Here is a 277,458-nt window from a genome sequence, read left to right as displayed (position 1 = left end):
ATTTCTGGAGAAGGACATTTCCAGAAAAGCTGGACTTCATATCAAAGGGTCGGTCAAGCCCACAGCTAGCAGCCCTGACCCAGCATGGAAAAGGATTTGTACGAACGGTATTTCTGTCTGGCACATTTTATGGCTAAGAATGTGTTTCATTTGCAAATGAGCTCTTGGTGTTTGTAGCTGTTTGTAGCAATGCTACGCTAACCAAGGCAGCTACATGACAGGACATGAACAAGCTACGTGCTTTTTTCTAAACTTTTGGAGAGACCTGAGTGGACTTTTTAAGTGAAGAGCAGCTGTGGTAAGTTAACTGATTTTGTGTCTTTACATCTGCAGTAGGGTTTCTACAGTGTTCATTTCATATCGTATCGTTTTTTAAAAATAATATGAATGGCTTGTGCTCTAGCGCTGCAGTGTTGCTGGATTGAGTTGTTGCTTTGTTGTCATATAAATATATGTGACTGGTTCTTGTGAGTTTTTCTTGTCATTGTGTTAATTAAATTGATTTGGACTCTATGCATTGTTCGTTAATTACGAAGCATCCTGTCATGCGCAGGCCTATTGTCCGGACAATTGAATCTGTTCGGGCTGTTGTTGCCCCGCTAGCATAGGCCCCCTGAAGACACGTGCGGTGCCGCAGCCTCAGCTGTTTTTTGTTATTGTTCCGGGTTCAGAGGTCACAAAGCCTGTTGTCTATTACGTGAGCGCAGTCCACCGAAAACATTATATTTCCCTCAATTTAAGCTTCTGCATTTTTTTTATTTTTTATTATTCAAACGTACTGTTCGGTTCTTAAGCCTCGTACCGAACGGTTTAATACAAATACGTGTATTATTACACCCCTAGAAACAAATAACCAAAGCTGTGGCGTCATAATGAGCTTATTAGGACATGTCTCAAGTAGGACAGCACAGAAGGCCCAGGTATAAAATGCACAGTCTGCCACTGACTCATTCTACGCAGCAGTCTCAGCAGCAGCAGGAGGACAGAACAACACAGCCTCAGCTTGTTGATAACCAGCTCATGGATCGGTGTTCTTACTCCTATTCCACCCCTTCAGCACTTTTAGGATTCACAGAGAAAATAGAGGTGCTGGCAATAAATTAACCAGACAGATTCACTTAGATTCATTTTAAACACTCCATGTGCTATAACCCCTGGGCCCTGTTATGTTGTCTACCTCCTCGAAGAGTCCTGCTAATAATTAAGATGACAAGAATGAGAGAACTGCTCTCTTTTGCCCGGGGAGGCGAGACAGATAAGTTCATCGAGGTCTCAAACAGTTCGCCTCCGTTCAGCAACTGCTTGCAATCAAAATGACCCTCGGTCAGATCGAAGCAATAGCGAAGTAATTGAGTCCTTGAATTTACTGAATGAGGTTTGACACTAACCGCACTCATAAAACTGAAAGTGAGGCATGAGGTGCAGGAGCAGCTCTTGCTCTTTTATTAAAAAAGATGCTGCATCTCATCTGATGTAAAGTGGATCAAAATAGTGTGCCGACTTTTTTGATGACACTGCAGACCCTCCATCATTTTGGATTGATTTTATAAACCACCAAATAATAACCCAGAATTTATAAACTCTCCTGCATTATGAATAATGTTGGACTTTCTTAGCATGACGCCACTATGGATTTGATTTATGTAAATGTATTAATGTTCTATGATTGAACTGATTGCTTTCATATCATATTCCTGCTTTTATGTGACTGTCAGACCCATTTTCCACAGATTGACACCATATTGGTAAAAATGAAAATCTTAAAAAGCCAAGCCAAGTGTCTTTTCATGGCACTTCACATCTACAATTTTATTAAGGTCTAAAAAAAATATTAAAACATGTACAGTAATAGTAGTACCTGACTCCTCTCAACTAAGACGTAATGTACAATGTAATGACTCAACAAGTCCTGCAAGTATGCAACAAAATACAACATTTGTTGATGTCCTCTAGAACGACACATGGAAGTGTTTTCTGATCTGGTCCCTGTCGGCAGGGCAACATCATTTGTCTGCCTTCCAAACAAATCACTGTTGAACTTCTTCTTGGGAGGAACGTCTCCTTTGGCTCATTCTTTTGAGACAAGACTAGTCAAGCAATCAGTACCTCCATATATCCGGAGAGAAAAACCTGCATCACTCGTGCATCGACATAGAACTAATCTCGTTTTTGATCCCATTTAGTACGAAACCTTGGAGGAAATTGTGCTACATCTACAATCTGCTGCAGTTGCAAGTCATCAGCTGCACTGAGGGTAAACGGTTGTTCTCCATCAGGTTGTTTCCAAAACAACTGCTGTTATTTGCCTTAAACTGCAATTTAGATTCTAAGTAAATGCCAATTACAGGCCCATTTCAAACCAACCAGATCAGAGTAAAAGCAATTTAACGTGAGATAAACAACATCTAAACGTGTTAGCCTAATAGTTGCTTTCCAGGCAGTCCAGTATTTTCTTCTTCAATCGCTTAACAAGTCTATCAATCAAAGACTGCCTCAGTCTGGTTGAACAAAGGTTATAAATGTTTCAGGTGGCAAACAAAAAGGAAACAATCTTTTCAAGTGTTGTTGATTCAAACAAACCTTTTACAGCATCAGAAAAGTGTCAAATGTTTTGTTTGTGTTACTCTGATCTGATTTTTTAACCCTTTTAGAAACTGTACATTAAAACAGGTTAATGGGTGTTATTACATCATTCCCGGTCCCTCTCACCTCCTCTTGCATGCCTGACTATGTTGTACTTTATGTCTCGTACAATAGTATGAAAGTACAACTCAGCCCAGTTATGTGTTTGCTGTTACCCTGCAGTCATTTCTAATGTCTGTTCTTTGAGCCATTATCCTTCACACATACAGACACAATCCCAAAGAGTGTCCCTAGAGGAGATGTCCTTCAATTGCACTTTTACACAGTTTCCTCATAGCAGTGTGTGCTGTGGTAGATAAGCACTTCCCCTACTTAGGTTTTGGGAAATGAATATGTTGGATCTCCTACACAGGAGCTCTTTAAACTAGCTGAGGCTTGATGACACTGTAATCAAATGCCTTGAGTTTAAGCTCTGTGTGATAAATCATACAAAATGTATTTAAAAGTACATTTAAGCAGCAGATTGTATTAGCAGTTTTCAAACACTGTAAATGTAATAAAATGACTTGGTGACTTGTTTCCATACCAAAATGCACCATAGTCAGCAGGGTCAGCTGTACAATCATTACTGAGGTGGCTGTGCTCTACGTTGATCCGATGGCATTCAGTTCAGACTATTGGAGGTGTTGCGGAATTGGTTCTCCTACTGTCTGTGTCACAACTTCAGCCAGGCTTTAGTTTTTCATTTGTCTGTCTCCTGTTTTGCCACACTAACTCTCATGTCATTTCAGAATCTGCCACTCCCCCCCGCTCTACACTAATTGCTGATTTCATTTCACCTGGCCTGCCCCACCTCCATACTCACCTGCTCCTCATCAGCAATCAGCCCCTCAGTGTATATGTACCGGTCCATTTCCCTCAGTTCTCTGCCAGATTGTCTAGTGTGTTTCCCTTGCTATCCAGCAACCTGTCATTCTGATCCTGATTATTCGTGTATTGACCTGCCTTTTTGGACTTTGGACCTTCCCTTTTGCCTGCTCCCACTGGATTTGTTTGCCACGCGGGTTACTACCTGGTTTGACATCTGCTGGTTATTAAACCCGGTTTCTACACCTGAACTGTTTTCTGTGTCGTGCTATTGGGTTCTTGTCTGTCGTTTTGTGATACCTGACAGTCTGACTGTCATTGTGACTTTTATGCAAAATTTAGTTGGTGCTTATTCAGACATGTGAACAATATGCTTAAATGCCATCACATTTACATAACAAAAGGGGCATGTGTGAAAGGGGCAAAAGTCAACCCAATTTTCTCTGGTGTAGTGCGTGGATGTTTAAGAGTTGATGAAGCTTGCATGCAAATCTATGCAGACATTATACATAAACATATAGTGTACTAAAGGGTTCCTATGGATCAGGTCCAGGTGTGTGACATTTTCAACATTGGGAAATCATCACAAGCAGTCCACACAAACAAGTCGCTGCAATTGCATTCATTGTGGAACTTTTGATTGCTTACTTGGTAAATGCCATTGAGATTAATTCACAACATGTTGCTGCTTGCATTCAATCAAACATGCTCCCACCTGAATTGTTTGCACAAAGACGTCTTATATTGTTTAAAATGTCACATATGATGAAGCTAATATAGTTTTCGCTTCGGTAACATAAATTAATTAACTGAAGATGGTCCATCATCACCCAACATTGTAGTTAATTATACGTCAGGTATGAAAGTGGATGAATTGTTGACGCAAATGCAAAATGTCAAGTGCCGTAATCACAAAGTTTCTGGCAACACTCTCAGAGAGCTCCTAACTTACACATTTCTTGCAAGGAGTCTTAGTTTAGGAGTGATTTAGGAAACTTCTCAGAGCAAGGAAGGAAAATAAACTTACCTCAGTGAGGAGTGGTTGACCACGCTGCTACATATGAAACATTCATTTAAAAACGTGATTGGTTCATATGAAAAAAAGAACAATGCACACTAAGTGATAATGGGCTCATAATGTACAGTGAAATCGATAGGCCTAATCATAGAATTTAGTCTCTATTCAGACATGGAGTAATTGTGAATATTTTATATATTGGACATCTGTTTAGTAGATTGTAAGCCATTCTTTAGATAGTTTTTGTATGCATTTGCTTACGGTTTATTTTCCATGCTGTTAATTATACTTATCTATATCTATTTGATATTACCAGGAGAAAATGGTTTCTGGTTTCTGTGTATGCTGGCGAGTCTTATATACGGAGCACCATTGATCGTCATGTAAATCTTTAAACCAGTGAACACTGTTGCATTTTTCCAGTTGCCAAAAATCATAGTGTTGTGATCACTTTCATTTCTGGCATTATAGCATTATTTTATTTGGTGGGAGATGTGAGCACATCAGTAATGAGATCGAACTCAAACATTATCCCTGCACCATTTAATCTGAAGTGTTTCATAAACGCCCTGTCATACAGCGTTTGGAGAATACTTCTCTTACCTCTTTGTCTTTTTACCATTTTCTTCTGTGCTTAAGAAACTCTTAATTACCTTTTGGACCCTAGACCAATTTTTAGGCCCTCAGCTCGAAAATAGCATACCCATACGATAATGAGTGTAGCGTTGCAACTGTAAAGGCTATTTTAATACTTTTGGTATTAAAATAACCCTAACAGTTGTGAGATGTGTTGATATGTGTAAGTATCAGTATATATGTTACTGGTTAAGAGTAGATTAAGATGGCACACAGCACAAATTGAAAATTCAAATTTTTGACAAAAAAAAGCAATTTCAGGATATTTTTTTATTAGAAATCATTTTCTAATGAAAAAAGCTCTCCCAGATCATAGAACTATATGTTGAGGGTCTCTAAACAAAGTTTTACTTTGATATAGTGAAGCTTTATCTAGTACATCTTGATCTAGTATAGAGAGGTCAAACAAGGTCAACCAAAATGTAATTTTGTTCCAGCTGTTTCATTGTAATTTTATATACTATATAATTATATATTTCACTTATTTTATCACTAATAGTGTTCAATCTATCCATATGCAGCAGTTTGGCATCATTTTGAGAGCCTGGATCCTCTCTGAGACTGTTAATGTTTGTCATCCATGGGATTTTATCGTCTGAATTCCAGTTTTTTTTTCCTTCTAGTGCCTTACAGCCAGTGCGAAGGGCCGATTTGACCCAATGAACATTCCATAGACGCGACACAGCCTGCTCTGTTGAAACAACCTAACGTGACTTTGAATGACAGAATCCGTTAGCCAATCAGAAAATAAAAACTACCCAAGTGTCAAATTTCTCAAATCCGATTTGCTGAGACATATAACCCTGCCCCTTCCGCTAGCAGGCACACAAGGCACACGACGACAGCGCCAGCTTTGAATTCACACAAAGGGGCGTCCGCTGCGCAGATAGATAGTAAACATGAACGGATTAATTATTTTTTTTGCTGCAGAACATCTCAAAGTAAGGAGCTGGTTTATGATGTGATCGATTATGCAGATTATGATGATGGCTTTGTTTTGTAAGTAAAAATGCGAGGCTGTGTCGTATCGGAATGTGACAAAATGGTTTCCACCGTCTGGTCGCTAGCGATCTCCGGAGCTAACGGGTGTTAGCATTGAATTCATTTTTCAAAACGTTATTGGCATAAATGTGGCGAGTGTGACTGCCTAGGTGGCGCTATATCGATTGTGTTACTTGGTATTATACGTAGCTTTGTCATATGTTGTGTTTGGAGTGTGTACAAACAGCTGAGATGACTTTGTAGTGCAGGAGCTGCAGTTTGAGCAGGTATGCGGCATCATTATATTTGTTACTGATGAGTGCACGTTATGAGTGGATTCATTTTTGGACGCATGCGTCGCCCCCGCCGGTGGGGGCGCTCGGGCCAGATTGGTTTTAAGCCTCTAAAAAAATCCAGTGTTTTTTTTACCTTTCTTAAGGGCTAAGATGCTTTGCAAATAACTTATCTTATTAAGGATCTTCTCTCAACTATAAGGGAAAACATTTTTAGAAAATTAATTTTGGCACTAGGGAACACATCTTTGTTTTAGGAAGCTTTATGAATACAGCCTTTACTTTAAAATAAGCAGGTTGAAAATGTTTGAGGAAATCTGTGAGGTGAGATGAAGAAATAGCACTTACAGTCTTCATACCATATTTTCTTTGCACCTTTTACACTCCTTAAAAAAATGCAGTGGATATCATCATAACGAGTGCTTTGTGACAGCAAAGCATGCTTCAAAGGTTTATTCATCATGTTCTACAAATTGCTATGTGTTGTGTTGCTAAAAGCAGGCCCTTAAGATTAATCATTTTTATAGCAGCACTTTGAAAGAGTGCAATTTACAAAACAAGAAAAGTGATTCTTGTTCTAAATGTACTTAATTGTTATGTTATGTTATGTTATGTTGATGCACTCTATATCTTTTATTGTTCTAGTATAGATGTCTTAAGTCCAAGGTCCCATCACAGACAGACACAGATCACATGCAGGTCTATGTATAGCCGGCTGGGCCTCTTCCTGCACTTTGTCTGTTTCATGTTTTATCCTCCATACCTCCTGTAGTTCAACCCCAATGCTGCTGAGCCTAAGTCTCTTTGTCTCCTTTTCCTATAATGCTTGTACTCTGCCCTTGTATATAAAAAAGTCTGGAAAACTGACAAATAGAAAACTTTATCTCGAATGATATAAAAATATCTATTTATAAAAAAAATTATTAAATATAAATTACCTATACATATTCCTGCAGTACATGAATGAGTATCCACTGAAATAAATAAATATGATATATAATTTACAACAAAACTGAAGTAGTAAAGTAAGTAAATAAATAAAGAAGATATCAATAAATATTTGTCTATTTCATTATTATAATTATGACCCATCTAGTTTTTATGAGCAGTAACCACCAGATTATATAAATTATTATTAAATAAATAAATTTTTGTCAGTTACAGCAACAACAACAAAGCTTTGTGGTATCTACCCATGCAGATAGTTTAAATATCTATGTCACATGTCATTGAGCATCACACATGGAAGTCAGACACCATTTGAATAATTCAGTGATCACTCTCCTCATTGAGAAGGGCTGGCCGACCCTGTACCCAATCTCAACAAAAAGGAGCAGGTGCATTGAGCGCTCAATGAACAAGAATGTGGTTGATTGCTTTGACATTAGTAACATATTCCAAGAAATACCGTATTTACCATAATATAATGATAATACCATAATAATGATGCTAATATGTTATTCAACTTTCATGGACTGCTACATTTACATAAATATAAACATAATATATGTATTAATAGGATATACTCTCTTCTGTTTGGTTATTGTAGTTGTTTTCAAAAAGAACTCCCTGTCATAAAAATATATACGATAGACGTCAGAGTGTACAATTATAACCTTAAAATGTCTATTTTACTATGAGCTTTGGTAAATTTCTTTTCAACAGGTGTCTGCAGTTAAAAACCTGCAGCAACAAGGAAAAGTGTGGACATTTGGATTCAGCTTGTCTTACTGTTTAGCACTCTGGTAGACTGGTGACTCTATTTAGTGGAACTCTTGTATGTAAAGTATTTTTGCTTTAAATATCTTATCATTTGATTTGAATAAATATTGGTTTAACGTGTTTGTGTCAAGCCATGTTCATACATACTACTGGAGATTAGATTGTGGACTGAATGTTTTTCAAGAATACACAGGATTGTGTAGTGTTGTAACTTTCCTTTCACAGTGCATAATTAATGTTGTTTTGCATGGAACTGACAGCGGAAAATCCACAGAGTATTAGGTAGAGGATTAATTTGAACTGGAGACAGCCACAAATCCTCTAAATCTGTTATTGTTTGCAGTTATATATTTTAATTCTCAAATAATTATAACAACATTGCTCAATAATATAGTCCCTAACATTTAGAGATACTGTATTGTGTAACTAGATTCAAGACTATGTTTAGTATGGATTTTTTTCAGGGTCCACAATACAGATACATCATGGTAAATAACATTTGCATATTAAACATTCACTCCAGGTAAGGAGTTGGGTTTTTGTAAGTTATTCACCACATCCATCAGTGTAAAATCTCTGCCCCGTTTGCTCTGCCCCATTTGGTCTTCCTCACTAATATGTAGCTCTTCAAACCTCAAACTTTGATGCTCCTGGTATGTCGTGCAAGATTCACACTGAAGTTTTCCTTTTACATTCCTTCACTCAAATCAAGTGTTAACGGGTGCAGCTGAGGTGAAACATTCTTTTCAGGGCTGTAACTCATGAACAGCTTCTTAAGCACCTCTTTCTAAACAATGTTTTGCAGACCTCGCGCTTTTGTCACACATAAGCACTTAAAATTCCCTGTCCATTGCCTTTCTTGCAGCACACTTTGTTTTGTCATAGCAGGAGAAGCATAGGTGTAACCAATAACATTAATGATGACTCCGTTCATATTAGGTGCATCACTATGGCCATGGAACTGGAATACTTAAATGGATTGGAGCCATTATTTATGCTATTAATTACATCTATGTTTGACAAGTCAAAATGTCTGTTGTGTTGCTGAGAAAGCTCCATTATGTCCAGACACTCACACAACACTCACATCTGTCACTACAGTGCTTTATCCGCACAGTTTAGTTTTACTTGGAAAGTCCAGAAACTGTAAACATCTCAAGCCAAACCGCAGGAGAACACACACAGGTTTATCAAGTAAACTTTTCACTTGTTGCAGCCAGGCAATGATAGAACTACTACATAAATAATAGCCACCTCAGGCCTGGCAACCTGAGGCCTATCCCTGTTGTTTGACAGAGGAAGGATAGGTTAGGTCAACTCACCGAGGTCGAGGTTTCAGGTCATGGCTTTTTACTCGCATGCTGGCTTGGTGTCACCATGGTGCAGCTTCGTGGGCTTCACTAAGTCTTTGTTGGTAGTTCAGGGTCCATGTGTCTCCCAAGCATTTTTCGGTAGTTTCCTCGTTTCTCAATACTTTTTTCATAGCAGATATTTTGACTTTTCATAGCAGGAAAAGTACAAGTGGCTCTGTACAAAGGCTCTGTTGTATTAAAGTGTCCCAGTAAACAGTTACAGTGAGCAAACATGCAAAATACCAGGACGCCAATACTGTAGTCTCTAAAAAGAATCATGAATTTTAAAGTTTAAACACCATTTTTCTTTTCTGCAACATGTCAAATGGCTTCCATGAAACCCTAATTAAGACGAAAATGGACAAACCCCCCAGGTGTCTCCCATCAAGCTAATTAAGAATGCCTTTAATAGCCTCATCGTTGACTCTCAGCTAATTATGACTGAGTTTGTAGCTACCTTTTTGAAAACCACAAAGCCCTTTGATGTAGAAATAAACTGAACATTGTCCCACAAACATGTCTGTCAGACTGTGTAACAAAATGTTAAGTTAAGGTCTACTCATGGTGCTGGTGGTTAGTGAGATCCATTACATTAAACAAGTTTATTTAAAGGGAAAATGATCCATCAGAGTCAGGTTTCAACTGATGCATTTGGTTTATAGACTGAGGCAGATGTGATATTCACTTGGCAGGAAGCTATTGTCCCATGGTTTCATAATATGGGGATCCTCTTTTATGAATTCACCCAGGCAGCTCAGGCCGTACTGAAAGTCTAGTTTTAGTTTATATAGTCTGTTGGAAAGAATACAAGAATATTTCTCCCATATGCGAGTTTGTATTCCTTGGTTTAAGTTTTATTGTATTTATTGTATACTTCAAGTGTCAGCTAAGTGAATTTTAATTATGCGATTTAATTTGTTGTTATTATGAAAATAATATTGAGCTTGTTTGTAATCATTCTCAAGCATATTTTGTAATACAAACATATTATACTTGTATTAAATTTAAGTTTAACAGTTTATAACTTCTGGAAAATGCTACATTATCATTATTATAAATTGTATTGTTGCAGAGAATGAAAGGCGTGTGTGATGTGTGAAAACACTGGTTTCTATGTGAGCCTGCACACCTGGGGCTTCTTGATTTCTGTCAACTTTTCATGATACTCCACTGTACTATTCCCAAGCATTGATGAAAGCAGTTTTATCACATTCCTTCCCTGGGGTGGTCATTTCCTGGCTGCTGTACCTTGGTAAATGCATTCAATGTGTCGTTTGAGAGCAGATATTGATTTAATATGAACCGTGTTCAAAAGAGCAGGAACAAAGCTTTCACAAAAGCATTTGCAGGAGTTGACAAATGAACTGGAGGCTACTGTGAATCAAGCCATCATGCACATATATAATTTGCACTGCATTTTAACTGCATAGTGAACTCTGCCTGTAAATTGACAAAACATGTAATGAAGTGAAGGGAAAGAAAACAAGATCTTCATGGCTTTCACAACTAACCACCTGTCACTGTTCAGAGTGACACCCCAATGTCAGATTCAGTTCAATCATCATTTACTACATACTATACACCAGCTGACAGGTTGGCAAGGTCTGCACACACTCACACAGGATCTAATTCACTTTTTACGAAATAACAACTTGTGGTTTAAGATGAACCTACCTAACTATGTATTAGTATGAGAACCACAGTCTGAAGCTCCAGAAAGAAAATTAACCTCCACCCCTGCTAATTAAATTTGTTATTGAACAAGTCTCTGAACATTATGCAAAGAAAAAAAAGATTACATAAATAATAATTTTTAAACCAGTATAGAGATTGCAGTAAATGACTTTGGTCTACAATGTATAGTTAGCATATGAACATTAGCAGCGTGACAATCCCTTCTCAATCTGAGAGGAATGTAATCTATAAGGCTTTCTGACAGAACAAACATCTTTGATATCAAAGATGTTGCAGCATGTTGCGTCTCCTCAGATTCAGAAGCTTGAAGAGACCCCATAGTATCGGGGATTGCTTTCAAATTGATTGCCATGACTTCCCCAACAGGGGCAGATACCGAGATGTAAATTGTTACAAACGGCAGCGAGGAGAATAGAAGAAATGCAGTTTTGATTCAGCCACTGTTAGCAGTCTTACTGTAGGCGATGCAAGGAGATGCTGCCATTATAGAGTGATTTCCAAACATTACTTGCAAACACAGAAAAGGATCCATTCAGTGTTCTGTTGACATAAAAACCAGTGGCAACGGCAATAAAATAAGTGTTTTTGTTCAAAAGGGCTAGAAGCAGTAAATTATTTTAACCACCAGAAATAAACATGTATGTTTTGCAAGCAACAGTGCTAGGGAAAATTGACAGCTTTATACTACTTTCCTTCTCCACCGCTGTGGTGGGTAAGAGGCTGCTGTTCTAAAAGAGACTGAGCTGCCAAGTGGTGTGACACAGACCAGCAGACCGGCACTTCTAAGACATATGCAGTAGACATGGATCACTGTGCAGCAATTGCCTTATTTAGTGGTGCAGATCCATGCTTGATCTCAGAGTAAAATAGCACTTCTTCTTTAGAAACAGGACATGGTGTTCAAAACATTTTCAACTTCAGTGTTTACTGATGTAACACTGTTTTGGTGATGTTTATTTGAATATATTCAATGCTTTGTTATTTTTGTGTTCCCTATTCATGCATTCATATAATTATATTTTCAAATAGAATATATAAAACATTCCTGACAAATGCAACGCCACTGATAGACTGCACTATAAAGCAGCAAAGACAAGCTGCTGCATACCTATTGCCTTATTTAGCAGTGCTCACTTCTAGAGTAAAATAATAGCTTAATTCAACCAAGATGAATGATTGAACAACCGCTGGTTTTATGTGCTTCAGAAATTAACGTTCCAACTGTTTTAGTTTAGCATGTCTGAAAGGATTAAGTCTGAACATCCCCTCTTTTCTGCTACTTTACTTATTCAAAACCAATTGATTGTGACAATATACTTTCATGTATTTTTAAAATAACATTAGTTTTACATTTCAGACTACCAATAGATTGCAAAACCAGTGCCATTTCCAGAACATCTCCCATGTCAAGTTATTCTCAAAAAGAAAAATACACCCACGGAAATATACATGCTTTGTTATATGGGTTATTGATGGTAAATACATTTTAGTGTATGACGCGTTATTTATCTTTTGTTGTATCAAAAGGATGGCTCACTGTGGAACTTTGTATCCTCGCTCAATGTGATCTTAACCTTTTGCACTGCATGTTATGTGAAAGTGCTTCTTGTTGCTGATATCACACCCCCCCCCCCCATTTGGTCAGGCTCACTGTGTCCACACATTGAATCAAATGTATTCACTTGTGTGATTTAGCATTAAGTTGTATAGGCCTTTCTGTAGTTTTGACATGTTTTTAAAAAAAACAAAAAAACAGGGTTATCTATCTAGATATCTTTATTTATTCAGCAACAAGCCTGTTGGTGGTCATACCCAAATACTCATGGCTAATATGAGATTAGTAGCAGTATGGGTGTTGGTTTTTCCAATGTAAGGCCTTTCTGATCACAGGTAACATGTAAAACCTTTAACAAGCTTGGAAAGAGGTAGACACGGAAGTACGTTGCAAAAACAAGATAAATATCTCATAATTACTAAATCAAAATGCTTGGATTTACAGGTTATTATGAGCTGTGGTGGAGGTAATTGAATTAAGAAATATAAACAAAATTAGATATTTAAAAGTTGCTCATTATTACAATAGCCTGCATTGTTTCTGCTCAGTTGTTTTTTTCCTCATTAAAATTTGACAGTCACAGCTACATTTCATCATAGTCATGTCGGTTGTACTGACACTCTACACTGTAAAGAAGACGTGTGCAATGAAGCTACATTAAGCAAATACATCACCACTGACTAAAGCAGGGCATTGAAAACCCCTAAGAAATATTATGTTGAATTTGAAAGTCACTTAGTATTAGCAATAACAATAAGTTCCTACAATTCCTCATCTCATATTTGCCAGCAAACATCATATTATAATTAGTTTGAAGGGAAATATAATAGTTTATTTCAACCTGAGTCCTGCTTTTTAATAAGAGCAGTAAAAGTATATCTGGCAAAGTAAAAGGGACTAAATGTAGTGAAGTAATGACATCAGAATTGATTGATTGATTGGTTGTAAGAACAAAGAAATGAGGCCGAAAAGGTAGATAACAAATTATCCTTTAAAGACACAACAAATAATATGGTCACCACTTGACAAAGATAGAGGAACACATTGTACTGTACATTCATACAAAGCACATACATTAATACAGAGAAATATGAAAACAGATTGATCACCAGATACAAATATTTAACCAACTTCAATATCAGGATTATAGATGACGTCTTAAAAATGCATGACACTGAAATGCACAACTTGTTTTTCTTCACATTCTTGAGTAAATACTTTCATGAAGTCTTCTAACATTCAGAACTGTTGGTAAGAATAATTAAGGACATCTATAATGTGTTCCGATGGTTGCCATTTCCGGTCAATCTACAAGATTTGTGCTTACATTTTCTTCCATACGTGACAAAATGAATGTCTGAGAACCTTTTGACATTTGTTGTATCTGTCACCACAAAGTGCAACCAGCAGGACACTGCACACATTGTTTTTTAAAATATTTCTTTCACCAAACCAAAACTCTTATGATGAAAGAAGTCAAACGTAACTTATTATCACGTTTAGTTCCTAGCAGTGAGTCAGAGGGGATACATATGGTTTATATAATCCTGTCACAGTATGGTTCCACTCATCATATTATAAAACCAACACGGCACAAGCTACCATGTTGCTTGGTGCAGTTTCAACACTTGAAAAAGCAACAAACAGGGATTTAAATAAAGATTCAACACAGAAAAACAGCATGCTGAAAGAAACTGAAACACCAACAACTGCAAAAGGCAAACACTGTCTTGCTTTCTCATGACACACTGTATGAAGGCATTTTAAAAAAAACATTATAGAACAGTAAAACAGAGGTTGCACTTCAGTCTGCCGCTTCCTTTATTTTTTCCTTCACTTAGTTGCAAAGTGACGGCCCTAGTTGGTTAGTTTGCTTTCAATCTGCTCATTCTCCAGCAGACTGTTTATTAGCGTGATTCAAATACTGGATTTCGCCTCTGGCTTATTGCCAGTTACAGAAAGCATGTTCCTTACAACCGTAACTGAAAGCCTAGCTCAATTTCAATACTTTCAGAGCCAAACTCAAAGCCACATATAGAGCCAAATGGTGTTCAATCAACAGCGATTCCATTGGCAACTTTCTGCAGACGCTCATTCAAGGCTTCAGGGGGAAATAGATGCAGAGTGCATCCTCTGCATCACAAAGTTCACAGTTATTACTTACAGATGGAAATGAAAACTAAGACATACTTACATACAGTAATTACAACCACCATGGTGTTTTTTTCAGATCAACTCTATTGTGAGGTGGTCTCACACTCCTAGCAGCGAATCTCCCAGCAGAACTGATTCATTTAATTATCAATCATTTCAACTGTGGGACCGAGACCTTAATTAAACAGCAGTGCACTGGGTGTGTTGAAAATGCTAATTCCAATCAGAGCTGAAAGTACTGTAATGAAACAGCTACATGCAGTATTTGATTAATGCAAATGGCGTTTTATTGGACAGGAAGAAGACTTTAACGTATCGTTCCAAGGCAAAGCCTTGATGAACATTTAGATGATCAAAACTGATGATCAATCTGTACAAGTTCAGAATTCTTCACCTAGTATGTTGTCAAGGCTGCTCCCGAACATGAAATGTAAAGCATCACCCACCACAGCCAGTCGCTATCAGTCACATTTTTTTTCTACCATGACTCTACAGCTATGCTCTTGGTTGAGAACAAACCCTAAACTTCAGTGACGAGAGGCTGTAGGAATCTTTAACAAAGCAGAGGCCCGTTGCACCAAGCTGCAATTTCTAACGAGATAATTTCCTCTGTCGTTGAGTTTAAGACGTCTCACCAATTAAAAACAAACACTGTATTCACAAATGTATTTGGAATTTGCAAGCAACGATCCTTTGTGTGATCCTTTGCTGCCACTTGAAACAGCATGTAAATACTGCTCGCAATCTGCTTTTGTGAAAGAGGCTCCGGTTCCTCACAGACACTCCTCACCACTGATCATTTACAAAACAATAAAAGAGACAACACGGTGTTTGGGAAACCACTGGAAAAAACCTGTGATGCATGCTGTATTTTCTTAAAGCAGAGCTATTCTGCTGTGAAACATATTTAAACTGCTATACTTGTCTTGGTGTTTACTACAGCTGCTTTAATACTCTAAGCTTTAATTCTATTATGTAGGGAAAAATTAACAAACATTCAATAAAAATAAATTCGGATCACACTGTGTATCAGCTGATTCCAAATATTACAAAATCAGGTCTAAATAAACCAAACATCTGTGCACCATTTGTATGTACAGTGCATTATGCATCTGCATCATACGCATATGTCTCTGAAAACACCCTTCAAGAGAACTCCTCGGGTTGAGCGCCTGGAGCCTCTCCATTCTGCGTTTTCTCACCATCACTGCTGCAGCCAGTGATCTCCGTGTGGCGAGACGTGATGTAGCTTCTCTTCCTGGCCGACAGGGACTGCTTCCTTCCAGACCCGCCATCGCCCTCGGTGGGGTCGTAGACCAACACCATGGTGGTATCCATTCGTGACAGAGTGTACATGCTGCTTTGGTGTGTCGGATGCAGACGCGTGGAACGTAGTTCCAACTCGTCGTAGCTGGATACCTTGATGAATGGGCACCAACGAAACGCTCGCTTGAAGCCAGCTCGAAACCTGGTGCCACATGAATAGGGAGTGGGGAAGGATTGCAAAACACAGTGTTTGTTTGGAAAATAAAGGGAGAATTGAAAACATTGAAAAAAAATACAAGTAAAAGTGTCTAATGGGTACTTTTTGTTTGTTATGTTTTCCTTTAATAAGGCCAGAAGCAGCATATACTGTGTACAGTTCTGTACCAAAGGTTGGCTCTTTAGCTGAGAAGGGATTGTAATGAGGTGTCCATAAAGCCTTTCAATAGACGGATAGGGATGCACGTCTAAATGTTTGTGCAGTGATGAAAAAGAGGTCAATTGTTATGTATTTACGTTGAGAGTAGGTTACTCAACAGTAGACCGACAGTAGGCTACTTGAGATCCTTTTCTAAATGCAGAAAACAGCTTCAGGTGCTTGAGAGAAGCAATATTTGTTTTAAAAAACAAATCCATTTTATGAGTAGACAGAGTGTTGTCCTAGATTCACTACAATTAAATTTACAAAAAAAAACTTATTTCAACTTCCATGTACAAGATGTCATCGTTTGAGATAATTTTTTATAATTTAAGAATGCTATAAAACAAAACATGCAACTATACTTGATAAATTGTCGTACAATTATGAATCCATGCCTAACTTTTTTAATCTTCTAGTATAAGATATAATGAATTGTAAAAACACTCAGTGATGTGTTCTAACAAAATCAGTTCCACTTGTGTAGTCTCATTTAGTAGCCCTGTAAAAGTACGTTCAGTTGCAACATTTTGTTTCTTTGTCATAACCACCCTGTTGTAACCCACCTGCTATTAAGGCAGCAGTAGATGATAGGGTTGTACATGGTGGAGCTCATTGCCAGCCACAGCACTGACAGGTAGACCTGCTGGATGTACTTCCATTTGCTCAGATGCTTGTTGAGACCCGTCACGATGAAGTAGATGTGATAGGGCAGCCAGCAGAGGGCAAAAGTCACTACAACGATGATCATCATCTTCACCACCTGAGAGAGAGAGAGAGAGAGAGAGAGAGAGAGAGAGAGAGAGAGAGAGAGAGAGAGAGAGGAAACATTCGCAAGCTGTCACTGTTGGCTGTGTTTAGGATTCCTGGAAGCATTGAGAGAGACAGAGTGAAAGGTCGCAGTGCGTAAGCCGGAGGAAATTACATGGAAAATAAAAAATACCACTGCCAACCAGTCACCAACTCTGAAACTGAAGAATGTGTAGGGGGAAAAATGTGGAGCATTTTATTTTAGTCCATTTCTAAATTACAGCATTTTGGTAGCACCTGGTACTGCAGGAACAGCTCTGCAAGACTTCAGGACAGTATGTTCTAGTTCCTTTGAGCTTATTACCAAATGAAATGAAATTAATCCATAATACTATGTGACTCTTCAGAGGAAGGCTGAGGCACGCTACCAGAGACAAAACAGACATCATAGGGACCCTCCTGAAATCCAAACAGAAGTCCTGGCACCCCTTGTGCGTATGTTTCAAAAAAGTTTATGACATAACACAAGCCATACTGTAAACTATGGTGGCTGTTAAACAGTGGTGAAGTAGTCAATCAGTATTTTGGGTGGAGGATAAATTTAAGCTTGTATTTTCTCAAGAGGATACAAGTCAAGCTTGAAAATGATGTGAGAAGACTAACTGGAAGATGTGAGGACTAAAGTAGTTGTTATGGGTGCGTTAATGTTTCAGTCGCACGTGAAATGCTCTGTTCCCAACAGCCTGGACTCCTAAAAATGATGTTCCCATACAATGAAACTGCATTGTCAATTACGAATCGAGGGAAACGTATATTCTCCCGGATTATGTCTGTTTTTGACGTATTGTGTTCCATGTGAAACGAAAAGTAAACATTGACTTATTTTAATGTTACTTTAAACGTAGAGTTAAGTTAAGTAACTTAAGATATGTCACAAACGTACTTATTTTAAACCAAACCAAGATCTTTTAACGAACCTAACTAAGTTATGTTGTTGCGTATTTGTTTTTTGTTTCGTTTTGATGCACAGTGCTAACCAGTGCTAACCACGTATTTCAAACTGTGACCCTATCTCGGGAAAAAATATGTTTCACTTGAAACGTAATTTTAAATGCAGCTTAGGGAATGCAATTTTTAGGAGACAGGGTTGAAAGAGTCCTTCAACAACATTACAGCAATGAGGGGGGAAAATGAAAAGTCCAATGTTCATTGTTCAATGTTCAAGTTAATTTGCTTACAGTAATCCTTGTCAAGTGGATTGAAAACACCTGGTCATGTCATGCCCCAATAGTGAAACTAACAATCCTCAACCGTCTCTGCACCGTCGCAGCCCATGCAGATGAAGGGTCCCCACTTCCCTTCATGCCGCTCACCAGATCAGTAAGGGGCCCTGGCTAAGAGCCGACCAAGAACTTTGGTGAGGGAAAAGGCAGAAGAATTGTCAGGGAGCCTGTGAATATTGAAGCTGTCTGTTTCCTTATTTTGTAGTCATGTAATAATATACAAATGTAAATTAGATGGTAATTTGCATGAGAAGTAAAGAAAAACTACACAAAAAACATTATAATAATATTCTGCTTATAATTTTACCTGGACAGACATGATCACTATAAGAGGTTGCCACTTTAACTGCATGCTGCCTTAATCATTATTCTTATCATAGTCAATAATAAATCCCAAAACCAAAAGTGCATTAGTCCATCTCTCAGTACTCTGACTTCCTTACATTGTTTGTGGCACATAACCCTGAGCCCCTTTGTTCCAGTTGTAAATCTGAAAAAACAGGTCGCAAATATATACTTTCCTTTTTATAAAAGGACACAGTGGTTTCCTAAAGCAGTTTTACTGCTGGTCACTGTACTGTTACACAAACAGGAGAAAAAGGTGCCTTTGCTAAGAACTATTTTCAGTAACATATTAACACACACACACACACACACACACACACACACACACACACACACACACACACATTTGGTAGGAGGCATTTATGGTAACAGGACAGTCTATGTGTACAGAAATTTTCAAAATGCTGTCCCATCATTGCGACAGACGTCTTAAGTTCTCAATAGGCTATGTTAAAAAAAAAACAAAAAAAACTTGATACTTGCTAAGTGCTCTTGGGTCTTGTTTAAACGGTCTATATTTGGACTCCCAGAGAACTCAATACACAATACATATAAGACTTCTTGTTTTGGCACTTAAAGAACTGTACATACTAAATGTTACTGTGGATGTGTTATCAGCTGTTTAAACAGCCCAGAAGGTAACAAGTAGACACTCATTTCTTGAAGATTTTTTAAATTACAATTAAGTGACAACTAAAATATTATGCATTATAAACAGGCAACTAAAATGGTCAAAACAAAAACAAAAAGACACCCTTCCCCAAGTTATTTACTGTAAAATCCAGTCATTGTGGCTACGATTTTGAGCATGATAGAAAGAAAAAATACATCGTCTCTTTTTCACACAGCTACATAAACAATATTGAAAGTATATCCTGTGAAGCACAGGAGATTTAGGCGAGCTCATGCAGTGTTTTATATAAACACTATTGGACTGTCTTAAGGACTGTGAGCTACAAAAAACTCTGACATGTCTCCCTGCAGCCCATTTTTCAACATGGCGGATATGGAGAATGTCAGAGTCTATACATGTATTTCCAACAATGTCTTGTGTTCATATTATATACTATTGTTGATGGCAACAGTATGGCTGTAAGTTATACAGTTTTAAACTGAACTGAGCCTTGAAAGTAGAAAGCCTGACTGGTGCACAAATAGAGCCGAACAACAACCGGAAAGTGGCTATGCCGCGTTCGCGGCTTGCTGGCAGGCAGGCAGGATCGACTGTGTGACACAGGAATTGGCAAGACATCACAGTTGATCTCCGTGGAATGAACTGGAGTTCTTTTTTGACCAGGTGAAACCCGAGGCTCGACACTGGACGGGAGGTAACTTGCGGACAAAACGGGGAATTAGTTCTGCAACTTAACAGAGAGAAAACGATCAGACCTACTGGGCAGAATACCAGGTAGGGTAACGGACGGACCGACAGCTGGGACGAGAATGACCGGAGTATTTATGTCGGCTGGAGATGATCACAGGAGATGAGGCACAGCTGTGCCTACGGAGAGAGGTGCGGCAGTAGGCGGGGCTCTAAGGGCACTGGGTAGACATAAATCCTCACAGTACCCCCCCCTCAACAGGAGCCTCCCGGCGAACCGCCAGGCCTATCGGGGTGCAGGCGATAGTATGTGCAAAGTAGCTCCGGATCCATAATCCGGGAGCGCGGAACCCAGCTTCGTTCTTCCGGACCATACCCCTCCGAATCAACGAGATATTGGTAACCCCTACCTCATCGGCGGACATCCAGGAGGCGGTTGACTGTGTATACCGGACCGCCTTCGATGAGTCGGGGGGGTGGAGGGGGTTTGGCCGGAGGGTTCAGAGGACTGGAATGTATGGGTTTGAGAAGGGACACATGGAAAACGGGGTGAATTCTCATGGATTGCGGGAGCTTGAGCTTGACCGTGACTGGGTTAATAATGGACACGATGGGGAACGGGCCAATGTATCTGGGGGAGAGTTTCTTGGATTCTGTGCGTAGTGGTATGTCCTTGGTGGAAAGCCAGACCTGTTGGCCAGGGAGATAGGTGGGGGCGGGTGTGCGGCGACGATCAGCCAGACGCTTGTTCTGTTCGGAAGACCGAAGTAGAGCGGCACGAGTCTCTCTCCAGACACTCATACATCGGCGATGGTTGCTCTGGACAGACGGGACAGAAATCTCGGCCTCTTGGCTGGATAGAAGAGGAGGTTGGTAGCCAATGGAAGCCTCAAAAGGTGAAAAACCCGTTGCCGTGGAGGTATGGCTGTTGTGTGCGTATTCTATCCAGGCCAGGTGACGACCCCAGGAGGACGGATTAGCCGCCGTTACACATCGGAGCATGGCTTCTAGCTCCTGGTTAAGCCTCTGCCCATTGGTTTGGGGATGAAAGCCGGAGGAGAGGCTAGCGGTGGCACCGAGGGTGCGTCAGAACGCCTTCCAAACTTGGGAGGAGAACTGGGGACCCCTATCAGAAACAATGTCCACAGAGATGCCGTGGAGTCTAAAAACATGTTGGACCAAGAAGTCTGCGGTCTCGCGGGCAGACGGGAGCTTAGGAAGGGGAATAAAGTGAGCCGCCTTGGAGAACCGGTCCACGATGGTCAGGATGACCGTATTGTTCTCGGAGGGGGGAAATCCGGTGACGAAGTCCAATGCCATATGTGACCAAGGCCTATGGGGAACAGGCAGAGGTCGTAATAGTCCGACAGGGGGTCTGTGTGAGGCCTTGTTACGCGCACAGGTGGTACAGGCTAGGATGTAAGCTCGGGTGTCATTGTCCAGAGATGGCCACCAGAAGGAGCGCCGGAGCCAGTTAATATTGCGTCTTATGCCAGGATGGCTGGAGAGTCGGGAGTCATGGGCCCATTGAAGGACACGGGAACGGACGGAAGGGGGAACGAACTGGCGCCCAGGAGGGCCACCTCCTGGGTCCGGCTGGGTCTGCTCAGCCTCCCGCACTGCAGACTCTATCTCCCAGGTGAGAGCTCCTAGGACACAGGCAGGTGGAACAATCGTGTCTAGGGCTCGGTCCACCTCATCTGGGGAAAACAGAAGAGAGAGGGCATCGGGTTTGATGTTCTTGCTTCCTGGGCGATAGGTGATTGTAAAGTTGAAACGACCAAAAAACAGAGCCCAACGAGCTTGGCGGGAGTTCAGTCACCGGGCAGAATGGATATACTCGAGATTACGGTGGTCGGTCCACACGATGAACGGGTGGACTGACCCCTCCAACCAATGCCTCCACTCCTCCAGAGCCAGCTTGACGGACAGTAACTCCCGGTTGCCCACGTCATAGTTTCGCTCTGCCGGGGAAAAGTTGGCGAGAGAAAAAAGCGCACGGGCGGAGCTTAGAGTCAGTGATTGAGCGTTGTGACACTGCTCCAACTCCGGTGTCGGAGGCATCCACCTCGACCACAAACTGCCGGTTTTCGTCTGGCTGGACTAGGATGGGGGCTGATGTGAAGTGAGTTTGGTTAGGGGTGACGCCGTCTGGCTGAAGTTCCAAATGAACCGGCGGTAGAAGTTCGCAAACCCTAGGAACTGCTGGATCTTCTTCCGGTTAGAGGGGACCGGCCACTCGGTGACCGCTTTGACCTTAGCCGTCCTTGCGAATCTGACCCTCCTCAATAATGAAACCCAGAAACTGTACGGAGGGGACATGAAATTCACACTTCTTGGCCTTGACGAAGAGTTGGTTCTCCAGTAAACGCTGAAGGACCTGACGGACATGGTGGCAATGTTCCTGTAAGTTCGAGGAGTAAATCAGAATGTCGTCAACGTAGACGAACACAAACCGGTTGAGAAAATCCCTGAGCACGTCGTTCACCAAAGCCTGGAAAACGGCTGGTGCATTGGTAAGTCCAAATGGCATAACCAGGTACTCGAAATGTCCCAGGGGAGTGTTAAAAGCGGTCTTCCACTCGTCCCCCTCTCGTATCCGAACCAAGTGGTAAGCATTGCAGAGGTCTAGCTTGGTGAAAATCTTGGCACCGGATAGAGATTCAAAAGCAGAGCCGAGCAGGGGTAGTGGGTACTGATTTAGCCCTCGGTAGTCGATGCAAGGACAGAGACTCTTGTCCTTCTTGGCCACGAAGAAGAACACTGCTCCCACCGGGAGGATGATGGGCGGATAATTCCGGCAGCGAGGGAGTCAGTGATATAGATCTCCATAGCCTTGCGTTCCGGTCGGGAAAGGTTATATAGTCGACTGGAGGGCAGGGTGGCGCTGGGGAATAGTTTGATGGCGCAATCGTAGGGTCGGTGGGGTGGCAAGGACAGGGCTTGTTCCTTGCTGAATGCCTCACTGAGATCTGCATATTCCATGGGGACCGAGGTGAGATCGGTTCCGGTAGTCGGGGTGCAGAGAGGAGAGGTCTGCCGGGGAATGGCGGACTTGAGACACTTCGAGAGACATGTAGAGCTCCAACCGATTATTCTGTTTCTTGCCCAGTCGATCTATGGGTTGTGGTCCCGGAGCCAGGGATGGCCCAGAACCAGTGGTGTCTGGGGCATAGGGTAGATGTATAAACGGATCTCGTGTTGATGGTTTCCTGACATGAGCAGGGGAATAGGGTGAGTCCGGTGAGTGATATTGGTCAAGGGACTTCCATCCAGAGCGTTCGCCCGAAGGGGGCATTCCAACTCCTCCAACGGGATCCCATGAGCAAATGCCAAGGAATTGTTGATCTCCGTGGAACAAACTGGAGTTCTTTTTCGACCAGGTGAAACCCGAGGCTCGACACTGGACGGGAGGTAACTTGCGGACAAAACGGGGAATTAGCTCCGCAACTTAACAGAGCGAAAACGATCAGACCTACGGGGTGGAATACCAGGTAGGGTAACGGACGGACCGACAGCTGGGACGAGAATGACCGGAGTATTTATGTTGGCTGGAGATGATCACAGGAGATGAGGCGCAGCTGTGCCTACGGAGAGAAGCGCGGCAGTAGGCGGGGCTCTAAGGAGGGCACTGGGTAGACATAAATCCTCACATGTGGACTATAATCCAATCAACAAAAATGGTTATTCCTGTTCAATCACTGTTATATGTTTTTCTCTCTTAACACATTTAGATCTTTTTAACCCTTATGCGGGGTTCCCTTCGCAAATTACATTTACTATGAGGTTAAGAAGGTTATTTTAGTTGTAGATTACACACCAATAATACAAGCTTTCACTGCTCGTCTGTCAAACAAGGTTACCTTGAGAAATAGCTTCAAAGAAGGAATAGTTCAAGGAAAATGACAAATCCTAAAAACAATCAGTGTGCTACATGTTGAGCTGGAGGTTGTTAACAATGCAGTGAATGAAGTGGTTGCTTGGGCTACCTGCTCACGGTATCAGTTTTGTTATGAGTCCAATTATAATTGTGTTGTGTGCATATTTAGGAACGGTGAGGGCGAGATGTAAGGCTATTCACCTCAACCCTCTGTTGCCTCTCCAGAGGAAGCTCCTGTTATTGAAGAGATTGACGAGGATTATTGTATTGAAGGCCGAGCAGAAATCAATGTATAGGATGTGGCTGTAGGTGTTGAGTGACTTCAATTGTTGCAGGGTGTGGTGGAGGGCTATGTAAACAGCATCCTCAGACCTATTGGCGCAGTGAGCAAACTGATTCATATCCATCAGAGGGGTGGTGATGGATTTCAAATAAGAAGGGTTGATGCGCTCCAACGCCTCCCTGAGCACAGATGTTGGGGCATTTGGTCGGAAGTCTTTGAGGCACAATATCCTGGTTGATTCTGGCACAGGGATTATAGTTGAGGGCTTGAAGCACTGTGCTATTGTACATTGCCGGAGGGAGGTATTGAAGATATTGAAGATGTGAAGTCAATTGAGCTGCTCAATGGTTGAGTACAGCAGGACTGATACTGTCCAAGCCTGCTTCTCTCCTATTATTCATATTCCTGAACACGGCCCTGCCTTCTTCCTCCTGGATGTAGAATATAGAAGGGAATGGAGGAGAGTAATGACTAGAGACCATTTAAATCTCCCACATAAATCAGGTTGTCTGAAAGGTTATTATGTCTTAAAATGGAAGATGGGAGTACGTCATCATCTTGAGGGGATCTTCTTGATTTCTAAAAGACTCTTTAAAAGGTGATGATAAAAAACACAACAATGCATCTTTATAGGTTGACGTTTTAAAAACAGGACTTAATGTTTGTTTTACAGTGGTTAACCTGAAGTGCCAGGTTGTTCGGTTTGTAATTTAATAAAGATTTGTTTTGGAGGGACACGATTTAACTAATTTTCACACAACTTTTGAACCTAGAACCAAGAATTGAACCTGTCTGAAGTTTAATTAAGAAATACAAGGCCCTCAAGGTAGCAAGTAAGTAATAAGAATTGATTTTGCATTTCACACATCAGCATAACTATGATTAAAATGTACCTAAAGTACCTTATTTTTTAGTATTTCACACTGAGATCTTCTATTTTTTTCTACCTTCCTCCGGGACGGACTGACTGGTTTGCCTCGTAATCAAACAGAGAGAGCTAAGTAATACTCTCTGTCTCAAACTGAATGTTCCTGATGGGGAAGTAATCCAGAGGACAAAGAAGACAATAAAGTCTAACTACTGAGGGAACCATTACAATTAAGTACATATCCAACATACAGCAATTGTCTGCCTTTTAGTAATATGGGTCAGGGTTTTTTAATACCCGCACCCACCCGACCCATTATGAAAGCCAATCTTCACCACGGACAAGACAATTGTCTGGACTGAGGTCAGAGACAAGGACTAAGACCACGGCTTGTGTGCATTTGTGTTTGAGAGATAGAGAGGGGAAGAAAAGGTGGATTATTGCACACAATATTTCTTTAACTTACTCAGAATGCTGCTCTGTCACTTTTTAACCCACCTCTTCTAACCTGAGTTTTGTTTCAGTAATCTCACCAGAATCGCCCGTGGTCAATCTGCATTTTTTTGGTAATATAATTCCTGAGAACTACTGGGTTTTAAGGTTACCATATAGGTTACTTTCTAGGTATGCTGGAAAAGAGGATTACATTGATTGCAATCCCACAATCCATTACTTCCTAGATTACATGCCAGTCAAAGATTAAAGACTTTGAAGTAAATTACTAAAAGTAAGTAGTAGGACATTTTCCCATTACCACGTAGCACTAACAGTTTGTCTTCTAGAAATGATGTTAACTCTTGCTAATTAGTAAGGCAAGACAAACATCAAGACAAGGCAGATTGCATGAATAGGGAAACCACAATGTGCTTTACATAACATACATAATAATTAAATGAATGCTGCATCAGCCATCATTTTGACCAAACACTGCAATTAAAAAACAATTGGCAGAACAGAAGGAAATGCATAATTTGATTAAGTTCTATGAAAACCTGTTGCGACCAGTTATTATACGGAAGATCTACAAGGGCAAGTATGTTTCTGAGTGAATGCATGCACATGCAAAGACCCTTTGATGGTTTCATTCCTGGATTGAATTTGAAAATCCAAGACAAATGGGCTCAGAAAGAGCAGAGAGAATAAGAGATGGGTGAAGGACAAATATCTGAAATTTACATACAGTATAGCAGACCTCAAAGGGAGGATGTCTTATCACTTTTTACCACTTTCATAATTGCTGAACTACAAAGACCAGTGGAAAAAAAACGCACAGAGAGAAAAAATTTCATATAATAAGGATAAGAATGTTAATCGACTGTACCCAAGAGCCCTGGAGCAGGATTACTGCTGCTATTGTCATAGGCTGGGACAGAACATGTAATATAACCATGAATACATTTTTGGACACACAGTGTGTCATGCGTTTTTAGCACCACGGCCAGCAACAAGGTGTTGGTCTTCCTGTGAAGACAGCGCTCCTCCTAGCCCTGACATCAGCTAAGAGAGTGAGTGACCTATGGATGAAAGTGCAGAAACTTTACAGCCAAATCCCTCATTTATTTACACCTAAAGTCTTAACAAACTCCTTCCGGTAGAGAATAATTTCTCCCCAGGGTTTTCTCCCTCTAACAGTCTCACCTACTCTGCCCAGTGCGCTATTTTTCTCAGCACGACGCATGCACGTTAAACATAAGGAGGACGCAGCAGCTGTTCGTTCATTACAGGGGGCACTCGCAAGGCGTGGTTTTGTCAAAACAGCGTCTGTCTATGCGATACCAACACACAAGTCTACAGTTCGCAGGGTAACTGGGCAAACTCCACAAACTCCACAACAGCTTTATCTTCATCCATGGCCCTGTACCTCCCTGGCTTTTTATGCGTGTCACCCACGACCCAGCGTTGGGCTCCCTATGGTGCCACCTATGCCAACTGAAGAAATGCTGCTTTAAAGTAGGAGCAGAATTATGGTCACACGGCTGTTATATGTGCAGATGTAAGAGAGGCCTGTGCAGGGCACAAACAAAATGTGTGGGGGGATGAATATATTCCAAGCTCTCACGGCCGCCGCTCACACTGCTTCCATATGGCGGTTACGCCTGATAACGCTGTCAGGACCGATGGCGTTGTCGTGGAAGTGTAACACCCACCCTCTAGTTCTCCCTAAAGTAAAAACTGTTAGCTCTGTCAGCACTGTTGCCATTGTTCGCACTGTGAACACTGTTAGCTGCAGCTGGCTCAGCAGTACCCATGTTGAGAGCAATGTGGAGGCAATAGACTTTCCAATAAAAAATATTTGCTGTTGCAAGTTAGCAGTACATAGATACAATTTTGGAGACAGTTAAGATAAGTTTAGTTAGTTGTTTTGGCTAATTACAACTCTTCTTAAGTTGAAGGGTTTGCAGGGCTGTACTGGACATAACGTGAGATCATCAGACTTAACTAATATTATGATTAAGGTGTATGTTGTCTCTCCCTCACAAATGTATCAAAGCTAACAATAGAGAAATGGAGAAATCAGTACACAAGAAGAGGTGTAATTAATAAATAAATGAAAATCCTGTGACTTTACTAGTGATATAGATATGAGGGGCCTTTAAATGTAAAACTAACTTTGTGTGCAATAAGTTAATGTATGTCAGTCGAGTTTATAAACCATTAGGACTGCAGATATTAGTATTTACTTGAGTTAAAGTTAAAATATTAGTCATATATGGGTAGCTTTCAATGAGTGTTTTAGGTTGCTAATGTAGTTACAAATGTAAACAATAACAAAGCCAAATAGCATAAAAATAATGAAAAGAACTTAGAAGAAGCTGAAGTAAATACTTCATGCAGACTCTCAAAATCTCCATTAACACAGCATTTCAAATATAAATTCAAATGAGCAATGGGAAACAAATGTGAGTAGATGAGGGAAACATTACTTTGATGTTGATTTGCTTTGGAAAAAAAATAATAATGAAACTCACATGCTAATGAGCTTTTTAGTGCATACAATGGATATTGAGTCAGATTGTAACCGTGCTTGCCCCAGCATTTTTCTTCATTACTCCATTAAATGTCTACTTATTAGTTAGGTTGAAGCCAAAAAAATTCTACAATTTAAAATGTGATACGATAAGAACAAACATCAGCCAATGCCTGAATGCCACAGTGATTAAACGAGATAAACTGATTTAGTTAAAACAAAAGGTGAAGAAAAAAAAATAAGAGAGTGAGTCTTCACTTCAGAAACACAATAGTAAAATAAAAAAGTGCAAACCTGTCTACTGAAAGTTATTGTTATACATAACTAATTTGCAAATACAATAATATGATATAATGCCATCCAGATTACGGGTTTTTTTCATCCAGGGGGTTGTCAAGGTTTTTTGTACTTTATTTGTTTTTCAAAACCAAAGTTTACATTTGCAATTTCCAAAAATGTTCACGCTAAATGAATCTGCAAAATCTGTATTTCATTTGTTTTCTGTGCTTTTTAAGGTACGCTCACCATTAACCCTGACTGCCTGTCTACAACTTCTGTGTATCACAACAGTGTAACACTTCATGGACTGGAAATACCCTTTCCAGTGAAGCAACCCTCTCTCCTCCTAATTATGTAAACTGTATATACAACTAATTTGCAAAAGCAAATATGAAACATACTGTATGTTGCCCTACTTACATACTTTTCAAGACCTGCACTAAGCCTTTTTTCCCATTAGACAGAGCCAGTCATTAAAATCAAGAAAGCAAGAAAGAAGAAGAAAGCAGTTGGGGGTCTGAAAAAGCTAAAAAATGCTTTTATACAAGAATGGCTTGCACCTAAGTGTAAGGAGCCTTTGTCAGAGTGTGACAAAAAGACAGGAATTCAATTTCTTGTTTTAGACAATCACTGGTGTGAAGCAAGAGTGTGGGAGTTCATGTGACTGTAGCCACAGAAAGAAAGCAGCCTACTCCTCTTGTGTTATAGTGTGGCTTTGTGAATGACACTAAAGAAATAGCTTCTATTGTGATTATCATTATGGCTCAAGCCTGTGCACTTGGCTGTGCACACCTACGCTTGTCTCTCTCATGACAGACTGATCTATTGACACCTGTCCCACCAGGATAAGAACTGTCCGTTTATCTCTGCAAGTTAGCATGACACTCACATACTGCATTGTTGTACCTCATTTTAGGAAAAATCTTATCTTGTAGAGGTAATCCATCTCAAGCTTTATATACACACACACACACACACACACACACACACACACACACACACACACACACACACATACTTCAGACAGAAAGGAAGATGAACGATCGATGGTGCTTACAACGCAAGTTGAACACAGATTGCCTTAGAGAGCCACATGGCAGACTCATGACAGGTCATTAGTGCTGCACTTCAGACTGACATTTCAAACGCGCAGCCCCAGGCATGAGTTTAGAACTCACAACCTGCAGCATGATCATTGTGGAAGAATGGATTCATTCAAAATAATGGTCTAGTCCAGGGGTCACAAATAGGCGGACCGCAGTCCGGTTCCGGACCCAGAGGCGATGTATCCAGACCTGGACCAATAACCGGATAGATAATTATTAATTATTACATTTTAACGGAGCGCTTCTATTTTAACCTGTGCAGTTTTTTTAGCCTTTACGCCACTTGTTCATCTTTCCAGGAAACACACCGATCAATTACATGTGTTGTAAATCACGTGATGCTACTCACCCAATCAAATATGTGTATTCTGATAAGCGTTGCAACTCCAGTGATATATACACACGGGAGAGAGACGGGGAGAGAGACCCAGTCAGTAATAAATTACGTTAGAAGTAGGGTCGTTTTCTCATAGACTTCCATACAATCAGACTTCTTAGTAAGTCATTGAACTTCACAGTGTGCCTGTCCTCATCTGTGTTTGGGTCTTTCTTCAAAAAACCTCAATAGAAACTTTGAACGTAAGTCAGAGAAGTACGTGAGTCAGAAAAGTTATTTCACATGGTGTGCTCCAAAAAGTGAAATTAGATTAGATTAGATTAGATTTCTTTATTTGTCATTGCATGTTATACAACGAAACTTTGTTTGAACAGTCTGTTCTGTTTAGCAGCATATAAAATAATGTGGACAGCGAAACCAGAGCCTTTAACCAAGAATGGACAGACTCTTATTCATTCTTCCTACGGGCATTTAAAGTCTTATATGTTCAGAGACCGTGGCGTTAAGAGTCACATTTTTCAAAGCTTTCTGTAATGTATTGTATAATCCAGCCCATGTTTTACTTGAAATGAGAGAATATTTATTTATTATTAGAGGATGTCTTTTTTTATAATTTAGCTAGTTTTAAATCTGACAATAAATATTATTAATTATATTATTCAATTGAACTTTCTTTACTTGATTTGACAGTCAGCTGTTACATACAGACGTTAATACAATTGATAGGCTACTTCAATATATATGGCACTAAATCATAGCGCAAGTTAGACATTATTTTAATGTTCCGGACCTTTGCATAAGGAAGTTTTCTTTACCTCGACCTTGCTGAATTTTAATTGACTACCCCTGGTCTAGTCAATCTGTATAGCAATAAAGATGATGAAAAATGAAGATGGAGCTTTTTATTGCTTCCTATTACCTCACAGACCTGTGATGGCTGCGCAAGAAATGTATCATTAAAGAGGACACACTAGACAATCTTGAGAAATAATAACACTGTTCATGGGTTGTTTTTGTATGAAATTACCACTTTCTCCTTCTTTACTTCAATTCAATCATTTCATTGTAGTGACCTTTGCCACTGTCATACCATCCACAAAAAACAAATGACTCTGTCAGTTCCTTAAGTGGGTTACAGCTTCTTTTGAAGATGCAATCATCACTGTTCAATACACTCCACGACTATGTAAACTGAGCACAGAGACGCAAAGATTACCACACACACACACACACACAAACACGCACACCAGAAGAGCAACTTTATCCTCTGCTCAGGTGGACAATACTTCAATATATCTTTACAGCTAATAGATGTATGCTGCTATATTAATGCTCTGAATAATGTATCGAGATCCTTTAAAACATTGCTGTTGAGTCTTTCAAATGCATGCTTTTTTTAATTACGTTCACCTTTATTATATCTTGAGATCAAAAAACCTTGTGAGTGACCCAGCTTTTTAAATTTACTTAAATAAACTATTATATACTAGTAGTATAAAGTACTATATACACTTGATGACAGACTGCTTTGGAATGCCACTGCTAATTAAACATCACCTAAAAACAGCTAAATGGTTTTCCATGCATTGCTTTTTTCTTCTTTTTTCGGCATGTTTTCCTAATTGTATTTTTTTTGTATTTTTGCCAGAAGTCTAGAGTACAGTGAAAACAATGGCTTTTGAGTCAGCTAGTAGTGATGCTTAACACTGTTGCCACGGGCAATGTTCTCTCCTTTCTGTAACCTTTTCTGACCAGAGTCTGCAAGCACAAAAACTCTCAACCTGCATGACATTCATGCCTAAGAAAAATACACTGTACCATGTAAACCAGTGATGGTGACAGGGTGGAGGTTGAGAGAAAAACATGCTTCAGCTCAAGTTATAATTCAGACTTTACATACACAAAAAATGCAAACTGCATTTTAAAATTGGCACTGAAATTACAACTAAATGAAGGCTGTTTGAAATATCCCAGTGAAACAGATGGATGCATTCTTCTGTGCACACAGACACACACACACACACACACAAACACATCCAGAAACAAATATTCCTTTTCCCTTGACTCCCCATAGACCCATTATCTGGCTGGAAGACTCCGAAATAATGATCACGGTGGTGGAGCCAGTACTGACTCTTAGGAAAAGACAGAACTTTGGACGCTGCATTCATAGGCAACGATTCTGTTGGTGTGTCGAAGAAATCATACAATGTGGTGACCGAATCACATAGAAATGTTATCCAATGAAAAGATCGACATCCATCATAACATCTACTGGAATTAACTGAACCTGCCTGTGCCATTGATGCACAGGCATTGATATCAGTAGTGATATATTTGCCTTTATCATCCTTTTATGACCTCGTTGTCTGCTGCAACATGTGTTTTCTCATATTTTGTCATACTTCATTGTAGAGGTAAACAATCTTATTGCTAAAGCATGTCTTGAATGAGCCCATGGGACAAAAAGGCCTTGATGTCTTCCAAAGTGCGGAGGAAGTCATAATGCCTCGAGACACTGTTGGTTTTCAGAGCTTGTCCGTGTTCACGGACAAAGAGTTGATTGAGGACAAGTGACAACTACAAAGGTTGTGTTCTGTAGAATTAAGGTTTCCCTCCCTGAAATGTTCACAGTGCAGCGTGTTCACCTGCTGCAGATGCATACAGAAGACAAAAGTCATTATTCTTGATCAATGCAATATGCTGTTCTCACTTTTAAGTGTAAGATTTATAGAATCTTTTTTATTCAAACTTAGCAAATCTAAACAACATTACTAATTGTGGAGCTTAAATAGCAGTTTTCTATTAAATCTCACCAGTGGGAATCAAATGCAATATTCATATTTATTTTTTTTAAAGAGCCCAGTGTTCTTGCTTTAGTTAAAAAATATATATTTTTTATGTTTTATCTTATTAGTCCTGCTTCATGTGCAATACATATCAAACACAATTTCCAATCATATTCAAAGCAGAAACAGTAGTTCCAGTGATTGAACAACACAACAGAAATCGTATGGGGAGTTATATTGGTTCATTTAAAGGTGTTAAATATTAATATTTTCTATATTAAAGGGTTAAATTGTACACAATATTTTGCTGTATCGAATAACCTTGTTATCTCTACCAGTGATGTTATATTCGTACCAGGTTGTTTATCAGCAGGATTCACTTAGTTAATTCATTTATTACATTTAATTCGATTTGGGGGTGGTCTGGGAGTTCACCATCAGATAATAAATGTGTTTGCCACAGCAACAAAATGAACAGAGACAGAAACTAAAATCCAAATCCTAAAGGTATACAGTAACAATAAGATGGATAATTGCTCTGCCCAGGGAGATGCTTTTTGAATGCCTTTTAGTTTAACAAAAAAAAGATCAGATGATCCATTTCCTATTCCTATTTACATAAGTGAGATAACAATTACCTAGAGCCCAAGGCCCTGTGGCAGAAAATTACAGATTATTCCTGGGTCTCTGACTTTGATTCAAAGATCATGTTCACAGTTACTAAGTGGGATGCCCCGGGTCAATATCTGAATTCTTGAAGGAAGGGCCCACCGTTTCCGCTTGTTAGAGGGTGTTAGGGCGGCACTGTACTGATGTCCTGGGCTCAGGTATATAGGTCCTGAAATCACTGTCTTTGTCAGGTGTTTGACCCTGGAAGGGGAAAGGGTTTTGACCGCTTTACGGTAACAGTGTGATGTGTTTGTGCAACTGGTGCTTTTAATGTTGGTGGAAAGAACGGGACTGGCTTTACGTTGTTCCACGGTGAAGGAAATAAACAAACTCTCATTCAACAAACTTATCTGTGATGATGTACCCGATGCAACACACATCCAAGGTAATCTAGACATACAACGAGCGCGTCAACCAGGTCACTCCAGAGGGAACGGCACCTCAGTAGCTTACAGTACAAGACTGGGCTTCTTTAACACCGCTCAAGCATGCTTACCTTCCTTTTAGCCCTGAGCTGTCCATGATAGTTATCAGATGAGTCTCCTGGTATCTCCCCTCCCCACAGAGTCACCCCCACAATGGTGTAAGTGATGCCCATCACCACTAAGGGCAGCACGTAGACCAGAACTGTGACTATGATATGATACCTAGGAAGAAACAAATGAGGACAGTGTTTACATTCATAAAATAGTTATATAATATCATTTCATACACAGTAGTTTTTATATTCTACCCAGGATGGGTAGAATAATATATAATAATATATAATCAAAATATTTTTTTTTCTTGCACTTCTGTTGTGAAACTGGCTGTATCACACATGGTCACAAAAAAACTTTCATCTTGTTGAATATAATTTTCTGTTATAGTACAAGCAACTCATGTCCTCATCTATTCCAAATAATGGTAACAATACGGCCAATATTGTGTGTGTATGCAACTGTCAACATGAATGTGAAGGGATATGGTCCGTCACAGGCAATGTGCTGCTCGGTAAATTAATAACATTAGTTTCAAACATTTGTCTATGAAAGTTCACAAGGAATGACTTAAAGGTTACACCTGTGTATACATTCTAAGCTATATCTGGATAATATTATAATTAACTTGTATGGAGAAACCAGTTAAAATGATCCACATTTGAATTTAGACAAAGCACCTGCAACAGTTAAGTGGAAAGGACTGAGCTATACGCTGTCTGGTATCAAAACAAGTAACAGCAGGTCACAAAGTATTTCTCACATGAAGGGGTCGTCAGCCATGCGGGGCCAGGCCACGTAGCAGAGGGTCCTGCGGGGCAGAGTTCGGGTGGTGGAGAAGTAGCAGAGAGGGAAGGCCAGAACCACGGCCAGACTCCAGATACAGACGATAACTCCTGTGGTGGCCTTCGCCGACAGACGAGGCTTCAGGGGATGGATGATGGCCATGTACCTACAGGTCAGAGGTCAGGAGGTTAAAAAGACAGACTTGTGTTTAAAGCTTCAATAGCTATTTCATCATTCATTGTTTGTTTTAATTCTGACTTTTTGACTCATCAAAAAGTAACATATACTTGTGATAATAACATTTTTTACGTTCAAAGTTTCTATTGAGGTTTTTTGAAGAAAGACCCAAACACAGATGAGGACAGGCACACTGTGAAGTTCAATGACTTACTAAGAAGTCTGATTGTATGGAAGTCTATGAGAAAACGACCCTACTTCTCACGTAATTTATTATCTCAGTAAACATTGTAAATATGAGTTCATGGTCTCAATCGCAAGTTTTAAAATAGACAATAAAGCAGGTTATACTTTAAGGCGTGGCTCCCCTGTGATTGACAGGTCGCTATCACTACCAGAGCCATATGCAGCATCTCTATGTCACTTCTTCCCAGTCCAAATATTGTCACTTCCGTTCACTGGTTGCAAAAAACCAAGATGGCGACAGCCAAAATGTCAAAATCAAGGCTTAAATAGAGCAGTCCACAAACCAATGGGTGCAACAGAAATATATACTGGAAAGCACTGTTGTATGTGATTAGGTTTGAATAGAATTTTCTGGCCTTAAAACGATAGATGATTCAAGCAAGTTTTTTTCCCTAGTTTTTTCTGCCTGGCAGCCCGTAAAAGTCCAATTAGCCTAGACTGTGGTGTTTGCTTTTCAGGGAAGATTTTCAGGGAAATTGAAGGATGATTCATTCCAAAAAACTGTGATGAGATTTAGTTTGAACCACACAGTGGAGCACTCAGAACTGGCAGGAGATTATCAGATGAACATGAACCCAACTCAGGATGCTACATGATTAACGCAGGCTTAGAGGCGTTAATTCAATCTTCATAAGATGGTAAAGAATGCTTCTTGTCCTGTCACTCTCTGAGGGCCAACTGCAAAGGTGCCCCGTCTATTCACCAGTAATTGCTTGGCATTTATTCTGTGTCTAGCTGATTTTTGTGGTTGGCACTGTGTGAATAGATTGTCAGATGTCCAATCAAGTATGTGCCACAGCAGTGTGTGTTATTTGGGAGCCAACGGTGGTTGATATAATAGACTTGTAACCACTGAACGATAACCACAATGCAAAGCCAGCCACACTTGAATAACATGATTACAGACGCACTCCTCTTTGGTAGCCAAGTACACACATCAAAGCACATTTACAGAGGTGTCAGCATCAACTGGGCACAATCTCAGAGACATTACAGCAGCAAATTAATAAATCATTTTACAATTTTTTTTTTTGTTCAACATGGGGGTCTGCTCTACCTCAAGCTGCGTGAAAGCTTTCAGACCACGTCACTGGTGTGTGACAACACCGACTTAACACTCACTTTATCATTGCCTGGTGTTTAACAAGTAGAGATTAACTTGGATGAGACTTACAGCATGAAGTATCCCTACATTATGCGTACAGCTAAATGTCAAGTGTTGGTTCAGAGGAGATGAGTTTATTTAATGTTTCAGACACTTCTACACAGCATCTTAGAAAATACTTAAATGGTCAGTTCAGATGACACCACTGATGGTATATTTCAATGCAGATAGTTTTGGTTTAGTTTGAACAAAGTAAAGTTTTAAATGCAAATGACTCCTATGATAGGTCTGTACCACTTGAAATATTGTGTTCGTATCTAAGACAAAATTGGTGACTGCAACAAGTTCTGAATCACTCGAACAAGCCAGTTAAGAACAAATCTGTCCGTAGGAGAGGTTCTTGCATGAGGCCCATTGTCTCTGGAAAGACACTGCTGTTGTTGAATTTTTAAGAAGTTATTTTTGCTGCTGAAGCTAAATTCCATTAACCTACGTTGAATTGAGGTGGATGCAGAAATCTCACGGATTGATACCTCAAAAACTGGTCAAATGAAACCAATATCAGAACGAGTATAGTGAACTGAAATATCACTTGATATTCTGATGTGTACATATACATACATACCACTACCGTTAAAGACCCAATGATAAGACTGTATTCTACAAAGGTGTGAGTAATGGAAAAAGGCACGAGCTGTGTCTTCACAAAAAGCTTCAAGGCTTCGCCAGTTACCTTTCACACACCAATCTGCGTTTGTTTGGCTCCAGTGCCTAAGGAAACACACTTGGCAGTACAGAGTCAACAGGAAGGATGAATTCACTGATGATCACGAACTGTGGCCTCATGCCATTTCCAGACATCAGAGCGGAGACAGCAACATACTGGGGTTACGAAAAGCATGACCTGAGGTTACATCTACATCATGTAGGTCATGCCGATGTTCTCTTTCTCAGTACACCGTTGACAGAATCACACAGACACTGCAGACCAAAAATACAAACTCGTGGAAGTTGCTGTAGAGGAGCCAAAATGATCACAGCCTCAGGAAATGCATTGCTCCCTATGTGTGTCAAGGAGAAAACTTCTCACACAACATCACACACTGTGCACTAGCTGTAGACACACTGTGCCTGCATGCAACTTCTCCACCCATTTAGTTTTCATTATGTTCGGCTTGTGGCCGCTTCCTTCATCAGTCTAATCCCTTTATTCAAACATTATGACGGTCCACTTATCAGTATCAAAGCACGGCTGATAGCTCGACTGCATCACCACATTACTGGAAACAACAGGGGCAGGGACAGAGAAAGAGATGGAGGAACAAAAAAAGAAAGAAGTGCGAAAGAGCAAAAGAGATAAATAATATGAATGCATGTGACAGAAAACAAGAGAGGCAGAGCGTAATAACATGGGGGAAAGGGTTATCTTTTCTAGGGTGTTGGCACACAAAAAGCCATTCACTGCATTGCAGATTCTTGCAAAAACAGCTTTACTTTGTGATTCATTGGCTGTGTAACGTACAAATAAATGTGTGTAACAGGATCATGGTGGACGAGATGGCGTCCCGCTGGGACACCGCTTTTCCAGAATGCAAATCACAAACAAGTAATTATCACCCTCCACTGGGAGCTGAAATAAATGTACTTAAATCAGCAGGGAGCATTTGATAATAAAATAGTTTTGGGACAATGCCTATATAATATAATGTAAATGTAATGTAATGTAAATATAAATTAAACCGATGGGACTCCATAAGTAAGTTGTTATGAGCACGAGGGCACAAAGTAGAACATCAAATGACCTGCACAAGCATTGCCTAATGGAGTGCAGTTTGTCTTCTAGCTAGAAACAATACAGATGTGAGTTTAAAACACATGATTACATTTTCATGTGGAGTAATCAGAAACAAGATCTCCAAAACATCATGTGTGAAGCACTTGAGACAAAAATGTTTCGGTTGAGGACTTTTTTTTTACACACCAGCTTGAAATATTCATGTTCATGTTCTGCATTACAATATATGCCCCCCTTTTTTCTGCAATACAGATGCATATAAGAAGAATCTCAAATGATTATATTATTATTATCTTATCTAAAAAAACTATTACTCCCTTGATAAAAAAACACATCACATTTACCCACACATGTAACTGATCATCTACACAGAGAGAGAGAGAGAGAGAGAGAGAGAGAGAGAGAGAGAGAGAGAGAGAGAGAGAGAGAGAGGACTATTTAGCTTTATCGGTCATTCGCTATATATGGTTCATGCAGCATTTCATATGCCCACCTGTCAACAGCTATCGCAGTCATGGAGTAGATGCTTGCAAACACGGATGTGACCGGGAAGAAGTTGTGGAATTTGCAGTACGCTTCCCCGAAGTACCACTCCCCGTGGGTAGCGTAGATAAAGTTTATCAAAGTGTTAAACGCGGCCATTGACGCGTCCGAAAACGCCAAGTTTAAGAGAAAGTAGTTCGTCACCGTCCTCATACGCTTGTGGGCAAGAATGATCCATATCACGATGAGGTTTCCAAACACTGCCACCGCCAGCACGGAACTGTAGGCTACGGACCAGAGAGCGACGCGCCACGGCGGCTGCACAAACTGGTTGGTGTGGTTTGCCGTTATGTTGGATCCATTATGTGGAGCTGCCATCCTCTTCTCCTTTTTCACGTCGATTTTAGCGAATGCGTCGGTCGTTTCACGAGTCTGATCTTCTCACCGATGTGCAAAAGCTAGAATGGTGAGAGAGGATTGCGTATATGAACCATAGCGCGCAACTTAAGCACCTCACCATCCCTTAAAAACACACATCTCCAGATCACCACAGTGAATGTCTCCAACAGTTCCGCACGTGTCAGCATACAGCAACAGGTCGACAAATAAAAACGCGGTGAAACACACGTATCCTTCAGTGCCTGTTGAATGTGGGTGTGAGCGCACAGCCTCTCTCCTCCAGCAACAGGCAGGGCGCCGTGCGCACTTAGTGACGCACAAGTGGCACACATGGTGAAATAGATTGATTGATTGTTGTGGCTCCTGTATTAAACTTCATGAATAACAGATGAACCACGCCGTCTCTCTTCGCAGTGGCCCACATGCAGTAATCACGTTGTACCTTTATCTTCCGTGACCCTCCAGATGATCTTTTGTCAGCAGCATTTCAAAGAAAGAACAGGATATTGAAATATTGCAGGGCAGCATGTTTACAATAAGACACTCTTTTCAGGCCACACAGTTCAGCGTCACCTCCTCCTGATGAGTTTTCCACCACTGTTAAATTCTAGAGTCTTTGTGCTTAAATCCTCCTCACGGTGCACCGCAGACAATAGAAGTATCCTGTACAATCCAGTCTCCAAATGATTGTGACTCTCCCTCTTCTTGTCACATCAATATTCACAACTAACTGGCTGAAGTTCCCCCCAGACATCCAACTGTTCACATCAGATAAACCTCCTTCATCTCCTTACATAGCCTTTAGCGCTATGGTAACCTCTACACGGTACATTTGCATGTCTTCCATGGCTGATCAAATCCAATCAATCCAGTAAAGCTTTTTAACAGACAACCATGTTTTTCACTATACAGTAGCTGGTGTCCAGACTCATTTAGTCCTTTGAAACAACACATACAGTATATATAATCTGATCTATAGGAGGTCTATAAGGTTGCAGTTCACATTCAAGTGGATTTTCCTCTAATCTTAATTTGTGTTTATTTGTAGCCTCGTAGTGTTGTATCAGCACTCCAAAAATTACAGTCAGCAGGATATGTGATGCTACATTTTAATTTAAGTGGTAAGTCACAAGACATTTGCAGTTCATTGTGCTAGACTGCAGAAAAATGCAGGGAATGTAGGTCTCTCTTGTGGTGTCATGTGGATGCATTGTACTGCAAGAAGTTACACAAACATTATAATCTAACATACACTGTTTACATGACGTTTTCAAATGTATCTGACACTAAAGGTATATGTTTGAGTATTCAGGAAGGTTGTGTGGTGGAGGAACAAAACCTGTACCCTAATTAAGAAATCATTGAATCAGTACAAGATGATGTTAAAACGAAATATGTTGTAGTGATTTAAAACAAGAGATTAAAGTGTTGCGCCCAGCCTACGTGAATCAAATGAGTGTTTTGCTCTGCTCTGCAACTCTGCATGTTAGTGCTGATTGAAATTCATAGGAGACACTGCCAATTTTGAAGTTTTGTCCCTGAGGATATGTAAATACTGCCAAAAGTATCATGATGGAGACACTGTTTAATAATGCAACAGTGTTAGCAGTGTGAAAATCGAGCATACATATTCATTGATTTAGTTCATATGAACTAATAGCTATTCAAATGAATACAATACTGTATATTAAGCATTTTGAATCAGTTTTGACATCAGTTTGAAGTCTTCTGAGGCATTTTTCTTGTTTGAAGAAAACAATTCTGTATAACTTTTGAAATAGAGCACTACCGCAGGCAATATAGCAACATATTCATCCTGCATACACATGTACAAGTACACAGAAAAACACACCAATGGTGCATGAGCTCATAGTGCTGCTATCGATTTGGCTACATAATGCCAACCAAAGCTAAGACTCCACAGATTCAAATCACTCTGCAACCAAAAGTCCCTAAACCATCAGCCGAAGAAGGAAAAAAAAACTTAACTTCACTTTGCTTTATACAGCTGTTACCGTAAATGCAAATGCATACTACAATGTCTCTGGATTTATTAATTTTTTTATCAATTCCAGCCGTCTGTATTCATTTGCGTGGCATGGAGGGGCATTCGCAATCTGCCTTCGTCAAGCATCCAACAGCCCATCATCAGCAATGCATGTAAAAACCAAGCGGCAAACCCCAGCGCTCCTAAATGAAACCAACTTGGAAGTGCCAAAAACTGCAGTTCTTCAAATAGCCACTTGAGGCTGGTTCCAAAAGTGAGTCAAATCCCCATAGACCTCTGTGTTTTAAACCAACTTTACAGCAGAAATTAACATGTTTACAGCCTGGTACAAAAAATGTTGCCCATATTTGAATTAGAGTTGTATTGTGCCGTCCATGCCAAAATGGCAACATTTAAGGTTTAGTCTTCAAATACATGACACAAAAACACCATCGGGACCCCATTAGACCAATTATGTACATGTTTTTAAGGCAGCAAGTTATTGACAGTAGCTGTCAAAGAATACATTAACTAAGACAAAAGGCAAGGTTGAAAAACTTTCATTTTCACCAGTTTGAACCCTGTCTGCTTAATTAGGTGGGCTGAATATCTGTCTGTGGCTTTGTTATGTGCGTGTAGAAAGTTGATTGTCTTCCGGTAATTACATTTTTTTTTTTAAGTGAAATGACATTTATACACATCTCCCACTGCATATGTCCTGTCAAAATATCGGGGCAACGGGTACGTAGGTTGAGCTGCAGCATTGTCGTCAGCTCTTTTCACAGCTGCCTCTGTGGTGTGTCAGAACTCGTGTCAGGGCTCGGGGCTATTTGCTTTGATCAATTCAAAATGTAACCAGGGACAGCAATTTATTTGCTAATGAAACAGCATTGCTCTTTAAATATTTCTTCATTAGTCCTTACGCTAGTCATTAAAAGCTGGAATTTAAATTCCTAAGACAAATAACATGTAAAAGCTTTATTTTGTAGCTCATTGTACTTTAGTCTTTGTGTGCAAAGCCAGTGTGACTATTGACCGCCAATAGACTGTCACACACTAATCAATTAAAGGCTGTTAGAGGGGATATTTGTGCTACAGAAACATGTTGACACAAATTCAGAGTCAAGACAGTTTGGTCTCTCCTAAAATGAGCAGTGTTAGAGGTGTTCTACATGCAGATGGTCTACACCACCTACATTAGCAAGCAGAACAAGACAGGAGACAAACTGTAATGTAGCAGCCTTAAAGGAGAAAACACAACATTCAGATAATTTATATAGCAGCAAACAACTATTATTATATTATTAAATGACAATGACCCTCATGATAATGACAAGCTAAGATATGTTTTATGTATGAATGTTAGCATATTAGCAGCATATGGAGAAAGTCATCTGGTTCTCCTTCCTTCTATTAATGCAGCATTTCTAATAGCCAGTCCTGCTGCTGCATTCAGTGGAAGTCACTTTCACAGTCAATCTTCACTCTCCACATGCAGCATTAGTGTTTGATGAGATCTGGGAAAGAAGGCTCTGCAGAGTATTGGCAGATTTATTCAATACAGCTTTTTTAAATAAGTGACTGGGGAGGAGTGAAGCTTTTAAGGACCAAGAGGTCAATATGCTCCTGCTAAGTATCTTAGTACCATACGAGATATTCAGCAGTGGAAGAAGTATTCAGATATTTTAGATACCGCATCAAGGAAAGATGAGTAAAAGTATGGGGGCTCTGAAAAAGATATTGCTAATATTTAATAAAAAATAGGAAAGAGGAAGAATTCCAGTGAAGGAAGGATGGAAGCGATAATTATTCCCGATAAGGAACCTTGGTAAAGATGCTAGTAAGCCCACAAACTATTGACCTTTTGACATCACAAGTCTGTAAACTGTACTTCTTCAATCAACTGTGTATGATTTAAAAGAAATCTGGTCTTTTTTTTAATTTACCAACAGTAATAACAGCATGCATTTGAGCTACTGAGCGGCACTGATTGTTTGAAGAAAGAGTGCAAGTTTAATTATTCAAAGACCTGTGATCTTTTTAATGCTGAAATTACATATGTAGCTGAACATATGCAGGAGTAGTAGAAGTTCAAAGTGGAGTAAGCTGAAGAAGATATATAAAGTCCTTCCATTTGCTTACACTGCAAAATCTGTTGAAAAAGCTTAATATTTGTTTTGATCAATAGTGCTTGATCAGCATTCACACTAACTCCAGGCTCTACTGTTCTATCCTTTTATAAAGTCTTGTATTTAATAATTCATTAGAATGTTGTCAACAAACCATAGCAAGCAATATTTATAAAATGTCCTTTGAATTGTTGTGGAGTAGAGGAATAAGGTATTATACAAAGGAAATACTCATGTAAAAGTTAGGTGTGAATCTTCACTAGCCTCACAATTTGGTTATTATTCACCTGTCAACAATTCGAACGCATGATTCTCGATGCATCTAAATGCATCACATCCTCACATTTTTATATTACACATGGCTACTTTTTCATCAAATTAATACAAGCAGTCAGATATCTGAACTCACTTTTTACCCAAAAAGTGGTTTCAAAAATCAGACTACAACTCTCTTTAATATGAATTAGTCTAGCAGCTTGCGGACTTTCTTACTCATAGCTCTTCTACTCTTTCTTGGTTTAAGTCACTCTCCCAGGAGAAATCTATCAGTGTGGAGTTTCAGCCTGCAAGTGAAATTTTTCAGCCCAATATTTTTATTTTTGAAACAGAGCAGCTAATATTAGCAGCCAAATCAACAAGTTAGCGGGCTGCCGACCGTTTTGAATGCCGAATCCCTGCTTTGCGCACATGGAGCGTGTGTTTGTGTGTGTGCAAAGCTCTGCCCGAAGTGAAACAGCAACACAAAACAGTGTAACAGTAAACGACAGCGAAAGGCAGTAAAGACTCACACTGAGCTGAAATTAAACCAAACACCCAATTATATTCCGTCACTGCATCGATGCAGAATCGTCCACGTCAGCATCGCGATGCATCTTAGAATCAAGAAATTTCCACACCTATAGTAAAAGTACTTCAAATTTATACTTAAGACAGTACTTGAGGGGAGCCCTGGTGGCTAAATGGTTAATGGATCATCCTGGTTATAAATTAGTGTTTGTCTTATTGTCAGAAAACAACCCGCAATTACTTTATCCAACAAACAAGTATTTTTCATAAGCTAAAGCCTAGCTAATTCCTCTGTGACATAATTCTTATTTGCTGGTTAATGTTTCTTAAAAAATAAAATATACTCATGGCACAATTTCTAAAGCTTTAGATCTTCATTAGTTATCAGGTTTGGGGCTGAGAGTTGGAAAGTTTCAATAGGACTATGCACACTGATAATAACACCAGTCTTTCTGACACAGACTATATACAGAAGCCACAACTGAAATAATTCAATACTTGTAATCAGATACAGTATTTAGATTTTTTTTTTTCATTGCGTAATTCATTTGATGAGTTTCACTGAGAGGGCAGTCTTTGCTAACACGGTGGATAAAGTCAGAATGAACTGAGTTGAGATGCATTAACTGCAAAGTAAACAGTTTTACTGCTACAAGTCTTTAACCGCTGCTAGTGTAAAATATGACCCTTTTACTCTTCTTTCCCTCTTTTTCTTCTTTCTTTTTGTTCTGCTACTGATGCTCAATACAGCCAAGACCCTCAGGCTTTGAATCAAGCAGAGAAATATCTCCACTGGGAAATCAGCGATTTCCCCTGAATTAAAGACATGCTCCATAACTTCGCTGTGCCCGGTCTGTTAAGACGTTTTCATAGGCTATTACAATTGAGTTCATGACAACACGGAACCACATGGAATCAAAATTTTTCCAAAATCTTAACCACAAAACGGACTCCGGGTGCAAACCTTGGTCTCTGGAGTCAAAGTCTTACCTCAGGTTCTTTATGCAGGTCTCTGCCCAGCATCCTTTTTTGCACATTGACATTGTTACACTGTAACATCACCTACTCTAGCCTATGTCTTCTCACCCATCATGGCTTTAGAAAGACATTTTTAGCATCTAACTTTATGTCAGGCATTCACTCTTTATGTCTGTCCCAGTGCAGCACTGCTCTGCTGACATGTCGTTGGCTGCTGTCAGCCTACTACTAATATCTTCTTATAGTTCTGGGTCCTCTCTTACCACTACAAATGCTGCTAAATTTGATTGCTGATATCCGAAAAGCTGGTCTTAGAGCATGGAAGTAACATTCTTGTGAATGAAACCGCCCACAAATGGAGCAGAACAGGATACCATATATAGCAAATTAGCGTTAATGAAAAACAGATGGCATTCATCAAGCTGAAATGAGCTATCAAGTTTGATCAGTTAGGAGAGTTTGGTGAATCTAAGTCAAAGCATGTAGGAGCAAACCTCACAGGAAAAAGTAGCATTAGACATTGAGGATAAGATAATTGCTGGATTGCTACCACCTGCAGTACAGTATAACAAACCACCTGCTGTCATTATTGCTTATTTCATAAAATCACATACACTGTTCTACTCCCACAATGCACCACACTGATAATTATAAATCCAGAGAAAATGACAGGAGCAGGCAAGGTGATGCATGCAGGGCCTCCAAGAATGGCAACAAATAACCAACATCTGTCTTACTCATTCAACTGTTCGAGATATCACAAATTGGTTGCTTCACTATGTTTGGCTTTATCAATGATTTGATTAATGCACTTGAGCTTGTGAATGTGACTCTGTGCCACCTCATCATGAGTCACATGCTTAGCTGCTTTCACACTAGAGAGAGTAAGTGGTATTTATTTTTGTTCCTTCAGACATCAGGCTTTGAGTGGAATCAGTTTAGTTCAGTGTAGCGGTGACGTGTGTTTACACATAAAGGCAAGGCAAGTTTATTTGTATAGCACATTTCAACAACAAGGCAATTCAAAGTGCTTCACATAAAACCATTAAAAGCATCAAAACATAATGTAAAAGAAAAGGAGATTTAAAAACATTAAAAACAGTCATTAAAACACTAAAAAGCTAAAAACAGAATAATAGTTGCAGTGCAGTTTAAGAAATAAAATACAGTAGTAGTAAAATGCAGAAATTGATTAATATCAATGTCATAAAGCACTGACAAGTGAGGAGGATTTGTGAGCTTTTGATGTGAGAATGATTTTTTTCTCTATCTTTGTCTCATCACACTTGATACCATGTTGCTTATCTTTTCAAAGAATAATTTGAAAATATACATTTGTCAGGGTATAAAAAGTGACTTTAAAATAGTAATTAAAATAGAATTTTGGATTTGGAAAATTGTGACACCCCTAACAGAGACACCTAGGTTTGGGGAGTGGTATGAATTGAAGAGATGGTATTGAGTTAAACAGCTGACAGTTTTATTGTCTTACAGCAATAACAAAAACATTTTTTCTAACGCACAACCAATAACTAAGGATATATTTAATTTACAATGAGATAAATGACCAAACATCACAACAATTGTTGTTTTAACATTATTAAACAAACTATTTATCTTTTCCTTTCTTCATTTGTAACATATTCCCTTTTAACTAATTTCATATCAATTTAATACATTCCACCGTAAACATGAATTGAATTATTATCATTAACCTACTTAACATGTATATTTCAATAACCACAATCAGTTCAATGTAGTCGTATTACATACCATTAAAGTTTGTTATCCCCACAGAACTGATTTGTCACCAGAATATGTTCAATGCACTTTTAATGTTTCACTGCGCCTTTAATGATACAGAATGCATCAAAGTATATTGGAAACATCAGGACAACGTTTTCATAACTCTGGATGATTTTTTTATTCAAACTATCTGAACTTGACAGTAAGTTTAGTGTTTTATTCTCTCGTAATGATTGCTGAATACAGACTAGCCGCTCCTCTCACAATCACTAACTTAGCAAAGAAATGTGTACTTCACTCACCGGCATTTCAAACACCAATAACTCAACAGAAACTGTTCTCCCTTGTGTCCACAGCTGGGATTCTGATAAAGTAACATGTTGTTAGTGTTGAAATATGAAAGTAGACATCATTTTAGGACTATTATGTGGCATTTCATACCATGAGTGTTCTCTGAATGTTAAGTCTATTTCGGTCATGTTTGAGTCTTCCAGTTGAAATCACAATGACCGCATAAGGCTCTCTACCACTTCAGATGCGCAGACGATGTAACCTAAAGTCAATATGCTCCTCTTCGGAACAATATGCTACATCTCTATATTACATATGGTGTTGAAGTGGCCCTAATTTTCCACATGAGTTGCATTAATGTTTTTATTTTTATTTTAATGTTTTAATGTTTTTAATCAGGTCTTTAATTACTGCAAATTGTATGGGGCTATGACCGTGGCTAAGTGGAGAGCAGGGCCACCTTTCAATCAGAGGGTCGGCAGTTCCCCGGCTCCTGCTCTGCTAGTCTCATGTCAATGAGAGCAAGACACCCCCAAAATTGCTCCCGTAGCTGCGTCTACGGTGTGTAGATAAATACTTTGGATAAAAGCGTCTGCTAAATGACTGTAATGTAATGTCATACTGCCACTGTTGTAGCACTGCACAATTATGCTATAGAAATAAATGGTATAGCTTTCTATCTATTGGTTATTATAACCTTTGTTCTTCAGTCCCAGAGCTACTGTATGCCACGTGATTACCTGTAAATCATTGCTACTTACTGCCCTTGTGTGGACAACAGTGTATACTGCAGGGTTGGGAATATAGTTTTTTTTACTATCTGAACCATTATTTAAATTTCAAGGAATCATTTTTAATGATGTCCAAAGTAAAGTACAGAATAAATGCAGAATAAATACACAAACAATACAAAATAAATAAATAACTTAGCAAGAAAACAAACAACCAGACAACCAGATGGTCAGCCTAGTTTGTAATTATGGTTTAAAATGTATCTATAGGTATTGTTAAATTTTAATGTGTGTTGTAAAATGTTTCAAATGTGCAGCACAGAAACTAAAACAAGTTTCCCCAAATTTAGTGTCTCCACTGACTAGAACGAGTCAAACAATGACTATCGGACCAATTTAATAAGGAAGTGATATAATGGCAAGTTGCTTTGATTCTGTTCAAGTATCCAATTTTTTGTCGGAGCCTGCTGACAAGTATGTTGATGTGAATTTTGTTTTTTTCGTTGGATACCAAGATATTTATACTCCAAACCCCTGTCAATACTATGTTCATACAGAGTGGTTATATGCAAACTACTATCAACAATCTCTGGCTCTATAGCTTATTTAGTCTTGTTTGTATTTAGGAAATCATTTCAAATTAAAAAAGTGCATCTTGCAATGTGTCAACGGCTTGTATGCTTTATAAGCAAAGCAATACAGAACTCATCCACATCAAGATAGGTATTTACAATTTCTTATGACAGATGTAATACTGTCAATATAAATTGTAAATAAGACAGGGCCCAATATTGAACCTTGGGGAACGTCCTTTGACAGTGGTAAAAGTACAGAACGATCATTTACCAAAATCACACAGTGCTGTCTATGAGACAAGTAGTCCTGGAACTGTCTCTGCAGGAGCATAGCATGATCAACAATATCAAATGTTTTTGTTAGATCAGCAAAAATGGCAGCGCAATACTTCCCTTCGTCATCAGCAGATACAATATCATTTATAACCAAAGTAATGGCCGTGACCGTACAATGACAGAGAGAGTTAGCACAGAGTTTCTTGAGAGGAATGATTTGAGCTGATTATAATAATTCCAAGACTTTAATGAGATAGAAATAATAGTAAATAAAAATAAATAGTTTGGAAATTGGCCGATAGTTACTAAGATTGTTTTATTTTATACAGTGGGACTACATGTGTTTCCAGACCTGACAGATAACACCAGTGGAAATGGGGTGATTAAGAGATATGTCATTTGTTCTGCCTTAAATGGGACACACAGCTTTCAAAATTAAGGGTATTGTTATTGCTTTCTTATAATCGATAGCTTGAAGGGCGTCCCTAACAGCAGAGGAAGTGAAGGCCTGTAGGGTGAACGGAGGTACGGTTTAATTAAGGAGGTGACCTGAGCCAAATGCTTACTTAAGGACAGATCCCAGGTAAAACATATCAAACTGATTCCAAGCAGCAACAAAATATGTGTTAAAACATTAAAAGTAACATAAGAGGGAATAGATATAGAGGATTTGTTTTTGTTTACATTTGCTGCTTTACAAGAAGCCTACACTTTGTCCCTGGCCTTGAACATCATTGATAATTCTGGGAAGGAGCAGTGGCTTGATCTATCTTTTAACCCTGAGATTTTGAGATGGTGCAACAAGGTCACTGAGAAAAGCCTGTTCGTTAAAGGTTTCTAGGTTTCTTTGGATAAGAATCCTTTCCAGTCTAGTTCTTCTAAAGCAGGCTAAAGGACAGTGTATTCAAATGCCACACACACAAAAAATCCAGAAGCAATAATTTAGTCCCTCCTATTAGACAGAGTGAAATCTATCAATGTTGATTTGGAAGGATCCTTTCAATTTGGTCTGGTTGGCTCATCAATCAAATAAATTTACGGTAGGTTAAAATCACCTAGAACCAACATCTCTTGAGAAACTGTACTAAACAAGTAGTCTACTTATCTATTAATTGCACTAGAGATGTCTGAGAGTTGTCTGTATACACCAACCTCATTAGTTGTATTATTACTACATAAGTTTCAGAGCAATAATTTAAAAAGACTGAGTACAGTGGCAGCCTTTAAACCAGAAACAGATGCAGATGACTTAATATACAACACATCCTCCTCCAACTGTGTTTATTCTGTAGTTATTTATGCAAGACTCAGAACTGGGAAATCAGGGTCAGTCTGTGATACAAAGAATTCTCAGGTGATCTAATTTGAATTGATTACACATACTTGCATTAACGCAAGTGATCAGTACAGGAATGCCAAACACAGGAGCAGAAAGTGAAAGACAGAGTGAGGTATGGACCTAGCCATGGAAATCACAATGAATAACACAACTGAAGCCAATATTTTATTTTATTTGAATATCATTATTGTTTTTGGCAAAATGTGTCCATTGAATTACTGTTGTTAATTTTATTATATACAATAGCAATACCTTTTTAAGACAAGTTCCAGTAGGTAAATCAGCCAGTCTCTGGTGTTTCTTATTTTTTTTTTGTCTTTTACAGTGTTTCTGTGAGTCATTTAAGAATAAAATCCAGTAATATTTCTCTGTGGAAATGATTCTAGAAAAAGTGCTTTGTGTTTTACAGAAACTATGGGTTTATTTTTTTCCCTCTTCTTTTGCCTCTTCACCCTTTCCTTCTTTGTCTTTTGCTTCCTCATCTTTTTCTTCTTCCTTCTTTTCCTCTTCACCTTCTTCTTTGTCTTCCTTTATCTCCTCCCCTTTGTCCTCTTCTTCCTTTTCCTCCCCTTCCACCTCTTTCTCTTCCTTTTTCATCTCTTCTTCCTCCTCATCCTCATCTTCCACCTCCTCTCCCATTAGGTGCTCCAGATCTGCGATGCGATGTCTCAGAGCCTTGTCAGTGTTCTTGTAATTTCCCAGAATCTTCTTCAGCTTGAATTGCATCAGCTCCATTGTGTTGTACAATTTGTTGACGTTCTCTTCCAGCTCCTTGGCCTCAGGCATGATGTTAGCTGGGTCCAAATCTATAAGATTATCTTTCATCAGGATCTCCCGCCCTTTGTCCTCTAGCATGCCTTTGGCATCCGGATACTCTAACAGTGACTCCATCAGGTCATCCTTGGACAGGCAGAAGAGGTCTGAGTATCCGATGCTGCGGATGTTTGCAGTTCGCCGGTTGCCTGCTTTGCTGCCTTTAATATTAAGAATACTGATCTCACCAAAATAGCTGCCGCTTCCCAACACAACAAACTGTGTGACGCCATCATCAGCAACGACTGCAAGTTTTCCATCTTTGATGATATACATCTCACGGCCGATATCGCCCTTTTTGCAGATGTAGTCTCCGGGACTGAACACCTGTGGCTGCAGCTTGAGTACCAGCTCGATCAGCAGGCCTGCCTCACAGTCTGCAAAAATACGAACTTTCTTGAGCGTGTCCATGTGTACTTGGATGGCGATCTCAGCTTTTAGCTTGTCTGGAAGATACCGCAGAACCTCTCTTTCGTCCTGTGCTTTGCCGTTATTCCACAGATAGTCAAACCACTTGATGACTCGCAACTCGAGATCCTTGTCAACCCTTCGGACCTGTGAACAGAAGGAAAACACAAACTTTCAACATGTATTCAAAGAACAGATTGTTTTAATACATTTTGTTAAAAAATGTTAAGTAAAAAAATTAGGTCTACCTGCATGTACTGCTTGATGTTGTCAATCCGGGACTGAAACTGAGCTTGGGCAGCATTCATATTGGAGATCATGGTGGCGATGTTTCCTACAATCGTGGCAAAGATCAAGACCCCCACTAAAAAGTCAATCACATGGAAGATAAATTCTGAGTCCAAGGCTGGTGGTGGTGTTTCCCCAATGGTAGTCAGGGTAAGTGTGGACCAGTAAAGGCTGAAAGAATACTTCCTGCCAAACTCCCCAAACGCAGGCTCGTCAGGATCATCCAGAGCCGGGTAAACCCAGTCGTCAGCACCAAAACCAATGAATTTGGAGAAAGAGAAGTAGAAGCAAGCGTTCCAGTGGATGATAATGAGGATGTACATGATCAAGTTTCCGATGCGGAAGATGTTGGGGTAGTTGGTTTTAGTTTCTGTCCTCGTGAAGAACTCCATCATACGGCCGATTCTCAGCAGCTTGTTGATGCGGATCTCCGGGTAGTCCAGGCCGAGGAAGAAGTAGAGGAAGTCAGTGGGCAGCATGGAGATAAAATCGAGACGAAACTGGAAGCTTTCGATGTAGCGATCAAGTAGCAGTTTCTTATCTTTCACCATCAGGCCTTGCTCAAGGTAACCTGCATTCAAAGAGGTAGAAGGTTTAAAGACATCATGGAAATTCAAATTATCAGGACACTTTTAGAAACAGTTGGCTGCATCTGTGATGATTTAGGTATATACAAAGGAACGTCAATACTCATGCAATTTAGTGTTATAAATGTGCACATAGTTTACATAAATTTGCAAAGAATTGCTCCCACATTATAATTAGTCTTTTTCTGTTGATCAGTGTCCCAAAAAACCCCAGTAACATCTATTGTGATTCAGATTTGTGAAACAATGGCACAGTATGTTCAAGAAGGACAAATATTTTTTTATCTGATGTGTTTAAAATAGAGGTTTAGTTCACACTACATTAATTTAAAACTCACATGCCCATATGTACATTGAAATGAAGTTAATTAATTGGTGTGGGCCTTGCTAATGAAACAGTTCTGTCGCTGTAATCAATGTTCCTGTCCGTACTTACATAATATCTTTCTAACACAATTACAGTGTAAGCGATGGGGCTGACAAAATTCACAATTGTTGTTGCTGTATGTGCAAAAATAAATTTTCAAGTTCAGCAGAAGCTAATATGAGACTTCAGCAGTCCAAATTAGTCCAACATTGCAGTGGCAGTCTTTTTAGTAAAAAGGTCTTCTTTGTGTTTCCCCTGACAGTATTTCCTTGTAGAGCTACAGTGGGACAATAACACAAAGAGGATATTTTGTATACCCACTTAATTTGTCCAACTCAGGCTGCTGAAGCTTCTTAATAGTGATAGCTGAGCTTTAGAAAGCATTTTTGCACAGAAAAAGAACTGTGGATTTTGTTTTTAATTCTGTTTTTAAGGTATGAAAGATTGATTGGGAGGCTCGGGTCGGCTGTTCACCTGTTCTGGCCCTGAAGAACATATCAGCCAGGTAGATTATGTCTGAAGTGTAGTCCAGAATAACCCAGTAAATTATGTAGTTATGCTGCAGCTCCTCAAAGCAAGCCCTGTTTGCAGGAGAAGAAAACATCCGCAGTGAGTGTGTTTCGTAAATTTCACCTCTACGTCCCACTGCTGCAGCTGATACCAAGCTCACTAGTCTCAAAGCATTTATTATTGCAGTGTATTCACATTGAATCAAAGAACTTTCCTCCAGCTTTTGAATTGCAATGATAACTGCTTGAGTATATGACTTAGCACTTGACTGAGCTGAATTGAATCATGTGACTCTTTGACCTGCAGGGAAATTGCAGTGTTTAAAAAGAATCACGGATTCATAGAACTCACCTGGCTATGATCATGGTCCAGTTGTACATGACTGGTAGTGTGATGATGAACAACCAGTTGTAATACAAATTCCCAGCAGGATTAATAACAAATAATTCTTTGGGCCTATAGAAAGAGAGATAGAAAGTATACATTAAATATATAAAAGCGAAGAAGTTGCCCAAAGGAAGTCACTCTGAATGATGCACTTACTTGTCTTTGTCCTTTTCCTTTTCTTTCTCTTTTTCCTTTTCCTTTTCCTTTTCCCTCTCTTCTTTTTCCGTAGCCTCCTTTTCTTCCTTTTCCTTCTCCATCTCCTTCTTTCTGTAACACACATGAATACTTTGGCGCATACCGTGCATTCTGTAACGTTTTTTTTTGTAAAGAAACATTTGCTTGATTGATAATATAACACAATTACGCTTTCTTCTCTTTTTTCTCCTTTCTCCTTTTTTTCTTGTTCTCCCTGGAAAATAATGAATGAACACATTTAATTGGCCTTTCGGAAATGACTTTTAAGTTACTTCAAAGAGAAACAGTTTAACAGGTCTTCACTCATCTCTTGGTGACTCCATAATCACACTTACTCTTTGCCATTGTTATTGCTGTTATTCATATTGAGCAGGCGATGAGGATTTGATTCAGACGCACTTCTGGAAAAAATCACAGCACGTTACACATGAAGTTAATTAAGACTTACTTCCTCATTATTGTAATAGAAGCTCTTTGTCTGAATAGTTTAAAATGTGTCTTTGCTTACAGGTCATCCTCACTGGACTCTTCACTGTCTGTGGAGAGTTGTGATACAGTGTGAGGTGGCACAGTGAGGTAATGTAGGGAGGTTGAAGTTGTCATGACTGCAGATCTGTTTACCCTGAAAAAGAAAATCCCAAGGGGAGATTTTGTGTACGGATGACGTGACTAGAGATTAAATTCTCTTACATATTAAACTTGTCTGTCCCAGCAGTATGATAAGCATAATAGACCCTCAGATTACGTACAGCTGAAACGATGAGCCCATTTATGAGTCCATTATTTGATTATTCAATTGACAAAAAATGTGTCAGCAACAACTTTATAGACTTTATAGTAAATAATTATAAAGTACAATTTACAAAAGAGGAACTATGACAGTACATTGAATATATTTGAGTTTCATACTGTTGGTTGAACAGAACAAGACATTACAGGAAGTCACCTTGGTCTCTAAAAACTTGTAATGGAGAGTTTTGACTATTTTCATGGCTATTTATAGACCAGACAATCCAAAAACTAATCTGCAGAAGATGCAGCCCTAGATACATGTATTAGATTATCCATTGCTTTGATGAATTGTTAGAATCAAAAGTTTAAGAATAGATTACACAAGAATCGAAATTGTGTTTCTACTTTATGCTGTATATGTATCACTCCATGAGTCCTGTGATTATACACCTATACTTCGAATTTAAGTGAATGCATCCATTACTGCATATGCAGTCCGAAACCAGTTAGCAGAATTGCATCAAGTCAAAGGAGAAAAACGTTATGTGACATTTAAGTGGTTGTACAAACAGCTACAGAAATATTTCCCAAATTGAAGTGTTGACTCAGTTTTATTCAACTTACCTTTTTCCCTTGTTAATGTAATGTAAAGTCCATTTTCCTTTTATCCTCTTATAGTTGTTTTGAGGACTGGCAACTGGCAACTCACAACAGCAGATTTATTGTATTAATCATTAGTTTATAATTAAATTAATATCAAAATGCAGCTAGACAAGTGTCACCTATAAGCATAGAGTCTAACTAACTATGTCATAGAGTCTCAGTGACCCTGATAAGGATTTGTGGATTAGGGTTGGCTGAGAAGAGGAGAGGCAGAGTCACTTGTCCTCCTTATTTGTCGACTTCAGTGGGAGATGAGATTTGTTGAAAAGAAGTTTGGAAAACCTTCAGTTATTCTGTTAGCAAAGATCCAGAACAGTAAAAAACATTTTCTGTTGACTCCTCTTTTAAAAAAAAAATCTGTGACAGGCTATCACTTTCCTGGCCATTTGTGCAATGGCAAAGGATTTAGTCTGCTTGCGCACACACACACACACACACACACACACACACACACACACACACACACACACACACACACACCAGCATCTCCTGCTCAGTCAGCACCCTCAGCCATATCCACCTCTGATCCTATTAGATTGTGACGGGCATTACAGATTTCAGATCAGGTGGCTGTGGTTCCTTTTACATGAATAAGAATCATGAGAGTGAAATTAAATCTGAACCTCTATCAGTGTCGAGTGGTGCATGCTAACAACAAATCCTCCTCTCCTGGGTACTATAGACTTCCTGTGGTTCAGTAGCACTCCCTGTTGGCTGATGTTCGCAGTTTTATCACAACACGACTCACTGCTTAAGATGGCAGCATACGTTTTTATTGATGGTGGCAGCTGAGTGAAAGGAAAGGCAAAATAATGGACTTGTCACCAGCTACTGTATGTTTTATATACCATGTTATTATGGCATCTTTGCTTTTATTTGATAGCTCTTTTCACAGAAGACATTTTGATGTGAGGAAAAGCACAAGTGAACATTTTCAAATTCATGAGGGCTGAACTCCATTTAGATGCTTCAGTTTCAGGGTCCTGGTACAATTTCTGGGACACTTGAATAGAACACTTCATTAGTAATGCATGTTCTTTTCCTACTGTGGCCAGATACATATTATATCATGTGTGACTAATCAATCACAGCTGAATTTCAAGTACAGAAATGTAAAAAGTATTTTAATTAAAGACAGAAAAACAAACACAACAAAATGTTTTAATTCTGAACTAAAAACACACTTCACTTGTTGTTCATTGTCTAATCATGTCTATGCCACAGCTTTCTCATACTTTTGCGCTGCATACACATGCTGTTTTCCAGCTATTGCTGTAACTGCTAACAGAGGAGGTTGGGGATAAGAGGAAGATAACTACACTGCAGCAGGATCTGCTGCCACTCCAGTTGTGTCAATTTCAGCTGCCAGTGGGGCAGCACCGGCATCAGCAACATCGGCATCAACAGCAGCAGGGACATCAGCTGCGGCAGAGGCAGCCGTATTGTCAGCCACCTCAGGGGCTGCAGGGGCAACGTCAACGGGAACCACATCAACAGGAGGGACGTCCACAGCAGCAGCTTCAGCTGGTGCAGCATCTACTGGGACGTCAACCACGGCTGGCTCGACAGCTGCTGCGGGGTCTGCCGGTGCTTCTTCCACCACAGCTGGTTCAGCCTCAGCTGCCTCCACCTCCTCGACCTCCTCTACCTCATCAGAGTTTAGGGGGACGGCAGGAGCACCAGGTGCTGCATCTTTGGGGGCAGGGTTGCCACCCTGTCACAAGGATATAGACAGACAATGACTTTAGAGTTGAAACTAATTGACTTTACACAGCTTTGACAGAAAGCTTGTGTACAAACTGGTGGCGCAGAGTTGGGAAGACGTGGACATTTACCAAGCAGGAATGGTCTGAAGAAAGATGCCACTGTCAGTATTATGTTTCCCCAAGCATAAAAGAGAAACACTTAAGTGGCAAAAGATTCACCTCATGTCTTGATTATTTTGCCGAATTTTATTTTCAACTGAGCAACAGAGCATTTCTGATGCCTTTCTTTTTGCAAGGCACATCATGCAATCAACAGGAAAAGAGGCACAGGTAAAAATAACAAAATAAATGATGGTTTGGTTGGGAATGTATCGGAATGTCTGCTCACCTCTGTCTCCTCCTCTGACGCGTCTTCAACAGCTTGGGCAGCAGGAGGGGGGACATCCGACTGTGCTGGTGCAGAATCCCCCTGGATGAACATAACACGTTTAACTCAAACAGCATGTTGAATTGTGACATTTTAGATGTTGCAGTGCTGTATGTGAGTTTACCACTGCTGCCGCAGTCGGCTAAACGTAAACGAATGAATAATTAATGAATAAGTTACAGCCAAGATTCAGTAATAATGCCAGACTGTGGTTTATGTTCAAGTTTTCATATGAAATCTACAACTAAAGTCATGTTGGAGTCTAACAAGATATAAACTTACAGGAGCATCAGCAGCAGGCAGGAAAGGGTTTCCAACTACTTCCTGAAAAAATATAGATTAATGATTATAATTAATGATTGATACCAAACTAATTAATTTATATTTCATTTGTTTTGTTGTGAAACTACAAGGAACCCCCACTACCTGCTGCTGGTACAGTCTGTACATCTCCATCCACCTCAGGGCCTCATTAGCATGTGCTGCAACTTGCTGAAGAAATACCAGACATTTCTAGACATGTGCTGCAATTAAGCCAATTATCCCCTCCCTGTCAGACACCTACCATACTATGCATCTGATGACATGACTAAAACATGGTATCACTTGCCAGGGCAGACATACACAGAAACCTGACAGAAAAGCAAAAGTCTTACTTTTTCCTCATTGCTGTCACTCTCCGCAACCTGCAAACCAAGCAAGAGAAAAGGAGAAGCAACAATGACTTTATGCTGTTTTCTCTAAAGCAAAACAGTGTTTAAAAGCTTCAAACGGAATCAGTTGGCAGACTAAATGACACATTTAAATCATGTTTAGGAAAGACTCACAGGAGCAGCCAAGGTAGTGACCAGCAGGCACACCATGAATACCAACAGCTTCATCATGACTGTTCCTACAAAAATACACATCATGTTACGTACAACAATGATCTTCATTCTTCAATTCCTTTGCTAAATAAGAGAACGTGTTTCTGAAATTAAATGAATTGAAGATAATTGCCTTCAAGACCTATAAGATCAGCATGAATATGTTTTTAACACGGTATAAAATTGTTTCCATATGAAAAGTCCATCTCACCTTTTTTCCTGGTGCAGAGAGAAGATGAAGATGTGTCTCCTCAGGGATGGAAAGTAATCTCCTTCATCTCTAACATGAATGCCATTTATACACTGGAACATCCTGGGACAACCAATCACATCCAGTAAAACTCACAGAGCTATGTGTGAAATATCCTTACACTTTGAAAAAAGAGAGGCATGTAGGGTTAAGGCCCCTGTTATAGTTAATTACATGCTGCGCAAGTATGCTGAGCACACAGGCCCTTCTCTTTATTGCTCTAAAACCAAAAAAACGAGACGGCAAGAAGCTGACATAAGCATGTAATGATACTGACTAAGATATAACAATAAGAACATGTTTGTTGGTTAAGCAGTTGAACATTAAAATAAATTGTATTATATAGTAAATATTAAAATTGTAATATTGATGAAAGTGACAGAAAAATACTACAATGCTTTTCCTCTATAAACAAGTCAGTAAACACTTACTCAAGTAAAATTTGTAGGTACTTTTCTTATCCTTAAATATTTTCGTTTTATGATAGTTTATACTTTTTAGTGTTTACATAGAAAACTTATAATAAGCTTAGCAAATATAATGTATTATTAAACATTAAACCAGTGGTTTTTCGTTTTTGCTTGTGACCCCCCCTAAAAAGCAGTGTGGGTTTGGCGCCCCTTGTCACGTTCCAGATGAGTTGTCAGCCTTTCAACTAAAGAGACAATTCCCTCCTTAACTTCTCAGGCTACATCCACACTTTCCGTTTAAAATCTGGGTTTTATAACACAAACGATCTACCTCCACACGGCCGTCTCAGCATAGTTTTCGAAATGATTTCCATCCACACTAGCATTCCTAAAAACCACTAACACAATTTAGTTACAACACTGCTGGTCTTGCGCTCTCTCTCTCTCTCTCTCTCTCTCTCTCTCTCTCTCATACACACTCAAATCAAATTTACTTTAACATGAACACTTACAAATCAAAGTTTACATGACTATGGGTCAATACATTTGGTCAACACACGGCTCTCACTCGTTTCCTTGGTTTCGTTTTTGTCTGTTTTCACACTCGTAGCTCTGCTGGTGGCTTAAGTCCCTGTCGTACTGGAGAGCATGTATGCTTTTGTTTGTTTACAGTTTCTTTGTGAACTTCACAATTGTTGTGCAGAACAAAATAAGTATTAATAAGAAAAGGAAAATCCTCTGTTTTGTGTCCATCGCCCTCCTCAAAGCATCAAACCATAACTTCAGACATCCAACAGTAGGGCGTAATGCCGCTGGACACGGCAATCGCTAATTGCTATAATATCGGCTTGCTTCCTCTGCATGTTGGCATTAGTAACATTATAAAACGAGAATTTGTATCAACAATTAACGTCCTTTACGTATTTGTTCATGGAAATTTGACAATCTGTGTTTGTATTTACCAGGTTGCTCTGTTATCTCGTTGTTCACACGTTTGCATGTAACGTTAAACAATAGACTGTTAAACAGGAAGAAAGACCATGATGCACTTGGCGGAGTACCGACAACATTACTCAATGCTGCAACCCTGTAACCAAAGTCTGCAATAGCGTGTGACCCTGTGGCCTCTCACTTACAATCTGCTTTATATTTTACTTACACTTCAAGAATGTTGCACACAAAAGAAAACAACAATGAACACATGCATTTCAATTCAGAAAACTTTGAAAACCATACTCAACCTAAATGGATAATTAAATCACAACAGATTTACACACACATTTATCAAAAGTATACTGACGTCTACACATTGTGTTTGTGTGTGTATGTGTGTGTGTGTGTGTGTGTGTGTGTGTGTGTGTGCCAGTGGGAAGTACTTTTGTGATGTCTGAGTCTCCACTGATCCCTGTGTTTGTTTTAGCTGGTGTGGTCATAGATCACTGTGTTTGGGTTTCTTATGTTTATTTTTTTGGGTTTTAAATCAGATAATGAAAGACCTACTCTGTAATCTGCAAAACTGTATTCTAGACATTCTTGCATCCAAACTGCTGAGCTGATAAATTTCACTACTGATACGATCCCATCATTAGTTCTTCAAAACTTGTACTGTTCTTATCCTGGCCCACAGTGACATTGTACCTTTGTTTGAAAAACTGGGCAGTGAGAAGAGGGAATGAGGTTGTAAACTGAATTTTTCCTGTACCAACTGGAATGTCTGACAGTTGCTAACTTAATTGGATTGTGCTCTGTTTCAACTGAGAAACCAGATCAAAATCAGTATATCTAATTTGTTTTGCACTTACGATTTTAGGTATCATTCATATGAGTTGAATGATCAAACAAGAAGAAAGGATGACTTATAATATTCTCTTCTTCTTTTAGTGCTACAAAATTGGATAAATGAAAAAAAATCAGTTCTCAAGTTCATCAATTGTATTTTGCTTTTGAGTTTGGATTTAGGAAACTTGCAACGAAACATACAGCTTTAATCTTTAAAGTAAAATATCCAAACCAAAGGTTTGCAAATTTTGCCTACACGTGGTGGGGACTTAACACTACATTGGATTCCTTACTGTTGAGGGGAAACACCACTTCAACATCCAGTTTATACAGCAAGGCTCCTCTTGGCCTCAGTGGAACTTTGGGCTTTAATTTGAACTCAGATGGTTTCTGTAATTGCTTCCTTTTGGGTCTGTGCCCAGTTAATTTGTTTTTGTAGGCTGACAATGGTGACAAGTATCTTGCTCTTTTTGTCACTAATTTTAAGCCACACTACATGGCTGTAGAGATGGCATTGCCTGTTGGTCACTTATTTGCTCAACCATTTTGGTTCAGACAGAAATATCTCAACAACTGAATTGCCATGCAATTTGGTACAGATACCCATTGTGCCCAGTGGATGAATCCTACTGACTTTGCTTTCATTTATATAGTTAAATATCTCAACATCATTGGGGCATGATCATCTGATCAGGCCAAAGTTGTTATTTGTCCGATTTATGACCGAACACCTGCAAACACCCAAACTTTTTTTAATGTTGTGCTAATTAGCTAATCTTAGCAAGTTAACACAATAAATTAAGATAGCGAACATGGTAAATAATATTAAACCTTGTAAACATGAGCATTACAGCATTAAGTAGCAGAGTGTGTTAGCATGTTGATTTGCATGTTTAGCTCAAAGCACTGCTGTGTCTGTATGCACACCCTGACAGAGCTGCTATAGAAGCTCAACCTGTCTCAAATCGATACATACGTACTAATCCTAAGCAGGTCTTGTATGTATTATGTTCAAAATTAAGATGAGACAAATAATGTACTAAAAATCCTGAAGCAGTCACTATGCTGAAATGTTAATCTTCAAAAGTTAAAATATATGATCTAAGTTATGATCGTGTTTTTCGTACATTGATGTGTTCTGTCACAGCATCTCACCAGAATAGCTGTGTGTTGTATATATCTTTATAAAAACAAAAACATTTCAGGTTCAAACCCATACCTGTTCTGTTGACCCAACTGTGGTGCTATTGTTTCTTTATCCATCCAGACCTTCGGATTATGTCAGCACATTGTCCGATTCTGTGTTTGTGTATTTGTACCTGATTTTATCACAACTTCCCAGAAATACTGCGTAGTACAAAAGGCAAAGTTGCTGTAGTTATGAGGCAAATTAAGGCTATTAAAGCTGCTGTCAACATCTCCTTTGCTGTGGATGTTAGAAGTTATAAATGTATGTGGTGAATGTTCCAGGAAAGGGAACTTGCGAGGAAGAGACACACATAGCGTGAGAGCATGGCGCCTGTGTTCAAGTGTCTTTGAAGAGAGAAATGTTAAGTCGTGTTGTGACAAGCTTTTGTCCCTAGGGGAGAGAAGATTAGGAAGGTGTTTTCCTTTATGGTATTTATTTTTTAAGATAGTTACATTTCACTGTAGGGGAATTTGTTCAACCAATGTGGCAAATTGTGTTCACTCTGTGTTGTAATTATGATGTAGCCTATGCAGTATGTAAGATGCATATACTGTACCTGTACTGTACATGTTTTATATCAGACGAGAGGTGTTCATGGACATGGCACTTTTACTATACTTCTTGCCTTTCCAACACAAACAAACATTTCTCTTGCATTTTCTTAGGATGCTGCCTTTTGCCCTTTGTCCTGCGATGTTCCACAGGGGTCAATCATAGGCCCTCCACTGACAACATTGTTTGTACATTATCCATAAACACAATTTATAAAAATGTTCACTACTAGATGTTTAAAACTCCTTTGAGTTAAACAGCCTCACTGAAACACGTGGCTGCTAAAAGGCATCACTTTTAATGTTAGAAGTTAAATTTACATTTTCCGCTTTCCTTTTCATGATGCCCATGTTTGCCTGCTGATCATAGGCTGGGCTTGATTTTTTTCAGAAAACATAGTTCTAGAATACAGTATGTTAGCAGCCATTGCCCATACCCTAACATTTTAAAGCTTAATATCAACACATATAACAAGATATATTCACTGTAAAGGAATAATTGAGTCAAGTTGAGTCAAAAAATGAAGCCCAGTGGCTGCCAAAACACATTTTCCAAATAAAAAGACTCAATTTATTTCTATGGACTGCAGCTGTGTAGAGCTAACACAATTAGTTTGATTGAGATCATTTTAACTCATGCCGTGGCTAATGTTAGTGCTAAGATGACAGCCGGATCAAAAAAACAAAGAAACAGTACAATTTATTTCTTACAGGATTCATGTGGCCTCCATCAGATACATCATGGAATAATTAGAAAGACTTAAAACATAAAACAACCCAACATAATGACTACCTAATTTGAACCAGTGGCACTAAATTTGCACCAAAAACAATCTGATTTGTTTATACCTCTATATTCCAGTGTCCCAAAAATAGAGCAGAAATAATTATGATTGTCAAAAATCCTCACGAAACCCCTTTCTAATGAAGACCTTTTTTTTGTAAACAAGCAAAATGTGAACATTTAGTTCTACTCTCTAAAGTTTGAGGCTTTGCTGCTTTTCACTGTTTTATAACATTGTAAACTGAAAATCTCTGGGTTATAGACTGTTGATGCTGGGGGCGTGTCTAAAGGGTTCCAGGTCTTATGCAGAGCCCCTTTTAACATTATACCGCCTGTATTAGGGCTTTCTGAATCCATGGCACCCCTGGTTGATGGGTATAAAAACTACTTTTGAAGACACCATATCTTGGGTTCTGGGAAATTGTGATGGGCACAGTTTTTTAGACCAAACGATAACAGTAGATTAATAAGATAACCAGGTTCATCAGATTGATAATGAAAACAATATTTACTTGCGCTTCACAGCTATGTTTTCATCACATTACCAAATACAAATAATACCAATCAAATTGTAAAGCTCTTTAAAAAGATATAAAAGAACAAAATTGCTTGGAAACTTAGACTTTATTTCTTAAGGAAAATTACATGTAAGGAAAAGTTAAAATTAGTTAATAAACATATGCATCACATGTGTTACATACTGTGGAAATGCAGCATTACAAAGTATTTGAGTGACACAATAATAGTGAATATCTATGAGGACTATAAAGTAAAGCAGAAAAATTCTTCAGAAATATTTTGAATTATATGCAGATGACCTTGTTGTAAGTAGTTTACTATTGCAACAGTACTCTTAATAAAAATGGACTGTTAAATGATCATCCTAGCATTTTATCTTGACTTTGGTAAGCACATTTACATGTTACAGAAACAGTCATTTAATGTAATTTGTTCTATTGCAGATATCTGAATGTTACGGAAGAAGGTATAGTTTCGCCTCTTTTTCATGCTTCTCATCCACTTCACACCTTTGCTGGCATCTGCAAAGATCAATAAGAAATTTATATCAAATATTGATTTCACACACTCTCCCCACAGATGCCATATGCTTTATATTCATATTGATAGTAATTTTCAATATGTGTGTTTATATATTAAATCAAAGAAGAGTTGTACTGAAAATAGATCGATAAGTACCTGGCTTGTCTGCGGAGGCTGATCGTGCTGGAGGGTCTGCAGGGGATCCTGGGATGGAAGCGCATTGGCATTGAATGAGGGCATCTGAAAAAAAGAGGAAATGTAAAACTTCAGAAGTAAAGAAATGCTCAGAATCAATCAAATTCACATTTTCAGAGGAAATTTTTCCACTAACATTTGGGATTTGCTGGGGAATATTTTGAGAGGGATATTCAAATGGGAACATCTGTGAAAAAAACAAATGAAAGTAAGTGTAAAATATGACCGAAATAAAGTAACAGTAAAATGCAATATGTAGAATAAATAATATCTCACATTTGGCATCTGAGGGACGTTTGTCATAGGAGGGACGTTTGTCATTATCTGTAACAAAAGCACATGCCCTCATTTAGTACTGCATCATGTAAAATAATATTCGGCAAAAGTAATTTCACGTCGAAATTATGCATTCTATAATTTCTCAAAGTTTAAAATATTTACCCTTTGCTGGGAGAAATCATAGGGGTAATACTAAAATGTAAAAACAGGAGAGCACAAACAACTCAATATGTTTTGTCCCAACAAGATATTTACGTTATCAAACATGCATAATTAAAACATAGTTAAAGTGTTTTTCAGTCCCAAAAGTGTATGGTTATCTGAAAAGGCAAAAAAAAAAAAAAAACACTTACGACTTCCACACTCTGTCTGCCTGGTGGCTGAGGAATGGAGTATTTGATGAAACCAAAGGCCTGCAGAAAGAGAGAAAAGAAGAAAAAAAGAAAAATCAATGAAAAGTAGACAGCAGTTAGGTGATGTTTTTAACACATTTTTAAAAGAAGAGATGCTTTTGTAAAACTGCATGCTGACCTGTGCAGCGTTTGAACCACCTGCACCACCAGCAACTGAGTGAGGATAAATCTTAGGGAAAAAAGAAATAAACATAAGTGTACTGCAAGCATTCGTCATAATCCTACACATGATATATAAGAGTGTGACATACTAGTTCAAAACTGTAAGCGCCAGGTACTCCAGGTTGTGGCAGAGACTGGCCAGCTGTGAAGGGATTTCTCACCTGAATGAATGGGAAATTATCAGTAGACAGTGAACTCCACATAGCAATATTCCTGCTGTGCTTCATATATGTATCACAAGCAGCCTTTGCTCAGTAGTATACTGTATATTATTAACTTTTGCATAGTAACAACCTTTGACAAAGAAGTTAAACTACACATAAAATGCATGATTACCTGTGAGGGTGGTACCTGTTGCCTGGAACCAGCGTAATGAGGCAGGTAATGAAAGATGGACTGAGAACGAAGACAAAAACAGAAATAGCTTGATATAAAGAAACATCAGAACTCTGCCTCGATCAAGAAAATTAAATCACAAGAGCAACCTTTATCCATTTTCAAAACTTACAGGTGCAGCAGAGGCCGTGCTCGCCAGACAGAGGCACAAGATGACCAATTTCATTTTTGCAGATTGTCCGAGTCCTTCAGACAAAATTTGTTATTACATGAACAAAAAACAGTCATATACTGCATGGTTGGCATCTTAACAGGAAAGCAAGCATGAACTCATGTTGAAGTTCTTTATAACTCACCTTCTGCGATAAAAAAGAAACACCACTGGGGAGGATGATGAATGTTGATGTTGAAGATGATGCCAGTTGATCGTATCTTCTACAGAGTTAGTTTGTCTTTTATAGGGCGCCAGCTCACATGAGAGCCAATCACAGTAATGGGTGTGATGTTTCCCAATGAGTAGGTGCAGTACAGGTGTCTAGTCTTCAGCTTTACTAAATGACCAGTGGTCGAATCCACTTTCTGTGTAATAACAGACTGTTTGATTACACTGTCTAGAGCAGTGCACACCTTCACTCTCCTTGTGCCTCATTCTGCCATCATGACAGTTTCATTAGTTCTGTGCTACTGCAGCGTTGTGGCATGAATATCAGAAACTGCAATATTACGTATGTTACTTTCACAATTAAGGTTAACAAAGATATATCCTATTTTATTTTACTTATTTGAATGCAATAATAAATGTAATTCCGTTTGTTTTCCAGTTGCTTGCATATTAATTGTGTTTCCAAATCATGAGAACAGCATCTTAAGACACACAAGTCTATCCAGGCGACTGATGGTGAATGTACTGAATGTATACTCATAAAATGGAATTAGTAACTCTCATGTCTTTTACTCAAATTAATTTCAACAAGCTGAAAACACTACCCTCATATGTCAGCCTGCATAAACCTATATGCTAGTGTTTGCCTGTGTCTATAGCTATCAATTAGTCAAAAAGCTGATTTACAAACTAACATTACATCATTTTATATTAACCTTTTACAAAATGTTGGTTTATCACACAAACAATCATTTTGTGGAATGAGCACATAGGTGTGTTTTTTTAAATTTGTGTAATATTCTATAAATTTGAAGCAAATAACCAGAAGAAAATGGATGGGTTATGTATTATGAAGCATAGTTTCAAATCTAACTGAGGAATCAACATGCAGAGGCTCATAACTGAGATAAAAAAACACATTCATATTTCTTTGCATGGCACCAATTTTTATTATGAGACATTTTTGCACCATCTGCAGAGTACCGTTTTCTTGTCAACAGCATTGCACCATGTTTTTTATACTTTTGTAAACAGTAGTGTTGACATGGTCATCATTCACCGGGGTAGGCTGCTGGACTTATTGCAACGGTCACCTAAACTGGGAAGGGAAGCAAATACATCTTTTCTGTTGTGATGAAAAGAAAAGTATGTATTCAAAGACACTCAGAAAGAGAATATCTGATTGTAAGATTGTGTTTCAAACATTGTTAAATTAAAACTTAAAAGTCTGAATTAGAGCACAGTCTATGTGCCTTGTAAACATGTCAATGATTATTTTGTGTGCATGTGTACCTGTCCTGCTCCTACCCACTCCTATCCTGCTGACTCTGATTGTTTAATCATCGTCATCATCGTCATCAGCTTCGCTGGGTTTGGCAGCCTGAAATGACAGAGGCCTCTGATGAGCCAATCAGGAGTGAGGATCATGTGCTGATGACTTGATGTTTCTCAACACCCCGCAGAAAATAGTTGGAAGACTGTTTCTCTCTGATGCAATACTCATTCATCAAAATTAACCTGTTGCCTTCATCACCACTTCAATTCAATCCAGTTTCCCACCTGATGCTAAGTGATTTGAAGCTATTACATTTAAATGAATCAAAGCGTTTATATGGTCGACAACTGACAGTCACCAAGACTTCCTGATTCGTCAAAAAACTTAAATAGCTCAAAATGAAAATCTGTAGTCTTTCTTACAGGAGCACTAGCGGCAATGATGGGTACAACAGGAGCTGCAGGAGCTGCAGGAGCTGCAGGGGCAACAGGGGCAACAGGGGCAACAGGGGCACAAGGGGCAACAGGGGCAGCTTTTGGCAGGTCAAAACCGAAGGGGTAGTACTGCAGTAGATGAGAAGCACAAGAGATCATTAGTTCAATAAAATGTAACAAACTTCTGTCAGAGGAATGAAAATCTGCAGGAACTTACCACATCCTGTGTGTCTCTCCCGTTTGGCATAAGAATCTCCTGCTTGATTAAGCCACGGACCTTTCAATGATAACACACGCAGGCACACTCATGCACTTAAATATGCATTGTTCCAAGCAAAGGATACGCATATAAAAAGGTTGAAACAATGCACTGTTTGACTGTGCTGGACTATTAATCATCTTTTATTCAAATGGCAGTCTAGGTTTCACACACACAGATCAAGCTATACTGTGTCACTCACAGGTCCGCCAACAGGCCGCCCCTGGGTATCAACAGGGAGCAGCTGGAAATAAAAATAGTCCAGATTATCATACAAGACTGTTTTCGTTGGATAAAATGTATTCAAAAAGTGTCTAAACAATACAAATGAGCTCTTACAACTTCCAAAGTTCCAAATGGGGCTCCAGCCGGAATAACCTTGGCTGCCTGTGAAGAAGAAGATCGTTTTAACCTTTAGTGTAGATTATGAGAAAAAGCAGCAAACTGCTAGCAACAGAAGCAGCAATAGGCTCAGCTACATTACCATCAGTGGTGAACACATAATAGCAGACCTGTGTCCAGAGCTTATTCAGTGATGTTTGAAACAGTGTCTTTTACTGTGGGTTTTTGTGTGTATGTCATGATATACTGTACCTCAGCTGGAGCGTGACGGATGTCAAACTCCATGAACCTTTGTAACTGCGAAGAAGCAAAGGAAATGCTGTAGAATCAATGGAATGCAGGTCAGTGTAAAATCAATAATTGAGACAAACTTTTAAATGCAGTATTTTTCACTGACAACATTGTCAATAACCATCATGCATGACGACTCCTTAAAATGCTCAGAAAAAGAGGTTTGAACATCTCCAATTCCAGGACAATTGTACAAACTTCATCTGCTGATAATGATTAGGTTGAGCTCCAAGTACAGCTACAAGGACCTTTGGGTAAGCTTGTTCTGTCAAATATTTACAGCATATAAAACATATATGAGAGAGAAAATAGAAGGATAAATATTTTAGTAATAGAAGGTGTTTTCCTTACTGGAGCACAGACAGCCACTCCAACGATGCAGACAACAAGCAGGATGAATTTCATTTTGAATGAAGCTGTAAAAAAGATTTTTTTTTTATAATAAATAATTATTTGAAAGAAAATTTTTGTTCAAAAAACAATACTTTTCAAACGTCATGTCATATGATATTAACTGTCTACATTACCGTATCTTTCTGGCAACACACGAGTACTGACGGATTGTTGAGCAGGGGTGTGATCACTGCAGAGAGATTTACTCCTATTTATTCGCTGACAAAACAAAGGACGAGCAAACCTATGACAGGTATTCGTGACAAGCCAAGGATTTTCATTTTTATGACGACAAAATTGGCCGCCATATCTCTGTGTGAAATCTCGTAACACAGGTTTGCCTTGAAACACACATTAATCACATTTGAGCCCTCACTGATCTGCTCTATCAGGTGATGCCTTGGGGCACATTTTAGACAGCCCAAAACATTACATAATGTAGCTGTAATAGATTTTTTCATTTAGGTGTTTATTCTAAAGCATCTTATCACAGACTATACCTGCTATAATAGGTAATATACTGTATTATAGCTGATTATGATTTGATGATGAATAATATGATTATATTACAGCTGTCCCATTTCTTGATTCCTTCCTCACAATCACATGTTTGAGGCCTATTTTGACTCAAACTCATTTCCCGTTTGTTAAATACAGACAGATCAAGTGGCTTCCGTTAATTGGTATACTCAGTCACCTGTATGGAGCCTGTGGGGATACTTTAATGCTGCACTTTGGCAAAAATCCAGTACTTTTAAAGAAAAGGTATCAGCATGGTGATTAGACGGCCTTTTTCATTATGGTGTTACTATGCAGAAGTACCATTCAAGGCATTTGAGTTGAGTAAAAATGTAATTCCTACATAGAAGTTAATACAGTTTCACACATACAGTGCTGGTTTTTCTTGACAAACGTACCTTGTTTATAGCAAAAACTGCTGCAGGGCAGTTTGTGATGTGCATTGGGAACATTATCAGGGTGTTGCTGAGAAAATCAGTTGTAACAAAGAAAGTCACAGTGCTAGTTGAATGGCATGTGCATGAAACTGAATATATTAAAGCTACTATAATTCATATTTGTCGCTCGGAGTGATGAACCCACAGAGAGTTATCATCCAATTCAGCAGTTCCTCTCAGCTCTAATGGTTTGGTTCAGTTTCACAGCTGTCATCAAACCCTTAACAAATTTCCCCTGGGGATAAATAAAGTATACATCTATCTATCTATCTTTTCAGCTTTAAAGCACTAAAAACCCAGTGTACACTACATGCACAGCAGACAGCTAGCAACAGGCTTGTGATCAAAGTGGAGCATTAAGCAGTTAAAGACCCAAATATTTCCCATTAGAGTTGGAAGAAATCAAGACACAGCAATAAGGAGAGAGTGAATAATGACATTTTATTGATCATGGAAAAGTACCCCAGTACTCTGTCTGCTAGATGTGTGACATGTTCACCATATGAACTCAAAGCTGATATGTCAATGTTGTGTTCACAGCTTGTTTTCAGTGCTCACATGCTATCTAAAAGGTTTAAAATGATCAATTTAAACAGAACTCATGAAGACAAGCACATTTGAAAAAGTTGAAAGAATTTAGGTTTATTCTTTATTATAATAATAAAAATGAAAAGGAAAAATACTTTTTCTCAGTGTGTTATAAGTTCTCCCTGCCGGTTGCTGCAGTCGCAGACAAGCTTTCCTTGTGTGGGTTGAACAGGTGCTTTCACAGTGGCTGCCTCCTGCGTTTGTCTCTCCAAACCTGAAGGGAGCCCGTTAGCGTTCGGCTGTGTTCCAGAGCTTGCTGGCCTCTGTGTCTGTTGGAGTCCAGCCAAGGAGGTCCCCGCAGTTGGCACAACGACTTGCTGCTCTGGGTTTACAAGCCCAGCACCCTGGCTCACAGGCTGAACTGCTCCTGCAGGCGAGTTTGTGAGCACAGTTGTCAGGTACACACCCAGCTGGCCCATTTTAGCTGCCATCTAAAACAAACGGAGAGAGAGGAAAGATATACAGTAAGAGGCCATGGGGAAGGGGGGTGCAGGGGGGGGGTCACTGAGTTCAGAGAAAATTGTTTGAACAAGCTGTGAGACAGATACACATCTTGGCTGTTTTACCTGGAGCTCCTCTGAGCTAAGACTGCCAAGTGGAGAGCTCTGGAGAACGAGAGCAAATGTCAAATAAACCTCAAGCAGGAAGAATATTACAAAAACAGTCTGAGCATTAATCGTGATTAAGGTGTGTTTTGCATTTGCCTTGGGTTTCTGGAGCATGTATACAATTTGGGGATTCTGTGGAAGAAAATCAGTCTGAGTATAATGCAGATTTTTACTTTGCTGCTCTTTCAAATTTTGAAGTACAATATGTTATCTTCTTTATTATATGAACACTGTACGATTCTATTGACAAAAAAAGTGGAGAGACCTGTTGTTGCTGCACTTGCTGAGGTACGTCTCCTAAGGGAGCAGCTCCAGAAGGTGTTTCAGCAGGTATCACCGGACTGTTCGGTGGTTGATTTGCTGGTGTTTGTGGAAGAGGCGATTCAAGAATCATTGGGAATCCATATGGGGAGAACTGCAGGACAGAAAAAATAGACATTTATATTTTGATATTTGTCAACAGTTTCTGCACTGAGACAATGCAAAACTGCAAATCTAACCTTCCACAACTCCTTTTTGATACAATATCAATAAAATCATGTTGCAATGATTAACAGCATCCAAGTTTCCATCTCAGTGTCATAAATCAAGTGACAGATTGCGGTAGAGTACCCATGTCTTTAACTGTCGTCGTTTCAGATTTCCTATACAGTACATGTTGACAGAACAAAACACAACTGTAGAAACATGTTAAAGACCCTCCAGGCAAAATCTTTCAAGGTTGTGATTGCAGCTTGCATCTGCAGTCTATAGTTCAGTCCAGAGCAGTACATGCAGTACTTTTTGCAGTGCATGGGAAGATCAGTCCCAGAAAACAAAGTCAGTGTATTTCTATGAAAATAAATGTATCTTACCAGTTGATTCCTATAAGGAGATGAGAAAAGTGGGATGTATCTATAAGGAGGGAAAATCTGGAGGAAAAAAAACATTAAATTAGTTGCATTCTGAATCACTGAATATATAAGTATAGTTTTGTTTGTAAGTTGTTGTTTTTTTATTCCTTTATGCCATACCAAAGGCTGCTGTGGGAGTGTCGGCTGGTCAGCAGGCTGAGGTCCATGAACGTTCGGCTGCAGAGGAATGATCATTGGACTGCCCCCTAATGAAGGCCACGCGTAGTGTTGCGTGGGAGGCAGGAACTGGGGGCCGTCCTGGGGACCTGGCTGCTGAGGGACCTCACGCTGTGGTTGCGCCACATTAGGAGATAGAGGGGCCGGCGTCAGAGCATCAAGGAGCTGGTTTGTGGCTTCAACAACTCTTTGAGCTTGAGTGGCTCCTCCTTGTGAAAGCAGGGGAGGAAGGACATTCGAACGTACCTGAAAATATAAAAGAAAAATGCCTAAATGATCCTTGTCACAGCAGATTTCACATAATGGCTAAGCCAAATGTTCAAGCTCTTAATGTTTTAATATGGTCAATAAATGAGCCTACTTACTGGTACTGCCGACACCATGATGGTAAAACATGATAGGATTAGGATAATCATTTCCAAAAACAAAATGATTACGACAAGATCAATAAAATTCTTCGGGGAATGTCCACAAAGCGCACATCAGAGTAGATTCAACAAGGCACTATGAGAGCAGGCATTGACTTATGCTCTGCTCACAAAGTGAAACAACCAATCACATGAGAGGAAAAAAAAGCAATCTTCTGGTTTGAATGAAGCAACGAGGTGGAAGCCAAAGAAAAACCACCGAATGCCTCAAACTGCCTGTTTTCCTTCAATTATGATGCAGTAATGTCTACAGAAATTAATAAACAAACACATAAGAACCCAGGACTTGTGGTTTTCCTGTTACTCAGAGCACCTGTGGGTGTGGCTGATGTGTCAGTGTCTCGCTGATGTAATTATGGTCAAACCAAATGTGTAATGTGCAACGAAACAGAAAAAAAACCTAACAAGGTAGAAACAAATATGAAACATCTTCATACTGGAGCCACAAGTTGAAACAACCAATCAAAAAAGGTAAGTCATTGACTGTATGAAGTATAACTGCAGAATAGGGCTGTTGTGGCTGGTGAAGCAGCACAGACAGGAAGGATCCAAAAGCAGACTCAAGAGACAGGCTGATACATTGAAGACACTTTAATTAATGAAAACAGTCTTACATGCCTTAAAGTCCCAAAAGCAGCTGGCAGGAGACAGACAAACCACAACTCTAGCAACAAAACAACAAAGACAAACTGACAGACAACGAAGGAACTGGGCTGGCATATGTAGTGAAAGAGTGATTGGGGAAATAAGAGGAGAGCAGGTTAGCAGGAGGTCTGGTAAGTGCAGAGCTAATGAGGAACAGGGGAAACTAATCGTGGGCGGGGCAGACAATCAAAACTGGTGGGAAAACACAAAAGGCAGGAAGTAACAAGATAAAACAATAAACGCTAAACACGACTGAATGGCACGTAACAAACCAAACATAGCAGAGAGGGACACGACAGCAACACACAAAGTAATCAATGGAACATAACATGCCCTGTATTTGACATATAATCATCAATGCGTTTTCATTTCTACTCCAATTGTGTGGAGTATACTCTTACTCATGGAAACTGGTATAATGGCAAAATGGTATACCGGTATACGATGTCACTCCTGAGTAAAACACAAAAAATTGGGCAAAGCTGTGGCATTGACCCCAAGTAACATGTTTGAACATTTACTGTATGTCTGGACAGTCAGGGATTGCAAGTATACACGAGTGCATAGGGTGCAGACTATAACTGGAGGTTTTTTACTGTCAGTCAAAGATTTACATTTCATCCAAGAATAGCTGTGCACATGTACTGTAACAGCTGGAGCTTTCAGTGATGTGGCCAGAAAAAGACACCTTATATCTGTTGATTACAGGTGTTTCTGGAGTCCATCCCAGCATGCACCATAAAGCGAGGTGAAACCCTGGACAGCTAACCATTATATTACAGACGCACTCTGCCTCTAAATCCATAGCTGTGAGGCTTTAGTTAGTACAAAACCCACCAATTATGTCATGCAAATGGAAAAGATCTGAATCACTGTTATTTGATATTGTAATAGAGTATTAGGAATATTCTTTACTTCTCCTTATTTGATTCCTACACAATGCTCAAGTCATGTCACCAACATGACTTATATTTCATGTAGATCATGTTCATAGCTTTTGAATGTCATTAACTTAATTATATTGGTTTCTTACCTCTTTGAACTGTTTTTTTATATATATATATATATATATATATATATATATATATACCACTTACTGAAACAACAAAGGGTTGACTCGTGAAGTTTAAAATTTCCATGATTTAGGCATGTTGAGTGACAATGTAAAAAACGAACAGACAGGCAGACAGAAGACACTAGATTAAGAGTTTTACCACAAAAATGCGTCCTCAACATTCAAAAAATGTATTTAATTTTCCGAAATCAAATACAAATTATAAAATGCTCAAAAGTCATTATTCAGTGCATGATTCTAAATTATTGATTCACACCAACTCCTGCCTGTTGTTTGGCTGGTTTATGTTTCAAGTTAAGTTTACATTGACAAACACAAAACTTGGAAATAAGGTTACATTCTTAATGAGTTGCTGTGCAAAACCCACTGTTTTGGCACAAGCATGAAAATACATAATAGATCTATTTTTAAATTGGACAACAGGTGCTGTGATGTGTGAAAATGTTATTAAAGTTGTACATTAAAGTTTTTGTGAATAATGCATCAAAGAGTTGTCAGTGCAGTGCGATGAATGGGCTGAGTCATGATAGAAGTACAGTGCGACAGACTTCACTGATGAAGCAAAGAGTCAGGTATTAAGGCTCAACACTCAGCCCTTTCTTAAGCTGTGTTGATCCAGGCATAGTGATGTCTGTGGCCACTGAGTGGATGATACACCGGTGTGTCGTCAGCAACTTCCCACAGGTGTCTCCACCGCCGTCCTGAGACCAACCTCCAACAAAACTCATAATTACGCCCCGAAAAAAGTGCCTGTGTCTCACTTTTACATCTTCTAAATCACAACATATCAAAACATTCTTTAGGTTGTTACATGGACAAGAGCAAAGACATTTTGCTGATAGAAATTATATGAAAAGTGCATAAAAGTAGTAAACAGTATACATGAGAATGCGGAAAGGTTGCTGAACCAATACTGAAATACAACGACAAATACGCTTACAGTTTTGTAAAAGTCTGGTTCAAACATGGCAACATGATAAAATACAATCAACATATATAAAATATAAACACACACAGCATACATTTCAATTTAATGTAATGTATGCTGTTTAATGTAATGTACTCAGTCTGTTATCCCTGCTCTCAGATCAGTACAATTCAACCGTTGTCTCCTCGCGGGCTCTCAGTGGTAGCAACAACTGTTTTCTGGGGGGGCTGCGGTTCTTGGGTTGTGGTTGGTTTTAGTGTTGTGGTTGGTTTCGGTGTTGGTGCTGGAGTTGGGGGTGGGGGTGGAGGTGGGGCAGGAGCTGGTGGTGGCTGCGGCCACATACCAGGCCGATTGCCACTCTGCAGCAAGAAAATATAATCACAGTAAAATATTTAAAAAGGTTGTTTTGCTATAATTTCACTATAATTGATAAATGTTAGGATTAATTAGATTCTTACCTCATCACTGTCAGACTCACTGCTAGAGCTATGAGAATTTGTTCTTACCTCATCACTGTCTGAATCTGAATCACTGCTGTGATGAGAAATCTGCAAAAAACATTCAATTAAAACTGGTTCGTTTTCTGTATTAGCTAAAAATCATGAAGACTGTGTCAATAAAATAATTTGTATTAATTTGTGGTACTTACAGCTACAGGGTAATTGATCAAGTAGAAAATCATCAGGAGCAAAAACTTCATCTTGCAAACCGTAATTCAAATCCCTTGTAGTTGGAGCTGCCAGTGCGCCACAGTAGAGAGCTCAATGATGAATAAAATATTGAGCCTGTGTTCGCTTCCTTCAAGCTGGTTCCTTCAGGAAACTCCATTAGCTTTTAAACAGCCTCGGTGTGTACACAATGCTCTCGCACTTTAAAGGTGTGTTACTTCATGTCAGATGTGGTCAGTCTCATGGCAGCCTTCAGAGACAAAACCAAAATAGGCGTGAACACAGTTTCATCACCCGACTAGACTGCGGTTTTGTAACATTAAAGTTCCACATCCTGTTTATAATCCTCATAGACTTGAAGTATTTTCTGACACATGCTGGGCCGAATTAACCACTAAGCTCAATTTGTACAGCTGATTTCACATACAGACACACACACACACATACACGCACACACACAAGGACACCTCCTTTTGTTTGTAGAAAACATTTGAATCCCAAGTAAAATGTAGAATATAAACATGCTCTAAAACACTACTGTTATATTTGGAAAATAATTCAAAATATTTGCTGTCAAAGTCAAAGAAGATTGATTTGTTGTTGAAGCGCTCTGCTCTTGCGAAACAGTGATATCTGTTGCCTAGAGCTAAATTTCCAACTGCAAAACAATACTTGCTCAATCCTTTTCCAAATACTGTAATCATCTTGTTTACTCGTGGTGGACCTCTTCATTAAAGTCATGAAATTTTATGACCTGTTGCAAGTGTCATCCAGAGAGTCTAACTCTGACTATGTAGCAATTTTAAAAAGTTTTATTTCCCAACAAGGTGCAAAAGTGTTAAGACCAATAAAATACCATGCTTCATAGATCACTTGAATTAACATAAGTTTTATAAACTCCTCTATCTGTTCTTATTAGGCTACCAGGGCAAATAACTTTTTCAAAGAGCTACAGGCTACAAGCTGAATATTGTTAACAGTAGTTGGCAGAAAGGGAAAGAAGAAACCATAAAGCAACATTGTAAATCCAAGATAATAACATTATTTGTTTTTAAATTTTACATTGGGAAATTCCCAACAAAAATGTAGAATCTGACGTCAACTGACAGCGACTTCAGAATATAACATACATAATATCGTAAAACAGAGATGTTTGCCCTCAGGGACAAGAGCAAAATAAATCAGGTAAAATATTTTTATTATAGATAGATTTCTGACACTCTACATGTTTAGCAATGCAGGAGTCACACAATGTCAGCATGTGATGATAAATCTAGGAGGTTTATTACCTTTAAGGTCATTATGCGCAGCCATGCTTTGCACAAACTAACTGAACTAGAATTAAAATGATATATTGTGAGAACCTCAAAGATTACAAAGGTATTATGAATCACATTAAATTACTGGGCAATTTGTATACATTATGTACACTAAACATCTTGAAATTTCCATTTGGTGTGATTAAATATCACTGAGTGCGACAATTTAATTCAGTCACATTTTTAAATCTCAGTAAAGAGATTCTAATCTATGATTGCTTATTTGTATTTTTGCACATTGCAAACAATGTACATGCTGTCTTCCTGTCTCTCTCTTTTGTAAGTAAAATTTGACTCTTTTCATGAGATAAGTAATCGGAGTTAAATTGTTTCAATTTATTGTTGGTTTAACTTTTCAGTGGAAGTAATACATGTTTTTTTCCTAAACTGCTATTCAGTATTGAGACTTTGGTTTGGGGACCGGGGAATGAACAGCCTTTCTAACATTTATGTTTCGCTCCAACCCCCTTAGATGGGAGAGTCAGCTGGTGCCGCTACCCATGTCTTTTTTCATTCATTACAAAGTCATCACTCTTACTCTTGGTAAAATAAAATGTTTCTCTCAACAAGGAACCCATGAATATTCTTTTGATAGCGTATTCATTCCCTGGTGTGAAATTGATGTGAAGAAAGCTCAAGTTTAGGAGAACAACAAATACAACTGTCATCATTGAATGCATTTTGTGTCAAAGCAATGAAAACTGACCCAATGAAAATATTTGGAATTTAATTTGATGACTCTTTTGTTGTTTTATACATGGGATAACTCCAGACTTTGTCTCAGAATGAAAATCTGTTTGAAATACTCTTAGATGCTAGCAAGAAAGCCATCACAGAAATGACTGCAGTCAAATTCTCCAACAAAGGACAACTAGACTGCAGCTCTCTACAAAATACATTGTATGGAGAAATTGATATGATCAATCTGCAAAGTATTGGGGGAAATGGACTTGTATATGATGTCACCGATTACATGTCTTTGAAAGACGCTTTTCAGGTACAAATATCATGTTGCATATGTCAACCCCCTCTTTTTGTCTGAAAAGGTCAATCAAAATAAAATAGCCAAACAAAAAAAAATTGGTTTTGATATATAATGAATATTTTTCTTTTATTTAACTTTTGTAATGCACCACCAATTGTTGTGGTGTCCGTAGAGTGGACCCAAACACAGGATACTGAGAGGTTGGGGAAGTTTTAAGAAGTGAACAGTAAAGGTGTTGAAAATGGATGTATCTATATCTAATAAATTCTATGATACACACCTCTCTACACAGCTTTATTAATGTTTCTCACGTGGATTTTAAGAAAGGCAAACACATCGTGTCCATGTTTTCCATTAATGAAGTTTATTTATGAATAATTTATGAATAATATTTTAATGGCTCGCGCTCTTTAGTGTGCGGCGGAATACGCGTGTTAGCGCTGCAGTGTTGCTGAATTTATTTGTCATGCTTTTTTGTCATATAAATATATGTGACTGGTTCATGTGAGTTTGTTCTTGTTATTATGTTAATTACATTGATTCTGACTATGCATTGTCCGTTAATGACGAAGCATCCCGTCATCACGGGGTTTGCCGCGGTTGTTTTCCCGTTAAGCTAGTTTAGCTTAGCATCCCTGAACACACGTGCGGTACCTCAGCTGTTGTTGCTTTTGTTTTTTTTTGTTCCGGGTTCAGAGGTCACATCCCGTTGTCTCCTCCGTGAGCGCAGTCCACCGAAAACATTACATTTGCCACAATTTAAGCTTCTGCATTTTCCAAACGCACTAGTATTATTCAAACGTATTGTTCGGTTTGTAAGCCTCCTACCGAACGGTTTAATACGAATATGTGTATTGTTACACCCGCTAGAAACAAATAATAACCATAGCTGTGGCTCATAATTAGGTTATTCAACTGTAGTAGGACAGCACAGAAGGCCCAGGTATAAAATGCATGGCCTGCCACTGAGTAGTTGTAGCTGCTGTAGTGGTTGTAGCTGCAGTAGTGGTTTGTTGTTTGAGGATGTGAAGCAAGATCTAGAGCCACTGTTCAGTAGTAAGCTGATTGTTTGTTGATGTGGAACTCTTTAATAATCTTATTTTCAGAGATAGCAGTTTTCAATACTTCACAACCTCTAAATATGTAAAAAAAAAAAAAAAATGTATCTGATTTATGGTAGTAGGTTGTTATTCTTTTTACAAAATGTGTTGCCGTGTCAAAGTGACAGTGTTGTAAAAATTTGGTGAAGTGTAAGTATTGGTGTAAATTGAACCCAAAAGTTGTAGAAACTTTAGGTTTTCCATCCTCTAAGCTGTCCATGATAATTAGTTTTACCATTTGAGAAAATACATCATGCGCCCAGTAGTGCTGTTTTATTGAGGAGATCCTGACAATGACATTGTCTATCGATCTTATTTTATCAGCAACAGTAAACTTGTCATATATTGATGTGTTGACATAAACATTTTGATCCCATACAGCTGCGACGAGTATATAAAGTCTGTCTTCACAAGAAGAGAAACAAAACACAGAGAAAGGAATGAGGATAGGAAATTGTTGGAACTGAGGTGGAAATGTAGTTCTGGTTCATCTGAAAAACAGAATTCATAGAGAGATATAATGTGTAGGGTTGTATGATTAATTTGACAGTGTTTCCCAATACTGACCTCATTGCTATTGTGTGGACTTTTGACTCGTTTCCTCTCCTCAGAGACCTTAAAATGCAAATGATCTCATATCAAAAACTCTTTTGACACACCTCAATTACCTGCATTAAGTTTTAAAAGATAATACCACAACACCACCACAGCAATTAAAAGAACATGTGACACATAGACATATTTAAAGATTGTTATTATTGTCAGTTTGCAATACTTAAAGGGATAGATGAACTCAATACAGTGAAGGACAAAATCAAAACCAGCAGTTTCATAGCTGAGAGGGACATGATTTATTTTTTTACAAAAGACAGGGGTCAAGTTCAGCTGCTAATTCAACATAACAAAATGAACAAGGAAATAAACTTCTAACCTTGATTCAAATAATTAGAATGTTACTGTAATATTAGTCACAGAGGGTGTCTAATGTTGCAGTGGTTGGCATTTTACGGACTCAGTCATCTAATCAGCTGTCACAGTGGGCTGCGATTTTGTATTTCTATTAACGGTGTGTAATGTGATGAAACGATGTGTGGTGGCTCATTCTGACCTCAGTCGCCACAAGAGTCAAACACTCAGAGGTGTTGGGAAACGGTGAAGGTGTTGAAACTGGATGTGTCTCTATATCTAATAAATCCTATGTTACACACCTCTCTACACAGCTTCATTAATGTTTCTCATGTGGATTTTAAGAAAAGCAAACACATCTTGTCCATGTTTTCCATTAATGAAGTTTATTCAGCAGATTTTACAGGGAATAAACACAGTTAAATTGAAGAATGATCAATGTGAAAACACTGCGATTAAGACATTGTCTAACTGTGAAAATAGAAAAAAGCAGTCATCATGACAAACTGACACAAAACCGAACTGATGTGCAAACTAAAATTATTTTTTAGTAGTAGCAGGAGCTGCTGTAGTAGCTGCTTTAGTAGGTGCTTTAGTAGGTGCTTTAGTTGGTGCTTTAGTAGGTGCTTTAGTTGGTGCTTTAGTAGGTGCTTTAGTTGGTGCTTTAGTAGTTGCTTTAGTAGTTGCTTTAGTAGTTTTTTTCTGAAAATCAAAAAGATTCATTGTCAATAAACAGCAGAAGAGTTTCTAAGGATTTTACAGTAATTTACATTCAGAAATTTTGAATGTTGAATTGTAGAAGATAGACAAAGCACTCACCTCATCGGAATTTGAGTTGGAGCTAGAGTTAGAGTCAGAGTTAGAGCCAGAGTTAGAGCCAGAGTTAGAGCCAGAGTTAGAGTTAGACCGAGCAAGTCGTTTGTGCTCCATGTCCGCCTGTAGAAAACACACAAGTTTGATATTTCCTTCACTATACTGTCACAATAATAGTCATGGTGTCAGCATATAAGAGCAAAGGTATTGATATTGAGTATGAGATTGTTACACTTACAGGCAGAGCCAGAGCGATGCTCAGGAGGCATCCAAGCACAAATACTTCTTTCAGCATGGTTACAGTGATCACTTCTGTTCAAAAGGAAATGATAAAGACTTGTTCAGATGAACAGCTTTTCCAAAATATCAGCTAAATCACCATCAACCTCACACAAAAAAATACAGAAACAAAAGATTCCTATTATCACCTTCAAGTCTTTACAACTTCAGCAGATTTTCTTGCAGATGGTGGAGGAGGTTGTTGTTGTTCTGAATGTTGAGCTTTTCTTATATACAGTCACAGGACCGGACGTCCTCTCATTAGCAAACATCATTGTTGGGAAATTGCAAATATTAGGAAATCTTCCACCTCCACCTTTCAAGGTGTGGCTAATGATCAGAGTTGGAAACAACAAATGGACCTTATGATATGTAGCATTCATCCATTCCATCAATCATGTTTGTTTTTTTACAATTTTGAACTCTTATAATTGTTCATCTTTTCAAAACTATTCATACAGATCTCTTTACAAACATGCAGCTCAGCACAACAGTTAATCTAACATCCAAAAAAGACCAATGCAACCAAACATCTCAGCATCAAATCGTATACCTGAACACTGACGTTTGTCTCCCAACAGCAAGACTTTCTCACTCATTAAACAATGACATAAAACAACAGGTAACATTACAATATATATCACTATTGTCTTTATTCCTTCAACATAAATTCCAATACATTAAAAATAAGGTCACTTCTTTAATGCTTGGATTGGTGCTACCTTAAAGTATTTCAGAAAAATTAATCAGAAATGCTGCAATATGCTTCATCATGCTTATTATTTTTCATTTTTGCATAGAGTAAGTTCAAGTGCACAAAATGAAACTAAAGTAATTCCAGCAATGCAATACAAAGCTGTACATATTCACAATAAAAGTGTAGAATATCTACTCTCATCGACATCACAACATTAGGTCCTCTCTTGTAATGCACCTAGAAACAAATATTTTTGGCATGCCTGATCCATCCCTTGCAACATTCTGCAAAGATGTCCAAACATTCATTGTTCAAGAGAGACATGTGATCATGTGGCTGGTGGTCAAAAACCTTCCACCTTTATGAGGAAAATCATTGCTCTATCAGCCTACTATCACCTGAAGAACATATCAAGGATTAGAGGACTTATGTCTCAACAGGATTTGGAAAAACTTGTCCATGGATTTATTTTCAGTGGACTGGACTACTGTAACGGTGTGTTTACAGGTCTCTGTAAAAAGTCAACCAGAAAGCTGCAGCTGATTCTGAACGCTGCAGCTTGAGTCCTCACTAAGACCAAGAAAGTGGATCACATCACTCCAGTTCTGAGGTCTTTGCACTGGCTTCCTGTCCAACAAAGAATTGACTTTAAAATCCTGCTGTTGGTTTATAAAGCACTGAATGGTTTAGGGCCAAAATACATCTCTGATCTGCTGCTACCTTATGAACCATCCCGACCCCTTAGGTCATCTGGGACCGGTCTACTTTCTGTTCCCAGAGTCAGAACTAAACATGGAGAAGCAGCGTTCAGTTTTTCTGCTCCACATATCTTGAACAAAGTCCCAGAAAGCTGCAGGTCTGCTGAGACCCTCAGCTCCTTTAAATCCAGACTGAAGATGTTTCTGTTTGCTGCTGCCTTTGATTGAACCACATTCAAGGATATTAATCAATTTCTGCATTTTACTACTACTGTATTTTATTTCTTAAACTGCACTGCAACTATTATTCTATTTTTAGCTTTTTAGTGTTTTAATGACTGTTTTTAATGTTTCAATGAAAGTTCTTAATTGTTTTTAAATCTCCTTTTCTTTTGCATTATGTTTTGATGCTTTTAATGGTTTTATGTGAAGCACTTTGAATTGCCTTGTTGTTGAAATATGCTATACAAATAAACTTGCCTTGCTCTATGGGCTTTAAGTTGAAGTGGAAGGAAAGGTTGAACCAGTGTGGGAGAGAATTGTGAAACACCACAATGTCCCATCCAATTACAATGTTTGTATATGTATATGTATATATCTTATTTTCAGAATTAGAGGGATGATTACAGGCGGGAAGAAAAAAGGGAACACAAACGGCAGTGGGAATGTTACAGGAATGAGGAGAGGAAATTGTTGGAACTGAGGTGGAAATGTAGTTCTGGTTCATCTGAAAAACAGAATTCATAGAGAGATATAATGTGTAGGGTTGTATGATTATTTTGACAGTGTTTCCCGATACTGACCTCATTGCTATTGTGTGGACTTTTGACTCATTTCCTCTCCTCAGAGACCTTAAAATGCAAATGATCTCATATCAAAAACTCTTTTGACACACCTCAATTACCTGCATTAAGTTTTAAAAGAGATACCACAACACCACCACAGCAATTAAAAGAACATGTGACACATAGACATATTTAAAGATTGTTATTATTGTCAGTTTGCAATACTTAAAGGGATAGATGAACTCAATACAGTGAAGGACAAAATCAAAACCAGCAGTTTCATAGCTGAGAGGGACATGATTTATTTTTTTACAAAAGACAGGGGTCAAGTTCAGCTGCTAATTCAACATAACAAAATGAACAAGGAAATAAACTTCTAACCTTGATTCAAATAATTAGAATGCTACTGTAATATTAGTCACCGAGGGTGTCTAATGTTGCAGTGGTTGGCATTTTACGGACTCAGTCATCTAATCAGCTGTCACAGTGGGCTGCGATTTTGTATTTCTATTAACGGTGTGTAATGTGATGAAACGATGTGTGGTGGCTCATTCTGACCTCAGTCGCCACAAGAGTCAAACACTCAGAGGTGTTGGGAAACGGTGAAGGTGTTGAAACTGGATGTGTCTCTATATCTAATAAATCCTATGTTACACACCTCTCTACACAGCTTCATTAATGTTTCTCATGTGGATTTTAAGAAAAGCAAACACATCTTGTCCATGTTTTCCATTAATGAAGTTTATTCAGCAGATTTTACAGGGAATAAACACAGTTAAATTGAAGAATGATCAATGTGAAAACACTGCCGTTAAGACATCATCTAACTGTTAAAATAGAAAGAAGCAGTCATCATGACAAACTGACACAAAACCGAACTGATGTGCAAACTAAAATTATTTTTTAGTAGTAGCAGGAGCTGCTGTAGTAGCTGCTTTAGTAGGTGCTTTAGTAGGTGCTTTAGTAGGTGCTTTAGTTGGTGCTTTAGTAGGTGCTTTAGTTGGTGCTTTAGTAGTTGCTTTAGTAGTTGCTTTAGTAGTTTTTTTCTGAAAATCAAAAAGATTCATTGTCAATAAACAGCAGAAGAGTTTCTAAGGATTTTACAGTAATTTACATTCAGAAGTTTTGAATGTTGAATTGTAGAAGATAGACAAAGCACTCACCTCATCGGAATTTGAGTTGGAGCTAGAGTTAGAGTCAGAGTTAGAGCCAGAGTTAGAGCCAGAGTTAGAGCCAGAGTTAGAGTTAGACCGAGCAAGTCGTTTGTGCTCCAGGTCCGCCTGTAGAAAACACACAAGTTTGATATTTCCTTCACCATACTGTCACAATAATAGTCATGGTGTCAGCATATAAGAGCAGAGGTATTGATATTGAGTATGAGATTGTTACACTTACAGGCAGAGCCAGAGCGATGCTCAGGAGGCATCCAAGCACAAATACTTCTTTCAGCATGGTTACAGTGATCACTTCTGTTCAAAAGGAAATGATAAAGACTTGTTCAGATGAACAGCTTTTCCAAAATATCAGCTAAATCACCATCAACCTCACACAAAAAAATACAGAAACAAAAGATTCCTATTATCACCTTCAAGTCTTTACAACTTCAGCAGATTTTCTTGCAGATGGTGGAGGAGGTTGTTGTTGTTCTGAATGTTGAGCTTTTCTTATATACAGTCACAGGACCGGACGTCCTCTCATTAGCAAACATCATTGTTGGGAAATTGCAAATATTAGGAAATCTTCCACCTCCACCTTTCAAGGTGTGGCTAATGATCAGAGATGGAAACAACAAATGGACCTTATGATATGTAGCATTCATCCATTCCATCAATCATGTTTGTTTTTTTACAATTTTGAACTCTTATAATTGTTCATCTTTTCAAAACTATTCATACAGATCTCTTTACAAACATGCAGCTCAGCACAACAGTTAATCTAACATCCAAAAAAGACCAATGCAACCAAACATCTCAGCATCAAATCGTATACCTGAACACTGACGTTTGTCTCCCAACAGCAACACTTTCTCACTCATTAAACAATGACATAAAACAACAGGTAACATTACAATATATATCACTATTGTCTTTATTCCTTCAACATAAATTCCAATACATTAAAAATAAGGTCACTTCTTTAATGCTTGGATTGGTGCTACCTTAAAGTATTTCAGAAAAATTAATCAGAAATGCTGCAATATGCTTCATCGTGCTTATTATTTTTCATTTTTGCATAGAGGAAGTTCAAGTGAACAAAATGAAACTAAAGTAATTCCAGCAATGCAATACAAAGCTGTACATATTCACAATAAAAGTGTAGAATATCTACTCTCATCGACATCACAACATTAGGTCCTCTCTTGCAATGCACCTAGAAACAAATATTTTTGGCATGCCTGATCCATCCCTTGCAACATTCTGCAGAGATGTCCAAACATTCAGCATTCATTGTTCAAGAGAGACATGTGATCATGTGGCTGGTGGTCAAAAACCTTCCACCTTTATGAGGAAAATCATTGCTATGTGGGCTTTAAGTTGAGGTGGAAGGAAAGGTTGAACCAGTGTGGGATGGGCTGTAAACCAGTGTGGGAGAGAATGGTGAAACACCACAATGTCCCATCCAATTACAAAATGCCTATGTTACTCACCTGGAGCGAGTGTTTCACTGAGCTCATCATGGAATCAAATGAGGATCTCAGTGTTATAAGCCAGTTCATGCCTTTTAATTTTCTTATTTTTTTTAGATGAAGAATAATGTCGCACATTGCAGTCAAATTTACAATGGTTTTGCCTTTTTACAGTTGTTGAATGTACGTTGAGCTGTTTAATTAAAATAGACTATTGATATGGAGATTTGAAGGTGGTCGAGTTTAAACAAGAAAACAATTTGTGAATGTTGAAAGCTGTGATCATTGAATGCATTTTGTGTCAAAGCAATGAAAACTGACCCAATGAAAATATTTGGAATATAATTTGATAACTTTTTTGTTATTTTATACATGGGATAACTCCAGACTTTGTCTCAGAATGAAAATCTGTTTGAAATACTCTTAGATGCTAGCAAGAAAGCCATCACAGAAATGACTGCAGTCAAATTCTCCAACAAAGGACGACTAGACTGCAGTTCTCTACAAAATACATTGTATGGAGAAATTGACCATGATATGATCAATCTGCAAAGTATTGGGGGAAATGGACTTGTATATGATGTCACCGATTACATGTCTTTGAAAGACGCTTTTCAGGTACAAATATCATGTTGCATATGTCAACCCCCTCTTTTTGTCTGAAAAGGTCAATCAAAATAAAATAGCCAAACAAAAAAAAATTGGTTTTGATATATAATGAATATTTTTCTTTTATTTAACTTTTGTAATGCACCACCAATTGTTGCGGTGTCCGTAGAGTGGACCCAAACACAGGATACTGAGAGGTTGGGGAAGTTTTAAGAAGTGAACAGTAAAGGTGTTGAAACTGGATGTATCTATATCTAATAGATTCTATGATACACACCTCTCTACACAGCTTTATTAATGTTTCTCACGTGGATTTTAAGAAAGGCAAACACATCGTGTCCATGTTTTCCATTAATTAAGTTTATTCAGCAGATTTTACAGGGAATAAACAAAGTTTAATTGAAGAATGATCAATGTGAAAACACTGTGGTTAAGAGATCGTCTAACTGAAAATAGAAAGAAGCAGTCGTCATGACAAACTGATACAAAACCGAGCTGATGTGCAAACTAAAATTATTTGGATACTGTAGTAGTAGTTGCAGCTACAGGAGAAGTGGCAGCTGCTGTAGTAGTAGTAGTTGTAGCTGCTGTGAGTGTAGCTGCAGTAGTTGTTGTAGCTGCTGTAGTTGTTGTAGCTGCAGTAGTGGTTGTAGCTGCTGTAGTGATTGTAGCTGCTGTAGTCGTAGCTGCTGTAGTGGTTGTAGCTGCAGTAGTAGTTGTAGCTGCAGTAGTGGTTGTAGCTGCTGTAGTAGTTGCAGTGGTGGGCCGTCATGGCCAGCTAAGCCTTCTCTGCTGGCCTAAACAGAATCACAAAGTTATAGCTATTTTATAATTTAATAATTTTTCATAAATACACTACATGTATCATAATTTCTTTCCCATTAGCTTATTGTCTCATTGCACAGCTCCTGTCTTCCTCAGTTGCGCTGCTTCCAGCCTGCAGTGCTGCTTCCAGCTCAGCTTGTTTTAAGGAGAGCTTTTATCCAATCAGATTCAGCTCCTATGTCTCTAGGTAAGGAGAGAGGCCCGAGGTCCTCTAGGTTGACTTTGCAGATTAAAGTGTATGGGTACGATATTGTTGATCGTCATAGTCTTCAACCAATCAGATCTTTAGTTTGACATGTTGGGCGTATTCTTTGACGTGCCACTGCTACGCAGGTAGCCTGCTAAGTATGTCTGCATTAACGTGCGCTGTGATTGGTCAGTGGGCCAGCGTGACTTTTTGTCAAACAGAAAGCTAACTAGCAGATCTAGTGTTTAGTAAGAGTTGAAGTTGAAACATATGTAAGAGACGTTATAAAAAATGTTGTGTTTTGCTTGGTGTGGATTTTATTTTCTATTAAACTCTTTGCAATCAAAGTAAGGATGATGGACTTTGTCTTTAAGTGAACAGCAGCTTTGGTAAGTGAACTGCTTTGTTTTTACATCTGCAGTAGCGTTACTACTGTTAGATTTTCTATCGTGTCGTTTTAATGATATGGTTGATATTGTTCCCTCCGATGTGAATAATATTTGAATGGCTCGCGCTCTTTAGTGTGCGGCGGAATACGCGTGTTAGCGCTGCAGTGTTGCTGGAGGTATACAATGCATGGCCTGCCACTGAGTAGTTGTAGCTGCTGTGGTGGTTGTATTGTCAGTTTGCAATACTTAAAGGGATAGATGAACTCAATACAGTGAAGGATAAAATCAAAACCAGCAGTTTCATAGCTGAGAGGGACATAATTTATTTTTATACAAAAGACAGGGGTCAAGTTCAGCTGCTAATTCAACATAACAAAATGAACAAGGAAATAAACTTCTAACCTTGATTCAAATAATTAGAATGTTACTGTAATATTAGTCACCGAGGGTGTCTAATGTTGCAGTGGTTGGCATTTTACGGACTCAGTCATCTAATCAGCTGTCACAGTGGGCTGCGATTTTGTATTTCTATTAACGGTGTGTAATGTGATGAAACGATGTGTGGTGGCTCATTCTGACCTCAGTCGCCACAAGAGTCAAACACTCAGAGGTGTTGGGAAACGGTGAAAGTGTTGAAACTGGATGTGTCTCTATATCTAATAAATCCTATGTTACACACCTCTCTACACAGCTTCATTAATGTTTCTCATGTGGATTTTAAGAAAAGCAAACACATCTTGTCCATGTTTTCCATTAATGAAGTTTATTCAGCAGATTTTACAGGGAATAAACACAGTTAAATTGAAGAATGATCAATGTGAAAACACTGCGGTTAAGACATTGTCTAACTGTGAAAATAGAAAGAAGCAGTCATCATGACAAACTGACACAAAACCGAACTGATGTGCAAACTAAAATTATTTTTTAGTAGTAGCAGGAGCTGCTGTAGTAGCTGCTTTAGTAGGTGCTTTAGTTGGTGCTTTAGTAGGTGCTTTAGTTGGTGCTTTAGTAGGTGCTTTAGTTGGTGCTTTAGTAGTTGCTTTAGTAGTTGCTTTAGTAGTTTTTTTCTGAAAATCAAAAAGATTCATTGTCAATAAACAGCAGAAGAGTTTCTAAGGATTTTACAGTAATTTACATTCAGAAATTTTGAATGTTGAATTGTAGAAGATAGACAAAGCACTCACCTCATCGGAATTTGAGTTGGAGCTAGAGTTAGAGTCAGAGTTAGAGCCAGAGTTAGAGCCAGAGTTAGAGCCAGAGTTAGAGTTAGACCGAGCAAGTCGTTTGTGCTCCAGGTCCGCCTGTAGAAAACACACAAGTTTGATATTTCCTTCACTATACTGTCACAATAATAGTCATGGTGTCAGCATATAAGAGCAGAGGTATTGATATTGAGTATGAGATTGTTACACTTACAGGCAGAGCCAGAGCGATGCTCAGGAGGCATCCAAGCACAAATACTTCTTTCAGCATGGTTACAGTGATCACTTCTGTTCAAAAGGAAATGATAAAGACTTGTTCAGATGAACAGCTTTTCCAAAATATCAGCTAAATCACCATCAACCTCACACAAAAAAATACAGAAACAAAAGATTCCTATTATCACCTTCAAGTCTTTACAACTTCAGCAGATTTTCTTGCAGATGGTGGAGGAGGTTGTTGTTGTTCTGAATGTTGAGCTTTTCTTATATACAGTCACAGGACCGGACGTCCTCTCATTAGCAAACATCATTGTTGGGAAATTGCAAATATTAGGAAATCTTCCACCTCCACCTTTCAAGGTGTGGCTAATGATCAGAGATGGAAACAACAAATGGACCTTATGATATGTAGCATTCATCCATTCCATCAATCATGTTTGTTTTTTTACAATTTTGAACTCTTATAATTGTTCATCTTTTCAAAACTATTCATACAGATCTCTTTACAAACATGCAGCTCAGCACAACAGTTAATCTAACATCCAAAAAAGACCAATGCAACCAAACATCTCACCATCAAATCTTATACCTGAACACTGACGTTTGTCTCCCAACAGCAACACTTTCTCACTCATTAAACAATGACCGGACGTCCTCTCATTAGCAAACATCATTGTTCGGAAATTGCAAATATTAGGAAATCTTCCACCTCCACCTTTCAAGGTGTGGCTAATGATCAGAGATGGAAACAACAACGACCTTATGATATGAGCATTCATTTAATCGCTTATAATAATACAGTGTCGTACATTGGATTTGTGTAAAAATCCTAATCTAATTATCATCTTTAGTATAGTCATTAGTATTTAGTATAACATTTTTTATGTTATGTAAGTTCAGTGTCTTTATTCTCCTCTCTTCAGTATTGGCAAATCAGAAAACATGTCACACATGAATTCCTGGTCTTATTACAAATCAGGTTACTTAGTGGCTTAGGCAGGTAACAGGCAACGCCCAATGAAGCGTGCATTTCTTCTTCTCTCTTTTTTTTGAGGAAATTCATTGCTATTCCCTCTACTAAATAATTTACACAGTAGTACACTCATTAATGATCATAATTAGGTTTTCTATTCCCAGTTTTTATTTATTCATTATTAACCATTGTTGTCATTGTGTACTTTTGCTAAAAACAGGGATCAAAGTAAATTCAGAAGACATTAGCAAACCATGTGTGAAGTAATTGCTGTGTTGCACATAATTAAGCGTGACTAATATGTTTTGTTTTGAGAAATGCGTGGTGTGTCTCAATGTCTGATGTCTGATATAAGTATCGATGCATGAGGGGCCAAACACAAAGCACAGGTGAGTGTTACTGTAGATGCTCAGTGACTTGCAATGTGAAATATCTTGTCTGTTTTACCGCCTAATTATAATAATATGGTTAATTTTCAGAGTTCAATTTGATCTAATATTTTTTTGCAGGTTCTTCAGAAGCAATGCAGCTCTTGTGTATTGCAGCTTTACTTTTGTCAGCGGTTGCTGCTCAGCCAGGTTCCCGGAAGCCATGGCAGTATGGAAAGCATCCGCCTGCTGGTGGACCCAAGCTGGATGCAGACTCTAAGGTAACAGGGAATAGACTCACAGGTCCAGAGGAGCCTCTGCCATCTGCATGTCAAGTATTTCTCATTGAATTACCTTTTTTTTCAGCGTGGTGACGGCGAGCAGTCAGTGACACCTGCCCCAGAAGATGGAGAGGAAGGGTCGGGTAGATGTTACTCTGACCACCATTCTCAAGCTTCTACTTTGGGCAAAGACCAGGTATTTACATTAAGCTATTTTTTTGCTGTCCAGTTTTGTAGTCTCATGAAAGGGATATTCAAACATTTGGGGGGAGTACTTGTATTTGTTGTGTTTCCAAGAATTTGTTTAGTTTTGTTAGTCCACAAATAATAATGATAGTTGCACCATTCAACCCTCTTTAATATCACAAATTGATGGTTTTACATCTCTGTCTGTGAAGGCATTAAACAAACAAGATATAACATGTTAAGCAGATAATTTTAGAGGTGGTGGCAGGTAAATGTTTTTTAAGAGCGCCAAGCTACCTGTTTTCTCCCAGCCTCCAGCCTTTAATATTGAGGGTAGCAAAAATGTAGCCAATAAATTTGTGATTAAGATGTTGACAAAAAAAGAAGACATGATGTGGGCTAAAGGAATATATAGTTGGGACTGAAGGAGAGCTTTGTACAGAAATCTGTGAGGCCTTACGGTAAAAACTATTTTTCTGATTTTGTGAAATGTATGAACAAGAATTTACTTTACATTTGAGCTGGTTACACTAAGCTATAGGAAATTAATCATACTTTATCTACTAAAGAAATCCAATAAGAGTGACTCCCAATATGTCAACCTACTTCTTTAAAGTTCGCCTTATACATAACATAACCATACTCCACTTTATCTGTGCTTCGCACAGGTTCCTGGTTTCACGTCTGATGGGCCTGGAGGCTATCATCATGGGCCCGGCAGGCAATTTTGGAGACACAGAGGAGGCCAGAGGCCCAACAGGAGGATTCCCAGTGCAGTGGTAAGCTCACTTTGACATTATAGCTGTATTGAAATGAGAATAGTAAGACAAAAGTCTAATAAATTGACCTCATTAAAGTCTTAAGTTCACTCGAGATGTCATTCAAATGCTGTTGTAGGATCATTTACATCATATGACTATTTATGATGTTCACCCCCATTTTTTATACAACCGTATAATGAATTTTAACAAATATCACAAAGTAGCAGCCAAAGTAATCACACACAGATAAACACTGTTGCTTGCATTTGTACGAGACAACATGACTTACACAGTCAAACGGTGTCAGGTAGAGCAGCCATTTGCACAGACAAACAACCCCTCAGCACCCCCATCCAACCTGCTGCACCTTGAACAGTGACCCACCTCTTTATTTGTGTTTAGTTTTATTTCTTTTATTTTTAATTTTAATTTGTTTGTGTCTGTATTCAATATCTGTGGCTTTTGTCTTTTATCATTAATATCTGCATTTGAAAGGGGCTTTAAAAACCTTTCTTAAACATTCTGGTTGTGCCCTTTTATTAATACTACATGATGACAAAATATGATGTATGTCTTTCTTTTTTTAGGTGTTTTGCTCTGTGTTCAAGGTAGGCCTCCTGTCTTCTCTCAATCAGATATTAACACATTCATATGTACCAGAACAGTTGACAAACTCATATAATTCTATGATTCATTTTCAGGTTGACAACGTGACATTTCAGGTAAGATTTTGAGTTTAAAAAACAAATGTAATATTATTTACAGTATGTTGGCAATGACAGGCTTGACACTGGATATTATATTTCAACTAACCGTGTGGCATTTTATCCATAGAATGTCACTGATGTAACCCTGAAAGAGGTAATCAATATGATTTAGTGGCTTGATCTAACCTTTATTGAGCAATTATTCATTCTATATTGTAAATTACACCATCTTATGAAATGTTATGAGTCCGCTGACCTTTGATGTGAAAATCTTACAGGGGAAGAACATATTTCTGATGCCGAAGGTAAGTGGATCAACTTTAATATAATGTTTATTACAGTTAAATAATCAGAAGAAAGATCATAAAGATTATTTTCCATACCCATGAATACTAATGACGGACAATCCATCCATAGCATGGAGGAAGAGGACCTCATCACCATAAGGTATAAAAAGTTATGGAACTCTTTGTAGCAGTGATTACAGTGTCAAAACTTTGACTCTTAGCTAATTGATTTGTACTGTTACTTCTTTTACAGGGAGGAAGACACAGACATCCGAAGAATGGGGTATAAACTTTAATTTCAGTCAAATATTTTAAAAAATGTATTTGTTTGTTCAATCAGCTTTGCTTGATTTGATCTTTGATTTTATATTCAAAACAATGGCATTGTGATAATTGTTTCTCTTAATCTCAATTTTAGCAATTTGTCAAGCTCATCTACAATGCCACAGAGCCGGTAATCTCCATAATGTTTACTCTACTTTATATGTTTTTTATAGATATATAAAAAATATATTGACTTTATATATTCAATGCTAATCACAAGTTATCTTTTTCCAATTGAAGAACAAAGTCTCAGTTGAGTTTGGAGTTTTTAAACCTGTAAGTATAGACAATTTATATTGTGTTGAATTTGGAGAGTGCTCGTCGTTGTGGTTTAATTTGAACAACTTTTTTCCTTTTCAAGATGAACCTTGGTAAATTCATTGGAGAGGAAAACAATCCAGATGAAGATTATTGACAACAATAAAAGGTGAGGATGTTAATAGAGTGAACCTGATTAACTTTAATTTCCTGATCATCCGTTTGCAACAGTAACTGCTGCTGACAAGTTTTCTTATCTCACACTTTTCTCAGGAAGAAACCAACAACCACAAGTTTGATTGACTAACTTTAAAGAAGATGACGGTTTTCTTTCCTGTGGTCTATTCTGAGAAATCACTCAGCATTTACCTGTACAAGAATACATTCTGTGTACCAAAATAAAACTCTTACACAAATCACTTTGAGAAAGGTCTTTATTTGACATGTTGTGAGAGCAAGACAATTCAGAGTAATATAAAAAGAATTGATTTCATATTTCATTTAGAAGAATGGCACTCTCCTTACATTTTTAAGAATGAGTGATGTGGCCAAACACACAGATATCACCTTGTTATTTCCCAGGTGACATCTAAGGCTCGAAGAGGAATGGGAAGTTGGACTGACCCTGGAGAAACATGAAAAAAAAAATATTAGAAATATTCAGAATCAAATCCTGCACAACATGAATGACCATGACAGAAACCAGGGTTTTGTTTGAATGTATAAAATCATACCTCATCAACACCTGGGCCAGATGTGTCACCACGAGGATCAGGAGGAACTGTAGTAGGCTCCTTCTGTGTCCCCAGTGGCCACGTCTGATAGAGATAGAAAGTTACAAAATCACAGCAATTAGACTGAACTGGTGCACTCTTGTCTCTTCCCTTGATTATTGGTGAAATCATAAACATGAAGAGGTTATATAGGGAGTGAACTCACTTTTTCAGTTTGCACCTTAGGTTGGGAAGCCTGCTAAAGTAAGAAAATATGCAGAAAAATAAGATTTCAAAGTATATACATATATTAAGTATGAACCTACGTATTTCATTTTAAATTCTAAATTTGAGGATTGCGACATCTCATTTTTGAAGCAGCTCTCAGACACACAAACATTAACAGATTAAAAAAAAGGCATCATCTGCACAAAACAAACTCATAATGTGCAACAGGTATCAAAACTGCTGATATAGCAGTTGCTTAACACTTATTCAACAATAAAATGTGACTGAGGTGACATGATTTCAGCAGCGTGTGGTCAATATGGCAGACAGTCGACTTTGCAGCACAGTCACCGCACATGACTCAACATCTGCAGCTATATTATTATCAATAAGTCTTGTCTTTAGTCATAATAGTCTGCTGCACTGGTTCTTGACCTTAATTCAGAGTGGAAAAGGGAAGTTGATAAAGACACAATCATATTTTGAATTACTTTAGTAGCTCTTCAGCAGCCTATATGCACTGAACACTTCTGTGCTGGTCTCTACAATGACCCTAATGAAGCCAAAACGTGTTGGTCTAGTGTTCTTGGAATTTTTCACCCTACTCCATGCACCTTACAGCTTCACTTCATGTCATCTTGCGTGTCTCACCTGCAGAGGAAGCTGTGGTCTCTGTGTGGTTCTCTCCAGCTGCTGCTTTTGACCGTTGTTGGGCTGCAGCACCACATTGTTCCTCTGCTGGGGATAGCCGTAAGGAGGCAAAAAGTACGAAAAGCCCTGTGGATGATAGAATCAATATCAACAGTGAGCATTTCAATGAACATATTGAGTCACACACTGGTCAATACGTTTTCCTTCATACCTGTTGTCTGGGAAGCTGAGGAAATCCATAAGACGGATACTGGAAATGTGGAAACACCTGAAGTAAATTTAAAGCTGTTATTGATTTCTCCATATGACTGTGAGGAGCAGCAGCTGAAGAGATAAATGCATCTACGTGCTGCTTTGTTGTACCTGAAAAGGGTTTTGGGCCTGCTGAGGAACGTTAGGAGAGTTGGGATCCTGCGGTGGTCCAAGCTGCTCTTGCTGGCCGTTTGACACGAGCATAGGCATAAGATGGTTGCCCTGGGCGGGGAAAAACAGCTGGGGCCCCTGGGGGCCGAAGGGATTGGTCACTTGAGGGTTCAAGTTCACCACCTGTGGAGTGAACAGCACCTCCGGCTGCTGCTGCTGCTGCTGCTGCAGCACATACTGGGGTAGTATTGACGACACCTGCAGAAGCAAGGATTTGGTTTAGTTTGTTTTGCTTTGTTTCTATCCACACATGTAAAGATTTCTTAATCTGACAAAGGAATGCACATAATACAAGTGTTTTAAGGATAGCAAAAAGGTTTTTATGCACTTCCAGTACCTGTGTTTGTCCAAGAGTTGCAAGAGTCAGTCCATTCAGTCTCAGAATCTGAACCAACAAAAGGGTTGTATTCAATTTGATGGATTCCATATTGACATGGGGATTTTGACATTGCAACCAATGAACATAAAAGTTTTAACAGATATATTTACCTCATTGCTGTTGCTTGCAATAATTCCAATCTGCAACTGTAAAGCACAAAAAATAACACTTCATATCTGCCATTTTAGAAAGATATGAGAAACATACTTTAACTTAAACTCACTGGAAGAGCGAAGCTTGTCCTGAATAGACAGACCAACACAAGGGCAGTCTGCAGCTTCATGATCCTACAGTCGGTACAAACATAAAGCATGCTTAAAAAAAATCATATCCTACCATATATTTCACCATGACAGAGATATAACTTTCACTGAGATATCTTACTGTTCTTCTGGTTCTGCTTTCCCTTGCTGTGTGCCTGTCTCCTCACACTGTCCATATCCCTTTTAAATTCTGTTCATGTGAGCTGTTATAGTCCACTGCCAACCCATCCAGACAATGTGTGGTCAGTGTGACAGACATTCCTCATGGCATCAGACTGAGATTCTTACAACACAGGGCAGGTAGGTATGTTATTAGGTGTAGGTCATGTCTCTAAACACCATGACATGCTCTGCGTCAAGTTGTTAACAATCCTCTAAAGTTTCTAAATTCTATGTGTTTTCTTCAAATATTTCACACCAGCTTTTCATTGAGTGTTTTAGTCCCAGTGCTTTAGTCTTAGGGGACCTGTGTACATAACACACGTCTTATATGTAAAGTTTATAGGCATATGTTCAAGTGTGGCGCTTATACTTTTTTGGCATGTCATGAGAAAAAATAAAAGGCAAACAGAAGCTTATAATTAGACATTTGTCACAAGTTGTTCATTGTGCGCTGACTGATGTTGGCATCTAATTGGTAAATCGTGGGTATTACAGTAATCGCTGACTGAGTTGGGATTCCTGTTCAAGACACACAGCAAAAAAAAATGGAAAATTGACACCAGCTGTGTGTCTGAGTCTGTCTGGAGAAGTTGGTCTGCTTCTGCATTAGTTTAAATGTCAAAAACTATCATTTTATAGCAAGTATTTTTTATGCACCATGAACTTTTGTTGATTTTTTTTCTTCTTTTCCTGTCATAAATACAATTAAATCTGTGCTTAAACATGCCTTCTTTTGTGAACCTGCAGTGTGATAAACAGGCCTTTTTCACAGGAGATATTTTGAGTTGTCTTACCAGGAAAAGCACAGGTGTTACTAATAACATCAATGATGGCTCCGTTCCAGTAAGCCATGGCAGTGTGACAAATATTTACACCTGTGCTTTATACTGTGACATGTTTAAATGTGTCAGTCTTCAGCTGTTTCATTTAACTTTAACTGCAGTGAGTGAAACCCAAAAAAGCTCTTTTTATTTTGGGCCTTCTTCGAAACTTGGATTTTTTCAGTGCATATTATTCAGCTATGTGTTTGATTATACTTCATATCCTTTAGATGGCAGTATAGATCCACTACAAATTGCAATTATGACCACGGTTTATTGGTGAGCTGTCTGAATTGTTTCAATGCATTGGCATAAAATCAGAGGATTACACAAAACAAACTTTCATTTAAAATATGATTTATTGTATTGGACAGTCAGCATGTAACATCAATAATTGTTTTTTGTTGTTGCTGGGATTCATTCTAATGATCATTGGTAAAATAAAGAATCATACAAGTCAGGATTTATTATTAATTTGATAATTAATAGCAATAGTGTCAATAATCTTCATGGTGATAGTCTGCGTCACAGGGAGTTGTGGTAGTTGATTCAGTGGGAGCTGGAATCTGAGGAATTGAAAAGGGAACAGAGAGTGAATGAACATTCAATGCATTCTGTCATATGCATTTAATGTGTTGTAACTCTGTTATGTTGTTCATTCTGTACACATGACATCTATTGCACTTCTGTCCATCCTTGGAGAGGGATCCCTCCTCCGTTGCTCTCCCTTAAAGGGGTTTGTGGAAGTTTTTCCTGTTCCAATGTGAGGGTCCTGGGACAGAGGATGTCGTATGTGTACAGATTGTAAAGCCCTCTGAGGCAAATGTGTGATTTGTGATTTTGGGCAATACAAAAATAAATTGAATCGAATTGAATTGAACACTTAAATCTGCTTCTTTAATCTTACCTGAGTATCCACAGTGGTCTTTAAGGTGTCGTCTTGTTTCATAACCTGACGCTGGAGAGTCAAAGGACAACAATTAGCCAGTGTATCTGTCATCAGTATTCACATCTAGTAAAGTTGACTTTGTTCCTATACCCTGAATCTTCTGAATGGATCAGGCTGGAGAGGAAACTGCTGTTGAGTGGCACCGCCTGTGATCCCCTAAACACAGGCAGCAAGATTTAGTGACTCAAGTGAAGTTGAAGTTCCACAAATCATCGTGTAACCTGTAATAAAAGTGTGTTGTGGACGGAGAATCAGGGATCGAGGTGAATGATTACCATCAGAGGCTGCTGAGGAGGATTCCCTTGTGCCATTTGAGGAACTCCCATAAAAGGAAACTGAGAGTAGACAAAAAAGACATAAATCCATGCTTTTGTGTGTTACTTTAAAGCCTGAAACAATACCAAAAGATGTGTGTTCTTAACACAATTATAGGTTGTGCAACACTAACCCCATTGACTGCAGGGTCAGCATACACATTGGGAATGGGAGCCGGTGCAGCAAAAGCAGGAACTCCGGGAGCAAACTTTTACATGGAGAGAGAGGGTACAGATGTGACTGTTCTTATAAGGGTTATAGTTTATTTTAGTACCACTCTAACATTGTTATTATTTACAATATTATTATATTGTTGTATAATTTAATAAATCATATCATGCACTAACTGGCTTTACAGCAATCTGTATTCAGTTTATAATGCACAAATTGGTGGCAAATAATAGTATTTTCAATCTAAAGACATCTGGGACCAAACAGTGAGACAGTAGGAGAGCACCATCCTGTAGTGAGATTAGAGTTATTTATCAAATTAATTGCAATACCATGCAAGTTCTGCTTATTTCTTGGATAAGTTGTCTCGTTTTTTACAATATGAAATTTAAATCAATATTTTTTTTCTAATCTTTGCTCTCTATTATAACCTATATGATTAAAGCAGATATACATTAAACTATTTAAATGAAATCTAAGACTCCTAAAGCTCTAAATCTCTTTTTTTCTATCAATTTGAAACACATTTTTGAATTATGTCATGTCATTTTCTTTTGCTGTTGAAGTGATGTAATCAAATGACAACCTGATAGACTTACCTGAGCAAACTGTGGCTGCCCGATAAAACCTGTTCCTCCACCAACGACCATAGGTGGGTTCAGGCCTCCAGCCATCATCCCAGGGTTCACTCCGTTTGCCAGTCCTCCGTTCATTCCTGCCATCATTCCTCTGTTCATCCCTCCGTTCATTCCTCCCATCATCCCTCCGTTCATTCCTGCCATCATTCCTCTGTTCATACCTCCGTTCATTCCTCCCATCATCCCTCCGTTCATACCTCCGTTCATTCCTCCCATCATCCCTCCGTTCATAGCATACATAGCTTCCAGCATCCTCTGTTTCTGTGTGACGGGGGAGAAAGAGCTTTTGTTTTTAACCATGATCTAATTTTAGATTTATGCACTAATCATGTATAAATTAGTAGTAGTAGATGTTTCTTACCTTGCCTGCATTGACCTGCAATAAGTAAAGAGACCAGACAGAAGTTACACACACTGCTTTTAGATAGATATCATGTATCATAAAAATTGATAGAGATAGATAGACTGTGCTCACATAGCAGATGGTTGCCACAAGTGTGAGGAGAAGAAGCTTCATTTTGCAGCCTGAAACTTGTAAAAAGATTAAAATAAATACATTGAACTCATAACAAATAAATATTGTTGGTAATATGTGCATGATTTTAGTTAGAACATGACTATTTTTGTATTTCCAAACTAAATTATACATAACAATCCTATTATAAAATCTGAATTGCACAATACATACCTTATATTTCTTTGTTCTGGTTTCAAATGTTATGTGCCAAGGAGGACTAGTTTGCTCTCTGAATTTAGAGCACCTTTTATCAGTCCCATAGATTATTATGAGCCAATTAGAGAAGAGAACACTGACTTGATCATAAACTATATTTGTCACCTGTGTGTCATGGGAACCTGTGTGTGATATGACATCTTCTTTTTCTACAGTACAAGATTTAAAGAAATGTATGTAACATTGAGCTGCCTATTTTCAAAAGCACTTCACCCTATTCAACCATACATTGTTCTCAATACAGAAGAGTGACCTCAAAGAATAACAGAGTGATTCAGTGTCTTGGGAATGGGTTTGTGGAGGTTTCTGGAAGCTCCTGACTAAAAAACAGTGTATGAACCATTTAAATGTTGCGGGTTGTGGTCGCAGGAGGCAAACAACTGCCATCATCAACAAGTTCTTTTTTGGAGAGACCATGAAAAAATACATCTGTCAGCTTAAATGTAATTAAACATTTACCAAACAAGCAGCACTCTTAGAAGATGGTTGTGACTTCTGCAAAACAGAATGACATTTCATTTTTCCTGCTGCTCTATTACAATGCAGAGTTGAAATACTTGCCCCGGGCCTGTCAGCAGGGACGCCTCACTGTGATTTGTGTTCTGTTTATATTTGTCCCAAGCTGATTTCTTCTCACACCAGCACTAAAAACAACTACTCATATTGCACCACAACTCAACAGTGATGAGCACGGAATGCCAGACAGCTTTTAATTTGTAAAAACCTCTGGTGTTGCCTATATACAGGAGCAGATATTAGTCTGTCATGCTTCATCAGCACATTTTCTCAAGTTGTTCAGAGCCATTACATTTATTCCCAGTGTGGTTGTCTGTTGTCACATACTGAGGCTGTCTGGGAAAGGTTCTTGTTTTTGATTTGTTGCTGCTGACTGGGCAGCCCACAGCAGACCAGGTAAACACTCTTTGTGGAAGCCTGGTCTGGAGCTTTATACTAATTACACACTACACATTACACGTCATGCAGTTCAAATTAAGTAACATTTTCTTCCTGTTATCTGTTTAATGATGTGACAAATTCTATTTCTTAGTGTGATTTTGTAAATATACATGTTTTTATATGTATGATATGTGAATTTATAGAATAATTTATTTTTCATAATTTTCTTTATAAACACAAATCTGTTCTGCAATGATGCGAGCAATGTGTTTCAATATGTTTTTCATATTTAGAGACCCAAATCACCATGTTGTACGTAGATGCAAGCAATGCACTGTAAATAGAAATTTGAGCATATTTGTACCAGTACATACATAATATCAGAGTCCCACCCATGACACTCGTTTATCAGTGTTTGAACATATTTCAGGCTCCAAATAATGTGCAATTAAACATGTATTTTATTGATAAATTGGAAGAAAGACCACAAAGATTCAACCATTGACTTCCATCATTTATTGGGCATTAGTTATAATGACAATGATTTATAACATTCCAGCATAGTTTGCAGGATCAGGATGTAGTGAATGAATCATGATATATCTGTGACAGCTGTATGGTCTCATTTTGCTTGCTTCCCCTCCATCTCCATCCCAGAGCATTCTTCCTCCTCCTCTTCAGCTGCCATCACCTTCACCACTGGAGACTGTGTCCTCCTGAGGCGAGCTGCCGCTGAACGCTGAAACCTCAGTCTGCCGGCTGCCCTCCCACCAGCAGCGCCCAGCTGTTGCTGGTTGTTCAACCCAGCCACCGGGATCAGCTGCACTTGGCCGGGAGTCAACAGGGCACCCTGTGGGTTTCCTCCAGAATTTCTCTGTGGCAGCACAGCAAACAGTGTGACCGGCCCACCATTGGCACCCTGAGTCAGCGGCCCTTGTGGATTCACATTGGCTGTGCCTACCTGCCCCGCGAGAAACGCCCCACCTTGTTGGAGAGCTCCGACTGGAATCAGCTGCTGCAGGGGAGCCTGACCTACTTGGTTTCCAACTGGCTGGATAAAAAACGAGCCGCCGAGTTGGATTAAGTGTGCCACAATGGGTTCACCATTTATTGGGACCCCATTTTGAGCCCCAGGGTTGGCATTGTTTCCACCTGCAGCCCCATTATTATTCACTCCCCCATTGGCCAGTGTCTCAGCACTCCCTGAAGACACACCACCCTCCACCACAACAGCCAAGGTCTGGAAGACAACCCACAGTATGCAGAACATTATCTCAGTAACAGCAGACAGTCGACAGGTAAAGAGCTGCTTCTTTCTTTGCTTTTATAGAGACCGTCAGATTCGGAGATCACCAAGAAATGTCCAATCAGAGTCCAGCGCTTTATCTCAAAACAACAAGTCAGTGTAATCATCATGACCATGCTAGAAGCTATTTTTTGCTGTGTTACCTTACAGAGGGCTATTATTCAGGATTATGTGGCAAACCTTAACCAGGTATCAGTGACTTGCATTCTCAAAACCAATATTGCAGTGATCGTATTTTCATGTCATGGTGGCATCAGGGAAATTGACCAATGAATAAAACATGATATTAAAGCATAAACAGATGTTTCCCGAATGGGATCCACAAATATGATGCAATAACTTTATTTCAGGGCTGTAAGGAAAGTCATTATTACTGAAATATGCTACTGTATGTCATGATATTGTGAAGTCCACTGTTATCCATAAAGCTTTAATTAGAGCTACAATGAAGCGCATATGCACTGACAAAGATTTACAGCATTTGCTACTAAAAAACACAGTTATTGTTTTACATTTCCCACTGTAAAAGAATACTTCACCTTGATTTAAAGAGTAATTCTGCACAAAATCACTCCAACATAAAAAACACAGTTATTTTAAAGCCTGGTACTATATACAACAATTGTTCTACTAATGAGCTGTTGATTCCACAGTTTGGAATGCTTCAGAAAACAGTTTTTGGATAAAACCAGCTAAAAATAACACTTTCTTATATTCTAATAAAGTTATTCTCACAGTTTAGTCTAAATAAAAAACAGATCCAAAGCTTAGTCTGACATAAAATAACAGAAATGACCACCAACACTCCCTCTATAGCAGGAGGTGAAAATTTGTTTCTTTGATCTGTTTGTGTCAGACGAGGTTCATGGAGACTTCAAGCTGCATGATTACCAGGCTGCACCGTCTCAAGCTGCTTGTGTAGTCGATGGAGGTCAGCTCAGAATAGCAGGTTGGCATCCATATCATCTGTGGACAAAACAGATAGCAGACATTAAAAGGATGAAAAATAAAGTACAACAGTATTTGCCATATGCTATAGAATTGCATGAGAATTATAGCAGACAAATATAAACAAATGATGGATAAACTGGCATTTTAACTGAACACCATTACAAAAAACTAATTGCTACGTACAGTATGTGATGTTACATTATTACTTGAATTCAATATGTATTGTCAGTCATTTTAAAACTTTAAAAAAATCATATATAAAAATAAAATGAAATAAAAATAAATTATTCACATTTACAAATTTGATTAAAACAATTGGACACGGAAATATAAAATGTGCCTTAACAGTTAAATAACGTTTTGTGAAAAATCATCAAATTCATAAGAGATATTTTATGTCAACACAGAAGTGTCACAGTTAAAGCCATCAATGCATAAAAAGTGAACCATAGTGATGTTCTTACCATTCTTGATACCAAAACAGGAAGTCCACTCTTTAAAGGACACCTGCTTGTCTTTGTCAGCGTCGCACTCTTGAAAGAAGCGGGAGGTGCAGTGCTCCATCGGCACCAGAGGGACTCGAAGTGGGGCCAACTCTGAGTGGGACAAGACTCTGTACAGGACAGATGAACATCCAGTTTTGATCATTGTGAGCGTCTACATCACATACAGTACAGTATGTTTGCACTATAATAAGACTCATGAATGGGTTTTATTATATACCCTGCCCGGTTCTAGCTGGGGATTTGTTAAATATTTGACATTAGTCAAGCCTGTCGTTGGAAACTTTACATCTCACTATGATCAATTTTGAATATAATCGTAAGCACAAGTTCACCGTAAGCACAGAGGAATAAAATGTACCTGTCAGAAGGGTGTTGGTCCAGTTGTGCAAACTGCCAGTGCACTGGGTAGATGTACATGTTGTAGTTCTTCTCAAAGTCGTGCGCGAGCAGCTCAACAGAGTGATCCCCGGTATGAAGACGCCTCTCACTCTCATAAATTTTCTTCACCTACAGAATATAGAACAGCAAAGTTTGATTGACTGTGATTACCTAAAACTTAAACTGTTAACAACATACATTTAAGTTTTCCATGTCTCAAAGCTGCTGTGTGACTTTCTGATTCACCAGTGGACTGATAGATTGGATAAAAGTAACACTACAAACTGCAGAGAAATCATAGTACTTTAACAGAGTCCCATATATTCATTTGAGCAGTGGATCTTACTCTAAAACGCTGTTTAGGTGTGAGAAAGCCAGGAGACATGGAATCATGTTCATAGAGCTGCAGCAGCACATTTTTCAGCCAATCCCTCATTCGTAGAGGGAACTGGACCAGCTCAGTGTCCACACATGGAGGTATTACTGAGAGAGAAACAGAGACAAAGATCAGGGTGAAATATTCCAACAGGAAATGTTTAAACCATATACTCTGTACAGAGGTTAACTCTCACGTTTGCATGGTCCAGTGTAGTCCAGATGAAGTCTGTGTCCTCTCTTAGTGCCCTCCAGGTTGCATTTAGTAGCAAAGAGTTCACATGATGTGTCATATGTTTTGTTGTTTGTTCCACAAACCTGCAGAAATTGAACGAGCAACAATCAAAAGCGGTGCAACAACTGTTGAACACCATTCCAGTCCATCTTTCAACAGATCATCCATACTCACATGATCAAACTCATTCACACCGGGAGGACATTCTGACGGCTCTTGACACACACAGCTCGGCTTATTGTCTGCATCAAGCTTACACGTCTTTCCACGTTTGCAGGGAAAGTTGTCACATGGATCTAGAAGAAAAAAAACATGTACCGCAATGACCTTTGATCTACACACTGACTGAATTTTAAAACCAGTTGTATCAAGAATCATTTTCATGACTGGTTTGGTCGCATTTTGCAGTGTGATGACTGGAAATCATGGAGCTATAACCACAACACACCATCGCCTACATTCCTCTGCCATTTGAGTTTGTACAGCGATCAAATTCAACTTGATCTCCATTGTACAAACCTCAAGCTGTGTTTTGGTAGTGACCATGAAGCAGAGTGACACTAGTCATGCGGAAGTTTTAGCTGAATGACCCAGTCAGCACATTCCTGTGTGAGACTGTTGGGATAGTGCATTAGTCAGTATGGTGAGTGCTGAATTAACCAACCAGCAGGGGCTTCTGGGTGATGTACGCCTCCACCAAGAGAGGGCCTGGAGCTGGGGTAGAGATCTACTGTGGCTCTTATCTGCACTGGATTCATTCCAACTAAAGGACCCTGAAAAAAGAAATACGAAAATGCAATCTTTTTAGATATTAAAATGAGCCAACAGCTGCCTGCTGCTGCCAAGCATTGCTATGAGGAGCAATGAGAGTGAACAGTTGAGGCCTTTTGCAAGTAGTTAAGTGATCCATTATAACTCCAAAATTTTGATCATAACCACTGAAACGAAAGTGAATGTACATATTGCACGCATTACCCATTTTCCTGCACTTCTCCTCTTTGCCTTTTGGGCTGTATTGTCAATACTGCTGCCCTTAGACGCCGGAGGAACCTGTTGGCTCCGTTCTGGTCTAGACTGTGTTTCCTCAGTCTGTGGGGAATGCTTCCTCGCCCTCTTGTTCTTCTTTTGCTTCCTTGTTTTTCCCTTGGTGTGACTTCCACTGTCATTCTTACTTTTCTCTTCCTCCTTTCCAGCTGGTTCGGAACCTGATTCAAACCCTGTACTTCTCTTTGGTTCTTGAGGGTCAACATTTGCTTCAGGTTTTTTCTCATCAACATCTTTGGATTTGGCCTGTGAATTTTCCTCACTGTCCACTGCCTCAGCATTTTGTGTGTCTTGTTCATAGTCATCTGCAATGGTGGGCAGTCCTTTCTGAAGGGTTTCCCTGTCTTTAACATCTGTTTTGGGTTTTATTTTAGCAGATACAATCTGTAGAGGTTGTAAGATGCCACTATCAGCAGCATAGTCAAGATCAACAGGGATCTCTGACTCTGTGCTTCCATCTGTTTCCTCCAGCAATGAACCTTGCTCCTCTCTGTCTGCTACTTTTACAACAGACTTTTTCTGCTTTTTCTTGAGTGACATATTTTCCACCTCATCTTCGCCTTTCTTCAGCATTTCAGTATCCGCTACACTCTCATCCTTTACTTCGTCTTCCTCATCTGTCACCTTCCTCTCCTTCACCTCAGCTTTGTCGTCCTCCACAGCCTCACCAGGCTCCACCTTGCCTTTGTCTGTCTCCACTTCTTCTTCTAGCACTCTTTCTTCTGCTTCCTGCTCTTCTTCTGCTTCTTTCTTCAAGAGGTCTACCAACTCCTCCTCACTTAGCAGGACTGCAGTGCTTTTGTCGCTCTCTTCAGTCTCCTCAAGCTCTCCCTCCTCCTTGTTGGCACTAGCATTGTCTTGGGAGCTCAGTTCTTCATCTTCCTGCTCCTGGCTGCTGGCCTCAAACGTGACTAGAGTGGGTAAGATCTGTGGCTCGTTGGCCTCTTCTGTGATAATGTCCTTATTCAGGAGAAAAGAAAAAATTCCCATTTTACTACATGAAATCATCATCACGTATATTTTTTAAAAATCCTTGTTGAGTACTGCTCTACCTTTTCTTTGTCTTCATGTGAAGTCTTATGCGATCCATGATGTTTTCCATGAGGTTTACTCTTTACCTAGATGTAATAAGGATAATTCATAATGCATTAAATAAATCTCACATCACATCATCTGTCATGGCAAAGTTTAATGTCAAAATTTTTTAAAAAAGCATTACTCACAGACAGGGCAACTGTTGCTGCCAATAAGCAAATGAATACTAAGCAGGCCCTCATACCTGAAACATTGAAAGGAATATTTTCAACATGGGACAAAAATCGAAATAAATTTGAATTACACAATTGGATAGGCTGATTGAAGAAAAAACACTATTAACAATCATTGCAGTATAATCTGAATTCTCACAACACAGACATGAACTTGGCAACTCTTTCAAAGTTGAAACAAATGAGTGCATCTGTGTGTCTCTCTCAAAAGTCACATTCAGAGCTAAAGTAAACATCAGAAGCAACCAGACTGGAACAAGTTGACTAAGTCCACAAACATTTTGTCTCTGTGGACGGAAACAAAACAGACACTACTGCGCCTATCCAGGGGAACAATAGCTCTCTGGTTCGGCCCACTAAACCCCAAATAGGTGTAGACAGGTGGGGGGGGGGGTTGAGGGGTTTGATCTTTTCAATATTGAGGCAAAATGTTAGAGTTTATACTTCATTGTCCCAAAGGGGAAAATAATCTCCACAGTGCTTTTGCGATGACACATTAGCTTTTCATCTCTACTATAACGCATATATTACATGATATGTCGTAAATGTATCCCTCATGCTATTCAATAAAAGAATATTTGATCTATTTGAGGATATTTTACAATACTATAAAATATATGTTGGTATATAGATTATGCACAGCCATGAGTAAGCAACATTTAAATGCGTCTATATTACCTCCAGTATATTAGTACATTACAGTGTGGATAGACTATTAATAGTCAAAATCTCTTGATATTTACAAAAACAATGAAGGCATCAATGTCAACATCAACATCAACATTCTGGCTGTCACAAAAGAGGCTACATCATAACTGTGCCAATAGTTGCTGCATACAACACATAAGTTTGATTGTAAACTAGTTAGTCAACATGATGTCACACACATTTCTATTTGATCATTAACTAATTACCTTTCAAAGCAATGGAACAGTCTCAGTAATTAGGATCTTACCTGAGGCTGGCAGTTGCAAGAGAAATGACAAGCTGTGTCTGTGTTGAACCTGTGAAGATGTCCTTCTGTATTCGAGACAGCGCTCACACTGTCTACACATACTGGCATGCTGCACACACAAATTTTTTTTTTCTGGGTCGATGGTGCCAACACTTTTTCTAAACTTTGGGAGGGTCTTTGAGCTACAGAGATAACGAGAGAGGGAGAGAAAGAGATCCAACACTGCACATCATTTGGGTGCTTTGTTTCCCAAAAAGAAAGTCAGGAAAAAAGGTGACACTCTAGAGTCTAAAAACAGCAAACGAATCAGCCCATATGTGCTCTTGTGGGTGAATTGTATTTACACATATTTCATACATTATTTCTTGATTTGAGAAAGAGAGACTTTTTTTATTGCACACACTGTTAGATATTTTATTGTATTTTGGTGGTAAATTACTAACATCGTTTCAATTACCTGTTTACAGTCCTTGTACTGTATTGCTGTTTTACAGTAAAACAACGTTACCATTATTGTAATTGTGTTTGACCATATGATACTGAAATAGTGTTTTATAATTCAATACTCTAACATACTGTACAGTAAATATAGCCTATACTATAGTGTATAGTATAGTCTATAACCTATACTATACACTTAACTATAATTATTACTGCAAACAGGTTTTTACTGTATTTCCGATCAGAATATTTTACAATAAACAATGAAATATCATAAAAGATGTATTAGGTACTAGTTATTAGTTTTGAAGCGCCCGCACCCACACACACACACACACACACACACACACACACACACACACACACACACACACACACACACACACACACACACACACACACCACGTTCTATATGTAGATGTGTAATACAGAGCTGGTAACCCAGATCATTGTTCCACAAACTAAGACAAGACATGCTTAATTACATTCATGAGAGTCACTTTGGGATTGAAAACTACAAGAGGAGAGCAAGGGATCTGCTCTTTTGGCCAGAAACGTCCAAAAGAATAACAGAGATGGTTAGCAGTTCTGCATAAAGAAGGGCACAAGCTGCTGCAACCACATAGTGCACCTGAGAGTCCATGGGAAAGTAAATCAGTGTATATACTGGTTATTACGCAATACCCATCTGGGCAGCATTTAGAGTTAACCATGATAAATCACAAATTAATTTTTTTGCTAAATTGTGAATGTTTTAGTAAGTGTCTTGTGCGTAGTTTATTTATGACAGAGTAAAATTAAACCAGTGAAACCAGATGAAAGATAGTTTCAGGACAGAAATAGCATATTTTGGTCACTAGATGTCACTCTTTCACTGTGATCCTGACGCCACTAATATAACAAGTGTTCATATTTTTATGAGTGAGATGATAAATATGTGTCACTATTAACTTAAGTATTTTCAGCCACTGCTCATGACATAACAGGAAGAGTTGTAGGAGTTGTAAGATTTTCTTTTTAACATGTTCTCATTATAAGACACTACTACTCATTTGACCAAACACTTCCACATCAATGGAAAGGCTGTAATGGTAATGTAGTTGTTAAAATGTACATATTATTCTGGGAAATCACAGTTTTGTGACAACTGCAAACTCTGCTGATGAAGCTCATGTGATATAACCAAGAGAACTTTGGGAACTTTATTCTGAACTGCTATTCACATATAAAAGTAATGATATAGCCTATAGAAATAATAGAATGCATCTGTCATACTTGTTACAGCAATTATAGTTCTTTGTCTGAGATCATTTGCTCCTCAAGAAATATGACTTTCAGCGAGTGGTGGAAGAAGTAGTCAGATCTTTTACTTATGTACACTTTTACTTAAGTAAAAGAACACTTAAAAAGAATGATTCGGCCCCCCTGTAAATGTTACATGTCTTAATCTAGTTTATTTCAACGATTTTAATGTGTAATTGAATCCTAAGTATCTTTCTTAATTAATCTCAACATGTTCTGCGCTCGTTTAAAATGAGTTAATTCCATTCAGTTAAAAGCAATGAAAAAAAATATATGTACGATTTAATTTACACACGCTTTCCTGTCTGCGCATGGGCAAACGTGCTAGAAATTCAAATTCTGAAGGCGGGGATTTGTTTCGCTCTGGGGGATTTAACGTTAGAAGCTCCTGCACTGCCGTCTGTCCACAGGTCTACGTTTTCGGTAAGTAAGCAATTTATAACCATATGTGTGTTATATTTGTTCTAAGACAGAGTTTTATTTACACTTTAAAACAGTGTTTGATAGAAAAAAAATCATTTAGCTAACACTATCAATTGTGTGTTTGCTACTTTAGCTAACGTTACAACAGCTAACGTTAGCTTAGTTACTACTTTAGCTAGCGTTACTACAGCTAGCTTAATTGTGTAGTAACATAATGTCAAGGTGATAAGTATGTTAACATTAAGCTAACATGGTATTGCTCTCAAATGGGATGCTAGGTGAATTCAATTTTAGTAGCTTTTAGGCTGTTTTAGTAGCTTGTGGACTTCACTAACATGTAAATGTAATGGACTATTTAATGAGTTGTAGACTGGCCATGCTGATTGCCAACTGTATATTCCTAACAGGTTGCAAGTATGTTTTCAAATATTTTCAGTATGGCAGAATTAGACAAAGCTAAATGTGAAATCAAGTTAGTAAATGGTGTTGAAGATGCTCTCAGAGGCAGACAGCAAGGGGTTAATGTTACCATCGCTCATAATAATAATAATAATAATAATAAATGTAGTTAAAAATACAATATTTACCTCTGAGATGTAGGGGAGGAGAAGTGGAAAGTAGCAGAACATAGAAATACTCATGCAAAGTTCAAGTACCTTGTATTTTTACACAAGTACAATACTTGAGTAAATGTACTGATTTACATTGCTGGTAATGAAGATAATAAAGTTGTAAAAAGTGAGTATTTTGTTTGCTTCGTTTGTGTAAACATGGACTTTATTGAAAGTTAAGATACTAGAAATAGCTTAAAATGTTTAATTAGATCAAACTTAATTTTAGTTTGTAAAAATTAAACCATTAAATTGATCTGAATCTACAAAAACTAAATAGATAAATAGTAATTGAGGTTACATAATATATTTTAGTATACTGAACATGAACATAGTGAGTAAACTTTACTCAAAATAGTTGAGTTAAAATTATGAATATAAATGAAGTAAAGTCAACTTATTTATTTAGATACATTTATATTGTGCAACCAGTTACCTAAAAAAAATTAAGTAAATCCAACTCAACAATTTTTTCAGTGAACCAACACAACAGTGTAGAAATACTCTGTTACAAGTAAAAGTCCTGCATTCAAAATGTTCACTTAATTAAAACAGAAGTATTAGAAGCAAAATGTACTCATTGTGCAGAGCAACCCATTTCTGAATAATATTATATAATTAGGGCCCGAGCACCGACAACGTCGCGGCTGCGAAGGCCCTATTGAAATTTAGGCTTTCATTTATTTTGTCCAGACTCCCAAGGACGGACCATGCAGTACAGTCATTTTGCAATTGGAACAGCTGCTTACTTTTCTTTTTGCATTTCAATTTGTATTCGTCCAAACACACCAACACAGATACAAAAACTAGGCCTGTCAGAACAAAAATTACCCCAAAAAATAACAAACAAATAACACCCCATTAATTATCTTTCACATGTACCTCCATATAAACATACATGACCATATACCTACATATCTATATACACGCAAATCCCATCCGCAAGTACTCCACACCTTTAAGATTGTGAATCTATAATATAAGCCATCAGATTTCCCCATGCTTGGTCATTTCTGCTAGGAATGTTCTTTACCCTGGCAATCATATTTTCAAATGCAGCTGTCTCTATCATGAGTTTGAGCCATTCTGTGAATGCGGGCGTATGTGGGCTCTTCCAGTTTCACAGAATAAGCCTTGCAGCCACAATGAAACAATAAACAGCCTGATCTCTGCTTTGGTAAGGCCTGGTGGCCCAAGCGATTTGTTTCCAAGTAAACATATTTGTGGGAATTCTGGTAAAGGCCGTTGGAGTCACCCTTCTAGGTTCTTCAGGACCACCTTCCAAAAAGGCATCACCTTGGAACACCCCCACAGAGCATGTAGAAAAGTGTCCATTTCTTTGTTCTATTTCCAACATTTGCTATCCTGCATTAAGCCCATTTTATACAGTTTCAGGGGTGTAAAGTAATACCTATGTACATTCTCTAATGGATAAACTTGCGTCTTGCATCCCTTGGAGCCCACGTTCAATATTAATTATTGCCATACATCTTCCTTAATCTCATTGCCACGGTCCTTTTGCCATATCAGTCTCAGGCCTTTGCACATTGTAGTTTGAATATTTTACATTTTCCTTTAAAATTTTGAGGCAGAGTGTAAGGTATGGGAAGCACTTAGAAACTCTTGAATCTTATTCTGTTCTCGTCTCTTCTCTTCTCTTTTCACTGACCCTATGCTGCTCCTCACCTGTAAATACTTCCAGCAATCTCCCATCTCATTTAAATTACATTTTTCTTTAAGGTCTTCAAATGATCTAAATGAGCCATCTCCATAGAGATCTTTGACAACATGTATTCCCTTTGCCAGCCATGTATCCCATAGAAATACTTTTTTCTCTAAAGATGAGAGGGTTATTCCAAATGGAGGAGTAGCTTTGTTTTTATTGAGAAATCCCCAGAATCTTGTGGATAATTAGATTTCTTTGTTTTATCTGTTTTGTTGTGTGTTTTTGTGATAGCAAATCCATAACCTGAGATGGCGCTTGTCAGTACCTCCTCCATTTTTACCCACGTGGGGTTAGATTCATAATTTGTGCAGTGCTGCGCTAGTTTATTCATTTCAAATGCTATGTTATCTATTTCCATATTTGGAAGAGCAAGTCACCCACTATCTCTTGAGGCAAAGAGTTTTTTCATACTAATTCTAGGCCTTTTGTCATTCCTTAAAAACTCCTTAATTAGATGATTATATTGTTTAAAGATTCCCTCGAAAATGGTTACTGCTATCATCACAGAAATGTAATTAAATTATGGACCTACCACCATCTTAATGATAATAATACATTTCCATTTGTCTAAATCTAACGTCATTTTTTGCATTAAAGGGATCATATTAATAGAAATTATGTTTTTGATATCTGAACACAGCCTAATACCCAAATATTTCAGTCCTTTTGGGATCCATTTAAACTGGAATGTATCGAGCATCGATCGATTCCATCCTCTTGATATCAGCATGCATTCAGATTTTTGCCAATTTATTTTATAGCCTGATATTTTTGAAGAGAATTCAATTGCAGATAGGACAGAATTGACATCAAAGGGTCCTTGATCAGTAATAATTCGCTGTAAGTGCTTATTGATCATCCATTTTTTCTTAAACCGTGACCTAAATCTTTCGTAAACTTTAGCTAAGCAGTTTTAGTCAACCAAACCAATGAGCTGGCAGAATATAAGAGTAATGTTCAGGTTATTTTTGAAACCACTAATTCACCTTTTAACCTTTTGTTGTTTAAAAGTAGAGGAACTTGTAAGCTGATCGAAAAAAATGAATGTATATAAAATAGCAGAAAAATAAATGTTATTATCATTCACCCATTCACACACTGATGGCAGGGGCTACCATGCAAGGTACCACCGCACATCAGGACATTCACACACAGTCACACACCGTAGGCACAGCTACGGGAGCAATTTCGGGGTTAAGTATCTTGCCCAAGGACACGTCGACATGCGACTAGCGGAGCAAGACGACCCTGCTCTCTACTGAGCCACAGTGGAGAGCAATTACATTACATTCCAGGATTCTTACTCAAACCCATGGAACATTTACATTTTTTCCAGGCTGAGAGTTTATTTTTTTTCTTCCCCTCAGAGTCTTTCAGCACCTTAAGAGTTGGTGAATCAGGGGCGAACTTCTCCTGCTTTCTGGTCTTGTCTTGGATCTCTTATTTGACCATGTCAAGTTCAGTTCGGAGGCCCTGACTGACCTCAGCCTGGAGCTTAGTGACCAGCTCCTAGTTAGTTGAGGCCTGTTTTTCTTTCATGTCTTCAAAGTCTTTGCAATACTTATTCTCTTTCTCGGAAGCGTAGTCCTCCATGATGCATTGACGTTTTTCTGTGGCTTGGGATGCACAAAAATTCATGGAACTTTCCACTTGTTTCAGGTTATTAAAATTTATATTTTATATGGGTTGTGGCTTTTGCGTCAAAAAATGCCTTGATAGCGCCCCCGAAAAATATTCAAAAAAGTACTTTGTTATTATAAGTTATCAAAAGCTTTACATTTGATGGAATGGTGTAGCCGTGGCGGGGCAGCCAATTTACGTGACTCCCCATTGAACAACAAACTGATGTAACTCCACTGGACTTTCTCAAATCCGTCCCAAACTTGCCATGCTTGATAAAAGTCATGGTCTGAGGATATCAACAAGCAATTTTTTGCGCCACCTATTGGCAAAAGGACATCTGCGTTTTGTGACAAACGGCATCCAATTTACATGACATGTACATGATATGGTTTACACTTGAAATAGAGCAACATAATGCATGTTTTATTCAGTGTATAATAAATAATAATTTAATTTACCTTAGAATGAGCTGTTTATATCTACAGAGCCGGGCCTCTTCACAGAGCCGTACAGTAGCCTAGAACGGACAAACAAAACACTGGCTCTAGAGGGCCGTTCACGCTGGCATGTTTTCACGCCAGTCACCGTAGTTCTGCTACACGCTTGGCACATGGGAGAAGTTTCAGTTGGTTGCAACCTCAACGCTAGATGCCGCAAATACCTGCACACTGCACCTTTAAATCTTGTGAATCTGCAAAGCAACGTGGAACTAAAGCAAATAAAAGTAGTAAAAAGTACATAATTTTCCTATAAAATATAATAGAGTAGAAGTATAACGTAGCATAAATTGGATGCAAGTAAAGTACCTCAAAATCCTATTGAGTTATTATACTTAGCAGCATTCCACTACGGCTGAGAGCGAGAGACTTTATTCAGTCCTTGAAGTATTAGCTTAAGTGTAGTAATGAGCCATAATTGGCCCAGCTGCTGCTCATTAAACACCAGGGAGCAACAGAAACCTGCGGCACTTTCAGATTTTAGTATCTCTGCTCTTCTGTGAATCTCCAGTCATATAAAAAAAATCGATAACCTAGATGCCTGGCTGAAAGGGTCAATACATCATAAAAACTTAAGTAACCTGAGGGCAGACACTGTTGACTGCTGGTCTGTGTGCCACAACAAGCGTCAATCATCCTCTCCTCACTCCTCCCCTTTTCTAAAGCAGGACTTTACAACAACTGGTAGCTGTGCGGCTTTTTGGCAAACAGCTCGAGACGGGTGAACATCCAGTCTAATTACATGTTTCTGTTGCACGGTTGAAATCCAAAGTGAGGTTAAACAAGGAATTCTGTAATTTTATTTTAGGCTTGACCATATATGGATATCCAGGAAACAAATATGAGCCTCAGGGAGGAAATATACAAGTCTTTATTTAGGCTTTCTACTGTACATGCCCTATTTCCAAGAACAAGACACATTTACAATAACATGTCACACTGAGGACAATGGGTTACAAAACATGGTTGTTTTTTTCGTGTGTATGACTCAATCTTTTTTTACATTGTTTTCTTATTTTGAAGTATTTTGAATCTATACTCTTGAGCAAAGCACTACCTCTCACCTGCTCTGTATATCTAATGATTTTATTATTTAACTGTTGGTAGACTAGTAAAGAAAATAAAAAACATCCTCTTCACCGGAAACAAGCGTGACCCCGTCTGGCCCTCCTTTCCCCTCTGAGTGGGTGAGCTTGTTTTCTCAACCGGCCACAAACCCTATGGTTTAGTATGCTAAACTATATTTCACTGAAGACTTGAGAGAGGGTGGAGGACATGCAGTGGCTGAATGAAACAACTGTGCGTGTATTTATGGTGTGTGTGTGTGTGTGTGTGTGTGTGTGTGTGTGTGTGTGTGTGTGTGTGTGTGTGTGTGTGTGTGTGCCCATAATTGTGCTAGTGTGAATGTTGTTTTGAGCCTGCTCTCCGGAAACAAGTAAACCTACGCATGCCAACAGTCGAAAGACAATCGGAAGGAAGTGATGCAATCGTTTTAATTAAGGTTACTTATATGCCGTTGTCCTTGGAGCTTTCTACAGCATATCCACACAGCGTGCTTTTACTGCCCCATCGACAGCTTTCCATACGTGGCTCAGAATAGGCACTCCTGTTTGCTGCTACATAGACTGAACAGGATATTTCTCACACCAGCTCTGAATATAACGACAAAAAAGGTAAAATATTGACATTATAACTTACTTCATGATAACTGGTGCTAATTTGTCACTATTGGTTGAAATTATTCCAAAGGTTAATTGTATTATTAGTTTAACAAGTTTCTGTTTCTGCAGTTTAGGTGCAAAAGCAACAGAGATGCTCTTAACTCTAATATGTTTTGATTATCTATTACAGTTTTTATTTTGTGTTTTCTTGATTGCAAGTTTACCCCAAATTTCTCTTGAGAAACGTTTACAGAAAGTGTATTTTAAATTTAATTAAATCAAATCAGTAACAATACTAATCACATGTTTTATGTCTGTTACAGAATGATGGTCAATATAATAATGTTTTGCCTAATGGGAGCAGTTTTTGCCAACCCAGTAAGTATGTCTACTATATGCCAGCAAAGCAGGAAGGCTCAATAGTTTTAAGAAGCATGTTAGAGGGTCTAAGTCACGTCACTTCATATAGAGATCCATCTTCTGCACATCAAGAAACTACCATCATGTTAAATATGACCTGTGATTTCTTTTTCCCCAAAAGATTTCCTTCAATGCCATTTTGGAATCAAATGAGCTTGACTCAAACTCGGTGAGTGCTATCTGAAATCAGTCCCCTCTTAAAGCATTTAACTCTTGGTGTTCCAGCGCAGGAACTCAACACTGTTTACACATTAATCATTTGACTACAGGCAGGTTGTGCTCCTCTCACACAGTCAGCGGAAAACCTAACAATAGGTGCGGTTACTTGAAGATTCTCCAGACCTCAAGACAATTCCCCTTTCAGACGCTATTGTTTACTCTACTGTATGTCTGGACCCATATGCAGCAATAGCTTGATTGTGATGATTGCTGGTGTTGCAGTTATAAGGTATAATTAAATATATTGTGACATGCGGTTAATGTGTTTTTCTTTTCCAGACTGAAAGTTTGTCTGTTTCACAATCATCGAAAAATGACACCTCAGAGCTTCAGGTAATGCATACATTTATTACAGTAAAGAGGAAATTATTATTTTTGGATGCAGATGACTTTGTGAATCACTTTTGCTTGCTGATTTTCACCTTAATGGGTATGAATTCCTATTTCTGTTGCAGAGCTCTGAAGAAAATACTTCAAGTCAAGTAAGTTATTTTGATTTGTCAATATTCTGTTTGGGATCTGAACAATTTGTTTGAATTACTCTAAATTTGTAAATGTGTCTGAATTCACCTTGTATACTGGATATCTTTTAGACTCACAGTTCAGAGTCTGAATCAGAATCAACAGAATCCACATCAGAGGACAAGGTGGGTTGTATTATCACTAAACTACAAGCATGTTATTGATGGGTGTATATTCTGATATTCATCATATATAATATATATTAAGGGTTGTGGATGTAATATAGCTGTTATAATAAAAAAAAAGTGTCCTTAGTGCAGTAATAAAACAGAACAAACACGGCACTCTCCATTTTGGAAATAAACGCATTATTTTCAAAAACTGTATGTTTGTTTTCCACCAACAGACTTCAGAGGAGAGTAACAGTCTATCGGATGAGGATGATGTGGTAAGACTAAATCAAGTGTTTTGTCAAACTTAGTAGTTGGTCAATTGTTAATGTATGGCACTTCATCCTTCTGGTATCCGTTTAGCTCATATATTCACTGTATTTCCACAGACAGATGTCATGCCTGAAACCAGAGATAATAGCATGGGCAGTGAGGAAAACGTTCGAAAGGTGGGTGCAACATTTTTTATTTTACACAATGTCTTGATTTAGCTGATCAAAGTTGAGTAACACTATGCTCTACGCATTCCCTGCATCAGAGTTGGGTTCAAGTGTTCGCAAGAGTCACCCAAGTCCTGAGTGTAGAGGACAATAGCAGCACAGAGGTGACTGAGAAACAGCCCACTCATACCTCCACCAGAACCACTGTCAGACAGGGGACCAACATAAACCTACCGCTGGTGGAGAATCCCACTGACAGCAGTGACACCGCCAGCGACAGTGCAGACACCAGCGAAAGTACTATTGTCACCACCAATGACAGCAGTGAGAGCACCAGCAGTGAGAGCAACGAGACCAGTGAGACCAGTGACAGCAGTGATGCCAGCAAGAGCGCAGAGGATAGTAATGCCAGTGACAGCGCCGAGCTAGAACAAATCAAAACCAGAGACTGTGTGAATGGAACCCAGAGCTGTGAGAGTGAAGAGCATTTATTCCAGGACATAGGAGACGATGCTCATTACTCAGTGGACTCTCTGATGGTGCCAGATGAGGATGAAAGGGAGTTAAGTCTAAGGAGATGATGACATGCAGTTGTGCAGCTCTATATTTTCCACTATGAACTACTGCACCATTAAATGACCTGCCTGAAGACTTCAGGAGGACGCATTTTGCTCTTGCCCATCGCTTCTGAATGTTGATTTTGGCATTACAATTTTAACTGCAACTGATTGATTTTTGTATATGTGATTACTATTATGACGATGATGTAGCCGAAGCATTTACTTTTGATGATAATAAACAAATAATATAACCATGATATGGGTCCTTGCATGTTTTTAAATAGGCTTATCAATCAGATAAGGGCAATTTTGGAAACTACATTATTGATGCACTGAAACTTTACTGTGCTTTTAAGTTCTGAGTATATCAAATTTCCCAACTATAATAGAGGATATATTCAACGTTATACCCCACTGCATGTATTCTACATCATTCTGCAGGATAAGAACAGCCTCTAAACTATGATTTATCTTCGACAAAACTGTAGCCAAAGTTGTTCAAATTAACTCAATCAAATGATAACGTTACATTGTTATAGCTTACAATTAACGTTATCTAGCTAATAAAGCTATGTCAGTTGCACCACGAAGGGGCTACTATTATTGAGTCTTAAAAATGTTGAAATATCGAGTGGCAAAATCCGAAGATTAGGTTGATAATGTTTTATTTTCCAATTCGCAGCATGGCCGGTTAGCTCAGTTGGTTAGAGCGTGGTGCTAATAACGCCAAGGTCGCGGGTTCGATCCCCGTACGGGCCATTGGAATGTTTTGTTTTTTTCCAAGTGACATTTTTTCATAGTAAAACTAAATAATCCAGTATGACAACGTGTTATTTCATTCTTCACGCAACATTAGGATATAAAACGTCAAACGCTCAAAGCTTTTTCTTGTATATAGCCCTGCGTATATAAAGGCTTACACTTGATGGCGACAAAGTCAACACTTCAGGCTGGCGTGTCATAGCTCTGAAAAGCCCTGCAAACCCTAATTGAGGTTTAACTTATTGTGACACACAAAGCAGTCTTTTTTCCAACCAAGACAGCTAGACTGGGGTGTACTGTTGGATGAAACCTTGTTCATTGTCTTTTCTGTACACATGCAAACAAAGCTTAATTTAAAAAATGTTATATCAATGCAGTAGTCTAGCTACATGACAGAGCTCCCCAAAACGTCAAACTCTAAGCAAACACAAGGGTTGCGCTATCAGGGAAGGGCATTTTCAAATTCAAAAATCCAGTATTCAGTTTTTAGAAAACATTTATTAAACATTTTAAAACACATTGACTGTGGGAATAATATTTGCAATAATATGGGATTTCCCAGTCCAGAAATTTGGCAAAAAACTGATGAAATCCCACATAAATTAAAGGCATCTTCACAGTGACCCTCTTCATAAACCTACTGAAAAAATAACAAGGTGAAAATGCAACTGCAGCCATGACATCCTGTCACATAATGGCTTTTTTTTTTTTTTTTTTTTTTGCTTTTTTTTAAACAATGAATCAGAACTGACAGGCAAAAACAGTACCCAACACACTTCAGTCCTATGTAGAAACATCTGAGGCATGCATTCCCTTTGCGGTCGCCTTCTTAGCTGGGAAAGTGAGACTTTAGGTGTTCCTTCAGAGCTGGTATAGTGGGAATATCTTTGCGACACATGTGACAGCGGAGAGGTAGTTTCAACAACTCGCTGGTTCCTTCTTTCACATTGACTCTTCCATTTGTTTCAAGCATCTGAATGACATCTGCAGATAACAAAAAGGGTTAAAAAAAAAAAAATTCAAAACACTGAGCAGTAATGGACAATATGTACTTCTGTGGGACATAAATTTAACAGCATGTAATTTGCTCTCACCGCGAGACTCCATGAAATAGTCAGTCGTAAATGAGTTCCAGTGCTTTTTGTTCTTTAAACAAGGAGAGTCGAAGTCTTGGCTGATCACATGGAGGTGTACATGACTGTAAAAGAGAATTTAGACAAAATGTGTTATATGTTGATGTGTCTACAACGATTACGTGCTGATCCTCCTCCTCCAAAAAAACACCATACCAATGCTTTTTTAATACGTTTTTGAATACCTTTTTTCAAAGTGTTTTAGACCGATGTATTTGGGTGATTGGCTTATATGCACACCATGAATGAAAGGCCTCTAAATTCTGTCGAAAGTATGTGACCCAAAGCAAGCTTACGATGTTGCACAACATACTTTGAGCACTTTGTAGCATTTACTTTCAGGGTACAATAAATATGTTTCCAATCAAGAAAGAAAAGTATTAATGGAATGGGGTTTTTCCCAATCACTGTATTTTCTCTCTTTTTTTCATTAAGCTTATAACTCCTCCCACTAAGTGGCAGTAAAGTGTAAAGATCAAAGTCTCAACACGCTACACAAAAACAGATAAAGAGAAGTTGAGCTCTGAATAGAAATAAAAAACTCTTTTTAAATTGCCTCTAACGCTTCAGTATGTGATTTGCTTTGGCTGTATGCTACTATGTCAGTAAGTGATTACTTACCTCATACTGGGGATCGCATGGTACCCTGTACGGAAACGTAGCAAGCTAGCATCTGGGCACTGCTGAACCATCTGGTCAGCAACTTGCTGCATGTGTTTCACCAGGTCGCAGTGCTCCTCACTTAAGGCCTTCAGGCTGGAAATGGTCTGCCACGGGAGGACCAGCCAGTGGTAGCGAGCTTTGGGGTATTTATCTTTGATGACCACTACCTTGTCGTCCTTGTATACCTAGAGGAAAGCAGACGATGTTTTTTAACAGTCAGATTTAAACATAAAGTCATGCCGTAACAAATTCAGCTGTGATGCCAATCACTTAGCATCACACTAACTGTAAACAGCTACCTGCATCTTTGGGTCTTGCATTGAGGTCTTCAGACCTTGGCTCCAATGCCCAAAACTTTCCTACAAAAAATGAAATGCAGCATACTGGCTTTATAGAACATCCATATAATAGAAAAACATGTGAACATCTTAAAAACATTATTTGACAGAAGTGTGCACACACTTTCTTCCTTCTCTTACACTGGTGTTTGTGGCTTCTCCGTGGCTAACTGACACAGAGACCTTTTGTGTCTGTTTAGCTACTTTCACACTCGGATCCTCTCTGTCCTCTGAAGACGGCTCTCGTGGTCTTTTGGTGCCTCCGTGGTTCCCGGTGGCATCCTCCTTGAACTGAACAGTGTATGGGTAGAGCTGGTTGACAATATGAAGCTGCTGTCCAGCCTTCATTTTGACCTCACTGTCCTTACCCACCACCACAGAATCTACGGAGGTGGGATTCATGCCCAACTTTGAAACAAAAGACAGGAAATGAGACACAGAATGATAAAGAAAGTGTATTTAAGTATTTAACAAAACTCAGCATAACATCTTTCTAATGTGTTGTGAGTTTCACTCTTATAAAATGTTCCTTACCTGTTTAACTTTGACATAACCTTTGTTGCACTCTGCTTTCAATTCAACTGGTTGAGAAGGGACAACATTTGCACCGATTAAAGTTTGATTTTAAAACTATTTAGAGATATGACAAATAAACATATATATATATATATATATGTATATATATATATATATATATATATATATATATATATATATATAACAAATATATAGTGCATGACAATTATTTAAACAACATTCTACACAATAAAATAAACTATAAGGGGAATAAGTAATTTAGACCAATTCAAATTGTATCCCCTACTGACAGATAGGGTATTAATCCATTTTTGTAAACAGAGGATTCTGTAGTTGCAATGCAACGTTTTAATTCCCTAAAATCAAAAAATATTTGTTTATATACTCAGCTTGTATGATAATCACCATCAGATACTTTTTAAGAATTGAAGTTTGTTTCGAAATGCTTAACTGTGTGACATTTATGTAAAACATTAAACACGTTTAATTATTTTCCCTTTTTTGGCGTTAAAAGCTAGCAGTAAATGCTAACGCAGCCAGTGTATCACACGTTATATTACCTTGCTGTCGAGAGCATTTTTTGTCTTTAATGGTCGTCTCTGGACCTCGACCCAGGACAACTGTCTGTTGGTGTGGCAGTCGAATGGGTTTATGACTATCCGCCTCACTGATAAGCCAGCATATTGGCATTTTATCATGTTATGTAGGTAGCTATTTTTTATTTTTTTTACAGAGTTGCAAAAACTGTTGCAGCTTTGTTTTGGTGATTCGCCTCGTCGCAGGAAACTGACGTCACTGAATCTGATTTTTGTAGAGGCGGGTTGGAAGAGAAGCTTCTGGAAGAGTCTCTGTGAACTGAGGTTGTGAGGATCAAACTACTGTTTCATACAAGGTTGGGAAAATATCAACTGTGACTACATGTTTTATTTACACCAGTGTCACATGTAATTATTGTGATAATCGTGAGAAAAACAAGCATAATTAGCATGTTAGCATTTGCCAGGCTAATCTTGTGCTAGGTTAAGTAATGCTAGCTAAAGTCAGAAGGGCCGCACAGGTATGAAACCTTGTCGCTTTCATCATAAACAGGGTAACAGGTAGTTATACAAGCGATATACAAGCATCAATTCACTAATACTCGTGTCAACCAAAAATGATACCTGTGGTGGTCACACAACGGTAGTTCGTGGTTCAGCCTCCCCTGATCTGAGGAAACGTTTAACTAACACGAGTAACGTTAATGAAAACAAGCATGACGTGTGAAAAGTAGCTCTTATTTGATCCTGTTTTGTTGTTTTCCTTTCCTTCTGTCTACCTTGTAATAGCTACATTTCATGTCAGGCTCATGGTCCAAATATAGAGCAAGATAAAGAATATTTATTTACAATCAATTATTATCCAAATTACACAATGTTACTGTTAATCGATATTATAGTTAAATAGCATTGCTCACTATCAAAATGGAAAGAGAAACAAATACCACTTTGTTAGGATCATTCACTAATTCTCTCTAATTCAGTCATAAGAATGTTTATTTGGTATACCTAGCTGTTTTAGAGAGGTATTGCGTCAACGTAATGGTCATTTTATACACAGGTTTGTGTTGCTGTTGCATTGTGTTACACTGAGACACTGTTTTGTTTATCACTGTATATCCATTAGGTTAGATTAGGGTATATTAAAACAGATCCAAAACAAAATAATATCTACAACTGTCGTGATTGTGGATTTATAGCATGGCTGTTACACTACATTAGTTATATATGGGTGTGTCTAAATGACATGGGAGTGTTAACCTACACATACACATAACACGTGACCCTCACCACAGCCTGATTTCTGGCTACTTTATGCAGATGAATAATAAGTAGCACTATAAGTAACACCTGAGAAACATTCACATGGTGTAATTTCTACGTCTCTGCATAGGTGAGCAGTGTACATGGGAGTACTGTAAACCCTGAAAAGCATATCCAAATGTAGCCTTTTTAAAGCTGAACACATGCCTAACATTTCCACCACCAACAACACAAAGGCCTCTCTCACAGACATCAGCGCATGATGGTATGCTTTGGTTTTGCACGTATTAAAGGTTTCTCTTTCCTGTTTCTGTTTCACTTTTAGTTCAGATACTGAACATTGTCAGGTTACTGAAGATTTAAATACTGCTTATGTTTCACCTTTCTTTTTACTTTTTTAAGGTTACCCACCAAAGACAAACATGGTGAAGGAAACGGGCTTCTATGATACATTAGGTGTGAAACCTAACGCTACTCCTGACGAACTGAAACGGGCCTATCGTAAACTAGCTTTGAAATATCACCCTGACAAAAATCCCACTGAAGGAGAGAAAGTAAGTACATTTTTTTGCACTCAGAAACATTTGCAACTTTAATTTGTATGCAAGTAATTTTCCTTGCATAGGAATTAGTAATGGAAATATTGGAAATATCCTCATAACAGTCTGAATGTTTTTATGAATAAATGTAAAATCTACTGGGATTTTAGATATAGAAAAATATGTTTTGTTAAATCTATGTTTGATGGTTTGGTAGATTTATCAAAATGTTATTGTGGCATATGTCAAGGCCATATAAAAGTAATATTTGAAGACTTCAGTTATTATTTTGCATACAATACCAAAGAGTTGAACACCTTTTTAAAGCAGCTGTATGTTGCCAGATATTTTTTTTTTGACCCTTGTCAAAGAAGTACGTATGTATTATTGTTGCTTTGCTTTGTAGTTCAAGCAGATCTCACAGGCATATGAGGTTTTGTCAGATGCCAAGAAGAGAGAGGTTTATGACCGGGGAGGTGAAAAGGCAATAAAGGAAGGAGGCACTGGTGGCGGTGGCGGTGGGGGGAGCTTTGCGTCACCCATGGACATCTTTGACTTGTTTTTCGGTGGAGGCAGCCGGATGCACAGAGAGCGAAAAGGTACGGAAATATAGAAGAAATAAACACTAAGCTGTATTTCTGTTTTTAACAGTTTTGAAGTCTGATTGAATTATGTATAGCGATACAATGCATCTTCTGAGCCAGAGGCAGTTGTTTTGGGGAAGAGGAAGTAGCAGTATTGAATACTAAGTTGTTGGCTGACACTACTGATTATTTTAAGTATTGATTAATCCGTGACTTGTGTCTGCTTGTTTTATCCGATCAATAGTCCAAACTACAAAATATTCGATGTACTGTGGCATAAGACCAAGAAAAGCAGCCAGTTAGTTCATTGTAGATGTCAGTATTGGTGTAAATGTCACCCGATGAATGACAAGAACTTGAAGTACAGAAAGTACTTAGTTTGCCAAAGTCTATAGTTTGTTTATTTTTCAACTGTAAAATGTACTGCCCAATACATTTCCTTTTTGCAGTTGTTAAAAAACAAAATGATGGGAACCTTATCCAAAAGGGATATTTATGTAAGGAACATTTATATTGGCAGATCATTACACATTCTTTTTTAACTCTCAAATATCAATATTTGTATTTGACTCAAAAATTCTGTATCAGTCTCCAGCATACATGACTTTGGCCTCTCTGTTTTCATTTAGTCCCTGCAGGATTAAGTTTAAAAGGAACAAAACAAAAAATTCTCATTGCTCTAAAGAATGTCCTCCACGTTCCATTTTATTTAGCCAAAACACAGGGCTGTCAAATATTAGTCAACGTCTTGACTTATTATCTTATTTGTGACTATAGGGTTTGGCTAATAGCCTCAAATAGAGATGTAAACACACAGCTGATCCCCATCTAAAGCCCAGTGTCATCTTCCATCACAGCTGTCTCTCGTTCACATTCTTTGTACAGTCTTGTGATAATGCTGTAATTTGGGGTTTGGTAGCATTAAAAGGCTTGTTTATGTAAATATGCACAGTATGTAATATGAAAGGAAACTGATGAAAGGAGTGTGTTGATGAAATCTTATCAGTTGCCGACTTTATTCCAAGAAACAGTGTTGCTGAATTCTCTGATTTGTCTGCCCCAGGGAAGAACATTGTTCATCAGATAACGGTGACTCTGGAAGATCTTTATAATGGAGCGACAAGAAAACTTGCTCTCCAGAAGAATACCATTTGTGAGCGATGTGAAGGTACGTCAGCACGCGCTGATCCAAGCAGGCCAGGCTCTTTGTCCCACAACAAAACACATCAGTCTTGTAAATATAATCAAGTCCTCAATCACCAGGTTTATACAGTATAATACACCAAACCTAAAACAAAGCCTTCATCTTTTGTTTTCCTGTGTGCTGACAGTTTATTTTTCTCGGCAGGTCGCGGGAGTAGAAAAGGAGCTGCACAGATGTGCATGTCTTGCCACGGCACGGGCATGCAGGTCCGCATGCACCAACTCGTACCAGGTATGGTGCAGCAGGTGTCTACGGTGTGCCACAGCTGTCAGGGCCAAGGACAGAGAATCAGCCACAAGGACCGCTGCAAAGCATGCGGAGGGCGAAAGATCCTGCGCCAGAAGAAGATTTTGGAGGTCCACATTGACAAAGGTGAGAGTTTAATCTAAATCCATCTGTAACTTGTCTGAAGAACTAGTAAAACAAATGGTACATCACATCGTCACTTCCCTGCCACAGGAATGAGAGATGGCCAGAAGATCGTTTTCCATGGAGAGGGAGACCAGGAGCCAGGAATCGAGCCGGGTGACATCATCATTGTCTTGGACCAGCGGGAACATTCACGTTTCACCAGGTAATATATCGTCTGTTATCAGGTGTTCCTGATGCACGGATGATATTGGTCTTGTATAGATGGTATATACAATATTTATATAATTCTGCTCACCTTTTCGTTTTTTTTTCTCATCTTGCTGTCATTAGGAAAGGAGAGGACCTGGTCATGTCAATGGAGTTGCAGCTGGTTGAGGCTTTATGTGGTTTCAAGAAACCTGTTCAGACACTGGACAACAGAACACTGCTCATCACCTCACGTCCAGGTGAACCAAACCGTTAAATGCACAGCTACCCCTCACTGAATGTCAAGCTGAGGGGCAAGCTTTTCCCCTCATTGGAAGATACCGTTATTTGAAAGGAAACTTCATAACCAGTGCTCATCCCACCCTTGGTTCTCCATTTGGGATAAACAATATTCCACCACCTACCCAAATCTACCAAAGAAAACACTGTTAAAACGATCAAATCCATTGAATTTATTAATAGGAAAACATACCAACAGGACAATACTAAATCCTAGGCTGAGAGGCAATACGACCAGCAGCCCCTACACCTGTGACCTTATTCTTCTGCTGCTGGCACGGGAGCTTTTAATCACCTCTTTCCCAGACCAGGTGCACCTTGTTAAGCAATGCAGCACACCTGGGCAGAGCTACTAGAGCGGAAAAGGGACAACAGCCTGGGGGAACACATACAGCTGTAACACCAGAGAAAAAAGCCTGTACTTATTTATTCGTAGGTGCTAAACTTGTACTTGTGTAGGACACCTAATGTTTACCTACAAATCTTATTAAAAATAAACTTTATTTTCATCAAGACCAAGCCTCTATACACTCATCACATATTGGCAAGATCGTTAAAGATGACAAGAGAACCTAAAATATAGTTTTTATGTTTTATTGTTTTTTTTTTCATTACTAATGTGGCCCAATTTATTTAATCACAGGGGAATTGATCAAGCCTGGAGACACAAAGTGCGTCTTGAGTGAAGGGATGCCCATGTATCGCAGACCATTTGAGAAAGGCCGCCTTATTATTCACTTCTCGGTAAGACGTTTTTCCACATCCACTTTTTTTAATCAGCTCGCTTCTTTTCATCTTTTTAAAATATCAATAAACCAGAAACAAAGGAAGTATTTTACAGATCATCACAATATTAAACTGCTGAAGCTAAACCCTAGTTGTTGTAGTAAAATAGTTTCTGCTCGTCTCCTTTTTAGGTGGTGTTCCCACAAGCCAACTTCCTCTCTGAGGACAAGCTGAAGATGCTGGAGCGCTACCTCCCAGAAAAGCTGGATCCAGAGCAGCCGGAGAGCATGGACGACGATCTCTACATCTACGCCGACCTGGAGGACTGTGACCTGGACAACAGGAAAAGACACAACCAGCAGTACTACTACATGGAGGAAGACGACTACGCCAGCCCCGGTGGTGTTCAGTGCCAGACGTCATAGACAACAACTGGCCCGTTCTTAATCCAGAAGCCCTTCCCTCATCTCTAAAGTAAAGCACCTTTTTTTGGAATTTAGTGCACTTTTTATTTAACTGTTGTTTTTCAAAGTTTTCTTTCAATCTCAATCAGAAAACAGTGTCCCAACACCCTCTTGATTTATTATTCTACTGCTCTTTGGACAGAGTAGAGTATCATAGTTCCAGGATTAATCTTCTGGGTGAATGGGACTCCTCTTCATTTCTTGGACCTTTTTTTTTATTTTATTTTAACTTTTTTTTTTATTTTATTTTTTTTTCTTCTCTTCAATCACACTGTGATTAGAGACGAGGGGTATCAGAGGCTTCAGAAAAAACTTTTGTCTGAACAAAGACTGCCTGCTTTTTATGCATTTACACTAAAACGGATGCCAATATTAAGATGAAAATAACCTCTTTTTTTTTTATAATGTTACTAAAGCAGTTGTTGTAAACCACTTGTTGATGACTTGTTCAATCCGTTGTGTGTGTAAAGAGTCAATCCTCAGGTGGAGGTGGATGTGCATTGAGTTGAACGTTTATGCTGTTTTACCCTTTCAAGGGCTATTTTCTAGACATTTCTTAACGATCTTAAAAATGTGGCGAGAAGACGTGAGTTAGTAGTAAAGGTGATCATGATTCAAGCATGGCAGTATTTAGGTTCACGCCACTAATGTAGATTTTTTCAAGCTAATATTTAAGTTTGGTTTAATATTTTTGAGCTGCAATCAGTTATCTGGTGATGCCACAAAGTAGAACATCTTATATGTATAAACAACAGTTTGATATGAGCCAAATATGACTGCATATTAATGGCAGGGTAGGTATTAGGTCAAAGATGAGTAAGAAGTCACTTTATTTTGAAATGACAGTTCAGGGGTCTTTCCAAGAAGCAGGCTTACTGGATAACTCAAATTCAGAATGGATATTTTAACACCACTTTATGTGATTTTGGGGCTTTTACTTGGCAAAAAGATATCTCAGATAATTTGTTTATAAACCTGCTTCGTATAACGGGTCCATAATGTTTTCCCTCTCTTTAAAGTGTCGAGTGCCTCGTTGCACCCAAGTCTTACAAAGAGAGAGTGATCGTTTTAGGTTGTTTTAAAGATTGAATGTTCTTGAGATTATTTCAGTTATGTGATTTTTAAAACCATTGGTAATTACAAATTTTAAATCAAAGATAAACTTGTTAATAGGTTTTTTGCTTATGTAGGAGCACAAGAAATTAAGTCTTTTAAATGCCAAATAAGTCGGGAGGTTATGGAGGGACCTGGTACCTCATTGAAGTGTCTGCTTGTTTGAAAGCCTTATAACTTAACTTGAAGCTATAATGCAGTTGTTGTTGTTTTTTTCAGTGATGACTTTGCCTTGGATATTGTAAAACACAACTATGCTCACCAGAATGGAGATTCCTTTTAATTGCTGAATCAGATGCAAATTAATGAGTACACATATTGTCTGGGGAACTGGACTCAAAAGTTCAACTCAAATAAGTGTTTTCAAGTTTGTAATTTGACTGACGGTATGTGTGTGTGTGTGTGTGTGTTAGGACCAATGATCTACTTGTTATGCTCATGTTTTCTAATTAAATGCAGTTTGATGGTCTCTCAATTGTGGTATTACTGTCTGTAAGCGATATTTACTTTTGTTACCAGGACATCCACTGACATTTCTAACATTTAAGAGTAGTTATTTCATTATTATTGTTTTTTCTTCTGAACACCCACACAGGTGTTTTCCCTTAATCTGGCTTATTAGACCTCTTGTCTGGACCGTGTGGGCGTGGACAGACTGAGTGACAGACATCTTCCTGAGTCTCCTGTTTGAACTTTGTTCAACTGGTTAAGGGCGGGAGAAATTACGCCTTAATCATTGTTATTGGTAGATGAAGATTTGTGACCTAATGAATTCACATCAAAGCTCTGGTCCTCCTTCAACCTGAGCTGAGGTCTGACCAGCCAGAAGAATTGAAAACACCTGTGTGGGTGTGCAGAGACTTAACAGTAAAAACGAAACCCTGAAACGACCACAACGCTTCTGTCTTTTAATTGAAGTAACTCTAGCTTTTTTGTTAACAGTCTGCATTTTATAGCTGGACTGCATCTTAGATAATATTGATTGTCTTTAAGGTTCAGAAATAATTCTACAATTCTAAAACATTGACCCAAAACTACAACTATTTTGATAATCATTTGATTATTCAATCATGTAAGTAATTGTTTTGGTTCCAGCCTTTGATTTCATACTTAAATTTGGCTTTTTTTTTAACTGCTTGTACATATCTGATACTTCAGTGAGTTCTTTTTTTTAAATGGCACACAAACATTGGGAACTGTAAATTTTTTTTATTTTATTTTATTGATAATCATTTTTGATATGATTGGCAGTATTATTTACTAATAAATATACAATAGTGTGTAATGACAAAATGTGTTTTGCAAAAATGATACATTTATGATATTACAGACATAGATGATAGAAAGTGCCAAATACTGTAGTACAAATAAATACTGGTCGAGACATGTACGAAGCTCTGTTTCCTGAAGGCATACTGATGCACAAGAACACAGTCAGTGCAACAAACTGACATTAATGTGACCACGTTCAATACATTTATTATTTACACAGAGGATACAAAGAAGTGTCACTGGAGCTCCGTTGAGGTTTATCATTAGTCGTCATGCATATTTTTAAGGAGTACTAAAATTATTGTAGAGTCACATTTAGACAGTGCACTGAGGTAGCATGCGGGGAACACAGAGGACAAAACAAATCATTTCATCTGAATCAAAGTTACAAAAGTATTATTATAAACCAAAAGCTGACAAATGATATACCTGATATTGTTTGTTTATGCCCAAACAAGAGGCATTTTTTTTATTAAAAATAATTGCTCAACAGTTCACCATCATGCATTTTCATGTCTAATAAAGACAGAAGAGATGAAAATGATTCAAACTGCTCTGGTGAAGTGTGATTCATGAGGAAGTGTGTGTATGTGTGTGTACAGTATGGAGGACCTAAACAGTGCTCCAAATCTTTATAAAGCAAATACCTTTACAAATTCTTCAATCAATCAATAAAACAAATAATGTATAAATAACTGACAAATTCTACGTAATAAAAATATATTGTTTAAGACCCAGTTAGAGTTTATAAATTAGTTTAACAATAGACTCTTAGTGATATTCTAGATTGTTCTTACTGTCAAATGAAACACTCTCACTGGCTAGCACCTGAACCTGTTGATATTTTGAAATTATCACCATTTATTAAAAAAATACCAATTAATATCTGAGTTTCCAAGTTTATTCTCAACCTTTGGAAACAGCAGTTCAGGAAACAACTTCACCACAGGGTCCATTTAGCAGCTGTTGTGGTGCTTCTTTCATCCATCACACATGATATTCATCACCAGATGCTGTTTGCCCATTTGTCATGGGATTTTCTAAACTGATGTTTCCGAGGTCGAAAATTAATTTGGAACCTCATCTTTTGTGGCAACGTTGACAAGAAGAAATTAAATTGTTGTAAATTTGAACATCTGCAATTCCATGACGACTGGAAAAATCGATCAGCTGATGAAGATCAGGTGATGTGGTCTAAAGCTACAGACCAGCTACTTAACGGATGTTGTGGTGAATAATAACTGATGGATGATTACGGATGATTAATGTATCCATTTCCGTCGTCTTTAAGTGAATACATTGCTCTATACGCATGTGTAAGGCTCTGCGGATCTTCAGGAGACAGTTTAAGGTTTCCATAGCCTCAAGAGGCCATCCTCGCTGTAGGTGGCGATCAGATTCTCATGTGGGTGGTGAGCGATGCCAATTACATCTTTTTCGTGAACCTGTGGGCGCAGAGGAACACAGATCACCACAGATCACCACACATTCTCTGTTTCCCATCAGCCTCACTGTTACCTTGTTTAGGACTGCTACACAGCCGCAGTGACACAGTCAGAGTATCAAGTGACACGGAAAACCACTCGATATAAAACATCAGCACCTCAGAGTGGATGAGCAGACGCCTCTCACAGACTTTGATAACGAGTGAATGTTATTAGCAGAGCTTACAGTCAGCGTTTTCTGCAGCCTTCCCGTCGTATAGTTGAAGCAGTACAGCACTAAATCCTCTCCCACACAGTAAATCCACTCCCCGCGGGGTGACAGGGTGCAGCACACAAAATCGGCCTTTTCCTTTCTCTCTGAGCTGAAGGTCTTCACAGTCTGAGGAGAAAGAGAACATTCGCCCTGTGAGTATTAGCATAACCAAAATATGAATAATAGTGTATAGATTACAAGTCAGGGAGCTCTCACCTGACCGTTCATGCTCATGATGACCACCGTGTTGGAGTGATTACAAATCACAAAGTGCTCTGGATTTTGGGGAAGGGGAATCACATTGTTGACAGGGTCTTCTGAGGTCCGGGACAGAGATTTGAAAGTGTGGATGCACTGGCAGGATGTTGTATTCCAAATCTAAAATATGCACAGAAAATGTGAAATAAATCCACTGAGTGACACTCTCCTAGCCACATGATAACACTGACGCAGCACAGACATGCAATATAAGTTGCTCATTGTACCTTAACTGTGCCATCAGATGAGGCACTGATGATGTGAAATCCATCTTGAGTGAAAAATGCATCATTGACGAATGACGAATGGCTGTTTAACTCCTTTAGTGTCTTGCCTGATCTCAGTTCATGAATTCTGAAAATAACATTGACATGTTAAAAACACTGATAACAAAATACTAAAGCAACTAAATCAGCATCTCTGACTAATTATTAAATCCATGTTTATTCAACTAAAGAGTGGGTTTTCTTGGGAGCAGACGAAACATGTTGCTGAGATGCCGATGTGTTATTTTTAGCTCCTGTGTGGAGTGACTGGGTGCAGATTAGCTAAACCATGACAAAACACCTAAAGCTCACTGGTTTACTATGTCTCTGGGAGGATGATTTTGCATGTGTAAACAATTCCTATCTCTTGGAATTTGCGACGGGAGGAACACGTTGCAGCTTTATGCCTGAGCACATGGTCTCTCTCAGCTACACCCACACAGCACATGTGCTTCAGACACAGCAGAAAGGCTCAGCCCACACACCCCAGCAGGTCAGAAATAGATATTCAACTCCTCAGCTATGAAGGAGATTCAGTGTGTGTGTGTGTGTGTGTGTGTGTGTGTGTGTGTGTGTGTGTGTAAGAGAGGGGAAGTGAAAGACAGATGTCCTTGCCCGAACATATTTACATTCAGCTGTAGTACTCATGCAACATGTCATATCGGACTCAACTGCTGGAATTATGGAGCTTTACAAAGGTTTAAAAAGCACTTCACTTCAAATGAATTACTTGTTGAATTACTTAACTGGACAAAAAAGAAATAGGAAAAATATATTAACAGATGCATAATACAGAATCTGAAAGCACATTAAACCTTCAACACCACTTAATTCTAATATTTTCTTTAATCTTATGTTTATTATTCTGCATTAAAGAGTTAACTGCTTGTTTTTTTCTTTATTTTATTCCACAATATGCAAAGCGTCTTTGAGAACTTTTTAAAGCGCATATAAATCTGATCCATTGTTATGGTCCTTTCTCTACTAACAAAAAATGTTTTTCTATTTTCTATTTTTAACTGACCTCACATGTTTATAATTATGAGCCTCTACTGTCCATTCACAAGAATTAGGAATTAAGCTAAAATACAAATTCAACAAATATACAATGGGACAGTTTATAACTAGATAACTTGGTGATATTGAATTTTGTTCCATGGCAATATTCAGTTTTGAAAAATACTATACTTTTCTGTTTCTGCCTTGTTGTGCTAATCCCCCGTGAGATGTAAAAAGAGCTCACTGGCCTCAGGCTGAACTTATTTTCAAGTGTGCACCTTTGAAACTTTTGCGAATCGTGTCTGAGGTCAGTGAGAGCTCTCCCTTACTCCCACAGTAGACAAGCAAAGTTTTGCCACAACAAGGCTCCAGAAATTGAACAAGGCTCCCGACATGTTTTGTTTCTCTTTTAAAACGTTTGTGAATTCAGATATTCCCTCCCTTTTTAACTAAAATTGAATTTACTGTATTAGCTGTTTAAATATTTGAAATTACTTGTTTATTAAAATCAATTAGACTTTCCTTAATCTCGCTTTTTACTGTCCAGTTCAATGTCATGTCATTTTTACCATTTGTAAAGCTCTCTCTGTTCTCCACACCGAGTCAAGTTCAGCTGATATGAGTAATGTTTAGACTATGAATATCAGTCATTGCAGTGTACATGAATTGTGATACATCCCACCTGATGGTCTGGTTAAAGGAGGCACTGAGGATCTGGTCGTTGTCCCTGGAGAAGCTCAGACAGGTCACACCTTTGTTGTGGGCATGCTCGAACCTGCGCAGGCACAAGCCGCTCTGAATCTTCCACACCTACGCCAACAACACGCACACACACATTTTTGGAAGAGAAGAAGTAATGAGACTACCACTTAAATAAAACATTTTTAACTCAGCTGATAGCACAACATCACTTTTCAACATTTTTACATTGCTGTGGCATTTCCATTCCCACACGTTGATAATAAGACTTTATCAATGAGGACACAATGATCGGTTGCTCACAATGACAAATATGCAGAATAATATCAACTGACGGTATTGTTAAGACGGTATTATGAGATCCAAACCTTTATTTTGCCATTCTGAGCTCCAGTTGCCAGTAGATCTGTATCCTGACTGAAGCACATACACAGCACAGCATCATCCATCATCATGAAGCTGTCTTGAGCCTGGTACTTTACATCCTAATTCATTCATGCACACACACACACACACAGACACACACACACACACACACACATGCACACACAGAACAGAATAAATCAATGAAATAAACTAAATAAATGGCAGAATAAGATATCATATTTGGTCATATAAACTGGTATTTATTTGTTTGTTTGTTTCTGGTATTTAACCAGGTAACAGTTTAATATCTATTTGGCCAAGAGAGCAACATTGAACAAATACATTCCACATAAACAGACTAAGTCTTAAGACCAAACACTACCAAACACTATAGACAATATCCAGTTACAATGCATAAACAAGCATTAGTTTCCAATATCTAAAAAAAGTACCGTAATGAAATATAATGGACGAAAGTCTCAGTATATTTCAGTGTCATGATATGAAACATGACTTACCTTACTAATTTTTCCAGTGTTAAAGTTCCAGACTTCAATGAACCCATCCACCGATCCAGTGATTAAGTATTTGCCATCAGGAGAGAAACGGGCACACTCCACATGTGACCGCCGCCCAAACTGCAGGATAAAACAACACAGAAAATAGGGTCACCTATTTTATTTTGCTGCCTGTGATCCAGATGCACTGAGATATAAAACACAAACTAATTTCAGGCAGCTTCAGGGAGGCGTGAAATTTTACACCATGCTTCTGTGAAGTTGCGTAAGCTGACCGCTCACACACAAGGACAAGAAGGCAAGGACCAGCAAATTCAGCTCCATCTGGATGCAAGTGATGAGAGCACAGCCAGAGACTGAGACAAGTGCCTTCAGGTGAGTAAAGCAATTAGTTTGTTAGTCTGTGTGTGTGTGTGTGTGTGTGTGTGTGTGTGTGTGTGTGTGTGTTTGTGCGTGCGTGCGTGCGTGGGGGTGTGTGGGGGTGTGTGTTAGTCAACATCAGTAAAAACAGAAAAAGTCTTCTTTACTGTAAATTCACTGTTTACAACTACAACAATGTAATTAGTAAACTCTCACAACTACCAAGCAGACTTCCAATGCCCTAAATACTGTTATATAGTGATATCGAGTATAGTGTGCAGTATAGTAAATATAGGATAGAATGAACTAGAATTTGTAATTCTCTGTTAATCAGAACAGGTGGTGGTCTACCTTGATGTGGCGGTACAGCTGCGTTGGAAAGCTCTCCTTCTCCATTTGTCTGTCCTTGTTGCCAGATGTGTCGATGGTCATGTCGGGGGAGAGATGATCTGGATACTGTTGTATTCTCATTGACTGAGGAACAGTCAAAAGAACACATACCAAGTATTTATGACTATTTTACTCTGTCAACGTCAAGATCTCAGAAAAATCAAGAATATAAGGAATTCAAATTAGAATATACAATATTGATTGTTTTTTTAGTCCCACGATGCAATGCATGACGGAAATAAAGTAACTACTTGCAGCTTCAAACTTGTAAAAGCAAATACTGAATCCCAAAAGAGATAAAGACATAAATCCTTCTGAAATATACTTTACTCACTTCTTGATATATCAACATTTTTAATTGGTAGCCGTTGTCCTGTTAATAATTAATAATTTAGTACAATAATATCTTATAGACTACAGCCAAAACATTATAAATTGTAGATACTTTTTAGTATTAGTACATTGCATCATAGGATCTAACAAAGCTGTCAAATATTTGACTTACGCCTGCATAAACAACATGGGAACCTGTACCATGTCTCTGTGTTAAACATCAGTGGGTATTTCTTAAGGACGTTCTTGGAATCACTGCAAGGTTTGACCGTCACAATCTTAGTGTTGAAATATTGCTGTTACAGTGCCGGTGACAATATAAAACCGAGGATATAAAATGCATAAGTAATTTAGCATTTCTTACAAGGGGCCTATATGACAAATAATGACATATTAAAACCAAATATGATTGATGGTTTGGCGGTTTTCACGACTGGATTATGTTCTAACGTGCTCCTCCTTCCAATGAAGCGACAGTCACTAAAACTCTAGTATTTCTAAAGTATTTCTCTGAAAAATGTAATATTCATGACTAAATGAGCAAAAAGCTAAGTTAGTTTATTAAAGAAAAGAAACAACTTAGGACTGTGTGGTTGCTGTTTGATCAGATTTGATTGCTGTTAGTCATGTTTCTTTGCAATTTTCACAGAACTTCCTGAAAAGCTGCAAAATAAAATTGTGTGTCATCAATTACCATTATGTAAATATACACTGAGTCTGTTTCCGTTGCACTTTGTCTCATTTCCTGCCGTTTTCACACAATTTCGAGAGTGAGTATGAAGAGTGATATTGATCACTATACTCACGCCGACTTGTTCCAGGAGCCCCATGAGGCGAGAAGGTGGCACCACGCTGACCTCCCTCACCAACGCCTCGGCTATTGCCCTGCGCCGCTTCTCCTTGCTGCTGTCTTTCGGGTACGCCTGCAGTGAGACGGAAAGGACGTTACTTTATTATTATTATTTAGGAACTTGTCGATACAGCCATTCAAAAGAAGAACACTTTATTGTCTTACCGCACAGGGGTCAAAGTAGGAGCATGTTAGCAGGTTGTCCAAATGGATGTACCTCTCTGGCTGCGTCTGCTTCAACATGATCATCGGGTCAGTTTGTCTGAGGAGTGAGCGAGCGGCTCCCACCTCCCTCATTTCAATGAGCTCCATTACAACCTGATACAGAGATCGGTGTTCATCAGACGTTGCTTATTTAATAACCCAGCTGGGAAAAGTATCATCTGATCTGATCGACGCAAAAGCTCACCTGCTCATAAAGGTCAATAAGTGTGTTGTCGGGCAACTTGAGGGACTCGATAGCCAGCAGGACGGAGTCCCAGTGGCCGCTCTTTATATCTGCAATGAAGCTGTCGATGCTTTCCACTGTGTTGAGCGAGACAGTCGTTTCCTCCTGTAAGGTGGTCAGTGTTCGGTAGAGGTTGTTCTCCTTGAGGTACTGCATTATTAGGCGGATCACACTAGAAAAGAAAGGCTCATGTTACAACCACATCCTGACTGATTATCCTACCTACTGTAGGCCTCAGGACCTTTGAAGTGTTGGGGTGAAGTCATGCAAGCATTAGAGTTAAATTACAAGTTGCCGGGCATAACACTTCTTTGTTTAAGTGATTTCTGTTGGTGTGTGATGTCTTGCTAATCTTGACCTCAGTGTTTATCACTTCTGACACACTAACGTTACTGGTGATCAACTGAAAACTGACACGCAGTTTTATTTTCAGATGTCACATGTGTGGCTGTAGATTGTCTGGCACAACTTTTAAAATAAAAGAGCAGTCAAAACAAGACAAGCAGCAGCACCTGCTTTGTGGTGTTTTTTTGTCCCACTTTAGAGCCATCTGCTGAGCATTTACACAACTCTGTTGCATCTCATTTCGCCTCTGGTGTCACTCCATCAGCACCACGCAGGCACTGCCTCTATGCCAGTTCTAATGCTAACTCCCAATTTATCTACCCCCATGTCAAAACCCACCACAAGATGAGTTTCAGTTTTGGCAACAATGCTCCATCCCCACGTTTCCCCACAGGATGATTAACCAATAAAAAAGCACACCCACATCCTTGCCAGGGGTGGAGAGCCTATCAGATCAACAGGCACATGTGGATGAAACGCAACACTATATAATGACTGCAAAACAGCCCGGGCCCGCCTCTCTCACCGCAATCAGCGAGAACAACAGATTCAACGGCCTAAAGCGAACATTTGAGCAGTCTCACGCGCGACATTGGCCACATGTAGTTGCACCACCACAAATAGTGTATTAATAAGGAAAGCGTTGCAGTAATTGGAGGTTCCACAACCGACTGAACAAACCCAACATGGGTGCACAAACCGTATACGCAGAATAAATAATACCAGCGTCATAGATAAACAGGAATATAAAGATATTATTGCTTATTTCTTTAAATCAACCACTAGGCACACATGTAATGTCGCATGTTATTGTAACAGGGAACTTTTAGAACATCGTAAACATCGTAGCAAAAATTCCCCAAATCAGTGACACAACCTTCCAGCTTAATGCGTAATGCACAATTGAGTATCCATAACAAACCAACATGCCTCTCTACAGTCAATAAACACTGATGTTTCATCTTTGTATTGAAACACATGTGGTCTTAAAATTACTTATCTGTTTTCAGCACCAAGCTATCACTGAAAACGTGTTATTTACCAAAAACCAAAGAGGAAATGGCACTTACTCCGAGGGCTCCATCCCCGTAGCCATGCTGATGTTGTCGCCTGCTGTTGTCAAGCTTGGACTGACGGCTGGGCTCGGCGCTCGCTATAGACACGTGAAAGCGGTGTGCTGAGGACCACCCACTGCACGTGCTTCTCGTGTGTCTCGTATATAATTTTGCGGCGGGGCAGCAGTCCCAATCCCTGTGACTGCCGCTGCCACACAAAGTCTTGGCGCCGCACCCCCTCCCACCCCGACGCGTGTCGATACATAGAAGAAAGATGTTGTGGGCACGTTGCAGCAGACGCGTCTGAGTTCAGAGATGCGGCAGTCAGCCGCGATGACAGCAGCATCAGCACCACGGACAGAACCTCGTGGCTCAGAGCGTGCTCGCCTTGAGGAACAATCCTTGCTCTTAACGTCCTCTAACAGGAAAATCACCTCAGTGCTCATCAGTATGCAAATACCGAGCTGGCTGCGTATGTGCCTTATTTGACTCAATCCTTGCATACCTGGTGATTACCACTGTCTTCCTGTAATTACACATTGTGGGTGTAGGGGGTGTTGTGAGATTTAATCAGTTTTACGATGTTTGCCGCTTTAGTGCTGAGTGTTTATTTAATCTGCGTTCCTCTGCTTGCGGGCCCACGATGGCAAATTAACCTGTTGTTAAACAGGAGCCTCGTTAATCCAGGACAGATGTTTATTGACTATATGCTGTGGCGTCAGAGCATCAGAACAACTACACAACAACCTTCCTTGTTGTCAAACCATTTATGTGCCAAATCCCACGTGTACACAAATATATTATAGTACATATGGGGCCATTAACAGTTAGACTAATCTTATACAATAGTCTATATTTCATATGCAATCTACATGGTATAATTGCCCACATATTAACAGAATAAATACAAATAACGATGATTAACACAAGGCTGTAACGTGTCTTGCTTTGACCCGGGCTGGAGACGGTCAGGTGGTTTCCTTCCGTGGTTGTATAGACAACATGGCTTTAGTTACTTGCAGCTTTATATCCAAAAAGCCTCTTGGTTGCTGTAACATAACATGTAGCCTTCCTGGTGTTGTGTACTGTCAGATATCAATCGTGGACACACCGTCTGCATTTTCAAGCCTCTGTTCGCAGACAGACAGCAGCAGTACTGCTTAAAGGAGGACTTTATTTGACCCCTTGTGTTCTACTGAGGCCACCGGATTCTTTTATGTTTTCGGCATCAGAATCAGCATCCGTGGATCACTTCTCAAAGGTCTGGGACAAAACGGCAGGCTCACTTCGGTGGTGTGCTCCAAGGATCAGGTGGTGTTTGATTTGCTCCTAACATTCAGGGTTAAGAAAACTGCCAAACTGACCTCGGTTTTTTCGGTATTCGCTTGACGATTTAATTTAATATCTTTAGGTATTAAACAGCTGTGATGACCGAGTGGCTAAGGCGTTGGATTCGAAATCCAATGTGAAATTCCCGCGTAAGTTCAAATCCTACTCACAGCGTGAGCCCAATATTGACCACATTAAGTGAATCTGCATACCTGTCGTGGAAAGACTCGGCTTTTACTCTCGTGGTGTGATTTATCAAATAAAGGACGATGACACTTCCAATTAATTAAGTAATTACGTACACAATCTAGAGTGGCTTAGTCAGTGCAAAACTTGTGCAGCTAAATGTGCATTAATTTGAAATTCGTCCAAAGATAATTATAATAGTATGCTAAAAGCTGGATATCGACTCAAAGCTCCTGAACATCCCTGTAACTGTTCATGATGTTAAAGATTAGATTATAATAAAAACAATAAATAACATGTTTTATTAGCTGAGTAGCCTCTGATGCAAATTGAACTATTTGCGTTTTATCATCTCGTTGACATGTCGCGAGAACTGACAGAACTTCACCATTAAGCAGGTGCGCTATTTCACTGCGCGACCAGGCGATGTCAGCGACAGTTTTCTCCGATGAAGCCGCACTTTGTAGGGTGAGTGTTGTAATTTCTTGAACATTTTTTTCAACCAATAAAGTCTACAAAGAAGTTTACATTTCAGACATTAACTCATTTCATTTTCCCTCCTATAAAAGTATACGAAACATGCCGATGAACAACAACCAGGTGAGTACAATCGAGGTAGATTAACCCTCGTTACCTGTAGTCACACGGCATCAACACCTAACAAGTCTTTCTCATTTTAGTACCGAGTGAGTTCTTAAAAATGTCTTCTGTTTAAATTTGGTGTTGAATAGTTTCTTAGAGGACAGCTAGGTTCTTATGTTTCAATCAAATGTCCCCATCTTAATGGGAACGAGGGCTTCCATGTTGATGTTCAATTTGTCAATTAAATAATTTTGTGTGTGTGGGTGGGTGGGTGGGTGTTTTCTTTTCTTGCAGAAGGTGCAGAGTGCAGCTGCCAGACTGGCCAAGCTGCCCATGGTTCGCTCGGCTTGCACCAAGCTTTCAGTCTTGTACATTGACACTAAATGCAGCCACCCCAGTCTGAGGTCTGTGTGTGACATGCTGGAGAGCAGTGTGACAGCTGTAGTTTCTCCTGTCATTGTTAAGCTGGAGCCTCAGAGTGAGTGGGCTGCTGTTAGGGCCAACAATACTTGTTTGGACTCCCTGCTTGTGGTTGTGATTGAAGGAAACTGTCAGTGAATTTACAATAAAGTTGCAACTAATGATTATTTTTTACCATTGATCAATCTGTCAATTAAATAATTATAAAATGTCAGACATTTGCGAAAGACTCTTGTTTTGTTCAGAATACAAAGATATTACATTTAGACATTCTATGTTGAATATCTTTGGATTGGATTATAAATTAGAATCGTATAAAAGCACTTCAAAATCTCACATTTGAGAAGTTTGATCCAAAAAATATTTGGAAACTTTTCTTAAACAAGTACTTGATCGTCACAATTGTTTACTTTCTGTTGATTGACTATTTCAATTGATTCAGGTTTACATAAAAGGTTTATTGGGGATCTATCACAGGACAAGCTTTCTGAAAATATATTCCAAAATCACAACCCTACAAGGATTAAACGATTACTAACAAGTGATAATTAAAAAATCTAAACTAAAAAATCTGTTTCATAAATTAACAGCATATGTGTACATAATAGAATAATGTATATAGTAGGAAATACATTTTTTGGTTGCTGTGTGGAGAAAAAAGATGATGCAGATGTTATTTGAGTTATTGGCTTCACTGACTTGACTATTTCCACAGTTTCCATTGCAAATGACGTTGCATGTAGAAGTCTTGACTGGCTGGAGACTGCATTCCCAGTAATTCACACACCAACAGAGCAGGTAACCTTTTCTTTCCCTTTATCCAAATCTCAATGATACACACACACACACATACTCCACAAAAAGACACAAGAAACTTAAACAGTCTTTTCCTGGTTTTGCCCATTTCACCCAGATCGTGGCCACTGCCAAGAACAAGATGCACGAGATCCAGGATGTGGTGAGCATCGCAGCTTATGGTACTATGGACTGTGTGGAGCACACGGTCGCATGGGTGACAGGCGGCACCCAGCAGGCCGATGACCAGGCTGGCCAGTCCCTTGTGGAGAGAGCCATCACTGTGGCCAGTGTGGGACTGGACTCCGCTCTGATCGCCTCTGAGGCTCTGATGGACCGAGGGCTTCCTGCCTCTGAGGAAGATAAAGGTATACCGATGGCGTCACGTATGAGTTACTGATGTGAAGCAGCTGGAAGTCACATTCAGAATTTACCCCTTACTTTATCTTCTTGCTGACTTTCTAGAGGAAGAAGCACATTTGGTCCAGGGTTTTGAGGCGGCCACACTCGGGAGAGGATACCCTGTGCGACTGGTTTCACTCGCCGCCAAGCTGTGTAGGAGGATGTACCACATGGTCGGCTCCAAGATGCAGTCTGTTCAGGTGTGCTGTGAGTATAGTGTAAAAGGAATGGTTTCACTATCTGGAAAATATGCTTATTTGCTTTCTTGTCAAGAGTTAGATGACTAAAATGTATCCATTAAATATGAAGCTACCGATGGTTAGCGTAAAGGCTGGAAACTATCAATTTCTGGCCAAAACCAAAAAGTGGTTGACTTTTGGGTGAGTTTATTGAACTCTTATCTAACTCTGCAAAAGAAAAAAGCAAACGAGTGCATTTTCCAAAATGTCAAACTATTCTTTTAACAGGAGGCTGCGCATGCATTCCAAAAGATACTAACTTATTAATGGATTTGTATCCAGGAAATAAGTCTTATTAAACTCACACGCGCATTAAGCAAACAATAGTTATGGAACAATTATGAGCATGTTTTCTTTGCAGTCACAATGCGTTTCTGGTGAAGTTCTTATGAAGCTATGTAACATTTTCAAATAAATATTAATGACATTGCTGTGCAAGTTTTTTTTTTTTTCTTAAAGCAATTTAACTCTTACAGAAGTTTTAAGGCGACAGTAATAGAATAGAGGTAGTTGAATTGACTTTTCAATACTTCAACTCAATTTGCATTTGGTTTGAATCAGTTGGCCATACGTCTTTCACAGCAGGAGAAGCACAGGTGTTATAACATTAATAGCCGTTTCAGTTTAGTGCCAGTGAGCAAACACTCATGATACAGGACCATGTAATCAAAGCAGCTAAATTAAATTCAGGTGTCTTTAATTTACGCCTGTGCTTTTCCTACTGTGACAAGTAAAAACGTCTTTATTGAAAAAGGCCTATTGCACCCACTTTCATTTTAGCTCCCATAAAAACATCTGGTTAAATAAGTACCTTTTTCTTCCCAACAGGTCATGGTGAGTTTGTCCAGGTCTTTCGGTCGGGTTCAGGACCTCCAGACCAGCTGGCTGACCCTATCCTGGAGCGCCCAGGTGCTGCCTCAGTTCTTGCAGCATCAGCTTGTGTCTGTGTGCTTCTTCATTTCCCAGATGTACAACCTCAGCTGCCCTGAACCTCACCACCACAGCTTTTATCAGGATAGAAGTTTTCTCAATACTGCAGAGAGCTGCTCGACTCAGAAGGCCGTGGTCCAGGTTCACCCACAAGCCAAGAGTTCCCACAGAACGAGACGGCTAACCAAGACGCCTGCGTTTGACAATGGGTGTGATGTTAAAGGATGTGATCTGTGATTCATAATGTAACGGGGTATGTGTGCTGAAGTTTGTTGCTCCCAGACAGGTGCAACCACTTATTAAAGTTGAACATTGAAGAATTGTTCCCTCTTGTCCTTTAAGTCTAGCAGGTGTTATGGTAGACAAGGCGTCCTGTAACTGGTATATGGACATTACATAGGGACATACAGAACTTGTTGCATGGGCAGTTTATCATCTTTAAAATACCTCCCATGTTACTGAATAGTAATAGCCCAAATTTTGGGCTGACAGCTCAAAAACATCCTTATTTTTGATGGCTACAGAGCGACCAACTCTTACAATGGCACTTGTTTCTGAAATGAAATGCCTACGTTTTATGGTTGTGCATTTTTTTGGAATAGCAGCCAAGCTATATATATTATGTTATTTTAGGTACCCAAAATGACAGTAAATTCAGTGATTTCTCAATTTCGGTTTTAATTGCCTTCCATGATTCAACTGGCAAACCTGCAATTAGACATTTCTACGGCATCACGGTACTGAAGGACATTACACCGGCTTATTTTCAGCAAAACATGACTTTATTTGACTTTGTGATTTCACTTTTGGCTGGACTCTGACTTGGATGTGGATGCTCTCAGAGAAGAAAGGCGACGCCTCTTAGCGATCTGTTCCTGGCGCTTCTCCTTGGCCTCCTGTTAGCAGGAACATATGTGAGTACATTTCAACACATCCAAAAATCAGCAAATAGCAAACAAGTTAATTTCCCCAAAAGACAGTGAAGTCAAATGGGCACGTTAGAAATCATCCAGCTGGCAAGCACAGGCATACTAACAAATGTGCATTGTCCTTTTTTTAGGTTTAAACCATAACAATCCACAAAATGTCCCAACTTTCAGAAGATCTGATCCCACTATAACAGTAATGAAAGCAAAAGAATAAATAAATGTCAAGACATAGGGATGAAACCGTACCTTCATCCTCTTGGCCAGCAGCTTGGCGTACTCAGAAGCCTCCTCCTTGTTCTTCAGGGTGCGCTGTCTCTTGAGGGAGATGCGGCGGCGCTTGTGCTGCAGCACACGGGGCGTCACCAGTCTCTGGATCCTGGGAGCCTTAGTTCTGGGCTTCTTACCTACCAAAAGAGAAGAGATCATTTAATATTGGTGGTGGTAAAGAGGGTTGGGGGATGGTCAACTGGCCACCCTCACTCCAACAGCTGAAGTGCTTTTATAAATGCAGGTGAGGTGCGAAGATCTAACTGACAAGAATTGCGCTCGTCAGACTTCGTTAATTTTTTGCCAGCTATTATGGTGTAACAATTCTGAAACTGGGACTGATACTAATTTCCACCATCCTGTGTCGCTGCAATTTTTTGTAAAGAAAGCTCAGCAAGACACATGCGCAAAAGTGGCAAGAATGATCAAGTTACTTTGTTTTTAAAGTCTTATCTGGCAAAGAAACGTATCAAAGGCCTCGATAACTTTCTTGCTGTTCAGCCATACAGGATTAAAAATACTGACAAGTGGAGGAATGAAGTTTGCATAGATCTTACACAGTAAAAAGGATTGAGCTGAAAATTGACAGTGGTCCTTAAAAACTAGCATTTAGTTTAATATATACAACACTTAGGCTTGATACATGACAATAAATACAATTATAATTGTCAAAAATGTAACTGACAGCATATCCCACCACTGAGTTCTAGTGTTTGTAAGTCAACTGTATTTCAAATTTCAGGACAAAGCTTCAATACCAAGACCTGCAATGTTACCCGTAAAAGTTGTTTCGCATTCTCACTGTGCTTTCATAGTGGCAGTACTTCAAATTCACATTTCAGTCATCCTTACATATTACAACAAGCTCAATTTGATCTCACCCACCCCCCCTAATAATTCACAGACATGTGATTTCAAGCTTCAAGTGAAGCCATATCTGTGAAAACTCACTCTTTAGTCTTACCTTCTTTAGACAGAGGTCTCCTCACCACATACTGCCTCACATCATCCTCCTTAGCCAGGTTGAAGAGCTTGCGGATCTTGCTAGCCCTCTTGGGACCCAGGCGGCGAGGGACGGTGCTGTCGGTCAGTCCGGGAATTTCCTTCTCACCTGAGACCAGAACAGGAGAAGATGAGTCAAAAGGATCAACTTGACTAAAGCAGAGTTCAATTACAAATTGCACTTCCTACATCTTCAGTACTTGCAGGAGTTTCAAACAATCAATGGAGACAATAAGACTATCCAGACTTTGAGGACAGTTTATCATCAGTGCGACAGTGAAACTACCCCAATATCACAAACACGGCTGTATTTAGTAGAGCAACAGTTTTAGTGCAGTGATGGGCGGTATGACCAAAAATGTGTATCACAGTATTTTGTAAGATTCTGGCGGTTTCACAGTATATCACCTTTTTCCACCTCGCGTTAACGCATTAATTAATTAATGCCGAAAATTATTTTATCGTGCGTTTAATTACTAAGCAGCCATTTTTAACCCAAGAACCGGCCTTGTGTGACGTGTCTTCCGTCACTTCTTGTTTTCTTCACCTACGTTCCCCTGGGTCCTAAGTCCGTCCCTACAGCCTCTTATCACCCTCTAAGTACCAACGTACATTTATAACAAATATTACACGGTAATCAGCGTTGCATATGTATCTAACCAAAATACCCCAAAAAGCAAAAGTCTTTGTTCCTCCTGCATCGCTCATTTCTGTTAATGTAGTGACAGAGCCTCTCCCTGCTGTTAGCAGACTTGTACTACCGGGGTAGCTAGCGAGCTGTACCCAGCATGCCGTTCGGGGGTGTAATTTTATAAATGTACAATTATTAGCTTTACAAATTGTTTATGTGTCACAAACTTGTGTGCCGTGGTGTTGCCCTGTTAAAGAGAGTTAGTTGTGGGTTATTAATTGTTGTGTTATTAAGTTATAACCATGATCAGGGGTCCCTCTCAATACAGTTAAGACAACTAGCTCCGACTGTAGCGCCCGTCGCGGCGAACAATATATTTTGCTGCCTGTTGAAGAGCGACAGTAGTTGTTTCGGCAGTATATGAAAAATTAATATACAGGAAATTAAAACCGGTATACCGCCCAGCACTATTATAGTGTACATGAGACGCAATGAGAGAGCATTACAGTTCAACCGTCCATGGATCCTGGACCTGGTCGTATCTGGTAAGTGGCTCCACAGTCACTCTGGCAACACACTGTCCCCCCTTATTGACTATAGACCAATCAAAAAGGGTCTACTGGTGTGCCACAAACAATTTACAAGGGACATTAACATACATTTCAAAACAAGCCTGTGATTAGTTTGCTGTATCGTTTCACGCTCGCATTACCTATCTTGACGATGACCAAGTTGAGGACGCTGAGGTTGGCGTCAACAATGCAACCGCGGACAGACTTGCGCTTGCGTTCGCCGGTCCTGCGGGGACGGTAGCAGGAGTGGCCCTTGCTGAGCAGCAGGCGCACACGGCCGTGGGTCAGCACACCCTGCTTCATGGGGAAGCCCTGTCTGTCGTTGCCTCCGCTGATGCGCACCACATAGCCCTGCAGAAGTAGAGAAAACAAGCTCTTCCATTTAGGGTTACAGAGTTAACTAGTAGGTGCTTCGAGAATGCAAGGGAATTGAACTAGTGACAGGAGGAGCAGGATTAGAAAGGTGTACACAAGACACAATGAGAGAGCAATACCGGTCAACCATCTACTGATCCTGGACCTGGTCGTATTTGGTAGCCAGCTCCAATGTTACTCTTGCAACACGCTGTCCCCCCTTAATGACTATAGATCAGTCAGAATGGGTCTACTGGTGTGCCACGTCAGGTTTAATAGACCTATACATCTTTCCACCAAGTTAAACTAACACATACACTCTGCAGCATGTTTTACAGAATACTTACAACAACATTATAGAGGTCAAACATCACTTTACCTTCCACTCATCTCCCAGAGGGTCAGCGGGCACCTCGGTGGCCATACGCTTCTCATAGAAAGTTCTCAGCTTGCGCTCATCATCAACTTCAATCAGCTTCTGGCAGCCAGTAGCGGGGAACGAGATGTTCAGCTGAAAGAGGAGAGAGTTGCAATGTAGTTGTTACCACATGTACTTCAGTTCCTCATGGGTCACGACAGGTTACCAAGAGTCCTAATGCAGGTACGTGTAGCAGGTAAATGAGGCACAACTGGAGTTACTGGTGGGAACCTGACATCGGGGTAAAAACACCCTGCAGTCCCGTTACCGATATCTGAGCTAAAGTTCAGAAGGAGACGCCGTGGCTCAGAGGCCTGTTAGCTTCTATGTCGGCGAGCTAACGTTAGCACTCTCGACAATGCTAACATTAACACAACCGGTTTAACTGATAACGTTGAAAACCGACAACTCGGGTAACACTGCCGATTTAGATAACGTAAGCAGCAAAAGACGGAAAACTATTTTATTGCAGTTAACTTGAAAAGGCAGCACATTTCGCTCAGTGTGCCGACATGTTTCTACAGCTCCCCTTCCCGACAGGATCGTCAGCGCTGACTCTCATCACAATCAAACATCATCCGAAGAGTCAGCACCGCGATTGCTACATTAAACTGGTCCGCGTTTAAGTTCAGAAACATGGCATCGATCACATTGTAGTATTTTAACAGAAAATAGCTTTCCACATAAATTTAAAGTTAGGAAAGCGATGTACCTTCATTTTGCTAAACCGGCCCTACAACAGTCCGCCACGGAAAAGAGGCCGGATATCCGCTTCGTGGTCTCACATAGGCCTGAATGTTCTCGCGATAACTGAACCGCTGTAGTTTTCCTATTGGGCTCAAGCTGAAGGTTAATAACACGTTAATGCCGACCAACACAACTGCATTAAACTGATTATATGAATAGAGCATATAGGTAATTATCTTAATTTATTTATCTTGATTATTTAAAATGTATGTTTCATGTAAAAGCAAGTATATATAATATATAATATAATTAATCCAATGAGGATGAGGGGGTTATAGAGTCATTGAGCATGCCTCGGCCAGAGGGAGCCAGAGAGTAGATAAGGAGATGTAAACGTCCAAAGACTTTATAAGTAATGCAGTATGGTTCAATTAGCACCTGGATGAAATGTGTCAAAGTTCCTCGATTTTTAGCAGTTAACAATACAGACTTGTTTTGCACTTCAACAATATTATCGAGCATAGACTATGATGGCTCTGATTCATACCAGTAAGACATGCCAGTGAGTCAATACCAGACAAACAATTTGACATATCAAAGTAGAAAAAGCACATCTGAAAAGTGTAAAGTTATTAATGTTGCTTGAAATCTATTTAGACCGGCTGCTTCCGGACTGCTTCTTGTGGTCACGTGTCACTGAACGAGGAAGCAGATAGGGGTGAACTCTCTTGCAGGGCTTGAACACTCTTTGGCCACAGACCCGAGCAGCTGTCAATGCACAGTGCGGAGTGTCACGACAAGCAGGGGGCTTTGTGGAAGGACAGCGGCTTAAACATGCAGCTCAGCGACGATTTCTGTAGTTTACCACATCGTCGAGTCAGGTCTCAAAACGTTCAAATCGACCGGTGAACAACGGAGCTGAGAAATTGAGACAATTTCCTCAAGTGTGCTGTTTTTTTTTTTTTGGTCCATTACTGTCGGCTGTTGTCTGCTTTTCACTGTCCATCCGACAGGACTAGTCCAGACATGAGTAACGTCAATCTCATTTTTTGGGACCAGTTGCAGGCTGGCAGCTCCGATGTGGACTGGTGTGAAGGCAATTACCTAATTTACCCCAGCATTGCTGAATTTTACAACACGGTCGGTTCTAACGTTAGCTTAACGATGTGTGATGTTTTGTTTTCTTGCATAATGCAGTTTTATGTAAGTTACAGCTAACTAACTCTATGCACAGCTTGACTGCCTTTTTGTTTTTCTTTGTACTGCACTGCTGTCTTTTAATATGATCCTCTAATATTATGCTTTTTAGCTTCAGCATCACGTTGTTTACTGTTAGCATCAGGTTTTAAATGTTCCTTTTTATCATTCCCACTGGCTGTCAAGTTTGTTAAAGGCCAGCGAGGCTCGCGCACTGATCGACTTTTGACAAGCATGTTGTCATTGAGCTACACGATCAGTTCGACTGTGATTTATTTTTGCTCATAGCTTTTTCCCCCTTTTGTTTATCATTTCAGATCAGCAACATTTTGTTTTTTGTTTTGCCGCCCATATTAATGTGCTTGTTCCGCCAATATGCAACACATTTCAACAGTGGGATTTACCTCATATGGAGTCTACTAGTTGTGGTCGGTAAGTTGTCTGAGCTGACATTATAATGTCTACACTCTGTGTGATGATGACCTAACCTTTCATGTCTCTGTTCAGCTTTGTGGGAGACCTTCAGCGTCTTAATTACGCTTAAACTTCTCCCAGCTAACAAACCATATAACTATTCCTTTATTTATACATCTTGTAAAGGGCTCCAGGCAAGTATTTCATTTAATGTGTTTTAATTAAATCTTAGGTAATGCTTAAAGTAACAGTTAACCCCTAAATACAAAAATACCTCTTGTCTCACCTGTAGTTCTATTTATCAATTTGGATTGTTCTGGGTTGGACTCAGGCTTGTGGTGCTCAAAGTGCCCCCCAAAAAAATACATGTGAAATGCTGAAATGTCTCTTAAGACCCAGTTACTCACTGTAATCCACAGACCTGGTTGTGAGCAGTTTCATGCAGGAACTCCGGTTGAAAGAACATAGTTCCTCTCAAGACGTTCTAACAACAATACCTCCAAAACTAGGCTACTCACACCAAAGCGATGTAGATTGATAAATCTATTTTAGACTTTTTAGTGTGAAAATACACTACTTAAATTAATTAATTGGCTAATTGTTTAACAGAAAATTAACAGTCTTGACAATTAATAAATAAGTTGTTTTATAAGTAAAAAGTCAGTGTGTTCCAGCTCCTCTATTGTGAATATTTGCTGTTTTTTCTAGTCTTCTATTAGTAAACTGAATATTTTTGGGCATTGTAGAGTGCTAGTTGGACTGAACAAGACACTATTTGGAAATTATCACCGGCATTTTTACAATTTTTGGACATTTTTATAGACAAAATGAAAAAAAATCTACAAATAAACCAATAATGAAAATTTTCTGAATAATAAACTGCTTGACAAACAGAATATTTGGGGATTTGGACTGTTAGTCAGACAAAATAAGCAATTAGAATATGTCCGATTGGACTCTGGATATTGTGAAAGGCATTTAAAAAATATTAACAATAATATAAACCAAAAGAGTTTTCAATTTAGAGAATTATCTGCAGATTAATAGATAATTGCAGCAGCCATAGAATACACAAACATTGTGAGTACATGTACATGTACATTAGTTAAATATTGTGCAACATGTATGCTTTGTATGTTGGGGCCCACATTGTTAAACTGCAGCAACACTGTTCGTATGCAGGTTTCCTCAGCCGTGGCCTGAGGAAGCTGAAGCTGTCCACGTTCTAGCTTCAGGTCGTCCTGAATCATTTTACCCTTTAAGACAAACACTTTGCTATGACTAGGCTTATTCATTGGTGGGATGAATAAGCCTACTGCCTCAATTTCCTTTGACACAGTATTTCAGTCGTAAATGGTGCCACTGTTATGTACATAACAGCACAGTTAAGAGATTACACTGCCCAGTTCCCTTACAGCTGTTATGAAAACACTCTGGTTGCACTGTCAGCAAAAAACCCCAACCTGACAGACCTCCCAATGTTCCTGAGATGTGACTTTACTGGCTGATAATTGAGGAGCTGTTGAATGTGATTCGCATAACTGAACTTGAACTATTGGCCATGTATGCTCAGATTGTGTAACTTTTGTATTAATTTTTTCTTTTCGTATCAGAGTAGTCCCGTGTCTTCCCTGTCCAACACCTGCCTTCCAAACCAGTGATTAAAATATATGCAGTTTGCTTTTTTCAGTGGCCTAGTAGCTCTGACTGTATCCATTGTTTGAAATCTGGAGGCTGTTAAAAGTTACACAGCAGACAAGTCGGTTACATGGTTTCATCTCTACAACTGTCTCTATAAGTTCTAGTATGAAAACAACGTTCAGCTGCTTTTCTCTGGTTTTGGCCTCAGCCGTGTTTGGTAGGAGTCATACATGTAGTTTAGGGTTGACTGCATTGCTTGCTACTGGGACATATACAATATTGGATTCTTTTAATTATTGGTTAAGCTTCTGATTTTATTGCTTGATTGATCGTTTTGTTAATAAAATGAAAGAAAAAAGGGAAAGTGCCAGTCACAATTTCACAATCCAGTCCAATGTGACGTCTTCAAATGTCAAAACAAAAACAAAAAAATTCAGTTTACTATAATAGAAGACAGAAGAAACCATTCCATTTGATCATTGAAATAATTTTCTCGTGAGACCAACTAATCGATTAATCACATAAATGTTTCAGCTCTCTGTACGAGTACACTGACAGGTTGTCATGATCAGTAACTTCTGACTGACAGCAGTGGTCCCTTTTTGGATAAGAAGTTCGTGGAACTGTAGGAATCTCCTGTTATGAAAACAGATTATTCTGATAATAGAAGGTCTGTTGGGCCGTGATAACAAAGGGGCACTGACTGATCCATCCTTCCACAACTCCCAGTAACATTAACACTGGTTTCCAAGTTGCTTCTTCTAGTTAACTTGTTCATTCCAGTGTTCTTTCCTGTCACTTGTCTGCCAAAAACATTTAATGTCACTTTAGTTATTTTCTGTTTAATGTAATCTCATTTAGAGGGGACATCTGGAACTTTGTGTCAGTTTTTGAATACTTTTTTGATAGATGGAAATGGGAACATGACAGCTGTACAAAACACAAAAGAAAGTTTTAAATCTCCTGAAACAAACTGTTTAAAACTTAACTCGTGCATTTCTTTGACTTTCCTTTCTCTTTGACATAATGTCAAACGTTTTTTTTTAAGAAACACAATCTTCAGACGACGTCTCATTTGTGTGTTTCTGTGTCCATCTTCTTTCAGGTATTGGATCGACGTATTTTCACGCCACGCTCAGCTTTCTCGGCCAGATGCTGGATGAGCTGGCCATCTTATGGGTGCTCATGTGTGCCATCGCCATGTGGTTTCCCAAGAGATACCTACCCAGGATGTTCAGGAGGGATCGGTATGTTTGCTAGTGTAACTGTGTGCACACACACACATGACGGTGTCTGATTTGTTGTGTTACATACATATTTCACAAAAAAAAAAGAGATCACAGTTATTTCCAATTAGATTTTGTGTTCACATTGAATCAGTTTCACAGCGAAGCAAAGGTCACGTTCATCTCGTATTTCGTGTAGACCTACAGTGTTAGAGCAGCTCACAGTTCAGTCGCATGGTGCGTCTTCTCTGCTATGACTCCCAGTTTAATGTCCGAGATAGCTGACGCCAGTAAAAGCTGCATCACATGTCTTCACTTCTCGTTCCATTGTCACAGAGCCATCATGGCTGCTTATTCACTTCAGATCCCTCTTGCAGCTGAGGGATTTTTGTTTACTAAGCGTTACTGAGTCACGGTGCTTTCTGGGAAGAGCTTCATCTCTGAATTGCACAATGCTGTTCATAGAGTGCAAAGTTGCTGCAATTTTTGTTGTTTCTTGTTTTGCTGTTCAATTTAGGTCACGGTTCAAGGTGGTCATCGGCATCTTGTCGGGGATCACCACTGGGCTGGCCTTCGTGAAACCTGTCGTCAACTCATTGTCACTCATGACTCTGGGCATCCCCTGCACCGTACTCCTCATTACTGAGCTTAAAAGGTTAGTAAAAGCATCGTACAATAAATCAGATTCAGACTCCTATGTTGAGTTCTTTGTGGTTCATGGACACATGATTGGTTGTGGTTCAGCCATGATTATAATTTAGAGAGAGTGGAGCATTATCTGATGGTTACAAAAGTCTGCAGCGCTAATGGAGAAAGCTGACCGGTTCTTGTATACAGTCTATGGCTGTACGAGAAACTTGCCTCTGGTACAGCAGATGCTCTTGTTTGCCTGATGTCATCTGAACACAGTGAAACAAATTCTGTCAGTGGGGAAGGAGCAAGAATGTGGGTCATTTTGTACATGAAGCAGGAGTTTTAGGAGGAGGAGGCAGACAAAATGATCTAAGGTCGAAAGGTTGTACTTTGTAATTATATGACCGAACAGAGTCCAGCCCACACCGGAGGGGAAAACAATGTATTGTGTGAAGGGGCCTCCTTTTCACTTTCATATGCTAGCAAACAACAAAAAAATACCTTAAAGTTGCTGTGTGTGGAACAACAGGGTAAAGAACCCAAAACTGCATTTTTATAAGAAGCCAAATGGAGGAAACATTCAATAAAACGTGAGGCATCAGCAGGAATAATGGGGAAAGAGTAGGATCTTGACTCTCCAGTATGTCTAATGTTTTGTTTGCACCAATTTCTTTTCTAAATGTCAGTGTAACTTACAGAACTATATTCAGCCTAAAACTGACAGTAAACAACTTGTGTTATGGTTGAATGTGGATAAATCAGAAAGATATGCAGTATTATGTTTTCAAGTGCTTGAGCTTACTGCTGTATGTTGGCTTGCTAACACCAGACTAACATTAGCTTGCCAACTTGTCCCGTAATTATATTAATAAACGTATATAATAGGGAGAGTATTTGTTATTTTAGCTATCAACTGCACCCCTGGTAGACGGGGTGCTAAAATCTTATCTAACATGCTGAAATCGTATGTTTTTAGCGAGTTACAGGCATTTTTTGCGTTTCAACCCTTGGTTGCATAATGTTCAGCTGACTGGGGTTGGTTTTCAGAGTATGAAGTGTTGTGCTCTGTCTATGTTTTGAGAGTTCTTATGTATATAATGTTTGTTTTTTTTCCCAGCTTGGACCAAGTGGTAATACAATATGACAGGTGTGGGAAAATCCTAGCGTGCATGTATATATCCACAGGATATCTTCCTCACTCACCGACTCAACTTATTTAGGTTACACCTGGCAGATATTAGGTGTAAATATTTCTTAACAAAATTATTTAGTGAGGCATAAATGTCCACTTACTCTAACTAGGCTAAGTTTGAACGTAAGAGTACCACAGCAGCAGATATCAGTGACCATGTCGGTGTTTTAAAGTAGTCTAATGAAATCAGCTGCTGTAATGTGAAGTAGTTAAGTGGACGAAAGGGAAACGGTCTCAAGATGAAGTGTCTGCAGTCTGCTAACATGTCACCTTTGGCCTTTTGTACTGACATTGTCTAATGGCATGTTGTTGGGACATTACGATGTGAAAGAATGTCCGTGAAAACGCAAAACAAGCCGCTCATGCCCTTTTTATGTGTGTTTGTATTGCTTTTCTTCGTCACAGCAATGTGCAGTTGCTCTATTCTTTCCGTTTCCTACATCCCTTACTCGCCACCGTCACTCTTGTAACCCTAAGTCATCCATTGTTCAACCTGTTGGTTGTTCCTGACATTACTGCAAGTGCCAGTCATCTGTTGAGGTCGCATGTCTTTGTTCTGCTAAGTAGGAGAGAATTCCTGTGGTCCTGGCAGATGGACTTCTGCCCTCAGAAACCACCAAATAGTTTTGTAGTTGTTTGCTTGTTTTACAATACGACTCCTGGCTTCTATTCAAGTCACTTCCAGGTGGACAAGAACAACATGTCCCGTGTATAGGACATCCTTTACAAATATTATATTAGTGCTAAAGCAATAATACCAGTCATGCAATAATAGCTGAGTTATTCATAAAGGACAGTACAAAACAAACAAAAGTGACTTTGTATGAAAGGATAGTTTTGGCTTGTGAGAGCTAAGTTCATTCGCACATTGCCAAGGTAACAGGTGTGTGGTATGAGTTAAACCAGATATTTAGTATTTTTGATTGAAACAACAGATATAGTTCGCAAATGAAATGTTAAAAAACAAATACAAAAAAAACAGTTTTTACACAATATTATTAAATATACCTTCATATATACATATTGGCAGATACAAGTGATGCACCATCTCTTGAAATACCGTCAATTTAATCTGCCCAGGTTTTAAAAAGTAGATTTTTCTCATATTTTGTCAGTACGTAAAAGATGATTCTGGTTTATTACATCTGGTGTCTTATTTTTGTAGTTTTGGCCATCGCTTTCTTTCTGTAAAAACAACACTCTTACACATCAAGTTGTTGCTGATGTCTTTGAATGTGGTGATGGGTCAAGAAAACACAAGTGCTTAGATGATCATTTTGAACATATTTGGAAATAAGACTAAATTCGTACAAAAGACATGTTTTGACTTATTTTGAAAGTCAAAATATATATTGTCACACAATAGAGTTTGACAAGCGAAGCTTTTATACCATTAAAACTAATGCAGGAAGACCTCCAGCGTCTTTGATAAATATCAGGACTTGTTGCATCCTATGCAGCCTCTTCCTTTCTTTTACCCTGAGTGAGAGAAGCCTCTCGACAGAGCTCCACCCCAGATAGACAGACTGGCCTTTCCTTCACTTATCTTTGCCTTCAACACTCAAACTCTCCATCACACTTGCTGACGCTCACGTCTCCAAGCAGAAATCCTAGTTTCATGTCATGGTTCTTATCTTACAAGCGACTGTTTGAGCTGATAGGCACAGTGTTCCTGATAAATCCAACTGTGTGGTGATGGTTTTGTCAGTGCTTGTTAGCAGGAAGGGGTGTTTTGCCTGCGTATGGCAGTTGTACTGCATGTATGTAAAGGCAGTTACTGAGCACCGAGCTGGCTTAGTGCCGTCTCTGATGCACAGCTCCAATGAGCATGTAATCGATCGAAACTCTTAACAGTAAAATAGAATATTGATGGCAATTTAATGGCCTATTTCCCTTTGGGAAGTCGTATCATTGGCCATCTATTTTTGTACATCCTGTTGCTGATGAGTAGCCGGGACACCAACGCACCCTTCCTCAATTCAACATATTTTAAGCAAAAAAGCTCTGATAAACCCACTGCATGCTACCTCGACAGCGCCATACAGCAGACAGACAAAGTTAACGGCTAACTAGGGAACAGAGTGAAGCACTTAGTGCAGGAAAGAGTCGGATGTTTCCCTCAGGAGTTGGTGGAGACTAAAATCTAAGAGCTAAAAGCAGAGTGAGGGTTGGACTCATTTTTTAGGTGGCCAGTAATTAATGTTACGCAACTGTTTGCTCTTGCAGTCGCAATAACAACTTTATAGGATGATTTAAAAAGTACAATAACAAGCTTTAGAATGCCACGCTGTCTTTACTTCTCTTTCCATTGATGCAGAGACGTCATGGCTGCTTCATTAACTTTAGACAAGCACTTATATTTTTCAGTTGTTGTTTATTTAAATCTTATTGCGCTTGTAATGCTTTCTGGAAAGTCTTTATGTCACAACATTCCTCTCTCCTTGGAACAATGGTAACTCAAATTTAAGGCTCGTAAAATGCTATGACCTCATCAAACGCTCTGTCTTAGGGGAAGGGGATGAACTGTGTCACAGTGACTAAACAGTTGCATCATCAACACACTTTAATCACGCTTCCTTGCCTCTGTCTTTGTTTTACCCCAGCCAGCGGCAGCGAGGGTGTAACTGGTGTGTCTAAGGAGAACAAGACTAAGAATAGTTTGAGCAGTGGCACTCTGGAATAGCATACGTCTCTGTAGGTCAGTGGTCTGTCCACTAGGAGATATTTGTGCAAAGACCAGAATACTTGCTACTTGGATCACAGTTCTGTCAGCACCCCCCCCCCCCCCCCTAAAAATAGATAATCGGCGTATCTAAAAATAAACGTGCTAACCTACAACTTAACATCTTGGTATGGACATCTCAGTTGTAACTATAACAGCACCCAAGCTACACAGACAGTAACATTTATCCTGTATGAATTACTGAAGAAGTATTTCATTCCCAATCCAGCAAATTTGTTCAATATGAAATTTTAGAGTGAGTTCAATTCCATTTTATTTGCTTAAATTAAAATCCTTTCTCCCATTTGTATCAACTGAGGCTACTAGTGGAGGACATCCTTTGGTTTATGTTTCTGTATGTTGTCCGCAGTTCCCTTCAGTCCTTCAAAGTGTTTGAACATTTTTCAGCTCACTGTTGTGGTTTTCTGTCCCATAACTGATAATAATAACAATGTTTTGGTCCAGTCTCAGTTTTAGCCGTAGCAGGCAGCCGTTTGTACGTACAAAGCTTTAAAAAAAAGAAAAGAAAACTCCTATTTAGCAGCTAAAGAATCGCATATTTCTTGAATGGAGTCATTGGAGACAAAACAATCTTACAATCATCAAGTAAAAACATACATGGCTCTAAGTGGATGCTAATGTTGCTGCTGGATGCATCAAGAGGCAACTGTTTGTAAACAAGTTCACCGTATCAAATGAAAAGTTGACACTTTGTCAATATTGTGCCACTGCCAAATAGTGGGGGGGAAAAGCCAAATCAGCAAAAGCTAAAGCAAGTCTGAATAACAAAATTTAATGTATTTTTTCTTTTAATTACATTTTTATTTTTTTTATTTTGACTTACTCATCAAAGATGCCCAAAAAGTTTTTGTATTTTGTGTACCTGCATAGACTGATTGTATGCACTAAGTATTGCATACACCAAACTCAGTACATATTGTTGTGTGTTTTCTCAGACAGACAGTGTATGTATGTATGTATGTATGTGTGTGTGTGTGTGTGTATATATATATATATATATATATATATATATATATATATATATATATATATATATATATATATATATATATATTCTCAGTGCTCTCTTTGGTCATTGCAGGTGTGAAAACCCACGTGTGTTCAAGTTGGGTCTGGTCTCAGGAATCTGGTGGGCTCTGGCTCTGCTTTGCTGGATCAGTGACAGGATATTCTGTGAGATGTGGTCATCTGTCAACTTCCCCTACTTGCACTGTGCTTGGTAAGCTCAAAGTTGTTGTAGTTTGGACTATTATAAAGGTCATACAATCTATCTACTCATTGTACATTAATTATTGTAATTAAAACACAGATTTTAACACAAGATCTCCATCTTATCACGTTTTTTTTCTTTTTTTTTTCTATAATTAAGTTAAGATCCTTTGGAAGAAATGTGAAAAAGACATACCGGTACATTAGGGTCTGGATCTTGAAACAAGAATACGTGCAGATTTCTGTACTAGAATCAGGAAAAATGAAACAAGAAATAAAATTTAAGCAAAACACCATAAACAAGGTGATTTTTCAATTGAAAACAAATAGAAATAATCTTACTCCACATGAGTTTGCGACATCAACTTGATATATTTAGAGTCTTTTCTCAGGCAGTTTGGTTCATTCAAACTTTGCTTTTACAGGCACATCCTCATTTGTCTGGCTTCCTACTTGGGTTGCGTTTGCTTTGCCTACTTTGACGTTGCGACTGAGGCCCCGGAGCGAGGACCTGTCATCATGTTCTGGCCCAACGAGAAATGGGCCTTCATCGGCGTGCCCTACATTTACTTTCTCTGTGTCCAGAAGAAGTCTGCTGTTAAGGTGACTTAAGGTGACCCGAGTGTGCAGCTCTGCTGGCTGTGCTTTAACACTTTCTTGCCAAGATGCATCCAAACAACACCGCAGCTCTGCTGTGACTGGGTGATGCAGGTGATGCACATTAAGGCCAATGGTCCATCACTGTCTGGTTTCATTACACAGCAGTGTTTATGCAACTCTGTCAAAGAACAAAAAGTGTTACAAATTAGTCTAACATGATGCCAAAAGAGGGACTTTTCAAACAACACAGTATCAAAGCCAAGAAACCTTTTACAGTGTTCCAAACATAATCTCAGGCTTTACATATGGTATCATGTAAGTATTAGTATTATGCATTTCTGGCTTCTTTAAAAAGAAGATTTTATACATTTTATAGTAACTCAAAAAACCTCATTATAAAGCATTGTATTGCCTTTATAAAAACACGTATAGCATCTCATAGATGCAGTCTGGCCATCATGAAAGCATATTTAGAAACAATAAAGCACTGGATCCTTTTAACTGTGATTAATGCATAATGCATCAAAGCTTCATATTATATTGCTCAGCCGATCCTATTATGCTCAATGAATCACCAAGTTGGTTCATAAGATGTTACAGAAGTGTTTCATACGAAGCCTTATGTGTTTTAAATACATAATGGATTCAGGCTGTTAGACCTGCCCTCTTTGTGGACGGCCATTTTTACTTAAAACACCAGAAAGGCAAGCTTCTTTCTGTTTTGGGTGTACTATGTTTTGCTGCCAGCATGCCATTGTGATTGTAGTATATGAGAAATGTGTTTAATGTACTCCTGTATATATTTTCTTAACTAACGATGTGATATGCAGTTATTTTCCTCAGGAAAAGCATGTCATTTGTATATTATTGAATGAGTAGGTACCCTTTTGATATTGGCCAAAACCCAAAGTAAAAATAAAACTGAATGTGAAATCAAAATGTATTGAAATAAGATCAACTATTCAAGGAAATAACTATATATATTTTGCACAAAATGAAGAATGGTTCTCAAAGCCTTTGGCTTAATGCACACTGCAATGATAATGATGTACTCAAAACTTTGCTTGCACCCTACAGCTTTTAATGTTGAAGTTTTCATCCAAACGTCTCAACTCTTAAACTTCTCTTCAGGGTTATTTATTCAAGGCTCAGTATTTTAGACTTTGTGCTAAATATAATCAAAACTATGGAAACTTTGCAAAAAGCCTTAATCAAACAGGATAACAGACTACAGAAGCAAATGGAGGTACACTGTGTCCTTGTGTGATGTATTTGAAGCTGTTTGCTCTAAAAAGGGAAATGCAGTGTGATGAATGTGTTGGATAACAAAAGGAAATAAGGTTTAGGTTCTAGCAGGAGAAGTTGTGGGACAGGTAATCTAGTCTTACTTGGTTTAGCGCGTTCATTTAACAGAAATTAATAGAAATTCTGTGCGTAGACTATTAAAGGGAGGAATGTTGGGTTCTAATGCTAAACAATAATTCTAAAAAACAAGTTTCACCAAAGCTTTTCACCACAAACAAATTGTTTTAAATGTTCTTGGAAACTGCCTCAAGCTGTGTTACCTGATATTATTTTACTCCTGTCCTCCTGCAGAGGCTTCTGTGAACTCAACCTACTAAAATATCTTGTGCACACATGAAGGGTCAAATAAAGAATCGTGATTTAGAGAGTAAAAAAATAACTTTTCATGAGTTTAAGTATTTTGTTAAATCCCCAAAAATATATATTTTTCAAAGTGATGTGCAGCCAAATTTTAGGGATGAATGATTTTTGATATTTCATAATTACAACCTTTGTATTGCCAAACAGTTTTTTTTTTGTTTAATTTTTTTTCTTAAGGAGAATCTTTGGGGACAGTATTAACAATGTGAACAAAGCTGTTGTGGGCCCAAGCACACTTTCACTGCGCTGCAAATGATATTGAGTCCTATATCTGATCCACGATGGTGGGTCTTTGTATGAATCACCCTCAGATTAAAGAGTTTGTGTGAACAGGACAGCCTGTGAAATGCTGCCCCCTGCATCCTAATGTTTGTCTTGGCATGAGGTGTGATTATGATCTCATAATAATGAGTTATGTCATTTTTATGCTCTAACATGTGTATGTAAATCTCAGTTTTTCTCTGCCTGCATTGACAATACAGACAAACTGCACAGAAGTATTTATTTTCATAATTTATCCTGTTTTGTAAACAAATATTTGTAATAGACTAGAACATTAGTATATTTTATTTTATTCAATAAACTAAGCCAATACTCAAAATGATTGCTGGTGTTTATTTTACAGACAGTATCATATTGATGTAATGCATGAATCAAAAATATTGCTCACATCTAATTATACATTTTGTAGCTTTATGTCTCTTATGTGAGCAGATCTGTTCTTTGGACCGAGACTCAAGATCACCCAGTTGACACTTTTTGCCACCAGGGGGCAACGTTTTTCCACATCCAATTTATTGTATTACTTTCAGGCGATAATTCCAAAACAACCTTTAGTTGTTAGGATAAGAAAAGTAGAATAATCGAAATATTTGATTGAATTAATGTACAGAGCCACAGCAGACTGATTATTGTATTTACTGTACATTCAAATATACAGATTATTAACATACTGTATGTCTGGACGAACAGTAGACATGCGTGTTGACAAGAAAAACAAAACGCACACCTTTCAAAAGAAAATCACAAACTGTACATCCACCTCACAGACACAAACCACATACACTGATTAATAACAGTTTACGCCTGAAAGTATCCTTTTGTTGAGTTAACATGAACACAGATTTGATGATTCTCAGGTCATCAGACAGTTTGTTCCAAAGAGAAGAACCAAATAACAAAAAGCTTCACCTTTTTAATACAGCAAAATCTGAACTCGTTATTTGCAGATATGTAAATATAAACGAAAACATGAATTCACCTCTGCTAGGTCTGCTAAGGTTAAATTTATTCTGGGGTTCATTTTGAATATCATGGTGAAGCATATTTTTAGAAATACATTACAGGAGATGATGAATGTAATTTTACGAATAAATGATGAAGAAAAAGCTTCAGATGTGTTACACTCCATGAAATAATGTAACAAAGTAGAAATAAAGTCATTAAAAACGTGATGTCTTTAGGTAGACTAGGTAGACTTAACTTTATATCAAGTGTTATTAAATAACTAAACCACTATGAAATTATATGAATTAATAGACAATTTTATGAATTATGTTATTCTACTTGTATTCACAATTCATTATCAAAGATCATATTTTCATCCAGATGTTTTTATTTAAAAATGTCCTTTTTCAGTCTTGATTGACAGACAGATACGACTTAAAAAGTGACATAATGAAATTGAATTGGTAAAAAAATTAAAAAATAGCATTGTGAACTAAAAACAGACTAAAATAACAAATTCTGCTATTGTGAAAGGATCAATTAAGAAATCATACTAGTAAGCTGACTAAAGTTTTTATTATTATTTCACTATATCATTTATCAATTGTTCTATTTGTTGCTTGTATTTATTTATATGATTATTCATTACATAATGCTTTTTGGGTCCCAATAGCTCAATAGGTAATAAATAATACAACTTTAATAATAAAGTTTAATTTTACATTCGTAATTTCTATTATGAGCCAAATTAATTAGTTGATGGATGAATAGATGAATACATGATACTCTCAAGTGATTAATATCATAATGTATTTCATGGTCACGCGAGGGCAGTGGCGCCCTCTTCTGAAGGAAGTCCCGCCTCCGGTGACCACCAAAGGCTCTCATTGGCTCCCACAGATGCCAATCAAATAACAGCCATGTCTACATTATGGGTCAGATAGAAGACCATCGGCTTTAATCTGGTTGACTTCAGTGGATTTATTTGTACCGTTATACCTCTTGAGATCCATATCGGGAAAAACGGACATCATTACTGACACCGACACATTAGACGTTCCTCTGCGGCTTCACCTGCGCCTTTAATCGGCGGAAACAGTTACCGTTACAGGAGGATGTTTATCATTAGACGCGAAAACAATTGACGACGTGTTTTGTCGAGCGTTTAAAAAAATAAAATAAAGGTGTTTCCACAGCCGGGCTGTCAAAACATAAGAGGATATAGATGTGAGTCCTTTTCCCACTGTGGGCGGCGTTTAAGACAAAAACATCCAAATGATGTCCGGAAAGCATTTCAAGGCTCACGAAGTGAGCTGCTGCATCAAGTACTTCATCTTCGGATTCAACATCATATTCTGGGTAAGTCCCCTTGTTTGTTGTGTTAGGACTTCAGGCCTGGTTTATCCTCGGCTTAATACACACTGACGGTACGTGTTTTTTGTCCGCAACCAACAACACCCCCCAGCCCGGAGCCGTTTTCTGTCTCCCCGTTGGTTTGTTACAGGAGGACATATGGCTCATTTCGTCCCCGGCTATCAGCTCACTGCTCCACGCGCAGTTGCTCGGCACTAGTGTCACCTCTCAGCCTTTGTTGTTGTGCAGACAGCCTCCGTGTGAGGGCTCTGCTGCCACCATCACTTTGCTTTGGCTGCATTATCTGAGGACACTTTTTTTATTGTGGTATCAGAGACACACACACACACACACACACACACACATTATTGTTTTGTTTTATAAGGAGAAATGCGTTTTATACTTTGTTGAGACCACTGTCCACCCTTCACGAGACTGAAAAACCTGCTGTTGTGCTTTGAAACCCACCAGTAACCCCATTAAAGACTTCTGGGTGTCCCACTTTGGGCCTCCGCTTAACAGAAGCTGGTTAGAGTGGGTTAAGGTATATATATATATATATGCTTTCTTGTAGTATGTAGTATGCCTTACCTGAAAGGAGTTGTGGATTAGAGCTGCATTGATTGTTGTTTCATCGATTGACAGAAATATAACATGATTCATTGTTTAAAGATGGCCAACATTTGATGATGATATATATATGTGTATATATATATATGTGTATATATATACGTATACGTATATATATACACATATATATATATATACACATATATATATGTGTATATATATACGTATATATATATATACGTATATATATGTATATATATATATATATATATATATATATATATATATACGTATATATATATATATATATATATATATACGTATATATATATATATATACGTATATATATATACATACGTATATATATATACATATATATACATACATATATATATATATATATATATATATATGTATATGTATATATATATATATATATATATGTATATGTATATATATATGTGTATATATATAAATATCTTGATTAATTGCTATATCTAAAACGTGGGAAAGTATATCCAAGCTGACGTCTTCCAGTTTGTTATTTTGTCTGACAAACAGTGTACAACCCAAAGGTGTTCAACTTACACTGACAGAACCAAATCAAAAGCAGTAAAGTCCTCACGTTTGAGAAGCCAGACCCAGGAAATGTTTTGCATTTTGGCTTTATACTTGACTGCAATGATGAATTAATTATCAGAATTGTTGCAAGTTAATTTGAATAATTGAATCGGCTGTTGCAGGCTGCTCTATTCATGATATCAGTATTGTATTGGTTGTGATACAATAAACATGAATGGATGAACTAACCGGATGGGACTGTCAATTTTAGGCTAATCCAGTAGATTAAATACCTGCCACTTCACATTTGGATGCCAAAGTGATGTGCATCAAAATCTAACATTGTCAAACAGCAGTCCTGCTCATAAAATTTTTTTATATTGCCAACATCTATCTCTTTATATCGCCTATCCCTTTTTGAAAGTCTGTGCCATAAGTGGAGCCTTCATGGACCTCAGAGTGATGAAGAGGAAGGCCACCTGTCAAGCCCTGCTGAGGGTTTACGCCTGCTGTCGGTGACCTCTGTGATCCCTTCACCATTCGTATATCATCAGAGGAAGTTGGCTGTGTCAAAAGTATCCTGCCTTCTTCCTCTGCAACGGTTTCATAAAGAATCCCTTGACAAGCTCATTTACAAAGTGCTTTATATATTATAGTGGGGGGGGACCATAACTAGAATCCAGTCTTTAAATGGGTCTAATTGTTCTTTAAAGAGCATCATTGTTTGTTAGTTGACATTAGCAGTTGTTTATATAGTATTGCCAAGTGGGTTGAGTAGGTTTTTATTCTTGTAATGTTCCAAGATTTTTAGATCAAACTGTTGAAAAAAATAGGCTTTTACAGCAGATTAATATTTCCAATAATTCTATTTGATCCCATTCTCCAATTTTCTGTAACAGAGTGCTCTGCTTTTTGTTTTGTTAATTCACAAATCATTCCGTATATAAGATCTGAAAAGGAACGTCAAGTGGTCATCATAAGGTGCCACAGCCCAAAGTTCTTTTCTTAAAGTTGCTGCTTTAGTCCGACCAGTAGCCAGAAGCTAAGATGAAAATCTAAATATTAATTTAATGATATGTAACAAGCACTTGTGAAAATGTAACCAAGCAAATGAGATCACCAAATAGACTAATAAATGAAGATTTTCTCAAATTAATTACAATTTTGAACGGCTGTTATAATAACAACTGTTTCTAATGCCATCGATGCCTTCATTCCTAACTTTTCAAATCCTGAAATGTGGTTTTGAACTTTTACACTGTAGCCCGAAACTTAAATCATGAAGCTTCCAGGCTGTCAGAAGATGCTTTCTAATGTGGGAGTCTCCTGATACTGCAGAGCAGACCGACACCAGAGATATTAAGTTAAATGGATCACTGCCAGGAAAATCTCTCTGTGGTTCCTCTTCTGTGTGACGGCTACGTGTTGCAGTCGCAGCAAAAAATAACCAGCTCTCTTGTCTCTGTCTGTCTGTTAGTTCCTTGGAGTGGCATTCCTCGGCATCGGGCTGTGGGCATGGAGTGAAAAGGTGATTTCACCACTTATCTCTCTGTGTAACAATAAGCTAAATCAATGTATTGCGTGCAAATAATCCATAAACTAAGCAGATCATTTAAATTTGTCTCCTGTCACTCACGGCCATCTAAGGGCAGTGGCTAGACTGAGTCAGAAAGGAATGTCATGCTTTCCGGTGGGACTCCCCTCTGAACAATGCACACAAGAAAAGATCTGATGCTCTTCATAGATTCATGCTCTGGGGGTCTATAAAGGGGGACAGACAGTCCTGTGAGTTGTCGCCTTGACTTTCACTGAAGAACTATTTTAAAGATCAAGATCATTTCTTAGATTATTGCGTCATCCTTCACGTATGGCTGCAACCAGAGAATTTTTGGCATTAAATAAATTACTTCAACGATTTAATTAATAGTTAAACATTATATGAAAGGAGGCCAATATTATGTCTCGCAAAGAGTTCGAAGAGAAGATTGATACTTGTTTGTTAAGTATAAAGCTGGAACCAGCAGTTGGTTAGCTTAGTTTAGCACAAATACAGGAAACAGGGGAAATCTGTTGTATGTAGTCTGTAACCCAATTCACCTATAAAGCTAACTAATTAACACCAGATACCCCATTTGTTTAATCCGTACACAAACTGAAGTGTAAAAACAACACTTTGCTGTTTTTCATATAAGTAAGAAAGTCACTATTCTGGCCAAGAAATAATTTAGCTCATAACCTCCATAAAACCACAACTTGTCGTTTTTACATAGTTTTATTTATATGGATGAAACACACCGGATATACAATGTTGATTGGTGAGCTTTAGAGGTGTTGGTAGGCAGATGTTGTTGTCCTTTGGACAGGCTAACTGTTTCCCCCTGATTTCAGTCTTTATGCTAAACTAAGCTAACCAGCCGCTCCTCCAGCTTCGTATTTACCCTATGAGACTGGTATCAATCTTCTCATCTGACTCTCGGCAAGAATACGAATAAGCGTATTCGTCAAAATATCAGACTATTCCTTCAAGTGATTATCAAACTAGTTGGCAGCGGACTAGCTATTTCAGCTCATCGCATAATTTAGGTTTTGGGATTGTGGACACTGTAAGCTCATGGAGACAGTGGGCTTGATGATTTAAGCCTCTAACCCCTCACTCTGCTTTTCCAGGGTGTTCTCTCCAACATCTCGTCCATCACAGACTTGGGTGGCTTTGACCCGGTCTGGCTCTTCTTGGTGGTGGGTGGCGTGATGTTCATCCTCGGATTCGCTGGCTGCATCGGAGCACTGCGAGAAAACTCTTTCTTGCTCAAATTTGTACGTTCGCTTGTCAAACAACTTGTGAAGAAATGAGAAAACCTTTTTTTCCCCCCAATATAATAATATTGGTCCAATGTATTTCAGTTCTCCGTGTTCCTGGGTATTATCTTCTTCCTGGAGCTGACTGCAGGAGTCCTGGCCTTTGTCTTCAAAGACTGGATCAAGGACCAGCTCAATTTTTTCATTAACAACAACATTCGGGCCTATAGAGACGACATTGATCTGCAGAACCTGATAGACTTCACCCAGGAATATGTGAGCACTATGTTTCTTTATCCACTGTACTTATTACACTCCCTTGTTGTTTTTACCATTTCTGTGGGACATTGTTGACATATATGCAAGTTGTTTTTTTTATATCTGTTTAACCTTGTAGTGGGAGTGCTGTGGAGCGTTCGGAGCTGACGACTGGAACTTGAACATCTACTTCAACTGCACTGATTCAAACCCGAGTCGTGAGAAATGTGGAGTGCCCTTTTCCTGCTGCACCAAAGATCCAGCGGTGTGTCAACACATAAACTCACCACACTTCAGTCTTTCTAATCCACAGCCAATTCATTCCCATTTACGGTAAAACACAACAAGCCTTTGGGTGGAATTTGGTGTTTTTGTGTCTGGAAGTTGGAGTACCAATTGAGGAGGTCACTTTCTAACATATTGAACCTTTTAGTTTGAGGGAACATTTAGAAGGGCCTCTCTGTGACTCATAGCTCGGTTATCTGCGTCCTCCAGAAGGCTGGCTGTCAAATTATCATGGCGTGCTTCCAACAGGACGTCAAGGCCTCAGTGTTTAGTCCTCTCACACCCTGCCAGCACAGCAAAGTCTGAAAGCAACTGGGAGGAGTTATCTCAACCAAGACTTTTTTTTGGGGGCAGAAAAATGCTCAAACTGCTGCTCTCTGTGGAGAGCAGTGACAGTGCTTCACTGTAAGATTGCAGTGAGTCTGTTTTATTTGCTGACTGAAAGACATACTATTCCACCAAGGCCATCCTCTTTGAGAGCAGCGCTTCATAACAGCTAGCATGAACATCTTTAACACATGATTCAACATGAAATCACTCTAAAGCTCTAAGCAGTGGTGTTTTTAATTCTTTTGAGGCAAGTCACAATGTTTTAATAAATAAAATGCAAGTCAACTGCAAGTCTTTAAGATCTCCGGTCCATTAAAATGACACAGCATTTAAAGAATAACATTTTTCTTAATTTCTCTTACTGTCATCAAAGACCATAAAAAGACTAAATAAAACCAACAATGTTGTTGCTCTTCTCTCAATATTTACTGAGTTCCTTTGGCCTGAGTTAATTGTTTCCTACTAGTTCTTTTTAACAAAGGGTCATAAATGTAGTGTCATTTTCAAAACAAGACATTGTAATTTCCCCCAAAAAGCTGGGTTTTGTAGTTCTTTGCAAACTCAATCAGGAATAATGAGTGCATTACCTCAATAGTGGAAAGAACGGAGCTCTGCGGCACAGAATAATTAGATATATCCGGCTTTGGCTACACACACAACACTTGTTAAAATGTGAAAATATAGTATCGCCAGATTTTTGGCTATGCAAGTCTGCCCTGTGGCCATTTCAGGGCTTTTGCCAGGTAAACTCGCAAACCACTCAAATCTACCTTTCTTGATAATATATTAGAACAATATGTGAATCTCGGCAGTCACAAATATGAGAATTAAGTCCACGTAGAAAACAAGCAGCATCACCGTCCTTGCATCTTCCCAGTATACGTCTCTAAATGTCTTGACTTTACCTTTTTGAGAAATGTTTAAGCATGAACCATCTTCTCTTCACAGGAGGATGTGATCAACACGCAGTGTGGCTACGACATTCGAGCAAAAACGGTGAGTGGCTTAACAGAAACTCATCTTAAAGTGAGCCAGTGCTATAAAACAGTACTGGTTTATTTGGCTGCATGAGGTCATGCATCAGGTACTCCGCCCTGGGCACAATATTCCTCTTTGAGTATGTTTCCCAACTGCACAGTCTTCAGAATACAGCAACTGGCTCCCCATCAGCACTTTGGGCCGGGTGGTATTACTCATGCTGCAGCAATGCACTGGGAATTTAATCCCCTCCCCCATCATTAGCTTTGGCCTTACTCCACAGTAGCATAGTGTAAGGAAAAGGCTGTGTTTGTTTTATTGACTTGAAATGTGAGGAAAAAGGTAGAGTGGACTTTTTACAAGAGTCAGAGTAGAAAAAACAGTGGGCTGAGTGTGTGTGTTAATAACCGGGCAACATTAGTTCAGAAGGACTTTATTGTGAAGAGCTTTTGAGGAGACCACAAGATGACCAGTCGAATCATGTGGTACCATTAAAAGGATTTACCATTTACCATGTTGTCAAGTGCTGCAATCAAAATAAATCCCATCATAATTGCCTCTGGTTACTCATAAGATTTCAAACTTTTAAAAGGATAAACAAAGTAAAAGCCAAATCCTTTATATGCACTTGCCTGTTCGGCTTTATTACTGGTTTCTATGTTCTGTCAGGACTCTGAGCAGCGGACCTTCATCTATATCAAAGGATGCGTTCCTCAGTTTGAGAAGTGGCTTCAAGACAACTTGACAGTGGTGGCAGGCATCTTTATTGGGATTGCATTACTACAGGTGAGGACCAATGTGAAGGGTTTACTTTATTAGCTCATCTCTGTTGACTTTAAATTTACCTAATGAAAAATATATATGCATTTTTTTTCGTTTCAGATTTTTGGCATTTGTTTAGCGCAGAATCTCGTGAGCGACATTGAAGCCGTTAGAGAGAGTTGGTAGGTGGCAGCTTTGTATTCATTCAAGCACAATTTCACAAAATGTATGAATACATTTTGTGAAATTGATAAAGAATAACTTTTACTTTAGCTGTAGATGTTCAGGAGCCATGAAATATCCCCTCAACTATTTGATAGTACAGAAGTATGACACCAACATTCATGTTCCCCACAGGAATAACTCTTTAATAATCCCGCTTTATCCATCACCATCTATTTATCTTGAGAGATATTGTAACATGTACGTGATGGATTAGCACAAAATTTGGTATGGACATTCATGCTTCCTAGAGGATGAACCCTACTGACTTTGGTGATCCTCTGACTTTTCCTATAGCGGCACCATGATGTTGGCATTTGTTGTTTTTCACCAAATTCCTGCAAACTACTGACATTCCCACCATCCTCAGCTGTATTAAGTGTTTACTGCTAATTAGTAAATATTAGCATGCTGACATGCTTAACTAAAAAGGTTGAACGTTGTAAACCTTATTCATTTTAATTGTGAGTATGTTAGCATGCTGACCGTAGCATTTAGCCCAAAGTGCCTTAAGTATAGCCTTGAGGCTCAAAACTCCAGCAACACTTAGTATTTGTAACAACTAAATAGATACTATATATATATATAGAGAGAGAGAGAGAGAGAGAGAGAGAGAGAGAGAGAGAGAGTTGTCCCAGATTCTGTTGTCTACCAAGCACAGCCTCATAGAGCTGCTTGTGAATCTTGTTATGTAGTTGTGCGTTTTATCTGTACTTAAATCTTCCTTTGTTTTTGTGCAGTTTGTTTACCTAAGACCTCCACAGAATCTCCAAAGGCAAGAAGGATGTACCAGGTAAGGACTATTAGATTCACCATTAACGTTGGAGCATATAAATATTTATATTCATATTGATTGAGTCCATTGATTGCCCTGTGTCTCTTTGCACTGAAATATTTATTTTTTTTCCACAGGACTCTGCAGTTTGGACGCCAGCAATGAAGGGAAATAAATTAATCAGCTAATGTGTCCAGAGCGTAGAGTCTCATTGACATGTAAATAGTAAATGTAGAGTTATTTTTAAAGTTATTTGTGGCCCTATTTCTGAATGAAGCACAACCTCTAAAGTGTATTGTAGCTCTCATACAGTACAAATTAAACTATTGCAATGTCAATGTTTTACAGTATAAGCAGATATGATGCTGAAGTGGCTCAAAGGATAACTCCCAGTTCAGATTTAGCTTGTAAGCCCGCAATTGAAGACCGGAAGGTGTCATAACTAGAGTTACCGCTGAGATTTGATGTTTTTGTCAGAGGTAGCTTCATTCAGTGAAGGGGCTTGGTTTTATATGTCTCACAGCTGCAGTTTTTAACACTGCGTGTAAGGGTTGTGTACAAAGATAAAAGTGATTCTGGAAATGCACTGCATGCCTATTGTCTACTGGTAGGACATCGGCTTTCCTAAATGTATTTCATCAATGTTAAGTATTTTAAAAAATATTTGTAAAATAGTCACTATAGTGAAGAGTGAATCGGCTGGTTAGCACTTTGTTGAATGTTTAATGGACTCTTCTCAAAGCAACAGAGAATTAACTTTAGATTAAAAAAAAATTCCATCTGTGATATTATGCTTGTATTCTACAGATACAGTTTGTAAGCAGAGTTTTGTGGAGCTGAGGTGGATATAAAGTATCATGAAGGGATGTGATTGATATTGTAGGCTTTGTGAAGTTGCAGTTCGCTGAGAGTTTTGGCAGTGACATTAAATAATGTCTAAATATACTGAAAGAAACCATAATAGGTGACATCAACTACTCAGCCTTAAGCACTTTAATCTTCATATAAGTGATATCTGTTGTGATGGACTGTTATTTTAGCAGCAGCCACTGGAGGGGGCACTCTTCCTTAAACACTTGCAAACTGCATCTGTTACTTCATGGTGCTCTATAATGTCATATATATATTTTATTTTATTTTTTCTTTCAAAAGCAGTTTGACAGAAAATGTTTTTCAGCACATTATGAGTGTTGTGCCGTTCCTTGCACATTACCTTACTGTCATTTCCCTCTATTTTTTTTCGTATTGTTGCTGATATGTTTTTTTCATGGAATCTGCCTAATTGATTAGATACCTTTTGTTTGTTGTGTTTTAGATATTTTGATCTGTAAGTTTTCACTGGAAAATTAGGATACAAGCTATTTCCAATGCTCATCATGAATGGCATGCTGCTTGGTGGAACTGAACTGAACGTAGTAATGATTTATAGCCTACATACATGCGTTACTTGAAAGTAGAGCACACAGGCTCTCTCACCAGCATTATTATAAATGCAAACTGAGATACAACTTATGTTTTTCTTTCTAGACATCACTTCATGTCGACCTTTAATAGAATTGCAAAGTACAAGCAGCCATTTTATATAGAGACGCTGTGAGCCTGCAGTATGTTACACAGAGCTTCTTTTGTTTTGCAGTCAGATCTTCTGCAGCCTTGATGAACTGAACATCCATACACAAAAGATATGAAATAAATGCATTTCTGCATTTTGAAATCTTCTAAATGTAATACAGCTGCAATGGGGTTAAATATCCTTTTTTCCACTAAAAGCTTCATATGATTGTTTTAACTGATCACACTTTCTCCTACCACTCAGTGCCATATTTGAGATTTCTACATACCCCTGATTATAACTTTTGTTTCATGTGTACTCCTGATTCTTGTAAATAGCTGGTTGTAAATATATATCTGAATAAATGTGGGTCTTTGTAAACTTTTGTCTGTGTATAGCATAAACACGGTATATAGATCCTGCATGGGTTGAGGTTTATTGAGTTTGGCCACAGTTATTAATACCTTTAAAAATAAATAAAGATAACTGCAGCTTACTCTCAGAGCAAGTGATTCACAGTTATTGGACTTTACAAGAAAATATGTCAATTATTGGTAAAAAAAAAAAAATGATATGCACAATACTATATCCACTATAAAACCAAATTAAGTTCATAGTACTCGAAATGTTTAAGTACTGTAAAGTGCAAAAAAAGTTAATATTAAGTTTAAAATGTATATATATTCAGTTAATGTAATGATAGTGTTTGTTTGAAATGTAAAATGTCTTTACTTAAATTAACTGAGATTCTCTGCAATAACAGGACAATTATTTGAAATATATCCATCTTCTGTAATCTTTCTTTCTGGTGTTTCACTTGAATAGAAATCAAATTGCTTCAAGAAGACTTTGAACTTGTCATCAATTAAGGAAAAGCATGGTTACTATGTTACTAATAGCAATAATGATGACTGACAATGAGCCAGCATGCACAATGACTCTGAAGCAGCTCAGCCATTGTTTTTATTCACACCTGTGCTTTTCCTACTGTGGCATGCCAAAAGATGTATTGCTCATCTTTGGAAGTGTGGAAGAATCCAGAAGCTATGACCAGAGGATGAGGTGCAGAAGATGCTGTTGTGCGTAGGTAATTAATTTTTTTTTTTTTTTTTTTTTTTTACTGTTTTTTAAATTATTTTAGTTGGGACATAAAGGTCCTTACAAGGAAAGAACAGGAACCAAACATGGTAAATACATGCAACAGCTATTAGTTTTGAAAGTCAGAGCCTGATTTTGACTCTCATGCTACTCATGTGTTGTCTCAGACTGTTTTCAGTTCCTTAATTGTCATCGGTTGATTAGATTGAGGTGAAGTCGCCTGGCCATATTGCTGGTTTTCGCTTAAAATAAACCTTATTCACTGAGAGAGCAACATAGATCAGACACACACACACACACACACACACACACACACACACACACACACACACCACTTTTCTTTCAACACAACCCTGATAATTTGCAATTGAGATATCCAGCTTTGATTAGCTTATGTGTTTGCTGTGTTATCAGGGAATTGATTGAACCTATGATCTGACCTTTGGCCAGATGCCTCAGTGTTACTTCTGGCCCTTTTCTAGACTCATTAGAGAACAACAGACTTGATGTAATCAACCTTCCCCTTAAACACGTTCACAACTCACTCTCCAGTTAATTAAGAATTAAATCAACAGTCAACTAAGTACCCTCCTTTTGATCTTTTTATTCTCCAAATATTTGAGGGACATCGGCACTTTTTGTGTGTGAAAGAATTGTCCAAATCACATCCCTTCTGTAATTTTAGATCATTTTACTGATTAGCACACAACCAGAGTCACTGCTAGAAATGTTGTGTCCTTGATTACAACTTTCACATCGTAGATATCTGTTGAACCATTCAGGGGCTCTTCCCTTTGTGTACTTTACTCATTCATTTTTTTACTATAAATTTGGATTACATTACATTTATAGAGCTGACTCTTTTACGCAAAGCGATTTACAATAAGTGCATTCAACCATGTAGATTACAACTCCAAAATTAAAAGAATCATGCAAGTTCATCACCTTAATCAAGTATGCTGATTACTTCAAGTGATTTAGAAACAGTAAGAGATAAAGGGTTTCTTTGTTACTCTTATTTTAGCTCCCTTTCATTTCAAACCTACTTTAATTCTTAAGAAGTTACCTATTAGTTGATCAATAGTTGCTTTAGTTTTTTAATTTCCCATTCCTTATAATTATTACTCCTCAATTCTCAATGTTCTCAAATGCTCCTTTATTGTACTTCATCTGTTTGCACTATTTGCACGTTGCTGAAGGAAAAGGTATTTAAGTTCTGTGTTTGTACCTTTCAAATATATAAAACTTTCATCCAGTTGTGTGATTATGGACTATACAGTAGTTCTGCAGTAGTTTTTTTTACCATGACCAGTGGTGTTTGTAGTTTTAAGATAATATAAAAAGCAAGGATAACCTATCCATCCCTTCAATAACAAAATTCAGCAATACTCCTGCAGTGTGGCACAGGACATGAGTCACCATATACATCCTGGTACTTAATCTGAAAAATGATCTGTGAGAGGTCCTGAGCACCTGAAACGGGACATTAACACTATTATCTACTGACAAAAACAGCTTCCTAACTTTGGGGAGAGTCTAGTTTTTGGACAATGAAGGCATCATCAGATAAGGTGAGCTGAGATGATGTCTGTGTTCTAGAGGTGGGATAATAACATAATCTCTTAAGTGATCATATTTCTGTGTTCTGTTCTGGATTTAGATTCACATTCAGAAACTTTAAACTGGTAACCATCAACACCAGCAGACAAACACTGACACCCACTGGCTGCTCAGTTAAACTCACATTTACTGTAGTCAGTGCTTCTTCAATCTCAATTATCTTTATCTTCAAGAGTTCAGTGATGGAAAATAAATGTACTCAAGTGCTTAATACTAACTTGAGCTAACATTTTCTTTAACATGCTTTTTACTCCATCTGACAGCTTCATTTTACATATAAAACGTATGATGAGTTTACAAACACATGCAATCATTTGTTAACTATCTAACAGTATACAAAGTATTCAACATTTCACTTTACATTTTCACTATAGTACAATTCCTCTCTTTTACTTAAGTAAGATGATGAATGCAGGACATTTATGTGAATTTATGAATGAGATGAGACAGAAAGCTTGACCTGAAATTAAAGTGAAGGACAGGCTTTTAAATTCCACAACAATGTAATATTTGAGTAGGATCCAATTTAATATAGTTGAGAACATCAGAATACGTGTGAATGTATTGTTGCTGGTGGAATCGTCGAATGGAGCTATTAAGAGAAATTGCCTGAAATTACGCAACACACTGCAGATTACCGAATACAGCTATTTTTTTCATTTCAAAAACTGACGTTGCAACTGTTATAATTACCCGTAACACTAATTTATAGATTAATTAAGTCTACAATCGATCAACAGTGTCCTTAATTTACTCAAAACGTACACCAAACTTTGGGGTCCAGTGAGACGCTGTAATTTGAGCTAGAGGGCTGGTTTCACCGACAGACTGCCCATTTCCTCCAACCGAAGGACACGCTGACAAAGTACCAACTGTTCATCCCAAAAAGAAAAAAAGTAGGTGAATGGTGTCTAACATGACGTCTCTCTGCGACCTCCTGGTAAATATGCTCTTACGTGCTAATTTAGATATGTTTTCACTAATTGTATGACTTGTATTTATAACTTAATTGTTTGTCTACTAAGCAGGGCTTGCAGCAGAAACTTAACCGACGAGTCTCACTTGAATCAATCAGATGATCCCATTTGTATTGATTAATCAATCACGTGGCCGCGCGCAGACGCAGTCACAGTCCCGGCCTCGCTCTATTAAAAGGGGACTCATGGGTGCATCTGTCAATTGCAGAAGTTCCTGTCAAATCTGTGCTCGTCCGGTTAATGATTTGCTGGTTATCTCGTACTTAGTACTTGAGCGTGGAGTTTGGAGTCTGCCCTCCCCTCCGATAAAACATAATAGGAGAAGCTCGGACTCGCTTTGCCTTTCTTTTTTGGCCCTTTAGTGTTGCACAGACTCTCGCGTTTTGGTTCTTCTGGCTACAGCGAGCCGACACACAATGTTAACTCTAGTGTTATTGCTTTGTGCAGCCTGCTCTGTCTCAGCTTCTGCCAAAGGTGAGTTGATTGTTTGTTTGTTTTCGGTGAGAAGTAGTGTGATTTGGGGCCAACAGTAACGTTAGTAGATTATATAATATAGGTTGAATGTATGTATTTGGACAAGAAGATATTTACTTCATGCTCAATTAGTAGAAATGTGGCAAGAGGATTTATTTGCTGCTCAAAATGACACTTTGTTGTGCTTGGAGCCTTCTTCTTTGAGAGAAAGTCATAGATGATCCAAGGTATCGAGCTTAATTTTGTTCTACCATAGAGACTGAAAAATACCCAAAATGAATTAATCCTGGCAGGATATCACACTGGGTGATCTCACAGAGACTACAATGACAGTCTCCTATTCATTGTCAATGGACTCGCTTCATTCACATAGTGCTGCTTTGTGACATCACTAATTGATGGGTGAAGGACTCAAGAAAGATAAAACACAACATTACAAAACCCCAAAAATACTTTATTTCTGGTTGTGTTTTGCTTCTGATGTCTAAAAATCTCAGTCAGCTGTTGATAAAAGACATTTTTATTTGTTGAATTTCAGCTCTGCGTTCCTCAACGACCAGTGATGAAATCAAGTACTGACACGTCAGTCTGCCTTCCCTCGTGGCCTAATGTCATATCTAATGGAAAGCTTGTCCTTAGGAGAGCAGTGGAGAAATTTTTATCTTCTCTCAGGTTGAACACACCTTGTTAAATGGCCTCTGATGGAATCATCTCAACGCTATCCACAGATAGTATTTATTTAAAGGAAACAATCAATGAAAGAAAAGGAGCTGTTTTTTCAGTAGAAGTTTTTTTATTGAAAAATACCTGAAGTGTATTTTGGAAGCTAAAAACACAACATTTCAGAGGTTGTGTGGCCACAAGTAAAAGATACCTGGAATAAGTTTTAAAATAAGCAACACCATGTTTGATGTTTAATTTAGCTAAAAAGGCCTTTTCAACAGAGAGTTTCAGAATGCTTTATTATTAAAAACTGCCAGAAGTAAAGACAAAGACTACAGCATTTTAGTCTTCTGGTTTAAGTTAATTCATCAGAGCAAACATTTGGTCATTGTTGCTTGTCAAATTTACATTTTCATTGACGGTAAGGCAGTTAAAAGTGAGGCTTTTTTTAAAAAGTATCCTTAATGGTGCACTTATTTGAGCTAATACATCTGAGGTTTGAAAGTTTGCTCCCAAACAGCAATTTTTTAAATTGTAAGAAACTACCAAAATACCTTTTTATCTTTCACACAATATTCATGTTTGTTTCCCAGGTTTATTTTTCTGACAACACAGCCATTGCTCAACACTCAAATTTAAGATTTTAGAGCTTGAACACACCACCAAAACAGTTTTTAAAACAGTCCCTGCTCACAACTACAGCGACAAACAAATGGCGATGGCTGAATGTTGTTGATGTTGGATTACTATTTCAGGTTTCTACTAGCTAATACTCATAAGGTACAGACACAAAATGAAACCAGTGGATGGATATCAAACATGTCTAAAAAGCAGAAGTACACTTTTGAAAATGTAAAGCAAATTTCATGTTGAAACGCCTTAAGTCGGCAGTATATTAACAAACCTACAATATCTTCACACCACAATATGACAGTGGTCTTTTAGCAGATCAAACTCACTCTCTTCACTCCTGTTTGCTCACCAGCTGTGTTTCCTGTGTTTCTTCAGGTGCTGCTGGACCCCGGCTGAACAACAACCAGCTGTACAAATTCAGCTACACCACTGAGGTGCTGGTGGACAGGACCAGGGGGTCAAAAGAGGGCAGTGCTGGCTACAAGATCTCAAGCGATGTGGACGTCAACCTAGTGTGGAGAGACCCCAGCAGCAAAGACGATCAACTGATCCAACTGGCGGTATGTCGGTTCAATATATGTTGAGACGGGACATGATGTCATTTTGAGAGTTAAAATCATCCACTTATTTCTCTTTTGATTCAACTGGTAAAAGTCTGCATCTTTCCTTCGTATAAGCTGTTGACGTGTTGACAACGCACAAAAAAGATGCATCGCAACAAAGGAAGTGCAGGCTTTTGCTCAGATTAATTAATCTCTCATTCTTAGATCTCTAATGTGAGAATCGGTCCTGCGTCCCAACGATCAGAGAAGAAGAATGTCCTCCATGGATCCACTGCAGAAAGCGTTTTGGGGAAGACCAAACTGGCAGCTCTGACTAAACCTTTCTTATTGCATCTGAAAAATGGAAAGGTAAGAGAGCCTTTAATCCTTCTTTTGTCAGGAATTTTGTTTTAGCAGTTCACATTGCAAGGGTTTAGATCCTTGATATAAAGTAATATGCGTATAAAGAAAATAGTCCTTGCTACATCAGCTATTGCTGGTATTATCTGTACAATCTCATAGTATTTTAAGTGGTTTTCCTTATTTTGGCATCCTATTGAAATAAAACATCTTTTAACATAAAGAGTGAATGTTTTTGACAAATATCACCATAGTTTATTATCATTCAAGGTAAAGAACAACAGGAGCAATTCATGGAGATTATATAAATTGTTGTTTTCGACAGATTTATAATCTTATGATTAATGATTTATATTATTAAATCATTATACACTCCACTGTTGTCTTCAGAGAATCAGTGAGCTAACTTTCATTGTGGTGGAGTGATGATGCTGGCAGGGGAAACACTGTGTGTGTGTGTGTGTGTGTGTGTGTGTGTGTGTGTGTGTGTGTGTGTGTGTGTGTGTGTGTGTGTGTGTGTGTGTGTGTGTGTGTGTGTGTGTGTGTGTGTGTGTGTGTGTGTAAAGGTCAGTAGGTTCAGAGGGTCAAAGAATGAATGAGCAAGAGTCAAGCCTCCGGGTTGGTGGATAAGCTTCATGCTGTCATCTTACAGGCTGCGAGATGTTTGAGTTCAAGCCAAACTGTTATCAAGTCATTATCACTGTGGGCGGTATCCAATAATGCATAATTGCCACCGAAAGAATTATAGCAAGCTGACTGGTGGCTCAGGGGAAACATTATATGGCACTAGTTTACAGTTAAATACTGTACATAGCAAGAGTAATAATCCCTTTACACAATTATCAATGTCTTTTTTCTGGATTACATGTAAAGGGTTGGATACCACTTTATAAAGGGTTTATAAATTGTAATTAAGAGCTCTATTAATGCTCACTTAATCATTTAAAAATTTTTTGTAGATCATTAATAAGAAATCCATTTGAATAATTGGACTGTATGACCAATTACCAACAGAAAAGTGCTGCAGAGGATCTGGAGCCCTCAAAATCAGTGTGTTAACAATATTTTAAGCATGTTTTAATTGATTTGAACATTTATAATTGCATTGTATATTACCAAACAGAAAGGTGTTAAAAAATGGGTCTAAAATGTTTTTGGTTTTTTTGGCTTGTAACTGATCTATAAGTCATTATTTAATGCTTTACTACCCATGAATAAAACAATTGTTTTTTTATTTGTGAACCAATTATTAAGTACTAATATTTCTAGTGTGAAGCAGAGTAAATATAGAAGATTATTCAACAGCATACTGTATGTATTGTATCTTATTCTGTAAATTGCATAGTCACAGTTGTTCACCAGCTGAAAAAAACGTTTTAGGATTAAAAGTGGTTCAGTGTGGGGTAACGGTTGTGAGAAACCGGATAGATCAGTGTCTCCCCTGGTGTTGTTATTTTGTTTATACTGATGGCAGACTTGGACAGGAAAGTTACACAGAGTAGCAGTGGACAGATCTATTTATGTTGGTCCTAGCTGATATTGTGGTCGAGCGCCACACATAAATAACATACTGTATTGGAGACACTGTAGGATGATGTAATAGGCTGCTTTCTCCACTCATGAGCAGGACACGGAGTCCATTATTGAGCCGAGCTGAACCCTCACCGGAAAACTGAACTGTGTGATGTGATATGATATTTCCCAAGATTAACGAAAGCCCATTTAACTGAGCTTTGGTTCCATTATTTTAATATGATATCAGCAACATAGGCAAACATAAGAATGACTCATCTTGCTGGTCAGTGCTGTGTACCGATGTGCATTCAGAGTATAATTAGAGGTTGAGATAGACACCTTTTTAAAAGTTTAAAGTGCTAACAACAAAGTATCCTGGCCTTGTTTTTGATCTGCACTTCAAAGAATATCTTATTTCTTCATGTAATGTAAATAGTCGCTGATGTCATGAGCATGCATTTCTATACACAAGTGTGCAACGGAAAACTGACACCCTGAAAGCCTTTGTGAGGTGCCGCATGTATAGCGCTGTGGGTCACTTCCCTCTTTATCTGCTCGACAAAATGCCTTTGTATCCATTGTTCAAAAGCATAAGATTCTGTTTAATGTGCTGCTTTCTTTCCAGGCAAAAGCATTTTATTCCTACTGGGCCGAACCTGCAACCATCAAGAACCTAAAAAGAGGGCTGGCCAGCTTACTGCAAGTACAGCTCAACACTGGGAAGGTTATAGAGGTAAACAACATGATAATGCTCCCATCCCATTTATTCATGCATTTCCTATTTCATTACATGTCGCTAATGTGAACAAACTTAATGTCTGGGAATAGAATGACGTGTCTGGAAGGTGCACGGTCGAGTACAGGGCAGTAAAAGGTCAAGTGACGAGAACCAAGAACCTGGAGACGTGTAAGACTGTGGAGACTGGATTCACCACACACAGTCAGGTATGTCAGCATCCAGACCGGATCACCGTGTTGAAATACGAACGATTATAGAATCACTAACAAATTACGCCTCGATATGTCCCCCCTTCAGGTGTTGGGTGTGAGCAGAAAGTCCAGTTCTGCTACAACGTTTACACTTGAAGATGGTTTCATCCACTCTGCTGTGGCTGAAGAAACACACTCGCTAGCTGTTAATACCCGCAGATCTGCTGCAGCTAAAGTCTTGTCTAGGTAAATGCCTCTACAAAGAATTGGCGTCAGCTGCCATGTCAAATACAGCAACATTAAAAAAATAAAATTTGTTGCTTCCCAGGCAAATTTTCACATTTGTAGGGACAGAGGCTGGACCGCTGGAGGCTGCTGGGAAAGATGTGGCTGGGGTTGTCAAGTCAATCGATGCAAAACTGGCAGCTGTTGGTATCATTGCAGAAAAGGTCAAATCCCAGTGCAAGGGCTGTCCATCAGTGAGTACCTGTTCACTTTCACGCAACAAATCTTTACTTGCACAAACACAGCTCCATGGATGGCAATGTTGGCCCACCGCTTTGATTCAGACTCAAATATCAGTGTTGAATAGATTGCTATTTTGGATAGACATTTCTATGCTCTAGAGCCACCATGAGGTTGAAATTTGTGGTTTTGTGTGAAATGTCATGACAAATATTGGATTGATTACCATGACATTAGTGCAGAAATCCATGCCACGCTTAGGATAAATCCTTATTAACTTCTGTGATTCTTTGACTTTTTTCACTAGTGCCGTCAGCAGGTACATTTAAAATTTTTCCTTTTGATGACATTTTTCATCACTTTTAGTGCGCAAATGTTAGCATTCTAACATGCTAAACTGATGATGAACATGTTAATTATTATAACTGCTATACACTACCATGTTTGCACTCTCATTGTTGCTATTGTTAGCATTTACTACAGCATTACAGAGCTTCCAACTAAATTTTGCAAGACTGGGGTTTGTTTGAAACGTATATGATCATCTGACTGCTTGTGTTTCTCACCCTGTCAGAATTCTTTATGCGATGTCATTGCATTGTCCAGATAACATTCATTAGCAATGTTGAGACTTATGACAGGAACAATGACCCAAACTACGAAAATACAACTGAAGTTGTAACAAACTGGAATTATTGTTTATTCTATTTTTGAGTTGTTGTTGTTGTTGTTGTTGTTGTTGTTGTTGTTGTTGTTATTATTATTATGGCCCATTTGTTATTGTAAAAAGGAGCAGCTGGTACTATTAATATATTTATGAGGCCACAGCTCCAGGGCCTTCTCTTCATGAATTTCATTTTGAGTATACTATAATGTCTTGGTAACCAGTTCAATAAACAAATTATGTTCTTTACTTGCATTCATTAGTAGTGATTATTACTAGGAGGCAGGACGGGACACTTGAACATCCAGTATTTCTTATACAGTTGCATTAAGATCCCCACACAATGTTTTTATTTAATCAGAACAACTCATTGGTGCCTACAGACCTTCCTCAGAGTATGAAGCTCTGGGTTATTCAGGTCATTATTACTGAACAACTCCTGAATAACAATGTATTAGTAAATAGTCACTGTAGTTTTTTGTAAGGTAATTATTGACTGAAGGTGATCTCTCTTCTAATCCCCTCTTAGCTTTTTGAACATTGGCAGACTCAACAGAAACTGCTGGAGCCAGCGAACCTGTCCAAAGCCACGGCTCCTCGCAGCTTCCTGGACCTCATCCAGAGCATTAGGAAGGCGTCCAAGGACGAGATCCTCAAAGTGCTGAAGAGTGCCAGCAAGACATCTCTGTAAACAGGCTCCTCCTTCTCTCTTAATTTGCTTACTGACTCCATCACTCAGCTGTTTCTTTGAATTAGTCTAACTTTATCAACTTACTATCGTTGTGTTTACTTTCTTTCTGCTCAGACCTCAGGCGGTGGATGCTGTGACCTCCTCCCAGACCGTTGCATCTCTGGATGCCATGCTGGAATTCCTTAACTTCACCGATGCCAAAGGTTTGGTTCTGCAGGAGAGGTTTCTCTACGCATGTGGCTTTGCTTCACATCCCAACGAGAGAATGCTCCAGGTTCTGCTGGTGAGCATCATGTTTCCAATAACATAATTGGCACCTTTTCTTGCTTATCAAAGGAAACAATAAGACCTGCCGTCATCTAGTAGATATCGGTGAAGAGAAACATGAAAAATAGATTATTTAAAAGGATAAGTCTTAAAAATGTAGTCCTGGGAAAGAGTTTTGAAAACCAAGCCATGTTATACTTTTGTGAAGTTTTATGAGGATTGTTTCCTTTTCAGGATATTTCGAAGGGAAAGATTGGCAGCACAGACATTAAAGAGTCAGTGGTGATCATCATGGGAGCCCTGGTCCATCGACTGTGTCAGAAAGGAGGGTGCAACTTACCGGTGAGCTTCCAAGAAGATACTAGATGATAATGTAAAACACGTCAAACTAACCAACTAACCAAATTTTAATGAATCCCTGAGCTGACTGATGATCTTCTGCGATGTATTTACCTCTCAGACAGTGGTGCAGGTGAAGAAGCTGATTTTAGATGGTGCTGGCAGCGCGCAGGTAGAGTCCGAGGTCCAGATGTATCTTCTGGCTCTAAAGAACTCTCTGCTGCCCGAGGCCATCCCCATTTTTACCAAATATGCAGAGTCAGAGGTGGGAGCTTACAGCACCATCGCCCTCACTGCCCTGCAGAGATACGATGTCCATCTCATGACTGATGAGGTGAGCCATAATGCACATACCTCTTCTGTTGCTTATGAGTGTTATGTGGAATTGATTAGCACATAACAGAAACTGAAACCCAGCATTTAATCTCATTTGTAGGTGAAGCGGACAGTCGGCAGAGTTTACCACCAGAATCGACGGATCTATGAGAAAAACGTGAGAGCTGCCGCTGCCGACGTCATCCTCAGTAGCAACCCCTCATACATGGAGGTCAAGAATCTGCTTCTGTCTGTTGGAAACCTGCCTCATGAAATGAACAAATACATGCTGTCCAAGATCCAGGACATCATCCGCTTCCAGATGCCAGCCAGGTGTGTAATGGGTGATCCAATGGACCAACAATGAAAATTAAAACTTTTTTAAAAAGGCTTCGGAGCTGAACACATACACACAAAAAAAACATTTTGTGTGTTTTATCAATGCATATTGCGGCCATTTAGGAAATAATGTTTTTTTTCTTAATTTTTTAGCAAAATTTTACAACAAGCTATGAAGGACATGGTTTCTCATAACTACGACCGTTTTGCAAAAGTTGGGTCGTCGTCTGCATTCTCAGGATTCATGGCACGTAAGTAATCAACTCTCATCTCTAAGCCTAAAAAAATACTCAATGCAACGTTCTAACATTTAAAAAGATTCTAATAAAATTAAACTGCAAAGTAGTGCAGTATAAAATGTTACAAGTCAACCAAGTTACATATTGACCTTATGGATGGTTGCATATTTAAGCTTGATATTGGTCCTGAAAACTCATAGTTTTTAAGCTAACATTACAACAGGTTTGTGCATGCTGACTTGGCGCTTTCAAATCCTCTTCCTTCAGGATCTGCTGATGTGACCTCCACATACAGTTTGGACATCCTGTATTCAGGCTCTGGGATCCTGAGGAGAAGCAACATGAATATTTATGGTGCTAGTAAAGGAGCGATGCTACATGGACTACAGGTAAGGAAACCATGTCAAGAAAATTAAATAATTACTTGAATGCTGGAACACTGTTGCAGGAACAGGAATTTGTAATATATGCATGCTATGTTTTTAGTATATGAAAAGATCATATATATATATATATATATATATATATATATATATATATATATACTGTTTTCTTTCCTTTTCTGATGAAATATATTGAATGTTCATGTAGAGTATGTGAAATATCAGAGAAGAAAAAAAAATCAAATTTTTTAAATTTCAAATTGCTGATTTCGATAACAGATAAACAACAAGGCAATCCAGGAACTCCAAAATCAAAGACCAACAGAGAAGGAATTATTTGATAGCCATTATTATAATGACCAAATGATTAAAAGAGCAAATATTTTGACCCCTGTAAGTCTTCTTCAGCGCATTTAACGCTGGATTCCCTTCATGTTCATCCTGATTTCTTACCCCATTTTCCAAGAGCACTTAAAGCATTTTGATCTACATTTGAGTACACGGAGCAACCAGTTATCTCCTTCTGCTAATTTAGACTGATTTGGATATTCTTCCCGTCTTCCAGGTGGCAATTGAGGCCCAGGGTTTGGAGTCACTGATTGCTGCCACACCCGATGAGGGAGAGGAGGACCTGGAGTCGTTCGCTGGGATGTCAGCTCTGCTGTTCGACGTCCAGCTGCGGCCCGTCACCTTCTTCAAGGGTTACAGTGACCTCATGTCCAAAATGTTCTCCATGTCCGGGGAGCCGATGAATGTCGTGAAGGGTCTCATCCTGCTGACTGATCATTCTGAGGTAAGCAGCTCACTCATTTACCTCATTCATTTACACCAGACCTGAATGTAGTAGTTGAACTCAATCTCAGTGTTTAAAGTTTACATTCAGTATGGTTATGAACAAGAGTGAAATTCAGTAGTAATGAGTCATTCATGCAACCAGTAAATGACCTTAACGGCTGGTATTTGATGCCCATTGTTGAGCTGTGCAATGCTCCCAGAAATCTTAATTACGCTTCAAAACAAAGTCAGATTTGCTGGTTGTTTTTCAGCTTGGTTGAGGTCATCTCGAGGAAAACAACAGCATTGGTCATATTTTAAAAGAGTTTGAAAAGACTTATGTTCAGTTGCTTAACAGAAGTAATGTGATGTTGCCACGTTATAGTGCCACAAAAAGAGAACATGTGGATGATCGGGCATACAATGCATAGACTTTGTGGTGAGGTTTGCATCCCATCTCCTGCCAGCAGTCAGCACTGATTTCATTCTTACTTACTCTAACCTTTTTAGTTTCCTAAACGTGTACAGTACATTAACTAGCAAGACAGCATGGTTCATGTCAGTAGGCACTGACCATTGCTTGGTCAGATGCATACAGTATGTGTACACAGGCACAGATAGTGAACGACTCCAGGTCATAACTTCAGTTATTAAGCTTAGTGATGATGAATGAACAGGGTCTAAATTTGTACAGCTGATACAAGGATGTGGCATTTCTTATCCCTTATGCTGTGGCTACTTTGAAATTGCTTTTACAGCCCTTTTTAACAGATGATCAATGATAAAAGGAATCTGAATTATCAGTGGAGTCTGACATAATGGAGTCTTCCATTTTTGTTTTTTTCCCCCGCTCATATTCGGCCCTCCAGGTGATCCAGCTGCAGTCTGGTCTGAAGGCGAGTGCGGAGTTCCAAGGAGGGTTAGCCATTGACATCTCTGGCGGCATGGAGATCAGTCTGTGGTACAGGGAGTCCAAGACCAGCGTCAACAACAGGTACAGTTCAGAGACGAAACAATAAAACTGCCTTCGAAGGTGTTTTTCTCCTGTAGCCGTATCGGGGCATCAGCAAAGCTTTTACATAATGTTGTGTACCCTGTTTATAGGGTCACAGCCTCAAGTACAGCCTTGGAGTGATAATGATCTCACTGAGTATGTTTGTGAAGTACTGTATCTACATCATGATGTAACACACTTGCAGGGCAAAGGCCTTTGTGATAGACAGACAACTCGTAGAAACAACCTTCATGACTGAAAGGAAAGTTGTTTTAGAGGTCAAGGTCGAGCCATGTCACCGCACTGCAAATAGATTTCTATTGATGTTGGATTCATGTAAACTTTAGATGGTCTATAAGTGTTGTCTGATTCATTTGTTCCACCGGCCTGTTGGACATGCTCCAGCATTGTGCTTCATGTCAGTCTCATTTCTAGGTCTGTGTGGATATGACGTCAGCTCTGTCTGGTTCTCTATTTTAAAACATTACCGTCAACGCACATCATCGTGCTGGTATTGTTTAGCTCGCGGCATCTGGTGATGAAATGGGATTTAAAGGGTAATGCCGCAGATTTTTAACATTCAAATAGGGTGTGATTTTCCTCAGTAGACCGACAGTTCTTCATTTACGCTTAAGTGTTTTTTAAAAACCAAACTCATGTACCAAAACTTGACACTGAGTATTTTAATCAGATTCTTCATTCTGTTCACTTGTTTTTTGGTCAGATGTTCTCAGATTTTTAATGCATTTTAAGAGTATTTAGCTAAATGGAAAAAAATCTTTGCAGAAAAATATATTTTTACTTAATTAGGCAAAGTAAATTATCAAAAAGATGCCGGACTAAAACTTGGGTTTTGTGCTGGCACTGCATCAAAATTGAAACGATCCCCTGCCCTAGTGCCTTATAATCACACTTGCTTTAGTGATTGTGATTATATGTAAATTTCCACTAAGAATAACTTAGAAAGGATGGAAAAAAAGGTAATTGTAATGGGGATCTCTATTAATGGGCAAAAAACACACGATGCTGTGGAATTGATAACTTTTTTTTGGAACAGCATCCTGTGGAACAAATGTTTCTGTTTTGGGGTTTCCGTTGTACTTTTTGACCACTGTTTGGGGCCACATCTTGGATTTGAACTTTGGGATGATTTGACCAGTGTGTGCAGGGGAAGGGCAGAGGCAGGTGAATGGATCAGCATAGTTGTACCTCTTCCACTCTGATAATAGACTGGTAGGCTATCTATAGAAGCAGAACAAACCACACTGGCATCTTTGCCAAGGCATGTCTCCACTGGCATCGTTACAGAGGTTGGATATTCAACTGGTTGGCACACACTTTGATTTGAAACATAAAAGGAAGTTATTACATGATAGTTAAACTCTACTTGTTAGTGTGTGAGCTCTACTGTGCTTTTCAGCTGCCTATAGAAACTGTATGATACAAATAAATGGTCACAAACAAGGACCATTCCAATGTAGTTGGGACAAGGCTAAATAAAATAATCATTTCTGATTGTTTTGTTTCACATTAGGCTTTCTGGTTAAGTGGTAACTGCTGGTTGAAAAAAAGATTAAAAACAGCATTAATTGTATACATTTTGTGTGTGACCAACAACACTGCACTCTAAATTGTCCCAATATAGAAAATAATGGACTCCTACAATAAAAAAGAATGAACAGTGTTAATCTCTTTACCCCTCCTGGGCCTTACAAGGCAAACATATTTCACAAACAAGTTATGCTATTTCATATGTGAAATATTCACAAATTGTCCCATGTAATAAATCTATATGACGTTTCTCACACATGTGATTTTAAATATATTTTTAATAATATCACGTTTAACTCCATTCAATTACTGTGTTTTTTTTAGACATTTACCATGTAAATTATATGAACTTTAAGGAAACAAAGGGAAATCATAAGTTTGACATACTGTTCTTTGTCAGATTGACACATTTTCACATGTTTTTTCATTCAGGGGAGCGTTAGTGGTCACTGGCAACGTTACAGTGGACATGGACTTCATGAGAGCGGGTGTGGAGGTCAGCTTTGAAACAGAAGCTTCTCTGGACTTTATCACCACTGTCCAGTTTTCCGAATATCCCTTCCTGGTGTGCATGCAGATGGACAAGAGTACCTTCCCCGTCAGGTATTGTGAGACCCTCTTTGTACAGAAAATGTCAATACTCTTTCTGATTTTTATTGTTGAATCATCTCATGCAAAAAACATATGGTCTATTCTTGATGCTCTGCTTTCAGTGAATACCTGACCAAGTATGAGAGCGTGTCATCAGGGAAGAGCTTTGTGTCGCATAAGAGCAAGAAGCAGCTCATCCCCGGCTCTGAATTCCCTCTTCACCGGGAGAACTCAAACATGTGCAAGAAGGTTTTTGACTCCAGTTGGTAGCGATACCATGAACTATCCAGGGGCAAATATTGTCACTTATTGCATTCAGGGACAGCTATCACACCTCAGCCTCATGCAGTGAAAGCATGCAAGAGAGAAGAGGAGTGAATGTTTTTATCTTCTTAACAACACATGCAATGTTTACATTCCTGTGAGTATTTAAGTCATTTTAATTTGACATTTTGTTTGAAATCAGGAATTCTTTCATTGTCTTTTTATGGAGTTCCTCAAAAATGTATTTATGATGGGCACACACAGGATGCATGTGTTATTTGATGGGTATACTACCACTGTAATTATCCCAACCCAGATACAGTATAAATGTACATGTAAATATCACACTGTAGACAGTGTATTGACTCTCCCCATGAATAGAAACGCTCCTCTCTGTCAACATTCCTTTGTTTTTGAATTAAATGTTTACTGAGGAGTAATTTACTGTTTTGTGTCAATCACTGTCACACACCTGAAATAACTTATTTAGCAGAGTAATATGAATTAATTCCATGTTTATAATCATGATGGTACTTTTTAATTGTTTCTTCAGAGACAATGTGTGTGCTTCATCTTTACTTTGTACTTGCAAGATTTGAGGGGAAAATCGAATCTCCAATAGTGAATCCATTAACACTTGAATATATTTTTTGTACTTGGCTGTAATTGCTCTGTTTGTCTAAAAACATTCTGGTAGTTTTAAGACATTTGAGCTACTTTCAAGTTGTGTTTTCATACTTGGGGATCGGTTTGTTAGATTTGTAATTGGCTGACAATAAATGTGCAGTGGAAACACTTTACCTTTTGACTTGTCTTATAGATTTAGATACAGCAAAAACAAAGTGTATGTGTAATTGTGCAATATGTATGACTAGAATAACCCACTGGGGGCCCCAGGGGTAAAATGAAGCTGTGGGACTTTGTTCATTTTGCCCTTTTTAAAGGGGTAGTCCACCAATTGTAATAGCCGCACAGTTTGTCATTAACCTGTGAAAACAGTTGTATAAAGTCTGAGTTAGATGCTCAATTGACAAAAAATTTACAACAGACAGTCTGGGTTACAAAATGAGAGCATTGCATTTAAAAGACACCATTAAGTCAGGATAACTTGGCTGACTTTTTTTTTTGTAAGTCCCCAAAACTTATGCAAGTACTTACAGTTACAGAAATCATGGCAACTTCTCATGGCATATTCATAAAATTCTGCTCATAGCCCAACACGGAGACCAACTGATAGGCCTACTCCTGTTCTGGGATCCTATTTTTCCCTTGGTTATTATGTGTCAGTTAGATTGTGGACATTTGATTAAACACATTTATTTTATGCAATTAAGCATAACACCTTAACACAGGGCCTCAACATTTAGTGTGAGTTTGTGTACTAGAATAGCACACATTCCCATATGTATTAAGGATTCAGTAAATCACCACAAAGTACAGTTCCCCAATACTTTGAACTAATCAAATGCTAGCAAGCTAACACGCTAAGCTAAGATGATGAACATTGTAAAGATTACATCTGCTGAATGTCAGCATGATTAGACTGCCATTGTGTTAGCATGCTGACATTACATTTAGTTAAAAGCATTGCTGTGCTAAGTACACTGGCGTAGCTGTAGCCTCTTAGAAACCAGTGATCCCAGTGTAGAAGCTCTTGCATCTTGGTGGTTTCTGGCAATCAGAATCATTTCAAGATGACAAACTCCTAAATTTGAACCTGCATTGATTATGTCAAATTTTGTAGATAAGGTTTTCCACTAGCATGTATTTTTGTTAGCTGCACTCTTTTAAGTAAACCAATAGCCCTCATTTGTATTTATAGTTGTGTCCAAGGAGACAAAATATACCTTAGTGGCCTAAAACACACACTTGTTGATCCAGGTGAGGCAATAAATCTTGACTTTTCTTGTGTCACAGCTGTGACATCAGAGCCCCCCCTGGCATCCAAACACAACAACTGGGCCTTAATGTAGATTCTTTAGAAACCACAGAGAGCAGCTGGGGGTAAACCAGTGTCTGCCAGTCTCACTGCATCCACGGCAACCAAGTAAACACAGCAGCAAACTGTCAGGTTAAACTTAAGCCTCGGCCCGGGTGATGTTTCAGTGTCACCAGAAAGCTAACCTTGCACGCTGGCAGATGCTAAAAGTTCTCTTCTGTTGGCATAAATCTGTTTGATTCTCTTTGACCCTTGTCATTTATTTTTTATCTAGGTTTTTAATAGAGGGAATTTATCAGGCAAGTATGAAACTGCAGAAAGTCACGATAATCAGGTCAGGTACATAGAAGGAAATAAAGTGTAATAGTCATCACAGAATATCACAGAATAAAAGTGGCTACTAATTTTCAGAAACAATCAATCAAAAAGTCAAAATGCACAAACATATCTGAGGAAGTTTCTTATTTTAACTCGTTATTCCAGCCAGACTTTTAGTTCTACTGAAGAACAAGATAATTTGTTGTTTTCAATTAAATGTATTTTTTTCTGATAAATTCAATCTATTTATTTACTTTTTATTTACCGCTTTCTTATAGATTTACCATTCATAAGGGGTTCATAAGTTGCAAGTATTAATGATTAATTAAGCATTTATTAATATGTCAAAGACCTATTATAGGCCATTAATAAGAACAACTTTTACGTTGCCAGGTTCCCAAAAGTGTTCTCATCAATGATCTGAGGAATAAATAGTAAAGCTATTAGTTAAAATGTATAAACCCTTAGAAAGAGTTCGTCATTAGAAAGTATACCCCTTTCTTAAAATATTCTTTACTATTCTCACTTCCCTGTATCTGAGCAATTACACATTCAAAAAGAGTGATTTGAATATGTTTACTTTTTAATTTCTCTCTCGAACAAAGAGTTCACGTGGGTTTTTCAGGAGTCACTTAAGATACAGACAGCATACACATTTATTTCATTCAAACACAACTAGACCTTAAAGTGATTTAAATACATGGACACATACATGTTCAGTAGCTTGATTTTGAATTTATTGCAAACATATGAAGGCTTTACAGTCTACATTTCACTCATTCATCATTTTATTACATTCAAGCTCGTAAGTGCAAACGCAGAACTCTCTTCTCCTTTCAAGGCATCTCTTCGCTGTCATCCTGACCTCTGTCTTTTTCTGGGGCAGTCACAGTTGACATCAGGCATGAAATATGTATGACAGTACAGCCATTAATAAGGCATTTCATTCAAACATGTGCCCTTATTCTTTGAACATTCATAAATACACTTATCTCAGACCATCTCACCTTCTGTTTACCATCTTTCCTCATACAAAAGCAAGCTTTGATACAATCAGTTTCAAACATTTAACCTCAAAGTCAGCAGGTTTGTTGAGGGACATGTGGAAGAATGTTTTAAATAAAACATATCATTCAATGTTACAGTGCATCTTTGTGGAAAATTCATTTCATTTTACAATTAACAAGTCCATATAGTACTCCTGCTATTACCGCTGTTTTCAGTCATTCGTTGCTGTCAGTGTGGTGACAAAAGAGTGACAATCCAAGTGCATTAAGTACATTATTATTCACACATAAAGGTCTAACAAGAAACTAATGAAATTCGTATGAGAGAAAAGTTTTTTTGTTTTTAGAGTTTTATGTTTATGACAACATTAGAAAAGCTGTTTTTTCTGGAGCTTACAAATTATATTATTTATCTTATTTATGTATAGATCTTTATTTATTATGCTGATCAAAAACATACTTTTAAAAACTCTCTGGCAGGACGTAAAAAAAGATATCTCTCAATTCTAACTTGTTCATAGTACCTGTTTATTTTTCCTTTGGATACTTGGCAAAACTTCTGATTCATAATTTATAACTAAATAACAGTTTGCATTGCACTCAACTGCCTCAGGGACACATATGTTTAAACATTATATATAATTATAAAAAGAATATTATAGTTTATCATTAATAAGTGTTTTGAATTAAATGTACAAATTTAAGTTAAATTTCACCTCAAATGCATTAAATGTTCTAACATCAGCTTGCGCCAAAGAGCAAACCATGTCCAATCGACTGCACAGTCAGCAACAAGTGTTTCAAATTACTACATGAATTTATATCACTTGAAATGAAATCAACTCATAGAGTAATGTATATAAAGTCTGTTGTCACAGAGGCTTAATAACATTTATTTTACAGAATTAAGGTACATAGACTGACCAGCAGCTCCAAATACCTTTAATGTGTGTTTGGATTTGAAACATGCTAAAAATAGCAATCTACAGTTTGCATTATTTCTGCTGGTATAACTGAGTCAAGTATAGCATAATGACCTATGATGCCCCACTGTATTTATTCAAAAGGAAACAGAACAGATGAAAACATGACCTCAGAACTTCTCTCCACAGAAAGCAATCGTATGGATGTCATTAGTTGATATGTCCCTTTAATGGAAACTCAAATTCATACACATATATACTGAGAGGTCAAGGGGGTTAAAAAAGAGAAACTGACATTGCTGTGTGTAAAGTGTGGCGACACACCCAACACATGGAGTCTGTACGCTGCCGTCTACAGTGAAGTAACATGACTCCTTGTTGTACACTCACAGAATACTGAAATGCCGTACATAACTCACTGCCACGAACACGGACACATTCAGATGCACACGCACTAACTCCCATCTCATTACACACAAAAGTGTAAAATAAACCAACAGAGAGGAAGTTATCCCGTAAATTTCTCAGCTGGCTCTGACTCATTTAGGCCCAACACTACTTAGAAAATACTGATTTCAGTAAACAGTTAAACCATAGTCCCAGCTCCACTTCATGTGAGCAACACACTTAGTGTGGTTTTCTTTTTTTTCTCACTCTAACAGACAAGGTGCGTGCTATTAAAATATAAACATACACTACTTTATACAGCATATCAGTTGTGCAGGTATTAGCAGCATGTTGTGAGTCATAGCACAGAGGTTACACATATGTCAAGTAGAACATCCTAAAAAAGATGGAAATGTTATTGTGAGTGTGGAACATTAGTGTTGGAGAATAGTGATATGATACATAGCAATGTCATATATTTACCACTTACTTGGGACGTCTTTAAAAACATGTTATTTTGAAATACAATAATTTTAATTTTTTTTAATCATCTGGCTGAACTTGGGGTGGTTAAACACTACAACTTAATCTGCATTTTTTTAAATAATTCAGTGCAGACAAATGGTCCCTGTCCTCAGAAAACAGTGTAAAATATTGAAGGTTGTATTCACCATAAGTAATTATCTCATTGTGTAAATTAAAGCAAGACTGTGTAACTTTTGAATAACAATGGCCACAAGCAGACTAGATGGGCAAACTCCCTGACAATGTCCAGAACCTTCACCGTCTCAGTGCCAATATTATCCACCCCCGGCGCCTTGCTACTGGGGAGCTTTTTGACTATCTAAGTAACCTTCGCTAGTGAAATGTACAAGGCTTTTGCCGAGCTTTCCAGCTACACATCCTCTATGGAGGATGTTAAATCGGGTTAGGGAATTCCTCAAAGGGTTCCTTCAACTGTCCAACAATATTGTTAGTCTGGGTCATCATTTCTAATCCCATGCTGAAAACAGCCTGAGCTAAACCCTGCCTCGCCCTCTAGAGTCATCTGACAATTTGGCACAATCTCTTTGAGGCTTACCAAAAGTCGTTCTCATGGCCTCCTCAAACTCCTCCCACCCAGTTTATGCATTTGTGACCACAGAAGCTCCAGTCCTCCTGAGGCCACAAACTTTTTCAGTTTGTGGCCTCCTTCCCCACAGGTGGGTTCTTTGGTTTCCTCCACAGCAAGCACAGTCAACCTTTTTGCCACAACTCCGTGCAGCCCTGTGCATTTCCCAAGCTTTGCAGCTTTGTTTGCAGGAAAAAAATCTATGGGAAATTAGATTTTTACCGATGCCTCTTGACAATGCGGATTATGTGGAAAATACTTTTGGGGATTAAAGGGATGTTTTGGTTGCAGTACCTCATTGGGATAAACTGGCAGCAATTTTATTTTTGTTTGTGATAAATCCATTGAAACGTTTATCTATGACACTCTAAAGTGTTTCAGCAGCACAACTGGAGACATAATGTCAGCAAACTGACTCAGTTACACAATATATATCTATCAGATTTGCTGACATTACGGATTGTGTATTGAATTCACCAAGGTTGTGATTTATTGCTTATGAGTTCAACTTTTCATTTGTAAAAGAAAGATGTGTTTTTTGCCAATCAAAAATGACAAAGTCTCGCTTTAAAGACATGGTAACATTAGATTCTTAATAATATAATTGTGGCTTGGCCAATAACACTGAACTGTAATAGAAGACCTGCCTTGTTTCCTTTTGAATAGATATGTTGCAGGGCCCAAACAGCATTTTAAAAGTTCTAGACAGCAGCTGAATGGAAAGTATTACAAAGCAGATTCATATAGCAACATGGCAGAGCATCAGCCAGAGGATGTGGCTTAATGCGTTTACCCTACAAAGTGCTGCAATGCATACATATTACAGTAAGGTCTGCTGCAAGGATAAACAACACAACAGCGTGGGGATAAAATTGTTGTTGGTGGAAGTTTGTCCTGGGGAGCAGATCAGTTGGGAGGGTTGATAACTGCACTTGGGGTGAATGAAGGCACATTCTTCGGTGGAGATGTCTAGAGTGACAGAAAAGAAGACATAAAATGGGGGTTAAACTCTGATATATTAGAGTTTAACGTTTAGTCAAGTTTATGATAGAAGTCGTTGTCTTAAGCCATTAAGCCTCAAGACTTTTCTGCCTGTAGTTCCTGGTTCTGAACCACCTGACCAGATTCAGCCGAATCACTGCAGAGGGCACATTACTCGATTTGTTTACGTAGGAGTGCTGGAGGTCAGCAGCGCTCTCCACCTCCTTCTCCCCGTTTAGGAAAAAGGAGAGGGGGAGGGGGCTATAAAAAGTTGACCCCATCTCAGCCCTGCAAACTCGCTTCCAAGCTGGAGCTGCAGCAGCATCTGATCTCTCCGAGCAGCTGTCCTCTGCATCAGCACAACAAATACTTTACATTGCCTGACCTTTTCCTCCTGCATCACTATCTGAGCCATGCCCCCGCGTCCCTCTGCAGCACACACCGCCTCCACCAACACCCGTTACACACACACACACACACACACACACACACACACACACACACACACCCTGTGTTCCTCTTCACACCCCAACTCAACCCCAGGCTAGGCCCCTGCCTGCCACGCACCCAGCTGACATGTATCCCTCATGCTCATGCAGTTGTATTATTGCTCTGACACATTAGCTGAGAATGGACTGTGACTAGTTGTAAGTGTCAAATGAGTGTATGAGAAACTAGAATTAATTCTAAGTTTGTTTGGGCTACAGCATTCAACAGTGAGACTAGAAAGGGAATTACTGTCTTTTTAAGTGTATTTCTATATTTCTTTCTTTCTTTCTTTCTTTAATTTGGGCCTAATTTATGCCTTTATCTCCAACTGGATGGATTATTGAAGTTGTCTTCTGTCAGACCTTATAGCAAATTCAGAGCCAGGAGAACTGAGTACTTTATTTTTATTTTCAAATCTAATTTATTGCTGCAAAGTGCTGTCGCCCGTCTATTAGAGCCAAAATACATAAAATAAACATAGAAGGCTTTGTTGCTGCCTTAAGCAGTCAACTAGTACTGCCTAGATTGAGACAATAGCAAAACAACATTATTAACACTTCACACTGCAGACATGCGGCTAACCTCTAAATATATCTTTTTTTTATGATCTGGGGACTTTGGTCCATTTGATGGATTCACTGTCTCCATTGCACTTATATTTCAATATATTTTCCTTGTCATTGTCTCTTAAATAATTTCATGTGTTTTTATTTTTTATGTGAAGTACATGTATTGGATAATGGTGCACATTTTAATATGAACTCATGTCATACAGAGAAAACCACAGGTGTAATTAATAACACATTCATAATGGTTTTTACTCCACATTGTTTTTTCAGTTGCACTATGCATGCAGGACACCTAATTACTGTTACTCGATACACCTGTGCTTTTCCGAGTTGAAATGTTTGCTGTTACAAAGGCCTTTTGAGTCTAACCTGAAACTGGAGATTACACACAAACACTGTGGTGAAATGTTAATGTAGTAAGTGTGAATGGATATTTAAACATAATGTTAGCATTTCATTTATTTAGCCTACTTTTGAAAGCTAAACAAGTTGAAAAAGAGATTTTGAGTTTTCACTTGTACATTAATATACATCAAATGTGCATTATATGGTATGGTAGTAGTATATTTGGAACAAGTGAAAACTCCATTAGACTGGAATACTGAAGCAAGTTTTGAAAATGTGATATATGCAAATGCTGGTGTGCATTGCCTGCTAACAAGCTAGCATTAAGCCCAAATCACAGCTGAGGTTAAAATCCCTGTCTGGTTGACACAGTGCAGCTAAAGGTCAAGCTGAAGCTGATGGATGTTAAACTAACCCTGAAAGAGTACAGCTTAGACTGACAACATGAGCTGGACACGTCTGTGATCTGACCATGGTGAACACATCGTTTTTGGTTTTATTTACTGAGGTTTTGAGATCTCTGACACTAATACTTATGCTAATATCTCAAGTTTAAGTATAGTTGAATTGCAGTTGAATTGGAGTTAAAAAAAAACTCCAACTTGTCTTTTGAGAAACAATTTCCTGGCCACTCAATAATTAACAGACATTGCTGTGCTTCTCATGAATTATGCAAAATAAATCTATTGACAGCGATAACTTGTAAACTGTCAGCTACTACTGTTGTGTTTTAAAAAACCTTCAAAAAAACTGAAACTGTCTGCAAGATGAGGGTCAGTGGAAACATTTGTTTGTCATTATTGGTGTGAACGGAACTTTTAAGCTACATATTTAGCTTATTCTTTTGTACTTTGTCAGTGTAATAATGCAAGAAGAATTGTTCCAACTCATTCAGCCAGGAGGAAGCTTTCATGAATTGTCACGAACAACAAACACATTAATGAACTGTAATGTAATCTGAGTAATTAAAGCATTTCTGACACTGAATAAGAATAACTGGTTGTACGGTTTCACTGACTGGAATGCTTTCCTGTGACACTTTCCAACCCTGAGAATAAACCATGTAAACAAACTCGTCTCACACTATCAAAATAGCCCGACGATGTGTAATGCAGAGAAAAGGGAACTCAACCGACTTGCTCCGGGCCGTGGCTGAAAAACCCAGCATGGCCAGTGGAGTCAGGTTCCCTGTCATGAAGCTACTGCATGTCTATTAACACTGACATGCCACTGCTGAAGCAACCAACCTGGACATTTACAACCCAAAAATGAGAAAAAACTGATGGAGTAAATCAGGAACTTTACTCAATGACAATGTGAGTGTTTCACTGCTGTACAATGAGAGCACATGGTTCAGCATCAGCAACCTCGAAATTCCAAACTCCAGGGGAGGAGAGGAAGGGGCACGTTTAAAATACCTTCAATTTTGTGTCATTTCCCTTCAGTCTCTCTGACTGGAACAGCAAATACATGGAGGAAAAGTGGTATTACTGGAGAAATATTGCCATCTATGTCCGCCCTAACATTGTTATGTGGGGTTGTTCTCTGCTACTACTACCACTACTATTATTACTGCTGCTGCTACTATGCTATTCCCTAACAAATCTAATGTAATTAAGTACATGTTCTTCTGTTGACCTAATATTAAATTCAGTGTATTGAAGATCAAATTTACTTGGCATTGTCCATCCTTTATTTGCAATTAGACCTGCACAGATCATTATGGAATTTTTATGCGAATTTAGCAGATTTGTTAGCTAAACATTTATTCTCTGAATTTTACTCCAGCATAGTATGACAAAACAAAAGTTTTAAGCTTAGTCATGCTGTTTACGCCAAATTCCTCCCCTACCTATGTATTTTCTGTAACAAAATAGCAATAGTTTTTGCCTCTTTTTAAGTGGCAGGCGTGAAAATGAATCCTGGATGATGACAGTTACATAAAAATTAGATAAACAAAATAGGATGAAGACTCTAAAGGATGATTATTACTATCATGTGTTTCCCAAATGATAAACACAGATTTTTGGGGCATTATTTTATCTCAGTGGGGAAATAAATCTACCCAGGGGGAGCATGCCCTCAGACCCCCCTTGTTTTTGGCTGAGTGCCGAATGTTTACAACATCAGGCTCCGCCCCTGCCAAACTCTATAATCTCACTCCCAATTTAGGGCATGGATCATTTATTTCTAGGAGTGGAAAGTGACTAATTACAAGTATTGACTCATGACTGTAACTGAGTCGCTTTTTGAGTTGATGAGCACGTCTCTGTGAAAACAGTGGATCTAAAAAAATTCCAATTTTTGATAAATCAAAAAAAGCTGCCTTGTTTTACTTTCATGACAATTGATACATTTAGTTTTTTTATTCAGTTTTTCTATTTTGTAACATTAGACAATGGCTGTTTTCTCTATTCCTTAAAATAGCATTTAATTTGTTTATTTTAGGTTGACAAAATATTTTCTGCTCGAGGTACACTTTCTCTGATGGTCAGTGAGAAGCAAATGAATGAGGATGTTGAGTTAAAGTTGTACAAGAATTTACTTTGATTCCTAAATGTTCCTATTTCAGTTCAACTCAAAACCTTATTTGTCATATGCACACAGAGAAGCAGTTGTGATCTTAGGCTCCCTCTAGCAATGCTTAGGAATAAAAGAAAAATACCTGGTAAAAAAAAAAAGAAATAAGAATAAGTAAGAATATAAATAAGTGGTACCTGTATGCTGCTGTGGCACAGACTGGAGGATGTTTCAATAAAGTTTTCTTGAAAGATGGATTGGTTTGTGAACTATGAATAATTAAATACAGTCAGGCTGCTGCATCTGAACCTTCCAGGTTACACTTTTCTGTTTATATACAAGTAACTAATTTAGAGATGTCTTCAAATGAGGCTGCTTTTTTAAAAGTTGTAGGTAGTTTTCCATAAAAGTAAACATACAGCAGCACTACATAACGAAATATTTAAACAGAGTATGTAAACAGAGTAACATTTCAACTTTGAGCAACTTTGATGTACTTAGTACTTTCTCCGGGCCCTCTGTACTTTACAGAACTAAACCAAACTACAATCTTGCACTACAACAGCATACAATTTGTGTAGGCAATTTAACTTTTAGGTTTTAATGGATTCAGTAAAGTTGACACTGAACTTTATGCAACTTTTCAAAAACTATTGTTTTTAGATATTTTATCTGGTTTCAATCAAATGTATTCAAAGAGTGAATAAATGAAAACACATTTACAGTCAGAGTAAAGGGGACATGTGAATAGGTGCTGACTTACATGCATGATGAGATGTTTCTATGGTCACCGATGCTCCACTACAAAACTCATAGTTGTGCCATCGAAGGAAGGTGGCGCGATGATTCTTGGACCTTGTTGCGTTGTGATGCTGATAACTGGCTTCCTGTCAGAGCTCGCTGCACCTCCTCTGGCGGTCACATGTCCCAAACTAACAGGAAGTTGTAGTGGCCCTTGTATTGCCTCACCTGTTGCACTGTAATACGCACTCTCTGTGCCTGTTGCATTCGTGTCCGGCTTAGGACTTCTGGCGTATTTTACCTTTTCTCCACCTGCCTCCTCAGAGTGACACGGCGACTGACTCAACACCGCCTGGCCTGGCAGAGTGGGCGAGGGGATGAAGCCTGGGTAGATCATGTAGGTGGGGGCATACGCTCCTGGGCTCAGGGCCAGGGGGGACAACGGAAGTGGCACAGGGGTGACGGGCGTGACAGGTGCCACTGGGGAACAGGACATGGGTACGTCCACATACTGGCCTGTCTCAGGATCAAATAGTCTCTTTGTGGTGGCCTGTATAGGAGTGTCCACCAGGTAATAATGTCCAGTAGTGGGGTCCAAAAGCATCTTGCGCTGTGTTGCGGCCTCTCCGATAGACGGTGTAGGGGACACAGTCGGGATGGATGGAGAAAAACACAACACCTGCTGCTGTGTTTGATGATAGATGCTTGAAGCTGGGTACTCCATGATTAACGGAGACCTTTTCTGCTCAGGTGTCTTCCTGTCACCTGTTTTGATTTGGCTAACATTTGAGCTCACCTCCCTGGAAACGGGATCTGGATTCAGCAGTTTGATTTCATTCGTATACCCCGGTATGGTTAAATAGTTCTCAGAGTCTGAGCAGGCCTGTGCGACAGTGGGATTAGTGGGAATGATATTGACCTTTCCCTGCTCCACCTGGCCGTCTTTCGGGGGCTCTATTTTCACCGACTGTGGAGCCACCGGTGTCCTGGCGCTTTTCATAGTCGATGATGTTTGCAGCGCAGAGCTTTGTGAAATAGGATCACTAACTGAGCTAATGCTGACACGTGCCTTGTTGCCGAAATGAAGCACACGTTTGTTACTGAACGTTTTACTCTGCTGTGATTGCGTTTTAAACGTGTCATCGTTATATGGAATATGTATGATATTCAGAGCTCCTTTAGCGTCCTGTGACTGAGGAACCCTGTTAGTGTTTGTTGTCTCCAGCTCCTCCGCTCCCTGCTCCTCACTGGCAATAAGCGATAACACATGGCTGTCTGTGATTGGTTGTGGAGCTTGACTTTTGCGCTTCCATTCGTTTCTATCAAAAACATAAAGCTGCTCCATTGTTTTGACTGCAGCTTTAAGCTTCTCTAATGCAGCCTGTTTTGGTATTTTGGGCTCATTTCTCCTCTCAGACGTCTCGCATGCAAACTTTTCCTGCCTCTGTTTTGGCAGTTTGGTTTCAATATTTGGCTGAATATCTGACTGGTCAGGGTGTAGCTGCTTTGATGCAACAAGTGGAACCCTACTGGCTGTGCAATGTGATGGAGTATTTTCACTTTGAGATATTTCAGATGAGATGCCTGCCTCAGCTGTCTGTTGTTTAACATTTGTTTTTACAGAGTGACACTTAATCACAATAGGAGATGGTAGTACATGCTTAACCGGCGCCTTTGTGACATCAAGTTTTTCAGCTGCTGAGGAACATTTACCCATACTATTGTCCAATGAAACAAAGCGGTATGCACTTTTTACCAATTTGCGGACATCTCTGACTTGATATATTGGTGTTTGAAACTTGCATTTGGTGTCTCTTATGTCTCTAACAGTGAAGTTTGGGGTTTTATCTGAAGCAGACACATGGCAGTTGGCATCACCTGCTGCCCTGAATGTGTTCACAGTGTTCAAACTTATTTTAGGGGTTAACAGGTTGGCGATATTCAGTGTACAGCCTTTATTTTCCTTCACACTCCTCAGGCATATTTTTATTCCAGGGGTTTTTCCCCCTTTCTCGTTTTCTTCTTTGCCTATGTTTCCATTGTTGCCTGTTTTGAACTCGTTTTCACATTTCTGTGGGCCAGCAGGTGCACCTGTGACAGGTGCACGGATTGCCAAGCCATCTGTACAATCCTTCTCTTTTGAAAGAAGCTGGCAGCTTGGGACAAACAGCAGTTTTGTCAGCATGCTGCTGGTGTCTAATCCCTTTGTTGTGGTCTGTGTGTCGGTTAAAGATGTGGGTTCGGCCTCCTTTACGGGTTCCGGCTCATCTTCTTTCAGTGAATTAAATGCACTGCTTTGACTGTGGCTGAGTGAAGCTTTTGGAGGCTTGTGTTTCCCATTTTCTGAATCATCTGGTGATTTGTTGCTTTTCTGCTCCTCTGCAGGCTCACATGAGCTGGGTCTGCTGCCTTCCAGGCATTGATCCTCAGCAGAGTTAACAGTAAAACCTGAGCCCGATTCTGATGTCTGTCTTTGTAAGCCTCTACCCCTGTCTTTGATTCCGTCGAGATCTTTAAATGGAAAACTCGGGGAGAGTGCTGGGTATGCGTCACAAATTTCACCCCTCTCCATTTTGCGCTCCTGTTCAAACTGCATCTTTTTGGAAATCACATTTTTCAATAGACTTGATGCAAAAACTGCTCTTTTGTGTGTACCCCCCGTGCCATCTTGAAGATATTGCATCTCACACCCTGACCGGGCCAACACAGTCCCAGTTAACTCACTGGATCGTGCTTTCTTGGAGCATTTTGGACGTCTGGTGCCTTCAGGCGCTTCAACATTACACCGGAAATTCAGCGTGACTCCACGCTGTTTTGGCTGATCGGGATCGTTAAGTTCGATCTTTTTGCTAGATGAGGATGATTGTTGAGAAGTTGTTCTCTTGTTCAGTGCGTACATTTTGGTTTGTGGAGTTTTCATACCGGTAATAGACTTGCCATGCCTCTTACTCTCCACAGTCTTATTCATTTCCAAAGTTGTGCTCGAAGTCTCAATTACGCTTCGCTGCCTTCCCCGCGATATGTTTCCATATTTCAAGTCCACATAAGCCGACCAGTTATTCAGCCCATATTCCGACATCGAGGACTCACTAGAGGTGCTAAGATTAATGGCATCGAAGTATGGACATGCCAAGCTCCGGAAAGACTTGGCGGTTAAATTACGCACCTCTTTGTCAGCATCGTCCAGCTCACTGATGGAGCTGGACGCTCCGCTGGAATACTCATTAATATCTTTCCGTCTCAGTTTGGATGCAAGGTGTTGACGGCCCGGAGCGGGGATGAAATATTGGGCTCTGTCGGTAAAGGGCCCCACTCTGGCGCCAGAGCTCACAAAAGAGAAGTGGCTCCCGTCTCCAAAGTGTTTTGTGTACCCACGCGTGCTGTTGTCAGAGGTACTGACTGGCTTGTTCACCGCCCTGGAGGATGTTTTTATTGATACATGAATTTTCCCTGCATTAGCGTCTCCGCTGTAGTTTTTGCACAGGCTTTCATCTGAGCTGGCGCATTTGTCCGAGTCGCAAAGATCACTATCCTCCTGCTCGGTGCTGACAACTTCTCCACCAAGATTAGACTGCACTTTCGCCTGGCCCCTGCCCTTCAGAATCAAAGTCCCCTCCTGCGTATCGTCGCTCTCAAAAGACGCGTAATCCACAAAGGAAAAAACCAGGTTGTCGTCTTCAAAATCCCAACAAGTCCCTCGCCCCAGGTCGTAATCTACGTCGTGGTCGAGCTCGGTCAGCTGGATTTCGTGCGTCGTTATATAGTGGGACTCGTCCTCCACGGTGTCGGAGCCGCAATGGTCGGACATCACCGCGCTGGCACCATCATCCGACTCCGTCTTACTGTTTAGATACATGTCCGTGTACTGGAGCTCATCACTCTCACTGCACACATGTTCACTGCAGTCGTGCTCGGCCTGGCACTGTTTCTCATTTTCCGAGTCCCGATCGCTGTTGGGAAGTTTGGTCAGAGTTTCCAAAAGAGGCTCACCCGAAACAGGTCCGGGGAAGGTGGCCCGCTCGTCCTCTAACTGCTCTTCCACGAAATCCTCTGAAATGATTATACCCTCCTCGTCGTGCTCCCTCTGCTTTGAACTGTCGCATTTGATAACAGGCAGCTGGTTCTCCTCGCCAGTGAAAGTCACTTTCACTGTTTTTGCGCCGTGGGGTTTCATGTCTAGGTCCACATAGTTGGACTCCTCGCTTTTTGTCTCGGTGGCGAGGCGGTTACGGTCCGTATTGTCCTTATGCTTGTCCTCTGGGAGCAGCTTCCTGTGAAGTAGGGTGTCATCTCGGTAAGTGAGAGTTTCCTCCGCTGCTTCCATTTAGTCCTACCGTCAGGTGGTCCTCGTTTACGATGTTATCCCGACACAGGACGGAAAACTCTGCAGGCTGCGGGACGAGGAGGACGGAGAGCGAGGAGGGTGAGTGGGAGAGAGAGAGAGAGAGAGAGAGAGAGAGAGAGAGAGAGAGAGAGAGAGAGATGAGAGGGGGGGAGTTCCAAGGAAAATCCCACGATGATTTCTCTGTCTGAAGTGAATCTCAGTGTTGGGAGGCTGTGTAGCCCACCATTTAAAAACGTTTACAATTAGACGTTTTCGAACTTTGTACATGAAGCACGAGGCCTCATGAAACTAACCTCCAAAAAGTGTCAAGATTCAGCACCTTTCCTGGAAGAACAGCTCCCCTCTACGAGTTTCTCAAAATTGCTCAAGCAATTTTTCTGAGACGTTGCTGCATTTGTCAAAACTTTACAGAAAGTGGAATCCCCGCGAATGTATTGCACAACACAGCTGTCCCTCATATGACGTAAGGGGAGACATCCCAGGTGAATAGGTTAAAACATTTAATTAATATATATTGTCATGAAACTTTCCCAGTTGATCACTTACTTTAAGACCATTTGTTTTTTGCTTTTTCTGATGAATTATGATTATTATGTTGGCAATTATGTGTGAATTTACATACATTTCCAGAACATAAATCTTGGATAAAGCCAAGTTCCAAATAATTGTTTCATTTTGTTGACGTATAAGAGTCAAAGTTTTTTACAGAGGGAATTTTGAATGTCTTTTTATTGTAACATAAATAAGAAAATACTGTAAACAGCCATAAAAAAGTTCATTGTCGCCATGTTTTTAAGAAGTTCTATAAATCAGGCTATGAATGATATATGAACTAACCCCTATGTAGAAATATTCTGAATAAAGCTTGGTGTATGTACATTCTGGTGAAGTTGAGAAAAAACTCATCTTGAGAAAACAGCCTTTAAAGGTATGTACTGTACAATTTTGCAAGACACTACAGGTGAATAGGGTACATTATTTTTTAGATGTCAACCATGAAGCTTCCCCCATGTTGATTACTTTCATCAAATGTGCAATCTACCGATCTTTTCTTGATCTAACATGGACTTAACACATTCCACTCCTGTTCTCAGCATATATTTACATGGTGCCAAGTTTTTAAGTGCAGGAATATACACAGAGGTCAAATTGTTACTGTATTGTGATCCAGTGATGTCTCGGTGTGCAAAAAACGTTGGAATAAATATTCTATGTAAAATGTACTAGGCTACTTAATATTGGCACTAATAATATTTGTGAAGCGGAGAACGCCATCAGCGCTCTGCCCTCTCACTGAACAGCTGCCTTGTCTTGATGGAGAAAAATATTCCCCGCCAGCTGGTGCCAGTCAGCTAAAAGAATTTACTACAAGTTCATCCAGTCATGTGTAAATGTATGAGATTCATATCTAATCTGTTGAGAACTTTTTCTCACTCCCACCACTGGGCCTAGCAGGACTCACGGGCAAAAAGTGAATAAAGGTGTTTGATAATAATTTCAGTTTATGTCACTGTCGGGGACAAAGCTGAATAATGTAATCTCTCACAGTAATGAACTAGTCATTAGGGCTCTGTCTAAGTGTTGAAGACACAAGTGTTGTTTCTGGACAGGGCCCCAGATTGGTGGTATGCAGCAGGGAGGGGTTGGGCCAACAGTTGCTCCATGGAGGGTACATTGACAGCAATATCAAGGACAGAGGCCACTAGTATAAAGCCTTTGTCACCGTCAAATCCCACTTTTACCCCGAGTGGGTGTAGTGCAATAATAGTAATAATAGCAATGATTTGTTTTTTTTCATTACATTTACTCAACTTAAGTACAATTGAGGTACTTTTGCTTTACTTAAGTATTTCGATCTTATGGTATACTTAGGGTTACTCCACTTTTTCAGAGAGAAACATTGTACTTTTTACTTCTTACGTCAGATCTTACATGATACTCTTATAACATAATACACATAGTTTCGCAAAAAGGCAGTGTCTTCTCTGGGCCCCTTTGAAAAATGATACAAAAAATATTGTTTTTAAAAGATGAATTTCTGTAGAGCTTTTTTTCCTTCTTTCCTCTGACATTAATCATCACTCGACCTCTCAGATGCATCTTGTGACCCTTTGGAGGGGCTCAACCCATAGATTAGGAACCGCTGGACTATAATACTCAACTGTATATGATGTAGTTAAAACTAGTTACAACAGTAAAATGCTGCTTAAATATTGATGCATCCATAATGACAATATACTATACATCACTCACTAGGAAAAATAACTTTATGTTGATATTTTTAGTACATTTAGCTAAGAATACTTTACTTAAATGCAAGTTCAAGCCAGGACTTTTACTTGTGATAGAGTATTTTTACATGAGTCTATTGTTAATTTATGTCATGACTTTATGTGTGCCTCTACTGCTTTGCAAAGCCAAACAGCATTAAACTAAAGGTCATGATTCAAGCTTACGTGTCACATAACATCAAGAAATTACACCAAATGCTATTAAATGACATAACAGTGCTTGATTACTGATATATCTTTTATTCAGTTTACAGTTAATCTTCTTAGTCGAATGTTGGAATTTTAATATTGACCAAACAAATTAAAATAAACTAATTGCACAAATACCATGTAATTGTTGTACTACCTTTTATACATAATAAGTAGATATACTTTCATAATGAATCTCATGTGGTAAAACAGTGCTTGTGTAGTCTGTATTTCCTCAAAGTCAGAGCTATTAAAGATTTGATTTTCAATCCCTGGGCCAAAACATGAACATACGCATGCAGCTTGACCTCCACAAAGCTGATAAATTTAGGCAGCTATTTAAAATGGGGACACCACTCAGTCACGCAAGCATGTTGAGATCAGTTTCTTACAGTGGCTACATTAAAACAGCAGGTGTTAAATCATGAGCACCATTTATCAACGCCACGAACCATCCGTGTGAAGACCATTTCAACCCTCGCTTCCACCCTTAAACACATCAGGTGTTGATACAGAATACACAATATGTACCTGTTCTAAAAATAACCATTCGAGTGTGAAGGATAGGTTGAACACAGCAAATCTTCCAGCGCTAACAAGTGTTGATTTTAGAGTGACAGATTTTCAGAGTTGACAAGTGTTGGTCAGACAGTTGTTTATCCACTCGCAGAGCAGATGTCGGTCTATGTGGGCTGCTTGAAAGTGTTTGATAAACTGCGCGTGTGGAGGCTGGAAAAGTTGTAGATTTCTACGGTGTTTAATTCTAAAAAAGTTAGCTGACCAGACATCTTTAAATTACATTGATCACAAAATGGAAACTGTAAATGTTAAAGTAGGAGAATATACAACCCTGTCTCCTGGAAAGTAAAAGCCATCTAATTATTTTTTTAGATAAGGAAAACAAAATCTGCAAATGAATCACCGGTCTGTTCAAACTCACAAAACTTTATTTTTAATTCTAAAATGACACAGAAATGTGGGTAATATTGCCATTTGATGAAATGGTGTAGCCATACAAATCATGAGGTCATCTTCAGTTTGAAGATTTCACTCGATGTAAACTTCAAAGAGGATTTGGAACAAGCTAAAATATATCTGAATAAATATGCAATACTGTCTTAAATCTTAAAGCTTCTTGCCAAAACTGTATATGAATGAGTTGATTAATTATCTTTGCTTCCTTACAACAAGTAGAACAAACTCCATTTGTATTATGATGGCTTTCTCTTGATTTTGTAATATATTGTGAACACAGACTTGTTGAATATGCATAATCCTAGTATGATATGTCTGTGTTTCCTGCAGATCGTGCTAGTAGCGCTGATGACTCTCTATCGACTCCTGAGCCTTCTGCAGCTTCTGAGTGGGAACTGGAGAAGTTTGAGCGCTTGAACACCTGCTGTGAAGCAGTCACCAGCAGCCAGACACCGCACTTCTCCAGGTTTCCCCTCCCAACCCTCAAAGGTTTCATGGTTCACAGGGTGAAAGGTCATCTTTGGATTTGAAAGTGTCATATGTGAGCTAGTTTACTGGATGTAAGGGATTAGAGGGTTACCCTAAACCTCGGATAATGACAATTCACTTATGGAGGATAAATGATCACTGTGAGTGTTTAGGTCCCTCTCACTGACTTACTGGTGCAGGATTAAGTAGGTTTACCAATTTGTAAATATCACAAATTTGAAGAAGCAACCCATTCATACCAATATGTTAGAGGAGGACCTGCAATATTGTTTCATGTTAAGTAAAGTCAATTTTATTCATATAACCCAAAATAAATCACAAAACGAATATCGCATGGCATTAAAGTCAATATAAATCCTACATGTGTGTTGGAGCTAAATTTAAAGTATCTGCAAATGCAACTGCTATTTAGTGCAACAATACCATTAAATATGAGTATTGTATTAAAAATATTTTTTTACTATTTTACATTTGTATTTATTTACTTTGTGAACACTGAAAAAAGCTGCCAAACATGTAGTATAATTTAATCTGTGATATTAGCAATACAAAAAAAAATATTTGTATTTTTAAAGGAAAGTATCTAGTTTGACGTTAATCTGCATTTGTTCAAAACCCAAGAAATTCTGCAGTTTTTCCTTGGGAAGTAAGTAACACCATAAGTTTTGCGTGTGTTGGACCACATTAAGTCTGACTCGTTGACTATTAAAGTTGTAAACCACTGGATGAGAACATTTTGTTCAGTGAAAATCAAGGTTAAGGTGAAGAGAGCCTACATCTCCGAAATGATAAACAATGTTTTGTTTAATTTAGTTGTAGTCTTTTAGTTTAGTTGATTTTGCACAATTTAAAAAATACACAAACTTAACAGAGACAAATAATATCACAGTGTAAGAAGAGACAGAAAACCAACTACACCACCTACAGTATATATTATTATAATTTCACAAAATTAATATATAAGAATATGACAATATAATATTAGTATTTTAAAGTATTTTTTACAAGATATGATATGTAATAATAACAATACATTAATAACAGAAAGAATTAAAGAAAATGTGTGTGTGTGAGTGAGCGAGAGTAAGCAGGGGCTTGTGTTTTTTAAGGGGATATTGGTTCATACATCTGCATTAACACCTAAACAAATGCTACACGTCCCTATGAGTGAAACAACTATAACTATAAAAAAAAACCTGAAACAAGGAATACACGGACAATAAGACATAAGGAAAGCAATTACAAAACAGCAATTAAATAGCCTTTTAAGCATCTTTTGAAACATTTTATAGAGGAACATTTTTGTCAGGTGGGAAAAGCCACTCGATTTGGTTCCCCTAAATCTTATCGAAAATTGACCTCTGCAAGTAAGTAATTTAGGAGGATGAAGATCTGAAGATTGACGAGTTGAGTAAGAATTAACCTGTGAATTTGCTTTAAAGTAGGTCTTGAAATGTTCAGGAATATTCATTTCACCTAAAAGTTTGACACGTTTGAGAAATGTTAATAACATAAATAGTAAGAATCTGAAGTTTCTGAAATAGAGGAGTAGATGAGATGTGTGACTCTGATCTGGTTGCAATCCTAACAAACATTAGGACCAACATTTTATCGTGATTGAAAGGAAAAGTACTTACCCAAACTACATTATAGTAGTATAAATTATACTGTAATAAAGAATAAGTAGGAGCAATTGTCCCAATATTAAAAATATCCAGTAAGCTGGAGGTGTGGAATGTGGTTTGAAACTTTCAGAACTATGGCCAAAAATCATTGCAAAATATAAGTTTTGCTTGATCAACATAATAGAATTAGGTTGACCTGCAAATTCATTTTTCACCAACAAAACATTAAGTAGTTTATACAAAGACTAGTCTTACTTGATCTACATGATGCTATGATGCAAAACATTGCCTACATTTAGTAAATCAAGCAGGATGTTTTTTTAGCAGTGAAGACAGGACATGTGAGACAAGACAGAACTTAATAACTTAATTTAATTCAACTTAATTGGGTGACATGACAGGTTAAACATGACAAAAACAAGCAAAGGTTCGATCCTCGAGTGTGGATGTGTGGTCTGTTCTGTCGGATTCCTTTGTTTGTTTTACAACTTTAGGAAAAGATGCCAGAGACATTACAGTAGGAGCACTTATTACATTTATTAAAAATGTTTCATTACAAGGAGTCTTGTTTCATCTGACACAAAACCAAGTTCATTAAGTATCACAGACATCCAAAACATGAGCAAAATGCAATATTATAGTGATGGTTGTCTAGAAAGAAATAGCAAAGAGCTTTCTGTAGCGTCCTCTGGTTTCAGCTTGCACGTGTCCTGAGTGTTTCAGGGATACTCTAGCCTAAAAACAGCAATGCTAGATGCAGAGCTGTCATGAGCAATGCCAGCAATGGCAGACATGTACGGTTGCCCCCTTCTGGCAATGGGTATTTGGTTTCACTCATGCTCATAAACTACTGGTCCTCCAGCAAAGGTCAGCACCTTGTTAGGGCCTACTGCAACAACTAACAACCCTATTGTGTAGTAAATACTTCTTTCTATGAATAATGGTACTATGTGGCATTCAAAGATAATGTAGTTTATTGTATCATATAGGGTCATAATTAAAGTATCAAGTGAAACAAAATGTATCTCACTGTGTCTTCATAATTTTCTTTTACACCATTCAATATGAAACCTTTATTATTTATTGTTTTGACATCAACCTAAAACATTAAATATGTAATAATTTGGTAAATAACTCAGTTTATGACACATTAACAGTTATAATAGTGCAAATACTAAAACCAAAAATTTAAATAACTGCAGAAAAAAAAGAGTAAGAGCCTGGTGCAGAACATTTAAGAACGTAATGAAATTTTATGAAATGTCCGATCACTGCAACTGTATTTTTGGTCTCTTGATGAGGGTTGGGCACGAAGAAAATCAATCAAATATAATTCAAAATAATTCCAACTGATACAATGGAATACAAAGTAAAAACTATCAAAGACAGCTGATTACTTCCCCTTTGTTAAAAAATCTGTAACTTTTTCAGACTTGGAGTTTGGTGATCGACAGCTACCCTCTAGTGGTACGATCACGTAACAGCATGTGTGTGTATTTGCAGCAGTTGCTCCAGTGTAGAGCTCTTGGTTATGTCTATTCCAATCAAAATGAGCTGGAAAACTAATAAGTAACTGTACAGTTTAGAGGACGTTATTTGATACGTTTTTGGGCACATGCATTAGAGAACATAATTGTTATGTAATATATTGTGTATAGTCTGCATTACTTGTTAATGCATTTTCCTGTTTATGGGACTTTATGTACTATGAAGTCAAAATAATCTGGAATGCATAATGTGTCACGTGATAAAGTCTGCGTGTGAAATGAGTTATTGCTCTCCGTGGTGCTGAAATAGTCACTATATTGCATTGATGTGCTTTAGTATGGCTTGTAGTGGTGTATTGCTTTCCTCTTCTTTATTATCATTTGAAAAATAAGTTTTATGACATGTAATCAATTAACAACGAAACTCAAAATGTTAAAGTAGTTATTTTCAACTAATTAGGCAACCATTGTGATGACTTACGACGACCCCCCCCCCCCCCCCCCCCACACACACACACACACACACACACACACACACACACACACACACACACTCACACTGTCCGAAACCGAAGCAGCCTTCCGGGACGCAGCTGCAGCTGTATCAGTCTGTGTCAGGACTTTCCACTAGTGCAGCCCAGGCGAGTAAAAGCTGCTGCTAGCACCAACCACGGCCTCATTTACTGTTATTAACATTCAAGAAGCAACATGACATCTACTCAGCAGTGGCTACTGGCCAGTTTTGCGCTTCTGTGCGTTTACGGAGCAGTTGAATCTAAAAGGAATTTCAAATGTCCTTCAGGATGCTCCTGCACCAAGGAGACCATCATTTGCGTCGGCACCTTACAGATCCCACGGACTATACCGAATGAGATCAACTCACTGTGAGTAACACGTCGTATTTGTGGATTATTTCTTCAGTAAAGCACAAGGCAATCAATGCTGCGTTCAAGGAGACGATTTGCTTGCTACTCAGTGCTTCCCTGCGCTGTTGGCTGCTGGTGTGTCTGGTACTGATTGTTCGGTAAGACTTTGTTGTGTATGCGTTTTCTTTCAACAGGAGCATGGTAAATGGATCTATTTCTGAAATCACAGAAGGGATGTTTTCACTGATGCCTTCTCTCCAGCTGTTGTAAGTGCTATTTTTTCACGTGAAACTAAAATGTATTCATTGATCAGCAATTGACATTTTAGGCTAATTGTACAAACGGTGCAACACACACAAACAAAAAAAAGTAGACAGATTAATAATTGTTCATTTTGTATTATTTTTGTTTGGGATGGGGTTTTTTTCCTCTGCAGACTTCTAAATGCAAATTCTTTGACAACAATCAAAGATGATGCGTTCTCTGGCCTTCCGCATCTCGAATATTTGTGAGTATTAATTGATAAACTTTCTGTTCCATGTGAAATTACTGTTTTTTGTGTTTGTGATTGTATAGATGCATAACAGTTGAATATACCACATAATAATTGCTTATGTTGAAGGACTGTAAATACATCTGCAGATCATTTCTCCTCTTTCGGCCCCACCCCTCAATCTGCAAAACCCTATAAATTACCCCTCTGTAATATTCTGACGTGTATATTGACATTTGCAGATTTATCAATATGACATGATATAATACATGACTTTATTTATATGGCTCATATTTTGCTTTGATAAATGTCTGTTTTGATTAATTGAACAGATTCATTGAAGGGAACAAGATTGAAATGATCACCAAAAATGCCTTTCGTGGTCTGCGAGATTTGACTCATCTGTAAGTCTCCTGTCATTCTCTTAACCACCCATGCAGCATCTGCAGCATTAACACTTTACTATAACAGAGAACGACTGACATAAATTACAACAATGAACATTTTTCTGGTCTCGCTGTGTTTCTGGTTTAGATCGCTTGCCAATAACAAGATGAGGTTTCTGCCAAGGGATCTGTTTTTTTACTTGGATTCGTTGCTGGAACTGTGAGTAAGCAGTTGTGGTGTCAGCAGTGTGTGTGTGTGTGTGTGTGTGTGTGTGTGTGTTGTCTTTTTCCATACTGCGCTCCTAAGAGAAGCTGACTCAGGCTGTGTTGTGTGTTTGGCAGCATTAAACTCCACAAGAATGATATGGTATGCTCAAATTTGGATTTCCTGTCTCTGTTCTCCTCTATAGTGCATTACAGTTTCAGGTTGGCTTTAATTTGTAGCTTTTTTTAATCTAACATTTTAGTAAGAAATTGTTCTTACAAAGATGCAAACATGCTTGTTGGTGACAACCTATTTGTTTTAAACTGTAGCTAAAATGATTCATGTTTGTATCAAACAGTCACCCAGTGTCAGATAAGACTTCATCATCAAGCTAAACCAATTACTGTGAATTCTTGTTCCTGAAAACTTGAGTTTGGGAGGATGCCGTGTTTTTATCTTGCAGCATCATTATTTGGACTATCATGGAGTAGATATACTTTAGCATTTTACTTAGTTTTGTCACATACAATACCATTTTAAATGGCTCACTACAATTTCTTGAGCCTTTGAGGCATCTCAATCTTTTCCTCTTGTGAATATAAAACATAATACGTATTTTATTGTTCAGTAAATGTACCCAGACTGATTTTGTCATGTCATACGTTAGGGATCTGAGAGGCAACTCTTTCCAGTGTATTTGTGAGAACAAGTGGCTGATGATGTGGCTGAAAAACACAAATGCCACAGTATCAGATGTCTTCTGCGCAGGCCCTGGTGACATGAAGGGCAAGCGGCTCAATGACCTTCCTATTCCACCGGGCGAGTGTATCTCCACAGGTAAATTGACAAGTACACTATCAATGGCTCTTATGAGCAGGCACAGGCACAGCTAAAGATGCTATGGTAAAAAAAGAAAGAAAGAAAAGAATCAATACAACTGCTAAATAATTCAACAGGACACCATGCATTAAAAAACAAACATGCTTACTCCAGGACTGTTAACATGTGTGCCTCTGAAAACACTCACGTACACACACACATCCACAGCTACGCACACCAGTGCTTTGAGCTAAATGCTTACGTCAGCATTCTAATTGAAATGCTGATAATGTTTATCATCTTCATCTTAGTTTAGTGTGCTAGCATGATAACATTTGCTGAGGCTGATGGGAATCTCACTAGTTTTCTAGCTATATTGGAAATTTTGACTAGATGCTCAAGGAAAAATCAAGGGAATCACCAAAGTTATTACAATTCATCCTGTGAGGAACATGAACGTATGCATTCAATTTCAATTAAATCTGTCCAACAGTTGTTGAGACATTCCACTTAAAACCACAAATGTTAACCTTGCGCAGGCATTATAGGTAAAGTCAGGGGATTACCAAAGGCAGCAGGGTTTGTTGTGGGTACTGTGGATTAATACATTTCATGAGAATCCATTTATTGGATGTCAAGATATTTCAGAACCAAAATGACCAACAGCCAGCATGACTAAAAATAAAAACAACATATAAGAAAATGGAAGAGAGACAAGATTTACCTTGCTTTTTATACATTTCCTTTTTCTCAGTTACACTGTCTTATCCAATTATTATAGAGAAAAAAAACGTAATGCCATTGTATGTACAGTACAGGCTTGATATTAGTATGTTGTACATTTTGAAATGTTAAAAAATTGTTTATTTCTGTATTTTTTTTCTTCAATTTATGTGCTCGTTTTAATTTAAAATGAAAAATATTGAAAATGTTTTACAAGGTATTTTTCTTAATGCAAGTGCTATTTTCACAATAATCATCTTTGTTTTATTACTGTGGTTATTTATTAATCAATGACTACTATCAATGCAATGTGGACAAGGCAATTGTAAACACATTGAATCATTGCATAACACTGACATAACATAATATAAGTAAATATAATATAACAAGAATAATATAAAGCATGCTGTAAATAAATAAAAATATAATTAGATTTTGATGATTCTACAATGTCATCCAGAAGCTTTCACAGCATGAAAAATGTGATTGAAGCAGTGAGGTTTTAAATCACTTTTTCACTTTGTCAGCACACGAGTAGTTTCTTTCTTGTCTGCATCTCACAGACTTTGTGCGTCATCAGTCCATTCCCATTCAGTCCATGTCAGCGGACATCTTCGCCTTTAAAGAGGACATCTATGTGGCGATGGCTGCCCCCAACTACAACAGCTGTGTGATCATGGAGTGGGATCACATTGAAATGAATTTCAGGAAATTTGACAATATAACAGGTTTGACTGTATTTTTCTTATAGTCAGAAAATCTCATGATAAGACCAAAAGCAATAATTAATTGATTGAACCAACAAGTTTAGCCTGATACAGGTTGTTCCTTTTTAAACTAATGGGCCTCAGGGCTGAGAGCCAAGGACAGACGGGGAAGTCTAAAAGTATTGAGCGGCCTAGTCATTTTAGTTTTTTGGTCTTTTCACAGGATTTGTTGGCAATAACAAATACATATATATGTATAAATGTGTGCATATATATGTATAAATGTGTGCATATATGTATGTATGTATGCATATAAATATGTATGTATGTATGTATATATGTATGTATGTATGTACAGTACCTATATACTATATGTATGTATATATGCGTATATATATGTAAAATTATCATTTTAGTTTCAGTTAATGAAAAATAGTGCTAGGGTGCAAGAGGTTAACTTAAACTTAATTTGTTGTGTTGTATTTCCACTCATCTTTTTTATCCTTACAGGGAAGTCCGTTGTTGGCTGCAAGTCGGTTCTGATCGATGACCATGTCTTGATAATTGTTACCCAGCTCTTTGGTGGCTCCCATATATACAAGTTTGACAATCGGCAAAACAAGTACACAAAGTTTCAAACAATTGAGGTCTTCAACATCTCGAAGCCAAATGATATTGAGGTCTTCCAAATGGATGGTGAGTGGTACTTTGTGATTGTGGACAGCTCCAAGGCAGGTTTGTCTACTCTGTACAAGTGGACAGACCAACCAGACCGCAATGAAACTGGTTTCTACTCCTACCAGTTTCTACACGAGTGGTTTCGTGATACAGATGCTGAGTTTGTCCAGTTGGATGGGAAGTCCTATCTTATCTTGACCAGTCGCTCTCAGACACCTGTCATTTACCTGTGGAACAAGAGCACCCTGAAGTTCATATTTCACCGTGAAATCCCAAATGTCGATGACGTGGTGGCAGTAAAAGCTTTCCGGTTGGAGGGTGAGTTGTATCTGGCCATGACTTGCTACATCGGTGACTCCAAAGTCCTCAAGTGGACCAATAAGCAGTTCACTGAGGTGCAGGCTCTACCTTCTCGAGGAGCGATGATCCTCCAACCTTTCACCTTCACAGACAAGCACTACCTTGCTCTTGGCAGCGATTATTCTTTCACACAAATCTACCTCTGGGATGTGGAGACCAAAACGTTCAACAAATTTAAGGACATTTATGTGCAGTCGCCCCGATCCTTTACAGCAGTGACCACTGACCGGAGGAATTTCATCTTCTCCTCCAGCTTCAAGGGCAAATCGATGGTTTTTGAGAATATTATTGTAGATTTAAGCTTATAATGTCTAGCAAAATAATGACTTATCACAGTATGAGTTGGTCACTCAGATCAATATTTGCGTGTATGCTACAAAGGAGTCTCAAATGCTGTATATCTGTCTTCTGCAATTAGATATATCTTGATTTGAGACAAACATATTTGGCAAGTTCATATGTATTTCTAGCAATTATGGAGATATGACAGGTCCAAACGGAAGGCTGACAGGAATACAAAAAAAATTGTAACCATTTGAAATGTAAACAGCATGAAGATATTGTTATGGCATACAAGATATTATCTTAAGAGGTGTTGGCTTTAATCGTAATAATTTTAAGCAAACAATGGCCAATGGCACCCCACACAGCTTACGAGACTTATCCATTAAGGGTTGCATAAAATGTAAAGACCATGTCAAGTTGGTGCTGATTCAAAAGTGACTATGGCCTAAATCTCTGCACTACTCTACAATGAAAAAAAACCCTGATTTTTATGTTGCCTCAAAGTGAACACTCAAGGTGTCAGTATGTAAGGTGTCGAAACATTGTTTAAAGGTCTTCTGATTGGCCACACTTGATGGTAGGGGGAAAAAGCCTTCTGTCGCAATAATCATTTAATAATTTAGATGATGGCACACTCTTTCCTGTAAGGTATTCATGGTCAGTTGTACACAAAAAAAAGTAACATAATTGTTACTGTTAAAAAGGAAAAAGAGAGCTCAAACCCTCCTTACATTCTCACGTCCTCTCACCTGGCCAAATTACTTGTGAAGTGGGTGTGCTTGTTGGAATGTCTGTTTTGGAAAATAACAGAAATTTTTGAATTTAGCTAAGAGAACAAAAAGTTTGAGAGTGGGCTAAAATACTCTTAAGTGATTTGTTTGAAACAATTGGAGCAGTCAGTCAAAATGGTTAAGCCACTCATCCCAGTAACCTTCATGATTTTAATGTGCATGAAATAAAGGTTTTCTTCAAAATCTTTTCCCCAAAAATCCAGATGAATGTATTAGCTACATATTATGAGCTTAAGCCTAACTGCACACCAGTTATAACAAGCTACTGTATTAACAGAGTGCCTGATTAGTGTCAGAACTAATTATAATTTAATCCTGATTCCTATGCAAAATATATAATGCTGAGTGTTGTTCTCAATTACAATCACAAGGATAATTGTGTGTTGCAATGTGACTTGAAATGATATTTACATGGTCCTAAGACACAAACGTGTTTTCTTTACAGCTCTTTTGATATGTTTCATGTATTGTACAGAAATGAAAGTGTTTGGCTGACTTTTTCACACAAAACACTGGGATGATGTGCAAATTAGGCCATGGTCTCTAAAGACCGTCAAACATATAAAAGTCACAAAATGTTAACAAGATCTAGCATAAGCAATGTGTTTTTGTTAGCATTTCAGATTTCTTTGGAAAAAAAAACATTATTGCCCCTCATGTCCTATCTAGCAGTGATGTATATTTTCCACTCTACTAAGCTCAAGCTACAGCTGTGTAAATGCTGTGTGAATGCAATAAAAAGCATTTAACCATAAGCATTGTGTTTGTGTTATTTGTTCTTTGCAGGTGGACAGACTGTGAAATGTGTCCATAAAGCAAAGACAAAGTGCCCCAGACAGCATGTTTGAAATTGATAGTGCTGTCAGCATCTGGCGTATGAGACAGCATTTTCTTTCAGGTGACAAATGTCAAAATCATGTTTATTTATCTGAACAAGAGTAGACAGAGTGTGTAATCATCATCATCTGGTATTTTTGTCATTCTTTGTTGAGTTGTTCTGTACAAGGCTGTACAAGTAGCCTCTGTTATGAACTATCAACAGCTATTTACTGAACAACCTGGAGGTGCCTGCTTTCACCACATTAGGAACATATGCTATGCACAAATAGAGTTGTTGCATTCTGGCAAAAATGTATTTAGTGGAAGAGCCAAATGTCACAGCATGTTGTTCCCTCTTGTGTACACTATGAGACAGGATAACTGCAATATGAAAATGCGACTGGATGCAGTAGGACATCCTGGTATTTTAGGCCTATTTGACATGAATTGACAATTTATTGAGACATACATAAACATTTCTGGCATACTAAATAGTATGGCAGTATGGATAATGAATGCTCTGATTTATTTACAGGTACAATTGCAGTTTTATTGATGTTTTTATTAATTTAAAACATCTGGTTTGCATAAATTAAGACCCCAAACCTTAAACTACAATAATAAATCAAGTCCCTAAACATTTGCACCTAACACATTTATTGCTTGTCAATCTGTTGATTTAGAAAAAATAAAACGTATGTTCATTTTTAAGGATTGAAAATGACTGACGATTTGTATTGCCTTTCAAATTTTGAAAAAAGTAATTATCAGGTTACAATTATTGTCTAGCCTTTGTTGTGCATTACGTTGTATTCATGTAACTTATGCCACAAAATACACAAGATGGGAAGCCAACGTGTGTGATATTAAATCAATAGATAAGAATAATCATAATTTCATACAAGCTTAATTATTTTTGAAAATGTAGTCGCCATACAGAGATACTACAGTTATCATTCAGTGCCAAGGGTTAGTTCCCAAATTTACGAGGGTTGGCAAATGCGTCGTGACGCTACTCTGACGTCGCGGACGGACGGAAGTGATGCCGCTTGTGTTCCTCAATCAGCTAATCCGTCTTGATGATGCAAACTGTCTCTAAATCTGATCACAGCATGGTGATGCTTGTATGAAACTCACCTTGCGTCATTATACTTATATTTTTCCTGCAGTGCAGAGAGAGATGGATCCGTCCAGGAGGAGCGAGAGCGACTGGCAGGGGCTGGTCAACGAGGTGAGACAGGAAAGACGCAGAGAGGAGCGTGGAAATAAATACTCACTAACCTCCACTCTGTGTTTGTTTGTGCACCACCAAACTATCACATTAGCTGTAAATGTGTGTCTTTTTAAATGTTATCACCCGCAGACAGTTACGGGTTTTTAGATTAAACAGTAAAGAGGATTAAATGTCAGCTGCTTTGGTTTCTCTCAGCCTGTAGATAAGGAAGTAAATGTTTTTTTCCTTTTACCTGCAGAGCCCAGTGCCATAGAAAGATGATGAGATGTAGAGTAAAACTGTATTTAGATGATGCATCATGATGACTTTATAATCACTTTCATGTCCGTCTTTTACAGAGATGCATGATGCAGTGAAAGCAAATATTACTGTGTAATATTACTGTGTATTATGACTAACTTCACTGTTCTATTTTGTCACATATTGTAAAGCATGATACAAAGCTCTGTTCAATAAATTATAATCCCTTTCTCTACCAGAATGATTCTGAAACATCACTTTACCAAGTATGGGACTCAAATGATTAATCAATTAGTCAATCAACAGAAATTAAACAGCCCTGATAATTGATTAATCATTTAATTAATTTATCAAGCAAAAATGCCAAGCGTTATCCTTTTCATTTCGACACAGTTCAAATAATATGTTTCTCCCTAGCAAGTATTATTAAAAATTCTGCTATATAATGCCTTCAACTTTTTTTCTCTCTCTCTGTAGTTCCTCATTTGTAAGCGTAAGTTGGAGAGTAAAAAAGAAGCTCTTCTGATTCTGTCTAAAGAGCTGGACACCTGCCAGCAGGAGAGGGATCAGTACAAACTGATGGCCAACCAGCTACGTGAGCGACACCAAGGACTCAAGAAGAAGTACAGGGAACTCATTGTAAGCTGAACTAGTAACAGTCGTAAAGATGCATCATGAGTGTTTTAATATGCAGAAAATGGAGATTCAAATTATTATTATCTACTATTGAATTTTGGCGATGTTGCATTTAATAACAGATTTTTTTGTTTTTATAACTATTAGGATGGAGATCCCTCTCTGCCTCCTGAGAAAAGGAATCAAGTAAGAAATTCTATCTTGCAGACATTCTTTGTGCATCTCTGTCTAACAAGAATGAATAATGTGGTAATAAAAAGCCATTAGATATGGCTCATCAAGATGGCATTTTGCAGCTTTACACATAAGCTCCAGATTGTTAGAAGTAAGTGGAATTCAGTTATTTGCACACATTGTGCTTGTCTTCATGGAACTTTTAAGGCTCTTAAAAGTTGTATGCTAAAATATTTAAAGAGGAAAAGAATCACAGCATTCAACCCAGCTGTCTCTAGGTGGAGCAACCATGCTTTGTACTTAGTTAGACAGATTGTAATTGATCACTGACTGCTGCCAGTCTTTATAACAACCCTACAATTGTATTTGGACAAGACAAACTCATTTACCAGAGCGACTGGGATGCTCTTCACCACTGCTGCCCTGTGGTTAAAAAATGGGGAAATATTTATGTTAAATTCCTGTTTTGTACAGAGTTAAATGTCAATTGTGAAACATTCGTGTAACTGCTGAATTAAGCCTGTATGATCTAGCTCATGTGACTTCACGTTCATGTCTTCAGGTAAATTTAGCCCAGCTACTGAGAGACTCCAGAGAAAATAGCAGTCAACTTTCTGAGGAGGTGAAGGAGTTGAAACAACGACTGGTGGAAGCTCAAGGTGACAACAAGGTACCATGACATAGTGTGCACTGTACCCAAAGTTTTAGTAAAATCAAATTGGGATGTCACGTCTTTATTTCTTTTTGCATGTTATGAATATATCTCCATAATTTTCCAGTTATGAATTATTTCATCCGATTTAAGTTAGTAGCGATTAAGTTGATTTGAATACAAAGAAATGAGTTCATTAAAATAAATAAAGTAGAAAAATCACATATAATAAAACGGTGGTCTCTCTGTCCCAACAGCTTCTACGAATGACCATCACCAAACAACGGCTGGGAGACGAAGAGGTCGGCGCTCGTCACTTTCCCGCTCATGAACGAGAGGATCTGGTCAAACAGTTAGAAAGAGCTGGAGAGCAGGTGAGAACAGATTAGACTATTCCAGTGACGTTCTGTTGTTGGCTTGTAGTTGACAGTATTGTGATATTTAACAACATTCTGTCAAACAAATGGCAAACCAGAAAGACTTGGAAGTAATTATACCATGCACACACCTACAGTCAGTGGTGGAGGAAGTGCTCACAGTAAAAATACTCCAATACAAGTAAATGTTCTGCGGACAGACCTGGTAAACCCAAGCATGTGGTGAGGCTGAACTGGAAACGTCTGGCTGAGGCCCCTGTCCGCGAGGTCTTCAACTCATCCATATGCCTGGCAGAGGTTGTTGAGGTAGTGAAAAAGCTCCTCAGCGGCAAGGCGCCAGGGGTGGATGAGATTCGCCCTGAAATGTTGAAGGCTCTGGACACTGTCGGGCTGTCTTGGCTGAAGTGACCCATATCGTGGTAGAAGATTTTGGCCATGGAGTGGATGACCTGTTCTGCCCCGTATCATTAGTAGATGAAATCGTAGTTTCTGTACTTACACAGTGTGTTTTGTGTTGCTGTAGAACGAGGTTTTGGAGCACAGTGTGAAGTCGCTCACAGATGAACTTCAGGACGTACGAGCGGAGCGTGACGTGTTTCAGCAAAAGGCCCATCGACTCAATGTGGAAATGAACCACATCTTGGGCAACGATGAGATACGCATGTTGGACGTAGATGCGCTCTGCATGGAGAACAGGTTTGTTAGAGATATTTTCTTGGTGCTTCACTGAAATATTAGAGCATCTTCAGCAATTAGTCCACAGTTACAAGAACAACCTCTGAGTTTTGCACAAGTTTAGCATGCTGTTGAAATCAGTTTATGTTGATGATAGAACTGGTGAGGTTTAATGATTTAATAATGAACTTGTGATCTCTATAATATTTTAGGTATTTGCATGAACGGTTCTGTCAACTTCAAGAAGAAATCAACTTGCTCAAAACCAACCTGGTGAAGTACAAGGTAACTAAATGTTGTTTTATCATTCTTATTTCTTCAATATTTTACTCCTACTCCATATTTTTAATTGTTTCTTAATTCTATGAAATTCTTAATTCTTTGGAAATGTTTTTTCTTCTTTTAAAAGCACAAACCTCTCATGCTCAGTATTGTTTTTCACTGATTTCAGAGTGCCCTGGACTGTAGGAAAACCTCTAGAATCTGTGGGAAACCCAACAGTAGTGCACTGACTGGGGTGCTCTCTGCTAAACAAGGTCAGAAGGATCAAATATTTTGTTTTAAAACATACATACTGAAGTGAGTATGTTCAATGTCACAAAAATGCCATGTAAACATTAACAGGTTAAAGAAAAATATAATTATTTCAAGACAGCACTTTGTGTTAAACTTTGACCATCGATTTGTGTGCAGTGAAGGAACTATTGCTGTCTGAAGAAAACAGCTGCAGTTTGCCGGTGACTCCTCAGTCCATTTCAGACCTCAAGTCACTCGCCACAGCTCTGCTGGAAACCATCCACGAGAAGAACATGGTGATTCAGCACCAACGCCAAATCAACAAGTACTCAATCTCATCCTTTGCTCTCTCTCTGTATACACTCTGAGTTGTATATATCAATAACTTGGATGTCAGACAAAATGTTCAAATATAATTGCTTTTGTGCCTTTTTATTGTCAGGATTCTTGGAAATCGAGTAGCAGAGCTGGAGAAGAAACTAAAAGCGTTAGAAATGTCTGGATTATGGAGCCTTCCAGGTGAACATAATTATCGTAGTATACTGTGTTTCATTGAAGCTTGTATTCTACTTACTGTTTACAATAATTTACTTTCCTTATCCTCTCTTCTGTCCTTTTGCTTCTTGCTCCCTGGAGGTCTGACTTATAATGTGTCTCTGGGAATATATGGAAGTATGTTCTTCTCACTTCCTCTAACTACTTTTTAATCTTTAAACTTCTTCCATTTCTTCTCATATCTGCCCAAATGGCATTTACTTATCTCTATCCAATCCAACAGTTTTAAGTAGTGGCACAGAGATGCTTGAATTTCTACCACTCGTATAAAAGCTTACTTTGAATAATGTCCCGTCATAATAGGAGGAAAAGACACCATCATCCTGAATACTCAGCAGGCTGAGTCGACGGAGTCTCCTGGACAGGAAGGTGAATAGTCAATGTTACTCATACTTCTCAGTCCACGCAATCTATCATTGTGTGTGTTGGTGAGATTTAATTTCTTGAATCTTCTATTCTTACAGGTGATGAACTGTCAGAACAAATAGTCGTCGATCAGCAGAGTTCCACAGGAGTCCCGGTCCAAGAGAGTGGACCGCCAGCTGGGTCAGGTGGTCAAGAGAAGCTTTTTGAGGAGACACTATCACCATTCAGCGGGGAGACGTGCCAGCCGAACCTCTCGTACCAGTCAGCTGAGGAAGAGCCAGTCTGCCCTCAGACAGAAACACCAGACAGTGAAGAGTGTCATGACGGTGGTCAGTCACAGGTCACAACTGATTTAACGAGTCACCGGTCAAAAGAAGAGGAGTGTGCAAGTGATTCCTCCTCCACACAACATCCATCAGACCTGTGCCACATAGAGCAAATTTTAGAGGACTCGGAGCCCACAGGGGGAAGAGAGGAACAGTCGGATGAATGCACTAATGGGGTGGAAATTGTTGAGACAGAGTTTATTCTAACAGAGGCAAACATAAATAGCACAATATACACTGCTGCCGCCGCAAGTTCTGATGAAGAGCAGGAGAATGTCCAGTCAAACCAGGAGACGGAGCTTCCAGATAGGACAGATGTTTTGTGTTAGTCAGGAAATGTGAAGTCTTCCATGAACCGCTCACATGTTGCAGAGCATCGGGAAAAATCAATGCCGTATTGCATTACGATGCGACTTTATTTATTTTTTATGAATAATGAAAACAAAATGGAGAAAGTGTAGCTATTGAGTTGTTATTGATTGACAGATAATGGATGTCGACATCTGATATTTACAGCAAATCCAAGTAATATCAAAACCAATTATTGTTTTTTTACTCAAAGTAGTAAGAATGACTCATGACAAACCTAAAACCAAATATGAGCATCAACTGTCAGGAGCTATGTAATATGTGCCCAAAGAATGTCCAAACCCAAACATAACTCCCACATGTGATTGCTGAACAGAAATGTGCTGCTATAACACTCTAATGGAATAGTTTTTCCACAAAAATGTTCCGCAGATATTTGCTCCCACTCAGCCAGAAGAGCATTAGTGAAGTTGGGCAACAAAGCTGGATCACAGTCCAGTTAATCCAAATGGGGTTGGACGGGTTTGAGGTCAGAACTTTGTGCACATCAGTCAAGTTCTTCCACACCATTGTGGTGTTGAAACAGGAAAGGGTTGTTCCCAAACTGTTACCACAAATTTTGAAGCTTTACATTGTGTATGTATCAGAGATGGAGGTGGGTGAAACTGATTTATGGCGATAAAAGTAGCAAAAGATGGCTGTAGGATACGGCTGTAATGCTACAGGGGTGCGATGATTTTGATTTTTCTGCTTTGACTGAGAAATTGAATTTGAACTTAGCCGTGAAGGTGAATGTAATTTGTTTAACATTTCTACTGTTAACTCTGGAGTAAGACAGGTTTCTCACAGAAAGTAACTTACAATTAGGAGGGACAAAGTGTGATTGCTTTTGACTATGAATAGAAAGATGTGGTGTTGTTTAGAAATCAATTCTCCTTTATCTTTCTACCTCTGCCGACACTTCCCCCGCCTCAACGTTCAAGAAACCTACCAAATCTCATTGGTCAGTACGTCAACAAATAGACATCCAGCTGTTGTGAACAATGTTTAATTCAAGCAGCAGCTTTATTTTGTTTTCTTCAAACATATTTACAACAGTTTAATTTCTTATTGTCTTGAATTTGACAATGTGAGACATTTTGCTTCTTTGCTAAACACGTTTTATTTTTATTTTTAATCAACACAATATTATCAAAGCTATAAAATGCTGCATGACAATGTACTAGATATTGATTAAAGATAATTGCATTTTCTTTTTTAACACATGCTTTTATTTATTTTCTTGACAGGCTTCTTCAAAGCAAATATTTGATGACATACAAGGATTTGTCAGGTGACATCTTAATTAAGAACACATTTACAGAATTTAGTCTATAACACAATTAAGCCACAACATCTAGATTACCAGCACTGATGTCTTTGTCCTGTTTTTGTGGTAAAACATTAACTCACGAGATAGAAATTACATAGAGCCATATGTGTTAAATGTTTGCAGAATTGTGTACAAAATGGATTTATTTCTGAAAAATAAATGGTTTTCAACTACTGGTTTGTTGTTGGAAAACATGTATTAAATATACAGTATAATCCAAAATGATCCCTGAAGGGTAAACTTGAATATTAAGATGTAATGCAGGTTCTTTAACCTAAAGGCTAACAACATGTTTGCAATGACAATGCTAACATACAAATGCATGCGAGTGTTATGTTTATTATGTTCACCGTCTTAGTTTTGCGTGCTAATGTGAGAAAAATGTGCCTTAAAGCGCTCCTAGCGATGATCAGTGTGTTACAATATGATTACTTGTTGAAGGCCAAAACCAAATAGAAACTTAATGAATGTGTTGTACTACAATGATGCCTTGTAATATGTTCACATAAAGTAACAAATGAAGATAACGGGACGTCAGTTAGGGTGCGGCTTACGAGAACATTGACTCCATTCTTGAGATAACAATGCAGCTGTAAAAGGGAGATGCCAACTGGAATCCGGCAGTTGGAGAAGGAGCAAATCGAGGTCACAGCCAATTCTTGAACGAAACGTGTTGCTGACATATGGAAAAAGGTGGACTTTAAGGCAGTACATAGCCTGAGGCTTTCCAAAAAACGGGGGCTCTGTTGTTGACCATTGGACAGCTAACTGGGGAACACCAGTCTGTTGGGTGGAATGCAATAGACCTCTATCTCATGAGATATATTTTTCTGCACTTCATAGTGTGATTCAATTTGTTAAACTGTTTTTTTGCTTTTGATAAAATAAATAACTTTTGATTACAAATTTTAACCATCTAGTCGACTATTTTGTTGACGGACCTCGAGCCAGAGGGGACTCTCTTCTGAGAAAGTCCAGACGCGACACTAACATTGGCTAATAAGCAGTAAACACAAAGTACAGCTGAGTTTGATGGTAATTGAATTTTTGCAAATTTTTGGTCATAAAATAAGTATTTGACAAATTGAGATTTTGACTAGATGATGCGCTAAAGGAAAAGTCAGAGGACCACCCAAGTCGGTGCGATTGGTCCTTATTAGTGTGTGTGTACCAAATGTTGTGCCAATCAGTCCAATTGAAGTTGAGACACTTTATTTGAGATTAATAATAACTGCTTTTCATTGGTATCAGACAATGATTACAATGAATGAATACAGGTCAAATCTGTAAAATTGACCTACAGTATATTCCATTCCTGTTAAACTAATTTCTCCTCAGCCGCCTGTTATACAGCTTATAGTGCGTATTCCAGGGGTCGGGAGGGGAAATCCCAATAATGCAGCAACCAAGCCTTCGGCCTGCGTTTCCATGCAGCAGGCTCCCAGCATCTCCACCTTGCCCTAAGTCGTCCATCTTTTCATGGACCACCACTGCTCTTCCAATCACAGACAGCTCTCTAAACAGCGTTGCCTCAGATTCTATCATTGTATTTATTTTTCCTTCCTGGGTCTCAAAGTTACCGAAGTCTCCAGGGTGCTTGGGGTGATGTACACCATGTGGATTGTAGTGGCCGCCAGTGGAGTCACAGCCCCTGCTCAGGTCTCCGTACTGATGGATGTGCACCGCTCTGGGCTCTGGATCACCCTCTGTGGGGAAGCCATTGAACCGAAGAAGGACATTGAGTTTCCCCAAAGGAAAATCTTGCTTTAACAGCACCTGACCGTACACTTTTGGCAGGCCGTCAGGTAGTGAAGTGCTGGGCCTCATTTTGCAGGTTGCATACAGAGTACCATTGTACTGAGTGACCTCTGGTGGAGCCAAAGTGTCACTGTCAGCTGAGACACACTGTTGACAGCCTGCCAGTAGAACCAGCAGTGCTAATCCCGATGTAAACATGGACCTGAAAGATATCAAAATCATTAGGAGTGCCTCATATTTATACATTCTTAATGAAAACAGCCATCAAGTATATATATATATATATATATATATATATATATATATATATACATATATATATATATATATATATATATATATATATATATATATATATATATATATATATATATATATATATATATATATATATATATATATTTCATTAAGATGTAAGAAGTGTTTTAATATAACAGATGGATGGTGGAGCTCATTTAAGCTACTTTCTAGCTGAGTGGTTTAAGCTATAAAGACAGAGCCTTATCCATAGCTGCACCCTCCCTCTGGAACTCTCTCCCCTAACACATCCAAGACTGCACTGACCTTTCCATATTCAAATCCCAAATCAAAACCTTTTCAAAACTGCTCTTAATATGTGACCAATATTGTGTGTTCTTATGTTTTTAGTGTGTAGTTTTTATATATGATGATTATAATGTAAAGTGTCTTTGTGTACTCTGAAAAGAATGTATTATTATTATTATTATTAAAGATTCTGAAGATCTTAATATTAACTGCAGCACCCCATTTAGTCGACTAGTCAACTTGTTGGTCGTTTTGGTCTCGGTTGATTTCTTTTGTCCATCAGACTTTTTTAATGCTTTTTCATAATGAAGGACTTTTTTTCTAAAATTAAAAGTGGTGCTCTTGTGTGATTTTTGCGGAGATAATCAGTTTTACAGATCCGTTGATCAAGAGTCAACAAAATCGAGTGTTAATCGACTAAGAATTTCGCCCTACAATGTAGTGTGACGCAGAAAAAAAAGCAATTATTCAATTAAAGTACAGAAGTATCTGAAATGTGCACGATAGTACACTAAAATTAAGCTCTAATGCCCTCAGTTACTTTTTTTCACTGCAAATGTTAAAAAAAGTAGGCCGGACAAAATTCCCTCAATAAGCCTAAAAGCATAGCACCACAAATGATGAGCTCCTCAAAAAATACACAATAACTACGGTTTTACTTATCAACTCTAATTGTAAGAGTAGTATACCTTGTTTGCACAATTGCATGTCTGTATTCAACATCTGCACAAAATATAATATTGACTGTAGCCTACAGTAGATTAGCTCTGAAAAGTAAAGCTAAAACACTTGTACACTGTGTTCCAAACAAACATATGTCGCACTATTTTACTCTGCAGATGAAGTTAATTAAACGATCCAAACGCAGATACCTCGGGCTATATGAGGCTATATGAGGAAAGTACACTTACCCGATTAGATGCATGGTGAGCATAAACAAACCGCTGCAATAATTACAGCTTTATAGCCGTCACTGTTGATAAGCCGTTTACTGTTGGTCGTCTGACAAGAGAAGATGCAACATTTCATGAAAGTCTTGCATAACCGTGTCAATAGGCGTTGTTTGCTGAGGGTGGAGCGAAGGTGCTTCAGATGTTTTTCGTTATTTAAAACGCATGCATGTGTTGACTTTACATTGTTTTCTCCAGACCTGCAGCTGCGCATGTTTTCTTCAGGCCCGTTTAAGGAAACCTCAAATATGTAGACATGCAGTAATCATGCAGTAAAGCAGTGATTCTTAACCATGGGGCCGCGGCCCGCGATTGGGCCGCGAGCGCCACCTAGAGGGTCGCAGAAAACTTTCAGTTTTGCGTCTGTGGGCATATTGAAGACACCAGAGATATTACTGTTATACATGAGACGCTCAGTTACAATATAGCTTTCCACCACTTGGTGGCGGTAATGCGTCAGTCAGTTGTTTAACAAGCTTCAATAAGCAGAAGAAGACACTCAGCTAGCCGCTAGCCTGTAGCGAAAGTTATGGAGAAGTATTTAAAATAGTGCTGGGCAAGTTAACGTGTTATTATCGCATTAATTAAGTTACGCCGGCATTTATTTTATCGCGCATTAACGCAGTTTTTTATTATTATTAAGCGGACAACGGTGCGGTGAACAACTGTTCGTGTGTGTGTGTGTGTGTGTGTGTGTGTGTGTGTGTGTGTGTGTTTGTGTAGCGACTCTTCCTGCCGCCTCCCCCCCGGGTGACACGTCTCGTTACAGGATCAAAGTGACAATATCAAAATACATATTGTTGTGCTTTTAAATAAACATATAAGCACGTGAGAACAAACTGCTATTAACTCTTTATTAGCATAACTTCACATGCACGTTACTGCCACGGTACAGACTCCCTTCACGTTCCATGCTTCACCTACCTTCCCCTTGGTCTTAAGTCCCTCTAAGTACAGCTTCTTATCACCCTCTATGTACCAACGTCCATTTATAACAAATACCACATATAGTACAAGGTACTCAGCGTTGCATATGTGTCTGACCAAAAAAACAAAAAATAAATGATTAATTTAAATTATTTTTAGTTTTGTTTGGAATATGTATGATAAGCATATCATTTAGTTAGTTATCCTACTGAGAATTTAACAAACATAAAAAAAACATGACGTAGATAGGTTTGCAGTTTTCAAGGTGTATATTTCAAATTACATCTATTACACTCATGAAGATAAAGTTGTGAACACCGGCTGAATATCTATTATCAGAATCATTTTAACTGTATTTTAACTGCTACTGTGTAAAGGAATACTGCTGTTAAAAAGAACTTGATTTGTTTAAAGTGTGCAAACCAAATGTTATTGCACTTGTGTTCATATAGCAGTACTTTTAAAATAAAAGTGCACAATACACTACTTTTGAATTCATTACTGAACATTGCGCATAACAATGCGATTAATCGCAGAAAATCATGCGATTAATTGCGATTAAAAATGTTAATCATTGCCCAGCACTAATTTAAAACAAAAAAATGAAGACGAAAGTGGTGCCAAACCCTCCAAAAAGTGTAAATTTACAATCCTGACTTCATTAAGTACGGCTTTGTGAACGGAGGTAACGAGGCAGAGCCGAGAGCCCAGTGTGTGGACTGTTGTGACTGTTGTTATTGTTCATTTGTCACAGATATGAAGAACAACTTCTGGTTCTGCCATTCAAAAATGAAGACTGCTGAAGCATATAATTCGCAGATTATAAGGCTATATTTTCATTTGCACTTTATTTAAATTCTATTTACAGTTTATTTAATTTGAAACTTATTATTTTTAATGTATTTTATTACCACATATTTATCAAATTTCCATTTTTTTCTCAGTTTTTTTGGGAGTCCCTCCTTTTTTTCTGTAGTAAAACCTAATTATTTTTGTGTTAATAAGCCTGACTTGAGCCTTTAAATTCGTTCTTGTATTACCTTGATTTGTTCCATGAATTGTTAGCCTGTTGGGCGTCTTGTTGTTAATATTTGAATGGGCCCCGTGTCACTTTGTACTTGAAAGGTTGGGCCCCAAGGTCAAAAAGGTTAAGAACCCCTGCAGTAAAGGACGCCTGCTCATGGGACAGAAACTCCTCCTCCTTAAGCAACACAAAACATCTGAGATCCTAAAAGTTTGGTGAATTGGTAATGCTGTAATAACCAAACTGTTGTATGGATTCCAAGTAAGAAGGGGAAAAATACGTCAGAGAACCTTTAGGGAACGTAAACATTTTAGTTTAAAAAAAAATTCATGTCAATGGATTTTGCGCGTTTTTAATTAATTCATCAGAAACCATTTGAGGTACATAACACCAGCAGGCAATGGTAATGTCATCTGCACAGTCGCTGTAAAATATATTTGAAGAGAAGAAAACAAACTCAAAACCAAGTTAGCTCCTGGTTATATATCCCACTTTATTCTCTGTGAGGATAAATAATATATTTGAAAATATGCCAATAAGATCACTTTTTGCAGATGATGGGGCTCTGGTGAAAAGAGGGAGAAATGTGGAACATGTAGTTAAGAAAAGACAAGATGGGATTTGTCCAATAATTCCAATAATCTGAAATTATATGGAAGTGATCGAGAGAGAGATGAGCATTTTTTGGGAGTGTAGGCCTATTTGACCCGAGATTAACATGGAGAGAGTCTATTAGTAATGTGGAGGATGAATGTAAAAAAGTGATACATGTTGAGATGTCTTGCAGGAGAGGGATGGGGAGCTGATACTGTATCGTTGAAATATGTAGCTCTAATCAGATCAAGGCTAGACTATGGGATTGTGGTATGTGGATCAGCAGCTAAAGCTGTGCTCGGGCTTTGAGAGTGTGTTTAGGAGGAGTAAGAACATCGCCACTGTGTGCACTTCAAGTTGAAGCAGGAGAAATACCAGTGTGGAAACAGCTGATGGTAAACTACTGGATAAATCTGAGGGGGCATAGAGATAGATCTGACCAAAAGAGTACAGGCCAGCTGGTAAAGGGAGAGAGCACAACAATTAAGTTTTAGCTGGTCAGGAGATGCAGCAACAAGAAAGTGCATGAAAAGGAGTTTTGCTCAACTGTAATTTGGCCTTTTAATTCCTGTGTGGATATTAGAAACTCTGGTGGTAGATTTGAAAAAATAAAAGGTGCAGATCTGGTGAGTGAGTTGATATGAGAAATATATACACAAAGACTGTGCAGGTTTTTACAGATGGATCAAAGGATCCAATAATAGGCCACACAGGTTCTGCAGTAGCAGTTCATATGCCTTAGTATTTACTGTTGAGCTGTATGCCATCCCAATGGCTTTAGAATGGGTAAAACAAACCAAACAAAGTCTTAATCTGTAGTGATTTAGTTTCTGTTCTGTACAGTCTCATGCCAGGTACGATTAGTAATCATCAGGATTCAACCTATGAAATAATGTAAAATAATGCAATAATAAGGAAACACGGTGCTGAGGTTGTGGTAATCTGGGTTCCTGCTCATACAGGCATTCTGGGAAATTAAAGAGCGAACAAATTAGCCAAACAAGCTGTTAAAAAAGGAAATATAGATACACATATCAATCTTTCAAAATCAGAAGGAAAGGGCATTGTACAGAAGGAAAGCAATAAAGAGTGTCAGCAGCACTAGGATCAGGGGACAAGAGGAAGACATTTACATTAAATTCAAAATAGAGTGGGTATTGTGAGAAGTAGAGGAGGAAATAGAAAACAGGAGACAGTCATTAGTAGGTTAAGAATAGGACACAGTTATCTGAAGCATCCAACCTGTTTTTTGTGATCATTGTCTGGTGCCAGAAACTGTAGAGCATGTGCTGGTTAGTTGCAGGAGATGTAAATCACAGAGAAAGGACATGTTGGATGAAATTAAAAGATTGGGTAAAACAGGAGCAGAAGTAAAGATCATACTGGAGTGTAGTGGAAGATGCTTGGTCAGCTTCTTTAATGAGAACAGGACTGATGAGGAAAATAGAATATTCCGGACACCGTAGGAGCTCCAGGAGATGGCGGTAGTGCAACGCTGAGGATGCAACTGCCGTTAAACCCCAAAGAAGAAGAAGAAGAAGAAGTTAGCTCCTGGATAGCTACCTACCATTTGCCCGGTAGAGTTGTATTAGCGTTAATAGATTTAAAATAAACTAATTATTTCCCGAAGATGTCCAAAAGACATCGCCTGGATTTGGGTGATGACTACTCCTCCACTAAGAAGAGGTCTGAAGGGTACGTGAAGCTCCACAGTTAACATGTCCGCTTTAACCAGTTAGGTACTAGCTAACTATTAGCCGATGCTAGTTGATTTGGCTAATAGCCACCATTGATTTATAATGAGAACCGTTACCATATAATTACAGCTGTTCATTTTTTTAGCTGTTTTTTTGTCACTGTCCAATGGCGCCTGAATGTTCTTCAGAGACAGGGTTTTGAATTCATTGCGTCTTGCTGCAATGCTTAATGCCTTCATGTAGGTTAGCTAATGAGGACGGCGCTAGCTATCAAACGTTAACATCACCATTGAGGCACGTGTGTGTGTGTGTGGCTAAAGTGCCCACTTAGCGAGTTGCTAACAACCTTAGCTAGCTAGCTGAATTTGACTTAACGTTAGCTGCCTAACCTTAAGCTACAAATGAAAATAATGTAATTTGGTTGTTGTAATAGCAATCTACTGTAAGAAATGATCACCTTGAGACTTCCCAACAAACCTTATTATTATGCGCTAGGATGTTTGCTAACCGAAACTTTGTGGTCTCTGTTTACCCAGAACTATATTATTAACGGTAGCTAGGCCAAGTCACTCATTTACCAATTTCGCTCACATACGGCAACGCTACATCTAACGTTACGTTATTTGAAGGTTATACTCCTTAACTTTATTGGAAACGGCTTCAAAGATACTTTCTTTCAGTTTTCTCTTTATTGTGAAGGGGCTATGATACTATTGCACTTGTGTTGCAACAAATAAAAGTTGCTCTGCTGTTCAGCTCATGTCATGTGAACTGGGCTAAATTAATAATTGTCCTTTTGACAGCAGTATAGGCAGGAATTCACAAGGTAGCTTCATAATGATTTACATTGGAGTATTTATTATTATGCCCTGCCCCGATGTTTACAGGAGAGACCGGGACCGTGACAGAGACCGCGAGGACCGCTCCAGGGACAGGGACCGAGATAGGGACAGAGACCGGGACAGAGACCCAAAGCCCTCTAGTGTCCCGTCTAACAGCACGGCGCCCATCCCATGCTTAGCACCCATCAAGCAGCTGGCTATGCAACAGCAGGTCAACCCATTCACCAACCTGCCACACACACCGCGTTTCTACGAGATTCTGAAGAAAAGGTTACAGCTTCCAGTGTGGGAGTACAAGGAAAGCTTCAGCGATATCATCACACGTCATCAGAGCTTTGTCCTTGTTGGAGAAACTGGCTCCGGGAAGACAACACAGGTCTGACATGCAACGAATCAGCCAGTACCTTTTTGTGCATTTTGAATGTCTTTTAAAGCCCCAGTATGATGGCACAGTGTTGTTTAAACATGTGATTTCCTCTCAAATTATTTCATTTTTTATTTATTGCAACTTTTCAATCCATAGATCCCACAGTGGTGTGTGGACATGGTGAGGGGCTTGCCTGGGCCTAAGCGGGCGGTAGCCTGTACTCAGCCCAGGAGAGTGGCTGCTATGAGCGTGGCTCAAAGGGTGGCGGACGAAATGGACATCATGCTTGGACAGGAAGTTGGCTACTCCATTCGATTTGAGGACTGCAGCTCTGCTAAGACTATACTCAAGTAAGGGATCGAGGTCTTTTGTCGACACAGAGCAACCTGTCTTATTGTTTTTCATCCAGAACGTCTCAATCTAACAAAGCGTGTGTGTAATTTCTTTAGATACATGACAGATGGTATGTTACTAAGAGAGGCTATGAATGACCCGTTGCTGGAGAGATATGGGGTCATCATTCTGGACGAGGCCCACGAGCGAACTCTGGCCACAGATATCCTAATGGGAGTACTTAAGGAGGTGGTGCGTCAAAGACCCGATCTAAAGGTACTAGCTGACTTTTTAATAACAGCAGTTAATCATTTGCCTGCCTTAATCATGGTATACGTCATGTTTTGCAACACCAGTGTGCTTTACTAAATTGGTAACCTGAAGAAAATGATTCCTTGTGTCAAACACACACAGGTCCAGAGTCCAAAAATCTGTCGACAGCCCACCAAGGGTTTACGCCACTGTTATACACTCATTGTTATACACTCCCTTTCCTAAAATGAATCCATTTTCTGTACCTGATGAAGAGCCAGCTTTTGTGTTTACTAATGTAATGAAATGGAAATATCGAAGGGAACTTGTAACAGTGATGCGCGTCCTTGGAAGGCACAATACATTAATCAGCAAGTGTGCCAATTCAATTAAATTACCATTTGTTAGCATTAGACACTTGCTCACTGTTCAAGAGAAGGTGTTTAATAAATAGATGCTGAGCAGCTCATGCTGAGGACTTTTTTTGATTCTAATAACATTTTTATTTTTTATTATGACCAAACACAAATTATTTTCAATTGAACTCTTACAACAGATGAAGAGGAGTGTGGTACTTTACACAGAATTGCATAAAGGCAAGACTTCGTCAGTGAAACGTCTTCTGTAACTAAGAACTTTAGAAATTGCATGAACTTAATCAAGAAATATCTACCAAGTCAGTTTTATTTGCTGATATGATTAAAAGCGGTATGGACCTGCTGGCACTAATTTAACCGTCTGACGTATTGGTGTCTAAATAAATAACAAATACAAGTTGGAAAAACAACATTTACAGCAACGTTTTTCCCATCATGCACAGGTGATCGTCATGAGTGCCACGCTAGATGCCGGGAAGTTCCAGGTTTACTTCGACAACTGTCCTCTCCTGACTATCCCTGGGCGTACACACCCTGTAGAGATTTTCTACACTCCTGAACCGGAGCGAGATTACCTTGAGGCAGCGATCCGGACCGTCATCCAGATTCATATGTGCGAGGAAGAGGAAGGTGACTGCCTTCTCTTTCTAACTGGTCAAGAGGTAAGACTTGTGACACTTGCATTACTCAAGTCCATTGTAATAGTGTTCATACACGCACTGTCTTTTTCCTCAACACACAAAGTTGAATAAACATTTTTTTTCGTTCAGGAAATTGACGAGGCCTGCAAACGGATTAAGCGTGAAGTAGATGACCTCGGACCTGAAGTCGGAGACATCAAAATCATTCCACTGTATTCCACATTGCCACCACAGCAGCAGCAAAGGATCTTTGAACCGCCTCCTCCCAGAAAGCCCAATGGTGCTATAGGAAGAAAGGTACATTTTAACTAATGGAAGAGATACATTTTAATTTATCGCACCAGGTTAAATTATGCATCTTACTTCATGGGGGGCTTTTTCAGAATTTGATAATTGATATTTGAGAGCCTTTTGCTTCTTCCACAGGTTGTGGTTTCGACAAACATTGCAGAGACCTCTCTGACAATTGATGGTGTGGTGTTTGTCATCGATCCTGGATTTGCCAAACAAAAGGTGGGCTAAGTGTAGCTCAGCTCACTGGAGTTTTAGTGCGTTTAGTCGTGTTTCCAATGTGGTGCTGCATCAAAATGTGGATGATACTGAAAAACTCATTAATATAAAGGCAGATACAGAATGCTTTATTTGAGGCTCGTGGCTCAATGTCCCTCGACAGGTCAACTATTACATTTAAACATGCTTTTAAAATGTGTGTCCAGGTTTACAATCCCCGTATCAGAGTTGAGTCCTTGCTCGTCACGGCCATCAGTAAAGCTTCTGCCCAGCAGAGGGCAGGGCGAGCCGGCAGAACCCGTCCAGGGAAGTGTTTCCGCCTCTACACAGAGAAGGCCTACAAAACAGAGATGCAGGCAAGTGACCGTAACAGACTTCTTTGCACATTTGTGGCTGTTTTTCTTGTTTGTTAACATTGTATACACCTCCACTCCAGGATAACACATACCCTGAGATTCTTCGATCCAATTTGGGATCTGTCGTGCTGCAGCTGAAGAAGCTGGGTATTGATGACCTTGTACACTTTGACTTTATGGATCCACCAGGTGAGTGGGTCTGCTTTAGTTGATAAAATATTTTATTAATCTCCACTTTGGCATAACTCTCTGACCTTTCTGTCGGCCTCTCCCCTTTCTGCAGCTCCTGAGACACTGATGAGGGCCCTTGAGCTGCTGAATTACCTCGCAGCTCTCAACGATGACGGTGATCTGACGGAGCTGGGCTCCATGATGGCAGAGTTCCCTTTGGACCCCCAGCTGGCTAAGATGGTCATTGCCAGCTGCGAGTTTAACTGCTCAAACGAGATCCTTTCCATTACTGCCATGCTGTCAGGTAATGCCCAGGACTGGGCTGACATCTTCCTTGCCTTCTCTAGGCCAAGCCTCTTGGGGTTAATCACAATACTACTCACTGGTAGTTGTGAAAAAAGTGATGGCAGGACTATTATTCATAACTGTATATTTGATGTAGTATTACTGAAGTTTTTTTCACCTTTTAATTCCCATGAAATTCTTGATTAGTGTTGTGTGAAAACAGATGCAGGGCGTCAGGAGAAATTATCTCAAATTTAGTAAATATGAAGCAATAATTATTTCTGTTTAAACCAGTAGGCAAGAACTCTGTACATATTTTGCAGTATATTAAGTTACTCTTTGAAACATAGTTACATCCAGATGTGGGAAAGTGGCAAATATTAGATTGACGCACCCGGAGAGGTGCAGACCAACGTATTAAACAAAGATTTAAATTATTCCTAAGCAATGCTGTGTAGGGATTACATTGTGTGTACAATAGTCACTTTTATTTGAATAATAAAATCTGCATGCCATTTTTTTTCCATAGCCATGCGGCCCCAACGTGAACTGTTATGTCATAATCAAAAAGCCTCTTTAATCCACAAATTTCCCTTTTGTTGGGAATGCCTTTCACTCTGGACAGCTTCACTTACATTTTAAAGCTGTTCTTTAATTTTGTATTGGCTTTTAATTTTATGTTGTAATTGTTTAAGGCTAGTCTAGTATGTTCATTGACAAGCGAAAGAGCCTTTTCACGAGTGTTTCCTCATCAAAGCCTGTGGATAGGGCAGGCACCACTTAATGTTTTTCATATTCATCGCGTTAATTAGAATTTTCTTTTCATTTAAATAATGCATTGTGAATTGTACCTGTTATTTCTAGTTATCGTATGTAACCTGGAAGTATTTCAATTATCTGCTCTCTTACAAGCCTAAGCATTATCTCTCAATACGAAAAAGTAAAATTTCTGAATCTTGAAAAGTAAAAACATTGCTGGTGTCCCTAACACTTTGTAGTTGTGTGAAAACTCTTGTTTTACAGATGTGGTTAAATGACCCCCTCTCTACGAGCTAATAGCCATTACAGTTGGGAATGACCATGAGAAAAGACTGCAGCCCCCTTTGATAGAGCTTGTGGTCCTGCCCTGTCCCAACGCAGTGTCGAGTGCCCTAGCATCATAGGCTTTGCTCCATTTTTCTCTGAATATTTGACTCATCCCTATGGGCGGCTTTGTTGGGGCCCATACCAACCTTGTTTAGTCCCACAGTGTTTTGTCCGACCCACGGAGGCTAAGAAGGCAGCAGACGAGTCCAAGATGAGGTTTGCTCACATCGACGGAGACCACTTGACGCTGCTCAATGTCTACCACGCCTTCAAACAAAGTAAGCAGTTTAAAAGATCCCATTTAGATGTTTCACAATTTCTCCCAAATACAAGTCCAAAATAAGCCATGGAGAAACAACCTTAAGAATATGTGGGACAACTAGCTAACTTAATCAGCCATTTATCATTCATTCCAAAGCATAAAACATTAAACTTCTATGCCAATATTATCTTTTTAATCAAATTTAATTAAATGTAATTTTTATGCAAAATAACCACTATAGATGACAGTAGCAAAAAGAAACATTTTTTGACAGTTTACACTGACTTTGATACGGTTGAAATTATTTGTTGTTATGGGTGGTAAAAAACATATTGTTCTTAGAAAAAAAGAATCTGAATGGGCAGGTCACATTTAAAACATTTTTTTTTTTTTTTTTAATCGGGCGTTGACATTGGTCAAGAAAATGGCATCTCATCTCTTATAAGTCTAAATGCTGGACTTGAGATGTCTCTTTCTAAACCAGTTGTGATGTCACAAAGTCATGCTCATACATACACATCTTAAGGCCCCGACACAACAAACCCACATCAACAAAGGCGGACTGTTGAGTTGCCTCACGTCGTTTTGTCTTAAGTGTTATCTGCTGTCATGGTTGTATGCTTTGTGTGGACCCCAAGAGGAAAAGATATTCTGCACCAGCTAATGTGGATCGAGGACTGTGGATATATAAGCTGTTGTTATGAATTCAGCAAATGTCTTAATTCTTGTCATACTTTTTCCAGACCACGAGGCTAACCAGTGGTGCTATGACAACTTTGTCAACTACCGTTCACTAATGTCTGCCGACAACGTGCGGCAGCAACTGTCCAGGATCATGGACCGCTTCAACCTGCCCCGTCGTAGCACAGAGTTCACCAGCAGAGATTACTACACCAACATCCGCAGAGCGCTCTGCACCGGCTTCTTCATGCAGGTAAACGCAGATTAGCAAATGTTTAAATCGGTAAGCTGATCCAAAGACGTCATTCATGATGTTTTTTACAGGATATGATTTAAGTTTGCAACACAGATGTTTGTGTACTAACGTCTCTCTGTGCCTGTGGAAGTCTACATTCATTTTTTTTTTTTTTTAATCCTCCAGGTGGCTCATTTGGAGCGCACAGGTCATTACCTCACAGTCAAAGACAACCAAGTGGTCCAACTGCACCCATCTACAGTCCTGGACCACAAGCCTGAGTGGGTGCTCTACAATGAATTTGTCCTCACCACCAAAAACTACATCCGCACATGCACAGACATCAAACCAGAGTGGTATGTGTGCAAAGATTTGTAACTTTTTGTAATACAGGTTCACTAGAAAAGCAAGGAATTTATGCATGTTTGTGTGGTATGCTGCAACACCACAGGCCAAGCATTCAGTCCGTTCCGAACAAGCATGTTTTGCCCGGGCACCGCACTGAGCTTTGATTGTACATGATCTCCTGACAGATTCATTCATGGTCTTCTCTCTTCTGTTACAGGCTGGTGAAGATCGCGCCCCAGTACTATGAAATGAGTAACTTCCCACAATGTGAGGCAAAAAGACAGCTGGAGCGAATCGTTGCCAAACTGGAGAGCAAGGAGTATTCCCAGTACTGAACAATAGCCAAGAAGTGTCCTGGAAACAACTTGGTACTTGTTTTTAGATCTTTCTGTATCATTGTATCTTAATGTTTAAAATTTGACATTTTGATTTTTATATTTTGTTTGCTTTTTGTTTTGTTTCTTTTTCCCATCAATGTTAATTATGTAACTAAGTGTAATGTCAGATGAAATATCAACAGCAAATATTAGACCTGGCTATAAAGATTTTCAAAAGGAGTATCAGAAACATGTCATTTAGATGTGGTTGACTTTCCTTTAGGGGATTGCTGAGTCATAAAAAAAGATGTGCTTGCTTTGTTTCTTTAATAAAGGAGCTTTGACTTAATATATGTGTACATCTTAATTACTAAAGTCTGTTATTTCAAAGGTAGTGTGGTCCCTCGTGGAGTATTGTTGGTGGGATACTGATTTGGTAGTTCAAATTTGCTTCTTCCAGACTGGTTTATGATCAATCAAAACACGGGGTAGTACCACAACTGTTACACAATACTACAATTTCAGTATATTTAATATCTTAAAGGTCCCATGTTGTGAAAAGTGAGTTTTTCATGTATTTATTTTTATATATATATATATATATATATATATATATCTCACAGTATTACTCTCTCATCTCATCTCATCTTCGACCGCTTATCCGGGATCGGGTCGCGGGGGCAACAGCTCCAGCAGGGGACCCCAAACTTCCCTTTCCCGAGCCACATCAGCCAGCTCTGACTGGGGGATCCCGAGGCGCTCCCAGGCCAGTTTGGAGATATAGTCCCTCCACCTGGTCCTGGGCCTCCCTCGGGTTCTCCTCCCAGCTGGTCGTGCCTGGAACACCTCCCTAGGGAGGCGCCCAGGTGGCATCCTCACCAGATGCCCGAACCACCTCAACTAGCTCCTTTCCACGCAAAGAAGCAGCGGCTCTACTCCGAGTCTCTCACGGATGACCGAACTTCTCACCCTATCTCTAAGGGAGATGCCAGCCACCCTCCTGAGGAAACCCATTTCGGCCGCTTGTACCTGCAATCTAATTCTTTCGGTCATGACCCAGTCCACATGACCATAGGTGAGGGTAGGAACGAAGATTGCCCGGTAGATGGAGAGCTTTGCCTTGCGGCTCAGCTCTCTTTTCATCACAACGGTGCGGTAGAGCGACTGTAATACCGCCCCAGCTGCTCCGATTCTCCGGCCAATCTCACGTTCCATTGTTCCCTCAGTCGCAAACAAGACCCCGGGGTACTTGAACTCCTTCACTTGGGGCAAGGACTCATTTCCTTAATAATAATGGATTTACAGTATTACTCGTAAACCTGAAATGTGTTCCAGTTTATTTCCTGTTGCAGTGTATCTGAATGTCAGCTGACAGGAAGTAAACATGTCCAACCATTTGCCTGGCAACGCAATTGAAATGCGCTAAAACTGAGTATTTCATACAGAGTGAATACAGTCATATTCAGACACGCAGCATGAGAAAAATACACTGTTTTTAAAGCAATATTTAAGCATGTAAACATGTTGTAGTAGAAACCCAAAATACAAGCATGAACCTGGAAATGAGCATTATGTCTCCTTTACTACATATATATTTTTGTGCTTTTTGAAAAGTTCTGAGCAGCCACTTTATTACAGTTCAGCTCAATTTGTATTTATTACCTAATGTGTATCTCAGCTTATGATGCACTCTACAGATAAAATAATGAAAATGTATTCGTTTAAGTATTTAGAAAAAAACTATTTGATCCAAAGGGCTTTTCATTAAAATACTTTATTTTGTCACACATACATATTCAATTATAATTCACCTTATAACAGTGGTAACGACCCTGGGAGTCAGAGGGATCACAAGATAAAAACTTAAAAGACAGAAAATAAAATAGACATTACTGCCTGACAAAATTGTTTACTTAGACAACATCTGACAAGGGAACACCATTCTTAACTGCTCAGGAAGTAACTTGTGGGGCATAACATGGTTATAAAGGGACATGAGCCAAAAAAGGTTGGAAACCACTGCCTTATACCACCTTAAGTATTTTTTTAATTTACTGTAAATAGTACTGCTGCTAATTTAAGTGTTAAAACAGCACAGACCTCCCGAAATATACTTTCAACCAACCAATATTAAAGGATAACTTAAGGTAATTCTACTTAAAGTATAAACAGAAAATGAAGTTGTACATACATACTGTCATCTCTCATTTTTTTTAAAACTAAAAATAAGAGCTTGACAATATCACTGCTGTTCAATATCCTCTATGGTCTCTGGCAGGCACCTATTGCGTGTCTCTGATAGCGTTCTGGCCACTATTCCCCCCAGTACAGCTACAGAGCACAGGACGACCTGGGGCAGTTCCTTCCACACCTCATCGAGTAAGAGAATCAAAGGAGCCACAGCTACACCAAGTCGAGCCATGAAGGAGTTGTAACCCATGCCATTCTGCCTAAAAAAACACAGAGGAGAACTTTAGGGCTCTAAATGATGCTTTTATTACTTTCAGGTTGAAGAAAAAGCGTATTTATTCAATGTCTTGCAGTGTTGATATAGTTACCTTATTACAGTGGGATAGAGCTCAGAACTGTAGAGCACAATAGTTGCAAAGGATGCTGATGAAAACCCTTTTCCAATGACTGCCACCACTGTTCTGATAGTACACATATCTGAAAACAAGATGTCAGTAATTGAGGGATGGCTTTTTGTTGTTGCAGTTGTTGGTTGTAATGAGAACACTACTATTCCATATATATTGTGTATAATGACTGTAATCTCTGTTATTAAAACAGTTACATTTTAAAATATCATGAACCTTAAATGTAGGCCCCAAGTCTGTGGACGTCAATGAATGCTTACCTTTAGGTATTACAATGTTGATTCCAAGACAGACGCCAGCCATCAGCAGAGTTCCCACCTCAGTGCTTCGCCTGCCTATCTTATCCAGTAAGTAGTAAACTGATACTTTGGCTGGGAGCTCAATTAAAGCGTAGGTAAACTGAGTGAGGTAGATGTTGAGCCCAAAGCCTGTGATGTTGAAGCTGATGCCGTAAAATGCAGTTGCCACGCAAAACCTAACGGGAGAGAGAGAGTGGAGACTCATTAAACCAAATTGATAGTTTATTTAGATACAGTCAGAACTATTCACCTGGATCGTTCAAAATGTAATACAACCTAAAATCATTGAGCACAATGGCATTGGTAATACAGACCACACTGTACCAGTACATAGTGCCAGTTTCCTCATGTTGGGTGTTCGTATCAGATCGAAGTATGAATAAGGCCGATCTCTCTTCTCAGTTATAGCAATAGTCGATAGTGTCTGAAAGAATGCAAAGCAGCATTATTCTTTAAAGCCTGTGATCAAAATGTAAAGGATTAACATCTATAATAATGTATTAGAAAACTCAAACTAATTGTAATCTATAAGATTACAGGCCCACTTTGTTAATTCTCTTGATGTAACTGTCATCTGGAATATGCCAACCTCTGTTGTAAGTGTGTCAGTTAGCTCCGCTGTTCCGTTCATCTTGGCACATTTTTTCAAATACATCTGAGCTTGCTCCAGCTTTCTATTAGCAATGAGCCACCTCGCCGACTCTGGCATCCACCTAATGTTAAAAGCACACATTTTTTTACATCTAATGTATTGCATTATTTCATAGCATGTTTACATTAAAAACAAATCTGATGTAAATTATGTACTTAATCTACGTATCTAACACCAGTCGGGTACAAGTGCAGCACAAAAGTAGCATACAAAGGCAAAAGAGAAATAGTCCGCACACTGAATACTGCAAGTTAACATTGCAGTCCTATAACATTGTAGGGCTCACGATGGTCAGTTAAAAGAAATGGATAAAAATCAATGTAGCAGAAACAGATATAATTTTTTCTATTCCATGCAGTATTCTTACATCAAAAGTGATATTTTACCCACGATGCAACAAGGCAGCAACAGTTCAGTTGGAGATTCAGGTGCGTTATGCTAGTAGCAGCTAAGGGAGCATTGAGAAGATAGCTTCAAGCAGACGAGGAGCAGGGCAGATAGCTTCAAGCAGACGAGGAGCAGGCTACAGGAGTCAGGCTACCTCACTTTTTTCTAACTACACATCCCCAAATTTGTTTTCACTTTTCAATTTTGCAGTCTTAAGCCACAACTAAAGTTGATCACTAATCACTTTGTTTTCGCTCTCGTGCATTCGATCTTAAATGAAGTTAAAAGTGTTAAACTTTTGAAAGATGAGCCCTTGATAGTTTAAACATTGTCTTATAACATGTTTCAGAGTTTGCAATATTAGTGTGCAAACTACATAGTTTTTCCCCCCCCAACCTTAACCAATGTAAATGTTGGGCACCCGAAAACACAATATCTCTAGAGCTCATGGTAGAGGACTTCTGTTTGACGAAAAGATCTGAGCTATTCAGTCCTACCTCCAGGTGATAATGGCCAAGGTTAGAGGTGAGGTGACACTAACAATTAGCCACCGCCAATCAGTCACAAAATAAGCAATAGCTGAAAAAACTGTGTTCCCAAATGTCCAGGATAAGCTGTCGATGACTCCAACCAGTTTCCTGTGCTCGATGTTGACCCATTCCACACCTGCAAAAAACAAACACCTCATCACATTGCAGGGATCAAAATTTAGAGAAACAAATGTATTTTTGTGTGCCTACATTTGCTTGCCTAGGCCTCTGAACTTTCTATGATATATAAAACATGTAACAGCTTACAACAGAAATTAAAATATATTATTACTGAGGACTGTTGAGACAATGACGATGCCGGTGATGCAAAACCCGGTGAAAAACCTCAGCACCGCAAACATCACGTAGGAGGTAGAAAAAGCACTTGCAACAGCAATGAGCATTCCAGACACATACGACACCAGCAGCATTATCCTTCGGCCAAACCTACAGAGAGTCAGAGAGTTTCCAAATTTAGATTTTACTGATTGGTTGAAACACTTGATAATCAAAGTAATAAGCTGAATGTCAAGGAGCCAAGCTGCGGTACCTGTCACTCAGATTTCCAAAGGTTACGGCTCCAAACATCACTCCAACAAAGAAGATGGTAGCAGTTGCTTTGTTTTTCCCTCTTTTATCACACACCAGATCCCACTTAAACAAACAAATAAAGAAAGAGGGTTGATGACATGAGTGACTTCTCCCTAAAAGGAGGTCATGATGGTCAACAAGTACATTTAGTTTTGTCTGATGTTTCACTAATGACAAGAAATTAAGGTCACCTGTGAGGTCAGAGTAGACTTGAAGGTGGTATTATCGTACACCCACCCATTCTGGCACGGCACTGTGGGTAGATCAGTCATGTTGGAGGAGTTGAGCAGCAGATGATACTGAGGCTCTGCAAACATCTGACAGGAGTTCAGACTCCCATCCTCCTTGACTGGAATACTTACAGCAAGCCTTTCTGTCTGGGATAAATTCGTAAAAAAACCTCCGTCATTCAGAGAGCTGATGTCGCAGTGGTGAGAAGGAATTGCCGCTATGAAGTTGTTTAGCATGAAGTGGCAGGGCAAAGTGAAGCGGCCAATGAAACTGATCACAATGATCATTTTTTGAAATCTTCCAAATCCATTAATGTTATCTAAAATGTTCTCGAACTTCATTGTGGCCTCCTACTGTGAGCAAAATCCTTTGAAACTGAGAGAAGAAAAAAAATCCTCAGACGTCCATGCCTTCACACTAAAAAGAATTAAGCCAACTTGACTCTAAGACCTGGACAAGGCAACCTTTGGCTTTTCTCTAACCCAGAGGAAATCAATGTTTTACCTCACTTAACCACTGATTTTAATCTGAGTGTGAAGCAGAGTTTGCGTTTGTGTTAATAGTTAAATCAGGAACCTCACTCAGTATGTGGTGAAATGAGTGGTCACTTATTACATTTTATTTAAGAAATATCACATCTTTATTGCATTGCAACACATAAAGTAGCCATGCGTCCGTGGTACGGTAAGGCTACACAAAAAAGTTTAAAGTTTGGATTCAATCAAAATGAAGGCTCATTACATTGTGTGCTCTACATGCTCAATAGTTTATGGTTGGCACATATTTTGTGTCTCAGGAAGAAAAGAAGCTGACAGCCCTGCAGCAACAGCCACCAGAGAGAAAATAGTATAGTGTTTAACTAATTTGAACTTATATCTTGTTTCTTATTACAATTAAAGCCACTATGTGAAGCAAATTTGACTATTCACAACTTTGGCCTTAAAACTATTCACGACCTCAATTACTTTTCACTCAGGAAATCTAAAATGCCAATTTCTTATTCTTAATCCAAGTATAGGTTTTTCTACAGTTGTTGTCATCTATTATTGTTGCATATTAGTCTCAGCATTGATCATTTACCTTGATGGACAAACATGTTGCAGAATATACACAGTCCAGTCAGAACAAGTGTTCCAGCCGGATTCAACCTTCAGCCTCTTTTGTTCAAATTGAAAAAGATATATGCTTCTGCTGGAAGTTCAGTCACGTTGTATCTTAACTGTGTGAGATAAATGTTCACACCAAATAACAGTGAGATTCAAGCGAGATGCCGTAATACAAACAGGCCACGCCAAACCTATCAACAGAGAGAAGGCAAATTCTCTTTTTTTTCCAGAAAATACTACTTTCTGATTGACTGACAAGTATCTGCAACAGGTCAACGGTTAAACCACTGCTCTACATCAGTGAGCAAGGTGGCTGCAGTAGCAACAGTACTTTCTGTTACATAACAAGCACAAGTCAACTTACACTGCAATTGTGGACATGACTGCAATAATACCAATGTCTTGTCTTGTGTCTGTTTTTTCAGAAAACGTTGAAATGTAAAGTTTTGTTGTTCTCAGTTTGAGTGATCATGTATGTACTGAACATATTACATTTTTTTCATGATTTTAAAGATGAACATCTCAGGAGACAGTTGTTTGGAGTCCCATCCGTCTGGAGTGGAATTCTAATAACAAGCCTCTCATACATCTGCCATTCACTCTTCTCACACATGCTCATTTCTTTTCTCTAATTGTTTGCTGCTTTCAATCAGGATATCAGCTGCTCTGATCAGCTGGTTCCTTCTATCCAATAGTACATTCATGTCACTGTTACTCCACCTCCCTATCACCACCCATCCTTGCATATTCATCAACTTCATCATTTCATCAGCCTTGTCAGCCATCATTCATTGACTGGACTCCGAGTGGGGATTTATCTTGCTGCTGCTCAGAGCAGACGTCCCTCAATTACAAATCTCCCTGTCGAGTCCAAGCGCCAAATACTCTGTCAAGACTTTATCATCATACAACTTCTGTTCATAATAAACTATTGTCTTAATAATAATTATTTTCTTCATCTTACTCGTCTCTCCTGATTGAAATTATATAATACTATGAACAAGCATTGTTGCCTTAAGGCTATAAAAGCGTGCTTGTGGATGAAAATTAGTTTGAATCCTTGCAAATATCAGGAGGGGAAATATCTCTACTTGATAGATTGCCATGAAATTTAGTATTTGTTGAGGTTGTTGATTACCTTTTAGGTCTAAACTTATATTAAAGATTTTGGAACAACTTACTCTTAAAGCAGATAACTTGTGTAAGGTTTTGGTTTAATTGGACACTGATGGACAGCAACAACAAACAACAGGACAAAGTTTGTAGAGTGGTACAGCAGAAAATAAGTAATCTGAGCAAAGGAGTAATTATAATAATAGTAATTATGAGCTACTATCTGTGTTTAATATGTGAATGAAGCAGGGACAAAGAAAAAATGACAGTATCTCTTGTTCCTCCTATCAGGCACTTTAAAGCAACAACCTGAAGGCCTGGAGTCAATAAATGTTGCAGGGGTTTCAGTCTTAGCAACTGGGGCAATTGTTGAATGTTTCCATAACTTTAGGACTCTCTGTTGCTCAAAAGACAGCATAAAAATAAAATGAAAGATGCTACAAAGCTGCTCAGATTGTTGTTGTTGCCACAGATATTGTAGTGGTGTTCTCATTGACAACTACAAGTAAATTTACAGCTTCTTCTATATTTTTCGACTTCCGTCAGGGCAGAACATCATTTAGACAGTACACCTGTATGTTATATCCTGACGGACTGTTGGTTTAAGTATTTATTGGGATTTTCACAATATTATTCAGACTTCATACATTGCATAACAAATATACTGTGTACAGAGTATCACTGTCAATATCAATGAATGTGATTTTCATTGAATCTCCTTGTTCCTCATGGATTGTCCCCTGCAATATAGATATAACTTAATTTAGTCATATCATGAATTAATTTGAGGACAGGGAAGGACATAGACAACAATCTTTGAGACCTGCAAATCATTAAATCCTGTCAACTTTTTAGGAAGATGTGTAAACTGTAAATGTACAAGAATTACCCATAACCCACTCGCCTTCATGGGGTTGATTGGATTATGCTTTAGTAAGTTCAGTGGCTAATCATTTACAGTAGCTTTAAAATACATGTAATCTTCCTTTTCTTATTACCTTGGTTTCTCAATATCCTCGATGCTCTCTGGCAGTTGGGCGTTTAATGTTTCAGGCAGGAGCCAAGACACTAAACCGGATCCGACTGCCACTGTACAATAAATGATTGCAGGGAGGAGATGCCAGACATCCTCCAATAGCATGATGAGTGGAGAGATGGACACGCCCAGTCGCGCCAGAAAAGAAGCGTAGCCTAAACCATTCTGTCTGAAAAATCAAAGAACTGAGGTTAATGTAAACCCGCAGTAATGTGGTCAAAGCAGTAGAAGATCCTTGTCTGTGGTGAAAAAAGGCTCCATAACTTTGTTGTTAACTAACCGTATGACTGTAGGAAAGAGTTCAGTTGTGTAGAGGAAGATGATCGTGAATGAGGCTTCTGACATGGCTTTTCCAAGAACTGCCACAACAGTACGAATGACCCACTTATCTGAGGGAAGATGTTTAGATCTTTAATCAAGAACATTCTCAGATATGTTGACAATTTTTTAGATTTAAATAAAAATAACCTTTTGCAACAAACATGTTGATGAAGAGACAGAGGCCAGTTAACAGCAGAGTTCCCGTCTCACCAGACCTTCTACCAACTTTCTGCAGGAAGAAATACAAACCGATCTTCATTGGCACTTCGATGAATGCAAATATGACTTGTGTGAGGTATGGGTTTAGTCCAAACCCGGTGATATTCAGACTTATCCCATAATATGTTAATGCCACTCCAAACCTAGAAAATGGAACAAAGTATTGAAACTTACTGACGTGATCATTTTAACCTTGACTGTAATTAAAGACATGGCTGATTTCAGTTTGATTGCAAACAGACAGCAGTAATTTTAGCCTCGCAGTTGCAATGCATTATAATATGTTGGTATCATCAATCATCCTTTAATTATATACCACATTGCATATTGTATGAAATAACTCACATTAACATGTACGTTTTGATATCTTTATCAGAGGGATGATTATCAATATTTACACAATACATTTACTAGCGTTTGATTAATGTCCTCAGTATGTTCAAATAATAGTTCAACATTTTGGAAAATATGCTTATTTGCTTTCTCTCTCACAGTTAGATGAGATGATTGATGCCATTTAACTACTGTATTCCATACATAAACAGAAATGAAAGTGCAACATGTTGTGGTTTTAGACAGAGGTGAGAGAGGGTGCTGGTAGGCATATTTAGCCAGGCTAGCTGATTCTTCTTCTTCCAGTCTTTAAGCTAATTGCCTCTTAACTCCAGCTCTGTACTTAATGCACAAACAGGAAATTGGTATTGAGCTTCTCAACTGACCCTCAGAAAGAAAGAAAACATATTTCCCAAAATATTAAACTATTCCTTTAACCCATCTCATGAAATTGACACTTACCATACTATTCCTAAGCATAAAGAAAGTTTCCTAATATTTGGGGTCTTGAAAAGATCCACAATGGTGTACTTCTTCTCTCCAGTTTCACCTTGTGCAGATTCCAGTAATTCCTATTAGAATGCAAACTGTTTATTCACAATATTTTCTGCACATGATCGTAGTCTTCTATCACTGTGAGATTGTCAGTTAACCAACGTTAAAATGTACCGTTTGTGTGATGGTGGTCATATACTTAGTTCTGTTATTCATCGTGGCACATTGCATTAAGTAATGATGGGCAGCGTCTGTCTTCCCGTTTGCCAGGAGCCACCTCGCTGACTCTGGAAGCCACCTGAAGAAATAAGTGTGGTGAGTTCAGTGTCTTCTGATAGGATTCATTTTTTTATGCTGCAAAATGTAAAATATTAAACTTGAATACCTCCAAGTAAGGATGGACAGTATTAAGGGTGAGGTCACTGCCACAATGAGCATCCTCCAATGATTTACATTGTATGCAATTCCAACCAGAATCATGTTTCCAAGTGTCCAATCCAGGCTTAGGATTATACCAGAAAAGGTTCTGTGTGCAATGCCAAACCATTCAACATCTGGAGGAATGTCAGCACAGATGAAAAGTCAGATCGAAATGTTTTCACGTTTAATTTCTTGAAACTAAAACCAAATTATTCTATTCTATTCCATTAATATTCTATTTTCCTCATCTCATTGTTTTAGAAGGCTACTTACTTAGAGCAATAGAGATGATACTTATTCCTGCGAGTGACATTCCTGTAAAAAACCTCATGATGACAAACACCACATACGTTGGGGAGAATGCACTCAGCACTGCAAACGTCAAGGACGACAAATAAGACGCCAACAGCAGCGGCCGTCGGCCAAACCTGGTCATGAAAAGAAAATGTTAAAAGCAATGATTGTGTTAAAGCTAAATATTATTCTAAATAATATTCTTATTATTCTCAACTCATGAGATAGGACATCATTTGCAAATGGTTCTTTACTTTGTCTTATATTGCATTACTTTAGTTTATTTGACTTGTTTATTTTTCTCTTATCGCATTGTGTATTCTTTTCATTTTTATATAGGCTATATTGCTCTGTTTAAGAGGAACATGCCGAACTACACTCTTAAGCAAGTCAAGCCTGCAAAATACATTACATTATTGACATTTTCTTCTTCTTATAATTATTATCTTTTAAACACACACACAGCTTATGTAAGCTGAAATACCCCTGATGACATCACCAGGGTTAATTTTTCTGACTTTGGAAAGTTCCTCCACAGCCACAAAATGAATCAGACCTATACAATTCCATATGTAAAATTGGTGCAGTTAATCTTATCTGACATTGTTTTAGAGTGTCAGTGACTTTTTCGGAATATAGAGGTCATACTGGGTCTTTTCTTTAACAATCTTACCTATCACTGAGAAACCCAAATAACGGGGCTCCGCACATAACACCAATGAAGAAAATGGTGACTGTTGCCTTGTTCATTCCTTTTCTGCTGCACACGAGATCCCACTGCAAAGAATTCATTAAAAGCATTTTAAAAGCAGCTATTTCTGGTGCCCTTGCTCAACCTTTATTTTGGTGTCAACTACACATCTTTAAAATGCTGTGACTGTGTCTTGCACGGTTGCGATGCATAGCCACAAAAATCTGTCCACAGACACACAAACGCACAATGTGAAAACAATACCAGCATCGCTGCAGCTGCTGGTAATTAATCATTTTGGAGTTATCCATTATGGAAGTTGAACTTGGTCAAAACCAAAATTTGTCCTACTTTTTGCATTTTATTTAAAAAAAATATTATACCATATCAGATGCTGACAAACATTTGATTACAAGAAATATGGGGAACGTATCATTGATTAAAACATACACAACATGAAAGAATACTTATAAATTTAAGACACTTACTTCTGTTGCCAAAGTAGATTTAAATGTGCTGTTGTCATACACCCATCCGTTCTGACACTGAACAATAACTGCATCTTCACTACTGTTCAAGCCTGACAGATATTGGGGCTTTGAAAACATCTGACAGGAGCTCAGAGTTCCATCCTGCTCTGCTGGCACACCAACAGACAGTTTCTGTTCCTGAGTTAAATTCCCGAAGACGCCTCCATCGTCCAGAGCAATGATGTTGCAGTGGTGAGATGGAACAGCTGCCATGAAGTTATTCAGCAGGAAGTGGCATGGCAGAGTAATACGAGATAGGATCTGAATCAACAGTAGCTTGATTTGGAATTTTCCAAATCCGTCAATTTCTGAAAGTAAGCTGTCAAATTTCATTGTGCTACTGTGCTTTCAGTCGTCAAGAAGCTAAATGTTCGGACAGTGAGGTGCGATAAGGTGGCAGACGCTTAACAAGATACATTTACTAGCAACATGTTAATCATTATTTTTGCTCTGATGTGTTGGAGCATTAATCACGCTAGGTTTAAAAAATGTTTGCAACATGAGATAGCTTTCAGTCTGTGTTGTAATTGTATCCTTCAGGAGAGGACACTAACACTTGTAGCGTGACCCGCATTGATCCTGGCCCGGGGACCCTCGCACCTAACACGGTGGTAACTCCGTCGGTAGTCCGACCAATCTTCATGGGTTTTAGTGTCCCACAGAAGTGTCAGAAAAATACTTTTGGCCTTTTATCTCACCCCGTAGCTGAGTCGTTAGGATTTCGGAATTATTGTCTTTCTGAGAGTCTAGTACAGCTATGCTCTAGGCGCTCTCAGTAGGATGTAACCCTAACACCCAGTATGAATAGTTACATAGATCATCTATACCTTACTATTGCCTATTTTGAGTTTCTCACCATTTTTTGACTAACACTGCCAAGTCTTCACCCAGGGACCTTACCGTAAGCTGATCTACAGTCAGTCCTCACTTATGTATCACACGTTTTAGGGACAGGGGAAGAGGGTTAAATTATTCCAAAGAACCAGAGTCTTTAGTTTGGATTCCAGTCACTTACAAATGGTAAGGCTGTGGTTTTATTAAGGTTTTTTCACAACAATCACATACAACAATTTCAATTCAATGAAACAGTCTCAGTGCTACAAAAGCTAATTCTGACAATCCTGCTGTTAACAGGTATTCTTTATTCAGCTTTCGCTGACTTTAGCCTTTTCTTCTTGTTAAAGTATAATCCAGTCTCTAATGCTGGAAATCTCTCTCTCTCTCTCTCTCTCTCTCTCTCTCTCTCTCTCTCTCTCTCTCTCTCTCTCTCTCTCTCTCTCTCTCTCTCTCTCTCTCTCAGGTCTGCTGGCTCCTTTTATGCTGGTCTGAGGCTGGTACCTCCCTTATTTCATGCGGCACTCACACATGATTCATCCTGCTTTTAGGTCTGCAAAAGAATGTAACTGGTTTGATTCTGTTTTTAACAGGAAGGATTATATAAGTTTTGAGTGACTATTTTACATAAAGTGTCTAAGCAGTTTATATGTATAATTACTTATATTATGAAATAAAACAAGCTATATGTTAAATCACTTCTATCATGAAATAAAACAATGTATATGTTTAATGGTTATACTTTTTAAATCAAACAGGTTAAATGTGGTAATAGTTATACTTTTATGCTTTCATATTTGTCTACAATCTTCAAACACACTGAATGGCGGTGATGAAAATCATAAAATGTGAGAAGTAAGAGAAGCCAAATGACTTCCACTACACTCCCAGAAGTGGCAGAAGAAGAACTGAAAATAAGATCCTGGAGCCGATCCCAGATGACATTGGGCAGAGGCAGGGTACACCATGGACATGTCGCCAGACTATTGCAGGGCACTTAGAGACAGACCATTGACATTTCACCTTATATGAGCAATTTAGAGTCATCAATTAACCTGCTGCATATCTTTGGACTGTGGGAGGAAGCTGGAGAACCCGGAGAAAACCCACACTGATACAGGGAGAACATGCAAACTCCTCACAGAAGGGCCGTCCAGCCCAGGACCGGCCCTCCTAATGTGAGGTGACCGTGCCAGCTACACTACCGTGCAGCCCCTGAAAATAAGATGTCAAGAGAAAAGATTGACTGACTGGATATGTTATTAATTCACTTTCACTGTTTATTTGATGATGCAAACTGGGGCAAGTATGGAGGAGACATGGGAGGGGTGATATGATTCAGTGTCGGTGATAAGAGGTTGTTGAAGAGTTTAAGGTGATGCATGTTTAGGATTGAGTCAGTATCTGTTGCTGGAGTGGGAAGTCTTTTTTTTTGCTGTTGAGGAGAAAAATCTAATCTGTGAGATGAATACGAATATATTTATATAGTCACATTTATGTAATAATTTTATGTAATCAAGATTGATTGATTTAAAATAATGATAATGCAAAATTTAGTTTTTTAAGTTATAATAATAAAACATTAGATTAGATTAGACTAAACTCTTGACAAGAAAATGCAATGATGCATCTATCCATTCAAAAATAAAATAAACGTATTAGCATCTACGACCTACACAACCTATTTTAAAATGACATATACAGTTGAAACCAGAAGTTTACATACACTGCAAAAAGACACATAACAAATTTTTTTCTCACTGTCCGAAGCTAAATCAGACTAAACCTCTTCTGTTTCAGGTCAGTTAGGATTACCAAAATTATTTATTTTTGCTAAATGCCACAATAATGAGAGAGAGAATATTTTAGAGAATTTTGTATTACTTTCTTCAAGGTCAAAAGTTTACATACATTTCCTTAGTATTTAGTAGCATTGCCTTTGAACTGCATGACTTGGGTCAAACGTTTTGGGTATCCTTCCACAAGCTTCTTACAGTACTCTGCTGAAATTCTGGCCCATTCCTCCTGACAGAACTGGTGTAACTGAGTCAGGTTTGTTGGCCGCCTCGCTCGCACACGCCTTTTCAGATCTGCCCACAAATTTTCGATGGGATTCAGGTCAGGGCTTTGTGATGGCCACTCCAAGACATTGACTTTGTTGTCCTCAAGCCACTTTTTAACTATTTTGGCAGTATGCTTAGGGTCATTGTCCATTTGGAAGACCCATTTGCGCACAAGTTTTAGCTTCCTGGCTGATGTCCTGAGATGTTGCCTTAATATTTCCAGGTAATGTTCTTTCTTCATGATGCCGTCTATTTTATGAACAGCTCCAGTTCCTGCTGCAGCAAAACAGCCCCACAACATGATGCTGCCACCTCCATGCTTCACAGTTGGGATGGTGTTTTCAGGTCTACAAGCTTCCCCCTTTTTCCTCCAAATGTAACGGTGGTCATTATGGCCAAACAGCTCCACTTTAGTTTCATCAGACCACAGGACATGTCTCCAGAAGTTAAGGTCTTTGTCTTGGTGTCTTTTTGCAAACTGTAATCTGGCTTTTTTATGTTTCTTTAGGAGTAATGGCTTCCTTCTTGCTGAGTAGCCTTTCAGCCCATGTTGGTGCAGAACTCGTTTTACTGTGGATAATGACACTTTATCACCAGCTTCAGCCATCATCTTCACAAGGTCTTTAGCTTTTGTTCTGGGGTTGATTTACACATGTCGGACCAAAGGTTGAGGTGTGGCCTAAAAATACATCCCCAGGTGTGCCTTCAATTAACTCACATGTTGTCAGTTAACCTATCATGAGCTTCAAAAGCCATGACATCATCATCTGGGCTAGCCCACGTTGTTTAAAGACATAGTACTTTTGGTGTATGTAAACTTTTGACCTCAAAGAAAGTAATATAAAATTCTCTAAGAAATTCTCTTTCTCATTATTGTGACATTTAGCAAAAGTTAAATAATTTTGGTAATCCTAACGGACCTGAAACAGGAGAGGCTTAGTCTGATTTAACTTCAGACAGTGAGAAAAAAAGTGTTATGTGTCTTTTTGCACAGTGTTTGTAAACACAGCCTCGCAGTTTTACTTACAAAACAAAGCCATCATCATAATCCGCATAATCGATCACATCATAAACCAGCTCCTTACTTTGAGATGTTCTGCAGCAAAAAAAATAAAATCCACTCATGTTTACTGTCACTCTGTTCAGCTCATCATCCTCTGTTTGAATTCAAAGCTGGCGCTGCCGTCGTGTGCCTCATGTGCATGCTAGCAGAAGGGGCAGGGTTATACGTCTCAGCAAATCGGATTTGAAAAATTTGACACTCGGGTAGTTTTTATTTTATGATTGGCTAACGGATTCTGTCATTCAAAGTCACGTTAGGTTGTTTCAACAGAGCAGGCTGTCACGCGTCTATGGAACGTTCATTGGGTCAATTCGACCCTTCACACAGGCTGAAAGGCCCTGGGGGATAAAAAAACTGGAATTCAGACGATAAAATCCCATGGATGACAAACATTAACAGTCTCAGAGAGGATCCAGGCTCTCAAAATAATGCCAAACTGCTGCATATGGATAGATTGAACACTATTAGTGATAAAAGAAGTGAAATATATAATTATATAGTATATAAAATTACAATGAAACAGCTGAAACAAAATTACATTTTGGAGCCCCGGTGTCGGCCATCAGACCTCTGGAGCTTGTCCAGAAAGCCGCAGCTCGCCTGGTGTTCAATCGCCCCAAGTTCTCCCACACAACTTCCTTTCTCCGTTCTGTACACTGGCTACCTGTAAGAGCTCGCATCCAGTTTAAGACTCTGGTGCTAGCCTACAGGGCAGTGAAAGGAACAGCTCCTTCCTATCTCCAGGCCATGGTCAAGCCTTACACCCCCGCCCGACCACTTTGCTCTGCTGCCTCGGGGCGATTGGTTGCCCCGTCGCTCAGAGGTCCTGGCAGCCGATCGACCCGGTCACGGCTGTTTTCTGTCCTGGCCCCACAGTGGTGGAATGAACTTCCCACTGACGTCAGGACAGCGGAGTCGCTGCCCATCTTTCGGCGCAGGCTGAAAACCCACCCCTTCAGGAAGTGCTACCCTGAGCCTTCCACTTAGCACTTATTGTTTTCATACTAGCTTGTTGCACTTATCGTATTCGTATTACTTATAGCACTAACTGTTTTTCTTGTTTCTGCACTGTACTTTGGCTCCGAGTCATGCTCTGCTTCATGTTCTTAGATGCTTGTTTGGAAAAGGAAATGTACTTATGACTTCTGGTGACTAGTAGTTCTTTTGATTACCAATGTTGATGCACTTATTGGAAGTCGCTTTGGATAAAAGCGTCTGCTAAATGACTGTAATGTAATGTAAATGTAATGGTTGACCTCGTTTGACCTCTTCGTACTAGATCAAGATGTACTAGATAAAGCTTCACTTTATCAAAGTAAAAATTTGTTTAGAGACCCTCAACATATAGTTATATGATCTGGGAGAGCTGGAAAGCTTGGACCTACATGATTTCTAATAAAGAAATATCCTGAAATTGCTTTTTTTTCCATTCGAAAATTAGAATTTTCAATTTGTGCTGTGTGCCATCTTAATCTACTCTTAACCAGTAACATATATACTGATATTTACACATATCAACACATCTCACAAGTGTTAGGGTTATTTTACTACCAAAAGTATTAAAATAGCCCTTACAGTTGCAACGCTACACTCATTATCGTATGGGTATGCTAGTTTCGAGCTGAGCTCCTAAAAATCGGTCTAGGGTCCAAAAGGTTTAATTGCATCCCCGTTTCCCTCACTTGGGTCCTTTCCTTGCGTCTTAGTCCCTCCAACCAGGGATGCATGGAGGAAACCATGCGAGGAGAGAGGAAACAAGGAAATATGTTAAATAAGACACATGAGACGTCCTTTCCTCAGTTGCGTCGCGTGAAGCAACGTCTGTTTCTGATGACGCCGGCCGCTGATCACAGCTGTCAATCGGCTTTAACAGCTGGAGAGACTTTTGAGAAGTTTGTGTTTGTTCACATGATCACTGTACTTAATAATAGTAACTAATAATACTAACTAATAAAGACACACTAATCATCACTGTAGAGGTGTTTTCTCTGTCACCTCTTTAATAAACTGTGTCCTGTTTATGAGCGCAGGGTCGATTTCTACGGCAGAATGAGTTTGTCATATTTATGACTTATTTGTGTCTGTACGTTTCGAAATTGTGACTGTGACGTGATTATTAAATAACCCAGAATATGATTATGGTTTCTATTAAATGATATAACTCAATAACTCATCAAACCAGACACTCAGGAATGATCAGCCTCACGTGACTGAATGAAATGATGATACATTATGTAAAACGTGTTTCGTCTCTCCAGCTCTCTGACTTTAATTGAATCCATAATAAAAGTTATTGAGGGAAATATCAGATCATGAAAATGTGACACCCACCAATGTGTTTGCACAGTGACCCCACCTCCAGCAAACATACACACAGAGGTTAGGCGATCTGCTAGGGAAAGGAAGCCGAGGCACATGTTGACCTATGACACACTTGGCCAGCCTTCATTACAACCGAACCCTACAGTTAACACAGTCGGGGCATACAGTGCAACTTACTTACCATTATGGGGTACACCTTACCATTTCCCACTGACATACCTACCTGCACCATACATTACACCTGTTTATTGATTTTAAAGGGACTTTCTGATGTTGAGAGAAATTGTGAGTTATATGTATTTTGATGTTAGTTTTGGGACTTTTGAATTTTGGAAATGCCAGGAGCCATTCTTTAATTTGTCAGGGAGTGTGTGACACCCACCAATGTGTTTGCACATGTGTGTGAATGTATTTAGTTTGATGTACAGCCAACATGTTTTTACAGTAAGCACACTAGTATATTCTGGCAATAGTTTTAATCGTGAATGACATGCCTTCACTTTGTATAGAATGTACATTCTACCCTGTAGCCAGCAGGGGGCAGGGTGGTGCTTTTTGCTTTGGGCAAGATTTTACGACCATAACTTCGCGATGCCGTTTCCTCATTCTGCTGAGCGAGGCGAAGTGAACAGAAGGCTGAAGTTGCCCTGTCATTCATGTGTCCTGTTCGCAGGTGGGCGGAAACTATCATCTGGCTATTTGGTACTAATCCTGGTACCTGTAACAAAAAGACAAATCGTTCTAACAAATGAAAGTTGTTTGTGGTCCTTTTGTTCTTCAGTCTACAATGAACATATATTTAAACCAGATATTGAATCAGAAAACATATCAAATATAAAGCTTGAGTTTAATCTGCGATCCGTCTTTGCTGTTTACATGTTGAAAAAGATCGTATCAGTCTGATCGGCTGCAGCGTCCAATCACATAACTGATGAACAATGAGGGGGCGTGTCCGCCGTTAAAACACTTCCTGGAAGCCTGTTCTTGTGGGTCCTCGCTCACGGCTCCTCCGAGATCTCTCCTCGATCCTCCGAGCTAAATAAGAGCTTTGGGACGGCCGTCAATATGGCGGCGCAGAACAACTTCCGGTTCAAGCGAGGATCGAGGAAATGACAATTAAGAGACTTGAGATGTACCCAAGGTGTTTGAAACTGCAAATCACATTTTAGGTGCAACATTTTGAAACCTTGTGCAAAATACAGAAAGTAAACAAACACAGCTGTTGTCAGACTACATCCTCTTTAATACAAAAACAATTATATGTAGTAAACAAAAATATTTTTTTACACAAAAAATGTCTGAAGGATTTGGAGAGCGGTATATGATGTGAATCTGGATGGTAAACATTTGAGGGAACATGTTTGCATCTTGTAAGTCTCTTTAGTTACTGCTTAAGTAATTGGTAAAGACTCAGTAGATAAACATGCGTTATGTGAACCGTGCTGACTTCTATCCATTCTCTTATAATGGTGACTCACGTTCGATGCATTTGTGCGTTTGAATTTTCAGCACACATTCATTTCTCCCAAAAGATTTCCTCTTGTTAGAGGATAAATGCATTCACAACCACTGATTTACTCATGATGTCAAATAAAAAAAATTGTCCAATAATAGCCTGATAAATATATTCAAATTTTGTGTAGATAACCTAAATGAAGGGCAGCTTAAGGCTCAGGCAAAGTAAATTATACTCATTTGTTTCTAAATACCAGCTAAATCACCTTTTAAGACTTAGTGTTTCGTGATGCAGTTGAGTCGTATACTGTTGAACATTCATAAGTATTTTGGTCAATTTCAGTTGAAAACCTCATCGGGTTTTAGTCAACCGTGTAACCACTTCCCGATTTGTTAGAACATTTTATGTATTTATCAGAGAATCACTTTCATATGTTAACCCACGGCTAGATTATTCTGGCACTTACCCATTACTTAAGCAACTAGACCCATGAAGTTTATCCGAGTTTGTTTGAATCAGTCTGCTCCTTCTGTGGCGACTGTGGCCACAGTTGTTACATAGTAAGGTCCCTCTCTGAGATAAGTCTTCAGACGAATGTAATACTGGCTGCCCAGTGCGTCTGCTGCTGTCGATGAACCAACAAGGGACCCCACCAGCTCAAACTTAGCATCTTTGGCATCCTTTGTCTGACCCATTGAACGATCCAAAACAAACTCCATGAAACTGGGAGTGCTGATCATCAACTTCTGACCCCACAACTGAGTGGCAATGGCCTGGAAAACACACACAGATACCCACTGATGAAGATATTACTGGAGCAATGTTGACGGTATCATGCTTTTATGTAATAACACAAAAAAACAACTATTTCAATATCTACAGTTTTGTTTTTAACAGGATATAAAAAGGTCAGTAACACAGGGAGAAAATTAAGGTATAGTTGGAAAGAGCGTAGCACTCACAGTGAATATCCGCAGAGCCCCACAGTGCAGCTCTGGGAACGGCTGAGTGCTGATGTTGCGGATCATGTCCATGGGCTGGTTAGACAAAAGATGGAACCAGGACTCTGTGAGGGCCAAGAGGTCTTCTGTCTGCTCCTCTGGCTGCAGTACAACATTCAGAAAGTGATCAACTTTGTTTCTAAAGATGGCTTTTTAAGAAAAAAAAACATAGCAATGATTGTTCCTCATGTGTGCTGCACACACATACCTGTAGTGTGAGAAGTTGTGATATAGCATCCAAGCTGCGCACTCTGAGCTCTGTAGCTCCAGCGCTGGCCAGCTGGCTCATTCTTGTTAACACAGTCTTGAACTTTTCTCCTGAGGGCACACAAAGAATCAGTCACAAAGAGCCCAACACATCCAATTACAAGAAATATTTGCATTCGAGAGGGGCTAACTTTGAAAAATTACAAAGATGACAAGCAAACCTGCTTTTTGAAGGACCTGCTTGCCCTCCACAGTAGTTCCGAGTAGTCCTAAAGTGTCCAGAGCCACACCGGTCATTGCAGGATCCGGGTCCAGAGCCATCTCAAACACCTTGTTCTGGAAGGCCGGGTAGGTTTCACAAACCTGCTGTGGGCTGTCCATAATGGCTAAGTTTCCAAAGAACTTCACCAAACCTAAAAGGAGTATTATTCAAACTGTAGAACTGAATTGCCACCTAAACATAATATTTCTGTGATTTCTAAAAAAGAGACCCACCAGGAAGGTAGAGGGAGGAGAAAGGGTCGGTCTCTGCTCCCCTGATCATGTTAGAAAGCTTGTCCATTATACCCTGCTGGGCCAAATACTGCCGGCCATGCTGACTTTGGGCTAAAGTGGTCACCATCTCAATGGCTGTGGCTCTGGAGAAAAAGACAACAACAGATGTACATCTACATAATGACAGAAGAGTGGAGACAATTGCATACAAATATAGCATTTCTTAATTTGCAGTAATTATAATTTCCCTCACAATTTCTAAGTTCTTAGTTACATAATTGATCTAATTACCTGATCAATACATCATCTCCTGTCAATTCTCCAATCAGTTGAGAAATGAAGCCGCTTTTGGCACAGTAACCAAGGGAAATGGGAGATACAGACGAGATTTCAACCACCAGCTGCAAACAGCGAGAAAAGTCTTTATTAGGGATTCAATATGAGAACTGTTTAATGTGGGTATATTACTACGCATTACAGATATAACTAAATCTAAGTGCCCACATTCTAGCACGATCCCTTGCTATCATTAGTCATCTTTTCCACCAATCCCATCAAAATAAATGTACTTTAAAAAGAACAACAACACAACACACGAAGTTGAACGTACCTCATATATTCTGTATCTGACAATGTCACTTGTGGCCATCACATCCTTCATAACTTTCAGCAGGTTGCTCTGGAACAACATGTCTAACCCAGGCTTGGAGTGACTCAGTTTGGACAGGGACTTGATGGCCTAAGAAACAAAACAATCACTGCACCCGCCGTAGATTCATTACAATGGCATGCAGGATATTTCAGCGCTTGATTAAATCACCTGCTTCGCCACGGCCATGTTTTCCTCTCCGATGCAGTTGATCACTGCTTCAAGAATGTCATGGTTGTTGAGGATTTCAGTGGCAGCGTCTGGGTGTGCCACCATTCTACCAATCTGTCAGAAAAACATAAAATCTTGGCAATGTCAGTGGTTTAAAAGTAATTGTGTGTGTGTGTGTGTGTGTGTGTGTGTGTGTGTGTGTGTGTGTGTGTGTGTGTGTGTGTGAGAGAGGTTTGTGAGAAACCTACCTGTGTCACGGCCAGTATCTTCACCGTTTCATTAGGATGGGTCAGACCTTCCTGCAACTCCACTCTGTAGTTCTGGGCCAGCAACACAGGGCTCTGTGCCAATAAGATGCGTTCAAGGATTTCCACACACAGCTCAACCTGCTCCCTGTGAACACAGCTCACATCAGTGAAGCAATTCTTGTCTCAATTAATTCATTAACCATTTGATCTTTAAAGTGTAAAAATGGAAAAATACCATCATAATTACTCAGACCCAATGCCGACACATTCAAATTGCACCAAAGCACAAAGTTATTTTAGTACATAGAAGACTTAGAAAACAAGCAAACATTCAAATTCAAAAATGTATTTTGGGAAGTGTGCGCAAAAAGGGCAACGATTCCTTCTCAGTTACAGATGCAAACACGGGTGACAAAGTACGTAATATGATTTTCATTCCACTAATAAAAGGCTTTATGATGGAAACTGTCACTGTGTGAGTAGCATTGTAGCCAGTTAGCTTGCTAACAACCATCGCAGTAAAAATGCTACCTTTATAAGCTAACGTTAGCTATATAACGTACACTATCGGTATATCAACGTATTGTTAAGTAACAGTTAATGACAGTAATACTCAATACGACCAGGAGAGTGACTCAGCAGTCACCAGTTTGCTAAAGAGTGTGAACAGATGCACTGTGTCAAACTAACCGTTCATTTGAGTGCAACAGAGAGAATATCACATTGAAACGTTGTCCGCTCAGTGAGTCTTTCAACGCGCTGAGAGGTATCGACAATAAAGCTGTTTTTAAATTTTGTAACTCCTCAATTGGATCCTCAATATCGGAGATTTCTGCCAGTAAACTCTCTATGGAAGCCGCCATGACTTTCTAATGTTTGGAGAACTCGTTATCTTCTTCATAGTTCACGCGGTTGACATCCGGCGTCGTGGCGCATTACCGCCACCTGCTGGGCAGAGTGGGAGGCGCCACTTGATTTAAGGATATTCTTTCAACCTGTCCACTTCAGTCTAATACAAATAATGGTAAAACATGACTACTATTTCTTGACATCCACCACCTCCTACATTTTGTGTAAACTATTAAATGCCCTTTTTTCCCCCAAAGCAGGAAGGCACTATATGATCAAGTACATGCAGGCTACTCTCCACAACTTCGGTTTTTGATATTCAACCTAAGACCAATTTTAGCAAATAACATAATTGCTTGCTCCTAATAATGTCATTGTTTGTCCTGAAGAAAACACAAATAATAACCACAAGTGCAATATCAGCACTTTTAATATAATATATTTTTACTTCCAGATAATGTTCAGCTAATGTATGAACATGCATGAATGAGAAGTCATGTTACATTCAGTTTTGCTTATAAGAAGTCCTTTTTTGTGTAGTCCTTTGTGAATTGCTTTACTTATTTTGTACTAAAGAGCTATATAACTTAATCCGAACTTAAACATGACCGTTAACCTTAACTTGAATGTGGTACACTACTGCAAAATTTATTTTGTTCAATTAATAAACTTAAGAAAGTTTACTGTATATTTGATGTGGCTTTTGTATGAGCAGCATTTGACTATAGAAGGGTGTTTTCACATTCATCTGCAGAAAGGGACAACGTTTCTCTTTACCACACTTTTGTATGCACTTAAAACATGTTTTGGGGTGTCCCTGATGTCCTTGTGGTATAATCAAACTGTTTCTTCTCTGTATCATTAACGTTGTAAGCATGGTACAGGAAACTCTTGATGAAGCATGTGACTTGGAGTGCAGGGTTACATGCTGCTAGAGTTTCATGAAAGTGGAAACCCTATCGGTCAGCTATTGTTGTTGAAGCGACAACAGCGGGAGGTCCTCTGATCACAGACGGCTAATACACACAGAGAAACAACAAGGCTGTTAAGGCAGGTGTCATGCAGGTACAGCTTTATTTATTGGCAGCTTATACATTATAATGTAAGTTCAATTGGCTACCTTTATGGTAATTCATACTCTGTCTTTTTTACTCTCATGCTAGTGCTCTCTGTGCAAGCTGCGAACCCACCAGTGGTGTTTCCTCCTTTTCAACGTCCTCCTCTTCCATGCCCTGTTGTTTGGGGCAGACTTTGTCGAGGAGTATCTCCTGCAGCCCACACCTGGGGTCTATACTGATGGCATGGTTGTTGATGTAAGGGAGAGAGCAAGGAAACTAGATCTGAACAACGCCAGGGAGAACATTTCCCAGGACTACCCAATAACCAATCCTAATGCCTGCAGAAACTCTGACCTCTTCCTCCTCACGCTGGTCTACAGCTCCACAGCTAATATCACCCAAAGAGATGCAGTCAGGAAAACATGGGCCAACCAAACACTCATCCAAGGCTTCCCAGTGCAAATATTGTTTTTCCTAGGATCAACTGAGACTTTCGCTGCACAAAAGGCCCTCATGATAGAGTCTGACCGCCATGGGGACATGGTCCAGGGTCATGCTGTGGCTGACTCGTCCCTCCGTGGCCCAACAGAAAGGATAGTATTGGCACTCCGTTGGGTGATCACCTTCTGCCCCGTGGCACGCTTTGTTCTGCTGACCAAGGACTCTGTGTTTGTGAACCTCCCTGCCATCGGAGGCTACCTACTTGGGCTGCACAGGCACCCTGAGGACTTTTATTTAGGTAGGGTGATCCAAAGAGACTCCCCTGACCGGGACCCTCACAGTCTTGGCTACCTGCCCCCAGCGCTTTACCCTGAGAAGTACCTGCCTGAATACTGTGACGGGACGGCTTACGTTCTATCCCAGGATGTGGTCCGAAAAGTGTATGTGGCGTCTGCAGCAGTCCGTGCACCCGTGCCTGCTGATGTTTTTGTGGGCCTTTGTGCTCAGAAGGCTGGTGTGGCACCAACACACAGCTCCAGGTTCTCAGGAGAGAAACATATCCGCTTCAACGCCTGCTGTTACCGTTATCTGTTCAGCTCAGCAGTGATGGAAAGCCATGAACTAGAAAGAGTGTGGGCAGAACTGGGTCAGAAGGGTGAAAGATGCTCACTGTTACAGACCTACTCTGGCCTGTTGATCTGCAAGACTCTCACATACCTGGATAAACTATCCTTTTTCAACTCCAAGGGCTAAGCTGAATCACACAGTTAATTGATTAGATTATGTGTGATTAGTTAATGTGTGTGTTTGTGAGGGAAAGAGACTGAGACTTTGACTTCTAATAGGACAGGAAGGACAGTTGAGGAAGCATTAGTTATTTTTTCTTTCTTTGAGTGGATTTTGCATCAGATTGTTGAAATAAATAAAATCCAGATGTATGACACTGTCCACTGTCTCACAGAGTCAATGCAGAGGGGATGGACATCACCAGAGAATGTGAAGTGAAACTAAAGTGGTATATGCCTTGTCAACTGTCACACTGTCATTACAAGGACACCTGAATGTATGCATCGTAATGCCTGTGCTTTTCCTTTACTCATTCTTAAGTGCCCATTACACATGCAGTATAACAAGCAGGTGAGTCAAGGAAATTAAACACATGCCATCAATACATGCCCACACTGTCCTGAGATGAGGTCAAACAATAGTGTGGGTGGACATATGGTGTATCTTTAAAACAATGACAAAATTCTGCGGTATGATTTCTGGCATCTACACTGCCAGGCATTGCTGTAATTTTACCTTTAAATACCACATAGTGACCAATAAACCTACCAAGCTTTAGGACAGATGTTGATCTCCGCTCTACAATAGCAGGCCTAGTCTCGTGCCTAACAACGCCCCGTAGCTGTTGTAAAATCACTGTCTCTCATGACCTATTGCTTACTTCACTTCTATCTATAATGCTTCATTTCTGAAATTATCATCAGTATTTCATCAGATTTGTAACACACTTTTATATTGTGGGAGATCATCATTTCCAAAACAGGGCCATGAGGTCATTAAAAACAAATGCATGGAAGCAATAATCACTGAGGAAATAAACAAACCATTGATTTATCTTCACTTGATAAGCAGAGTACTTTACTGCAAGAAAAACAAAACAACTATTAAATGAATACATAAGTGGACTATCAATTTGAATCTGACTGGAAATAATGACTGAATGTGACCATCAGGGTCTGTACTGCAGCTGTAGAGTAGTTTCTCCATTCTCTATTACTTCTGCAAACCATGGTTTAAAACTCAGATTTAGTTCCATGTATGGGCATCCTGTCAAAGAACAACAGTCTTACCTCATCTATTTTCTGCACAGTAGCTTTTTAATGTGTAACGCTATTTCATAACCTAATTGACTGTTCTGGGCAAATGCTCATTAATGCAACATGTAACTGTAGTGGTTGAAGAGCAACATGCGGTAAGTCTGTGGTCAATTAACAAATGGAAGTTTGTTAATTTATCTGTATTTCTTTCTGTAGTTAACCAGAAAAAATATTATTAAAAGCATAACACCTGCACTGATAATAAGCTAAGGCACATTTCAAATCACTCTAAAATATGAAAATAAGCAATGTTTTCTGAGGACCAGTTCATTATGTTGATGCGCTGCAGCAGAACGATGCTAACTGAGCTGTGTCTGAAGGAGGTTGGGGGCAGGAATACTTTTTTCTTCTCTCTCTTTAAATACGGTAGCATACATGAATGAGCAAAGCTACACTATGAGCAAGGTGGCAGGACCTGAACCTGAACATCTGGACTCCACAACAAGTGCTCAGACTCTTCGACTGATGAGGCTTTTCATTTTTTGGACAGACTTTTTGTCTTTTACAGCTGCTTCAGGGATGATTACTGTGAGTAATGGATGATGTTTTATGACTAATTCCTTGATCCACTTTCCATCTTTTGATAGCGGCTTTCTTGTACCATAAGCCATATCTCTCTCTTTCCTTAACCCTGCTGTTGAGAATTTAATTTAGTGAGATTATCTCATAGTCCGCCTGCTTTTGGGTTTGAGGGACACATATGTGTATTAATAGAGGACCAGCCTATATTTAGTCTCATATCAGTTCTGTTTTATTCTTTTCACTGAGATTCTATGGCTCTCTGCTATAAGATAAACTATTCAATAGTAAATATGTATCTCTCTAATCGCTGCTGCACCGATTTAATTATGGCTTCAATATAATTTAGTCAGTTTTTGTGTACTTGCTGATTGCAACATCTATGTTGGTGAATACTGGTCCAAGCTGTATATTCAGCAGATTGTTGTTCTGTTGTAAGGATCGTGATGGGAGTACTAAAAATGTATTTGTGGCTGTTTAACAGGTGCATGTTTCTCATTAGCGGTTGAAGTTAGGCAGTCTGATTGTGTGGAAACATCTAATCTGCTAAAGCTCAGTCCTCGCAGGGGTCATCCCCCAGACCAAGAGTTCACTCGTTAGGGAGTCAGCATCCTTGACTGTTTCCACGGCAACGAGTCAACATGCTGAAGTTACTGCCATACTAGGAAACAGAAACTCCTTTAGCACCAAACTAAGGCTTGATGATGGTTGAGTGTTAAAACGAAGTGGAACCAAGTGTGAAGAGAAGCGTTTGCAGAAGACAAAGTGTCCAAGAGTCTGTGTCTTTTAATAATCCTGCAGCTGCATGTGTCATAGGGCCTCTTGATAGCAGTATAGATGAACAAAAAGTTATGGCTAGTGCAATTTACCTGAGCCTTCAACAGCCTTCAATCCAAAGGTTATCCAAAGCTATGCCACATGCTGCAAATAAAAAATGTGTGCATGAACTGTATGTGCGCAATGATGCATAGAAATGTCATTGGTTTTTTTTTTATTGTTGATTGTTGCTTTTTGTCATCAATGAAGTTCAGTCACTCCTGATGCAGTTGAGCAACTGCTACAATGTCCTACTTTCCTGTTTTTATGGATTAAATCTGTTTTTAGAGCAAATGCTCATAAGTGTGTGACAGGAGGGCCAGTAAATTACCAAAGTCAGCCAATATCTAATCTGGGAGACATTGTATGTACTACGCCTTATTGTAAATTTGTTGCAAACTAAATCTGTTTAACATTGAAATTCAAATGTGTTAATTTGCGATTGGCAATGATTGGCCTCATGAAACAACTACACTTTTTTGTACTCTTATATTGCAAAACAAATTGTTTTGTGCCTACACAGGACAGAGCGTGATCGATAAAGGGAAATTAAGCTTTCAATTGATTACAAATCATATTAAACCTTTGTACGACATTAAAAGGAACATGCAAGCTATTAAAACTGCATGTAAACATTCAAGACTGTCAAGTCTGTCAGTGGATTTAGTGCTTCTCTGAGTGTGTAAACAAAAGAAATTGACTCATTTGAACAGGTGTAAATTTGTGAAAAACAGATGTACTGAAGTGTGAAATCATGTAAATAACTGATTCCGCTAGATGTCAGTCTGTCTCACCACTTACCAAATGCTTTGTTTCATAAAACTATTGTTCAGATTGATGTGATGTTTATTTGGATATGTATTGGTCCACAATGGATGACTCCTCGTGTCGACCTTTACTTGAACTCTAGTGCTACCATGAGCCAATGTCCTCTTGTACAAAAATATTACTGCAATCTAAAGTTGCAGATTGACATTTCAAGCATTATTTTTTAAGCCAAAATGTCAACTCATAATCTTGCAGTTGGCAGATTGATATTAAACTTCCAGACCTCCATGGAGAAAACACTTTTGAATTGAAATGACATTCCCTCTCACGCCACCTTCAGGACAAACCTCTACTCTTTAGACTCAACTTTTTCTAAAAATCTAATAATAGCAAATCATCAGCTTGTAGTGTCCGACACTTGTGTTTTGTGACTTTGCAACAAAGACAGGATGCTGTCCTACAGCTGTGATATTGATTAAATTGTTCTATTTTCTGGTTAGACTTTGGGCATATTTATTTTCTGAGTGCCTTTAGTTTTTGGCTCACCAAATTAACTTATTGATTCAGTTGGATGTGTGTGTCTGCAACTGCGTAGAAAAAAAGTTATTGAGCATTTTGGAACACTGTGGCACTTTATCTTTATCTTTAGCTGGTTGAGTGTTTGCTACTGTGGCTGGTATCTGTTGAAGGAAGGACAGTGCTGTCTTCACAGTGACATACAGCAAAAAAACATACAGCAAACAGCCTCAATCTCCACAAAGTTACTCTGACACTGCAGAACTAATGCACATGTGCATTCTGACCTTTTTTATTTTACACACTATAATCTGTTTATTGAACAGCTGAAATTTGGTATATTATAAATACTATGAAAAGGTGAATTATGTGTGTAAAACAAAAAAAAGTTTTTACAGTCTTTTTGGTTTTAATCTAGTTATCAGGAGGTGAATCTATCCAAGTCTTTCTTTACAATGGCGCCACCCTCTGTTGGATGTCAGTATATATGTTTGGAAAATAAAGGGCTTGTGTTTGCAGTAAAACCTTCATGTTTTGGATTCCCTGCAGTTTTCGAACCAGTAGCAGACTGCTGAAACATTCTTTGTTTTGAGCCCTGGTCTGTAGATAAACATTGGGTCAGAACTAATATGAACAATTTCAGCATGATGTTGATTATGAATTTTACATTTTTACATTAGGTTATAAAGGCAATCATTTCTGTTTATATCCATATACTAACCTGAAAAAGGTGTAACTAGCAAACAACATTTTAATGTCAGTTTTAGGTAGAATGATTGTATGGAAAAACATAGACAGCTGCTGTTTTGCACTGGATAATTGAATCAATCGAACAATTTTCAAACCATTGGATTTTATACAATAACTAATTACCATTAATTTGAGGGAATACTTTTGAAGCCTCTTGATGGATTAACTGTTGATATGATTTAACTTGAGTAACAAAACAAACACTGGCTTTAAGCGAGGGAGTAGGAGGCCTAGTATTTCTACTATGTATAAAACAAATAGTCTCTCAGATTCAGTTCTTAAATGGAGATGCGGTGCTGTTTGTTGCAGTGATAGATGAGAGCAGCGAAATGGAAGAAACCTCACTGTATAAACAGGAGTTCGGAAAACAGCCTCCCAATTGTTTTGCTTATCCTCTTGGATGTGAATGCAGTTTCCCCCTTGATATTACATACCATTCCATTTAGAGCGATGGCAGCTCCGATGTAACTGCCAAAGAAAAGCTGCACTTCCTATTGGGGATAGGAATAATTCAGACAATTACATGGTAGTTCGAAATACTAAAAAGTGTACTAATCTGACATCTCTTTATCTGAACAGTAATCCTTTAAATCAAAAGGAGTTTATGGTCATAATTGTTCAAATTTGAATATTTCTACAACACCCTCAAAGTGTAAAGTTGAAAATGTGCAAAAATGTGAACTATTTTTCAAAAGACTCCTTGGTTTGTTTTTGTTTTAATCAAGGTATTATTGGTGAGGACATTGTGAAACCGCATTAGAGATGGAACCAGAAGCTGAAGACCCAGACAACAATGATAACTTGGTCCCTTGGTCAGGTTCAGATGGTTCTGGGGAACTGTGTGATGATGCCAGTGATGAAGAGTACCCATTAGACCCTCTACCTGCTCACATCCTGAAGTCTGATCTCGAGTCCCCAGCATGCCTTCAGTCACAAGACTGGGAATCTGCAGGTGAGCAACAGTCCCTGCCTGAACTCTGCGGAAGTGAAGAGGAGGTTTCATACCAAGAAGAAGATGACATCTACCTTAATGAATCAGGAGAGTCCATTACAGAGTCTCCTCGAATCCAACCCTCACCAACATCACTGTCCCCACACCCAGAGCGCCCCAACTTCGAGCCTCATGCCGGCCAAAAATCACGGCTGCATTCGCATTCTTCTTCCTCCTCTCTTGGCCGTGCAGCTGACATGACCCTGGCCTTGACCCTGACCACAGAGCAGCCCCTGGGAGCCAGTAGTAGGCAGAGCCTAGGGACTGTGAACAGGAGGGTTGAATCTTCAGAGGAAGGAGGGAGTAGTGAAGCACCTCCTGCTTCTCTCTTCTTTGGAATTTCAGACAAGGCTGCTGAGCAGGCAGAGAAGTGGAACTCAGAGTCTGACACAGATCTCTGCAGACCGGACAGGCAGAGGGCAAGGTCCACACGTAAGTATCTGTCTTCTACCCTCACTTGTTAGACACATGAAGCTAGTAGTGCAAACTGTACAGCATATTCCAAATTTTTTTTTTTCTTAATTTAAATAATGTACAACTTATTAATAGACAAGAAATAATTTTGTGTTTGTTTGTCCAGAGGCATGAATTAACTTTTGATAATTATCTTAAATTACATTTCTCTGCCTGTATTTATTGTTGGTGTTATATGAAAACGTCATTTCATATATAACTTGTGCAAAACCCTATGGGTGCTGGTTATTTTCATGCTGTAACCTGGGGTCTATTTGAGGTGGACTTACAGGGAGAATTCCCATGGCTTTAAAAGTCAGAGCGGGTTAAGAATAAAATATGACCATATGATGAGGCTGGCAGAAACAAATTTGACAGACACCAGCATGTGTCACCCCGGGCCTGTCACCCGATCCCTTTTCCAATCGTAAGACTTGACGGCAATGGAAAGTGAGCTCCTCATTTTTCCTGCCTCATAGACCCCCCCAAGTTAGCTGTAAGTGAATATGATGCTTTTATTAGTGTGCTGGCTTCAGCAGGGGCCAATTTTAGATTTGTTTTACTTCTTATTAGTGTGCTTGCTTTAAAATTCCCAAATATCAAGCATTAGTTAATTATTTTACTTTTATGAGCATTGATCAGTTAAATACTGTAGCTTCCTACATGTCCACTGACTGACAAAATATCAAAATGAAATGAGTATATGTTTACATCTTCCTCACCTCCCTTCTTTTGTTCTCACTGTCCCTCTCTCTCCCTCTCTCTCTTTTGCCTCAGGGCTCAGTCACAACGAGAGCCAATCAGAAAGACACGTCAAGGAGACCAAGTCCAAATGTAAGCGTATTGCGCGGCTTCTAACGGATGCACCCAACCCTCAAAATAAGGGAGCCTTGCTGTTTAAAAAACGCCGCCAGAGGGTCAAGAAGTACACACTTGTGAGTTACGGGACTGGGGAGAAAAAGCTTGACAGCGAAGACCAAATAGAGGAGGAAACTGAAGTCAGATCAGCTGGTTATAACTTTTTGGCAACAAGTGAATCTGAGTTAGAAGAGGACTATTCTGTTTATCAGCACCAGCACAAAACAAGTCTGAATTGGGAAAGTGGTAGAGAAATGGAAGCACTACAAGAAACAACAGGTAAGGGTGTTATGATGTTTGCCCAACGCCGCAAACGCATGGATGAAATAGTGTCAGAGCATGAAGACCTGAGGAATAAAGGATTACCTGTGGAGATATTACGAGAACCCGAATGTACAGAAGCACAGAATGTTTATGACACTGAGGAAATGTACCAGCATACTGATCAGGCCAACTACATGGATGCAAATCGTAGGCAGCGCGAAGAATACCAAGAAAGTATTCAACAGATGAACCACCTATCCAATGTGCCAAAACCGTTGGTGCCAAACAGAACTGCAAAGCCTTTCCTAGGATTTACCTCCAGCACAACTGCTCCTATCATGCCTGGTGGTGTTGCTCCAGTGACAAAGAGACAAGAACCGAGATTCAGAGTACCTGTGCCTATTAACACTAACCCGCAGGTTTGGTCCCCAACTGGAGAAATCATAGCCTCAAGAGATGAGCGAATATCTGTGCCAGCAATAAAGACCGGCATCCTTCCAGAGTCTAAAAGGAAAGCCACTAATAAAAAGCCAACAAAGCTGGCGCAAGGATCAGATCATCAACTTCAAAACAAAGGGGAAAGGAGGTCTTTTATTGAGTCAGAGGAAGACTGTTTTAGTCTAGGTGCTGAAGCTTGTAACTTCATGCAACCAAGAACAATAAAACTCAAGAATCCCCCACCAGTTGCCCCAAAACCTACCATCAACCCAGCCTGTCCACCTTGGATGAGTAGGAGCCCCTCTGGTGAGCCCTATATTCAACCAAGAAGTCCAGTTTCACAACCCGCTCACAGTCATGTGGGGCCTCATAGTCAGCATTACTTACAGCAGCAAGATTGGGCTCAAACTCAACAGATGTCCCACCATTGGGCACCAGATCAAACTCTGGCAACACTTCAAACACCTGCCAATGCCTGGGCTCCTGTCAACGTCTCTTCTCAGCTTCATCTTCATCCAACAACAAATAGCTGGAGTCAGCAGCCATCACGATCCCCAGTGAGTATGCAGGCCTGCAGTCCTTCTTACAGCCCACATCAGCCACCCTCACCCTCAAGGAATAAGTTAGACAGTGCTCAAAACTCAGTTGCCTCTTGCCCACCGCAAGCAGGGAAGTCATACGGCCATGGATCAAAAGCATTACAGGCTTCTCCAAAGGGTCGAGTCTCAGGCAGAAGTACTAATCGGGCTGGCGATGGTCCAACTATGGCGGGAAAAGGTGCAGCGTTGTTTGCCAAAAGACAGTCCCATATGGAGAAGTTTGTTGTCGATGCTGAGACGGTGCACGCTAAAAAAACAAGATCACCCTCCCCAACCCCATCACTCCCTAACTCCTGGAGATATTCTTCCATCGTTCGTGCCCCACCTCCTTTATCATACAATCCCCTTCTTGCTCCTTTCTATCCTCCATCAGCAGCCAAACAACCCCCTTCCACAAGCCCCAAAATTAAGCCTAAGACCAAAGAGAAACCTAAAGCAGCCCCAAAGCACCTCAACCCCTTAGATATTATGAAACATCAGCCCTATCAGTTGGACTCTTCACTATTTAAGTATGAGGCAGTACCTGAGGCCAAAAGCCCCAGCCCTAAACCAACTCCGGCATCAAAGTTTGAGGCCATCAAAAGTCTTGAACATAGATCTGCCCCTTCTCCTTATAACGCCTCTGAGCTTGTTGTTCAAAGCAAGGCAGAAGTTCCTGCTAAGTCTCCTGTATCGGTAAGTTCCCGAAATTCTTCTGCCCGCCAAAGCACAAGATCTGTTGAGCCTTTTGCAACTGACAAGCGCTTGGATGAAAAGCACACTGTCACACCTACAGCCCATCACATAACCGACAAGCAAGCACCAAGTGCCCGACCTGCAAGCGCATCCTCCCAGCATTCATCTATTGGTGACAGCATTGCTTCAGCTTTTTCTCCTGCTTCTCTTATTGCTAGAGGCGCACGTCAAATGGCACCTCGCCCAAAGTTTTCTGCTAAGAAGCCAGTGGTGACAGGCAAACAGTGGAGACCTGTTGCTGCGCTTCATTAGCTCTAATACTGTATATGGTCATGCTTTGGTGTAGTCACCGCAGAGACAATAGAACACAATTACATATACAACGTGGTATCATCTAAAATGTCTTACTCGACAGGTGGACATGTACAGACAGTCTAAATGTATGTCACGTCCAAAATAATTGACAGTATGCATCTATAAGGATATATTTATCTGATAATCTGACGAAACATGTTGAATGTACAGGAAAGCTAGCTTAATATTGTAAATCAATAGAATATAAACTAAAATAAACACACAAATAAATAATTTAGTATAACATGTCAACCTCCTCAAACTTGGGAGGTGCATGCGTGCTTGAAAAAGGAAATGTAAGACTAGATAATGTTGAGTGATTCTCAGGAAGTGCTATCACATGTGCAATAATGTGTGCAGAGAGCTTTGTTCAACTGATGTCTCTTTGAGTTTTTCTTTCTTTAGTTGTTTTTCTTTTGTAAGGATTAAGATTACATGCACTTATGTCTAGTAGTAGTCATCACTGACCCCAAAAGGAACCCAGCAATATCATTTATTAATACATTTGTTTTAAACATTAGTTAAAAACTACTTTTCATGCCATCTGAAAAAACAATAACTTACGATTATATTTACTGAATATTTTTGATAATTTAGTGTGTTTGGGGAGAAACTGTCAATGCACTTCTCTTTTTGGAAGCATACATTTGCAATTCCTTCAGTCTCATTCCAAACTTCAATGGCATCACAACAGCTAAAAGCACTAACTTTAGTTGTGATTATTGACCATTATGACTTTAATTATTTTTTTATGTGGATGTATTTTCTGCAGTTGTTGGTTATGGCTAGTTATTTAACTGTCGGTAAAATCATCAGACATTCTGTATCCTCATCCTGTAAAACATGAGTTATCACAGAAAAAAGTGTCAAAATGAAAAAAGGAAACAATTGTCTTGTTTGTGTTTATATCTCTGTCTTTCAAACATATTTGCACTTCTTGTTCTCAGCACAATCTTGCTATTAAATTTCTCTTTCACTCTACTTGTGAACTTCCTGTGTGTGTCATGAGCTTCTTTTTCCTGAACTACTGTATCACTACTTTTTTCTAAGTGATTTATATTTCCTCCATTTTTCTCACTGCCTCACGCTTTCACACAGAATTTACTTATATTTACTGCACCTTCAGCAATATCAGTTTTAAGATTCACTACTTTATTGACTATTTTCAATACTGTTTGCTCTTAATAATATAAGATGGTAAATTGCTGAAGATTAACACTGTCACTGACCAGTATGACTTTATGTTTCTGGACCGTTGTGCTTGTTTGTTATCACAGCTTTTCCATCAGTCCACCTTTAACTCTAAATGTGAAAGGTTTGGAACCAAGATCTCGGCCCTCAAAAGATGTTCTGCACACTTTTGTCGGACGTCTATGACCAACTACTGAAGTGAAATCCACCCTAAACCAGGATTTACATTTTGCTATTCAAATGACTTATTGAGCAAGTATGTAATGTCACAGAAAAAAGTATGTTATCTGCTTTTGTATTTTAGAATATATTTAGTGCTCAGCTATATATATATATATTTATCTGCTTGTGTGAGAAATATATATATATATATATATATATATATATATATATATATATATATATATATATATATATATATTGCTCTTGTTTGAGAAATAAAAACAATATTGGATTGATAAACCCCAAAACTGGTTCCTCAGAGGAGGAGTATCAGTCAGACAGGCCCTTATTAGCTCTGACCAC

General features: G+C 38.9%; 26 protein-coding genes, 3 long non-coding RNA genes and 1 other non-coding gene across 39 annotated transcripts; 13 read left to right on the top strand and 17 right to left on the bottom strand.

The window, feature by feature from the left end:
* Positions 1-13,675: 13,675 nt before the first annotated feature.
* Positions 13,676-39,183, bottom strand: tacr3a (tachykinin receptor 3a). Its single transcript, XM_068727571.1, has 5 exons — positions 38,497-39,183; positions 34,658-34,846; positions 33,912-34,062; positions 17,104-17,300; positions 13,676-16,324 (listed from the first exon to the last, which is right to left on the bottom strand). The coding sequence occupies exons 1-5, from the start codon at positions 38,862-38,864 to the stop codon at positions 16,003-16,005; spliced, it is 1,227 nt and encodes a 408-aa protein (XP_068583672.1). The 5' UTR covers positions 38,865-39,183; the 3' UTR covers positions 13,676-16,002.
* Positions 39,184-50,143: 10,960 nt separating this feature from the next.
* cnga1a (cyclic nucleotide gated channel subunit alpha 1a) lies at positions 50,144-53,881 on the bottom strand. The gene is made up of 8 exons (XM_068727242.1): positions 53,787-53,881; positions 53,614-53,679; positions 53,450-53,492; positions 53,240-53,331; positions 53,048-53,152; positions 52,661-52,767; positions 51,193-51,803; positions 50,144-51,091 (listed from the first exon to the last, which is right to left on the bottom strand). The coding sequence occupies exons 1-8, from the start codon at positions 53,879-53,881 to the stop codon at positions 50,144-50,146; spliced, it is 2,067 nt and encodes a 688-aa protein (XP_068583343.1).
* Positions 53,882-69,816: 15,935 nt separating this feature from the next.
* Positions 69,817-72,142, bottom strand: LOC137885117 (uncharacterized). Its single transcript, XM_068727268.1, has 7 exons — positions 72,026-72,142; positions 71,604-71,906; positions 71,445-71,501; positions 70,856-71,005; positions 70,687-70,722; positions 70,549-70,587; positions 69,817-70,413 (listed from the first exon to the last, which is right to left on the bottom strand). The coding sequence occupies exons 1-7, from the start codon at positions 72,074-72,076 to the stop codon at positions 70,084-70,086; spliced, it is 966 nt and encodes a 321-aa protein (XP_068583369.1). The 5' UTR covers positions 72,077-72,142; the 3' UTR covers positions 69,817-70,083.
* Positions 72,143-80,155: 8,013 nt separating this feature from the next.
* LOC137884685 (uncharacterized) lies at positions 80,156-80,999 on the bottom strand. Its single transcript, XR_011104757.1, has 4 exons — positions 80,956-80,999; positions 80,766-80,839; positions 80,534-80,650; positions 80,156-80,416 (listed from the first exon to the last, which is right to left on the bottom strand). It is a non-coding gene; the product is annotated as an uncharacterized lncRNA (long non-coding RNA).
* A 2,817-nt stretch (positions 81,000-83,816) lies between these two features.
* LOC137884654 (uncharacterized) lies at positions 83,817-84,615 on the bottom strand. The gene is made up of 4 exons (XR_011104754.1): positions 84,572-84,615; positions 84,382-84,455; positions 84,150-84,266; positions 83,817-84,032 (listed from the first exon to the last, which is right to left on the bottom strand). It is a non-coding gene; the product is annotated as an uncharacterized lncRNA (long non-coding RNA).
* A 3,768-nt stretch (positions 84,616-88,383) lies between these two features.
* LOC137885502 (uncharacterized) lies at positions 88,384-89,272 on the bottom strand. Its single transcript, XR_011104807.1, has 4 exons — positions 89,229-89,272; positions 89,039-89,112; positions 88,807-88,923; positions 88,384-88,689 (listed from the first exon to the last, which is right to left on the bottom strand). It is a non-coding gene; the product is annotated as an uncharacterized lncRNA (long non-coding RNA).
* A 1,263-nt stretch (positions 89,273-90,535) lies between these two features.
* Positions 90,536-93,564, top strand: LOC137885274 (uncharacterized). Its single transcript, XM_068727475.1, has 13 exons — positions 90,536-90,665; positions 90,751-90,861; positions 91,520-91,630; positions 92,200-92,220; positions 92,314-92,334; positions 92,447-92,473; positions 92,598-92,624; positions 92,737-92,766; positions 92,860-92,889; positions 93,025-93,060; positions 93,171-93,206; positions 93,292-93,357; positions 93,462-93,564. The coding sequence occupies exons 1-12, from the start codon at positions 90,540-90,542 to the stop codon at positions 93,343-93,345; spliced, it is 630 nt and encodes a 209-aa protein (XP_068583576.1). The 5' UTR covers positions 90,536-90,539; the 3' UTR covers positions 93,346-93,357; positions 93,462-93,564.
* A 68-nt stretch (positions 93,565-93,632) lies between these two features.
* Positions 93,633-96,001, bottom strand: odam (odontogenic, ameloblast associated). 3 transcript variants are annotated; one of them, XM_068727483.1, is made up of 10 exons: positions 95,967-96,001; positions 95,806-95,869; positions 95,693-95,728; positions 95,541-95,588; positions 95,144-95,401; positions 94,992-95,048; positions 94,781-94,906; positions 94,128-94,160; positions 93,923-94,006; positions 93,633-93,813 (listed from the first exon to the last, which is right to left on the bottom strand). In XM_068727483.1, the coding sequence occupies exons 2-10, from the start codon at positions 95,863-95,865 to the stop codon at positions 93,778-93,780; spliced, it is 738 nt and encodes a 245-aa protein (XP_068583584.1). In that variant the 5' UTR covers positions 95,866-95,869; positions 95,967-96,001; the 3' UTR covers positions 93,633-93,777. The 3 variants fall into 3 exon arrangements, with proteins under 3 accessions (XP_068583584.1, XP_068583585.1, XP_068583586.1); XM_068727484.1 differs by having other exon boundaries at positions 94,128-94,157; XM_068727485.1 differs by having other exon boundaries at positions 94,992-95,030.
* Positions 96,002-97,274: 1,273 nt separating this feature from the next.
* Positions 97,275-99,616, bottom strand: scpp9 (secretory calcium-binding phosphoprotein 9). The gene is made up of 9 exons (XM_068727707.1): positions 99,590-99,616; positions 99,377-99,432; positions 99,263-99,277; positions 98,863-99,162; positions 98,226-98,300; positions 98,053-98,112; positions 97,868-97,933; positions 97,736-97,786; positions 97,275-97,394 (listed from the first exon to the last, which is right to left on the bottom strand). The coding sequence occupies exons 2-9, from the start codon at positions 99,416-99,418 to the stop codon at positions 97,326-97,328; spliced, it is 678 nt and encodes a 225-aa protein (XP_068583808.1). The 5' UTR covers positions 99,419-99,432; positions 99,590-99,616; the 3' UTR covers positions 97,275-97,325.
* A 3,158-nt stretch (positions 99,617-102,774) lies between these two features.
* sparcl1 (SPARC-like 1) lies at positions 102,775-106,603 on the bottom strand. The gene is made up of 10 exons (XM_068727190.1): positions 106,550-106,603; positions 106,379-106,444; positions 105,258-106,286; positions 104,947-105,055; positions 104,457-104,578; positions 104,245-104,365; positions 104,019-104,155; positions 103,653-103,801; positions 103,253-103,401; positions 102,775-102,803 (listed from the first exon to the last, which is right to left on the bottom strand). The coding sequence occupies exons 1-10, from the start codon at positions 106,601-106,603 to the stop codon at positions 102,775-102,777; spliced, it is 1,965 nt and encodes a 654-aa protein (XP_068583291.1).
* A 9,584-nt stretch (positions 106,604-116,187) lies between these two features.
* Positions 116,188-118,324, top strand: LOC137885133 (uncharacterized). The gene is made up of 8 exons (XM_068727285.1): positions 116,188-116,211; positions 116,375-116,422; positions 116,752-116,805; positions 116,928-116,954; positions 117,066-117,119; positions 117,341-117,382; positions 117,494-117,553; positions 117,643-118,324. Exons 1-8 carry the CDS (start codon positions 116,188-116,190, stop codon positions 118,123-118,125), a joined length of 792 nt encoding a protein of 263 aa, XP_068583386.1. The 3' UTR covers positions 118,126-118,324.
* Positions 118,325-118,789: 465 nt separating this feature from the next.
* trnai-aau (transfer RNA isoleucine (anticodon AAU)) lies at positions 118,790-118,863 on the top strand. The gene has a single exon. It is a non-coding gene; the product is annotated as a tRNA-Ile (tRNA).
* Positions 118,864-119,344: 481 nt separating this feature from the next.
* aptx (aprataxin) lies at positions 119,345-122,741 on the bottom strand. 3 transcript variants are annotated; one of them, XM_068726733.1, is made up of 7 exons: positions 122,698-122,741; positions 121,535-121,581; positions 121,142-121,408; positions 120,962-121,021; positions 120,621-120,847; positions 119,961-120,064; positions 119,345-119,850 (listed from the first exon to the last, which is right to left on the bottom strand). In XM_068726733.1, exons 3-7 carry the CDS (start codon positions 121,400-121,402, stop codon positions 119,696-119,698), a joined length of 807 nt encoding a protein of 268 aa, XP_068582834.1. In that variant the 5' UTR covers positions 121,403-121,408; positions 121,535-121,581; positions 122,698-122,741; the 3' UTR covers positions 119,345-119,695. The 3 variants fall into 3 exon arrangements, with proteins under 3 accessions (XP_068582834.1, XP_068582832.1, XP_068582833.1); XM_068726731.1 differs by lacking the exon at positions 122,698-122,741 and adding an exon at positions 122,098-122,307; XM_068726732.1 differs by lacking the exons at positions 121,535-121,581; positions 122,698-122,741 and adding an exon at positions 122,098-122,307 and having other exon boundaries at positions 121,142-121,291.
* On the top strand, positions 122,343-129,299 carry dnaja1 (DnaJ heat shock protein family (Hsp40) member A1). The gene is made up of 9 exons (XM_068726730.1): positions 122,343-122,429; positions 123,739-123,890; positions 124,282-124,474; positions 125,523-125,627; positions 125,808-126,035; positions 126,123-126,237; positions 126,366-126,481; positions 127,165-127,265; positions 127,439-129,299. Exons 2-9 carry the CDS (start codon positions 123,759-123,761, stop codon positions 127,670-127,672), a joined length of 1,224 nt encoding a protein of 407 aa, XP_068582831.1. The 5' UTR covers positions 122,343-122,429; positions 123,739-123,758; the 3' UTR covers positions 127,673-129,299.
* Positions 129,300-130,157: 858 nt separating this feature from the next.
* On the bottom strand, positions 130,158-138,838 carry LOC137884743 (WD40 repeat-containing protein SMU1-like). Of its 3 annotated transcripts, none has more exons than XM_068726728.1 (12): positions 138,697-138,838; positions 137,243-137,453; positions 136,999-137,151; positions 136,790-136,906; positions 135,612-135,734; positions 134,901-135,020; positions 134,385-134,501; positions 134,000-134,127; positions 132,280-132,406; positions 132,011-132,172; positions 131,768-131,920; positions 130,158-131,541 (listed from the first exon to the last, which is right to left on the bottom strand). In XM_068726728.1, exons 1-12 carry the CDS (start codon positions 138,720-138,722, stop codon positions 131,443-131,445), a joined length of 1,536 nt encoding a protein of 511 aa, XP_068582829.1. In that variant the 5' UTR covers positions 138,723-138,838; the 3' UTR covers positions 130,158-131,442. The 3 variants fall into 3 exon arrangements, 2 of the variants coding, with proteins under 2 accessions (XP_068582829.1, XP_068582830.1); XM_068726729.1 differs by having other exon boundaries at positions 134,385-134,492; XR_011104761.1 differs by having other exon boundaries at positions 131,504-131,541; positions 131,615-131,920.
* A 1,267-nt stretch (positions 138,839-140,105) lies between these two features.
* On the top strand, positions 140,106-143,875 carry LOC137885262 (perilipin-2-like). Of its 3 annotated transcripts, none has more exons than XM_068727452.1 (8): positions 140,106-140,159; positions 140,577-140,664; positions 140,766-140,796; positions 141,073-141,114; positions 141,914-141,996; positions 142,112-142,361; positions 142,459-142,595; positions 143,463-143,875. In XM_068727452.1, exons 2-8 carry the CDS (start codon positions 140,623-140,625, stop codon positions 143,799-143,801), a joined length of 924 nt encoding a protein of 307 aa, XP_068583553.1. In that variant the 5' UTR covers positions 140,106-140,159; positions 140,577-140,622; the 3' UTR covers positions 143,802-143,875. The 3 variants fall into 3 exon arrangements, with proteins under 3 accessions (XP_068583553.1, XP_068583551.1, XP_068583554.1); XM_068727450.1 differs by having other exon boundaries at positions 141,073-141,256; XM_068727453.1 differs by having other exon boundaries at positions 141,073-141,256; positions 142,459-142,602; positions 143,463-143,713.
* Positions 143,876-144,324: 449 nt separating this feature from the next.
* Positions 144,325-148,516, bottom strand: rps6 (ribosomal protein S6). Its single transcript, XM_068727193.1, has 6 exons — positions 148,450-148,516; positions 147,699-147,830; positions 147,106-147,316; positions 145,725-145,871; positions 144,740-144,897; positions 144,325-144,460 (listed from the first exon to the last, which is right to left on the bottom strand). The coding sequence occupies exons 1-6, from the start codon at positions 148,453-148,455 to the stop codon at positions 144,365-144,367; spliced, it is 750 nt and encodes a 249-aa protein (XP_068583294.1). The 5' UTR covers positions 148,456-148,516; the 3' UTR covers positions 144,325-144,364.
* A 684-nt stretch (positions 148,517-149,200) lies between these two features.
* On the top strand, positions 149,201-160,993 carry acer2 (alkaline ceramidase 2). Its single transcript, XM_068727617.1, has 6 exons — positions 149,201-149,564; positions 149,939-150,053; positions 152,782-152,923; positions 153,420-153,557; positions 158,552-158,689; positions 159,105-160,993. The coding sequence occupies exons 1-6, from the start codon at positions 149,451-149,453 to the stop codon at positions 159,289-159,291; spliced, it is 834 nt and encodes a 277-aa protein (XP_068583718.1). The 5' UTR covers positions 149,201-149,450; the 3' UTR covers positions 159,292-160,993.
* Positions 160,994-163,094: 2,101 nt separating this feature from the next.
* Positions 163,095-172,995, top strand: LOC137884861 (tetraspanin-5). The gene is made up of 10 exons (XM_068726920.1): positions 163,095-163,530; positions 166,134-166,184; positions 167,324-167,470; positions 167,558-167,728; positions 167,850-167,975; positions 169,274-169,321; positions 169,973-170,089; positions 170,186-170,247; positions 171,028-171,080; positions 171,200-172,995. Exons 1-9 carry the CDS (start codon positions 163,447-163,449, stop codon positions 171,038-171,040), a joined length of 819 nt encoding a protein of 272 aa, XP_068583021.1. The 5' UTR covers positions 163,095-163,446; the 3' UTR covers positions 171,041-171,080; positions 171,200-172,995.
* Positions 172,996-176,624: 3,629 nt separating this feature from the next.
* On the top strand, positions 176,625-190,102 carry mttp (microsomal triglyceride transfer protein). The gene is made up of 18 exons (XM_068727350.1): positions 176,625-176,783; positions 178,455-178,639; positions 178,847-178,990; positions 181,122-181,229; positions 181,325-181,441; positions 181,533-181,672; positions 181,755-181,905; positions 183,085-183,242; positions 183,361-183,529; positions 183,748-183,855; positions 183,974-184,186; positions 184,289-184,500; positions 184,660-184,757; positions 185,013-185,134; positions 185,694-185,921; positions 186,772-186,896; positions 188,880-189,050; positions 189,161-190,102. The coding sequence occupies exons 1-18, from the start codon at positions 176,726-176,728 to the stop codon at positions 189,306-189,308; spliced, it is 2,655 nt and encodes an 884-aa protein (XP_068583451.1). The 5' UTR covers positions 176,625-176,725; the 3' UTR covers positions 189,309-190,102.
* A 2,172-nt stretch (positions 190,103-192,274) lies between these two features.
* Positions 192,275-204,982, bottom strand: LOC137885269 (uncharacterized protein C4orf54 homolog). Its single transcript, XM_068727464.1, has 2 exons — positions 200,655-204,982; positions 192,275-195,956 (listed from the first exon to the last, which is right to left on the bottom strand). Exon 1 carries the CDS (start codon positions 204,954-204,956, stop codon positions 200,679-200,681), a length of 4,278 nt encoding a protein of 1,425 aa, XP_068583565.1. The 5' UTR covers positions 204,957-204,982; the 3' UTR covers positions 192,275-195,956; positions 200,655-200,678.
* A 7,665-nt stretch (positions 204,983-212,647) lies between these two features.
* LOC137884693 (leucine-rich repeat LGI family member 2-like) lies at positions 212,648-219,101 on the top strand. The gene is made up of 8 exons (XM_068726610.1): positions 212,648-212,917; positions 213,094-213,165; positions 213,336-213,407; positions 213,725-213,796; positions 213,927-213,998; positions 214,651-214,820; positions 216,089-216,253; positions 216,743-219,101. Exons 1-8 carry the CDS (start codon positions 212,742-212,744, stop codon positions 217,576-217,578), a joined length of 1,635 nt encoding a protein of 544 aa, XP_068582711.1. The 5' UTR covers positions 212,648-212,741; the 3' UTR covers positions 217,579-219,101.
* A 1,123-nt stretch (positions 219,102-220,224) lies between these two features.
* LOC137884692 (coiled-coil domain-containing protein 149-like) lies at positions 220,225-226,170 on the top strand. Of its 2 annotated transcripts, XM_068726608.1 has the most exons (13): positions 220,225-220,396; positions 221,117-221,278; positions 221,423-221,461; positions 222,012-222,119; positions 222,359-222,475; positions 223,002-223,174; positions 223,366-223,438; positions 223,605-223,689; positions 223,847-223,994; positions 224,112-224,188; positions 224,306-224,341; positions 224,528-224,593; positions 224,689-226,170. In XM_068726608.1, the coding sequence occupies exons 1-13, from the start codon at positions 220,292-220,294 to the stop codon at positions 225,243-225,245; spliced, it is 1,746 nt and encodes a 581-aa protein (XP_068582709.1). In that variant the 5' UTR covers positions 220,225-220,291; the 3' UTR covers positions 225,246-226,170. The 2 variants fall into 2 exon arrangements, with proteins under 2 accessions (XP_068582709.1, XP_068582710.1); XM_068726609.1 differs by lacking the exon at positions 224,306-224,341.
* Positions 226,171-226,271: 101 nt separating this feature from the next.
* LOC137884694 (extracellular superoxide dismutase [Cu-Zn]-like) lies at positions 226,272-230,109 on the bottom strand. The gene is made up of 2 exons (XM_068726611.1): positions 229,813-230,109; positions 226,272-228,557 (listed from the first exon to the last, which is right to left on the bottom strand). The coding sequence occupies exons 1-2, from the start codon at positions 229,833-229,835 to the stop codon at positions 227,921-227,923; spliced, it is 660 nt and encodes a 219-aa protein (XP_068582712.1). The 5' UTR covers positions 229,836-230,109; the 3' UTR covers positions 226,272-227,920.
* Positions 230,110-233,926: 3,817 nt separating this feature from the next.
* On the top strand, positions 233,927-241,505 carry LOC137884822 (ATP-dependent RNA helicase DHX15). The gene is made up of 14 exons (XM_068726852.1): positions 233,927-234,091; positions 234,981-235,311; positions 235,459-235,652; positions 235,752-235,911; positions 236,708-236,926; positions 237,035-237,202; positions 237,332-237,418; positions 237,622-237,771; positions 237,852-237,960; positions 238,055-238,246; positions 239,469-239,591; positions 240,319-240,509; positions 240,678-240,847; positions 241,057-241,505. Exons 1-14 carry the CDS (start codon positions 234,027-234,029, stop codon positions 241,172-241,174), a joined length of 2,277 nt encoding a protein of 758 aa, XP_068582953.1. The 5' UTR covers positions 233,927-234,026; the 3' UTR covers positions 241,175-241,505.
* Positions 241,506-243,398: 1,893 nt separating this feature from the next.
* LOC137885150 (solute carrier family 22 member 7-like) lies at positions 243,399-246,784 on the bottom strand. The gene is made up of 9 exons (XM_068727301.1): positions 246,404-246,784; positions 246,172-246,275; positions 245,914-246,068; positions 245,589-245,757; positions 244,642-244,765; positions 244,367-244,476; positions 244,014-244,228; positions 243,715-243,823; positions 243,399-243,606 (listed from the first exon to the last, which is right to left on the bottom strand). The coding sequence occupies exons 1-9, from the start codon at positions 246,782-246,784 to the stop codon at positions 243,399-243,401; spliced, it is 1,575 nt and encodes a 524-aa protein (XP_068583402.1).
* Positions 246,785-249,368: 2,584 nt separating this feature from the next.
* On the bottom strand, positions 249,369-253,334 carry LOC137885196 (solute carrier family 22 member 7-like). The gene is made up of 10 exons (XM_068727353.1): positions 252,960-253,334; positions 252,454-252,557; positions 251,760-251,914; positions 251,452-251,620; positions 251,241-251,364; positions 251,034-251,143; positions 250,167-250,381; positions 249,979-250,087; positions 249,661-249,867; positions 249,369-249,402 (listed from the first exon to the last, which is right to left on the bottom strand). The coding sequence occupies exons 1-10, from the start codon at positions 253,332-253,334 to the stop codon at positions 249,369-249,371; spliced, it is 1,602 nt and encodes a 533-aa protein (XP_068583454.1).
* Positions 253,335-260,505: 7,171 nt separating this feature from the next.
* Positions 260,506-264,389, bottom strand: psmd5 (proteasome 26S subunit, non-ATPase 5). Its single transcript, XM_068726947.1, has 10 exons — positions 264,201-264,389; positions 263,511-263,655; positions 263,263-263,376; positions 263,053-263,181; positions 262,734-262,843; positions 262,443-262,585; positions 262,169-262,360; positions 261,949-262,058; positions 261,702-261,842; positions 260,506-261,512 (listed from the first exon to the last, which is right to left on the bottom strand). Exons 1-10 carry the CDS (start codon positions 264,371-264,373, stop codon positions 261,255-261,257), a joined length of 1,515 nt encoding a protein of 504 aa, XP_068583048.1. The 5' UTR covers positions 264,374-264,389; the 3' UTR covers positions 260,506-261,254.
* Positions 264,390-265,418: 1,029 nt separating this feature from the next.
* LOC137885132 (beta-1,3-galactosyltransferase 9) lies at positions 265,419-266,611 on the top strand. Its single transcript, XM_068727284.1, has 2 exons — positions 265,419-265,424; positions 265,523-266,611. The coding sequence occupies exons 1-2, from the start codon at positions 265,419-265,421 to the stop codon at positions 266,609-266,611; spliced, it is 1,095 nt and encodes a 364-aa protein (XP_068583385.1).
* Positions 266,612-268,200: 1,589 nt separating this feature from the next.
* synpo2b (synaptopodin 2b) lies at positions 268,201-276,723 on the top strand. Its single transcript, XM_068727503.1, has 3 exons — positions 268,201-268,269; positions 271,836-272,533; positions 273,332-276,723. The coding sequence occupies exons 2-3, from the start codon at positions 271,873-271,875 to the stop codon at positions 275,698-275,700; spliced, it is 3,030 nt and encodes a 1,009-aa protein (XP_068583604.1). The 5' UTR covers positions 268,201-268,269; positions 271,836-271,872; the 3' UTR covers positions 275,701-276,723.
* Positions 276,724-277,458: the final 735 nt, after the last annotated feature.

Source organism: Cebidichthys violaceus, unplaced genomic scaffold (genome assembly GCF_023349555.1).
Source record: "Cebidichthys violaceus isolate CVI_PGR_0920_01 unplaced genomic scaffold, fCebVio1.0.p SCAF_4, whole genome shotgun sequence".
NCBI lineage: Eukaryota > Metazoa > Chordata > Actinopteri > Perciformes > Stichaeidae > Cebidichthys > Cebidichthys violaceus.
Note: the sequence above shows the minus strand (reverse complement) of the source record. Positions and strands in the feature narration are given on the sequence as shown.

Excerpts from the sequence above, each read along its gene's own strand:
- aptx (XM_068726731.1), bottom strand. The coding sequence starts at position 122,227 with ATGCCAATATGCTGGCTTATCAGTGAGGCGGATAGTCATAAACCCATT. Across the intron at positions 121,582-122,097 it reads AAAATGCTCTCGACAGCAAG|TTGAATTGAAAGCAGAGTGC; the intron begins GTAATATAACGT and ends CTTCTCAACCAG. Across the intron at positions 119,851-119,960 it reads CTATTTCATGGAGTCTCGCG|ATGTCATTCAGATGCTTGAA; the intron begins GTGAGAGCAAAT and ends TGTTATCTGCAG.
- synpo2b (XM_068727503.1), top strand. The coding sequence starts at position 271,873 with ATGGAACCAGAAGCTGAAGACCCAGACAACAATGATAACTTGGTCCCT. Across the intron at positions 272,534-273,331 it reads GCAGAGGGCAAGGTCCACAC|GGCTCAGTCACAACGAGAGC; the intron begins GTAAGTATCTGT and ends CTTTTGCCTCAG.
- LOC137885196 (XM_068727353.1), bottom strand. The coding sequence starts at position 253,334 with ATGAAATTTGACAGCTTACTTTCAGAAATTGACGGATTTGGAAAATTC. Across the intron at positions 251,915-252,453 it reads TTTGGGTTTCTCAGTGATAG|GTTTGGCCGACGGCCGCTGC; the intron begins GTAAGATTGTTA and ends TTTCATGACCAG. Across the intron at positions 250,382-251,033 it reads TTATGCTTAGGAATAGTATG|GTTTGGAGTGGCATTAACAT; the intron begins GTAAGTGTCAAT and ends TCCATTTTCTAG.
- LOC137884743 (XM_068726728.1), bottom strand. The coding sequence starts at position 138,722 with ATGGCTACGGGGATGGAGCCCTCGGA. Across the intron at positions 137,454-138,696 it reads ACGGGGATGGAGCCCTCGGA|TGTGATCCGCCTAATAATGC; the intron begins GTAAGTGCCATT and ends TTTCTTTTCTAG. Across the intron at positions 136,907-136,998 it reads CCTACTTTGACCCCTGTGCG|GCGTACCCGAAAGACAGCAG; the intron begins GTAAGACAATAA and ends GTCTCACTGCAG.
- LOC137885262 (XM_068727450.1), top strand. The coding sequence starts at position 140,645 with ATGAAGCCGCACTTTGTAGG. Across the intron at positions 140,797-141,072 it reads TGCCGATGAACAACAACCAG|AAGGTGCAGAGTGCAGCTGC; the intron begins GTGAGTACAATC and ends CTTTTCTTGCAG. Across the intron at positions 141,997-142,111 it reads TTCACACACCAACAGAGCAG|ATCGTGGCCACTGCCAAGAA; the intron begins GTAACCTTTTCT and ends CATTTCACCCAG.
- LOC137885274 (XM_068727475.1), top strand. The coding sequence starts at position 90,540 with ATGCAGCTCTTGTGTATTGCAGCTTTACTTTTGTCAGCGGTTGCTGCT. Across the intron at positions 92,890-93,024 it reads ACAGACATCCGAAGAATGGG|CAATTTGTCAAGCTCATCTA; the intron begins GTATAAACTTTA and ends TCTCAATTTTAG. Across the intron at positions 93,061-93,170 it reads TCTACAATGCCACAGAGCCG|AACAAAGTCTCAGTTGAGTT; the intron begins GTAATCTCCATA and ends TTCCAATTGAAG.
- LOC137885133 (XM_068727285.1), top strand. The coding sequence starts at position 116,188 with ATGGGAGCAGTTTTTGCCAACCCA. Across the intron at positions 116,806-116,927 it reads ATGACACCTCAGAGCTTCAG|AGCTCTGAAGAAAATACTTC; the intron begins GTAATGCATACA and ends TTTCTGTTGCAG. Across the intron at positions 117,554-117,642 it reads GTGAGGAAAACGTTCGAAAG|AGTTGGGTTCAAGTGTTCGC; the intron begins GTGGGTGCAACA and ends TCCCTGCATCAG.
- sparcl1 (XM_068727190.1), bottom strand. The coding sequence starts at position 106,603 with ATGAGGGCCTGCTTAGTATTCATTTGCTTATTGGCAGCAACAGTTGCC. Across the intron at positions 106,445-106,549 it reads CAGCAACAGTTGCCCTGTCT|GTAAAGAGTAAACCTCATGG; the intron begins GTGAGTAATGCT and ends TATTACATCTAG. Across the intron at positions 103,402-103,652 it reads GACCAACACCCTTCTGACAG|AGTCTTGTCCCACTCAGAGT; the intron begins GTACATTTTATT and ends TGTCCTGTACAG.
- psmd5 (XM_068726947.1), bottom strand. The coding sequence starts at position 264,373 with ATGGCGGCTTCCATAGAGAGTTTACTGGCAGAAATCTCCGATATTGAG. Across the intron at positions 263,182-263,262 it reads ACATGGCCGTGGCGAAGCAG|GCCATCAAGTCCCTGTCCAA; the intron begins GTGATTTAATCA and ends TTTGTTTCTTAG. Across the intron at positions 262,361-262,442 it reads CTCCTCCCTCTACCTTCCTG|GTTTGGTGAAGTTCTTTGGA; the intron begins GTGGGTCTCTTT and ends TACTCCTTTTAG.
- mttp (XM_068727350.1), top strand. The coding sequence starts at position 176,726 with ATGTTAACTCTAGTGTTATTGCTTTGTGCAGCCTGCTCTGTCTCAGCT. Across the intron at positions 176,784-178,454 it reads TGTCTCAGCTTCTGCCAAAG|GTGCTGCTGGACCCCGGCTG; the intron begins GTGAGTTGATTG and ends GTGTTTCTTCAG. Across the intron at positions 178,640-178,846 it reads ATCAACTGATCCAACTGGCG|ATCTCTAATGTGAGAATCGG; the intron begins GTATGTCGGTTC and ends TCTCATTCTTAG.
- LOC137884694 (XM_068726611.1), bottom strand. The coding sequence starts at position 229,835 with ATGCTCACCATGCATCTAATCGG. Across the intron at positions 228,558-229,812 it reads CTCACCATGCATCTAATCGG|GTCCATGTTTACATCGGGAT; the intron begins GTAAGTGTACTT and ends GATATCTTTCAG.
- acer2 (XM_068727617.1), top strand. The coding sequence starts at position 149,451 with ATGAGTAACGTCAATCTCATTTTTTGGGACCAGTTGCAGGCTGGCAGC. Across the intron at positions 152,924-153,419 it reads AGGATGTTCAGGAGGGATCG|GTCACGGTTCAAGGTGGTCA; the intron begins GTATGTTTGCTA and ends TGTTCAATTTAG. Across the intron at positions 153,558-158,551 it reads CTCATTACTGAGCTTAAAAG|GTGTGAAAACCCACGTGTGT; the intron begins GTTAGTAAAAGC and ends TGGTCATTGCAG.
- tacr3a (XM_068727571.1), bottom strand. The coding sequence starts at position 38,864 with ATGGCAGCTCCACATAATGGATCCAACATAACGGCAAACCACACCAAC. Across the intron at positions 34,847-38,496 it reads ACTGCGATAGCTGTTGACAG|GTACATGGCCATCATCCATC; the intron begins GTGGGCATATGA and ends TCTGACCTGTAG. Across the intron at positions 17,301-33,911 it reads AGCTCAGGGCTAAAAGGAAG|GTGGTGAAGATGATGATCAT; the intron begins GTAAGCATGCTT and ends TCTCTCTCTCAG.
- LOC137884861 (XM_068726920.1), top strand. The coding sequence starts at position 163,447 with ATGATGTCCGGAAAGCATTTCAAGGCTCACGAAGTGAGCTGCTGCATC. Across the intron at positions 163,531-166,133 it reads GATTCAACATCATATTCTGG|TTCCTTGGAGTGGCATTCCT; the intron begins GTAAGTCCCCTT and ends TCTGTCTGTTAG. Across the intron at positions 167,471-167,557 it reads ACTCTTTCTTGCTCAAATTT|TTCTCCGTGTTCCTGGGTAT; the intron begins GTACGTTCGCTT and ends AATGTATTTCAG.
- dnaja1 (XM_068726730.1), top strand. The coding sequence starts at position 123,759 with ATGGTGAAGGAAACGGGCTTCTATGATACATTAGGTGTGAAACCTAAC. Across the intron at positions 124,475-125,522 it reads GATGCACAGAGAGCGAAAAG|GGAAGAACATTGTTCATCAG; the intron begins GTACGGAAATAT and ends TGTCTGCCCCAG. Across the intron at positions 127,266-127,438 it reads GCCTTATTATTCACTTCTCG|GTGGTGTTCCCACAAGCCAA; the intron begins GTAAGACGTTTT and ends TCTCCTTTTTAG.
- cnga1a (XM_068727242.1), bottom strand. The coding sequence starts at position 53,881 with ATGACAACTTCAACCTCCCTACATTACCTCACTGTGCCACCTCACACT. Across the intron at positions 53,680-53,786 it reads GAGTCCAGTGAGGATGACCT|AAGTGCGTCTGAATCAAATC; the intron begins GTAAGCAAAGAC and ends GATTTTTTCCAG. Across the intron at positions 53,153-53,239 it reads AAGGAAAAGGACAAAGACAA|GCCCAAAGAATTATTTGTTA; the intron begins GTAAGTGCATCA and ends CTCTTTCTATAG.
- LOC137885269 (XM_068727464.1), bottom strand. The coding sequence starts at position 204,956 with ATGGAAGCAGCGGAGGAAACTCTCACTTACCGAGATGACACCCTACTT.
- LOC137884693 (XM_068726610.1), top strand. The coding sequence starts at position 212,742 with ATGACATCTACTCAGCAGTGGCTACTGGCCAGTTTTGCGCTTCTGTGC. Across the intron at positions 213,166-213,335 it reads ATGCCTTCTCTCCAGCTGTT|ACTTCTAAATGCAAATTCTT; the intron begins GTAAGTGCTATT and ends TTTCCTCTGCAG. Across the intron at positions 213,999-214,650 it reads TTGGATTCGTTGCTGGAACT|GGATCTGAGAGGCAACTCTT; the intron begins GTGAGTAAGCAG and ends GTCATACGTTAG.
- LOC137884822 (XM_068726852.1), top strand. The coding sequence starts at position 234,027 with ATGTCCAAAAGACATCGCCTGGATTTGGGTGATGACTACTCCTCCACT. Across the intron at positions 235,912-236,707 it reads GTCAAAGACCCGATCTAAAG|GTGATCGTCATGAGTGCCAC; the intron begins GTACTAGCTGAC and ends CATCATGCACAG. Across the intron at positions 237,203-237,331 it reads ATGGTGCTATAGGAAGAAAG|GTTGTGGTTTCGACAAACAT; the intron begins GTACATTTTAAC and ends CTTCTTCCACAG.
- LOC137885117 (XM_068727268.1), bottom strand. The coding sequence starts at position 72,076 with ATGATTATCCTAATCCTATCATGTTTTACCATCATGGTGTCGGCAGTA. Across the intron at positions 71,502-71,603 it reads CACTCCCACAGCAGCCTTTG|ATTTTCCCTCCTTATAGATA; the intron begins GTATGGCATAAA and ends TTTTTCCTCCAG. Across the intron at positions 70,723-70,855 it reads AGCAAGTGCAGCAACAACAG|AATCCCCAAATTGTATACAT; the intron begins GTCTCTCCACTT and ends TTTCTTCCACAG.
- scpp9 (XM_068727707.1), bottom strand. The coding sequence starts at position 99,418 with ATGAAGCTTCTTCTCCTCACACTTGTGGCAACCATCTGCTAT. Across the intron at positions 98,113-98,225 it reads CTGACCCTGCAGTCAATGGG|TTTCCTTTTATGGGAGTTCC; the intron begins GTTAGTGTTGCA and ends GTCTACTCTCAG. Across the intron at positions 97,934-98,052 it reads CTCCTCAGCAGCCTCTGATG|GGGATCACAGGCGGTGCCAC; the intron begins GTAATCATTCAC and ends GCCTGTGTTTAG.
- LOC137884692 (XM_068726608.1), top strand. The coding sequence starts at position 220,292 with ATGAAACTCACCTTGCGTCATTATACTTATATTTTTCCTGCAGTGCAG. Across the intron at positions 220,397-221,116 it reads GGCAGGGGCTGGTCAACGAG|TTCCTCATTTGTAAGCGTAA; the intron begins GTGAGACAGGAA and ends CTCTCTCTGTAG. Across the intron at positions 223,439-223,604 it reads CCAACCTGGTGAAGTACAAG|AGTGCCCTGGACTGTAGGAA; the intron begins GTAACTAAATGT and ends CACTGATTTCAG.
- LOC137885150 (XM_068727301.1), bottom strand. The coding sequence starts at position 246,784 with ATGAAGTTCGAGAACATTTTAGATAACATTAATGGATTTGGAAGATTT. Across the intron at positions 246,276-246,403 it reads AGTCTACTCTGACCTCACAG|TGGGATCTGGTGTGTGATAA; the intron begins GTGACCTTAATT and ends TGTTTGTTTAAG. Across the intron at positions 244,766-245,588 it reads TTGGCCATTATCACCTGGAG|GTGGATGCCAGAGTCGGCGA; the intron begins GTAGGACTGAAT and ends TTTTAACATTAG.
- odam (XM_068727483.1), bottom strand. The coding sequence starts at position 95,865 with ATGAAGCTGCAGACTGCCCTTGTGTTGGTCTGTCTATTCAGGACAAGC. Across the intron at positions 94,907-94,991 it reads CTCAGCTTCCCAGACAACAG|GGCTTTTCGTACTTTTTGCC; the intron begins GTATGAAGGAAA and ends TATCATCCACAG. Across the intron at positions 94,161-94,780 it reads GACCACAGCTTCCTCTGCAG|CAGGCTTCCCAACCTAAGGT; the intron begins GTGAGACACGCA and ends TTCTTACTTTAG.
- rps6 (XM_068727193.1), bottom strand. Across the intron at positions 147,317-147,698 it reads CTCTGGGAGATGAGTGGAAG|GGCTATGTGGTGCGCATCAG; the intron begins GTAAAGTGATGT and ends CTACTTCTGCAG. Across the intron at positions 145,872-147,105 it reads CTTGGTCATCGTCAAGATAG|GTGAGAAGGAAATTCCCGGA; the intron begins GTAATGCGAGCG and ends TTCTGGTCTCAG.